Consider the following 288,358-nt stretch of genomic DNA (forward strand, 5'->3'; position numbering starts at 1 on the left):
TACCGAAACTCTAAAAGTCGAAATATTGATATCTATAGACACATTAAAGGAATCAGATTTTTATACTGATTTCAAATATGTTAGTTACATGAACGTTTAGGTTTACCTGTCCAAATGTACGTGCGAGAGAAAATTTTCCTTATTTATAAAAAAAGGGGAAATAACCACTAAAAGTAATAAAACTTTAACGAAAATCACACCATCAGATTCAGCGTATCCAAGAACCCTAGTATAGAAGTTTCAAGCTCTTATCTGCAAAAATGAGGAATCTAGTATTTTTTGCCAGAAGAAGGATCACGGATGCGTGTTTGTTTGTTTTTGTTTTTTTTTTTTTTTTACCAGGGGTGACAAGATCAATCCAGTAGTACTTTAATATAGTGAAAGGGCTAATTCGAACGGAAATTAAAATTCCTAGTGCCCTTTTTAAGTGACCAAAGGAATTGGAGGGCAACTTGGCCCCCTCCCACGCTCATTTTTTCCCTGAAGTCACCCAATCAAAATTTCGAGATAGCCATTTTCTTGAGCATAGTCGAAAATCTAATTAATATGTCTTTGAGGATGACTTAATCCCCCAGAGTTCCTGGGGGAAGGGCTGCAAGTTATAAGCTTTGCCCATTCTTTATATATAGTTTTGGTTATTGGGAAGTATACAGGCGTTTTCAGGGGGAATTTTTTTCTGGTGGGGAAGGGGGGTTGGAGTAGGGGTTATGAGGGAGAATCTTTCCATGGAGGATGTGTCCTGGGGGGAAGGGACATTCCTATGAGGGGGTGCCGGATTTCCCAGCATTATTTAAAAAACGATCAGAAATTAAATAAAAAAAACAAGTTTTTTTCAACTGAAAGTAACATTAAAACTTAAAACGAACAGAAATGATTACGTATATGAGGGGATTTGCTCCTTAGTCAATATCTCGCTCTTTACGCTAAAGTTTTTTAGTACTTTCAAAAGAGCTATCTTTTCTAATTAACCGGCCTTTGTGATTCAGGGTTTTGTGATTCGAACAAAATTCGAACTTTAGCGTAAAGAGCGAGGTATTGACTAGGGGGTGAACTCCCTAATATAGCCAATAAAAACATACGAATATAGAAACTCGTTACGTAAGTTAATTCGTAAGTTAGGTCAGAACAAAATTTCGAGAAAGCCATTTAGCCAAAAAAAAAAAAAAATAATAGGCCTATGGAATTTCGTTTTAATTATTCATATACGGTGAGCCAAAATCAAAGCTGCATTAATTCAAAAACATCCAGAAATTAAATTAAAAAAAATAAGTTTTTTTAACTGAAAGTAAGGAGCGACATTAAAACTTAAAACGAACAGAAGTTATCCCGTATATGAAAGGGGCTGTCCCCTCCTCAACGCCTCGCTCTTTACGCTAAAGTTTGGCTCTGTCTTACAACTTTATTTTTTTAAACAACAAAAAACTTTAGCGTAAAGAGCGAGGCGTTGAGGAGGGGACAACCCCTGTCATATACGGAATGCTTTCTGTTCGTTTTAAGTTTTAATATTGCTTCTTACTTTCAGTTAAAAAAACTTGCTTTTTTTTATTTAATATCTTTACAAAATGCTTCAATTTTCCCCTTATTTAGGTTTTTTCCTTTAAAGGTTGCTAAGAGGGGGATAAATGCCCAGCTCTGATAGTGGAGGTACACCAAGAAGGCCATTTCTGACTCCTCAATGAGTTTGAACTGTGTTACCCACTAACCCAGTGCAGACGCTGACAGCCAAGCATAACATCCAGTGTTTCCCACTTCAAATGTTTTGAAATCCCTAAAACGCTAGTGGAATATCCCTAGAAATCCCGATTTTCAATACCGAAATCCCTATAGGTTTCCCCATTTTCTGACTTCTTTCCAAGTCTTTAGGAAAGCCTCGTAATGCTGACTTTTGATAGCATTTGTAAAAGACGACTTATTTTACAATCAAAGACTTTTTACTTCTACCCAAATATCTTCTTTTGAGGTTCAAAACAATACTTTTTATTTATTTATTAGTTAAGTTCGGTGTTGTTAATAGATTTTGGTGCCAGATTTTAGAATCTGGACCATATAAATATATTTCGTTTATTTGTTTTTCTCTGCCTTTTTTTTCGTCTCTATTAGTATTTTTGCAACACCCTAGTTTTATTTGAATTGGTGCGATGGATTGGCATGAACGATATCCAATCAGTCGGTTTTTAAAGCATTATTTTTGTTTAAATATGTTTTGACTTGTTTTTATATCGATTCGTGATTAAGTTAAAAAAAAAATATGAAAAAAAAAATTATATGTCGACGGATCTGTCAAAAGGTGACTGAAAATATGAAACTAAAGGATAGAAAGTTGCATAAAATGTGCTTTAAGTAATATAGAAAAGGTAAAATATAAAAAAATACTTAGGAATTGTTCACATTCGTGTAGTAGCGTGTAGTAAGACGAAATAGATTAAGTAACAGAAATAGATTCAATTCCTTTTCTGCTACGCATGACCAATCAGACGGCTTAATTTGTTGCGTCAGCAGCTCAGTAGATATGGTAGTGAATATAAATAAATATTTATTTTAAACGGTTATTTTTGGTAATTTGGGTTATAAGGCCACACTGCTTGACACATCGATGTGAAAAATGCATCAATTGCCTCAGAATACAGTTATATTGACAATAAAAAATCAAGAAAAATCAGCTTTTAGTAAGAATCAGATTCAATACCTTCTTCCTTTTTTCTGATGGGAGCTGAAGCCTTGACTATTTTCATGTTGACCAGTAAAATATCTCCAAAAATCCCTGGGGTACTTTATTGGGCCCGCTTCATACTATGTTTTGTCTTAAGAATCCCACGTAATGTTTCCGTAATAATCTTGTTCCGTCTATCGGTCTTTATGATTTTTACTGCATTGAAAAACCTTTCGACGACAACGTTGGAGAATGGAAAAGAAAGCACAAATATTACTGCCAATTTTAGATTTTCGTATAGCTCGGTTCCGGAAGAGTTTTTCTTCGAAAAAAAACAAACAAACCCCAGTAGATAACCGCATCAATAATATTCAATATTTTCAACATTAATAAGACTTTGCTTCACCCACTCGTGTTAGATTTTGTTTCCATCCCATGATAATTTCCCCTAATTTCGAATGAAGGGTTGGAGAGAACCCAGGCTATGGTGACTGAGCTCATACAGGGTCAACCCTCTCTGCATATTTGTAAATGTCAAAATCGAAACGAAATTCAGTTTGAATCTCCTGCACAGCTTCGATGTAAGAAGATTGTGCGGCTCTGAGGATCTTTTCAACTGCGTCTTGGGACGCACCAGGATCTGATTTTAGCCCCAAGAGGGAGTTCTGCCCATTTGGATCCAGATAATACTTTCGAGGGGAAGGTAAAAACTTGGGCCATTCTCATTAAGTTGAAATGTATTTGTTGACTTCACATAGTCCTACTTTATAAAGCTCAAAGACAATTCCTTGAAAAGACATTCAGTCTCTAGTTTTAGGCGATAAAACGGTGGATTGTCAACTTGAAAAGCTACATTGAATTCAGAAGAAATTCCAATGCAAAGGAAACAAATTCAGACATGTTCATGACTGGGTTCAGATTTGTGTATACAAGCTCATTGAGATCTATTGGATCATCAACTAGTAGAAGTTTGCAGTAGGCACTAAGAGCATTCAATTGTTCCAAAATTCTTCCCACAGCAGCGACTGAAAGCAATCGTGTCTACCCAGACTCCAGAATCTTATGCATGTCAACTTGGTAGAACTTTTGAAATTCAAGGAAAAGCGTTTTGCCTCTTGTGACTAAGAAACAAAAGAGCCTGACAATTTTGATAGATTTTTATATATAGTAGTTGTTCCATTTTGTCATTTATCAAGTTCATTTTTTTAATCAAAGTAATGTAACCTAATTTCATGACAACTTTACAGATATATAGCACAGCAGACAAGGGGATATCAATGAATATCAACTGGCGTTCAATCACCTTAAAATAACCATCTTGTAAATGAAAACATTCCTTATTGACAAGAAAGTCATGATACCATTAAAAGAACAAAATGTGTGAAATGTCAGTAAAAGTGACAGATCACCTTGTATCCCAAATCTATTCAATTTTTGGTGTCACTAAAGGGTAGCAGCTAAAGGGTAGCAGCAGCTTTTGATTGCAGTTCAAATATCAAGAATCAGAATGAGGCAGGGACGCTGTGGAAACAGAAAAAGGCAGAGAAGTTTTAATGAAAATATCACACAAATTGCTATTATCTGGATAACTAACCAAGTTTCCGGTGAAGGTGCAGAAAAGGGATATCTGACAAAAACTTCTCATTTATCACTGTACGTTATTCAGTCTAATGTGCTCTAGAGGTGCAGAGGACAGTCCAGTAGAAGCAGAATATAAACAAATATTTTCTTACTGTATATCCTGGTTTAATTAAACAGTACCTCTGCACCTTTGACTGCAGGGGTCCATAATTTGCACCTATACCAGGTTTCCTTCAAATTATTAGTAGTGTTGAAAGAATTAAGGACCCCTCTTCTTTTGACTTCTAAGCCAATTTAGTTGTTATCGTCGTCTTCTAGAACGCACCATTCATCAGAGGCAATCATTCAAACATAAGGAACCTCCGAATTGACTGTGCAAAAGATCCTTAACTCACTTTACGGCGCGTTCAGACTATCACCTTTCTGGAAAAAAGGCTAAAAAATTATTTCCGTCCATTTTCTTTTTTGGGTTGTTAGAGGATCTTCTAGGGCCGAAACCCTAGAAATTCATTAAAAAATCCAGAAGACTTGTTAAAATCCCTAAACAAAAAAGTTTGCCCCTAAAAGACCTCAAAAATCCCCATTATAGGGGGAAAATCCCTAGAATGGAAACACTGATAACATCGTAGTTATCGCAGCGGCGAGTCTTACCATAATAAAATTACAAAGCTGGTCGAAGGGGCTTACCTTATTCAGCTTAAATGAACAACTCTTATTGTCATATCCTTTATGAGCCCTAAATCTTTTGAGTATTCTCACTCGACGCAGTAGCGTTCTTTAACTGACTGAAGATTAGATGAGATGTAAAGTTGAGACGAGCGAAAGGCTGAGGTATAGCGGTACAGTCAAATCATAATTAGCCGGCGAAAACTTATCCAGCTGTTATCTCATCGCCTTTAAACATTGTTCACAGAGTCAAATAAGGGATTGCACGAAAAACGTCGCCTCACGTACATCAACGTTATTGATGCGAGGGGATGGGACTGGAAACATGGGCACAGGATTTACGTTAGTCTCGGAGGGACACTAAGCAGCATATGAGGCAAATAAAGCAGAGACGGAGGTGTTCTCGGAGGTATAAGGCTGTATACACCTTTGAAACATAGTGTATAGCCCTTGCAAAGATTTTATGAAAGTAAAATTAATTTTTCTGACAAATCCCTGTTTTACTAATGACATTATTTTCACGCGCTAATTATGATGTATTAAAAGTTTGTATTGTTTGTACTGACTGAAGATTATTCAAATCCAGAAACAAGGTTTGAACGTGACATGGACAAATTTGATCTTTGATACAAGTGAGTGCAATTTTTATTCATGTCAACTTTTTGTTTTTTGACACAGATTCAAATAAAACTTTCTTATCTAAATATATATGTGAAATAAAGCACATGCGCGTAGGTGTATACTGAATAAGCTTTAAAGTACCAAAATTGTTGTTTTACCCCTGGCCACACATTTTGCATGCAGCCCCACTATACTCTACCCCAGGAGAGTAGCTCCAACATTTTGTTGGGGGGGGGGGGGCAAGAGGGGTCCATATTCGGATAGTCAAGGAACATGGAATATACAATAGTTATTTTCTCCGAATTATTGAGGGGAGCAACTGCCCCCCCCCTGAAACAACGGCCCCGCTCTACCCCAACCCCCCTGATGTGCAAATATACAGCCCAAATTATGTATTTCATATCTTTTCTCCGAAGTTCGAATGCGTCTCACTTGTTCAACCTGTGTGCCTGTAAATTGAATTAACTGTGACCAAACAAGAACTGGAAAAACAAGTTACTGGCAAAGAATGCATTGCAAATATAGAATGTTTGCTATATATTTGCACATTAGGGGGGTTGGGGGGTCAAGTATAGCGAAGCTGCATGTAAAATGTGTTAACTATGATTATTCTGCGTATTCTGAAGTAAAAATCTTTTTCTTATCATAGGTAGCCTACTTGATGGGGTTAATATATCATACAAGTACCCAGCTAAAATTTAGCATCTTGTCAAAGCTAAGATAGGTCTACATATTTTAAGCATCCACAGAAACAGTTCAGTTTCCTTGAGTCGCCTTTATGGTACTATATGGCTCATTTTTCATTTTTCACTGTCATTCAGTTGACTTGGGAAAATCATATCCAACTTTGCCCACCTCGGAGTTTCGACGAAATTACAACACTGCTGGCTTGACCCAGCATAGGTCTATCCATACTCGAACTGTAGAATTTTCTATTTCGAGATTGTTTTAAAAAAGCAAAACTAATTGGTTACATTTGGCAACGTTTCTCGTCTGTAGTTGATCTCAAACATTAACGATCTATTGATTCCCAGTGACAACCACACCTCCAAAGGAAAGCTACACTTTCTTAAGCAGGTTCGTGGCACACTTTTTTAGCTTATTTTTGCTGATTTTTCCCCACCGTTTCTTTTTAATGGTGGCATCTACAATCCAATGCTCCATAACTACATATAGAGGTATTGTAATTAAAAATTGATTTCCCGATTTTTAACTTATTCTTTATGGCATGTAGGGTTGTGTAATTTTCCACATAACAGATTCGAACAATCAGTGTTCACTTTCACTTTCCCTTGAACTTCAAAACACCTTAACCGAGCTGCCAAATATGCACTAGATTCCCAAAGTCTTACAACAAAACTATAGACGAAACCCTGGAATACTTTGGATTCCTGTAGAACGGATACTGAATAATGTAATAATATTGTAAAGCAAAAACCAACAATGTGGAATTTTAGTAGATTTTTTTTCTTCATGGAAGCGAGAACTGAAAAACGTAAATCTAATAAATCTATAGAGGGAAAAACAATGCACAACCACCCTCTGATTTTTTTAGACCCAGAAAAAGTACCTTTGAGAGATGTTAAAGAGAACGCTCAAAGGAGGTTAGTCTATGTATCAGTAAAGTATTGCTCCCCAAAGCCCCTCACTCCTTAACCAGTTATTAGAGGTTTTGGTCATAGAGGTTTGGCTTCCAGTAAATAGAAAATAAAACGCCAGCGTAAAGATTGGAGTTGGGGCAAGGAATTTGAAAGCTCCCTAAGTCATACGACAATTTAGACTTGATTTAGGCTTTAAAGTCACTTTTATTTTGAAAAAAGTTATTTTTTTATATTTAATGTATATAGGCTACGAGGAAGACGAACAGTTATGTCATATCTATACGAATCCACAAGGTCAGGGTGCGGTAACTGCCAAAGTCAATAATTTTCTTTTTATACAGTTCGTGGTAACAAACTGTAAGTAAGGACCGAGTCCGCCCAATAGTAAGCGAAACTCTAAAAAACGGAATTTTCATAACAATAGATACATCAAAAGAATTGGCTTCTTTTGTCGATTCAAATACACAAAATTCGTTAAGTTTAACATTGCCTCTCAATAGCTACGAGCATGAGAAACTTTGCAGATGTTCAAAAAAGGGGGAAAACACCCCCAAAAAATCAAGAAATCCTATTGAAAATCGCAACATCAGATTAAGCGTATCCGAGAACCCTAAAGTAGAAGTTTCAAGCTTCTATCTTTGAAAATGTAGAATTGTGTATTGTTTTTGTTTTGTCACATGAAGGGTCACGGATGCATGTTTTTTTTTCTCCGGGGGTGATCCTATCGAACCAACGGCCCTAGAAGATTGAAAGCGAGCTCATTCAAAAGGAAATTAAAAGTTCTAGTGCCCTTTTTAAGCGACAAAAAAGATTGAAGGACTACTATAACCCTCCCACCCCTCTTTTCCCCAAAGTGATCCGATCAAAATTTTGATATAGCCATTTTGCTCAGCATAGTTAAAAGGTTCAATAACTATGCCTCTAGGGATAACGTGATCCCCAAGGCCCTGGGGAAAGGACTTCAATTTATGAAGTTCGCCCATTGTTTACATGTACTATTTTTTATTTGGAAGTATACAGACGTTTTTCGGGGGGAATAATTTCTGCGTGACAGGAATTTTCCACAGAGAAAATTTTCTGTGGGTGGGGAAATTTCCAGCGGAAACTTCAAACGGGGGAATTAGCCAGAATTCTTTTACGAAATTCTTTCTATTTGTCTTACTTCTTCTCTGGCGTCCAAATTTCAGACGTGCAGATATTCCGGTAGAATTGTCCGTGGGATATTTTCAACAGGGTTAGAATTGTCTGGGGAATTTTTCCGAAATGGGGGAATTTTTCCGAAAATTCTACATGGAAAAATTTTCCGCGGTACAAACTTTCCGTTGGAGGGGGGATTCTAGGAGAATATACACGGAGGGGGATTTCCGCACAAACTGAAAACCGATAGGAAATCAAATAAAAAGCGAGTCTTTTTCAAGTAAAAGTAGGTTAAGAAGAATTTTTCAGGTGGAATCATCCGCAGGAAATTTTCCTGGCTAATTTTCAGTGAGGATGGAATTGTCTGGTGAGGGGGGATTTTACGCGGGAAGAACTTTCCAAGGAGGAATTTTACTTGGGGTTAATTTTCAACTGAGGGGGGAAGACATATTTCCTCGTATTATTTGAAAAAAAAATCAGAAATTAAATTTTAATAAAACAAGTTTTTTCAACTGAGAGTAAGGAGCAACATTAAAACTAAAAATAAAAAAAAGTTATTCTGTATATGAGGGGAGATACCCCCACCTCAATACCTCACTATTTACAGTAAATTTCGACTTTTTGTCACAATTCTTTCATAACAACTCCTGAAACACAAGAGCAGTTTAAAAAGAAAAATAAACTTTCTTAAAGTACTAAAAAAACTTTTGCACGAAGAGCGAGGTATAGAGGAGGAGTAAGGTCTCCTTATATACAAAATTAAATAAAAAAACAAGTTTTTTTTAACTGAAAGTAAGGAGCGACATTAAAACTTAAAACGAACAGAAATTATTCTGTATATGAAAGGGGCTGTCCCCTCCTCAACGCCTCGCTCTTTACGCTAAAGTTTTTCATTGTTAAAAAAAATAGAGTTGTGAGAAAGTCAAACTTTAGCGTAAAGAGCGAATAATTTCTGTTCGTTTTAAGTTTTAATGTCGCTCATTACTTTCAGTTAAAAAAACTTGTTTTTTTTATGTAATTTTTGAACGTTTTTGAATAAATGCAGGTTTTGATCTTGGCTCACGGTACATGAATAATTAAAACAAAATTTTCATATTAATTTAGTTTTATTTGGTTAAATGGCTTTCTTTAAAGTTTTTTAATCTTATTTACGAACGTTTTCATTAGAAATAAATATACGCTGCTTACGAATTAACCTATGCAACAAATTTCTATATTCACATCTTTGTAATACGTATTATGGGGGCTGCATCCTCTATTTCATACCTCGCTGTTTTCGCTAAAGTTTGAATTTTGTTCCAATTCTTTAAAAATGACCGCTTAATCACAAAGGTCGTTAATTAGAATAAACAGCTCTTATGAAAGTACTAATAAATCATGGGCTTAAGGAGCGAGGTATTAACTAGGGGGTGAACCCAATCATATATGTAATATTTTCTGTTCGTTTAAAGTTTTGATGTTGCTGCTGTTGCAGTTGAAAAACTTGTTTTTTTATATTTAATTTCTGATCTTTTTTTAAATAATGCTGGGAAGTCTGGCGTCCCCTTCATAGCAATCTCCCTTCCCCCATTAAAACTTCCCTCATGGAAAGATCCTCCCACATAACCTCCGACCCCCCCCCCCACTACCAGGAAAATCTCCCCTGAAAACGTCTGTATACTTCCCAATAACCAATACTATATGTTAACATTGGGTAAAGTTCATAACTTTCAGCCCTCCCCCCGGGAACTTCGGAGGATTAAGTCATCCTAAAAGACATACTTATAGTATTTTCGAACATGCTGAACAAAATGGCTGTCTCAAAATTTTGATCAGGTGACAGGAAAAGAAAGAGCGTGGGAGGGGGCCTAGTTGCCCTTCATTTTTTTTTGGTCACTTAAAAAGGACATTAGAACTTTTAATTTCTATTCCAATGAGCCCTCCCACGATGTTCTAGGACCACTGGGTCGATACGATCACCCCTGGAAAAAAAAAGAAGAATAAACACGCATCCGTGATCTTTCTTCTGGCAAAAAATACAAAATTCCACATTTTTGCAGATAGGAGCTTGAAACCTCTAAAGTAGGGTTCTCTGATACGCGGTATATGATGGTGTGATTTTCATTAAGGCTCTATAACTTTTAGAGGGTCTTTCCCCCTTTTTTCGAAAATCAGCCAAATTTTTTCAGGCGCGTAACTTTTGATGGGTAGGATTAAACTTGATGAAACTTTTATATTTGAAATCAGCATTAATATCTGATTCTTTTGATGTTTCTATTTGTATCAAAATACCGTTTTCTAGAGTTTCGGTTACCATTGAGCCGGGTCGCTCCTTACTTACAGTTCGTTACCACGAACTATTTGGTTTCTGTTCGTTTTAAGTTTTAACGTTGCTCCCTACTTTCAGTTGAAAAAAATTTGTGTGTTTCTTTAAATTTAATTTCTGTATAAGACTAAAATTGTAAGAAAAACTTATTCATAACAAAAGTGCACACAATTACCAATCACAAACGGTAACATTTTAATCCTACGCAATATAAATAGCAACTCTGGTGTAATTTTGACACCTGGCCTTCTCCCTAGAGGAGTACGACCCTTAAGATACCAAGGACAATGAAAATGGATTCTAATTGATACAATTGGTTAAGTGGAAATTTACACAGCCATATACATCTTAAAATACTATAGAAAAATAGGAAATTAAGTTATTGATGAGAACTACTGCTACTACTAACAACTCACCGGAGCACCAAGCCACCTGAGGGCAGCACAGCAACGTACGCTCCTTCTCCATCCCAATCAATTCAAAGCCTTCCTCTTTACACCCTCCCAGGAAGTTCACATTTCCCTTAAATCTTTGCGCTAAGCTTTGTTATGAAGTGTTACCCCCCTTCTCAATACCTTGCTCTTTACGCTAAAGCTGTTAGCACTTTTAAGCAAGCTTCCTATTCTCCTTAAGTTATATGAATTTTTCTAACTCAGGCTCTGGGGATTTTTACTCCCTTGATGGGCGTTTACTTCAATTACAAAGAAACCCCTTAGATGTTTTTAGTATTATTAATAATTCTATTGGTCAATTTAAAAAAAAATTCCCTAAATATTTCCCAATCAATTAATAGTAAGTATGTTTCTGATTTAAAGAGGGCTACTAGACAAGATGATCATTTTTTGGTCTTTCAACTTAATACTCAGGGTCTATGCTCATCGATTGATCAGTTGAGGCAAATAGTTTTTGATGGGTGACCTGTTGTTATCAGATTATGTGAGACTTTTCTTAATTCTAGCAATGAAATGCTTTTAGATATACCCGGTTACAGAATGGAGTGACTAAATCGCAGATGGATGGCAAAGGGTGGACTAGTAATGTATATTCCTGATATTTTTCCCTATACTGTTCAAAGCGATCTGTCAAGGAATGACGAAGGGGTTTTTGAATCCCCGTTTATTGAAATTAATTTAAAAAATAAGGTTTTGAAAGTTTGTAATGCTTACAGATATCCAAGTCGATCCGTCCCTTCTTTTTTGCAGGTCCTTGATGAGGTTTTGGATTTAATAGGCAGACGTCCATGTGAACTTGTAATAATGGGAGACTTTAACTTAAATCTAATTGACATGGCTTCCTCTACTACGGTGGATTTTCTCTCAGATATGCTCGCTGCTGGGGTTCTGCCAACAACCTGTATTCTGACACGTGTAACTGATACGTCAGCGTCTTTAATTGATAATATTTTTTCGTGTCTTAATTTGGTTTGGAATTCTGTTGTAGTGAGTGATATTTCAGACTATTTTCCTGTATTTTCCAGTTTTATCCTTGAAAAAACATTGAATAGGGACACTCTAGCACAGTTTATAGAATTATCTAAATATTTCGAATTATCTAATTCTATAAACTGTGCACTCTAGCATCTGCTTCAGCTTCTTTTAGGTTTGGTTTGAATGAATTGGACCGCCTTAGATCCCATTTAGCTGAGAAGACATGGAATATTTTTGGTGAGGATAATGATTTTTGTTCAAAGTTTGATTCCTTTTATGAGTCTGTGAAAGCGTCTATTTTTTATGTATGTGCTCAGACTCCTTCAACTTCAAGGTCATAAAGATCTATTCCTCTTAACCCATGGATGATCCCTGGTCATCTAAAGAGTTGGAGAAAAAGAATTAATCTTTGCAAAGCTCTTAAGTCAGCAAAGCCATCTTTGAATGATGCACATCTTCAGCCATTCAAGCTCTACAGGAATGTTTTCAATTCCCTATGCCGGAAGGCTAAATTCCTTTATTATTCCAAAAAATTCTCGGATTGTGGGAAAGATATTCGAAAAACTTGGCAAGTGATCAATTCCGTCCTCAAACGTTCTTCTCCGGCTCCTTCTATCCCTCCAAGTCTTGTAGTTGGTGATGTGGTTGTCGAGGGTATTCCATCTGAAGAAGCATTTACATCATTTTTTGCCAATATTGGGAAAACCACTGCTTCTTCAGTCAGGTATTCACAGTCACAACCAGATTACAAATCTTATCTTGGTCCACCTTGTCTCAGATCGATGGTGTTTTATCCTGCTTCTGTTGTTGAAGTAGCCAGGATTCTAAATAGCTTGAAGGGTTCTTCGTCGTCTGGCCCTGACTGTATTCCAACTATGGTAGTTAAATTTCTTCCTTCAATTATTTCTCCATTGACAAAGCTTATAAATCTTTCTTTTGAAAATGGGATTTTCCCCAGTTCTCTTAAGCGAGCTAGAGTAATTGTTTTATATAAAGGTGGACCAAGAAGTGATCCAGCCTATTATCGTCCTATATCTTTGCTGTCTGTTTTTAGCAACATTTTTGAAAATACCATATTTTCCCGTCTACTTGCTTTTCTAGAGGCTAAAAGATTTTTTCATGATTTTCAGTTTGGCTTCCGAGCCAAATATTCTTCGGAGCATGCGTCTGTAACTCTTTTAAATTTTCTCCACACTGCGCTTGACTCTGGTTTAATTCCTGAAGCTATATTCCTAGATGTCCGTAAGGCTTTTGACTCTTTAACTCATGAGATTCTGCTGTATAAGCTATCACACAATGGTGTAAGAGGACAGGCTCATGCTTGGTTTGATTCCTATTTGTCAGGTAGAACCATCTCCGTTAACTCCGAAGACTCCCTTTCCCGCTTTTCGTCTGAAGTTGAGTTTGACGTTCCTCAAGGCTCTGTTCTTGGACCGTTTCTGTTTTATGTTAATGACCTTATAGTTGCGGTTAAGAATCAAAAACCTACAGTATACTGTTGCCTATGGTCATCCTAAAACTTTCAATGCTAAAAGAAATCCATCGTTTTCGCAGAATGTGGATACTCTCGTTGCTTTTGCTGATGACAGTACCATTGGTACTGTAGTAAGAACTGAGTCTGAGATGCTTCCCAAATTAGTTGAGCTTTTTAAGAGAGTTGTTCTTTGGTTTGATGCAAATTGCCTTGCCTTAAATGTTGCTAAGTCAAGTTTTTTAATTTTTTACCGTATTTCTCTGGCGTGCCCTGAGTTAACTAATATCCAGCTTTCAAGGGGCTCTCTCAATAGACCTAGGGAACAATATGTCCAATTTCTCGGTATTCATCTCGATGAAAACCTTTCATTCAAGCATCATATTGGACTAACTAATATGAAGATCTCAAGGAGTCTTCGAATTCTGAGGAGGCTAAAACAGATTTTTCCTGGACCAGTTTTAAAAATTCTGTTCTATTGCCTATTCAGTCCTATGTCTCTTATTGCCTTACAATATGGATGTCAACTTGCTCTTCTTTTTTTAAACCACTTTCTAAGTTATATGATAAGGCAAGAAGGCTTATACAAGAAACAAATTGTTCTACATCCAAGCCAACTAGCCCATTCCTTGATTTGCAGTCTCTCTACATTCTTTCGTGCGCGTCTTTCACTTTTCATCAAATTCATGGTGATGTTCCCACAGTCCTTCAAACTACTCCTTCTTTCGTCACTGATAGGTCTTCGCATCATCTTCGCAATTCAAGGAATATTAATATTTTATTTACTCCATCGGTGAGGTCTGACTTTAATTAGCTGCTTGTCATATCGTTTGGAATAGCCTACCTGAGTCAGCTCAAGAATGTCACTCGTTTGGTAGTTTCAAAAGAATAAAAAAATTTTGTAATGTCTTGATTTTTTATGTTTAAATTTTCCCCTGTTTTTTTTTCCTGGCCATAGAACCTTACCATAGAACCTTAGTTCTATATTGAAGTGTTTTTGTCGTAAATTTATTGGTTGAATAAATTGATTGATTGATTGATCATAGGGTAGTCCACGCGGAATAAATTGATTGCTTGGTAGTCCCATGTTTAGTTTTTGATTTTTGGATTTTTTTTCTCTCTTATTTTTTTTTATGTGGATCATTATGTATTTTATGATTTTTTTTTCTTGTTTATTTTTTTGTTTATTTTTTTTCTGTTTTTCTTTTTTTTTTATATTGTGTTGAGTCTCTTAAAGGTGTGAATGTATGATGTTGAAAATGTTTTTGTTTTTTATGTATTTGTTTCATTTTTTTTTCTCCCCTGTTTTCTTCCTGGCAATAGAGCCTTAAGGGGGAGTTTATATTGAAGTGTATTTTGTTAAGTTTATTGATTGAATAAATTGATTGATTGATAATTAAACGGCCCCTGTGTTTCAGTAGCCGTTCTTAAAAAATTGGGACAAACAGTCAAACTTTAGTGTAAAGAGCAAAGGTGTTGAGAAGGGGGTAACCCTTCAAAGGAATAATTTCTGTTCGTTTTGAGTTTTAATGTTGCTCCTTACTTTCGGTTAAAAAAAACAATTTTTTTTAAATTTAATTTCTGTTCGTGTTCAAATATTGCTGGTAAATCTGGCTCAGCCTTCATGAAATATACCCACCCCTCACGGGAAACTCTTCCGTGAAAATTCCATCCAACGTAAATCAGCCCCCCCCCCCCCGTCAAGTTCCCTCCAGACAGTTCCATCCTCGCTGAAAATTTCCCTCCCCGTAAAATTTAGACGATTCAACCTGAAAAATTATCCTTAACATACTTTCATTTGAAAAAGACTTTAATCTCTAGTTGGTTTCTCGATCACTCCAGAAATGCCCCCTTCCGTAGAAATTTTTTACTGAAATCAAAGCATGCAGAAAATTGCCCCCATATACTTCCCCCGGAACATCTGCACATGCAAAACTGAGTTGGCGAAGATAAAGTTAGACAGTTAACAAGAATTTCGTATAGGAATTTTGTCGAATCCCCCCGGTGTAAAATTTTTCCTAGAAAATTCACCCTTCCCTCCCCCGGAAATATCCCCAAGGAAGATTCTACAAAGGGAAGTACGCCCCAAGCACAAAATCCCCCCTCCAAAAAATGTCTGTATAATTCCCAACAACAATTACTATATTCAAACAATGGGCAAATTTCATAACATACAGGCCTATCCTCACGGACTGTGGGGGGGGGGGGTCATTTTACCCCTAAAGACATAGTTATTTCATCTTTTAACAATACTGAACAAAATGGCAATCTCAAAATTTTGACAGATAACTTTGGGAAATAAATGAGCGTGGAAAGGGAGCCCGTTGCCCTCTAATCTTTTTTGTCACTTAAAAAGGGCACTAGAACTTTTAACTACCGTTAGACTGTGCCCTCTTCCAATCTTCTAAGACCGTTATTTCAATACGATCACCTCACTCCTTACTTACAAATCGTTACCACGAAGGTAATTGATAATTACCTTAATTGATACTACCAAGGTAAGTGGAGCTGTCCACCTGATCAATCTTTTCGTTACCCAACGTCATTTTTTCATCTTCAGTTATTCCTAGTCTTAGCGACTTAGTCTTCTTAAATTAATTTTCAAACCTATTATAGCACCCTGAACTCGCAAAACCTCTAAAAGTTCATTCATTTTGTTCGCACTTTAATCTAGGATGCTTAAATCGTTACCATAATCTAAGTCCAGGAAAATTTTTCCTCCAAATTGGATTCCATGTTCTCCCATTACCTTCCCTGTGCTCCTTAAGACAAAGTCCATCAAAATGATCCATATAAAGAAGAATAGAACACAACCCTGCTTAACTCTTGATTTAATACGAAACCAGCTGCTAACCTCATTTCCTATCTTAACCACAGCAGTGTTATTCTCGTACATAGCACTAATCACTTTAATGTATTTGTCTGGAGTGCCATACAAGGATAAGACCTTTGCCATCGCTTTTCTATCAACAGAGCAAACGCTTGCTCATAATCTACAAAACTGATAACCAAAGGTGTTTCATAACTCAAGCACTCCTCAATTATTAACCTAAGAGTGAAAATTTGGATTACACATTCTCTATCCTTTCTCTAACCGCAGTGTTCTTTTCTTAAAACTTTGTCTACAGAATCTCTCAGTCTAAAAAGTATCATATTACTAAGTAATTTGCTACCTACAGAGACCAGACTAATGCCGAAATAATTACAATACTCACTCTTATCACCTTTCTTATAAAGTGGCTTAAGTAAGGTTTTCCTAAAATCGCTAAATACTTCTCTTTTTTCAAAAATCATATTCATAATCTTCAGTAACTTATTTCTAGCCTCAGAGCCTGAAAAAGCCTTACATGTACAGTTTTAGCTGTAGCGGTTGCCAAATTTGAAAAAAAAATGGGTTCAAAATCAGCAAAAGTAAGCTAAAAACATACAGCAGCAAACAGCCAAGAAGGTGTAACTTTCCTTTGAAGGTGCAGTTGTCTCTGGGAATTCACGGGTCGTTAATGTTTGAATTTTTAAATGCGGAAAGCGTTGTCAAACTAAACTGATTTGGTTTGGTTACGAGTGGCAACACTGTCAAAATGTGGTATGATCTAGAAATTTCACAATTTTGAAACAACCAAAAAAGAAAATCTTAGGAAACCGTGGTTCAATTAAGGAGGGGGGGGGGGACAGAGCTGCTTGTGCTCCCTAAATTTTAAAAAATGCCTTTTTTGGGGGGGTCTTTTCATTGAAAAATACCTGTTTTGGAATTGTTACGGAAAAAATTGAAAAAAACGACAAATCTGCCCCCTAAATTTTCTCGAATTGACGTCACTTTTAAGAAATCGCCGTTTTCAAGAATGAATAGACTTAAGATGGGCTCAAGGAGAAAAAATATTTTAATTTTGATGTCTTAAGCACTTTAGAAAAATATTGCCAAGATAATGGCCTTGTTGGGGTATGTTGCCTCGGGCAGCTTTGAGCTGCCATAAGATGGTATAAATACGGTACTGTAACTACAGCCTTTATTTACCTGCCATTTACCCGTGCCCCAGCCATTTAAACATTTGCCTCTCAATTACTTGGACTATTTGTCTTGGCTTCTCTTATTGGACAAAATCCGATGATTTTGAATTGATGTCATCAAGTATTTTGCAGTAGGTTGCATAGGTTGCATCAAGAGATGGCTAATTGTAGACAGAGAAAAGCCAAGACAGATAGTCCAAGTAATTGAGAGGCAAATGTTTAAATGGCTGGGGCACAGGTAAATGGCAGGAGTATGCAGAACTCTCTTATTGGACACATACCTAAGTAAAGAACGATGTAGGCACAATGTGATTTTTTTTTCTCCACCCGGGCACTTCGTATCGAAGGAGTTGTCGTAAAAACTTCGAAAAGTGCTCATTCGATTGGAAATTGGAGTGGCTAGTGCCGTTTTTAATAGTTGAAAGTCATTACAGGGCAAGTAGTCCCCCCCCCGCCACGCCCATCATTCCCCCAAACACATCCAATCAAAATTTTGAGATAGCCATTTTGTTCAGCGTAGTTGGTTTCCAGATAGAAAATATTTTTTTGAGGAGAACACTCCCCCACCACCAATCATTTTTTCCTTTATAGCAGGGCACTTCATATGGAAGGGGTCGTCGTAGAAACTTCAAAAGGGGATCATTCGATTGGGAATTGAGAGTTCTAGTGCCCGTTTTAATAGTCGAAAGTGATTGGAGGGCAACTTACCCATCCCCCCACGCCCATCATTCCCCCAAACACATCCAATCAAAATTTTGAGATAGACACATTTGGTTCAGCGTTGTTGATTTACATATAGACAATATGTTTTTGAGGAGGACAATCCCCCACAACCCTCAGGGCAAGGGTTTTAAGTTTTGCCCTGGGGGCATATAAGGTTCTTATAGAAGGCGTTGTCGTAGAAACTTCAAAACAGGCTCATTCGATTAGAAATTCCAGGGGCTAGTGCCGTTTTTAATAGTCGAAAGTGATTGGAGGGCACCTAGCCCCCCCCCCCCCCGCCATCATTCCGAACACATCCAATAAAACTTTTTGAGATAGCCATTTTGTTCAGCGTAGTTGATTTCCTCATAGAAAATATCTTTTTGAGCAGGACACTCCCCCACAACCCTCAGGGCAAGGGTTTTAAGTTATGCCCTGGGGGCATTTAAGGTTTTTAAAGAAGGCATTGTGGTAGAAACTTCAAAAAAAGCTCATTCGATTGGAAATTCAAAGGGCTACTGCCCTTTTTAATAGTCGAAAGTGACTGGAGGGCAACTATCCCCCCCCACGCCCATCATTCCCCTAAACACATCCAATAAAAATTTTGAGATAGCCATTTTGTTCAGCGTAGTTGATTTCCAGATAGAAAATATATTTTTGAGGACGATACTCCCCCACACCCCTCAGGGCAAGGATTATAAGTTATGCCCTGGAGCCATATAAGGTTTTTATTGAAATCTTCGTAGAAACTTGAAAAATAGCTCATTCGATTTGAAATTCAAAGGGCTATTGCCCTTTTTAATAGTCGAAAGTGATTTGAGGGCAACTAATCCCCATCTCACGTCCACCTTTTCCCTAAACACACCCAATCAAAATTTTTAGATAGCCATTTTATTAAACGTAGCTGAAAGTTTTAGAAATTAGACCTTTAAGGGTGATAAACCCCCCCCCCAGGGCCCTAAGGGCAAGGGTTGTAAGTTATGACCTGGGGGCATAAAAAGTTTTTCTTGAAAGCGTTGACGTAGAAACTTCAAAAGGGCTCATTCAATTGGAAATTGAAAGGGCTAGTGCCTTTTTTAATAGTTCAAAGTGATTGGATAGCGTATAACGCCCCTCTCACGCCCACCATTTTCCCAAATACATCCAATCAAAATTTTGAGATATCCATTTTGTTCAACCTAGTTGAACTTTCTGGAAATTAGGTCTTTTAGGATGATAACCCCCTTAGCTCACTGCAAGGGTTGTAAGTTATGCCCTGGGGGCATATATGGTTTGTATAGAACGTTGTTGCATAAATCATAGACAGCGCGATCGCGCTGCCTAAGTAAAGAACAGGGACACTCGAGAACGAGACAAGAAACGGGGACTAAGTAATGAGGAGGACACTCCTTCACAACCCTCAGGGCAATGGTTTTAAGTTGTGCATTGGGGGCATATAAGAACGATGTTGGCAAAATGAATTATTTATTATTTTTTTTCCTTTAAAGCAGGGCACTTCGTATTGAAGAAGTTGTTGTAGAAACTTCGAAAAGGGCTTATTCAATTGGAAATTGGAGTGGCTTGTGCCGTTTTTAATAGTCGTAAGTGATTGGAAGGCAACTAACACCCCTTCCACGCCCACCATTTCATGAAACACATCCAATCAAAACTTTGAGGTACCCATTCTGTTCAGCGTAGATGATTTCCAGATAGAAATTATGTTTTTGAGGACAGTCCCCCACAGCCCTTAGGGCAACAGTTGTAAGTTATGCCCTGGGGGCATATAAGGTTTTTTATAGAAGGTGTTGTCGTAGAAACTTCAAAAAAGGATCATTCGATTGGAAATTCAAAGGGCTAATGCCCTTTTTAATAGTCGAAAGTGATTAGAGGGCAACTAACCGGCCTCTCACGCCTACCTTTTCCCCAAACACATCTAATCAAAACTTTGAGATAGCCATTTTATTAAACGTAGTTTATGTTCTGGAAATTAGGTCTTCGAGGATGACAACCCCCCCCCCCCCCACAGCCCTCAGGGCAAGGGCTGTCAAGTATTCCCAGGGGGTCATATTAGTTTGATATGTAACACATAGTCGTAGAAACTTCAAAAGGGCTCACTCAATTGGGTATTGAAGCGGCTAGTACCCTTTTTCATAATCAAAAGTTATTGGTAGTCAACTAGCATTCTTTTCACACCCACCGATTCACGCAGAACATCCGATAAATATTTTAAGATATGCATTCTCTTCCACGCAGTTCAAAGTTCAGGAAATTATACCTTTAAGCAGGACACTGCCCCCACAGTTTTTAGGGCAAGGGTTATAAGTTATGCCCTGGGGGCATATAATGTTTTTATTGAAATCTTTGTCGTAGAAACTTGAAAGAGGGCTCATTCGATCGGAAATTCAAAGGGGTAGTGCCCTTTTTAATAGTCGGATGTGATTTAAGGGCAACTAACCCCCTCTCACGCCCATCTTTTCTCCAAACACATTCAATCACTATTTTAGATATCCATTTTATTCAACGTAGTTCAAAGTTTTGGAAATTAGGTCTCTAAGGAAGACAACCTAAGGGCGACTAACGCCCTTCTCACGCCTACCATTTTCCCAAACACATCTAATCAAAATTTTGAGATACCCATTTTGTTTAAGGTAGTTGAAAGCTCTTGAAATTAGGTCTTTTAGGATCATATACCCCTCTGAGCCCTCAGTGCAAGGGTTGTAAGTTATCTCCTGGGGGCATATAAAGTTTATATGCCCCCAAAAGCCCCCAAATATGACTTTGATTGCGCTGCCTAAGTAAAGAACGATGTTAGCACAATGTATTATTTTTTGGTTTTCCAAAAAGGGCACTTCATATCGAAGGAGTTGCCGTAGAAACTTTGAAAAGGGCTCATTCGATTGGAAATTGGAGTGGCTTGGCCCTTTTTAATAGTCGAAAGTGATTGGAGGGCAACTAGCCCCACACCCGCGCACATCATTCCCCCAAACCCATACAATCAAAATTTTGAGATAGCCATTTTGTTCAGCGTAGTTTATTTCCAGATAGAAAATATGTTTTTGGTGAGGACACTCCACCACAACACTTAGGGCGAGGGTTTTAAGTTATGCCCCGGGGGGATATAAGAACGATAGTGGCACAATGTATTATTTTTTTTTTTTTTTTTTTGTGCCCTTTTTAATAATCGAAAGTGATTGGAAGGCAACTAACACCCCTCTCACGCCCACCATTCCCCCAAAAACATTCAATCAAAGTTTAAAGATAGCCATTTTGTTCAACGTAGTTGAAAGTTCCGGAAATTATGTATTTAAGGATGACAAACCCCCAGAGCCCCAAGGGCAAAGGTTGTAAGTTCTGCCCTGGGGGCATATAAGAGTTGTCGTAAAACTTAAAAAGGAGCTCATTCAATTCAAAATTGAGAGGGCTAGTGCCCTTTGTAACAGTCGAAAGTGATTGGAGGGTAACTAACCCCCCTCTCACGCCCATCACTCCTCTAAATACATCCAATCAAAATTTTCAGATACCCATTTTTTTCAACGTAGTAGAAAGTTCTGGAAATTAGGTCTTTGAGAATGACACCCCCTCCCAATACTCAGGGCAAGGATTGTAAGTTATTCCCGCGGGGCATATAAGATTTTTATTGAAAGTTTTGCCGTAGAAACTTCAAAGGGCTCATTTGATTGGAAATTGAAAAGGCTAGGATCATTTTTAATAGTTGAAAGCGACTGGAGAGCGACTACCGTCCCTCTCACGCCCACCATTTTCCCAAACACATCCAATCAAAATTTTGAGACAGCCATTTTGTTTAACGTAGTTCGAAGTTTTGGAAATTAGGTCTCTAAGGAAGACAACCCAAGGGCGACTAACGCCTACCATTTTCCCCAACACATCTAATCAAAAGTTTTAGATATCCATTTTGTTTAACGTAGTTGAAAGTTCTTGAAATTAGGTCTTTTATGATGATATACCCCACAGAGCCCTCAGTGCAATGTTTTTAAGTTATGCCCTAGGGGTATATAAGGTTTATATAGAAGTTGTTGTAGAAATTTCAAAAAGGGCTCATTTGATTGGAAATTGAAATTGCCCTTTTTAATAGTCTAAAGTGAGTGGAGAGTAATTAACCCCCCCTCTCACACCCACCATTTCCCCAAAAACATTCAATCAAAGTTTAGAGATTCAACGTTGTTGAAAGTTCTGGAAATTATGTATTTAAGGACGATGAGCCCCCTAGAGCCCCAAGGGTATAGATTCTAAGTTCCGCCCTTGGGGAATCTAAGGATTTTATACATGAAGCAGTAGAAAAACCTCAAAAGGGATTCATTCAATTCGAAATTGAGAAAGCTAGTGCCCTTTGTAATAGTCGAACGTGATTGGAGGGTAACTACCCCCCTCTCACGCCCACAACTCTTCTAAATACATCCAATCAAATTTTCATATACCCATTTTGTTCATTTTATTGGAAATTGAAAGGGCTAGTGCCTTTTAAATAGTTGAAAGTGATTGGAAGGCTTGACATTTTTATGGTAAAGATCGATGTGGGTATAATGTATTATTTTTTGTTGTTGTTGTTGTTTAGATCAGGGCACTTCGTATCGAAGGAGTTTGTCGTGGGAACTTCGAAAAGGGCTCATTCGATTGAAAATATAAAGGGCTGACGCCCTTTTAATAGTCGTTATTGGAGGACGTTATTGGAGTTATTGGAGGGCAACTAATACCCCTTCCACTCCCACGCCCACCCACCCATTTTCCAATTATTTTTAAAAACTAACGTTGCCTTAAGATTAAATAAAAATGCACTGTTATAATGCTAATTACCAATAAGGCATCTCAGCAGTATCCCAAGAACGACTGAGGGTATTATGTTCATACTTTCGAGGCTGCTTCTGCTCTTAAAATTTAACCAAATCAAAATAGCGTAAGTGTATCCATGCTATTAAAGAAAGTACACAGATTTTTTTCTAGATGTCACACAGTTTTCTATTTCAGGTCAGCTAGGGGAGGCACGAAATTTAGTTAAACACCACTCTTTGTGTCTAGATTTTTAAAATGGTAAAGACAGTTGACAATCGCTGACATTGTTCCTCCAGCAAACAAATAGCACGTCAAACTATATAGTCTTAAAAAACGAAAAGATTTAAAGTATTATTTTCTTTTTCCCTGAAAAGACTATGTCAATATAAAACGAACAGAAATTAATTAAAAAAACTTTTTCCACAAAATAAATTTTTGAAAGAAAAGTAAAGAACTCCATTAAACAAAAAAGAAGCAAAAATAAAATCAAATAATCTACCAAGCTATAATAATTTACCAATTTATATAAATAAATGAAACCCAAAACGAACAGGAATTACAATAAATAACCGAGTCAAACTCAAAACGAGCAGAAATTAACATAAGTTGGGCGCAAAACCCCTATGCCTTCCCAAGGCCAGAACAAAATTTGCACTTTACTGAAAAAATACAAATGAATGTGCATTGTCAGTTTAATATAGCCTACATATACTGACATTTAGTAATCAAAATGTGAATATTATTTGATTTATTAAAGTTATAAAATTAAAAACATTTATATTTTTTCAGTAAAGTGCAAATTTTGTACTAGCCTTGGGAAGGCATAGGGGTTTTGAACCCAACTTATATTAAGTTCTGCTCGTTTTGAGTTTGACTCGGTTAATTATTGTAATTGCTGTTCGTTTTGGGTTTCATTTATTTATCGATGCTGATTTGTGGTATTTTCACGCTTGGTAGATTATTTGATTTTATTTTTGCTCATTTTTTGTTTAATGGAGTCCTTTACTTTTCTTTAAAAAACTTATTTTGTGGAAAATGTTTTTTTAATTAATTGAAATAATAGAGGAAGTATTTGGCACGGAGGCGTAGGGTTGCTCCCCACGCTAAGATAACTCATAAAACATTTTGACAAAATTGTGGAATTTTGCACTGTGGAAATAAAAACCGGTTTTCACAGCCTCGACCAATATTTGGCCCATAGTCCCTCACCGAAGATCAAGGCCGTATCCAGGGGTGGGGTACTCAGTTTAACCCCCCCCCCCCAAATTTTTTTTTTATCGAGTCGAAAATTAGTCTAAAAAATACCTGTAAAGACGGGGAAAAATCGGTTACCCCCCCCCCCCCTAACAAAAATCCTGGATCCGCTCTTGCCGAAGATGACACACATTGGAAGGCTAGGAGGTTAGGTTACGCCTCCTTAAGGCTCAGAATTCTTCCCAGAAAAGAGACTGGGGTATAAGGTATAATGATGAAGAGGTATATGGTTTTCTCTGGTTTCGGGCATAATTCCCCTTCATGGAATGATTGGCTTTTGATCCTCCCAATTAACTAATCTCTTCAAACAAGACGATGATATAGATATTGAATGCAAATGTGTGACCCCACTTCAGAACTAAATTTTATGAATACAATAAATTACAGTTCTCTAATTAAACGTGAATGTTAAGTTTGACCTGAAGTTTGTTGTACAACATTATTTAATTTAAATGACACTATTATACCACAAACCAAAAAAATTAAACAGGAAAGCCGTTACATATCAACCTTTGAAACATCTGTGCTGTTTTATTTTCGTTTTAAATTAGGCCTTAGACTATTTCAAGAATTCTGATATTAACATTGATTTGAAAGTAGGTACTAGCATTTTTGTAAAGTACTTTTCATGGCATACTTAATAAAAGGAAAAATCATACTTTGGTCATTTAGGTGCACTACATGCAGTGGCCAGGGATCTATACAGGGGGTGGGTAGGGACCTGGGATCCCAAACCCCAATTTTCCCTGAGTTTTTGGCAATTCACATTCTAATTATCAAGTAATTTTCTTTTTGATTGGCCCCTCCCCCTAAAGAAGATCCTGCTCATATGCCTGAAAGTGGCCCGCTGACATTATCATGGCTAAAACTAAGTGGCAAACACTACCACCATCATCATTACTAAATACCCGACAATACTCCCGAAATTGCTCCAGACAGCACCAATGTTCATTGTATCTTTATCTTTATGCTTGTGATGAAATAAAAATGCAAAAACGTGTAAAACTCTCAATTTAAGAAAGTAAACTTTCTTAGTAGTTCACTGTTTTAATTAAAAGCTTGACCCGTACTTATATTGTCATTTATATTTCATTTGAATTTCTTCTTACCTTCAGTAGGGGCCTCCACAGGCCACTCAGCGCGTCCCCGGGTGGCGGATAGGGGAACGCCCTACATATATTTAGTGTACCTTCATTTAATAGGCGGCGCGGACCAAGGGTAGACCTAGTCCCTGGGGGGTCCAGAATAGAAGCTGGGGCACCCTCACCCGGTGGCCGTAAATACAGACGGAGGAGGATGAAGGCCCCACGGATGTACACTCAGCAGGGCCTGGCGGCGCGTGGATACGTCCCGTGAGTTTCAAACCTTCCCCCAGGAATAGGTTAAATTGAAGGATGAAGCAGAACATCATCGTCGGAGGACCCTCTATAGAAGGACAGCTGCGGCAGGCTGTAGGATCCAGGTTATGGATCACAGCCACAGCAAAAGGCTCCCTCGACCCTTTCGGAGTGCCATGGTTCTGCGTAACTTTTGATTAAGTAAATTCCGATTTTATGGGTAGCCTCAAGCTTATGAGGTGGGTGGGAGCCCACACCAGGGATTCTCAGTACCTAGATCAGTGCCTTCTCTAATCAGATCCCAGTCCTTGGATCGGTTGGGACTGCAGCCTTCCACCTGAAATCTTCACGCAACAAAAATGATGATCCAGCCTCGGATGGCCCTTGGATTTTCGTTTCACGACCTCCGCATAACACTGAACGGATTTCAGACCAACGAATGAACCTTCTTGACAAAGATGGACTACGCGTTGCCACCTGGAACGTACTTACACTTAACTTTCCCAAAGTGAAACGAATGTTTGCTCTTGAGCTAAAAGGCTTCAATGGACTCACAGAAACCCGCCTCGTCGGAAGAGTCCAAGGATTTCTGTGAGGGATATCACTGGATCTGGTCTGGTGACCCAAAAACGAAGACAAACTGCATAGGTCTTATACTGAGCGCCAGAGCAAAGAAATGCCTTTTCTTGACGGAATATTGATGAATCAGCTCCAGCACAAGAATGGAAAGTGGACATTTATTGTGTGCTATGCTCTCATTAATCTGAGTCCTGCAGAGGCAAAGGGCCGGTTCTATGTAGAGCTCTCTATGACCCTGTCTAGAATGTCATCCCACGATATTATCACTCTTCTTGGAGACCTTAACGTGACGCTTAACGACAGAGAGGGCGTGAGGAAATATTCTTGGCCCCATGACTGCGGGCCCACTGAATGACAACGGAGAGAGTCCTTCAGCTCTGCAGCATGTATAATCTGGTCATATCAAATACACTCATTCAGAGACGAGAAATTCACAAACACACTTGGTATAGCAACGACGGCCAGACAAAGAAGATGATGGATTATATTATGATTTCTGGACACTGGTGCTCTTCAACAACTAATTGCTGGACGTATAGGTCTGCTGCGCTAGGAAACACAGACCATAAAATGGTGGTCGTACGCTAAGCGCAGAGAAAACACTTGGGGCACACTTGAGAGTGCAGAGAAAAGATAAACGGCCTCCCTAGTTTTATTTGAGTAGCCTGACAACAACTGAGGTGTACCAGAAGTATGGTCTTGATATCTCAAACCTGTTAAGCTGCCTCCAAAGCCGGCATGACTCCAAAGTTGTCTGGAATTCCTTCAAAGAGAGTTTACTCGACTCTGCTGGCAGTACCATTGGTCGAGGCCAAGCACAAGAAAAAACCCAGTATATCCCATGATACCCTTCCCATGATCAAACTGCGTCGGAAGGCCTAGCAAAGACCATGGCAATGTAAAGGTGTCTCAACAGCATGCGCAGTAGCATACCACACAGAGATAGAAATACCTTTGTTGATAGGAAAGCCAGCGATCTTGAAGATGCTGCTAGGAGGGGATACACTTGCTAACTATACAAACATCTCCGCAAGTTGGTGGAAGGGAAGCCTTCTACCGCGAGCCGTGTTCTGTCTGGATATAGCAGCACGTAAGATGATGATGCAGGTCAACTTTCTTCCCGGAACAGACACTATTCAAAGCTTTTGAACGCTGAGGCAGTCACACATTCCGACTCGGACCTGATTCAAGCAGCCATGACCACAACCGAGGTGACTTCTGACCTCCTATCACAACCGTTTGAAGTTTTTGAAATCCGAAATACTGTAAAACGTCTTAAAAAGTATCAACCCCTGGCTTCTGTGGTATTTCTGCAGAACTTCTCAAGTACGGAGATGCAGCAATGATACTGGGGCTCCAGCTCATCTTTTCAGTTATATAATGTGTGAAATATATACAGAAAAGTTGGCGTGCTGGCATCATTTCACCATTCTTGGAACAAAAGGGCAGTCGCCAAATCTGCTCTAATTATTGCGGGATTGCGCTTCTCTCTGCTTTTCGCCATGACGCTATTGGACAGATGCTCTGCCCTTCTGAGTAGAAACAGAAGAGCTCAGCAAGTCGGGTTCATGCCCGGCAGGTCGACACCGGAGCATATTTTTTGTGCATGAGTAATGTTTTAGGTTTTTAAAAAAATCCTAAACTTGTTGCAAACATCTACATAGTAGGGTCATCAATTTCCTAAAGTACGATGGGGGAGATTTTTTTCTCTTTTGCTATATAAACATACGAAAAAGGGGTTTTTTAGAATCTAGAGTGGGGTATTTTTTTTTTAATGAAAATCTGGCCTCCATCCCCAGCTTGCACCCCTGCTACACAGGTATTGAATACCCCTTGAAATTCTCATTTTTTGGATTAAAGCAGAGACTCTTATGGATTTTGATTTAACGAACGTTTTATACTGATTCATTTTACACCAATGGAAACAATAATTGAGATTAAAAAGTTTACACAACATTACATACGATTCGCGGGGTGTCACATATGATTAAAAATAATTTTGTCCCTGAAAAACTGATGGCCTCAGACGTAAATTTATCGAGAGCAATAGACATGAAAAAATTACATAGGCCAACACACAAGCACCTCAGATCTGCTAGGGTAAATATCCCGTTAAGTTTAACTTTAAGAAAATAACTTTATTTCTCTCACAATCAAGTAGTTGAGAATGACTTTTAATTATAGAGAAAATAAACTTAGAGGGTCAATATTTCCAGCTGTTTTATCTGTGGTTTTTATTGAATTGTGAACGTGGGTTTACGCACCTCCGCTTGTGAAGATAGAGCATTATCATGTTAAGATAGCTAGGCTTCATTTTACAAATGAAAGATGACAGATTGTTAAACATTACATTAAATAAAAAACAGTTATTTTTAACTGAAAGTAAGGAATTACATCAAAACTTAAAACGAACAGAGATTATTCCGTATATGAAAGGGGCTGTCCCCTCCTCAACGCCTCGCTCTTTACGCTAAAGTTTGACTCCTTGTCACAACTCTGCTTTTAAAACAATAGTTCAAGTTCATTTAATTTCTCATTAAATCACTAAAAGACAAAATAACACTTGTACAATATGAATCAATGGAAAAGAAAATATTTACAGAGGGTGCCCACACAGTGAGTTATACTGGAAAACAGGCACCCTAAAAATAAAATAAAAATAATAATAATAATAATAATAACAAATGATGAAAATAAATAATAATACACTAGATATACTCGGAATAAAAATGAGACACCACACTGAAACCACAGCCCACACCTCAAATCAATATATTACCACATAATAAAATTTTTATCAGCAATAGCACCGGCCAACATGACTTCAAATAAATGAATAATTATCTATAATTACTTATTAGATATAGTTTGAATTTAGCTTTAGAAATTGGAATAGAAAGACGCGAATCTATATTACTTTCATAAATATTCCAGAACTTTATTATTGAATTTTTAGGAGAAAATCTGGGTCTTTCAGTTCAAATTCTAGGGCAAGGTAATTTGGCCGAACTTCTTCTTAAACAATAATTATTCTGGACAAAAGAAACTAAAGAGAAGGTACTAGAATTTAGAGCCAAAGGTAATAATTCTTTTATTTGTTTTGTCTGAAAAGGACACAATGTACAGGAAGGACTAGATCAACTGGCAATATTCTTAAAAATGTATAAAGGCTCTTAGTAGGGGATTTATCGGGGAGGGAAGATGGGAAGGAAGGAGTACTTTTAACGTACGAAGGGCATTATTTTGAAGACGTTGAAGGGGCTTAATTAGAGATTTGAAAGTATTTAAATAAGCAATTTGACAATAATTAAAATAAGAATAGATTAGAGAATAATAAAGTGACTTAAGAGCAGGGAAAGGGAGGTGGAATTTTAGATACCGCAGTAACCCCACATTCCTACCTAGCTGTATCCTTAGCTTATTAAGATGAAGTTTCCAAGATAAATTTTCATCAACTGTTAGCCCTAGATACTTACAAGACTCCTTCCTGGCAATGGTAACTAGTTCTTCGTTAAAACGGACAGATATTTGAGAAATCGACGGTACGGCATGTGAAATTCGAAAGAAGATGATAAAATGGGTCTTCTAAGAGTTTAACACCATGAGGTTGTCAGCAAACCACTGCAATAGCTTCTTTAGACCAAAACAGAGGTTTTCTCTGACGGATGATTCATCTGTACCTGTGACAGAAGCCGTGTTGTCTGCCGTGTCGTCTGCGAATAGTAGAGCAAGTTCATCATCGGTGATAGTGTCCAGAAGGTCATTGGCGTGTATTAAAAATATTAGTGGTCCAAGAATTGAACCTTATGGTACTCCTACCTTTTCAGAACATGGCGTTTTTACCGATCTTACTGCACCTCCATCCACAAATTGATTCCGACCACTGAGGTAAGACTGGATGAGTAAGAGAGCATTACCTCTTATTCCGCAGTTTTCAAGCTTATCCAAAAGAATCAGATGACAAATCATGTCAAACGCTTTTTTTTACATCCACAAATATTGTAACTGGTATCACATCACGGTCCATCGCATCATTCAAAAACTGTAGCAAAACCAATATAGATTGTTCGGTTGAGTGCCCAGGCCTAAATCCAAACTGATGCTTGTTGAAGAAGTTAGACTTAGTCAGATATTTCATCAGTCTGTTGTAGATGCAACGCTCCATAATTTTCGAAAGAGCAGAGAGAATAGAGATAGGGCGGTAGTTTGAAGGCAGCTTGGGGTCGCTACCTTTGTGGAGCGGTATAACCTTCGCCGACTTTAAGACAGTAGGAAAGATGCCATCTTTAAATGAAGAATTGACGATGTGTGCGATAACGCCGACATAGCAATCGATGGTCTTCCTTATGAGGCAATTTGACGACCCATATGGACCTTCGGAGCGACCGTTTTTCATGGCTTGAACAATCTTCAGTAGTTCGTCCTCAGTGACTGGCGACAGAAACATAGAGGAGCAAGATGGCGAAGGTAGTTATTTATTGTAATTATCCGTGACGACAGTTGAAAGCCCATAAGCTTCCTCTACGGTTGCTTCTCTAATGCATGCAAAAAGTTCATTTAACGTGTTGGCTACTTCTTGTTGGGATGTTGAAGATGTTCCATCAGGCTTGGTTATGATCTCAGGAAACGCATTAAATTTTTGTTTATTCAGGCATTCATTTATCAGTGTCCATGTCTTCTTTGGCGATCGTTCTGCTTCTTGAAACTGCTTATGGTAGTAAGCCTGTTTAGCTTTCCTGAGCAGGGCTGTCAGAGTGTTTTTATAATTTTTGAATTGCGTACCAAGTACATCAGGATTATCAATATATTGCCTGAATAGCATATTTTTGTGTTCAATACTGGTTAGTAAGCCTTGGGTGAACTTTAGCGTAAAAAGCGAGGCGTTGGGGAGGGGACAGCCCCTTTCATATACAGAATAATATCTGTTCGTTTTAAGTTTTTATGTCGCTCCTTATTTTTAGTTAAAAAAACTTGTTCTTTTACATTTAATTTCTGAACGTTTTCCAACTAATGCAGGTTCGAATTTGGCTCGCCGCAAACTAAAAATTAGAACAAAAATTGCATATTAATTTTGGCAGATTTATTCCGCATATGAAGAGTTGCCCCCTCCTCAATACCTCGCTCTTCATGCTAAAGCTGTAAGCACTGTTAAAAAAGCTTCCTATTATATTTAAATGACCACCCGTGTTTCAACTTTGGTATACAGCCAAACTTTAAAGTGAAGAGTAAGGTATTGAGGAGCGGGCAACCCTTCATATATGGAATAGTTCTGTTCGTTTTTCAAATAATGCAGGTAAATCTGGTCAGTCTATAGGACCTATACCCCTCCCCTTCACGGACCACGCCGTGGACCTTTTATCCCCGGTGACGTGCATCCCCCCCCCCCCCGACCGTTCCATCCTCGCTTAGAATCATCCCTCACTGTAAAAGTGCTTCCGAACGATTCAGCCTGAAAAAGTCTCCTTAGCATTTTTTGATTTAAATAAGACTTTAATCTTTAGTCAGTTTTGTCGATTACTCCAGAAACGCCCCCTTCCGTGGAAGATATTTCCCAGAAAACAAAACACGCGGGAAAAATCCCGTGGATAAGTCCCCCGGAACATCTCCACATGAAAAATTTCACAATGAGACTGCACGACAATAAAAAACAATTTCGTCTAGCACTTCTGTCAAATCCCCCCTGGTAACACATCCCCCGGAATATCCCCCCCCCCGAGATTTACGTCCCCAAGGAAGATAACAAATACTATACCCAATAACAAAGACGTTCCTAAACACTGGGCGACTTTAATAACTCACAGGCATCTTCTTACGGACTGGGGGGATTCATTTTACACCTAAAGTCATAATTATTTGATCTTCCAAATATACTAAAGAACCTGGCTATCTCAAAATTTTGATCAGATAATATTGGGGAAAAAATAGGCTTGGGAAGGGTCCAGTTGCCCTCCAATCTATTGGTCACTCAAAAAGGACCCTATAGCTGTTAATTACTGTTCCAATGAACCCTCTTCCGATATTCTAGGACCAATGTGTCGATACAATCACCGCTGAGAAAAAAAAACAAACAAACCCGCATTCGTGATCTTTCTTCTGGCAAAAAATACACAATTCCACATTTTTGCAGATAGTAGGCCAAAACCTCTATAGTAGGGTTCTCTGATACGCTGAATCTGACAGTATGATTTTCATTAAGATCTATGACTTTTAACGGGTGTTTCCCCCCTTTTTTCAAAATGAAGGCACATTTTCTCATTCTCGTAACCTTTCATGGGTAAGACAAAACTTAATGAAACTTATATATTTGACATCAGCATAAAAATCAATTCTTTTGATATATCTGTTGGTATCAAAATTCCGTTCTTTAGATTTTCGGTTACTATTGAGCCGGGTCGCTCCTTACTTACTGTTATTTACCATGAACTGTTTGATAAGACACGGTCGTAAGAAAGAAAATAGAACTTAATAGGAGAGAGTAAAGACTAAAGCTTTGAATTGATTGGTGTGAAGAAGAAGTATGCGCGGCTGTGTTGGTCTGGTGTTGCAATGAGTTGTTGGTAGCAGTAGTATTAGGTCCTATAACTCCATGTTAAAACTGCTTCAATTTCATTGGTTTACATCTGCGACTTATAAGCCAATCACACTGTTCCTAATTTCTGGAGACAAATAACCCCACCTTTTCAAAACATGATTGGTTTCCAAACATCCTATATGAAATTTTAGGCCAGTAAAAAGAAGAAAAAGTTCAACCCCCTCTGATTGGTTAGTTTGTGGGAAAATTTCATCCAATAAGTAGAATTACATTTTTTTTAAGTATTATGGTACAAAATTAGTACAAGGGCATGACACTGCTTCAAAACGACAACCAGCTGAAAAAAAAATCACCATTATCAATAACCCTTAAACGAAAGAGTTTTATGCCCCTCTTGACGGTGAATCAAAATATACTACTGGCTACCCTTCCAGATGTGTTTAGCCCATGTTTCTTCATGGTAGGATTATCATAATAACCTTGCATAGGTTCTCTTATTCCAGCTTTATTTTCTTTCGTTTGTACTATGTTATGCTGTTAATGTTTTTGAATTTAGCTGAACGAGTATAAAAGGATAAATTCCTATTCATTGCATTGCTCACTAAATATTTGTTTTTGACGCTGCTCTAAAAATCTACGTAACGAAATCTACGTAATAATATACGAAATTATTTACGTAACTGTGTTTATCTACATAACTGATAATTGCAATCAAAACTTAAAAAACTAAAAAAATGAGGATCTTAATAATGTCTCTCGCAGATTCTTGAAAACGTGTCTTTATCTCTGTTATTTGAGTAACGCATTAAATTGCATGATTTTATACAACATGCTAAAGGCGAGTATATTGAACGACGTTTTGGAAGAAATAAAAGATAAATGTTTAGTAGTAAATTGGTCCACTTCAGTTGAAAGGTTAATATCCCGAATTTATTGTTTCTTTGTAGCATCATTCCTATTGCTTTGATTCTATGGCAACCCTCTTACTCTTTGAGCTACCTATATCTAAAATATATAGTCGATAGGATCACGGCAGAGGTACTGAGGACATCCCTTCGAGCGTGCATAACCCTTTAGACTGCTTTCCTAGTGATGAGAAAAAAGTGGGCCCTGACCTTTAAAAATCTATGTGTTATAAAAATGAAACCTTGCAAAATAGATCTTCTCCTTAAATGAATTACAACAAAAGTGTTTTCATTTTCACAACTTTGCTCAATCCCAATTTACACCTGCACAGTCCCAATTTCGAGCACAGTATATAAATTATAGGCAGTATGATCTTTCCCTATCTCACCCATTATAAAAACCCGGACCGAGGTGCCAGTGCTCCAGAGAACCTAAAAACATAATCGACATTAGATCTTTTTACGGGTAGACAAGTCAGATTTTTCTTGAACACGAAACTTGGCTTTAACGTTGGAACACTAAATTTTAATGAAACTAATTTTAAATTAATTTATTCCAATACATACATGAAAATCGGTAATTAGTAGTGCAATGTTATTATTAGATGTTTTTAGGAATTAAAAATAGGTTTCGAAGTCTCAAGTTGGTTTCAAAGGCATTTTGAGAAAGTTTCTGTCAAAATACGTGTTCCAGGGTAATTGGACCGCTGATGGCAGATCAAATGAGAGATGTTTGTACGCGCTAATGGGAGGAGCTGTAAATAAAGTGTAAATAAAGTAAATAAAGTAAAATAAGTGGGAAGAGCTGTTTGTTCGCACCGAGAATGAAGAACCAGAAATTATCTGCGGTAAACTTACTGCTATATCTTTGTACTTTGATTTCGAGCGAGTAACAGACAGCAAATTTTTACGGGTAATATTCGTTCAAGAAACTGTGAACTTCAGCATGGCATTACCTCAAAAACAGAGTGAGTGTGGGAGTGAGAGAGATAGAGAGAGAGAGGGGGGGGGAATTAAGAAAAGCAGACATATGATGGTGAACAATGATTTTATTTTGGCAAATAAAGACGTACAACGCGAAAATAAAAACAGGCCGCTAAGCAATAAACACTGTTTTATCACAAAACACTTTTCTAGGAATATAAAACGAAATCGAGCCTAAACAAGATGAGCGAATTCAAACAAATTAATACATTTACCCTAACTTTTATCAATTAATGGTTCAGTTATGCACAGAGGTAACCCATCATGTCCCTCTTTAAAAACAGGTGAAAAAAAAAGTTGTAATGCCCTCACAAACATAATATCGCTAGGAACATTTTGAAACCGAAAAAATTCAGTTTTTAGTTCGATGAGCTGGGGAGAAAAGAGTCCAATGAAATTTAACCCTACATTTTCGAAAAGCCCTGTAAGTATTCTTTCAGTAATCTAAATTTGAGTAGCTAAGAAAATCAATCAAAATTTGAAAGCACAAAAAGTGAAGCTTCAATCGAAACCTACTGCTTTCATTTATTATCAGGATAGCACAGTAGATAACGCCGCTCCTGGAAACTGAGGGCAGCAAGACGATAACAGGAAAGTTTTAAGAGCGGAAAGTGGCACTTGTATCGAAGTGAAAAGCAAAGAACGCCATCTAGAATTTGGCAATTTGTTTCTTTTTTAACCTACCCTAAACTATTGAAAACCTTCTCTTTTCATGCACTTTAAATTGCAGAAAGCAGGATTCTGTCGCCAGTACATCTACCCAGCTCAAAGTCAACTGGCCTACTTAAACTTCCCGAATCTTGATAAGCTAACCAAGGCCTACTTTGTGAAGACAGGATTTTGAATTAAAATGATTCATAAAATGCAGATTAAATATCACTTAAAGAGAAGTTACAGTTTTAATCCTACAAAATTACAGAATAATCATATCAGCTATCCAATTTTCTTTGAAATTTCCTACTTTTCTATCGACACAACACTGTATGTAGAGCTTAATAGTTGTTAATCCTTATCTTCCCATATTAAATCACCAAAGGTCTAGCCAGCGTTGCCAACCTATTGAGATAAATTATACTAATTTTCTGACCAAATTTTACCCAAAAGATATTTTGTACCATAATTATAGCATTTAACGTTAGTTTCCATTTTTAAAGACAAAAATACTAGGATAAACTTAAAGGCAAACAAACTTTTTTCACTAATATCTTCATCCTGTCTCAGAAACAACTCTGAGCCCCGTTTCTAGTGGGATGATTAGTTTATAGTTCGTGGAGATTTATTTTTGTGGCACGCCAACGAATATCCCTTTTCTTGTCCTTAAATACCACAAAGGTGACTTGGGGAGTTTCGAAAATTTGGAAAAAATTAAAACTTGACTTGGCAAATACAGAGCAAATGTACCAGAAATGTTGGATTGTATCATGAAATATTCAAATGCATCGCATTGTACCAAGGCAGCTAGATTGTACCAAAAACTGTGCACCTGTACCACGTTGGCAACGCTGGATCTAACTCTCATAAGTTTCCGATTTTTTGATCTGTGATTTAGACCTAGGTGTTGCAAGGCATTGAGCTGTGTCAGGTCTAGACGGCTATATGAAGCGATGATTTATTATTAGTAGTAGTATTATGAGAATTTAAATCAATTTAGCCGACACATTCATTTCTTATTAGTTAAATTATTAGTTAAGCTCGTTGAATATTTCGCATTAAGAATTATTTCTAGTTGGATCTTGAATGTAAAATTCATTTTCACGGCACTTTACTTAATAAATATTTGTTCCTAACGCTTTTCTAAAAAGTAACTTAACTGATATTTACAATCAAAACTAAAAAAAAGAACGAGAATCTTAATCATGTTGTCTCTCAGTGCATAATTGTGTCTGTTATTTGTGCAGCTTAAAGTTAATATTCCCTGTGAAATGTGCGCTTTTGTGACAAGACTACAGCTGTAGCTTATATCGAAAGGAAAAGATACTTAGACTGATGAATTAATTTTAGATCTATCCAGGCACCAAGTATTAATTATGATATTACTCGGACTTCGGGGAAATGACATATATTTGATAAAAAAAAAAAAAAACCTCTTTGCATGTTTTAAACGCCTTTTAAACAAAATTTTCTATCTAAAAAAAAACCGGTCGACAGATTAAGCTGAATCTTAACTCTTGAAAGACAAGAAATTATCGCCTTAAGTAGAAAATGAAAACAGTAGGTTAAGAAAAATAATATATCAAAACCTTGCAAAGGAAAAATTTGCCTTAAGTGAATCAACTTAAATAGACAGTTACAAGCAAAATTGACAAAAAAAAACACACACACACATGTGAATAGACCCCCTCTCAACTCATATTTACAACTGATAATGGTGCGTTTAAACTTCATACATTATATACAATTAGTAATCTTTGAAAAGAGACAACAAATTAAACATACTATGAAAGATCTTAAGCCGAACTGGCCAGCCATGACAAAAACCAACGAAGAGAAAAATCTCAATGAAAAAAAAAAAAAAAAGAAAAAAAAAAAAAAAAAAAAAAAAACCAACAAACGAGACTGTGGCCAGTGGAGAGAAAAGAAAAGACAAATGTAAAACAACGCGGATAAAGAGAATGAATATACTATAAAATAGAGAGAGTGAAAGGAGAAGATGTAACCATAAAAGACTATATAAGTATCAATAGATTTCATACCACATACGATTAAATTTATTAAGCCTTAGCTCTAATTGATTTTCATGTCCTTAACTACGGAACTGTGGAGCTTGAGAGTTACGATTCCTTAGAGTCATTCCAAGACACCCCCTCCCGGGGAAAATAGAGAAATAGACAAACTGAGCTTCCGACACGATTATTTGGTGGCTGAGAGACCTCTAATGAAACTTAGTCTCAATCCTCTGAAATAAGGAGAAAATGAAGATTTGGTGATTTCCCCTCCCGGGGAAAATAGAGAAATGGACAAACCGAGCTTCCGACACGATTATTTGGTGGCTGAGAGACCTCTAATGAAACTTAGTCTCAATCCTTCGAAATAAGGAGAAAACGAAGATTTGGTGAAATATAAAAAAAAAAACAAAATATAAAAAAAAACAGAAAAATGTTAAATCAGATTTATACTACTTACATTTGGTTCTTTTTCGGTTTCAATCTTGCATCCTTCAATTCTTTTTTTCTAATTCTTAGTTTTAAAATTTTAATTTAAATGAAAAAAAATTCTATTAGTAATACAAACAAATTGGTTTTGATATAAAAATTTTTAATTTAGCGCTTTAATTAAGTTAATAATAAGTTAAAAACTAATTTGACGTTAAAAATAAACACAGGATTAAACGAAACTGACCTATGGAAATGTATGTTAATTAGCATTTATATATTTAAAAATTAATTTATAATATACAAAGAACTTCCAACGAATCAAATGCAAATTAATAATAATATAAAATTTATTAAATAAATATATAGAAATGAAAAAAAAAACATTGTACAAATTTTTAAGGGGGAGGATGGTCTTATCCCCATACCCTCTCGTTTGGGCTTCGGAAGAACTGGAGACAATAGTCCTAAAATAAGCAAAACATAGAACGCTCATTATACCATATTTTCAGACCCATCCAGAGGATAGGTGACTCATTCTCATCCTTTTTTATTCCATCTACAGGACTACTCTTGACGGATTACGAAGTGATACAATAGTCCTATTACTGAACTAATTTCAAAAATCACAAATTAAAAAGTGTATATAAAAAACGTTGATTGTATAAACACTAGAGGCCAAATTACAAATTCCTTTAACGCGATAAAATGAATAGATAAGTCTCAATAAGACATTGAAGATAAATTTTTTTCTAAAAACATGCGACGGTTCTTAAAATTTTCGATTCGCTCATTGCTGAAGCTATGGCACCAATATAATAGACAAACTCTCTCTAGCGAAATAGATACAATATTTCTATTAGAAAAATGAAAAACGAAAATTCCAAAGTTTTACTCCCTACTACTTCTTTTGTTTCTATTCCTTTCAAGGAGAGGGAGTAGAAACACAAATGAAAGGAGTTAGAAAAACAAATGACACCCTTCAATTTTTACAAAAAAATACCCCTTTCCAAGATTTTTCTGTTACCACTTCAAAAACGAGAAGAGCTATGGCACGTTGAGGGTTTGCAGTCCCTCAAATGGTGTTTCAAGGAACAACATGACGTTGTGAGAAAGGGCCAAAGAGGGACTAGTTCCTTCGTAACAGAAAACTAATATCATGACTTCAGTTGAACTGAAAGTTCAAACAATTCTTCGTTTTCTTTTTCCTTGAAACGAAGACCTGAGACAAACACGGATAATGAGCAAGCAGAATTTAAAATTTGAATCTCCCACTTCCCAAATTGGCTAAGACAATAAAAAATTGGGAAAAATATTATTGATACTGGTCATACTATACCAATTATTTTTTTAAATAGATTTTTAAGTTTGACCAAACTGACCACAAGGATGGGACTCGTCTTCACTGACACCAAATAATGTTCAGTTATTAATAAAACTACTAATACAAAATGAAAAAAATAAATAGAAAATAAAAAATGGCCCTCTATGTTTCCAACATTGCTCGACATTTTTCTCAGCCAGGGTTAATCTTGGCGATTCGAAATATTAAGAGTCCCAACCAATTGACGTAAAGAACGCGCTGCCATTCAGTGGCCCACGCAGAACCACGTGCTATACAAATGCGTTCGCTAATTATGACTAGGGGTGGGGAGGGGGTCGAATTTATTCAAAGGTGTTAGGTCACAGAAGAGGGGAGAAATCAGAAAATGGATTTCAGATTTTCGATTGTTATTAAGGATAAGTTGTTTGTGCAAGAAAGATTTTTCCGTCGACTAAGATATTGCAAAAATAATTTCGAACGCAAAAGTTTCATTTCCAAACTTTACTGTAATTTTTCAAATGTTATTGACAAATAGACACCTAAAATGGAGATTTTCTTGGCGTTCAAGATAAGGGAAACACCATCTTAATATCAAAAGCTTAATATTCCAACAATTTCTAAATTAAAAATCAATACAAGGCATTTTGAAAAAAAAGCATCCTAACTTCTAACTATCCTGAAACCTATATAAGAAAGCGGATTCAACTAAACGATTGGATAAACTTTGTTTAACGAGACAAATTATACTCGTAAATATTACTTAGACATAAGTTGTTACATAACTTCTTTTGAATTCAAACAACCGGCTATATACAATCTAACCTGGCAATGTGGCTACGCGTAAGAAGTTTAACAAACTATGAACTTCATTAAACATCAACTTAAATTAAACTTAAATTAAATTATCACCCAAAATGAAACAGGATTACCACTGAAATTAAATTGTATTTAAATTCAAACATTGTACGAAGGTTGAAAGACACAAAATGGAACCAAAAAGTATAGGAATTTAGTTTAAGACGAGAAACAAGATAATTGTCCTTTATAGCAGCGTTGACATACAAGTTAAGCTAGATTGACATGCCTACGCCCGTTACTGTGTCTGAGCCTGTGTCGGACGTCAAGATTAAAGAGCATAGAGAACTGATACGCGTGTTTAGAAATGAAGAAATAAATAAACTTCAAAATAAGCTGAAGTCCCCCCACCTTTGTCCAACAAGAGAAAATTCTATTACGAAAATTTCGTCAAATATTTGTTCTTTCAAAAGACGTTTTTTATGATACTTTTGGCTATGTACAGACATGAAACCTCGTCCATTTTTTCTTTGAACCTGCAAGCTCACACATACATGTCTGATCCGTAAACTCGCAAAACCTAAAATCGTAAGCAGCGTTCACACAAAAGTGTAGCTAGATTCCAATATCTGTGCATGAGTCTGGTCAAACAGTCACGTCTATGTCTAAACATCAACCTTAAGGGGTATAGAGAACTGATAAGAGATTATATTCAAGTTCAAGCTACATTCAAGTTGGGGAGAAAGGACGTCATAAAGAAAGATTAAAGGCAATGGGTACTTCCTGGGAGGGTGTAAAGAGAGTGGCTTTGAATAAATTGGGATGGAAGAGGAGCGTCCGTAGCTGTGCAGGCCTCAGGCGGCTTGGTGCTGCGGTGACTTATTAATAGTAATAGTATTCAAGTTCGTTTTGAAATGAACAACCAACACTACCTAGCATCGTTTAGCAAAATCCCCCGTGAGAGGTAGGCCCAAACAGGGATCTTCTACTGCGAATTTAAATCACCGTCCAGCCAAGTATTTGTTCATGGGGCAGAGAATTTGGGGAAATTACTACCAAGATTAGGTAAACTGAAGCCATAGTGGCTGCCATATCATGCCCAGAGAGTATATCTTCCTAGAAATAAGAGGCACGTGTCGGGCGCAATAAAAGCTCTCTTAAGGAGAAATTCCCGGTGGGAGAAAGAGGCTCTCTTGTCAGTACCGGTAAGCTGATCTTACCCTGGAAAATACCCCGATCTATAGGCATCAATAGCCTAGCGGCTATTGATGCTAAACGTGTTTTTTTTTATACTGCATACCAACAAGAGGGTAAAAAATATGTAAGTTCTATTTACTACTTTTACCTAATTTTTCACGCTATATTAGACCAAAAATAAAAGAACCACTTTTGTTAAAAAGGCACGACGGGCAAATTTAATAATTTTTTTTTTTAAAGAAGCCTTTCTTCTACATACAAAACTAGGCTTATACAAAACTTCTGCATACAAAACAGTAAAAAATGGTTTATGAACAAAAGAACCGAGACACTTTGAGAAATTTTCCGGTTAGATCGAAATGACATTTAACTTTTAGAGGAAATCCAAGACGTTTAGTTAAAATCTAGACCTTTTATTGAAATTTTCTGGTTGGATCGAAATGATATTAAACTTCTAGAGGAAATCCAAGACGTTTAGTTAAAATCTAGACCTTTTATTGAAATTTTCCGGTTGGATCGAAATGATAATAAACTTCTAGAGGAAATCCAAGACGTTTAGTTAAAATCTAGACCTTTTATTGAAATTTTCCGGTTGGATCGAAATGATAATAAACTTCTAGAGGAAATCCAAGACGTTTAGTTAAAATCTAGACATTTTATTGAAATTTTCCGGTTGGATCGAAATGATATTAAACTTCTAGAGGAAATCCAAGACGTTTAGTTAAAATCTAGACCTTTTATTGAAATTTTCCGGTTGGATCGAATGATATTAAACTTTTAGAGGAAATCCAAGACGTTTAGTTAAAATCTAGACCTTTTATTGAAATTTTCTGGTTGGATCGAAATGATATTAAACTTCTAGAGGAAATCCAAGACGTTTAGTTAAAATCTAGACCTTTTATTGAAATTTTCCGGTTGGATCGAAATGATATTAAACTTCTAGAGGAAATCCAAGACGTTTAGTTAAAATCTAGACCTTTTATTGAAATTTTCAGGTTGGATAGAAATGACATTAAACTTTCAGAGGAAATCCAAGACGTTTAGTTGAAATTTAGACCTTTTTACTGAGATTTTAAACAATCAATTAAAAATTCAGTAAACATAGCTAAACTTGATTCAATTTTTCTAGTACAGCGAGGTACTGCCGCATTGTTAGTGACCTTGGTAATTTTCAATTTTATTTAAAGTCATATTCAAGCGTCAAAGTTTGCTATTATCAGTTTTCCATACTCATTGGCCTAGACATTCACACTACACGTACTCATACTCATAGTAGACATACTCATTATCATTGAACTAAACTAGAATCTCATATGAACAGAGCTTACAAACACAGGCGAACATATGCCAATCTTCCTCGTCTGCTAAACTTGCAGACAAGGAATCGATGTTTTAGCTGCTCTCATCGTTGAATCGATGATTTAGCTGCTGGGTAATTTTTATAGAGACAAGTATCCAGTGGCAGATCCAGGGGAGGGGCGTGGGGGGCGCGCGCCCCCGTAACGTAATCTAAAGTAGTGTAATTTACTTAATTAACGCAAGTTTGCGTTAATTAAACTTGCTCCTAACGCAAGCTTATCGGATCAACCTATTTTGCGCCCCCCCCCCCCCATGAAAAAATCCTGGATCTGCCCCTGCGAGTTTAAAGATGACACAGCCATCTATAAAGAAACAGGAAACGTAAATGGATCACCTAGAACAGATTCAGCAATAATGAAGACAATAGTTATCTCAATGAAATTCTGATAATTCCAATTAATTAACTTATACTTCGCATCATGAACGGATGTTTGCCTGGAAGTATGTTACTCCCAAATAATAATAACAATAAGAAAAAACATGAACTAAGCACAGCCGTGCGAAATCAAAATATTTATGCAAAAGTATGCCTCAAGCCTTCGCAGCGTAAAAAAAAAAAAAACACTTAAAAAAACCGTATGCATCTGGTGGCACACGCCAAACTTGGCCTACTTCTACCACACGTGGCCGCACGAGTGGTGCCTCGAGGTTTATATTAGTTGCTGGTGAGTGAACAACCCCTGGATTGAGGAAAAATGAAAAAAAGGACGTCTCAGACTTAACCAATCGACACGCTGTGGAATATATACAAAAATTACCATTGATGGAAGCAATGAAAAGTGAACCTAAAATACTTTGAATCTCTCTGTCAGATGTTTACCTACCCAACCACAGCACATAATTACACAGTAAAACCTTACTTAAAAAAAAATCGCGAAAAGAACAAAATATAACTCAGACAATGACGTCACCGGTATTAAACTAACTTATTTCTTGCCAGCATTGACTGCTTCAAGAATTTCTTCATTGAATTCTGGAATTGGCTCCTTCCAATAGTTGAATTGAGAAAATTCTACACATGCATGGTCCAGTTGGTTGGGCTGCCGAACAGGCGGAAACACGTGGTCTACCAGAGTGCTCTGATTAACGTAGTTTGAAGGCCTAGAAAAAACAAAATCAGTAGAAAAAAGATCTAGAGCCCGTCAATACAGGGCTGAAGGGGTGGGGGTGGCCCCACTGCCGCTCCAAGATTTGGAAATACCTTTTTTTTTGGATTTTCACTAATAAAAACCCTTTGTTATTATCTTTATTGCAAATTTTTTTGAAAAAGTACAAAATTGCTCCTCCCCCCTGACCTTGAAAAAAGCATCCCCTCCCCCCAAAAAAAATTAATCGTGAATTGCCCCTAAATAAACAACCTTATTAAATGGATAAACGAGACAGATACTGCATTTATAGATAATATAGTACAATTAAGTGTTGCCCTTTTATAGAGCAGAATATGTTCATTCACTACAAGAGCGTTATGTCAACATAAGCTGGTCAATATTGAAAAAAAAAGTAAACAATGCAAGGAGCTACAAAAAAAACAGCAATTAAAAAATGTAAAGTAACAACTAATTCAAGGTCGACACAATAAGATATAAGGACAACACCAAGCTATAAAATCTGTGGATAAAACGGCGAATAAAATACAGCATACAAAAATTCCGATACATTTCTGTTGACGAAGTGAAAGTCATCAGCATTCTGTTTAGCCTAGTATGGTATTTATTTGCCTATTTGTCTTGCTAAGGAGGAAGAACGCAACAGTGAAAGTCGGGCTGCAGGCATTTCAGATCCGAATCCATGGTAAGTTTATAGCGGTCTAACAGCAATCTCAAATTTTGAAGGAGAATATTCTCATCAGTCGCAGTTGCTTATTGACTGAGTTGAAACTGGCTTGGTTAAACTTATAACTTTTCGACAAAATAGGTTTATCACAAATTATTATAACATCTGAGGTAACCTTTATTATTCCCCTCAGGAATACTATTTTACGTTCCCAGCAATTCATTATTCCTAAATTTAAATTCCTTAATTATTCCCTGGGAATAATCTAAAAACTTATTCCTCAAAGCTGTTATTCCCGACGTGGGGCACAGGCCCACCAGTGGGGCATAATATTTCATTGGGTCATGGGCAGGTCGTGCATACTTTAAAGCCTTGCATCTATAATTTATAACCTTAATTTTGAAAATAATTTTTTTTTACAAGGATGACGTCGCATTTAAACGCATTTAAAGAGCAAAAAAAACATGAAAAAAGATATAAGTTAATGGCCTTTTAAGGTTCCTTCAGGTAAAAACACATACGATTTTGAATAACAAAATTAAATATCACGAGGGGCATCATGATTTAAGAAATGCCTGTGTGTGCCATGGCCAAAATCTGTTTAAAACCACTGCTTCGACGAATACTTACCCCTTACCCTAAAAATATGTGCGTCACACCCCCCTCAAAGAAATTTGCAACATGATCCCTGTCACAAGTGACGCAAGTGACGGAAAGTTGCAGAGAGGGGTCAAAGAGTATAGGCACCTGACAAGACAGGACACTTTGACGCTCTAACATGAGTTTCATAGATTTAACTAATATAGAAATATTAGTTTTTTGTACTGTTGTTTTTATTTACCTCTTTGAGAATAAATTTGATTTTTTTTTTATTTTAATGAAAGATGATCCAAAATGCCATTTAAAGAGTATGACACATGGGAGTATATTATCCTAAAGTTTTGTTTTTTCTTCCTTATTATGAAGAGGGAAATCATTTTTCCTTTTTATGAAAAGAGAAATCACAAAAAAAATGCATTTCATTGGTAAACGCAGCTACAGTTTTGTAAGCGGTTAGATAAAAAAGAACAAATCTTAAAATAAATCAAAAGAATTAATTGTTCAGTTTTTAAGTAGTTAGTAATTAGATGTTAGTAGCTAGCAATTCGATTCTTAATTAATGAATTAGGCAAGGCTATAGTAAGAAACAGACTAATTTAACGACACTCCAGCAAAAAGCAACGTCAGTTTCTTGGATATATTTACCTAAAGAGCCCCCACTCCCCAAGAAGAAGGCCTTGTGACTGGCAGGATCGATCCATAGCCCCCACTGTTTCCAGGCAATTTAATTATAGGAATACTAGATCCATCTAATGTAAGTTAGAATGAGCCGGAGAGGGCTCACACGAAACTGATGAGTTAATGCACCGCATCACGAGTTAATGCGCCGCATCACGAGTTAATGCGCCGCATCAAACTGATTTGTTTACTTTTTAATTTCATTATAGGTTTCAGGCATTTTGCCTTCAGAATAGGATTAATTAAAGGGTAAGGGTACCAGCGAAGGGCGGGTTAAAGATAGCTGGGCAGATCCTTACCAATTAAGGAGTATCAGTGTCCCCATACCAGGGGGAGTCATCCATCTCAGCAAGAGCTATTGGGATAGGATTACTAGTAGCTGTCGTTCTTTGAACAATGCTCAATGGCGGAAAATACTCATTTACCAATTCGCTTTCATTCATATACCTGAATATAATAGATTATTATTATTATATATAATTAATTAATTATATAATTTATAATTTTTATTATATACAATCAAATAGATTATTATTATACATAATTAATGGCCCTTCCCAGGTAACAAGACTAGTGAAAAAGAACTAGGTTTTACGTTTTTTTTTTCTTTTTATAATTTGAGGCCTACCGTTATTATGAATTTGACAGGAAGCCTTATTAAAAATAAAATTTGCTTACAATAATTTATTAGAAGCTAAAAAAATCATCATTTCTTTTATGATTTTTGACATCTCAATAAAAACTTTGTTTATGCAAAAGTAGCATTCTTAGATCTGTAAGTGACAAACGGAAACTACTCGACGGTGCACAGAAATCTTTATAGTGGTCCATTATATACTTTTGGCATCACATCTTTTGCTGAGTGTATCCTGATCACCCTACCACCATCTACCCCTCTCCAACAGACTAACCCCCGCGCCCCTCTTGACAGTCCTCCCCCTAAAAAAAACACAAAAAAACAAACAGATCTTAGTTTTAAACAAGGTATAGGAGTGGACCAAGAACCCTAGAGCACAGTAGCATCAAAAGGGGGGGGGATCCCCGCACTAGACTTCAGGATTTTTTTTTAATTTTTTTATGGAAAAATCCAGCGGAAATTGCATCGAAAGCAAATGTTCACTGACGACCACTATGCGATAAAACCTCATAAATTGGGGATTCAAGTGCAATATTTTTCCCCCGATTCACCCCCTCTTGACTTATCCTGCCTACAAACAAATTGAGTCACTTAAGAATACCAGCAGGACGTGCTAAGTCAGACATAATACAGCTAATTGAAAATAAATCTCTGAGGTCTCCCCTCTTACAAGTATCCATCTCCATCTGCTTCTTGGTCATCTCCTGCAAGAGATGGTCACATAGACTGCAAGTATATTAAAAGTTATGACAACCTTTCCTCACAATCCCTTTGGAAAATAGCAAACAAACAGAAGAAAGAGAGAGAGAGAGAGAGAGAGAGAGAGAGAGAGAGAGAGAGAGAGAGAGAGAGAGAGAGAGAGACAGAGAGGGAGAGAGAGTGAGAGAGAGAGAGAGAGAGAGAGAGAGAGAGAGAGAGAGAGAGAGAGAGAGAGAGAGAGTGAGAGAGAGAGAGAGAGTGAGAGAGAGAGAGAGAGGGACATACGAAGAATAAAAGGTCTGGGCCACCCCTCGCTTGAGCTCTCCTTTTGGGTTTATCGTGAATATTCTTTGTTGGTTGATACCTATTGCATTATACGCCCAAATATCCTGAAAAAAAGATAAAGCTTCCATTTCTAAACGGAAAAAAATAAACATATAAATAAATAAAAAGTGAAATTACACTATGAATTGTTCGTTCTCTTTATATCTACTTCCTTTTTTGCTGACTGAGGAAGTATTCTGAGGCGGGAGATTTTTTTTTTGGAAATGAAATCTAATATTTTATCATTTATACAATACCAAATATTAGCATAGATACTGAAACTGATCCATACACAACCGAAGTTACAAATATAAGATAAGTGCCATAACTGAGTCTGGTCTATGGATTAGTGAGTCTTCTAAATAATTTCTAAGACCACACTGGCTAAGCATGGCTCGTTTTCTCTCCCTTACGATGTTTTTTCGTTTTGAAAAAAAAACTCTTAGGGACTGCAAGCACCGTTGTATCAACTGGGGATCGAACCCCAGGTCCCCCAATGCCAAGTAGAGATGACCACAGTGTGTCACCACACGCTGACATAACTAAGAAAAAAAGAAGATGTATGACCTTTTATTTTACAGGGTATCTACCAGGAGTATGACTTTATTATTAAGGAAAAAGGCCACTTTCAATACCCTTTTAACACTTAAAAGCCCGATTCAAGAAACCTTAACTCTCAGCAACGGACATTTTAATAAAGACATTCATTATGTCTACCTAATGTATTTCTTATTTGGTTAACAACTTGATATTCTTTTTGAAAAAAGTATGGCTTTTCTATCAAGATACAAGGTCAACTTATTCCCTTTGCTCCCACAGGTCCCTCTTCTTTTGAACGACCTAAACTGAAACCCCAGTTTTACCTTTCTGGAATTTTAAACCCCAATGCCTTTTCCCATTGTGCTCGTCAGGCATCAACTAAAACTTCAGTCCTATACAAGTGAAACTTAATTTGGAAAGATATAAGAAAACTTCTATTCGCTATGATAAAAAAAAGTGATTCTTCCTTTACCCCTTCCTGCCATTATACTCAAATTGCCTCAACTAAAAACCTAACTTTGTCAAATTTATTGCAAAATTTGAAAATCAAATTTGGAACTCATATTTGCATTTAGCAGATGACAATTATGAAGCGAATATTGAACAATTAACGTACGTTTTATACTCTACGAGGTTCCAGATATAGGAAGGGTATTTTTTTTTTAAGAAAAAAGGTTTGAAATAAATAGCAAACTCAAAAATTCTAAAAATGGAAATAAAAATGACGCCAAAAAATACAGGTAAACCAACTCCTTAAAAAAAAAAAAAAAAAAAAACATAAAGAGAGGAAAAAAAAATAAATAAAAACAACAATAAAAAAGAAAGAAAAAACAACAACAAAGAGGTTGAAATTACAGGCGAAGAAGCAGTAAAATAACCACAGTGTGTTTGAGCAAGATTGCTTATCCGGCTAACCCCAACTTCCTTCCTTTTAACTTATAACAGATAGTAACAAATACTAACCCAGCCAGGTATTAACTGAAATTTTCAGGATGAATAGAAACAATAATACTAGAAGTTTACGACTTGATAGACACGCTAGGTTAGAATCAAACCAACAAAAAATAACATGCTATTTGAGGGGTTTCTGGGTGCCATTGATCATCAGCATTTATCCATGGAGTTCCGCGGTAGTAATCTCATAATGGCAACGGTTATATCTGAGATGAAAAAAAAAAAAAAAAAAAAAAAAAAAATATTCCCAACTAAAAGTATTAAAATAATTTTGGTGTTAAGCTTATAGAGCACTAAACAAGAGTTTCTTATAAAACAAGTTCTCAGAATAACCTTAAAAGGACATTTTGAAAAAGGGTAACTTTCATTAAGGGGCTCATTAAAAGGAAAACAAAAATGTAAAAAAAGCGTAAAGCCATTTACTCTGGATGTTTAACATAATTCAGAATCTTTTTTGTATTTAATAGGTTCATCTTCGTTTTATTCTGATTTTGATGTTACATGGTTTGTGGTGAATCCTATTGTTCATTCTTTTCCTTATATTTTATTATAATTATAATTTATTATAATTAATCTATTTTTAACCGACTTTTATGCTGAAGCAAGTGGAAAAAATTACAAGAAAAAGAAAACGAAAAATATAACACAACTATAATTAATTGTGTGTTTTGTGTGATTATCGATAACTATAGCAGGTTATATATTCACAAGCTATAATTAGTTGGACAATTAATTATTATGACGCTGCACAATCTGTTTTTTTGCAGAAGCAGGCCGTTCTACAGAACTGAATTTTGCAATCATCCCTATATAATTTTGCAAATTTACATAATTCATTTTTGGTTTAAGGGATTGAGTGAAACTAAATGCTGACATACACACATTCTCATTCTATTTTTCAGAGTATTCAAACAGAACAAATCTAGTTAAACGGATGTTTTCAAACATAACCGAAATTGCGCTTGACCAACGCACTTCTAATAAAACTGAAGATTTTGCAATTTTTCATAATAATTTTCGCACATTTCGCCAATTATTTCCCTATATTTGGGGCAATTTTTATAAATTGTGCCTCGACAAGAAGTTGCGTAATTTACATTTATTTACGTTTACAGAAGTTACATTTCGCATAAATATAATAATTATGTATTAATGATCAATATAAGAATTGTCGTTCACGTCAATAATTAACTACTAGAAAAAGAAATATAACATATACAACTTGCATTATTTATAGTCAAACTCACTTCTCAAACGAAAACGGACAGTCAACAAACAACAGAAAAGGTGATTATTGATGCCTCTACCCGCAACCGTATAGTTTCCCAAGAGCAGAGCTCTGTTTTCAGGCCACCCACATCCAACACGGGTTGTGCAGATTATCTTTTTGAGTGCCGTGTTCGACACGGGCGAATGTCTTCCCAGAACCCGTGTTCAACCATGCTATTTTGGCGCGTTGAGGAATCTGTGTCCAACACGCTTGGAACTCGTAAGCTGAAAACGCCTTAAATTTTCGCTGGGTTGAAGACGGAGAACCTGAAAACGATTTTTGTCAAACACGGTTTTTGTAGGGCATTTATATGGTAAGGGTACAATCTCCATAAATTTGCCTATTTGGTCTTCTGCTGTCGCCACTAGTTGATATTATAAACATTTCGTTACTAATTTTTATTAGACGGTCTTTACCTATTTTTGTCCAAGTTTGAAGCAGCACATGGCTCTTATGATTTCCTTAGGCATTTTCTGTTAGAAAAGTCTAGTGACTATTCTTTTTATAATTACGGGGGCAAAGTTTCGCAACAATATGACAAAATGGATCGAACGCACGCCACACAGACTCAGATTTTGGTCAACAGGCCTAATTTCCTTCGTAGCGGTGATAGTTTTCAAAGTTAATTGAAAACGCTCTACGTTTTGCGTTTTCTTCCCTGCATTTCATTCAAGGCACATCCTTGATGTGAATTAATGATCCTAGGTGTCGAAATTTGTCTAATAGTTCAAAATGTTGTCTCTTTATGGATACTGGAGAATTTTTATCGGTAGAAAGGTATTTGCATTCGGGAATATTGACGGCTAGGATTGCGACGTAACATGTCGTCGGTTTGGACGGTTGATTCAGCTTAATTCTGTTCTTGGTTCTTATGGAAATATGTAATATTCCACCAAATATATAGCTGAAGAAGAATTTTTGATAACAGAAAACCTTGTAGCACCTCATACGCAAATCCAAAGAGCCCCCCCCCCCCACACACACACACGAAAATTGCTTCGTTGGCTTATGCGTATAATACAATATCAGCAATTTCAACAGCTTTGGTGAGATTTCATCTTGCAGCATGATTTCCCATAACAGCAAACTATGAATATAGGTGGTGGGACTTTCTTGGTAAATGATAAAGATCTGAAGTTGGAGTATCCTTGAGAAGATGTGGTTTATGCATCCCCTTTCCTGGGATACATAAGTCTAACATAAACGATGATGACGAAAATCTTTCTTTTAATAACCTCTCTAATTTCTACAATGATTCTTCTTACTCTTTTAGAACAAAAGGAATAATTGTTGCATCTCTCCAATCTCGGGAACGTTCTCATTCGTTTACACCTTCTTTTGAACGGTCCAATAACCAAAGCTAAACTTGCTTCATAGAATTCTTCTGGTAACTCTAAGCAATTTTTACCGCTTTTGTTACCTCTTCAAACGTGGATGGGGAGATGTCACAGATTGTGCGGCTACAATGGATCGGGTCTGCTGCCGGAGTATGGGTGGCACACGAGAATACCTAGGTCTATTCAGGAGATCTCGGAAGTCTTCACTTCCTGCGCCATTCTTTTTTGTCGGTCGGCCACTATAGTACCGCCCTTCTTGTTTGCATTCTAGGTTATTTGGTTTCCCATTCTCTTAAAGTATTTAAGACCCATGTCGGATTTACGTGTTTTGTTTCTTTCAGCAACTTCCTTAAGGGCTGTTGCAACACTCCTTCAATGTTTTTGTCCTTCCTAGCAATCCTCTCAGCCTTTTCCCAAACCCAATTCTTCCAATCTTGAGAAACTTTTGAATTATCTATTACGACTTGAAGGTTCTCAACGTACACCGTATTTTGTAACCAAATAATGTCAAATAAAGCACACGTGCTTTCGACCATTACAACAGCTCTCTCCTATTCTAAAGTCAGACTTCAAGTTTTTGTGTTTTCTTTTTATTATCAGAATCGTTAATTTCAAAAAAAAATTCGTAATCTTTGATAACAAAAATGGCCAACTAAATGACACAGTATTTACGATCCCAGTCCTAGGGCATTTTATTAGAGTAAATACTAATAAACAGCACGAACGAATTGTTAAACAGGTTAATTTTGCAAGGTATTGGAACTAATTTGTTCTTTTTACAGCTGTTAAATACTGATTTGGCAGCAGAGAATAGAAGAGGGTGTCAAGGGGTGTTGGTGCTTGTGACTAGCAAGGAGAAATTGCCCGAAACGCGTTATCAACAGAAAGCGGCGATCTCTAAAAGGTTTCAACATTTCAATACGTGAATGCTGAATTATAATTAAAAAATTATCTTCAAATGATGATTTTAACTGCTTATATATTTTTGGATCCTTAGAGCTTATTTTTATGGTGGTAGTGTTAAAATAATTTCATAAACGGTGTCTCAAAAAGAACGCCGGATTTGAAAAACGGGATTACGGACCTTCTTTGGTCCAACAATCACACAGTTTGAATCCTTGTTCCCTCTGGGCCAAATAAGATGCAGCCTGCCTGCCTTATCGCTTATAAGGTGTTAGTGGGGGTTGCAATTTTTGCAGGGGCTGCCTTGATTCTCTAATCATACAAAATGCAAGTCCTTGTATAATTACAATTAAAGCAGAGTTTTTCAGAGGAAGGCATGCGTGGAAGTGTTGGACCCAGCATCAAATGTGACCTTTTCCTATGGGGGCGCACAAAAGTTTACAAATACAAACCCCGTAATCTGTTGGAAACAAAAATTTAACGGGTTCTCAACGAATTTGATGAGGAAATGTGTGACCAAGTGATGGTTAATTCTATAGACAGAACAAGGGCTTGTAGGGCTTTTATGGGGGCCCATATGCCCGATATTGTGTTTCACGCATAGTCTCAGCCATTGGCGCCCATAAGCTGAATTTTAGGGGGGGAGGGGCTTAGTTGGTCTAATCGGCACTTCCGATGTTGTATAATAGAAGTCTCAAACAAAAATATAAAATATAAGGCAGCATCATTCAGGCAGAGGGGGCTGGCTGCCCCCCCCCCATATGGGCGTTCGTGGTCTCAGCTGTTGAAGAGATTGGGGCGTTTTGTTTGCTTCTTTCATATAAATACATTCGATTGATATTAGATTCAAATCCAGCGATCTTTTTGAGATCGCTTATACAAATAGAAATCGCAATTATATACAAATATAATTACACATAATTAATTACATTTAATTATTATAAAAATAATTACACAAATATATAATATTAAAAATATACAACAAATTATAATGAAAATATGAAGGAAATAATATAATAATAAACCTTAAATGAAAGTTGATATATTTGTAATGTTAAAAGAGAAATAAATAAGTTGACTTACATTGACTCTGTTTCCGTATCCAGCATAGAACGGGTTGCTATCACTAGGGAAAAGGCTTTGTATATCTTTCAAACAAGCAATTTTAAATTCTTCCGGCTTCCTTTCAATAACCTCTCTATAAGAAAATAATCATCAAAATCTGAATTCATGAAATATGAGCTCATGAGTCATATTGGTCAATGACGTACGCAGCGGAGAAGGGGGGGGGGGGCTCAGTGTTGAGACTTCGCCCAAAGTCCTAAATTTTCTTGGATTTCTGGACACTTCTTGTTCAAATTATAAAAAAAATTAGTATTGCTCCATCCCCAGGGAAAAAAATCTTGCTTACGTGCCTGGTATGAGCAGAGGATTGAGATTTAAATTCCCTGGAGGTTGCCATCTACTTAAAAAGAAAGTGAGGCTTAACGCATAACCTAACTTAACCTCGGTTAGGTTAAAGTTGATTGTGGAGATCTGTCCAAAATACAATGACAATAAAAATGAGAAATATTAGAACCCCAAAAAAATAAACAAAGGGCACAATTTGAAATAAAAGGGCACAGTACGTATATTTGCAACATTTTTTTTTGTTGCTAGCCTATGTTCTACGAAATAACCTAGTCCTAACTATTTACATAAAGAAAGAAAAACGAGTAAAAATGGGGTTTTTAAAGGCCAAATGAAAATACTGAAAAAACACAACAAAGCGAATATTTCGAAAGGAAAAACACCTCTCTTCTTCAGCGCAAAACAAAATAATGTATCCAAGGAAAGTGCCGAAGAAAAACACAACAAAAAACAAACGCGGAAAGTCAATGTGAAAAGAACCCAAAAACCAAAGAAAAAACCAAAAACTTAAAAGATGAATAAAATTCAATAAAGCCAAAAATTATAAAAATTTTAAACCAAATACCTAACAACCATAAAAGCAAGTTATTCGCAAATATCAGCGATTTGCACAAAATCCAAAAAATTATGAATTGCCATCGACGGATACTAGCCAACAACGGGGAAATAAAAGAAAACAAAAAAATCCATTCACTCAAACACAAAACGAACCAGCAATTAAATAAGTTGGAGAACTGTGTCATCTGATTTCGGATTTTAATCATTGCATTTCTTGCAGACACCCTTTGAGACCTAAGGGGTTGTTCACGTGTTTGATCATATGACTGGGAAAGTGGTTCAATGTCTATTTCAGGGATTACTAAAGTATCGGCTTCTCTTTTGAGAAAACCGAAATATGACTAATTTATTCTTAAATCACCGGAATCTCTGTTTAAAGCTAGACCAAAATGTTGGTATTTATAAATTTCAACAGCTTCTCTGTAGTGCTGGACAATACCTTTGTCAGGCGAAATTAGGCTAGCTTGATTAAACAAAATAGTATGGTCTGGGTTTTCAAAAATGTGCTCTGCAACGGCAGTCAAAATTTTCTGTTTTTTTTCCGCTTTTTAAGTGTATTGTTTATTGAACTAGAGTGCTGATTTAATCTATCCGTGAGTCGCTGATCAGTTCTTCCAACATACCAAAGACCACACGAACATGGAAATCTGTAGACACTGGAGTTTTCACTTATCGGGATAGGGTATTTACCTTGATAAATTTGGGACCTGATAGTTCTATCAGGGACTATCGGGTCCCAAATTTATCAGTGTAAAGATATAATTTTTGACTTTATTGAATTTTATTCATGTTTTAAATTTTTGGTTTTTTCTTTGGTTTTTTTGGTTCTTTTCACGTTGAATTTCCGCGTTTGTTTTTTGTTGTTTTTTTTTCTTCGGCACTTTCCTTGGATACATTATTTCGTTTCGTGCTGAAGAAGAGAGGCGTTTGTCCTCTCGAAATATTCGCTTTGTTGTGTTTTTTCAGTATTTTCATTTGGCCTTTAAAAACCCCATTTTTGCTCGTTTTTACAGAAAGTATCAAATCAATAGAATCTACAGGAACATTAAGTTGGGTGAAGATAAACTTTTAATTGACATAAAAAAATTAAAATAAATTAAAACTAAACTTATTTTTGGTTTTGCTGTAAAACGCACCCCTGTCAGCGGAGCTAGTAGTTTCAATTCGTGTTCAATCCTCTTCCAAGCACTAAAGATTCCTCTCTTGTCACTTTCCCATTTTCTTTAACTCAGCATAAAATCGAGATTACAAAATACAAATTATAAATCCAAGTAGCAGCGTATTAGCGCTCTAGCTTTCTTAGAAGCCAACTCAAAAAGTAAGGGTAACTTAAAAAGTAAAAAGTAAGTAAGTAAGTAAGGATAGCTTAAAAGTAAGTAACAAAAAGTAACAAAAAAGTAATAAGGGTAACAAAAAGTAAGTAAGGGTAACTTAAAAGAGTTGAAATTGGCATAAGTTTTAAGATTAAAAATCATAAAGGTACTTGTATGGTATACCCCCTACCTAATATTCTTCTAATATGTTTCTCTGACGCTCAATCCTAATGAAATATACCAAAGTAAGATAAAAACATACTACTTTAGAAACAAATTTGGTCTATATATTTGCGCATTAGGGGAAGTGGGGGTAAAATATACCGGACCTGCATGCTTAATGTGTTATGTACAATTATTCTGCATATTATGTAGTATGAACTGTTTTCTAACTTCACACTGTCCAAATACTTTACCCCCACCCCCCATAATATGCAAATATATAGCTCAAATTATATATTTTCCATCTATTCTATAACTTCTCTTGTATTTTTTCACGCTAATATGAAAGAAACGAAAAAAAAAACGGTTCTATAATGCATCAATGAATGAACAACTTGAGCGGTAGGGGGTTTATCATAGAAGTACCATCTTCAACACCATCCAGCGTTTGGCACTTCTTGACATTTTTCTTTTCAAGCTCCATAATTGTATTTTTCAGAAATTGAAATAAAACACTTATTAGTACACTAATTTTGCCGATTACATTTATTTTACCTTATTTTTGCACTGCCAAAATTCCAAGAAACACAAAACTCTAGGTGACACACGTAATTTTTGTTTTATTCGAAGCTACCGCCAGTCTCCACTCTTAGAAGTAACCCAGTTTAATAACCCTTGAATAGATGTTTCAAGCCTTTACATGGGAATATCTGCAGAAAATAATTATAATAATTGGACAGTATTTACAATAATTAAATTTGAATGATTTTTATACTACAATAACTACATCAAAAACCTGTTAATCTATTATTCAAATCGTTTTTCTTAAAAGTAAATTTTAATTAAAATCTTTTGTCAATATTTTGAGATTTCATGCTAATAAAATTTTTACCAAAAATTAAAACAATTATTAAATAATTAAAAAAATAACTGACTACATAGGATATTCACCTGCAGCATGGTTAACCAAAGCGCAAAAAAAAAAAAAAAAAAAAAAAAAAGTGTGTATAAACTTCCACACTGCAAGACTCTTAGGGGGGAGTGCAAAACCATGCCAATGGCAGGAGAGAAAGAAATTCGAGCAGTGATTTTAGAAATGGTTTATGTAAAAATAACTGTCATGATATAAAATAATAAGTTAGTAAAAACATTGGAGCTCATTCTAAAGAGTAAATTCGTGTTATAAGATTCAAAGGGGCTCAGGAGAGAATCGGAAATACCTACTAATTTGCGTTATAGCAAGTAGGACCAGGGACGGATCTAGAGCAAAATATGGGGGGGGGGGGGGCAATGTGACAAGAGGGCCAATAATTGACCAAATTGACAAATTTATTTTGAAAAAAGAGTGAAAAAAACAAGGAATGAGGGCACCAGAAAAAATATTGGGGAGGGGGCAGCTCCCCTGGATCCGCCGTTGAGTAGGATCAACATCAAATTTGTTTATCAGTATTAGGATCTGCAGTAATAAAAAAATAAACAAATAAAAAGGCATCTACCTATGTAAAGCATTCATCAGACTAGTGGGGTTGAGCAGTATAGGTCCGTCGGGAAGGGCCAAATTTCCTTGCTTCAAGGATCTGAGATAATCTCGAGTTATTTGAGCTTGGCCAATGGCCCGTGCAGAGAGGTAGAGGATTTTGTACCCATTTTCAAAAATATTTGTAAATAACTGTGCCACACCACTCTGAGCCCAGGTGCGACCAACTATTGGCAAGATGTGGCCTAAAACATCAGACCTGAAAAATAATAACATATTTTATTCAACTCATTTATCAGAAAGTGGTTCGTGAAAAAACTGAACAAGAATATTGGGATCAATGGTTATATCTAAAGGCCTGTTTATACCTGCTCTAAATCTAATTTAAATAATGCCATCAAAAGGGCTGCCACAGGCTCAAATAGTAAAAGTTAGGGACTTAGGGACCTCTTTTTAGTAAAAAAGGGACCTCTCTAGGGACCATTCTGGACACAAAATGGACCTCAAAACACAATTTTGAGAAAGCTTTTGCAAGAAAAAGCAGTGACACAGTACCAAATGACACTTGACAACAAAATGGGGAATGGTCTTGCAGACATCTCTTCATGATCAGATCAGCCTTTTTCTTCTTCTTTTTCTCTGAATGCTGTACAATCGAATACAAAAAATCAGATTCAAAAATATAAAAAAAGAGATAAGGGTAGGCCTATGGTAACTAGAACACACAACCGATTCCTTTTTCTGCTCTGCCTTCTGCTGAAACAGAGATGTGATCAGCAACTGTTTCTTTGACTCGAACTGTTGCTGGGCGGTTTCAAAAGGGGCAGCTACCTTTTTTTGTTCATTACGCATCGACAGAGTCCTATCTATAATGGCATGCGCTAGCTGTATGACCATGTCCTTCTTTTCAATACCTTTTTCCAGCCGGTTATGAGCTTCTTTTAGCAACTCGTCTGCGGCCTGTTCTTTGGAACCAAACGCTTCTTTTTTTTCTTTGAAAGATTTTTCGAGAGTTTTTCTCTTGCCTCCAATTTCTTTCGATCTTTCTCAGTTTTTTTTCTTCTTTCAAGGCTTATTCCTGCAGCAGGTAGCTCTTTTTAGCAGATTTGGATAGTTTTATCAAGTCTTCTGTGACAGCAACATTTTGCGCACGTCCTCCAAATCTGACCATCCCATCTTTCACAAGCAGTTTAGCATTCAAATTTCGCTCATTCATCGAAGCTCTTTCTTCGCTGAGAACTCGCCCAGGAAGGTAGAAATCCCGCTAAAAACTGGCAGACCCGTGTGTAATGGTCAAACCAATTTTTATGACTTCATTTAGGATGTTTACCTCCCTAAATCACGTTGTTCCACTTGTCGTCAATCAGGCTCCGGTGGAAGTCCAGATAACTGAACTAGATTAAACTCGTCAACTAGTATATCGTTTTGCGTCCCGATGGATAACTTCCTGGTAACCTATATTAAGCTCTGAGCAGAAACTGGCTTTGAAACTTCATTGGGATGCAGAAAAAATAATGCTTTCAACAACTCCAAAAAACTCCACCGAGTGTTTGCTTAAAGACATATCTTGCAGTTGCATAATAATGCTTCTGAACACGCTGCATGAACGAGCGTTTGGAAGCGCTTCTACTGACTCGAGACAGTCGACAATCTCGTCACTCACAATTGTCTGTAGCAGTGGCACCAATTTCTTTTCATCTTCGAATGGCAGAAGCGTTTGTTCATCCCTAAGCTCTTCGGTCGCTTCTGGTTTTAAAACTCGTCCAGCCAATGTCAAGACCAGGATATTCAGCTCCGCATAAATTTCATGCACTAGGGGCTTTTCTCATTGAAACTTTTCGGTGAAACATATGAAGAGATTCGAACTACCAACAAAACTGACACTATGCTTTCAAGGTCGGTTGTTCGATTGGCCAGATGATCTCTTTGTACGCATTTGATTTCTTAAGACTAGGGTTTTTCTTTGGAATACAGACAACGAAGTGCTCAAACAGAGCTGGCATCTGTTACCTTAGCCTTGAAGCAGCAGATCCCATTGTTAACCATCTGGTGGGTACGTCTTACAAAAACTGGGACTTAGGAACGCCAATTTTCTCTTGAATCTTCCCATAGTCTTCTTTTCTAGCCGGCAAGCCAATAAAAAAGTACTACCATTCGATGAACAGATCAGAACAATTTTCGTCAATTTCCTGCAAACCCTTCCGAAAAGCGTTGGGTACCAAATGTATCTTGCAGGTACCAATATCAAGGAGACCTTCGCTACCTGTCAATTCACTTTTTTCACTGTCAATCAGTCGGAGAAGTTTTTCGTACACGTTCGGACCGTCACAAATTAACGCTAGTATTTTAGAAATCGATAAACCACTTTCATCGATCGTTTTGGCTATTTCTGACTCCAGCTGTGGCATGTCCAATAAACGCAGTTTTCAGAAGTCTTTCTACCACTCGTTTCATCTTTTCGGACCAGAATTGGATCCTCATTTGAAGCTCTTTCCTACTTTCTGAGTTTGTGGTTTCGCTAACTCGAAAATATAATAACTGTTGCCAACTTCAGTAAGGGCCATCTTCCGGGAATGGGGTCCAAGAGCTTCGGTAAAAAAAAAAAGGGCGAACTTAGTTCGCCAGAAAAAGAAGTTTTTAACCACTGTATCTCTGAATATATTTCGAAATACATCTGCTATTCCGTCTGCGGATTTCCCAGAAAAGTCAGATTCAATCACCTTCAGAGCCCTTATAATTTCTGCAACTGTTGTTTCATTTCGCACTAAATAAGCGCCTAAGTGCATGGGCAGTTTTGCCGGTTCGCCACTCTCCATGGAAGATGCTACCCAGAAACGAAGCTGATCATGCGTTAGCTTGATGGTAACATTCTTTTTATGTTCAGCAGTTCTGGCGTGGTGCAGTAAAGCGTAAGAGTCATTATGGCAGAAAAGCGATGAATCGAGGATAGAACAGTAGAAAGAGAACAGATCTCCCGGAACGGCTCTACACCCCTCTTTCATTGGTGTCCCATCACATCTTTCTCGTCCAACCAAGTCTCCTTGAATTTGCACTTTCCCATTCTTATTTAAACTGAAACTTCAAACACTAAACCTTAAAAAAAGAAAAGAGGACAGTAGAAAACTATATAGGCAATTACCAGAAATGCATTCAAATAAAAAAGGGCACTAGGGAGTAATCTAATAGTTCAAGAAATGTATGGAAGCTCGAAGTCGTCTACTTTTTGTACTTCCAGCCATTCTCTTGTATTTTTTTTCTCTGTGTGTAAAACTGACAACGAGAAAAGATTTTTTTTAAGTACCTAACTAAGCCAACCGAAGCCTGCCGCCTCCTTGCTTATTGACTCCAGAGGCAAAGGGGATCACTTCTTTTCGTTACTAGTCTGTTTGCTCTATCCAGACAGTAACGTTGCACGCTATGTAGCAACAAGTTTTGTCTTTCATTCTGTCCATAATCTCAATCGAAACAAAAATACTGAAAACCGTATACTCACAGATTTGGTAGCCTTCGGGATACGGAGCTTTAAACCAAAGCAAGAAAAGCGACTTTAGGGACCTCTATCAAACTTAGGGATCAATAGGGACCTTCACTCGAACTTAAGGGACTTTGCGGCAGCCCTACATCAAGTCAATGGCGTAATTTGCTATCGTAATTTCAAAGATGCAAATGAAACTCTTTTTGGGTAATGATACATCGATCATAATTTTGGATTCGGCAGCTTAACTAAGATCAAATCAAACGGTTTTTAAGGGACCTAGTTCTGAACACTACATAAACCTTTATTGTAAATAGGATTGGATTCGAATCGTCCAAAAAAACCATATCAACTGATTAGTAAGTTTTTATGTTAGTTAGTAATGGCAACATTTTACTCTGAATGGGCCTTAATGGTTCCAAATGGAATTATTTGCTCCTTTTTCATTAGTCCCAGGGTTTGGTTCAGCTTTGAAGCCAAAGTTCGGGCAACAACTATGGATGTCTACTACCCTATTTCTTAAATGTAAGTTTAAGCATTAATTGGCTTCCACGTACTTTTTGAGCATATCATTGCTCGTACTAGTTCAGGATCCTCCTCTGAGCCACAAGTTAGCCTTGTTTTGCGTTTCAGTGCTTGTTCCGAATTGTCAGAATTTTCGAGTAGAGCATACCCCTCCCCCTCTCGCTCTCTTTGTCTCTTTTTCTTCTCTATTTGTGAGCTAGCGCCAAATTCTCTCTAATCGTCGAGATTTTCGTTTAGAATTACCTCCCTTCTTCCCCTCTCCCTCTTTGTCTCTTTTTCCCCTCTATTTGTGAGCTAGCGCCAAATTCTCTCGTCAAAATTTGCATTTAGAATTACCTCCCTCCTACCCTCTCTCCTCGCTCTCTTTCTCTCCCTTCTTGTCTGTTTTTGAGCTAGCGTCATATTTGAGTTACGATTCTTTGGCATATAGTAAACGTAAAATCCTATCTTTCCCATTCTCTCACTAATAAGTACAAAACGAAATGGAGTTTTCGTATAAAGAATTATATAATTTTAGAAAGTACAGGAAGAATTCAAAAACCAAGAACTACTTCCTTTATTGATACCACAGCAAATATGCACTTGATTGAGAGTTTAACCTTACCCAGTAGTATATAAGAATTATTAGCCACTTGGAAAACCTACTCTCATCAAGAGGGTTACTCACAACTTACCAGTTCTCATCAAACTACCCTCATCTCGTCTACTATCATCGAGGCGGTTACTGATAACTTGGGTAAGTAAAGTAACTTTAACAAATTACCTATTGAAAGTATTTGTTTCCAAATTTCTTTAAGATAGTATTAAAGAATAGTTTAATCAGCTGTATTCTTTTAAGTAAACATAAGTGAAAATTACGTCCTAAATATAAAGAGCAACTTTTTACAGAACTTCTAAGGGTTTTTACCTTTTCCAAATCTTTAGGGTCTTCTTTATTTCTAGGAGCCAAAGACCTTTCAGTGAACTAGTATTAAAAAACATTTTGAAAAAAGTAAACAAACTAGTACCCTTCACAAATTTTTTTTTGCAGGCTCTTCTAAACGAGAACTACCTACCAAATCGGTATCTTTCCGAATTCAATAAGATATGAAATATCCCCTCTGTGACTGAGCTTCTAAATGACTAATTCCTCCTATTTTCCCCTTCCAGTTCTTTTATTCTTTCCGTTTCTTAATCAGAATGAAGAGGAGTCACATACCGTCCCCCGATAGACAGGATTCCTTGCTTAATTTGTTGACTCTTGTAAACAAAAGGAAAGAAAAGTGCCAAAGAGAGATATTCAAATTGTCAACAACTTCTACATTAAAAAGATAATTAATTCAGAGCTATGACATCTGTCATATTATCTATGACGTACCTGCCACCAACAACTATGTCGTCATCTCATCGTCAAAAAGCGACATAATAGTAATGCCAAAGTCACATCCTAGTCACACCTGTCAAACCTACTGATAGAAAAACACTATTCATGAATGATTTGTGTTTTTAGTTGTTTTAAGCACCTCACTTGTACTACAGAGGTGGGATATTCAAATAATAAAAAACCTGGTTTTTAAAGTCAATCAACAGTAAATCGCTCCCAAGTACACTCAACAAACGCAATAGCTGTATATCTTTCACCAGATTCATCACACAGTTAGGAATTGTATCCCAAGTTCAGAGTGAACCTTCACTCTGATTGGCCGATCATAAAAATCACGCTTGAAAGTTGAACATAAATCAACTTACAAAATTACACAAGACATTTGTTATGCGCAGTAGTCACGCATAACTTTAATTTTGTCCACAAGTGAGACTATACTGTGGCTCAGGCATTACAACGAATTTACAGCAGGGGAAGGGTACAAATTTTTTTTTGAAAAACGCATCAAAATGTCTTTTTATGCATTTTCATTGCGTTTTTACGAGTAGGACAAACATTTCGGGGGGGGGGGGTCAACCCCCCTAGCCCCTATCCTGAATACGACCTTGAGAACAAAAATGTTTTGAACAAAGATATTTTTCTGCTGAAGAAAAGGAATATTGAAAACCCTGTCTTTCATTTCATCTTTTTTTATTGAGAATCGTGGAAAATCTGTCAAATAGTCCAATGGCGAACAAATTCTTTGATTATAAATGAAAAACCACAGGAACAATGACGTCACTTGATCATTTTCATGCCAGGAAGTGTTGTATAAATTGGAATAGCTTTTAATGAATCTTTACAAAGAGCAAAATAATTGCAAAAAAAAAGAATAATAATAAATATATCGAGAAGAACAAGAAGATTTTAAATTCTAATCACTAACATTGCTTACAACAAGAGATTCCACAAAAAAATACATACTCTTGAGAATACTATATCATCTTGTCTAAAATAAGAATATATTGATCTTTCCAAATCATGTCGCAAAAACTAATTCTGGCCTTCACATGCTTAATGTTGCAAAAAACTAATTCTGGCTTTCACATGCTTAATCCTACCAGCAGAAAGTTTCAAAGCGTCGCACACAAATAATTGGGCTGTTTTGGTTGAGACGCCTAGGTTTTGGTTCAACTACAGACACGTCGCTAATCTCCTTTCTATTTATAGAAGTGTCAAACGTCTAGGAATACCTGACAGCCAAATAATCTTGATGATGGCTGAGTACATAGCCGGTAACCCTCGAAATCCAAGGCCTGCAACTGTCTAACAATGCAAAACAACATACCAATGTTTATGGATAAGAAATAGAAGTTGATTACCGTGGACAAGGGGTTAAAGTTGACAACTTTGTTCGAGTGTTAACTGGAAGACTTCCTCCCGAAACCCCCTAAATCGAAACAACCGTTGACAGATGAAGGCAGTAATATACTGGTTTACATGACTGGACACGGCGGTGATGGTTTCTTATAATTCCAAGACAGGGAAGAGCTGACAGATATAAAAATTGCAAATGCCTTTAGGGAGATGTGGCAAAATAGACGATACAACGAAATACTCTTTATTATTGACACCTGTCAGGCAGCTTCCATGTTTCAAAAATTATCCTCACCAAATATATTGGCCATAGGTAGTAGCCTAATAGGAGAAGATTCCCTGTCTCATCACCTGGATCCAGCTATTTGTGTGCACATTATAGACCAATACACGTATTACGCCTTTGAATTACTCAAGAGTGTGACCCAAGACAGCGACAAGCGAATGTCAGAATTTCTTAAAATATGCCCGGCAAAGCATTGCCATTCAACAACTGGAATAAGGTTTGATCTTTATCAGCGTGATCCTCAAGACGTTAAAATAACAGAATTTTTCGGCTCAATTAGGCCTACTGAAGAATATTCCCTTGATACAGCATTACTAAAATTTCATAAAAATACCACAACAGTTCCCCTGAAATTCGAACAGAGGTCTGTTATCAAAATCCAATCATCATCCGGGAAGTATAAGTATGGTAATCAATTATCATTTCCAAAAAGGCGTGAATCGTTGGAAGAGCATATCATTTTCCCCACCAATCACTCCTCTAAAAACAATCACGTGATCTCATTACCTGAGTCACATATATCTTCGGAGAATTGTCACACTCTGTCACTAGGTTCTTGACAGTCAAAGTGAGTACACGTTTTAATTTCTGATGGTAAGCAAGTATTACATACAGTTTCAAGACACTGCATACAGTCATTAGCTTTCATTTAAAGGTGACAGATTTCATAGGTCAATTGGTAAGTCTGCCCTGTTTTGTCTTACAATTTGAGGGTCGAGTTAAGATTTTTAGAACAAATTTCATCCAAATTCCATATTCACCTCTCAAAAGATTTTTTTTGCCCTACTCGCAAAAAAATGAACAAAATAAACAAATTTTTGATGCGTTTTAAAAGTTGTTTTATTGTAACCCACCCCATAGAATCCTGGATGCGTCCTAGAAAACAACATATTTAAATTCATCAGCAGGCCGGTTAAATAAAATAAAACTAGTCTTACGGTTGGAGGGCCGAGTTAAAATTTTCAGGAGAACTTCATTCATTTTATTTGGGGGGGGGGGGCTTACGAAGTCCCTTTATCAAAATTATGTAATCATCCCAGGAGTTTCGATACGGTAACAATTATTGTTTCAAAAAAAGTGTAAACAGTTAAAAAGGCTCGTTATTTTCTATCACATTCAATTGTCGTAAACTTTCAAAGCCTATCTCTCTTATTCGTTTCATTTCTTTCTTTGCATACTTCATTCACAGGAACGGACATCCAGCCATCCCTGCCTCACCGACTGAAACTTTGCGACAACATGGTGGATTATTTACTTCAGAGTACCATATTTATTGTAATTATGAAGACAACGATACGGCAGTGTATACAGTCCACAGTTTATAGACAGTAAGCTTATCGCAGATAATTTCTGGTCTTCGGTCTCGGAGCGAACAAAAAGCTCCTCCCAGTTGTTTCTGCCTTAGCGGATTAGTCTGTTATCGTCAATCACTGAGGAATGGTTACCAAGTGCATTATTCGTAATAGCGGGTTTCCACTTGTTTCGTGTCCAAGAGAAATCTGACTTGTCTACCCGCGAAAAGATCTGATAACGCCTATGTTTCTATCTGCAAAAACGTTCTCCGGAGCACTCGCACCCCTATCCGGGTTTTTATAATGGGAGAGATAGAGAATGATCATACTGCTAATTCTATAAACTGTGATACAGTCCAACCTAGTTATTTTTTTTTTTTTTTTTTTTTTTTTTTTTTTTTTTTTTACATAGGTAGTAAGAAATTTCATATAATGTACACAAATTTTCCTAACTAAAAGACGTACTCTATTTATCAACTGTTTCGTCATATCATTGTCGAAACTATTGAACAATATCACCAGAATAAAACTTATTTTTTTTGCCCGAGTCGTGAAAACGTAACGAAAATTCCTATAAACAAATTTTTTATGCGCATTTAAAAGTTTTTTTTTTATAGTAACACACCCCCGCACAAAATCCTGGATGCACCCATGAACACAACATATGTAAATTCTTCAGTAGACTGGATAAATAACAAACACTGGATAAAAAACTAGCCGAAAACCTGACGGTACCTAAAGACTCTTATGCTTGCATAAACTGCGAGGGAATTATAATTAGACAAGGAATAAAATATCAGATTACCCTATTTCATATCCCTTATGTTTAAATTTTACAAGTTCCCCCTGCAAGTTTATATGTTATTTTCTACCCTTTTACAACAGTAATATTCCAGCGTAAAACGACCATTTTGACACAAAACGACCATTTGCGAAAACAGGTAAATTTTCGTATTTTTAGTAGGTTCTGATGATTTTCTAAGAAAAAATCTAAATAATATGATAATTCTAGCTCGAAGAAAGGAAAGATTTGAAACTAATGAACCCAACCATTAAGTATCTTATCCTCTCAGTGCAAATCACAGCTATGGGGTTGTCGTAAATAGCATGCTTCACAGCGATCACAAACTTTAACTGGGGCTCTGGGGTGGTGTGATGCTCTGAGAGGGGGGGCAGCAGTCAAAAAGGAGGAGTGTTATATCTGCACTTGTACATCGAGTGACACATTTTTTAGTTACTAATTAATATTAGTTTGCCTTCCTATGTTCTCACGGCCTTCATATGGCCCAAAGGATGCAGTAATTATCAAGCCTTCTAGGATCGTGACGTGCCACCTCTAAGAAAATATAACTAAGGACGGGTCGTCCACTCGAGGGACATTGCAACTAATAAAGTATTAAATGAAGCTTAAAGTCTATGCTATGAAAAAAAATATGTTGTTTAATTTGGCCATCGACATAATTTACGGGTATTCAGGAACGGCACAGTTACTCAGTTTTATTTTGGAAATTCGTAAATATTTCTAGCGAGTAGTAATTCTTCTTTTCTTTCTAACCGTGGCGATATTAACCTGTCAATAAAATCTAATTTATATAAAAAAAAGACTTACTTTGTAATTGTACCATCTATATCACTAATTACTACTTTATCGTCCCAACGCCAGAGGTAGATGTGACATGTACATCTTGTTGTACCCTGATAGGCAGTGGTAACACTAAACTGAACTTCATTGGAACCTTCAACCAGATTTAGCTTGGCTATCTGATCTGATGTTAAACGCAGGGATTTCTTACACTTCTCCTTCCGAGGGGGCTCTTCTGAGGTAGGTATTTCTTCTGAGGGTGTTATTTGTTCAGTCGACGCAATTATTTTCGTTTCAACAATAGCCCTCAAATTACAAACAATTAAATATTCCATCAGTTACAAAGAATAATACTTTTGAATTCTAATTTTACATAATAAATGAGTAGCTCCCCTTTAACGGACAAAAAAAGAGAATGAAGGAAGGAGAAAAAGGAGAATGAAGGAGAAAAAGGAGAATGAAGGAGTAAAAGAAGAATGGCGGAGAAAAAGGAGAATGAAGGAGAAAAGGGAGAATTAAGTGAAAGCAAGAGTCCCAAATACTGGAGCTTAAATTGTGGCGGGAAGTAAACTGACATTTAAGTGGAAAGAACAATTTAGTACGAGCAATGAAGAACAACGATTTTTCAATTAAAATATCATTCAAAAATATTTAATGACGTTGCACCAGCCTATTCCGTGGATACATTTTTTACTACTTTTAATTATGATTCCGATCATACAAGGAATTCAGATAACCTAGCAAATGAAAAGAATAACACAGCATGAAATATATCGTGAGTTTAATCTTCTGCAGTATGTATCACATAGAGAAAAGCTTGAAGAAATTTGGTCAACCTAGTGGAGAAAATGGTTTGCCACCAAGGTTACCGGATTTAATCGAGTGGAGGCCCCACCGAAAGTAGACAATGTCTGTAAAACCCCTAATAATAGTTGTTTAGCAAATTGATCAAAATTTGTTCAGTTCTCTAATCTGAGATAACTACCCGCTGTCCGTGAAAAAGATCGATAGGTATGTGACGTAGCTGAATCATGCTCCAAAAACGTTGAAATCAACAACAACAACATCTTTTGCAGTAGTCTCCCCGACACCCCTAGGGGCTCTGACTTTATCAAAATTACAGGTAAAAAAGTTTGTCCTTAGTCAAGATGCAGGGTTATGAAGGATCCTTTGTGAATATTATATAGTATTATACTTCAAACTAATTAAAGTAGTAGATTGATATGTTATTTTTGTCATATTTGAAAAGGCGTCATAACATCTAACCGTCAGGAGCACTAACGTCATTTCGTCTACAAAATCCGTCATAAAATGGACACAAAAATCCGTCAGAACCACTAACCGTCATAACATCTAAAATTTTAAAACTTTAGTTTTTGGGGTTTAGGAGGGAAAGGTACCTAGGTTAGGGTAGGTTACGTATTTAATATATGCTATGCTTTACCCCCACCCCCCTGATGTGCAAATATATAGCCAAAATTTGTTTCTAAGCTATTATATACTTATTACTATTATATAAACTTGTAAATTTTTTTTAGATGATATGACGGTTAGTGCTTGTGACGGTTAGTCGAAATGGTAGCACCCCTTTGAAAATTGGAGGCAAAAATAAACAAAGTCTTGAAATAACTCTTTGTTCTTCTTATTCCTAGTAAATAAATAGAGATACGATAAAATAATGTGCATAGCCCCTTTGGTAGTTTATAAGAATGCACTAAGAATTAGTAAACAATTTTACAACTTTCGATTTTCATTCACTTCGCGAATGAAAGAAATAGTAACAAAAACACATAGAAAACAATAGTCTATATGGATCCGTAGCAAACCGTTGCTCGCTCATACTCTGTTTCATCTGCTAAATGCGTGAACCGACTTTTCACTGCATTTACAGACATAAGTATATTCTGTAAAAGTAAGGATTTTCAGGAACCCAAAGAAAAAAAAAATATGTTGGACTACGAACACTAAACATAATTTTGGGAGTAAATTTTAATTTTATGGTCCATCTGTTTTTTTTTATCATTGGTTTTGTTAACTTATGCGTTGTGTTGTGAATTAATGGAAATATAGGAAACAGAGTGAGAGTGGGTTACTTGTGGATATAATTGTTTAGATTTTTGTTGTTTTATTCTTTTTTGTTGTCTTATTTTCATGTTGGTGATTATGTGACTTAACTAATTAATTGAGCCACTGCGCACAGGTCATTTGACCTTCTAGTAGCGGCTATGTTTATTGAATTGATTTTTATTGTGATTTGATAAAAAATATAGGCTTTTTATCAAATAATTTATCAAATAAATTTGATAAAAAATATATCAAACAATCTGGCGACCGTTCTGCTCAATGTTTAGTTTAACCAAGTATTTTGTAAGAACTTTTATCTGTGTTCTTTGTGACTATTGTGTGACGAGTAAAGAGTTTCTAAGAAAATTTTAGATATCAAACATCTAATCATTTTACACAATGTCTTTCGTGTTTACAGAAAGTACATTCAGGTTGTTTAGGTCTTTCATTTCAGAGTTCAAACCCATTCCTTTCGACGAGCTGCCACGACCATACGCTACCATCAAGCTGAACATCAAGGCCTAGAGTTATACCAGCCATAAACCACAAATCAGCTATAAGCACAGTATCTAGGATATGAGCAAAAGATGACCGAACCTAACTAAAAAAAAGTTACACCAGTATTATTACTATGTTTGTTTTGTTTTTTACTACATTTAAGTAGACTATTGTTCATAAGATTAAGAGATATGCAACAAAACCTCTTATTTGAACCCCCTACCTCGTAGATTTTACCCATTGCGGAGGGGGCTGGGGGGGGGGGTCAAAACTTGAAAATAATTGCAGTATAAAGCCGAAGATTTGAAATCGTCCAGAATGTGAATTCTTTAGACCATCTACGTGATGGAGGGGGGGGGGAGGGAGGTCCACCATTCCAAAGTAGAAAGGTATAAGATGAGTTTTATAACGACTTTTTGTGTAAAATTAACGTAAAACTCCATTTTAAATTGTTTTATGCATTTTTAACGCAATATAATCCCTTATTTTTAGTCTATTTTTTTTTAATCTTTCATACAAAAACACGTGTCTCAGATCCTATTGTTGTTGATCAAGTAAATAAATGAAACCGTACTGTTCAGTCACCGATTCCTTTTCTTTAGGCTCAAAAGATTGCCCTTCTTGTCTATCTTCAACGATGTCCAAGCTCTCCTTTTTTATTAGTTGTTCCTTGCCCGGTTCAATTATTTTCTGTAAAAAAGAATGATTTTTGTTAGCTGATATTTTTCATGAATTCAATGACAAATCTGATTAAAATAACTTTTTGACTTTTAACTATATGAATTTTGACTTGAATATACAGTTTTACTTTAAATAAAATAACTTTTGAAAAACAGCTTTATAAATAACTTTTCAAAGGTTAAAGAGATCAGTTTAAAAAAAAAAAAAATATCGGCAGGTAAATCGGGGCTTCTCAATAAACAATCACTGTTTATATATAATATCCAAAATTACTTTGTAATCTGTAAATTAGAGGTCAGTTTGTTACGAAAACTGAGAAAAAGATAAAAAATAATAAGGAAAATAAAACAAGAAAGAAAACCAAATCAAACGAAATCTTACATGAGCATAAAAAAAGTAGAAAAGAGTAAATCCAGAAAAAAAGAAAGATGAAATACTGGAGAGTATGCAAGAGGTAAATAAAAGCACTAAGTACTACGCAAAGTAAAAACAATGTTAGACGAGAACAAAGAAAAAAAGAAAAAAAGGGAAATTACAAGAAATTAGGAAGCTTGAGCCCAGAAGATCAATACTTTTGAAGCTTTCAGCTTCATTCCGATCAGCTTATGGTGAAAATTTACCTATATATGTGTGTGTCTATAGTTTTTGTCAAAATCTATTCTTAAAAGTCAAAGGTAATTTATGAGAAAATAATTAATTAACGAAGCCAGAGGCAGTATCCCCCCCCCCCCCCAAATAAAAATCTCGATTTTTCAGAATTTTGTAATAACCTTAATTTACGCAATTGGTAAATGTCCACAGAAGAATAAAAGCAAAGAAGTATCCAATCAGTATAAAAGAATAAGCCTTGTTTCGTTTCGCAGCGGGGAGATCGATTTGAAACTTTCAGGAAAAGATGTTTTGGGTGATAAGGGAAGGAAGACTTATGGCTTTATGTTTCGGGGAATGGGGCAAAAAGTTTTTTCTCCAATCTTCAAACGAGTATTCTCTACAATTTTTTTATTATTTTTTATGCATGTCGTACAACACACTCTTTCGCTAGTTTCTCATGTTTTTCACATTGAGCAAGTCCTTATTTTTTCAATTTATTTTCCTTCTTATGTTTTTGTAACAAATTAAATGAAAAGTTAGCTGTCTTGTTTCACTGAATAGCCGGTGGATAGAAGCACTTGTATTGCTTGATTTTCCTTTACCATTTTTATATTGAGACAAATCGACCGAAAATGAGAAGCGAAAAATCTATCCGTTGGAAAAACATCGTGCTACCCAAATTAGATACAGACTCAACGAGAGAGGGAACTTAAGGTAACCTTATTTTAGATAAAATTCGATAAGTTTATGACAAATAAAAACAAAATTAAAATCTTGATTTCAGAGTTTCTAGACATTTATAGCAATTTCTTGTCCATATATTTCGTCAATTTTTGTACCCCCCCCCCCCACCCACAAAAAATGAAATCATGTACATTTATCTAACCCTAATGGTTTGAAGGCCTTTCGCTTGGTGTAGCCCCTCCGTACTAACTCGATCAAATTAAACCAAACTGTTTTACCTCCATCTCGACTTTCTTTGCCAAAGTTGTTTCTGAATTCAACTTTTTCGTTTCAGCGGCTCGACTCCAAGGAAACCATGACCGAGATCTCTGCTGCTCTATTTTCTTCTTTTCTTCTCTAGGTTTTGTCATATTTTCATAGACTAGATTGTCAATCACGCTCTGAAAAGACAGAAATAGTAAATAAAATTCATGCGTACAGGAGGAGTATGGGCGACTCCAATTAGAACGTTGCGGATCCGTGATGTTACTGGGGAGCTTTCGAAGGAGTTTCATCCCCTTTATCACGGAACACCTTAACAAGTCTTAGCTTCTTCCACGAAATAAAAGCGTGCCTTTTTCCACTTGTAGTTTCAATTATGGCCTCTTCTTATATTACCCGTTATTGTTTTTTTTTTCTTTTTATGACGCCATATAGGCTTTATCACCCTTGACGTTGAAATATTGAATTTTTCATTGTTAACTCACTGCCTTTTTTTTAAGTGCCTCTAGGACTTTGTATCTTGCTTAATGTTGCCACATTTCTTTTTCTTTTTAACTGTTCTTTCTTTTTTGTTTGAGACTTGAAAATACGAACTCGGCCCATCAAGATTTATGATAGATTCATTTTGCTTAATAAATCTTATCTTATCTGGATTTGTTTTCATCACCATAATGATCATGAGCCCTTTTAGGCAGAGGTTTCTGAAAATTAGTTCCTCAGACGCCTAGTGGCGTATAGGCCAGCAACGGTTGTCCTCTACGACGGACGAACCAGAGCCCAAGACTACAGCTTTTTGAGGGAAGCCAGTCGCGATCTGCTGTCTACCACTCTTCCGGAGGCCCAAAAGACGTCAGTACCAAACTTTGGAAAAAGTCACCCCTACCTTATTCGAGTCACGCGATTCTAGTATTGTTACTTCTTAGTCAGACTTCGTCAGTTATTTGTCATTGCTTTTTGAAAGGCCTGATTTTTGCGTTAGACACTCTAAATATCTGTTTTAGGGAGCTTCCAGCAAAAATTCCGGGATAAGCTTCCTGAAGTATGAGCAAATGCAGACACTAAGGTTTAAACAGAGTTCTGTGTCAAACTGTTGGACACCCATGGAAATCCTCTGATCTGACGTCTAAATGTGTCTTTGAATTCCTTAAAAGTGCTGACAACTCATTGCAATACCAAGCTACGTGAGGCTGACAGAGTTGCAAATTTTCCTACTAAATCCCAGTATGTTCTTCTTCTTCTTTTATGCTTGTATACAATAATATAATTTATAAAAGATTGCACAATTACATGATCATATTGTTGCAAATTGCTAAACAAACAGACTGGTTGAAAATCTTTGGCTGAATATTCAATAAAAAAAAAGTTTTAACAAAAAAGTGTCCTTTTAAATCAGCACAATAAATCAGAAGTCACAAATATATTTGTTACAAGAATTTTTTTCCATCCTATCAACTTGATTAGCACAGTAATTTTTCTTATTAATGTTATGAAAAATAAAACACATTGTACGAAATGTATATCTTTTTCAGCAAAGCGCGAATGACACCGCTGTGACTACTACTGAGGTATTTAATATTTCTCAAATGCGGATTTGAATTTCGAATTTGACATGAAACAATTCTTTCTCTAGAAATATTTCAAAATTATTTCTAAACAATTAATTTTGAATAATGATGATGCAAACTGTGGTATGAATTGACAACTAGTCCTAGTCATAAGGAGACATGTTGAGAAAATAATTCGTACTTTATAATATATATAATGATCCTAGTTAACATATTATTCAAGGGGAGAACCTTTATCCTCCCTTCTTTCCTCTTGTTTCCTTATTTTTCTAACTTAAAAGGAAAAAAAAACTGGAAAAAGCCATGCTTCCAATAAAACGTTTTATATGTTTGAAATTTGTGCTATAAATTATTTCATAGATGGCGTTCGTCTCGGCCGTTCTAGTTTCATTTTTTAATATTTTTTTTTTTTAATACGGTTCTAAGACATTCAAGAATATCTTAGAACCTATATTTTAACAGAGTATGTACCCCCACCCCCCTAATGTGAAAATATGTACCCAAAATTCCATACTGAATCTAAATATAACCTTCGTTTGCATTACAAATGAATGTTACTCCTACCCCCATGATTTTCAAATATATACCCTAATTTGGATTTATTTAGGGATTGGGGTAAAGTTCATTTGGTTATATTTAGATTCAGAATGCAATTTTGGCTATATATTTGAACATTGGGGGGGGGGGGGTGCGGGTATATACTCTGTTAATATATAGGTTCTAAGATACTCATGAATGTCTTAAAAAAAAAAAAAAAACGAAACAAGAACGGCCGAGACGAACGCAATCTATAAAAAAAATTTATAGCACAAATTTCAAACATATAAAACGTTTTATTGGAAGCTTATAAAACGTTTTTTTTTTGGTAGTTCATATACCCTGCTATAAATTTTTGGAACTGGAACTGGAAGCACGGCTTTTTCCTTTTTTTTAAGTTGGAAAAAAAAAGGAAAAAAGAGGAAAGAGGCGAGGATAAAGGTTCTCCCCTTTGATAATATGTTAAGTAGGATCATTATACATATTATAAAGTAAGAACAGTTTTCTTAACATGTCTCCTTATGACTAGGACTAGTTGTAAATTTATACCAAAACTGAAGGCGAAAAAGAAATTCTGATACCATACACGGAATCAGCATATTAAAGCAACATTGTATTAAAACCACACCCATGTTGGCCTTTTCCATATGCACCGCTACTACTACTGGCAACTCATCCCAGCACCAAGCTGCCCGAGGGTAACACAGATACGCAAACTCCTTCTCCGTCGCAATATACTTCAAACTTCCCCTATGAAATCCCTATTATTTTAAATCATTTTTATCATTTCTTTGTATCCCCTTCGAGTGACAATGTGCTCATTATTTGGCGACGGATAGATTGCAAGAAGCAGAACTTTTGATAGCCTATAATCATCTAGTCTAGGAAAATTCCCCTAACCACCTGAACTGTTTTTTCATTATAGCCCATGTTCTTTCGACAGCTTACTGTTCAATATTTATTGTTCTCGTCACTTAAAATTACGATTTCACTAATTATAAATAATTTAACCGACTTGTTTTTTTTTAATTCAATGTTCGAACCTATTTTCATACCCCGACAAGGACACCCAACTCATCTGTACAATTCTACTTCTGCATCACATCATTAAAGTCTAACAGACTTAAATATACGACAGTCTTTGCAACGTTCCTTAAGGCAAACTCCATCAAAATAATCAGTTTTAAGAGGGATAAGACACAACCCTGGTGAACTCCTGATTTCAAAATGAGGCAACAACTCACCTTGCCTTCCAGCCTTTTGATATTTGATATATATATACCTTATTTCAATTTGACTTGTACAGCTTATTTCGATATGGTTTTCAGTCCCCATTCAAACAGCCCAAAGAATCATGTTTCAGTCAGCATAGCACTGACGTGCCCCTTTTCTGTATTTTCGCATTTTCTACAGTTACAAAAACCGCAATATTCTCTTAAAACCTTAACTACAAACTTTTTTACTCTAATAAACACCACTCTGCTAAGAAATTAACTCTCTAAAGAAATCAAGTTATTGCCTCCTTAATTACTACACCCAAATCTATTACCTTTCTTACCAAGGGTTTTAGTTAAGATTTTCTGAAAATCATTAGATACTGCGTCTTTATGAAAACACATTCATAATTTTCAGCATTTTACATCTAATTCGTAAATATCTAAGTCCAAAACTCATTTACTATACTATCACACAGTTCGCAGTAACGAACTGCAAGTAAGGAGCGACTCGGTCCAATAGTAATCGGAACTCTAAAAAAAAGAATGTTGTTAATAATTAGTACATTAAACGTAGATAATTTCGGAGACCACACTGCCTTTCCATGACGATAAATAAAAGTTCAAATAGGGATAAAATCCTTTTAATAGACAGTGATGATGATAACAGTGATAGAAATTCACAAAAATACCAGATATGTCGGTCACATATGCAGTGACCGTCATCAGTAGTAAAACTAAACTGGTATTTTTGTGAATTTCTATCACTGTTATCATCATCACTGTCTATTAAAAGGTTTTATCCCTATTTGAACTTTTATTTATAGTACGTTAAAGCAATGGGGTTTTTATGCCAATTCCAAATGTATAAAAATCACTAAGTTTACTGTTACCCATCAGAACATACGAGGCAATTTTGAGTTTTATTGCCAGAAGAAAGATCATGCATCCGTGTTTATTTTGTTTGTCTTCTTTTTTTTTCTTTTCTTTTTTCCAGGGATGACCGTGTGAAAACAATGGTCTTGAAAGATCAATTGAGGACACATTCGATCCAGAACTAAAAGTTCTAGTGCCATTTTTACGTGACCAAAAGATTGGAGAGCAGCTAGCCTCAACAGACCCCCCTTATCCTCAAAGATATCCAATCAGGATTTAGAGATATCCATTTGGTTCAGCATAATTGAAAGGTCCAATAAATACGCCTCTTGGGATGAAATAACCACTCACAGCCCCTGAGGAGAGGGCTGAGTTATGCGATTTGCTTGTTCTTCATATTTAGTATTTATTATTGGAAAGTATACGAAAATCTTTCGATGGGGGGGGGGGGGATTTTCCGGCACGAGTTGTAAACCAATCAGGAATTTTTACAACTGATAGTAAGGAGAAAGATTATAACTTAAAATGACCAGAAATTATTCCGTATATGAAAGGGGTACCCCCTCCTTAGTCCCTCTTTCTTTCCGCTAAAGTTTGACTATTTGTCACAATTCTTTAAAAAAGACTCCTGAAACACAAGGACCCTTGAATTTGAATATGAAGTATTTTTAAAGAATTTTAAGAATTTAGTGTAAAAAGCGAGGGTTCAGGAAGGAGCAGCCTCCCCTCAAATACAGAAAAATCATTTTACGTTTTAATGCTGCTCTTTACTTTCGGCTGATTTTTTTGTATTCAATCAGCACATGAACAATTATTATTTTTAGTTCTTTTAATGTAGTCTCAAAAGCATCTTTAGTGAAAGGCTTTCCTTTATTTCCGTATGATTTAATGGGGATTAGAAGAGAAAGATAAATTGATATTTAATGGATTATCAAGTATATAATTGGCCGATTCGTTTCGCATATGAGGGGGACGGCCCCTTTGTTGGCCTTCACTCTTTACGCTAGTTTCAGAGTTCTTAAAAAAAACTTCTCATTCAAATTCAACGGCTCTTATATCTGAGCAGTCCTTCTAAAGGAATTGTGATAAATAGTCAAATTTTAGCGGAAAGAGTTGAGGAATGGACAGAACCTCTTATGTACGGAATAATTTCTGTTCGTTTCAAGTTTTAATGTTGCTCCTTGCTTTCAGTTGAAAAAACATGTTTTTTTTACATTTAATTTCTGACCATTTTTCAAATCATGCCAGGCAATCTCCTCCGCCCGTACAATTTTTGTTGGAAAATTCCCCCCGATGGAAACTCCCCCAAACAAATATCCGTATGTTTCCTAATAACAAGTACTATATGCAAAGTATGGGCAAACTGCATAAGTCACGGCCCTTTCTCCATGGGGGCTGTGGGGCGCCACATAATTCCCAGATGTGTAATTACTGGATCTTTCAACTATGCCGAATCAATTGGACATCTCGAAATTTTTATCATATCTACGGGGAAAAAAACATCCGTGATATTTCTTTTGGCAAAATATACAAATTCTACATTTTAGTAGATAGGAGCTTGAAGTCTTTACAGTAGGGTTCTCTGATGTGCTGAACCGGATGGCATGATTTTAATTAAGATCGCTTGACTTTTTGGGGGTGTTTCCCTTTTTTTGGAAATCAGGCAAATTTTCTCAGCCTCATAGCTTCTGCTGGGTAACAGTAAACTTAATAATTTTGTTTACAATCGGAATCAGTATACAAAGCCATATCTTTTGATGAATCCACTGTTATCAAATCCTCTTTTTTAGAGTTTCGGTTTCTATTAGGCAAGAGTCGCTCCTTACTCACAGTTCGATACAACGAACTGTGGTAAACTAGCAAAAAAAAACTCTTCAGTTTCTTATGGTGTTAAATACAGTATATGTCAGAGAGGTAATTTAGGGGGAGGTAAAGGTGGACAAATTTTCCCAGACCAAGTGAAAATGACATTGAAAAATGAGCCATATCGTACCACAAATGCAAAGAAATACTGAGAAAACTGACCCCTTTCTCTAAATTATTCTGACTTATCTTGGCTTTGACAAGATTTTTAAAAGAAACTAAATTTCAGCTGGAGGGGAGGGGCAAACTCGGGTCTGGGAGGGAAGGGGAACTGGGATCTGGAGGGGGAAGTTGCCCTCTGCCCCATAGAAAATTACGCCCCTGTATATGTCAACAAATTCATAATGTTTAGACCATTAGTTTAGGAGTACATCGCACATATATACACATATACAACGTAATATACTCTTATATTTTCTTCTATACTTTCCATACAACTCATCCATTTTAGGGCCTTTCGAAATGCTATATATATATATATATATATATATATATATATATATATATATATATATATATATATATATATATATATATATATATATATATATATATATATATATATATATATATATATATATATATATATATATATATATATATATATATATATATATATATATATATATATATATATATATATATATATATATATATATATATATATATATATATATATATATATATATATATATATATATATATATTAGGAAAAATAAGGCTCATGCATTTACCTGTGGCAGAGATCTATTGAATGAGATCCAACTCATAATTATAGGAAGTGCAGTGGCTCGATTGTAGTACTTCGAACCAATGCGCATCACAAGGGCAGGGTTGTCAATAACTTTTGGGTTTTCAGCTAAATCATCAAAACTAACTATCGACTGTAGGAAAAGATCTTCTGGTGGCTCGTCGTAATCATCTAATCCACCACATAAGGACAATTCAATGGTCTGTCTATAAAGGTAAGAAAGGAAAATTGATTAAACTAGATATCACGATTCGTCTTTTGACTTTAAAATTAAATACGGAATAATTTCTGTTCGTTTTAAGTTTTAACGTCGCTCCTTACTTTCATTTAAAAAAAAAACTTTTTTTTTAACTGAAAGTAAGGAGCGACGTTAAAATTTAAAAAGAACAGAAATTATTCCGTATATGAAAGGGGCTGCCCCCTCTTCAACCCCTCGCTCTTTACGCTAAAGTTTTTTATTGTTTAAAAAAAAGTTGTGAGACAGACTCAAAATTTAGCGTAAAGAAGGAGAGATTGAGGAGGGGGGCGCCCTTTCATATACGGAATAATTTCTGTTCGTTTTAAGTTTTAATGTCGCTCCTTACTTTCAGATAAAAAAAACTTCTTTTTTTTATTTAATTTCTGAGCATTTATAAGTTAATGCAGCTTTAATTTTGGGTCACCATACATAAATAATTAAAACAAAACTTGCATATTAATTTTACTTTTTTTGGCTAAATGGCCTTCTCGAAATTTTTGGTCTGGAGTAACTTTCGAATTAACTTACGTAACGAACTTCTATATTCGTATTTTTGTATTACATATATTAGGGGGTTCACCCCCTAGTCAATACCTCGCTCTTCTAGCTAAGTTCAAATTTTGTTCCAATTCTTTAAGAATGGCCCCTTAATCACAAAGGCCGTTAATTAGAATAAATAGCTCGGGTGAAAGTACAATAAAAAACTTTAGCACAAAGAGAGATGTACTGATAGGTGAGCGAAACCAACAACATACTCAATAATATTTGCTCAGTTAAAATCTTGACTTTGCTCTTTAATTTTAGTTGAAAAAAATGTTTTTTTATTATTTAATTTCTGATCGTTTTTTTAATAATGCTGGGAAATCCGGCACCCCCTTCATAGCAATGTCCCTTCCCCAATAAAAACTTCGTCCATGAAAAGATACTCCCGCGTAACACCCAAAAAAATATTTTTGTCTCTAATTACTGGGAATAAAAAGATTTCCATTACTGAACATATTTACCCCTAGAAACAATAATAAACTCTCTATTTTAATGAATAAAAAAGCCCGATAGCGTCCCTAAGGCACTCCAGACCAACACTATAATTAAAGAACAAATTTTTTTGATGTGAACTGTCCTAGGAGGTTCTGATCCATGGACGCAGCAGTATGGTTTGTTGATGAAGCAATTCAGATTAAATTTGCTTCGATAACATTGGCAGATCTCTAATAATTTCAGGATTTTCCAAGTCAGATCTTGAAACCACGTTAGAAAAGACCATTTGAGCAAAGGAAATGGACAACACTTACGTGATCTCACTTCATGTATCCACGCATCCAGCTTAAATATATTTTCTATACAGGGGTTTTACTGGGTGTAATCTGTAGTATACAATAATATTAAAAGTTAAAAAAAAGAAAAAGATGATGTGTTGCAGATTTCAACTGCAGCCTAATTTTCACCTCCCCCCCTTCCTTATTATTCTCGTTTTTTCGTCAGTTATTACGTTTTCATTGTAATAATAACATAATTAATGAAAATACCATTTTAATAATGGAATTAAGGTCTGAAACATTATCGTTTTATTTCTTATGATTTAAAAATCAGGCTACCTCGAAAACAACAATAGAAGAATTTATGACGATAGAAATGCGGTTTTTGACAGTGAACTGTAATACAATGAATTCTAGTGAGGATGGGCCTAATTTAGAACAGCACGAGTGGAGAACGTTCAACGTCATGTAAATGCTTCTTTGCTTCACCGTTAGTCGACATTGATATCTATCATCTTCAAGAAGTAGTTTCGGTACTTACGTGTTATAGTGACCATACCAAAGAAGTGAAGTTAGGTTAATCCTAATGAAATAAACCAAAATATGATGAAAATATAATAGTTCAGAAGTAAATTTATTGAAAATACAACGGAGAATTATGGAAAGCAGGCCGCCCAGAACGCATTATATTAAATACCTAACCACCTCTATATATTAAATATTTAATCAAAATCTCCAAGTGGATACATAAAACCGGTTTCATTACAGATCAAGAACAAAGTGTGGTCGCTATAACACGTAAGTATCACATTTTCTTACAGTCAAGATGCAATAGCAAGTTAGCTTTACCCCGGTACATAGTCGCCAATTTGTCTTAAAAATAAGATAGGCATGTACGGATTGGAATGAAGAAAATCCAGAAAGGAAAATGAGTTATTACGTTTTCATTGTAATAATAGACTTAGACTTAGGTCCTCCTACGACTGGGGGCGTATAAGGCAGCAACAGTGGTTCGCCACGACGACCTGTCCTGAGCCTTCAACCATAGCTCCTCCAACGAGGACCTCGCCAGCTTCGCCTCCTTCATTAGCGACCTGCCAAGGGTCATTTTCGGTCTCCCTGATTTGCGGAGACCGGGGGGGTGTCCAACACCATGCGTCGTGCGGCAGCCTTCCTTCCCCCATTCGCACCATATGCCTCCAATACCTCCATCATCGCTGTCTAATGAGATCAAGGGTGGGGGTATAACTTATCATGCGATAGATTTCATCATTTTGTATTCTTTCCGTCCAATGTATATTTAGGATAGACCTTAGCCAATTATTGTCGAATACCTGGAGTCGTTGTTCTTGCTGAGGAGTGATGCTCCAAGTTTCACAACCGTACGTAAGGACAGAGACCCCATTGCTATTATAAATTTAAAGCTTTAACTTCTGGGAATATTTATTATTTCTCCAAACATTTCTAAGGTAGCTGAAAGCAGACCCAGCCAATGTTATTCGGCACAGTATTTCTCTTTCGGAATTGGCATCTTGCGTAAGAATGCTGCCGAGATACTTGAACTCTCTCACTTCCTCAATTTCCTCATTGTTAACCAAAAGTCCTTCGGCTAAGTCAGGTATGACTGCATTAGACATTGATTTGGTCTTGTTAGCATTTATGGAGAGTCCGACAGCATTTGCCATACGACCGAGTTCATTAATGTTGCGTTGCATATCTTCTGGGTCGTGGGTAATAAGTGCAACATCGTCAGCAAAATCACCATCATTGAGTTCTCTCAGTGGATTTAATTGTAGACCGCCACTAAAACTGCATCCAATGAGAACAAAATCTATCACTATGGAAAACAGTAATGGTGATAGAATGCAGCCCTGCCTTGCACCTGACTGAAAAGAAAACCATTCCGTTAGGCCACCCTCTATCTGTACTGCGCACATGATATCATGATATAGCGCTTTAATTATATTTACAATTTTGGTCGGAATTCCATAATGCACTAAAATCTTCCACATGGTTCCGCGATGTATCGAGTCGAAGACTTTGAGAAAATCTATAAATTATTATTATTGTAATAATAACATAATTAATGAGAATACCATTTTAATGGTCACTCAAAGACATAGTTATTGTATTTTTCGACAATGTTGAACAAAATGGCTCTCAAAATTTTGATCGGATGACTTTGGGAAAAAAATGAGCGTGGGAGGGGGCCTAGTTGCCCACCATTTTTTCTTGTCGCTTAAGAAGGGCAATAGAAATTTTAATTTCTGTTCAAATGAGCCCTCCCGCGATATTCTAGGACCACTGGGTCGATACAATCACCCCTCGAAAAAAAAATAAAAAAAACACGCAACCGTAATTTTTCTTCTGGAAAAAAAATACAGAATTCCTCATTTTTGCATATATGAGCTTGAAACTTATATAGTAAATTTCTCTGATACGATGAATCCGATGTTGTGATCTTTATTAGGGTTCTATGACTTTTTGGGGGTTTCTCCCTTTTTTTTCGAAAATAAGGCAAATTTTCTCAGGCGCGTAACTTTTGATCGGTAAGACTAAACTTGATGAAACTTATGTATTTAAAACCAGCATAAAATTTGATTATTTTGATGTACGAGCTATCTATTGGTATCAAAATTCTGTTTTTTAGAGTTTCGGTTACCATTGAGCCGGGTCGCTCCTTACTTACACTTCGTTACCACGAACTGTTTGATAGAAATATATTTTCATATCTACCTATTATTTTTGTATTTTGAATATAATTTCTGTCATGTTATTATAATTTCAAGTTATAATAAATATACATGAATAAAGTTATTCTAATATTATTTTATATTGTAAAAATATATTTTTTTTAATTTATGCTCTCTAAATTTCTATATTTTTATGCTTTTTTGCCAAATATTCTCATGTTTGACTATTATTTTTACATTTTTTATATTCTTAAATTATAATAGACATACGAGATATACTTGTATATAAAATATAGTTATTTTTTTATTGTATTTTTATTGTATATTTTTTTTTAATTCATGTTCCATAAATTTCTATTCTTTTATGCTATTGGGCCGAATATTTTTATGTTATATATTAGTTTTACATTTTATGCAGCCAAATGTTCAAAAAACATAACTTTGACAGAATTCATATATTTATTGATGTTTCATAAGGTTTAATTGAAAGTGTTTGCGGGAATCATATGTACCACATACGATTTAATTGAATGAGTCTCCGACAAAAGACAAAATTCCACAAACAAAATAGGGCCCTTAAACAATAATTTGGCCCTTAACAACATTTACTTTATCACTTGTAATACTTATAGCAAATACGGGTCTTTGACCTAACAAAGAAATAAAATACCAAGTTCTCTCTTTCTCTTCTGCCTACAGAGATATGCATTCAGTTTAATAGGTGATTATCACACATTATCAGAAAAGAATAAAAGACAAAAATCCCCCAGGGCCATTGCTGACATACAAGGAGTCGAACCGACGTTCCAATTGCTGGGTATTTTTTACAGGGACAAGTAGCAAGCCTGTCACCCAACCTTGCTTTAGCTGTGATTGGTCCCTGGGCCACGCATTGCCAAGCAGAGAATGTGCTACCACAACCGTTCGCATATGAACCAAAACATGGGAAATAATTTCAAAGAAGAATTATTAGTAGAAATTATTTACAATAATATTCATAATTATCCATGCTGATAGACGATCTAGGCTTATGAATAATTTGTGAGTCTCATCCAGGGTTTTCAAGGCCACTTTATTTTAAGGCGTTTTCAAACTGGCCAGAAGTGTGCCCGAGATGGCAGCGTTCTGAAAGACTATTGACGTAAAACGACATGTCCCATATTATTCGAAGAAACGACTTGGGGTTATATATCAGCGTTTAAAGGTCCAGAAGAGACTGCTATGCCACTAGACATGATTCATGCCACGTCCTTGTCATGTCATGTGGCCTTTTTTATGCTGAAAATGAAAGCGACTGTTGGAATGATAGGGTTTGGCCCTTCAGCCAAGAAGTGCAATGAGAGGTTGGGGGCCAGCCATCCTGTGCTTTCACATATCCTTCCTGTTTATGAGTCACTTAGCTAGGAAAATATCAATGAAGAGGTGACTTCCTCTGCTAGTAGTATTTTTGAATGATTTTTTTGCGCATGATCAATGCCTAATATTCAATCAGTTTCATGTATCATTAAATGTTTTCTGTGTCTCGAAGTTCTTTCTATCTTTTATTTTGTATCTCATTATTCTTAATTATCTTACCTGGTTATTACGCCACAAGATTAACAGAAGAATACTTCTGAAGATGTTAACCATTTCCATTCGAATATTTATCAGCTCCTTCCTTAGCCTGATTATAGGGCTTGTAAGTCACAACCAATAGCAGGTCTTGATCATTTTTATATACAAAATGTAGATAAGAAATTACTACAACTAAAGAAAAAAATATGTGATACAATTTAACAATTAGGCAAATTTGTGGATAATGATTGACTTAATAAAATATATGAAAATCTGCTAAACCTGGACAAATGTGATAAATGCATTACCAAGTAAAACATGTAGAAAAAATTTGTGAAATAATTTAACATTAGGTTGTTGATAATAATTGAGTTAGTAAAACCCATAAAAACCTGCCAATCATGGATAAATATGAAAAAAAAATACAAATTGAAAAAAAGAGGATACATAAAAAGCGTACCTCGACATAAAAGGGTCTCTTCCTTCTTCTAAATCGCTTTCAATCCCATGCCTATCCGGATAACCATAAATAGTGTTAGGAGAATTTGGAAGGGATAGTCCATGACCTGACTCAACATCATCGTCTTTAGGTTGAACTAAAAGCAAATGTACGTGGTAAATAACCAAGTATATTAAAAATGTAAAATATCTTTTTGATATACTTGGACAAAAAAAAAAAATGTTTGTTATGCAATATAATCATGCAAAGTATTTTTTTTAATACGGTAAACCCTTGGCTAAGCTGAATCTCAGGAGATTGAAACATTTCTCGGCTATACCTTTATATATACAATATTCTTATACAATAAATGCTTATGTAACCTATCGAAAACGATGCTATTAGAAAAAGGAAACGATATATAAAAACTAGTTTGAGAACCAAACTATTTTGTAAGTTCTATTGCATAATCGTGTCTTGCAAAATTATGCTCGGCGCTTTTTTCAGGGAATTCAGATCAAACTAACGATATAAAGCAAAATTATTAGACTAAGAAAATAATACAAAAAAGAAAATAAAAAAAAAAGAAAAAAGAAATCTTTATATTCTTTACTTATAGGGCTGTCAACTGAAGAATGGTCTGTTTACTGGTATTATGCCATACGCGTGTTTTATTGACACAGATGTTATTGAGCTTTAGAGTTAGAGTTATGTTGGTCGCCATTTAGGAGTTATGTATCACGTTCCTAAAACATTTACGTTTTTTATCTTTTTTTGGGGGGAAAACCTTGCTTGATCTATTCAGGAAGGCAAACACAGAGAGACCCAAAATCGATGTCCAATTCCAATGTGTCATACCTGTTTTATTATTGTTTCGAGTTTTCAATACTTAGTTCACCACATAATAAACACGTTTTTGTGTACATTGTAGAAAAGGACTTCATTTTCATCTTCAATGAAACAGCTCCCCCGTAAACCCTTCCCTATTAGATTTTTCAGTATTTTTATGTTAAAGCTTTAATTTTTTCCAGGACAATGACACTGAGCCACTTGAGGCTTGTTAAAATAAAATAAAAATTTCATATAGCTTCAAAGTAAATACACAACCAGCCATCAGATCTAAAATATGTAACTACTGCTGCATGTCAAAATTTGTAGTTCTTAGGCAGTTGGGCTATACCCCTTGTTACATAAGTCGTTGTTACGCCTAGTTGAAACAAAAAAATATTTTTGTCTTTAATTACTGGGAATAAAAAGATTTCCATTACTGAACATATTTACCCCTAGAAACAATAATAAACTCTCTATTTTAATGAAAAAAAGCCCGATAGCGTCCCTAAGGCACTCCAGACCAACACTATAATTAAAGAACAAATTTTTTTGATGTGAACTGTCCTAGGAGGTTCTGATCCGTGGACGCAGCAGTATGGTTTGTTGAGGAAGCGATTCAGATTAAAATTTGCTTCGATAACATTGGCCGATCACTAAACTCGGGATTTTCCACGTCAGATCTTGAAACCACGTTAGAAAAGACCATTTGAGCAAAGGAAATGGACGACACTTACGTGATCTCACTTCATGCATCCACGCATCCAGCTTAAACATACTTTCTATATAGGGGATTTCCTGGGTGTAATCTGTAGTATACAATAATATTGAAAGTTAAAAAAAAAAAGATGATGTGTTGCAGATTTCAACTGCAGCCTAATTTTCACCTCCCCCCTTCCTTATATTCTCGTTTTTTCGTCAGTTGTTAGGTCTTCATCGTAATAATAACATAATTAATGAGAATACCATTTTAATAATGGAATTAACTGAAACAACATCGTTTTATTTCTTATGATTTGAAAATCAGGCTTCCTCGAAAACAACAATAGAAGGATTTATGACGATAGAAATTCGGTTTTTGACACTGAACTGGAATACAATCAATTCTAGTGTGGATGGGCCTAATTTAGAACAGCACGAATGGAGAACGTTCAACGTCATGTAAATGCTTCTTTGCGTCACCGTAGTCGACACTGATATCTATCATCTTCAAGAAGTAGTTTCGGTACTTACGTGTTATAGTGACCACACCAAAGAAGTGAAGTTAGGTTAATCCTAATTAAATAAACCAAAATATGATGAAAATATAATAGTTCAGAAGTAAATTTATTGAAAATACAACAGAGAATTATGGAAAGCATGCCGCCCAGAACGCATTATGTTAAGTACCTAACTTAGCCTAATCACCTCCATATATTAAATATTTAATCAAAATATAAGTGCAAAGTAGTTTCTCTCGCTCAGGCTAAGCTGATTATCTCCAGGTGGATACAGAAAACCAGTTTCATTACAGATCAAGATCAAAGTGGGTCGCTATAACACGGAAGTATCACATTTTCTTACAGTCAAGATGCAATAGCAAGTTAGCTTTACCCCGGTACATAGTCGCCAATTTGTCTTAAAAATAAGATTGGTATGTACGGATTGGAATGAAGAAAATCCAGAAAGGAAAATGGGCGGGAACAACTAGAGGAAAGAGAATGGGAACAAGACACTCAAACGCAGCGTATCAAAAGTATTATTTTCAGCATAAAAAAGAAGATTGAGAGAAGGAAGTTCAAGACATGTTGTCAAAAGTAATATTAAAAAAAAGGACGACACTAGAATATAATATTACAATATTATATAAAAAGGACAAATATTGTAATATTATATTTTATTTTTTAATATTATAAAAAAGGACAAAATAGGACGACACTAGAATTGGTATGAGCCCGGAAACAAGAAATCAATCGATTTCCCCACTAACATTAGGGAAGTTTCAAAGAAAGTGTGCAATGTGGGCTACATTCTTCTAACCCATGTTGTCATTATTCTTCTAGGACGAAGTTGTATATAGGTCATGTAAACTGCATATGATCTTTCGTGTGCCAAGTGTTTTAAAAAGTGCGTGAAAAGCGACCAAGAAAGAAAATTTTCTGTAAGTACCAATCACCGCACAAACTAAATTAGTGCCAACCGAGTTTTTACACCTTTACAACTCATATAAAAAGTGCAATGTAGCCACGTTCTTCAAACTCGTGGGTTTTTTAGAGATTATTCCCCTACATCGCAATTGTACGTAAGTCATGTAGTGTAACAAAAAGTGCGCAAAAATCGACCAAGAAGGAAAATTGTTTTTCTTGTTTTCCTGTTTTCCTTGGAAAATTGGCTTACATTTTAGAACAGAAATAAAAAGTGCAATGTAGCCACGTTCTTCAATCCCATGGGTTTTGTTCCCATTAATCCTCTATAACGCATTGATATGTCAGTCATGTAGCGTTATAGTAAATGAGTGAGAGCTCACCAAGAAGGAAAATTGTCCTTTAACCATCACCAGATCAAACCAAACTGGTCCCTATCAAGTTTTCACATGACTCATTTACCTTTGAGTTCAGACTTGACATGTTGAGACGTCTTTTTATTCCAAATCTTAAGGGGCAACAAACTTAGAGTCGTCAGTGGTAGCACGCAAGGGAGTATACGATCCTCTGTGAGGTTGGTTTCTGAGGGAATCTCAGAGCAATGAAACCAACACATAAAAGACCAGCTCAAACACACGGAGAAAGGTGACGCACGTAAAGGATAACATTTTGAAAAACCTTAAAATAAAATAGAAGTGTTACCGTGAATGTCCAAAATCTGGTTAATATCAACATTGACCGGTGAATGTCCCAAAAGTTGAAGTTAAGTTAGACTGTGTTAGTATAGGTTATGTTAGATTTGGTTATAAATATCATTATTGGGCTAAAAACCTAACCTAAGGTAACCTAGCCCAGCTTAACTAAACCAAACCTAGTCTAACCTAACCTGCCATGATTAAATCTTGCATTAAATTAAAAAAGTTGACTGGCAACGCTGACTAAATCCAAGGAAAAAAAAAAGGATTTTGGACATTCACCGGTGAATCTCGCCATTCACGAATCCCGGACAGTCACGGTAACAGAAGTACTTCATTTGTATTTTTTCCTGGCCATCCTCAAAATTCATTCAGCCGCCGTCGTAACTCTGCCTAAATCCTGAAGTGACCTAGCAAAAAGGGTCTTTCAGTTTTAGTAAACTAAGTTCTGACAGAAGATGACATATTTTAAAACTAAGATCATCCAAGGTGGTCTTGCCGATTTCTCGCTTCCAAGTTGCTTTCTTGGCTAGTTTTTCTAAAAAATTCTCGGAGAAAAAATAAAAAAAACAACAACAGCTCTTTCTGTTTCAAATATTCTCTTAACCGGTCGTAAAGTTGTTAAGAGTTTTCAACTCTAAAAAAATGGAGGGCAACTAGGCCCCCTCCCAAGCTCTTTTTCCCCCAAAGTCACCCGATCAAAATTTTGAGATAGACATTTTGTTCAGCATAGTCGAAAAATACAATAGAGTTTCCAACCTTAGAGTTTCCAACTCTAAGGGAACTGCATGTTTGACCAGTTTTATTTAGAGGGCGGGGCGCGAAAACAATGCACTTAAGACTCCTATTTTCTAGTTTCCAGGACGATCAGTCTCAGGGACAAATCATCCCTCCTGAGTAGCTCTACGTACCATAAAACAAATAACCTGGATATATACTCAGGATGCACAAAGCTCATACCCTTAGTTTAAGTGGATGGCCACCAAGGGGAGCAAAAGTTCCAGATACCCAAAAATACACAGAGATGAAATTTGTAACAAAGATCTCGAAAAATCTTTCTGAATTTTCAATACTAAGCTGAGAAATCCTTAAAATTTAATTACCCGTAATAAACGTAATTCTTTGCTATTCAAGAATCAAACTTTTCTCGCGTGGTTGAGGTCTAAATAATCAATACATTGAAATAAACAATTGTCGAATTATTTCCTAAAAAAACAACAACAAAAAAGAACTAAAAAACGGATGAGCTCATTGCCCAAACGGGCAATGGGCAAATGGGCACATAGATATCCAACAATTTGGTAAAGCTGATCAAAAATTCGGTGACTTTTTTTCTTAGAATATTTACACAAATAACCTATAACCGACAAAAGTAACCCAACAAGAAGATCACTGATAACTGTGATGGTATAAAAGGTGACTGCCCCTTCCTTATCTATGATACATAACTCCCAAGGCGGGCAAGTACGCAGAAACGTGTTGGTAGGGGGGATGGGGACACTGCTCTAAAATAAACACAAAGCTCTTAAAGCTTATACGGAAAAAGAGAAAAGGTAGAAGGATGTATACCTAAAAATTTTGATTTTTTTTTGGGGGGGGGGGGCTATCATAAATCAAACATTAAATATTTTATTTTTAGATACTAATTTTACCGAGTACATACTAAATGCTCTAAAGAAAATTCTCCGTGCCCAAACACAGAAGTAAATACCGGTAACTCAGTATACTTCTTTCCGCGCAAAGATTGATGCATATAAATCAAAACCAGCATTGAACCTTGTCTTTGAATTGTCTCAGCTGCTTGCTTTATGACAAGGTCAATTTTTGTCTCCGATCCGTTCAGTTTATACTTTGTTTTTATATATAGCCAGCTTCTTCGCTCTATTTATCTTTGGACATATTCCAATTCGAGCTTTGATATTTTAATTTTGGGGAATAATGGTTGATTTAGCAAACTTTTGTAACGCAATGAGCAAATGGGAGGGTAAAACTCTTATAGAATTAATAGCATAGAGACAGTTCAAGAGTTATCGATAAATGTTTGATAAAAATAAAAGAAATATACAAGATTTTAATAATTCAGGGTCTGAGTTCAAAATTAATGAAAAGACGGATGCACCACTTAAACTACGAATCAATGAGGAGGAAGGAAATATGTTAGAGGAAAGAGATAAAAAGATGAAAGAGGAAGGAAAGAAGAGGAAATTGACCCGAATGAATTCCTTACCTGAATAGCAATATTATCAAAGATGGTGCATGTATTTAAGATGCAACAAGTTCAGGGTTTCAAAAAAGGCTCAGGGCGTTTTGTTTCGCAGCTGAAAGGAATATGGGAAATGGGGAAACAAGTAGTCGAATTAAGATTAGGATATTGGAGGGTGGTCATGACAGCAATGACAGTAGTCAATGGTCAAGTATGGGTCCAATACATGGGCACCTTGAAAAGTTAAGGAACATATCCTAAATGTGTTTCAGGACAATCATCTAAGGACACTTTTAGGAACTCAATTGACTAACCTATGTCAAATAATAAGATGTACAATAACGTAGTTGGATTCCACTTTTTAGGCCTATGATGAAAGGCTGAGAACGTAAAGTCATGTTTTACTGACGAAGGATGGCACATTGCCAAAAAATGTACTTTTTGGCAATCAGTCTTCAGTAAACAAAAAGCAGGACGAGCAGGGAGATGTCATGAGAAGCCTCAGAGGTCTGCTCGAGTGGAGCAGGAAGAGCTCACGAGAAAGGATTTAAAGGAAACTGGAACTTCAAGAGAGAGAGAGAGAGAGAGAGAGAGAGAGAGAGAGAGAGAGAGAGAGAGAGAGAGAGAGAGAGAGAGAGAGAGAGAGAGAGAGAGAGAGTAAAGAGTCAAGCTTCGAAGGGACTGGGGTGGAGAAGAGTGGGTAGCTGTGTTAGCCTCAGGTGACTTGATGCTTCAGTGAGTCATTAAACCACCACTCTCACTCTAATTTTATGACTTGTCCACACCCGTACACAACATATTTCGAAACATAAACTAGACAAAACTACACACGCTCAAAGTACACCACATATACACCACAGCAAAACACCACAAATACACCACAGCAACGAAAGCATATTTGTTCCCATTCTTAATATTTGCTTTTTTTTTTTTTTTTTTACAAACCAAAATCGAAGATCTTACTCTGAAGGAGGATTTCACTTGACGATCCAAAGGAGAAACGAATTTTCGAATTATGAAGTGAAATCAGATTGTCAAGCGACATCCAATATTAGCAAAAGGCCTATTATTAAATTAACACGCCCCTTTGTTTTGTTGCCAGCTTTATCTGTCTAGTCGTATAGACATCCAAAAACGACATAGCAACATTGAAAGGATAAGGGAAATTATCGACCTGCTCCTATCTCTGCAGTGCGTACTATTCCCTTAAAGCGATTAAATTATGTAGCAGGAAAATTACTAATAGGATTGCTTACGAACAATGAAACACAGAATAGTTTTGCATAGCTCCATTCGCCTAAAAATGGATTATTCAACATCAATTTAAGGGAGCGGCGATTGGTCATCTGTAAACATTTTTTCCAAAATATCGACTTTAAAAAATTTGCTCTTCCCTTCTTGGAAAAGGCCCCAATAAATTACCTTTCAAGTATTCCTTGAAAATCTCATAAAAAGATTGACAAACAATGAAAAAACGCAATTTGCTCGTATTTTGACCTACTCTCTTCTCTGCTCTAACCCTCCCCCCAAGGATTGGGCCATTTGAACATATGGGTATAGGTTTAAATATAAATATATATATATATATATATATATATATATATATATATATATATATATATATATATATATATATATATAAACAATTGGATATTTTTCTAACCCAGAAATCACTCGATGACCACCAAAGCCCCCTCCCACAAAATTTAGATATTAGAGTTAGAGCTGATTTTTTTAATTTCAATACCCTCATCCCCCCTCCCCAAATCCCTTTGCATTCATTTGGGTTATAAAAAAAGGTTCTTCTTGGGGTTGTAATTCAAAATGGTAGAACAACAAAAATTAATCGTATGCAGGAGCATCAAGTGTAAAAGATTACGTGGAAAGACCTTTTTCAATTTTTCGATGGTGGTTAGGATCATAAGCAGCATTAGGAAAATAAATGGCGGCCAGCTCTGGGTCCATTCGATCCAAATTCAAATCATCCAGATACACTCCTCCTTCAGCTAAAGGGTCCTGCTGCTCCTTTTTCGACTGCCTAAGTAGACCAAACATAGACTTAAACATAGAGCCTTGCACATGCGCTTGATTATCTGCGAACAAAAAAAAGAAAGAAATAATAATAAGCAAAGCCAAAAACTGATATTAAATCAGAATTAATACAAATAGCAAAAATAATTCAGTGATAATTAGTAACAGCACAACGTGGCAGAAAATAAGTAAATAATTGCAGCTACTCTTTTACGGCTCCGCGAATCATGGGGACCTGAAGAATAATTTTGCAGAAGAGAGGAGGTTTAAAATTGAGTTTTAAAATGAAAATATGTTACTGACATGCATAACTTAATGAATAAAATCACATTCGGAATATACTTCTTGATTCCATTCTTCATAGAAGGAAGGAGGGAAAAGGCCCCTTGAACCCCCCTGTAAAGGCCTAGGTATAAAAAAGCGGACAGGATGAAATTGTGCAAAAAATCAAAGAGCAAGAGTACGAACAGTGCATTCCAGGCGTGAATATATCATTGTATCAAAAAAGGAAATGCGCGACTCGCACATTTTTCCTCTTTTTTTTAGAAAATGATCTGAAAAATGAGATTGCTTAAATGGATTCAGAGGTGAATTTACTAAAAAAGAGGCAAGTGTTTCAAGTAATAACCGGAACAAGAAATATCATGACAAAAAAAGGAAAAAGAACAATCCTCCAGCGCCAATTATGCCCCATGGGCGTTAAACTAACATTCAGCATATACTAGTAACTAGTTTAGGCAATATGCATGAATTTATTGCATGAGAAGGGACAAATTAGAAAAAAATAGGTGAGCTAAACAAAAAAAAAAAAATATAAGAACATATAGGAAAAAGCCTAAAAATGTCAAGATTTCTGGGGATGGGGGCCTAAAGGCTCTCAATAAATACCGAACTATAAACATTGACATTGAATTTAAGCACATTACTTAGAAAAATACATCTGGGACGGACGAAATAATGTTTACAAAACATTATTAAAACCACTATGAAGAATAGGATAATTACAGAAATGAAATTCCATGACATTCTAAATTGCAACTTACAGCCTTTAGGTCAGTGGCAGATCCAGATGATCCCTCCTGGGTTGGAGGCAGCTTAACTTTGTTCATTACTCACTTACACTTATAAAAATATGTCGAATAAAAGTTATCAAAATCATCATCAATACAGCTGCCTCTCATGTAATCCTGGATCCAGTGCTGCCTTAGGTAAATGTATTCAGCCAAGCTAACCTTTTCGTTTTACAAATTAATTCAGCACATTTTTTTTTTTTTTTTTTTTTTTTTTTTTTTAATAGCAAAATGCCATTTAGACTGGCCCTTTTAGATCCAAAAATTCCAATTGACAGATTATTGTTTTTATCGACAAAATTTCATCCATGCCAGTGTTTTACAACCCGTATCTCCCTGGCACATTTCCAGGTTGCACTCTGCCATAAATATATAAAAAAAAAATTTCGATTGTACCTTGAGTTGGGTTTAAAAAGGAGAGGTATCACTGTTCTAGGATATTTAAAGTTGTTTACAATCTAAATCAGCCCAGTGTACGATCCGAGTCTTACAATTGTCAAAAGAGGCACAGGTCACTCAACTCTTAAGGCAATATCTAGATCTAGAGATGATTATTATCATAACTGCACAGAGGGAGATGGTGATGCCCCCATCCCTCTTCAAGAATAATTTCCTTTGCCCCCCCCCCCTAAAGGGCAGAACTACGCGCATCTATGCTTACCATTATAACATTTAATCATACACACTATTCTTAATGTTAATCTAAACAATCAATATTTGAAAACAGGAAAACAAATTTTTGAGGTAGCTGAAGAAAAAGAGGATGCCACTGGTTGTTTTGCTAAACAAAATCTTCGTCATGAAAATGATCTCCCAACCACCCGCTCAATATTAAATCACCCTAAAAGTGGAAGCACCATCCAGGTGGCCACAAAAAATAATAGGCAGTCAAAAATTTTACGTTTTTCAAAACTAAAGGAGAGCCTCAACAATTTTGAGGGAAGGCCAGACTTACCGCGCTTCTAAAAAAGTATAAATGGATAGTACTTCTCGATCAGTTTTTCATGCCAATTCGCGTAGAGCAGTTCGAACTTGTGTACAAACTAATCACGACATGTCCATTTCAGAACCAAAAAGAAAGCCAGTCATTGAAATGAGCCATTGTGCAGAAGTGATACCAAATTAAAAGTAAAAAAGAGCAACAATCCTAAAATGGATTGCTGTTTTACCTTAAAAGGGATTGATCCTAAAAGGGATTGATAATATTTTTATTCTATAAAAAGTGTCTAATAATGTAATTTAATATATTGGTATTTGTAGGACTTTAATTCCGTAGCTTATTAAGGGGGCCTGGAGGAGGAATTTGCGGGAGGTATTCTTGCAAACCTCCAGTTAAGGGTTTTGGACCATAATTATTACAGTACTACCATTTTATGCTTCCAAGATCTTCCACTTAAGAAGTGGCACATAAAGTGTTGTTTTCAGTGCTACATCTCACTTACGAATGATAGAATTGATAAAAAGCAGGTAGATATGAGCAAAAGTTTTCAAATGTGTCATTAAAGATCAATCTAAAAAGTTGCGGTAGCCCACTAGCCCCAGGCTTTCCACTTGAGACATGGCAATTAAGTGCCGTTTGAAACTTGCAGATGGTGGAATTTATATGAAGAACGTAGATATGAGCAATATTTTTTATACGAGCTATCAAAAATCTATCTAGGATGTTCTGGTATCCCGGTAGCCCCACCCCTCAAGAAACGGGATAAAAAGTGCCTCTTTTCGTGCCATATGGCACTTGCAGACGGTTGAATTTATATTACCACGTACATATGAGAAATTTCTTTTGAATGAGCTCTTAAGCATCTCTCTATGATGTTCTAGTAACCCGGTAGACCTGGAAAAAAGAAGAAGAAAAAAAAGGACCCTTTTAACATTTTTTTCAAATTTTTAGTTACTATGGGATGTGGTTCGGTCTTTACTGGGTTGCTGCTAATGCTTGAAACATGACAAAGAGTTCATCGCAAATTTACCCAAGAAACTAGTTAACATTGAAATATGTGAATTCTAATAGATGGTAGAATTTCTAAAAACCTAGTAAATACAAGCAATAGCTTTTAATTGAGCCATTAAAAATCTATCTACGATGGTGTGGTAGCCTGCTAATGTTTCAGTAGTTTACTGATGAGCAGACGATTTATTATACTTACTCAGGGGGTTGGAGGGAGAAATGTACGGGAGGGGTTCTTGTAAACCTCCAGTTAAGGGTTCTGGGACATAACTATTGCAATAGTAACTGTTTTGTATTTCATAGTTTTTGTACTCACTAAAGAATTGGCAGGCACTGAAAGCGTTGTTTTCAGGGCTACATCGCACTTAAAAATGGTAGAATTGATAAATAAAAAAAAGCACGTATATAAGAGCAATAGCTTTCAATTGTGCCGTTAAACAACACTGATAAGTTCTGCTAGCCCAATAGCCCACGCTTTTCCACTTGAGACACGGTGCCAAAAGTGCTGTTTTTAGTGCCATTAGGAACTTGCCGATGGTGGAATTTATATGAAGGACGTAGATATGAGCAATATAATGAGCTATAAAAGATCCACGATATGAGAAATAGCTTTTGCTGATTCCAATGGTACACTTTTTCATTTTTATCTGACGCCAATTTTCAAGGGGTTTCAGGCTTTTTTTTCCAAATCACCATAAATTTCTTTTCACAAGAAACTTTTACTTTTAAGACGAACCGAAATAAAAGTTACCATTCCTGAATCAGTGACCAATGGTAATTTTTTTACAAGGCAGTTTTTTTTAAACGCGTTTTAAACTTTAGGTTACTATGGGCTGTGGTTCGCTCTTTACTAGGTTGCAACTACCGCTGCAACCATTTTAGAGAAAAAGCGAGATTGTACCACGCCCAGGCTGTAGCAGAGAGTAGATCAGCCGCAGCTATTCAAACGGCAGTAAGTCAGACGAAGCATATTTTAGAGAAGAGAGAAACAACCAACCAGGTAATGTTAATATAGATATATTGTATATATATATATATATATATATATATATATATATATATATATATATATATATATATATATATATATATATATATATATATATATATATTATATATAATATATTATATATATAATATATTATATATATAATATATTATATATATATAAATAAATATATATATATATATATATTATATATATATATAATATAGTATATATATAAATACATATATATATAATATATACATATAAATATATATATATATATAATACATACATATAAATATATATATTGTAAATATAAAGAATATTTTTCTTGCAGCTCAGAAATCACGAAATTTCGAGATCCAGAGCTTATTATTGCAGCTGTAAAAGGGAGATAAAACACACTTTAGAAAAGGGCAAACTTCTGCCCGTCTTGTAAACATACAATAGGGAAATACTGATTGAAATTATCAGTAGGACAAGCTGAGCTTCTGAGGGTGTAAATTCATAGAACAAGCTGAACTACAGCTTCATGTTTGCCAAAATAAGTCACAAAATGCAGCTTGAATAAAACAGCCAAAGTTCTCATAGAAGGAGTCGGCTTGGCCAAATCAGATATGTCAGGTGATGTTGACCTCCTCCTAATTCTTATTGAAAATAAAGTAGGGAAAGAAGGAAACCCCAAATTCGACAGGGTATTACCTGTTCAATTATTTTAACTTATAAAGCCGTATAACAACTTGATTTATTGTAACCAATAGTAAGTTATCCGCAATTTTTAGATAAGTCCTCAAGTATTTTTTTAGGAGTGTATGCACATATATCGCCTGGCAAAGTCTACAAACAGCCTAACCTAGAAATGATGTCTTTCGACAAACAAGAGACCACCTTAAACAAATAATAAGGAGGATTCAAAGCTATATTACGTTGACTTATAATCAAGACCCGAGTTACTATAGTGTAGAAGAAAGCATGATATCATAATAACTATAAGATGGGGTTGCAAAACCACTTTTTGTAGCAGAACGAACGAGCATTATTATTACTAGACAGTAACTTGGACTAGGCTTATATATTCAATGCTTCTAAAATAAAAAAATAAAACAAATTATTAGTAAATTCGGTACTTGTCAACGTCTGTTAAACGAAACACACCCAAAGAGTGAAGTTAGGTTAATCCCACTGTATATAAATAACAATAATAAATAAGATCTTATATTTATATACAGTGGTTAATCTCAATGAAATATACCAAAACATGATGATAATATAGGCTAATACTTTAGAAAACAGACCGCGCAGAACGTATTGTATTCCGATGAGGCAAACCGGTTATTGTTAGATATTACACAGCTTAATTCTTGAATGTGTTTCGTTTAACAGATGAGTACCGTAAATTCAAATAAACCATGTTAATAATTTAAATGGTTATTTGATTCGAAAGAAAGACATTTCTTGTCAATATTTTCGCCGAAGGTTTGGTACTATTACACTCTTTTTCACCAGCGTCTGTAAAATTTGCGAAGTGAAAATGAACCACACTATATGGACAAACCCGGGGTATTCAATGTAAAAAATGACGAAGACCACATTGCCTTTCCATTATACAGACAACAACAGGTAAAACGATGAGGTGTACTTACGTGTTAATATCACGACCACACTCAAGAAGTTTGATTTGTTAAAAACCGGTTTTTCTGTGTGAACATTCAGATAATCAGCTTAGCCTTAGTGAGATTAAATAAAAAAAACAAGTTTTTTTTAACTGAAAGTAAGGAGCGACATAAAAACTTAAAACGAACAGAAATTATTCCCTATATGAAAGGGGCTTTCCCCTCCTCAACGCCTCGCTCTTTACGCTAAAGTTTGACTCTGTCGCAAAACTTTATTTTTTAAAACAATAAAAACTTTAGCGTAAAGAGCGAGGCGTTGAGGAAGGGACAGCCCCTTTCGTATACGGAATAATTTCAGTTCTTTTTAAGTTTTAATGTCGCTCCTTACTTTCAGTTAAAAAAAATTGTTTTTTTTATTTAATTTTTGAACGTTTTTGAATAAATGCAGGTTTTGATCTTGGCTCACAGTACATGAATAATTAAAAAAAAAAATTCTTATTAATTTACTTTTATTTGGTTAAATGGCTTTCTCGAAACTTGTTTCATTTTGTTTACGAACGTTTTTAATAGTAATAAATATGTGCAACTTATGAATTAACTTGCGTAACGACCTTCTATATTAATATATTTTTAATACGTTTATTAGGGGTTCGCCCTCTAGTCAATACCTTGCTCTTTAAATGAAAGTTCGAATTTTCTTCCAATTCTTTAAAAATGGCCGCTTAATCACAAAGGCCGTTAATTAGAATAAATAGCTCTTATGAAAATACTAAGAAATCTCTGGCTTAAAGAGTGAGGTATCGACTAGGGGGTGAACCCAATCATATATGTAATATTTTCTATTCGTTGAAAGGTTTGGTGTTGCTGCTGTTGCAGTTCAAAAGCTTTTTTTTTATATTTAATTTCTAATATTTTTTAAATAATGCTGGACTGTCCGGTGTCCCCTTCATAGCAATGTCCCTTCCCCCACGAAAACTTCCTTCATGGAAAGATCCTCCTACATACCCCCAGGCACGTACGCATGAATTTGTTTCAGGGGGGGCAATTTGTTTCGGGGGTGGGGGGCAAATCCTTCAAACCCATTATTCTGTGAGAAAAATCAGAAAATTATGGGAAAATGAAAAAATCGTGAGATTTTGGGGGGACCGGAGGCCCCCCTCCCTGCTTACGTCCGTGCCCGACCCCCCCCTCACTACCAGGAAAAATCTCCCCTGAAAACGTCTGTACTGTATACTTCCCAATAACCAATACTATATGTTAACATTGGGTAAAGTTCATAACTTTCAGCCCTCCTCCCGGGAACTTCGGGGGATTAAGTCATCCTAAAAGACATACTTATAATATTTTCGAACATGCTGAACAAAATGGCTATCTACAAATTTTGATCAGATGACTTTGGGAAAACAATGAGCGTGGGAGGGGGCCTAGTTGCCCTCCATTTTTTTGGTCACTTAAAAAGAACACTAGAACTTTTAATTTCCGTTCCAATGAGTCCTCCCACGATATTCTAGGACCGCTGGGTCGATACGATCACCACTGGGAAAAAAAAAAAATAAAAATAAACACGCATCCGTGATCTTTCTTCTAGCAAAAAATGGAAAATTCCACTTTTTTGTAGATATGAGCTTGAAACCTCTACAGTAGGGTTCTCTGATATGCGGAATATGATGGTGTGATTTTCATTAAAGTTCTATAACTTTCCCCCTTTTTTCGAAAATCAGCCAAATTTCCTCAGGCGCGTAACTTTTGATGAGTAGGATTAAACTTGATGAAACTTATATATTTGAAATCAGTATTAACATCCAATTCTTTGATGTTTCTATTTATATCATAATACTGTTTTTTAGAGTTTTGGTTACCATTGAGCCGGGTCCTAATAACCAATGCTATATGTTAACATTAGGTAAAGTTCATAACTTTCCTCCCTCCTACTGGGGACTTCGAGGGATTAAATCATCCTAAAAGACATAGTTATAATGTTTTCGATCATGCTGAACAAAATTACCATCTCAGAATTTTGATCGGGTGACTTTGGGAAAAAATGAGAGTGGAAGGGGGCCTAGTTGTCTTCCATTTTTTTTGGTCACTTAAAAAGGGCACTAGAACTTTTAATTTTCGTTCCAATGAGCCCTCCCACGATATTCTAGGACCACTGGGTCGATACGATTACCCCTGGGAAAAAGAAAAACAAACAAACAAAAAAACAAATGAAAACGCATCCGTGATCTTTCTTCTGGCAAAAAATGCAAAATTCCACATTTTTGTACATAGGAGCTTGAAACCTCTAAAGTAGGGTTCTCTGATACGCTGAATATGATGGTGTGGATTTCCTTAAGGTTCTATAACTTTTAAGGGGTATCCCCCCCTTTTATTGAAAATCATCCAAATTTTCTCATGCACGTAACTTGATGACACTTATATATTTGAAATCAGCATTAAAATCTTATTCTTTTGATGTATCTATTGGTACCAAAATTCCGTTTTTTAGAGTTTCGGTTACCATTGAGCCGGGTCGCTCTTACTTACAGTTCGTTACAACGAACTGTTTGATTAAATAAAAAAACAAGTTTTTTTAACTGAAAGTAAGGAGCGACGTTAAAACTTGAAACGAACAGAAATTATTCCATATATGAAAGGGTCTGTCCCCTCCTCAACGCCTTGCTCTTTACGCTAAAGTTTTTCATTGTTTAAAAAAAAATAGAGCTGTGAGAAAGTCAAACTTTAGCGTAAAGAGCGAGGCGTTGAGGAGGGGACAGTCCCTTTCATATAGGGAATAATTTCTGTTCGTTTTAATTTTTACCGTCGTTCCTTACTTTAAGTTAAAAAAATAGTTTTTTTTTTATTTAATTTTTGAACGTTTTTTAATTAATGCAGGTTTTGATTTTGGCTTACCGTCTATGAATAATAAAAAAAAATTGAATATTAATTTTGCTTTTATTTGGTTAAATGGCTTTCTCGAAACCTGTTTAATTTTATTTACGAACGTTTTTATTAGTAATAAATATACGTAACTTACGAATTAACTTACGTAACGAACCTCTATATTCTTAAATTTTTAATACGTATATTAGAGGGTTCACCCCCTAGTCAATACCTTGCTCTTTCAGCTAAATTTCGAATTTTGTTCCAATTCTTTAAAAATGACCCCTTAAACACAAATGCCGTTAATTAGAATAAATAGCTCTTATGAAAGTACTAAAAAATCTTTGGCTTAAAGAGCGAGGTATTGACTAGGGGGTGAAGACAATCACATAGTTAATATTTTCTGTTCGTTTAAAGATTTGATGTTGCTCCTTACTTTCAGTTAAAAAACTTGTTTTTTATATATATATAATTTCTGATCTTTTTTTAAATAATTCTGAGAAATCCGGCGCCCCCTTCATAGCAATGTCCCTTCTCCCATGAAAACTTCCTTCATGGTCAGATCCTCCACATAGCCCCCGACCCACTCCCCCCCCCCACTACCAGAAAAAATCCCCTCTGAAAACGTCTGTATACTTCCCAATAACCAATACTATATGTTAACATTGGGTAAAGTTCATAACTTTCAGCCCTCCCCCCGGGGACTTCGGGGGATTAAGTCATCCTAAAAGGCATAGTTATCATATTTTCGACCATGCTGAACAAAATGGCCATCTCAAAGTTTTGATCGGGTGACTTAGGGAAAAAATTAGTGTGGGAGGGGGCCTAGTTGCCCTCCATTTTTTTGGTCACTTAAAAAGGGAAATACAACTTTTAATTTCTGTTCGAATGAGCCCTTCCGCGATATTCTAGGACCACTGGGTCGATACGATCACCCCTGGGAAAAAAAAACAACACAAAAACAACTAAACACGCATCCGTGAGATTTCTTCTGGCAAAAATTGCAAAACTCCATATTTTTGTGGATAAGAGGTTGAAACCGCTGCAGGAGGGTTCTCTGATACGCTGAATATGATGGTGTGATTTTCATTATGGTTTTGTAAATTTTAGGGGGGTCTTTCCCCCTTTTTTCGAAAACCAACCCAATTTTCTCAGGCGCGTAACCTTTGATGAAACTTATATATTTGAAATCAGCATTAAAATATGATTCTTTTGATGTATCTATTGGTATCAAAATTCTGTTTTCTAGAGTTTCGGCTACTATTGAGCCGGGTCGCTCCTTACTTACAGTTCGTTACCACGAACTGTTTGATAAACTACTATGCAGGCATATTTTAATTAAATATTTAATATATAGAGTTGGTTAGGTATTCATATAATGTGTTCTGGGTAGCCTGCTTTCCATAATTCTCTGTTGTCGTTTCCATAATTATGTTACTAAAGTATTATATTTTCGTCATATTTAGGTGTATTTTATTATGATTAACCTAACTTCACTTCTTGAGCGTGGTCGGGATAAAATTTAAGTACCCAATGAGGTATCAATGAGGTACTAAATGAGGTACCAATGAGGTACAATGAGGTACTAAATGAGGAACCAATGAGGGACTAAACTAAGACAGTGAAATTTTTATCCCCAAATGAATATTTCCAAGGGCCGTCCTCAACAAAGAACATACAAAAATCAAACAAAACTCAAAACATAACGCGTGATCATTAAAACTAAAATTGAAAAAATTAAGGGTACTAGTGCATTAGATGGTCACTTTTATATACTATGCAAGGAAACCAGTCATGCAATGATATACGAAACCCGACAGAGACCGGTTATTTTCAAAGATACCGCTATTAAGAAATGGAATGTAGAGTAGTGTTCATTGCGTTTACGGTATTTAAACCGTTGTTTTTTGGGGTTTAGGTGGGGGGGAGAATATAGGTTAGGTTAGGTTATGTATTTAATATATGCTATGCTTTACCCCCATCACCCCCCACCCCTAATGTGCAAATATATAGCCCAAATTTGTTTATAAACTGTTATATTTTCATCCTATTTTATTTCATTAGCATTAACCAAACTTGACTTTTTAGAAGTGACCATCTAATGCACCAGTACCAAATTAAGTCCTAGAATCATGACTTCAATGAAGTTCAACTTGAGCTGAAGAAAAACAACACGAAACAAGGCAATTCATTCAGGTAAAAACAAATCAAGAGCATGTTTTAATGTTATTCCCTTTTTTTTTTTTTTTTTTTTTTTTTTTTTTTTTTTTTTTGCAGCTAAACTAAAAGTTCTTTTTAATACAGTTTACCAAAAAGACCTTTTAGGTCTTAATCATTTTTATATGTGATTTGCTGAGGACAACTATTTGATAAAGAGCCGAAATATTCATCTAGGGATAAAGATTTCCCCGTCTCAGATTCATTTCACATGGTTTTACCGGTTGCTGTCTTTAAAATGTAAAAAGAACCCCCTCCCCATCCAAACAAACGCAAAAAATATACTTTTCTGAAATAGAAACTGCAGTTATCATTAGCAAAAAACGATTTAAAAAGAGGTTTTTCCATGGATTAAATATCCTCCAGCCCCTTGGATCAGAATCAATTTGTTTGTAAATGAAGGAGACACAATCGCTTTATCCCATGAGATGGTGCCAATGCACTCATATTAGATAACTCAGAAAACAGGCGTAGGCTATTTATTATGACAATAATGAAGTTCAAAGCCTGTTTGTCCTTCATATTAAGAGTAGTTTACACAATGCTTAAAATGATACGTAATAAATGCTTTTAAGACGTAATACAATTTAACATCAATCAAAATTTCAATGCGCACGCCGTAAAAATTCTACGCACTATTTTTTTCTTTTTTTTAGGTATATAAACTAATAACTTTTTTAGATTTTTAAATTAAAGAAATGGGTAGGCTACTTGTGTAGAAATCAGTAAGTGCGCGAGAAGTGAAATTTCTTTAATGCTAATGAAATAAAACAAAATAGGATAAAAATATAATAGTTCAGAACGCAATTTGGGCTATATATTTCCACATTAGGAGGGAAGCGGGGAGTAAAGCATATTATATATTAAATACATAACTTAACCTAATTCAACCTAGGTACCTTTTAGTCCCCCTAAACCCCAAAAAACTAAAGTTTAAATATAGTTCCCGGAGTGATAAACCCTTTGTTTATACATCACTATTCAGCGGAAACCTGTTTATCAATAGCATGTTTGACATTTCGATGCTGTCTTTTATTGCGTGCTTTCCAGATTCTAGACAAGTACCGAAAAATGTTTTTGAAAACAGAAGTTTTTCAAAGACGAGCAGAAATGAAATCATAAAATATTAAAATGTAAAAATAAAACCTTGATATGCAATGAAACCTGTTTTCTGTGTCCATTCGGAAATAATCAGCTTAGCCTGAGCGAGAGAAACTACTTTGCAGGTATATTTTAATTAAATATTTAACATATAGAGGTCGTTCGGTTAGGTATTTAAAATAATGCGCTCTTTCTTTCTCTTTCCTTTCTTGCTCTTTCCTTCAGAAAGCTAAACTTTCTGAAGGCGATAGCGTCCAAAACACATACAGCCAAAATTAGTTTCAATTTGGGTTTTCTGCGCAGGACTCTTTCCACCTAGCCAAGAAGCTTATAAAAGTCACTTTCAAGCTAAATAGGGGGATATAATTCCTTCATCCCTCTTAATCTTTTAGTTTGGAATGATCAAAGACATTTAAAATCTAGTAACTACGATGAACGAAAGTACCATGAGTCCTATTTGATTGAAAACTAAAGTTTTGGGCTCATTTTCTTGTGAAAATTGTTTTCTTAAGATTGTTTTTGAGTGCGCAAGAGCCTCCTTCATCCAATAACCTACAGATAAAAAGTTTCAAAGTTTAAAAAAAAATGCCTTTTGTATTTCGAAAAAAAAAACAACTAATATTTAGGAGACAAAAATATTTTTACACCTTTCTCCATTTTTAAACAAAATCAGAAGTCCCCTTAGCCTTTCAAAACACTCCCAATAATTTTCAGTACGCAACCTCCCCCCCCCCTCCCAAGTTATTACCGAGGCATTACAGATACACTATCTTGATAGCTTCAGCAATAAACAGTCTTTCGATTTACCCCACTACTTCCTAAAAAAACCCTGAAAATGTCAACTTGATACCCCAAGACATTCCCGAGATATTGCAGACGCGGTATTTCGATGATCTGGTACCTAACAGTGTTTTAGGTGTACCTCGCTACTTAGAAGTAAATGCATTCTTTCCCATAGAGGCGTATATATCAAAAGCGTTTAGATGGATCGGAAACATCACAATTTAAGTCGCTGCTCCTCCAGCACAAAATTTTAAGTCTCCCACTCTCCCCCCCCCTACCTACAAGTTTTAACTGCATCCCAAAAGCCATTGCCAAGGCAATACGGATATATTATTTTGATTGCCTAGATCCACATAGTTTCTTTAGATTAACCTCTTTTCCTTTCCCAAGTTAAAATGTGAGCTCCTTTTGACCCCCCAGCACCCTCTAGAAGTCTCGAATCGATCTCCAAAGCCGGTAATGAGGTATTGCGAATATCCTATTTTTCTAACCTGGGACCATAAGCTTACATCAATGTTTCACATTGAATAGATTCTAGTTTCACAAGGGCTTAAAGCGTCAAAATTTTTAGGCAGATGAAAAGAAAAAAAAATTTCTAGTCCTTCTCCACCCCACCCCCTTGCCCCAGTTCAAAATCTGAGTTCAGGGTGCCCACCCCCTTGCCCCAGTTCAAAATCTGAGTTCAGGGTGCCCCCCTAAAAATCCTCCCTGTAAATTTTAACTTGATACCTCAAGCCATTTCAAAGATATTGCAGATACACTATTTTGGTAACTTGGCAAAACATAATGTCTTCTGATTTACCTTGCTGCTTAACCATGAATATGTTCTAGTTCCCATAGCGGCTTGTTCAGCAAGAAGTTTATGTTGACCGGAGAGAAAACATATTTAGCCCCTCCCCCGACACATAATCTATTTAGATAGCCTAGATGCACACAGTATCTTTTGATTTTGCTCTACCCTTTTGCACAAGTCCTTATTTAGCGTCCACTTGCCCCCTCCCCTTTAACACTCCCTGAAAGTTTGACCTTGATACCCCGAGCCGTTCTCGAGGTATTACGGATACGTCATTTTGACAACAAGGCAAAATATAGTGTCTTTTGAATTACCTTACTACTTAACATTGCATAGAATAGTTCAATAGGGGCTGATAGTGCAAAACGTTTTGGCTATTGCCAAAAACTTTTCCATGGGGGTGTTTGTGGATTGGGGATGTGGTGATGTCAACATCGGAGGCATGCTTATTAGATATTTTGACATTTCTGAACATAAGGCTATTTAAGATTTTGAACCTATATTATGGGGATCAGGGGGTGGGTATGAAAAAAAGCACGGCAACAAGGGTGGCTGCCCTTCAATCACTTTCAGCCCTTAAAAAGGGCACTCACTTTCAATCTCCAATCGAATAAGTCCCCTTCCAGGTCCAACCAGAACTCCTTCTACACGGAATGGCCGGGAAAATTTTTTTGGCGCTTTGTCGGGTTTCGTTTTTGGGGGAGAAAATCTTTATTTTCTGTATAAACCTTCTGCACCGGGGTTCCCTCAGACTGAGGACACATGGATATAAGTTTGGAACCGATCGAGAAAAGAGTTTTTTGTATCTTTTTCGACCCCATCTTGTTAGGAGAATTAATTTTTTTTTTTTTTTGCAAATTAGGGAAGTGAAGGACTTCGGTTGTAAGCTTCAAAATGATAAGGGAAAAGGCTTTTCGGCCCGTTTTTGGACTCCCTATACCCTCTCCCAACCTGATAGGTAAATACACAAAGAATTTCCTATTTGTATAGAATTGACTCCAACTTATTGAAGTTTGAAGCACAATAAAAAAATAATAGCAAAAGTTTAAAATAACGGCTTCAAAATAAACAAATCAAACATTTGCACTTTTTGCACTTTTTTGAATAGCGAAAAGTAATTGAAATAGACACTATTTAACGTAGGGTAAACATGGGCGTCCATTTGCTGAATTTCAGGGGGAACTTACCAGGTCCAACCGGCACTTAAAATGCTGTACAATAGAAACCTCAAAACAAAAATATACAAATATAAGGCAGCATTATTCAGTCAGGGGGGATGAAGCCCCCCTATCCACTATATGGGCACCTATGAGGGTAAAAATTTAGTTTCTAGGCAAAAAAACTTCGGCCGAAGGACACTGCTATTGCAAAGGAGTCTACTGATGGAGCCGCGAGGAAAGTGACTAAAAAAACTAAAGCCCTGACAACGAGGGCTTGTTTTTTTTTTTTTTTTTTTTTTTTTTTTTATTAGCTAACATCTCTCATAGGCTTGCCGTTTTAAATATTATACACCTGGAAAAAAAGCTGTTACAGGAGTCTGCACCGACCGCACAACACTAGTTTAAAGTTAAATGAACGGATCTTTAAGTTCTTCAATAAAATCACAGGATCAATAAGACATTCGAGGCAAAAATATTATCTTTGTTTCTGGATTGAACCGACCAGGACATGCCTAAGAGATAACACATGCAGAATAAGGCCAACAACGCAACATGTCACATATTTTCTTGACATTTCTTTCGCCATGCCAAATTCCGACCAAGCACACGAACGCTAAACATGATAAATTTTTAGAAGAATTCAGGTCAATCCCAACTCGGACACCACTGTGCAGAGTAAATTAATCCCACAAAAAATAAGATAAAAGCAGAAGACCCCTGTCTTCTGGTTTCATATATACAAAATATATATATATATATACCTATAAATAGTATATATACATATATTTTATATATACTTTTATATATACAAAAATACATAGCCTACGTTTATTTAAGTTTTTTATTAATTTCTTATAAAGCCCTTTTTGGCAGAAACAACGAAAATACAAAAGCTTGGAGTAACTTAGTTGCCATCTGGTTACCAAATTTTTCAGGTTTATTGTTAGTAAAACTATGAATATTAGCTTCATCTTTTATGGAGATTAACTTGCATGATTACCTTTTTAGGGGGGGGGGGGGTATTCAACATTTTCGTCCCCATAATCTTACCCAGACGTTCTGGAAGCCGGGTTGTCCAAGGCTACTATTACAGCGTTTTTTAACATTGAGTGTACATTTTAAGCGTACGAACGTTCTCCATACCCTCGTCCAGAGTGACTCAAAAACTCCATTCGAATTTTTTCCGTTTATGACTTTACGAGGCATGTTTTAGAGCTTTTAGAATAAGGGCAGGCATGGAAATCTCAAGACTTCCCCTTAAAGGACATGTAAGATAACCATTTCGAGTGCATGGGGTTTTTTAATTACAACCGAAGATTTATATTAAGTATTGCAAAGAATTTTAAGCTCAAACTAGTATTACCATTAAATATATTAAATAGTTATTCGAGGATAAACCATCAGTTTATTAATGAAATCATAAAAGCGGGTATATATCAAGAAGAATCTTATTGACAGCACAAAACAATATTTTAAGGGAGCAAATACCTTTCTTTTCTTCACCGGCTGTGGCTCCACTTTCGAATTGTGCCTTCTTATGCTGCATGAGGCTATAAGATGCAGAAGTATTCTTCTGGGGGTTATTAGGTAACTCCCCCCAATTCCAAGAGGGCTGCTTCTCGTCATGAATCAAAATCCTCTCGCTACGGGCTGTTTGTTTTTCATACTCTGAATCGGAAACTACAGGCGTTCCACGGCCCGAAAGATTACCACTGAAATAAAAAAAATTAAAAAAAACCTTACGGGAAAAAGAAAAGGCTTGAACTGTAATCCTAACCACAAAAAAGTAGTCTATTTACGGTCGTCCACAAGATAAAAATCAGACAACAAAGAGATATGTTCACAGTTTGTTAGCGAGACATTGCCACAAGCGGCAGGAAAAAATCCCTTTGGGTGGTTAATCGGTTTCCAGACAATACTTTCGTCAATATTCAATCAAACTAATGTAGCAAGCTAAATAATGAGGATAGGAAAAAAATCACACATTTCTTTGTGTTGTATACCCCATTGTATTACGCCGTCTGCGCTGGTACGGGCACATCCAACCCCGACCACCGGAGGCGCTGATCAAAAAAGCCCTTCACTGCCAGCCTCTCCCTGGATGAATCTCCAAGGGGGACAACACAAAGCGTGGCTTGCCTGCGTCAAAGCTGAAGTTGAACCCAAAGGGGGATTTTGCCACTTTGGCGACCGTGAGAAAAGATTTGGCTCGAAATCATGCAGGAATTGATCATAGACCGCAAAAGATGGAGCTCAATCTTTGACGAACTATTGGATGCCGGGGAAGATTCGCAGCCGTTGTCCTTACCCAAGTAAAAGTATGCAAGTAAGTTTGTATTATATCCTCTAATACCACATAGTTTCTCCCTACAATACTATAACAAGTAACGCACTTTTTAATTTAACTTTTTTTAGTCTTTTTCGGCAGTCACCAGCGTAGAGGGAACCAGATGTCAGGGTCGTTAAGTCTTCTCCAGAATTGCCCGTTGTGGGTGAGGGTCAGAGCTTTGTTGGGGCTGATGTTTCGGAAATCGAATCGAACGCGAATGATCCCCAGCCATCTGGTACATAATCTTCCTCTGGGGCACTTCCAACCATTTGCAGTTGGGTCAAAGTCGAAGATGAGTTGGGTAGAGTTTGCGAGGGCCGGCGAAGTAAACGGCGATATCAACACAGCAAGCAAGACGTCAGCTGGACGGATAAAGATAAAATTTGAAGGACAGAAGAGTTTCTAGGTTCTGTACATTGTTAAACCATCTGACGCGTTCACTTTTTCGGAGTTGTTCGATTCGGAAAGCATCGACATTCACCACCTGGATCTGGGTCATGAGCCACGTCTCTAACGAGCTTGAAGCTTCTAACGAGCATTAAGCTTTAGGAAGCCTATGCGGCTAAAATACGCAACAAGCTACGTCTCTAAGGCAAAAGTTGGCGCTATGTACTATTTAAATAACAAAAATGTCCCTGAATAATAGTTAAGGGTATTTTTTTTGTTCTTTTTTAACAAACAAAAAAGTTTCCATAAAATTTCTGAGAAATACAAAAGAAAAATGTGGCATAAATTTCATAGTCGAAGCTTCACACAAGCAACAATGAGACATATTTCTCCCCTGTTACTCAGAGATCTTCTCTTTATCTTTCTTTTTTCCATTCAAGTTCCTAGTTTTTCCTCTATAAATACAAAAAAAAAGAAATTTTTCCTTGAAACAAAAACAAAAAATTAAGAATTAAAGACGCAAAATCACCTTCAAATAAAATCTTGTTGGCCAATAAGTAATGCTTTGGTGGTAACTTCTAGCATCCACTGGCTCTTTTTCCACCAAGGTTGCAACGCCAGCTGCAACGTAGTAAAGAACGAAACACGGCCAGAAGTATCCAAACATTAAAAAACAAGTTAAAAAAAACTGGCTAGCGAGAAAAAACTGGTGGGGGCAGTACATTTTAATTAGTAATTCACTCACTCAGTAATTCACATAATGTCCATTTCTTTTATACCTTACTATCCAGAAAAGTTATTGTTTGACTGTAAGAAACATTTTACAACTAATTAGTGACCTAGAAAGGGTATTTTGAATAGTGTTGAATAGTTTATGAGGGTTTAATTGTGTTGAAAAAAATCGGCACTTGTCTATTATATAAAACACACTCGAGAAGCGAAGTTTGGTGACAATAAAATATGATAAAAATAGAATTATTAGCAAAATTGTGAAGGTCATTTGTGAATTATTAAATTGGGTGTTTCAGCGTCGGCTGACCGTATCAAAGACAAAGAAAAGTTCATTGTTAACGCGAGTCTTGACTTAGTTCATTTTAGTTCACTATTAACGCGATTTATGAGAACACCGGTTGGTTTGCTTTGACTAGTGATAAAATATAGTATCTCACCATGGATGTTTAAGAATCATTTCAGATTGTTGGAAGGGCTACAACACAACAGAGCTGGAACAAGTAGGTTTCACTCACTTGAAAGTAAACCACAAAAATAATTTTGTCGACCCAGAAACCGGCGCCTCTACGCAAAAAGTAGAGAGAATGTGGAGTTCCGCAAAGTGGAGCCACAAACGGCACCAAGGTACATCCCACCATCATTTACATTCATACTTAGTAGAGTATATGTGGCGGGCGGCAGTAAAGACAGAAGGCCGAGTTCATTGTAACGCGATTCTTGAGGACATTTCTGCGTTTCGAGTGTGTTTTATATAATAGACAAGTACCAAAAAAATCATTAAAAGAGGTCGAGTATGGATAAAGGTGCAGTATATTAATTTCCACAGGATCATAGGTAGTGCAACAGCGCTGCCTAAGTAAAGACCGAAGCGGGCTCAATGTATTGTTTTATTTTATTTTTTATCAAGGCATTTAATAGCCGTACTTATTACGAAAAAAAAAAAAATATCATTTACGTTTCAATAATTGCATACCTGATTTCCTCCCGGAAAATAAACATTTTAAGAATTGGTGAAATTTATTCGCGGTCAGAGATTTGTAGAGACGAATTCAAAAAGGACTCGTTACTTCAGTACCAATATTCCCGCAAATTCCAACATTAAAAAAAAAATTTGAGATTTATGTCAGACGTACCTACAAGAAAAGCAGGTTCAAACTCTCTTCAGAGAAGAGAGGAACTCAACAGGTCAAACACGGACAATTACACCTGCATTTAATGCTGCAAGAGCTCATTTGACGAAAGAGTCAATTTTGCTTCCAATTTACGTTGGTTTCAGAGCAAAAAAAAAAAAAAAAAAAAAAACAACAAAAAAACACAGTGAAGCTCGTCTTTTTTGATGAAATATATCCCAAGTATATTTTGGCATCGCGAATCTTATTTCTACTTAAGCACGCATTGTATCAATATCGTTAACGTGACGTCATATTTAGTTGAAAATCTATTCCAAATTATAAAAGCATTAATGCAGCTTAGACAACATGACATCATGTTCGTTATATACATCATAACACATGGCACCCATGACGTCATTTTCTTAATATAAGAAGAATTAAACAAACATTTTCAATTATTTGAATAAAGTGTCTCGTATAGAAAACATGTCCATTATTAAAACCATTGTAATTGGGATTCCAGTCTCATGCGCTGGAATATCAGCTATCTGGGCCATTAAAAGATATATGGAATCCAAAACACGTGAATCTTTAGGGGAAAGCGCAGAAGTACAGAGCTCTGTACCCAACAAGGAGAGTGAACCAAATTCACCTGTTGTCGAAATAGAAAAGAACGAAGACCATAGTTACACACGTACAAAAGAACACGTGGAGGGAAAATGCTGGAAAAATACGGGCTCTGTCTGCAAGACTGCAGCCTCATGCAAAATAACTGTTAACGAAAATAAATGTGATGAAGATCAGTCCCAACCTCAAAGGAACCCCTTTATACATAGTATAAATCTGTCTATCTACGACAAAATGAAGATGTTTGTTTCGTCTATGGTCCTTCTACCTCTGAGAGTGATTGGTGTTGCCACTTGCTTAGTTACATCTTATTCACTAGCTTCTATAGGGCTTTTGGGTATTTCTAAAGAAGAATTAAAATCAAAGCCTATGCAAGGATGGAGACGATCGCTGCGAGCCACTGTATCTAACATAATGGTCTGGCTCTTCTACTGTTCTGGTTTCAGAGTAAGAGTAAAAGGGAGACAAGCGACGGCAAGAGAAGCACCGATTCTGGCACTGGCACCGCATTCGTCGCTTTATGATGCACTTGTAGTTTTCTTCCTAGGGTCACCCTGCATTGTTGCCAAAGAAGAAGTGAAGAATTTGCCGTTTTTTGGAAAATTGGTCAATTTTACTCAGCCAATATATGTGGAACGAGATGATCCCAATTCTCGATCTAAAACAATTGAAGAGATGGTGCGTCGAGCAACATCTGAGGACCCCTGGCAACAGATCTTGATATTTCCTGAGGGAACTTGTTCAAACCGGAAATCTCTAATCACTTTTAAGCCTGGTGCATTTTATCCTGGAGTTGCTGTACAACCTGTGTGCATTAGATATCCTAATAGGCTTGACACTCTATCTTGGACATGGGATGGACCTGAGGCATGGCAGATTGTATTGTACACTATGACCCAGTTTGTTACTTATGCAGAAATCGAATTTTTACCTCCATATGTCCCATCGGAGGAAGAGAAAAGAGAACCGAAAATGTTTGCCTCTAATGTACGCCTTGAAATGGCCAAATGCCTTGAAGTCCCTGTTGTCGATTATTCCTTTGAAGATTGTCAACTTATGATGAAAGCCACCAAATTGAAATTGCCAAGTGAATTGGGCTTGATAGGAGTGGCAAACTTGAAATCCAAATATAGATTTGATAAAAAAGACATAGAGACAGACCTAGAAAGCTTCGCCAAAATTGCAGATAAAAAAGATGGGGTTATTAGACCAGAAAATTTGGCTTCTTACTTGGATATACGTGTTAATAACCCTTGCCTTATGCAAATGTTTAAAGCCTGTGATCAGGATTCTAAAGGTTTTATAACCTTTAAGGAGTTCATCGTCGCCAGAATGTCTGTTTCACTTCTTGCCCTCAAAGAACAAAATTTGGAAGCTGCCTTTGAGCTTTCGGACCGTGGAAAGAAATGCTATATAGATTTAGTCGATAAAAATAATACCTTGATGGAAGTCCGGTCATAACAACTACAACAATTGAAAAATTGTCGGAAATAATGAAAATTCGGCTACCCAGCTCATCCGAACATTAATCATGCCAGGCAGTGTGTAATCAACTTTAAAAGAACGACTTCTGAAATGTAGTATACCTCTATTTTTATACCCTGGTATATTTTGGAATGCTCAATTTTTATATAATTTTAATAAATTGAATTTTTTGAAGAAGTTTTTTTTATTAAGAAAAGAGTAGGTGGCATTTGATAAATTAAGAGATATTTTTAAAGAAAATTTGAAGGTCACCGAGAGAAGAGGAGGTGAGATTTAATTGGAATATTTTGGAATGCTCAATTTTTATATAATTTTAATAAATTGAATTTTTTGAAGAAGTTTTTTTTATTAAGAAAAGAGTAGGTGGCATTTGATAAATTAAGAGATATTTTTAAAGAAAATTTGAAGGTCACCGAGAGAAGAGGAGGTGGAATTAAAAAAAAAAAAAAAAAAAAAAAAAAAAAAAAAAAAAATCAAAGGTTACAAGCCTGAGAAACTTCCTGATTTTCGACAAAAAGGGACCCCCTCCTAAAAGTCAATTGAACTCAATGAAAATAATACTATCGGATTCAGCGTATCAGAGAACCCTACTGTATAGGTTTCAAGCTCCTCAAAAATGTGGAATTTTGTATTTTTTGCCAGAAGAAAGATCACGGATGCGTGTTTATTTATTTTTTTTCAAGGAATAAATATATCGACCCAGTGGTCGTAGCATATCAGGACAGGGCTCATTCGACCGTAAATTAAAAATGTAGTGCCCTTTTTAAGTGAACAAAAAACCGGAGGGCAAGTAGGCCCCCTCCCCTACCCCTTTTTCCCAATATCGTCTGATCAAAATTTTGAGATAGCCATATTGTTCATCATAGTTGAAAGGCCCAATTACTATGACTCTGGGCATGACATGACCTCCCACAGTACCAGGGAAAAGGTCTTTAAGTTATAAAATATGTTCATAGTTTACGCATAGTATTTGTTATTGGGATGCATGCTTACATTTTCGGGTAGTGGGGGGGGGGGGAGAATTTTATTTTGGGGGGTTTTCCACGGAGGAATTTTCCATAGGGAGGGAAGTTTCCAGAGAGTGAACTTGTCAGGGGAAATAACACACTTCGGGAATTTGCCAGATTTAAAAAAGGACGACTTCTGAAACACTACGTTCGTTTATTTTGAACAGTGAGCTTATTTCAAAAGTACTAAAAAACTTTAGTGTAAAGAGTGAGGTATTGAGGAGGAGGCTAACCTTTTCATACACGTAAAAACTTCTGTCCGTTTTAAGTTTTAAAGACGCTCCTTACTTTCTGTTAAAAAAAACTTGATTTTTTATTTAATTTCGTATAGGTACTATGAGAAAACCCCCTCGTAAAATTATTCCTTGAAAGTTTATTCCCAAACACTTTCCTTCGCACGTAAATTTTTCCCCGATGAAAATCCTCCACCCGCAGAAAATTCCCTTTCCGCTAAAAATGTCTGTATACGTCCCAATAAAATTCCATATTAAAAAATGAGTGAATTACATAGCTTACAGCCCTTTCCCCAGGAGATGTGGGGGGTCAAGTCATCCCCAGTGGCATTGTTGTTTGACCTTTCAACTTTGTTGAGCAAAGTACCTATCTCAAATTTTGATTGGGTGACTTTGGGGGAAAAGGGGCAGGGGTGGGGGGCTGGTTGCCCTTCAATCTTTATGATCACTTAAAAAGGGCACTCTAACTCTTTAGTTTCCATTCAAATGATTCCTATCCCGATCTTCTAGGACCATTAGTTTGACAAGATCATCCCTGGAAAAACTAACGCATCCGTGATCTTTCTTCTGGCATAAAAATCCACATTTTTACAAATGGGAGCTCAAAACCTCTGTTATAGGGTCGTCTGATACGCTGAATCTGACGATAAAATTTTCATTAAGATTCTGTCATAACGTCTGTTATTAAAGGTTTTTTTTTTTCAGGAATAAATATATCGACCCAGTGGTCGTAGCATATCAGGACAGGGCTCATTCGACCGTAAATTAAAAATTTAGTGCCCTTTTTAAGTGAACAAAAAACCGGAGGGCAACTAGGCCCCCTCCCCCACCCCTTTTTCCCAATATCGTCTGATCAAAATTTTGAGATAGCCATATTGTTCATCATAGTGGAAATGCCCAATAACTGTGACTCTGGGCAGAACATGACCTCCCCCAGTCCCAAGGAAAAGGTCTTTAAGTTATAAAATATGTTCATAGTTTACGCATAGTATTTGTTCTTGGGATGCATGCTTACATTTTCGGGTGGTGGGGAAGGGGGGGCAAATTTTCTGTTGGGGGGTTTTCCACGGAGGAATGTTCCATAGGGAGGGAAGTTTCCAGAGAGTGAACTGAACTTTTCAGGGGAAATTACACACTTCGGGAATTTGCCAGATTTAAAAAAGGACGACTTCTGAAACACTACGTTCGTTTATTTTGAACAGTGAGCTTATTTCAAAAGTACTAAAAAACTTTAGCGTAAAGAGCGAGATGTTGAGGAGGAGGCAACCCTTTTCATGTACGGAATAATTTCTGTTCGTTTTAAGTTTTAATGTCGCTCCTTACTTTCTGTTAAAAAAAAAACTTTGATTTTTTATTTAATTTCGTATAGATACTATGAAAAAACCCTCGTGTAAAATTATTCCTTGAAAGTTTATTCCCAAACACTTTCCTTCGCACGTAAATTTTTCCCCGATGAAAATCCTCCACCCGCAGAAAATTCCCTTTCCGCTAAAAATGTCTGTATACTTCCCAATAAAATTCTATATTAAAAAATGAGCGAATTACATAGCTTACAGCCCTTTCCCCAGGAGATGTGGGGGGTCAAGTCATCCCCAGAGGCATGGTTGTTTGACCTTTCAACTATGTTGAGCAAAATGCCTATCTCAAATTTTGATTGGATGACTTTGGGGGAAAAGGGGCATGGGAGGAGGGCTGGTTGACCTTCAATCTTTTTGATCACTTAAAAAGGGCACTCTAACTCTTTAGTTTCCATTCAAATGATTCCTATCCCGATCTTCTAGGACCATTAGTTTGACAAGATCATCCCTGGAAAAACTAACGCATCCGTGATCTTTCTTCTGGCATAAACATCCACATTTTTACAAATGGGAGCTCAAAACCTCTGTTATAGGGTCGTCTGATACGCTGAATCTGACGATACAAATTTCATTAAGATTCGTTGACCTTTTGGGGGTGCCCCCCCCCTTTTCCAAAAATCAAGCACATTTTCTAAGATTCGTGGCTTTTGGTGGGTAATATTACCTTACCATAGACCTTAGTTTCTCCTGTGCCTCCAGAGGCACCTAGGGCATCCAAGATAAGTCTCCAGTCATCTCGGAGGTGTGCTGCAGATAGCACGTCTTCCCATTCGGGCTGAAGGGACCCATGTACATTTGACAAGTCTCTTCTGTGTGAACGTCTCTGGGTGTTTCAAGGACGGCCTCGTCTTATTGATCCTTCTGGTTGCCAGAAGAGGATGGAGCTTGGCAAGCGATTTCTGCTCATCCTGATGACATGCCCAAGACAACACCACCTACCATTGACGGATAACGTCTGTTATTAAAGGTAGCTGGACCTGTTGCCTGATGGTGCCATTTCTTATCCTCTGAGTCCAGTTTAAATTTAGGATTCTTCTGAGGCAAGTGTTTTCACGTGATTGGATTTTTTTTTTCTCTTGTTGCTGATTGAGGTGCCAGGTCTCAGATCTGTAAAGCAGTACTGACAGAACATTGCTTTGGAACAGTCGTATATTTAGCCCCAAGGAGTGTTTTTGAGATTTCCAAACTTGTTTGAGATGGTTAAACGCCCCTTGTGCTTGTCCCAACATAAATTGGACTTCCCTTGTGTTTGAGCCAGTGTTTTCGACTGTAATGCCCAGGTATCTGAACTCAACCACCTGCTCTATTAGGTCAGCTCCACACTTAATGTCGAGAGGAAATCCATTGTATTACGCGGTCTGCGCTGGTATGGGCACATCCAACGCCGACTACATGAGGCGCTGACCAAAGAAGCCCTTCACTGCCAGCCTCTCCCCAGCTGGATAAAACGCCAAGGGCGACAACAGAAAACATGGCTTGCCTGCGTCAAAGCTAAAGTCGAACCCAAAGAGGGATTTCGCCACTTTGGCCGACAGTGAGAAAAGATTTGGCTCGAAATCATGCAGGAATTGATCCTAGACCGCTAAAGATGGAGCTCAATCGTTGACAAACTATTGGATGCCAGGGAAGGTTCGCAGCCGTTATCCTTACCCAAGTAAAAGTATGCAAGTAAGTTTGTATTATATCCTCTAATACCACATAGTTTCTCCCTACAACACTATAAAAAGTAACGCACTTTTTAATTTAACTTTTTTTTAACTCTTTTTCGGCAGTCACCAGCATAGAGGGAACCAGATGTCAGGGTCGTTAAGTATTCTCCAAAATTGCCCGTTGTGGGTGAGGGTCAGAGCTTTGTTGGGGCTGATGTTTAGGAAATCGAATCGAACGCAAATGATCCCCAGCCATCTGGTACATGATCTTCCTCTGGGCCACTTCCAACCATTTGCAGTTGGGTCAAAGTCGAAGATGAGTTGGGTAGAGTTTGCGAGGGCCGGCGAAGTAAATCGCGATACCAACACAGCAAGCAAGACGTCAGCTGGACGGATAAAGATAAAATTTGAAGGACAAAAGAGTTTCTAGGTTCTGTACATTGTTAAACCATCTGACGCGTTCATTTTTTCGGAGGTGTTCGATTCGGAAAGCATCGACATTCACCACCTGGATCCGGGTCATGAGCCACGTCTCTAACGAGCTTGAAGCTTCTAACGAGCATTAAGCTTTAGGAAGCCTATGCGGCTAAAATACGCAACAAGCTACGTCTCTAAGGCAAAAGATGGCGCTATGTACTATTTAAATAACAAAAATGTCCCTGAATAATAGTTAAGGGTATTTTTTTTGTTCTTTTTTAACAAACAAAAAAGTTTCCATAAAATTTCTGAGAAATACAAAAGAAAAATGTGGCATAAATTTCATAGTCGAAGCTTCACACAAGCAACAATGAGACATATTTCTCCCCTGTTACTCAGAGATCTTCTCTTTATCTTTCTTTTTTCCATTCAAGTTCCTACTTTTTCCTCTATAAATACAAAAAAAAAGAAATTTTTCCTTGAAACAAAAACAAAAAATTAAGAATTAAAGACGCAAAATCACCTTCAAATAAAATCTTGTTGGCCAATAAGTAATGCTTTGGTGGTAACTTGTAGCATACACTGGATCTTTTTCCACCAAGGTTGCAACGCCAGCTGCAACCCAGTAAAGAACAAAACACGACCAGAAGTATCCAAACATTAAAAAACAAGTTAAAAAAAACTGGCTAGCGAGAAAAAACTGGTGGGGGCAGTACATTTTAATTAGTAATTTACTTACTCAGTAATTCACATAATGTCCATTTCTTTCATACCTTACTATCCAGAAAAGTAATTGTTTGACTGTAAGAAACATTTTACAACTAATTAGTGACCTAGAAAGGGTATTTTGAATAGTGTTGAATAGTTTATGAGAGTTTGATTGTGTTGAAAAAAAATCGGCACTTGTCTATTATATAACACACTCAAGAAGTGAAGTTTGGTGACAATAAAATATGATGAAAATAGAATACTTTATTATCAAAATTGTGAAGGTTATTTGTGAATTATTAAATTGGGTGCTTCAGCGTCGGCTGACCGTATCAAAGACAAAGAAAGGTTCATTGTTAACGTGATTCTTGACTTAGTTCATTTTAGTTCACTATTAACGCGATTTATGAGAACACCGGTTGGTTTGCTTTGACTAGTGATAGAATATAGCGTCTCACCATGGATGTTCAAGAATCATTTCAGATTGTTGGAAGGGCTACAACACAATAGAGCTGGAACAAGTAGGTTTCACTCACTTGAAAGTAAACCACAAAAATAATTTTGTCGACCCAGAAACCGGCGCCTATACGCAAAAAGTAAGAGAGAATGTGGAGTTCCGCAAAGTGGAGCAACAAACGGCACCAAGGTACATCCCACGATCATTTACATTCATACTTAGTAGAGTATATGTGGCGGGCGGCAGTAAAGACAGAAGGCCGAGTTCATTGTAACGCGATTCTTGAGGACATTTCTGCGTTTCGAGTATGTTTTATATAATAGACAAGTACCAAAAAAATCATTTTTCTGTTATTACGTCTGTTATTAAAGGTAACTTTCAGTGTTTTCGACTGTAATGCCCAGGTATCTGAACTCAACCACCTGCTCTATTAGGTCAGCTCCACACTTAATGTCAAGAGGAAATCCACTGGTAGCCATGGTTTTTGTTTTATTTGTGTCGATTTTTAGTCCAAATTGTTTTGCTGCATCTTTAACACTATTTATAAAGGTATGCAGTCTCAGTTTGCAAGTTTCAAGAAGGCTTATGTCGTCATCAAAATCGAAATCTCCAAGTCTGACCAGCTGACCAATATCAATCCCATATTCCTTGCAATTACTTAAAATGTAGTCAACAATAAGGATGAAAAGTGGGGGGGAGAGGACACATCCCTGCTTTACTCCTTTCATAATTTTAAAATATCTGGTATTCCCTTGTCCATTTTGTACACATCATTCTGTATCTTTGTAGAAAGCGATGATAAGTTTAAAGATTTTTTCCGGTATGCCGTAATGTAAGAGTATTTTCCAGAGTGTTGTTCTATCTACTGAGTCAAAAGCTTTCTCAAAATCAATAAACACATGGTACAATTCCCTTGTCACCTCATTGGATTCTTCCAGAAGCATTTTGAGGACAAATACGAGGTCAGTACAGGAGCGGTTTGGACGGAAGCCGTGTTGCTGCTCGTGTAGGTGTCTGTCAAGATGTGGTTTTATTCTGTTGAGGATTATTAGAACGAACAACTTTCCTGGGATTGAAAGGAGGCAGATACCAAGCAAGTTTTCACCCTTTGCGGCATCTTCTTTTTTGAAAAGTTTTACCAGGGTGCTTCTAGTCGAATCTTTAGGCACCTTTTCCAACTCCCACATTGTACTGAAGAATTTGCTCCACAAGTCATGCAAAGAATGACAGTCGCTTTAAGCATTTATGCTGAGATTCTGCCTTTGCCTTTGGCTCGTCTATTTTTTAATTGCTTTGCCGCCGTACAAATCGCTGTGGTTTCCGGAGGGTCTGTGGTGATTGGAAGGGTTAGTAGCGATATATCAGGGATCGTTGGTGGTTCTAGAGGGGGAGGACGGTTTAGAAGCGTCTGAAAATGGTCTTCCCAAACTTTGCTCACATCTTCTGGATCTGTTGCAAGACGTCCATTCGGGTCTCGTACAGGACTCTGGCGTTTCTCAACGGTACATACTCTGACGTTTCCCAACGATTTCATTGGTTAAACGGTACACAGTCTTCGAGTCTCCTCTTCTTGCAGCTTCTTCAGCTAGTTCCGCTTTATTCTCAAGGTGGTTACGTTTGTCCTTCCTAGCACTCCTTTTCATAAACTTGTCATGATATTGGTATATCAGGTTGCTGAACACATGATTCTTGGCACTGCAGTTAGGAAGAAGAAGAAGTTTTGCCTGCTTGCGTTTTTCAATAAAGTCCCACGTTTCATCCGACAGCCATTGGTCTTTTGGTCTTTTCTTGAAACCAAGGACTAGTTTCGCAGCTTCTTTATAGTTTTCCTCGATTTTTTCCCACATACATTCTTCGTCTATTTCTTCAAAGGATTGTAGGACTTCAAATATGCTGAACAGCTCTGTGATGAATTTTTTTTTTTATGTCCCTATCTGACAGTCTGTCCGAGTAAAATTGTGGTTTTGGAGCAAGCATCTTCGTTTTCGGGACTTTCAGCTTGATTTTGATTGTTGCTATCATAAGTGAATGGTCAGAGCTGATATATACCCCTCTGAATGAGCAAGCATGTTGGAGACTCGTTCGCCATTTTCTGCTTATGAGTATATGGTCAATCTGGTTATTTTTCACTCTGTCTGGGGACGTCCATGTATATTTGTGGATGTCTTTATGCTTGAAAAATGTGCCGCCGATGATAAGGTCATTTGATAGTGCACAGTCTATCAGGCAGTCTCCATTTTCATTTCTGGTGCCAAGACCTTCATTTCCCATGACTTCAGGGCAATGAGTTCGGTCGTTTCCAACCATGGCATTAAAAGCACCTGCCAAACATATGATATCATGCAATGGCACTTCCTTGATTGTGGCATTTAAGTCATTGTAGAATTCTTCCTTTATATCATTTGTGGGTGCGTAACAAGCAATTAGTATTATCTTTGCATGATATCCATTTAGCCTTATAGATATCAACCTGGGGTTGATATTTTTCAAATTAACGATGTATTTGGACATTTTTCCCGACAGAATATTGGCTACCCCGTGTTCTCTTTTCTTTTCAGGCCCACTGTACACTATTGTGGACCCTCCAGGTAACCTCTGTCTACCACTTCCAAGCCATTGCACCTTTGACAAAGCAAGAAAGTCGATATTATATAGTCTCATCTCTTTTTCCAATTGTTCCGGCTTGGAAGGTAGTGCGAGTGTTCTCACATTCCAAAATCCTATTTTCAGTTTTTGTTTCGCATTTAAAAATCATGACTGGAGGCATGCATTGGTCGTTGTCTTTTAGATCGGCCCGGTATTCTTTTCTTTGGATGTTTCGGTTGCGGTTGAGGAGGACACTCCCCCACAACCCTCAGGGCTAGTGTCTTAAGTTAAGTCCTGAGGGCATATAAGAACGATGTTGGCACAATGTACTTTTTTTTTTTTTCTTTAGAGCTGGGCACTTCATATGGAAGGGGTCGTTGTAGAAACTTCAAAAGGGGCTAATTTGATTGAAAATTGAGAGTTCTAGTGCCCTTTTTAATAGTCGAAAGTGATGGGAGGGCAACTAGCCCTCCCCCCCCGCACATCATTCCCCCAAACACATCCAATCAAAATGTTCAGCGTAGTTGATTTCAAGATAGAAAATATGTTTTTTTGGAGGAAGCTCCCCCACAACCCTCAGGAACAGGGATTTAAATTATACACTGAGTTTATATAAGTATATTATAGAAAGCGTTGTCGTAGGAACTTCAAAACAAGCTCATTCGATTGGAAATTCAAAGGGCTAGTGCCCTTTTTAATAGTCAAAAGTGTTTGGAGGGCAACTAGCCCCCCCCACGCCCATCATTCCCCCAAACACATCCAATCAAAATTTTGAGATAGCCATAATGTTCAGCGTAGTTCATTTCCTGATAGAAAATATGTTATTGAAGAGGACACTCCCCCACAACCCTCAGGGCAAGGGTTTTAAGTTAGGCCCGGGGGGCATATAAGGTTTTTATAGAAGGTGTTGTCGTAGACACTTAAAAAAAAACTCCTTAAAAAAACTTAAAATACTTAAAAATACTCCTTGGGGCTAAAGATACGACTGTTCCACGGCAATGTTCTGCCAGTACTGCTTTACAGATCTGAGACCTGGCACCTCAATCAGCAACAAGAGAAAAAATACAATCACTTGAAAACACTTGCCTCAGAAGAATCCTATATATAAACTGGACCCAGAGGATAAGAAATGACACCAAGGCAACAGGTCCAGCTACCTTTAATAACAGACGTTATCCGGCAACGTAGGTGGCGTTGTCTTGGGCATGTGATCAGGATAAGCTGAAATCGCTTGCCAAGCTCCATCCTCTTCGGGCAACCAGAAGGATCAATAAGACGAGGCCGTCCTAAAAACACCCAGAGACGTTCACACAGAAGAGACTTGTCAAATGTGCATGCGTCCCTACAGCCCGAATGGGAAGACGCACTAGCTGCAGCACACCTCCGAGATGACTGGAGACATTTCGTGGATGTCCTAGGTGCCTCTGGAGGCACAGGAGAAACTAAGGTCTAAGGTAAGGTAATATTACCCACCAAAAGCCACGAATCTTAATGAAAATTGCATCGTCAGATTCAGCGTATCAGACGACCCTATAATAGAGGTTTCGAGCTCCCATTTGTAAAAATGTGGATTTTTATGTCAGAAGCAAGATAACGGATGCGTTTTTTTCCAGGGGTGATCTTGTCAAACTAATGGTCCTAGAAGATCGGGATAGGAATCATTTGAATGGAAGCCAAAGAGTTAGAGTGCCCTTTTTAAGTGATCAAAAAGATTGAAGGGCAACCAGCCCCCCTCCCCTGCCCCTTTTCCCCCAAAGTCACCCAAACAAAATTTGAGATAGGCACTTTTCGCAACAAATGTTAAATGTCAAACAACAATGCCTCTGGGGATGACTTGACCCTTTACATCTCCTGGGGAAAGGGCTGTAAGCTATGTAATTCGCTCATTGTTTAATATAGAATTTATTATTGGGAAGTATACAGACATTTTTCGGGGAAAGGGAATTTTCTGCGGATGGAGGATTTTCATCGGGAAAAAATTTACGTGCGAAGGAAAGTGTTTGGGAATAAACTTTCAAGGAATAATTTTACAAGGGGGTTTTCTCATAGTACCTACACGAAATTAAATAAAAAATCAAGTTTTATTTTAACAGAAAGTAAGGAGCGACATTAAAACTTAAAACGAACAGAAATTATTCCGTATATGAAAAGGATTGCCTCCTCAGCAGGAGGTCCCACTCCGTTAATGCCGACAAAGGACAAATCTACCATAGATTTTTATTCGTTCAAAAAACCCTCAAAAAGTGCAGAGAAAACGTCACCGGCTGAGGAAACCAGATGCGAATATGCATATAAAATGACATTCGAAAGCGGGACGTAAATTCCCATCGAGTTCACGGATAGCAAAGTATCCAACACAAACAGAGAGGGTGGAACCAAGTTAAACCCCAAATTCAAATCGAGTTGTTCCCGGAAATCAGAAGACATAAATAAGGAAAGAAATTGCGAATTAGTAAGGGTGAAATTGGGGAATAGCACAAATGGAAGTGAGCTTGGGTACCAAGAGAATATCGAGGACAGATTTAATGGGCACAGTAAGCCTTCAACCAATGAAGGAAAATGAAGCTATATAAGTGATATATATCGAATTTTGAGAAAAACGCAGAAATAAACGGTTGGCCGGAAGAACACTGGGTAACTATAATACAACCCAACCTAAATCACAAGGCACAAACTGCCTCTGCGGCTTCGCCGAGGGATTGCGCAAGGAATTTTCAAAAGTTAACAAGAGCAATTTTTCAGAAATTTGAACTATCTCCGGAACACTTTCGTCCGAAATTCAAAAATGAAGCAAAGAGAAATCCAGAAACTCGGAAAGAATTCAAATATAGATTAAAAGATTTACAACGAAAAAGTTTAGAATTAGATGAATATACAATAATTAAGGATACTGAAGAACTGAAAGAGAAAATTGGGAGAATTTTGCTCAAAAACAGCAATGGAACAATTTTTTAGAAAATATATCTGGTAGGTTAAGAATATGTCTAGAAGAAAAACGAAAGGAAACAAGCGAAAAAAAGCGACTGCTAGCACATCATTATGTGGAAATTAAAGGAGACACATCAAATTGAAGGAAATCACAACAGAGGGGCAATAGCAAGGGTCAATACTATTATACACAACAAAAGAAAAGTACATTTTACCACAAATAAGGGGAATTAATATGTTACAACTGTGGTACTCCACCAAATTTTATTAGAATTTGCCTAAAATAGAGATGATCGGAAAATAGTTTTTAATTATAAAAGTTACAACTGTAGACAATTACAAGCACTAATGTCGTGTTTTTTGTCACAACAAAGCGCTACTGCACTTGGATAAGAGCCTTTTTCACATGTAGCTTTTGAAAATGATTCATGGAAAGAAGGTACTGACTGTACTTCTGAGCACCTGCATTTAATGCTGCAAGAGCTCATTTGACGAAAGAGTCAATTTTGCTTCCAATTTACGTTGGTTTCAGAGCAAAAAAACAACAACAAAAAAACACAACGAAGTTCGTCTTTTTTGATGAAATATATCCCAAGTATATTTTGGCATCGCGAATCTTATTTCTACTTAAGCACGCATTGTATCAATATCGTTAACGTGACGTCATATTTAGTTGAAAATCTATTCCAAATTATAAAAGCATTAATGCAGCTTAGACAACATGACATCATGTTCGTTATATACATCATAACACATGGCACCCATGACGTCATTTTCTTAATATAAGAAGAATTAAACAAACATTTTCAATTATTTGAATAAAGTGTCTCGTATAGAAAACATGTCCATTATTAAAAAGATTGTAATTGGGATTCCAGTCTCATGCGCTGGAATATCAGCTATCTGGGCCATTAAAAGATATATGGAATCCAAAACACGTGAATCTTTAGGGGAAAGCGCAGAAGTACAGAGCTCTGTACCCAACAAGGAGAGTGAACCAAATCCACCTGTTGTCGAAATAGAAAAGAACGAAGACCATAGTTATACACGTACAAAAGACCACGTGGAGGGAAAATGCTGGAAAAATACGGGCTCTGTCTGCAAGAGTGCAGCCTCTATTTGCAAGAGTATAAAATCGTTTTTGAAGACTCCAGCCTCAAGCAAAATAACTGTTAACGAAAATAAATGTGATGAAGATCAGTCCCAACCTCAAAGGAACCCCTTTATACATAGTATAAATCTGTCTATCTACGACAAAATGAAGATGTTTGTTTCGTCTATGGTCCTTCTACCTCTGAGAGTGATTGGTGTTGCCACTTGCTTAGTTACATCTTATTCACTAGCTTCTATAGGGCTTTTGGGTGTATCTAAAGAATAATTAAAATCAAAGCCTATGCAAGGATGGAGACGATCGCTGCGAGCCACTGTATCTAACATAATGGTCTGGCTCTTCTACTGTTCTGGTTTCAGAGTAAGAGTAAAAGGGAGACAAGCGACGGCAAGAGAAGCACCCATTCTGGCACTGGCACCGCATTCGTCGCTTTATGATGCGCTTGTAGTTTTCTTCCTAGGGTCACCCTGCATTGTTGCCAAAGAAGAAGTGAAGAATTTGCCGTTTTTTGGAAAATTGGTCAATTTTACTCAGCCAATATATGTGGAACGAGATGATCCCAATTCTCGATCTAAAACAATTGAAGAGATGGTGCGTCGAGCAACATCTGAGGACCCCTGGCAACAGATCTTGATATTTCCTGAGGGAACTTGTTCAAACCGGAAATCTCTAATCACTTTTAAGCCTGGTGCATTTTATCCTGGAGTTGCTGTACAACCTGTGTGCATTAGATATCCTAATAGGCTTGACACTCTATCTTGGACATGGGATGGACCTGAGGCATGGCAAATTGTATTGTACACTATGACCCAGTTTGTTACTTACGCAGAAATCGAATTTTTACCTCCATATGTCCCATCGGAGGAAGAGAAAAGAGAACCGAAAATGTTTGCCTCTAATGTACGCCTTGAAATGGCCAAATGCCTTGAAGTGCCTGTTGTCGATTATTCCTTTGAAGATTGTCAACTTATGATGAAAGCCACCAAATTGAGATTGCCAAGTGAATTGGGCTTGATAGGAGTGGCAAACTTGAAATCCAAATATAGATTTGATAAAAAAGACATAGAGACAGACCTAGAAAGCTTTGCCAAAATTGCAGATAAAAAAGATGGGATTATTAGACCAAAAAATTTGGCTTCTTACTTGGATATCCGCGTTAATAATCCTTGCCTTATGCAAATGTTTAAAGCCTGTGATCAGGATTCTAAAGGTTTTATAACCTTTAAGGAGTTCATCGTCGCCAGAATGTCTGTTTCACTTCTTGCCCTCAAAGAACAAAATTTGGAAGCTGCCTTTGAGCTTTCGGACCGTGGAAAGAAATGCTATATAGATTTAGTCGATAAAAATAATACCTTGATGGAAGTCCGGTCATAACAACTACAACAATTGAAAAATTGTCGGAAATAATGAAAATTCGGCTACCCAGCTCATCCGAACATTAATCATGCCAGGCAGTGTGTAATCAACTTTAATAGAACGACTTCTGAAATGTAGTATACCTCTATTTTTATACCCTGGTATATTTTGGAGAGCTCAATTTTTATATAATTTTAATAAATTGAATTTTTTTCAGAAATTTTTTTTTTATTAAGAAAAGAGTAGGTGGCATTTGATAAATTATAAGATATTTTTAAAGAAAATTTGAAGGTCACCGAGAGAAGAAAACGTGGGATTAAAAATCTCAAAAATAATCACAAACAAAAAAAAACAATAACTCAAAAAAACCAAAGGTTACAAGCCTGAGAAACTTCCTGATTTTCGACAAAAAGGGACCCCCTCCTAAAGGTCAAGTGAACTCAATGAAAATAACACTATCGGATTCAGCATATCAGAGAACCCTACTGTATAGGTTTCAAGCTCCTCAAAAATGTGGAATTTTGTATTTTTTGCCAGAAGAAAGATCACGGATGCGTGTTTATTTATTTTTTATTTTATTTTTTTCAAGGAATAAATATATCGACCCAGTGGTCGTAGCATATCAGGACAGGGCTCATTCGATCGTAAATTAAAAATTTAGTGCCCTTTTTAAGTGAACAAAAAACCGGAGGGCAACTAGGCCGCCTTCCCAACCCCTTTTTCCCAAAATTGTCTGATCAAAATTTTGAGATAGCTATTTTGTTCATCATAGTTGAAAGGCCCAATTACTATGCCTCTGGGCATAACATGTCCTCCCACAGTCCCAGGGAAAAGGTCTTTAAGTTATAAAATATGTTCATTGTTGACGCATAGTATTTGTTATTGGGATGCATGCTTACATTTTCGGGTAGTGGGGGGGGGGGGAGAATTTTCTGTTGGGGGGTTTTCCACGGAGGAATTTTCCATAGGGAGGGAAGTTTCCAGAGAGTGAACTTGTCAGGGGAAATTACACGCTTCGGGAATTTGCCAGATTTAAAAAAGGACGACTTCTGAAACACAATTTTCGTTTATTTTGAACAGTGAGCTTATTTCAAAAGTACTAAAAAACTTTAGCGTAAAGAGTGAGGTATTGAGGAGGAGGCAATCCTTTTCATATACGGAATAATTTCTGTTCGTTTTAAGTTTTAATGTCGCTCCTTACTTTCTGTTAAAAAAAAACATGATTTTTTATTTAATTTCGTATAGGTACTATGAGAAAACCCCCTTGTAAAATTATTCCTTGAAAGTTTATTCCCAAACACTTTCCTTCGCACGTAAATTTTTCCCCGATGAAAATCCTCCACCCGCAGAAAATTCCCTTTCCCCTAAAAATGTCTGTATACTTCCCAATAACAAATTCTATATTAAAAAATGAGCGAATAACATAGCTTACAGCCCTTTCCCCAGGAGTGGGGGGTCAAGTCATCCCCAGAGACATGGTTGTTTGACCTTTCAGCTATGTTGAGCAAAATGCCTATCTCAAATTTTGATTGGGTGACTTGGGGGAAAAGGGGCGTGGGAGGAGGGCTGGTTGCCCTTCAATCTTTTTGATCACTTAAAAAGGGCACTCTAACTCTTTAGTTTCCATTCAAATGATTCCTATCCCGATCTTCTAGGACCATTAGTTTGACAATATCACCCCTGGAAAAACTAACGCATCCGTGATCTTTCTTCTGGCATAAAAATCCACATTTTTACAAATGGGAGCTCAAAACCTCTGTTATAGGGTCGTCTGATACGCTGAATCTGACGATAAAATTTTCATTAAGATTCGTTGACCTTTTGGTGGTGCCCGCCCCCCTTTTCCAAAAATCAAGCACATTTTCTAAGATTCGTGGCTTTTGGTGGGTAATATTACCTTACCTTAGAACTTAGTTTCTCCTGTGCCTCCAGAGGCACCTAGGGCATCCACGAAATGTCTCCAGTCATCTCGGAGGTGTGCTGCAGCTAGTACGTCTTCCCATTCGGGCTGTAGGGACGCATGTACATTTGACAAGTCTCTTCTGTGTGAACGTCTCTGGGTGTTTCAAGGACGGCCTCGTCTTATTGATCCTTCTGGTTGCCAGAAGAGGATGGAGCTTGGCAAGCGATTTCTGCTCATCCTGATGACATGCCAAAGACAACGCCACCTACCATTGACGGATAACGTCTGTTATTAAAGGTAGCTGGACCTGTTGCCTGATGGTGCCATTTCTTATCCTCTGGGTCCAGTTTATATTTAGGATTCTTCTGAGGCAAGTGTTTTCAAGTGATTGGATTTTTTTTTCTTGTTGCTGATTGAGGTGCCAGGTCTCAGATCTGTAAGCAGTACTGACAGATCATTGCTTTGGAATAGTCGTATCTTTAGCCCCAAGGAGTGTTTTTGAGATTTCCAAACTTGTTTGAGATGGTTAAACGCCCCGTGTGCTTGTCCCAACATAAATTGGACTTCTCTTGCGTTTGAGCCACTGTTTTCGACTGTAATGCCCAGGTATCTGAACTCAACCACCTGCTCTATTAGGTCAGCTCCACACTTAATGTCGAGAGGAAATCCATTGTATTACGCGGTCTGCGCTGGTACGGGCACATCCAACGCCGACCACCTGAGGCGCTGATCAAAAAAGCCCTTCACTGCCAGCCTCTCCCCGGATGAAACTCCAAGGGGGACAACACAAAGCGTGGCTTGCCTGCGTCAAAGCTGAAGTTGAACCCAAAGGGGGATTTCGCCACTTTGGCCGACAGTGAGAAAAGATTTGGCTCGAAATCATGCAGGAATTGATCCTAGACCGCTAAAGATGGAGCTCAATCGTTGACAAACTATTGGATGCCAGGGAAGATTCGCAGCCGTTGTCCTTACCCAAGTAAAAGTATGCAAGTAAGTTTGTATTATATCCTCTAATACCACATAGTTTCTCCCTACAACACTATAAAAAGTAACGCACTTTTTAATTTAACTTTTTTAACTCTTTTTCGGCAGTCACCAGCATAGAGGGAACCAGATGTCAGGGTCGTTAAGTCTTCTCCAAAATTGCCCGTTGTGGGTGAGGGTCAGAGCTTTGTTGGGGCTGATGTTTCGGAAATCGAATCGAACGCAAATGATCCCCAGCCATCTGGTACATGATCTTCCTCTGGGACACTTCCAACCATTTGCAGTTGTTTCAAAGTCGAAGATGAGTTGGGTAGAGTTTGTGAGGGCCGGCGAAGTAAATGGCGATACCAACACAGCAAGCAAGACGTCAGCTGGACGGATAAAGATAAAATTTGAAGGACAGAAGAGTTTCTAGGTTCTGTACATTGTTAAACCATCTGACGCGTTCACTTTTTCGGAGGTGTTCGATTTGGAAAGCATCGACATTCACCACCTGGATCCGGGTCATGAGCCACGTCTCTAACGAGTTTGAAGCTTCTAACGAGCATTAAGCTTTAGGAAGCCTATGCGGCTAAAATACGCAACAAGCTACGTCTCTAAGGCAAAAGATGGCGCTATGTACTATTTAAATAACAAAAATGTCTCTGAATAATAGTTAAGGGTATTTTTTTTGTTCTTTTTTAACAAACAAAAAAGTTTCCATAAAATTTCTGAGAAATACAAAAGAAAAATGTGGTATAAATTTCATAGTCGAAGCTTCACACAAGCAACAATGAGACATATTTCTCCCCTGTTACTCAGAGATCTTCTCTTTATCTTTCTTTTTTCCATTCAAGTTCCTACTTTTTCCTCTATAAATACAAAAAAAAAGAAATTTTTCCTTGAAACAAAAACAAAAAATTAAGAATTAAAGACGCAAAATCACCTTCAAATAAAATCTTGTTGGCCAATAAGTAATGCTTTGGTGGTAACTTCTAGCATACACTGGATCTTTTTCCACCAAGGTTGCAACGCCAGCTGCAACCCAGTAAAGAACGAAACACGACCAGAAGTATCCAAACATTAAAAAACAAGTTAAAAAAAACTGGCTAGCGAGAAAAAACTGGTGGGGGCAGTACATTTTAATTAGTAATTTACTTACTCAGTAATTCACATAATGTCCAGTTCTTTCATACCTTACTATCCAGAAAAGTAATTGTTTGACTGTAAGAAACATTTTACAACTAATTAGTGACCTAGAAAGGGTATTTTGAATAGTGTTGAATAGTTTATGAGAGTTTGATTGTGTTGAAAAAAAATCGGCACTTGTCTATTATATAACACACTCAAGAAGTGAAGTTTGGGGAAAATAAAATATGATGAAAATAGAATACTTTATTATCAAAATTATGAAGGTTATTGGTGAATTATTAAATTGGGTGCTTCAGCGTCGGCTGACCGTCTCAAAGACAAAGAAAAGTGCATTATTAACACGATTCTTGACTTAGTTCATTTTAGTTCATTATTAACGCGATTCTTGAGGACATCGGTTAGTTTGCTTTGACTAGTGATAGAATATAGTATCTCACCATGGATGTTCAAGAATCATTTCAGATTGTTGGAAGGGCTACAACACAACAGAGCTGGAACAAGTAGCTTTCACTCACTTGAAAGTAAACCACAAAAATAATTTTGTCGACCCAGAAACCGGCGCCTCTACGCAAAAAGTAAGAGAGAATGTGGAGTTCCGCAAAGTGGAGCAACAAACGGCACCAAGGTACATCCCACCATCATTTACATTCATACTTAGTAGACTATATGTGGCGGGCGGCAGTAAAGACAGAAGGCCGAGTTCATTGTAACGCGATTCTTGAGGACATTTCTGCGTTTCGAGTGTGTTTTATATAATAGACAAGTACCAAAAAAATCATTAAAAGAGGTCGAGTATGGATAAAGGTGCAGTATATTAATTTCCACAGGATCATAGGTAGTGCAACAGCGCTGCCTAAGTAAAGACCGAAGCGGGCTCAATGTATTGTTTTATTTTATTTTTATCAAGGCATTTAATAGCCGTACTTATTACGAAAAAAAATATCATTTACGTTTCAATAATTGCATACCTGATTTCCTCCCGGAAAATAGACATTTTAAGATTTGGTGAAATTTATTCGCGGTCAGAGATTTGTAGAGACGAATTCAAAAGGGACTCGTTACTTCAGTAACAATATTCCCGCAAATTCCAACATTAAAAAAAAGAAGAGATTTATGTCAGACGTACCTACAAGAAAAGCAGGTTCAAACTCTCTTCAGAGAAGAGAGGAACTCAATAGGTCAAACACGGACAATTACAGATTATTTTTAGTTTCAGCAGGAGGTCCCACTCCGTTAATGCCGACAAAGGACAAAACTACCATAGATTTTTATTCGTTCAAAAAACCCTCAAAAAGTGCAGAGAAAACGTCACCGGCTGAGGAAACCAGATACGAATATGCATATAAAATGACATTCGAAAGCGGGACGTAAATTCCCATCGAGTTCACGGATAGCAAAGTATCCAACACAAACAGAGAGGGTGGAACCAAGTTAATACCCAAATTCAAATCGAGTTGTTCCCGGAAACAGAAGACATAAATAAGGAAAGAAATTGCGAATTAGTAAGGGTGAAATTGGGGAATAGCACAGCTGGAAGTGAGCTTGGGTACCAAGAGAATATCGAGGACAGATTTAATGGGCACAGTAAGCCTTCAACCAATGAAGGAAAATGAAGCTATATAAGTGATATATATCGAATTTTGAGAAAAACGCAGAAATAAACGGTTGGCCGGAAGAACACTGGGTAACTATAATACAACCCAACCTAAATCACAAGGCACAAACTGCCTCTGCGGCTTCGCCGAGGGCTTGCGCAAGGAATTTTCAAAAGTTAACAAGAGCAATTTTTCAGAAATTTGAACTATCTCCGGAACACTTTCGTCCGAAATTCAAAAATGAAGCAAAGAGAAATCCAGAAACTCGGAAAGAATTCAAATATAGATTAAAAGATTTACAACGAAAAAGTTTAGAATTAGATGAATATACAATAATTAAGGATACTGAAGAACTGAAAGAGAAAATTGGGAGAATTTTGCTCAAAAACAGAAATGGAACAATTTTTTAGAAAATATATCTGGTAGGTTAAGAATATTTCTATAAGAAAAACTAAAGCAAACAAGCGAAAAAAAGCGACTGCATGCACATCATTATGTGTAAATTAAAGGAGACACATCAAATTGAAGGAAATCACAACAGAGGGGCAATACTATTATACACAACAAAAGAAAAGTACATTTCACCACAAATAAGAGGAATTAAACTGTTACAACTGTGGTACTCCACCGAGTTTTATTAGAATTTGCCTAAAATGGAGATGATCGGAAAATAGTTTTAATTATAAAAGTTACAACTGTAGACAATTACAAGCACTAATGTCGTGTTTTTTGTCACAACAAAGCGCTACTGCACTTGGATAAGAGCCTTTTTCACATGTAGCTTTTGAAAATGATTCATGGAAAGAAGGTACTGACTGTACTTCTGAGCACCTGCATTTAATGCTGCAAGAGCTCATTTGACTAAATAGTCAATTTTGATTCAAATTTACGTTGGTTTCAGAGCAAAAAAAAAAAAAAAAAAAAAAAAAAAAAAAAAAAAAAACACAACGAAGCTCGTCTTTTTTTATGAAATATATCCCAAGTATATTTTGGCATCGCGAATCTTATTTCTACTTAAGCACGCATTGTATCAATATCGTTAACGTGACGTCATATTTAGTTGAAAATCTATTCCAAATTATAAAAGCATTAATGCAGCTTAGACAACATGACATCATGTTCGTTATATACATCATAACACATGGCACCCATGACGTCATTTTCTTAATATAAGAAGAATTAAACAAACATTTTCAATTATTTGAATAAAGTGTCTCGTATAGAAAACATGTCCATTATTAAAACCATTGTAATTGGGATTCCAGTCTCATGCGCTGGAATATCAGCTATCTGGGCCATTAAAAGATATATGGAATCCAAAACACGTGAATCTTTAGGGGAAAGCGCAGAAGTACAGAGCTCTGTACCCAACAAGGAGAGTGAACCAAATTCACCTGTTGTCGAAATAGAAAAGAACGAAGACCATAGTTACACACGTACAAAAGAACACGTGGAGGGAAAATGCTGGAAAAATACGGGCTCTGTCTGCAAGAGTGCAGCCTCATGCAAAATAACTGTTAACGAAAATAAATGTGATGAAGATCAGTCCCAACCTCAAAGGAACCCCTTTATACATAGTATAAATCTGTCTATCTACGACAAAATGAAGATGTTTGTTTCGTCTATGGTCCTTCTACCTCTGAGAGTGATTGGTGTTGCCACTTGCTTAGTTACATCTTATTCACTAGCTTCTATAGGGCTTTTGGGTGTATCTAAAGAAGAATTAAAATCAAAGCCTATGCAAGGATGGAGACGAACGCTGCGAGCCACTGTATCTAACATAATGGTCTGGCTCTTCTACTGTTCTGGTTTCAGAGTAAGAGTAAACGGAGACAAGCGACGGCAAGAGAAGCACCCATTCTGGCACTGGCACCGCATTCGTCGCTTTATGATGCGCTTGTAGTTTTCTTCCTAGGGTCACCCTGCATTGTTGCCAAAGAAGAAGTGAAGAATTTGCCGTTTTTTGGAAAATTGGTCAATTTTACTCAGCCAATATATGTGGAACGAGATGATCCCAATTCTCGATCTAAAACAATTGAAGAGATGGTGCGTCGAGCAACATCTGAGGACCCCTGGCAACAGATCTTGATATTTCCTGAGGGAACTTGTTCAAACCGGAAATCTCTAATCACTTTTAAGCCTGGTGCATTTTATCCTGGAGTTGCTGTACAACCTGTGTGCATTAGATATCCTAATAGGCTTGACACTCTATCTTGGACATGGGATGGACCTGAGGCATGGCAGATTGTATTGTACACTATGACCCAGTTTGTTACTTATGCAGAAATCGAATTTTTACCTCCATATGTCCCATCGGAGGAAGAGAAAAGAGAACCGAAAATGTTTGCCTCTAATGTACGCCTTGAAATGGCCAAATGCCTTGAAGTGCCTGTTGTCGATTATTCCTTTGAAGATTGTCAACTTATGATGAAAGCCACCAAATTGGAATTGCCAAGTGAATTGGGCTTGATAGGAGTGGCAAACTTGAAATCTAGATTTGATAAAAAAGACATAGAGACAGACCTAGAAAGCTTCGCCAAAATTGCAGATAAAAAAGATGGGGTTATTAGACCAGAAAATTTGGCTTCTTACTTGGATATACGTGTTAATAACCCTTGCCTTATGCAAATGTTTAAAGCCTGTGATCAGGATTCTAAAGGTTTTATAACCTTTAAGGAGTTCATCGTCGCCAGAATGTCTGTTTCACTTCTTGCCCTCAAAGAACAAAATTTGGAAGCTGCCTTTGAGCTTTCGGACCGTGGAAAGAAAGGCTATATAGATTTAGACGATAAAAATAATACCTTGATGGAAGTCCGGTCATAACAACTACACCAATTGAAAAATTGTCGGAAATAATGAAAATTCGGCTACCCAGCTCATCCGAACACTAATCATGCCAGGCAGTGTGTAATCAACTTTAAAAGAACGACTTCTAAAATGTAGTATACCTCTATTTTTATACCCTGGTATATTTTGGAATGCTCAATTTTTATATAATTTTAATAAATTGAATTTTTTTGAAGAAGTTTTTTTTTTATTAAGAAAAGAGTAGGTGGCATTTGATAAATTAAGAGATATTTTTAAAGAAAATTTGAAGGTCACCGAGAGAAGAGGAGGTGAGATTTAAAAAAAAAAAAAAAAAAAAAAAAAAAAAAACCAAAGGTTACGAGCCTGAGAAAATTCCTGATTTTCTACAAAAAGAGACCCCCCCCCTAAAAGTCAAGTGAACTCAATGAAAATAACACTATCGGATTCAGCGTATCAGATAGCACTACTGTAGAGGTTTCAAGCTCCTATTAGCAAAAATGTGGAATTTTGTATTTTTTGCCAGAAGAAAGATCACGATGCGTGTTTATTTATTTTTTATTTTATTTTTTTCCAGGAATAAATATATCGACCCAGTGGTCGTAGCATATCAGGACAGGGCTCATTCGACCGTAAATTAAAAATGTAGTGCCCTTTTTAAGTGAACAAAAAACCGGAGGGCAACTAGGCCCCCGCCCCTACCCCTTTTTCCCAATATCGTCTGATCAAAATTTTGAGATAGCCATATTGTTCATCATAGTTGAAAGGCCCAATTACTATTACTCTGGGCATAACATGACCTCCCACAGTCCCAGGGAAAAGGTCTTTAAGTTATAAAATATGTTCATAGTTTACGCATAGTATTTGTTATTGGGATGCATGCTTACATTTTCGGGTAGTGGGGGGGGGGGGAGAATTTTATGTTGGGGGGTTTTCCACGGAGGAATGTTCCATGGGGAGGGAAGTTTCCAGAGAGTGAACTTTTCAGGGTAAATTACACACTTCGGGAATTTGCCAGATTTAAAAAAGGACGACTTCTGAAACACTATGTTCGTTTATTTTGAACAGTGAGCTTATTTCAAAAGTACTAAAAAACTTTAGCGTAAAGAGTGAGGTATTGAGGAGGAGGCAATCCTTTTCACATACGGAATAATTTCTGTTCGTTTTAAGTTTTAATGTCACTCCTTACTTTCTGTTAAAAAAAACTTGATTTTTTATTTAATTTCGTATAGGTACTATGAGAAAACCCCCTCGTAAAATTATTCCTTGAAAGTTTATTCCCAAACACTTTCCTTCGCACGTAAATTTTTCCCCGATGAAAATCCTCCACCCGCAGAAAATTCCCTTTCCGCTAAAAATGTCTGTATACTTCCCAATAAAATTCCATATTAAAAAATGAGTGAATTACATAGCTTACAGCCCTTTCCCCAGGAGATGTGGGGGGTCAAGTCATCCCCAGAGGCATGGTTGTTTGACCTTTTAACTATGTTGAGCAAAATACCTATCTCAAATTTTTATTGGGTGACTTTGGGGGAAACGGGGCAGGGGAGGGGGCTGGTTGCCCTTCAATCTTTATGATCACTTAAAAAGGGCACTCTAACTCTTTAGTTTCCATTCAAATGATTCCTATCCCGATCTTCTAGGACCATTAGTTTGACAAGATCATCCCTGGAAAAACTAACGCATCCGTGATCTTTCTTCTGGCATAAAAATCCACATTTTTACAAATGGGAGCTCAAAACCTCTGTTATAGGGTCGTCTGATACGCTGAATCTGACGATAAAATTTTCATTAAGATTCTGTCATAACGTCTGTTATTAAAGGGTTTTTTTTTTCCAGGAATAAATATATCGACCCAGTGGTCGTAGCATATCAGGACAGGGCTCATTCGACCGTAAATTAAAAATTTAGTGCCCTTTTTAAGTGAACAAAAAACCGGAGGGCAACTAGGCCCCCTCCCCCACCCCTTTTTCCCAATATCGTCTGATCAAAATTTTGAGATAGCCATATTGTTCATCATAGTGGAAATGCCCAATAACTGTGACTCTGGGCAGAACATGACCTCCCCCAGTCCCAAGGACAAGGTCTTTAAGTTATAAAATATGTTCATAGTTTACGCATAGTATTTGTTCTTGGGATGCATGCTTACATTTTCGGGTGGTGGGGGGGGGGCAAATTCTGTTGGGGGGTTTTCTACGGAGGAATGTTCCATAGGGAGGGAAGTTTCCAGAGAGTGAACTTTTCAGGGGAAATTACACACTTCGGGAATTTGCCAGATTTAAAAAAGGACGACTTCTGAAACACTACGTTCGTTTATTTTGAACAGTGAGCTTATTTCAAAAGTACTAAAAAACTTTAGCGTAAAGAGCGAGATGTTGAGGAGGAGGCAACCCTTTTCATGTACGGAATAATTTCTGTTCGTTTTAAGTTTTAATGTCGCTCCTTACTTTCTGTTAAAAAAAACTTTGTTTTTTTATTTAATTTCGTATAGATACTATGAAAAAACCCTCGTGTAAAATTATTCCTTGAAAGTTTATTCCCAAACACTTTCCTTCGCACGTAAATTTTTCCCCGATGAAAATCCTCCACCCGCAGAAAATTCCCTTTCCGCTAAAAATGTCTGTATACTTCCCAATAAAATTCTATATTAAAAAATGAGCGAATTACATAGCTTACAGCCCTTTCCCCAGGAGATGTGGGGGGTCAAGTCATCCCCAGAGGCATGGTTGTTTGACCTTTCAACTATGTTGAGCAAAATGCCTATCTCAAATTTTGATTGGATGACTTTGGGGGAAAAGGGGCATGGGAGGAGGGCTGGTTGCCCTTCAATCTTTTTGATCACTTAAAAAGGGCACTCTAGCTCTTTAGTTTCCATTCAAATGATTCCTATCCCGATCTTCTAGGACCATTAGTTTGACAAGATCATCCCTGGAAAAACTAACGCATCCGTGATCTTTCTTCTGGCATGAAAATCCACATTTTTACAAATGGGAGCTCAAAACCTCTGTTATAGGGTCGTCTGATACGCTGAATCTGACGATACAATTTTCATTAAGATTCGTTGACCTTTTGGGGGTGCCCCCCCCTTTTCCAAAAATCAAGCACATTTTCTAAGATTCGTGGCTTTTGGTGGGTAATATTACCTTACCTTAGAACTTAGTTCCTCCTGTGCCTCCAGAGGCATCTAGGGCATCCATGAAAAGTCTACAGTCATCTCGGAGGTGTGCTGCAGCTAATAAGTCTTCCCATTCGGGCTGTAGGAACGCATGTACATTTGACAAGTCTCTTCTGTGTGAACGTCTCTGTGTGTTTCAAGGACGGCCTCGTCTTATTGATCCTTCTGGTTGCCAGAAGAGGATGGAGCTTGGCAAGCGATTTCTGCTCATCCTGATGACATGCCCAAGACAACGCCACCTACCATTGACGGATAACGTCTGTTATTAAAGGTAGCTGGACCTGTTGCCTGATGGTGCCATTTCTTATCCTCTGAGTCCAGTTTAAATTTAGGATTGTTCTGAGGCAAGTGTTTTCAAGTGATTGGATTTTTTTTTCTCTTGTTGCTGATTGAGGTGCCAGGTCTCAGATCTGTAAAGCAGTACTGACAGAACATTGCTTTGGAACAGTCGTATATTTAGCCCCAAGGAGTGTTTTCGAGATTTCCAAACTTGTTTGAGATGGTTAAACGCCCCTTGTGCTTGTCCCAACATAAATTGGACTTCTCTTGCGTTTGAGCCAGTGTTTTCGACTGTAATGCCCAGGTATCTGAACTCAACCACCTGCTCTATTAGGTCAGCTCCACACTTAATGTCGAGAGGAAATCCATTGTATTACGCGGTCTGCGCTGGTACGGGCACATCCAACGCCGACCACCTGAGGCGCTGATCAAAAAAGCCCTTCACTGCCAGCCTCTTTCCGGATGAAACTCCAAGGGGGACAACACAAAGCGTGGCTTGCTTGCGTCAAAGCTGAAGTTGAACCCAAAGGGGGATTTCGCCACTTTGGCCGATAGTGAGAAAAGATTTGGCTCGAAATCATGCAGGAATTGATCCTAGACCGCTAAAGATGGAGCTCAATCGTTGTCGAACTATTGGATGCCAGGGAAGATTCGCAGCCGTTGTCCTTACCCAAGTAAAAGTATGCAAGTAAGTTTGTATTATATCCTCTAATACCACATAGTTTCTCCCTACAACACTATAAAAAGTAACGCACTTTTTAATTTAACTTTTTTTTAACTCTTTTTCGGCAGTCACCAGCATAGAGGGAACCAGATGTCAGGGTCGTTAAGTCTTCTCCAAAATTGCCCGTTGTGGGTGAGGGTCAGAGCTTTGTTGGGGCTGATGTTTCGGAAATCGAATCGAACGCAAATGATCCCCAGCCATCTGGTACATGATCTTCCTCTGGGCCACTTCCAACCATTTGCAGTTGGGTCAAAGTCGAAGATGAGTTGGGTAGAGTTTGCGAGGGCCGGCGAAGTAAATCGCGATACCAACACAGCAAGCAAGACGTCAGCTGGACGGATAAAGATAAAATTTGAAGGACAGAAGAGTTTCTAGGTTCTGTACATTGTTAAACCATCTGACGCGTTCATTTTTTCGGAGGTGTTCGATTCGGAAAGCATCGACATTCACCACCTGGATCCGGGTCATGAGCCACGTCTCTAACGAGCTTGAAGCTTCTAACGAGCATTAAGCTTTAGGAAGCCTATGCGGCTAAAATACGCAACAAGCTACGTCTCTAAGGCAAAAGATGGCGCTATGTACTATTTAAATAACAAAAATGTCCCTGAATAATAGTTAAGGGTATTTTTTTTTGTTCTTTTTTAACAAACAAAAAAGTTTCCATAAAATTTCTGAGAAATACAAAAGAAAAATGTGGCATAAATTTCATAGTCGAAGCTTCACACAAGCAACAATGAGACATATTTCTCCCCTGTTACTCAGAGATCTTTTCTTTATCTTTCTTTTTTCCATTCAAGTTCCTACTTTTTCCTCTATAAATACAAAAAAAAAGAAATTTTTCCTTGAAACAAAAACAAAAAATTAAGAATTAAAGACGCAAAATCACCTTCAAATAAAATCTTGTTGGCCAATAAGTAATGCTTTGGTGGTAACTTCTAGCATACACTGGATCTTTTTCCACCAAGGTTGCAACGCCAGCTGCAACCCAGTAAAGAACGAAACACGACCAGAAGTATCCAAACATTAAAAAACAAGTTAAAAAAAACTGGCTAGCGAGAAAAAACTGGTGGGGGCAGTACATTTTAATTAGTAATTTACTTACTCAGTAATTCACATAATGTCCATTTCTTTCATACCTTACTACCCAGAAAAGTAATTGTTTGACTGTAAGAAACATTTTACAACTAATTAGTGACCTAGAAAGGGTATTTTGAATAGTGTTGAATAGTTTATGAGAGTTTGATTGTGTTGAAAAAAAATCGGCACTTGTCTATTATATAAAACACTCAAGAAGTGAAGTTTGGGGAAAATAAAATATGATGAGAAAATAGAATACTTTATTATCAAAATTATGAAGGTTATTGGTGAATTATTAAATTGGGAGCTTCAGCGTCGGCTGACCGTCTCAAAGACAAAGAAAAGTGCATTATTAACACGATTCTTGACTTAGTTCATTTTAGTTCATTATTAACGCGATTCTTGAGGACATCGGTTAGTTTGCTTTTACTAGTGATAGAATATAGTATCTCACCATGGATGTTCAAGAATCATTTCAGATTGCTGGAAGGGCTACAACACAATAGAGCTGGAACAAGTAGGTTTCACTCACTTGAAAGTAAACCACAAAAATAATTTTGTCGACCCAGAAACCGGCGCCTATACGCAAAAAGTAAGAGAGAATGTGGAGTTCCGCAAAGTGGAGCAACAAACGGCACCAAGGTACATCCCACCATCATTTACATTCATACTTAGTAGAGTATATGTGGCGGGCGGCAGTAAAGACAGAAGGCCGAGTTCATTGTAACGCGATTCTTGAGGACATTTCTGCGTTTCGAGTATGTTTTATATAATAGACAAGTACCAAAAAAATCATTTTTCTGTTATTACGTCTGTTATTAAAGGTAACTTTCAGTGTTTTCGACTGTAATGCCCAGGTATCTGAACTCAACCACCTGTTCTATTAGGTCAGCTCCACACTTAATGTCAAGAGGAAATCCACTGGTAGCCATGGTTTTTGTTTTATTTGTGTCGATTTTTAGTCCAAATTGTTTTGCTGCATCTTTAACACTATTTATAAAGGTATGAAGTCTCAGTTTGCAAGTTTCAAGAAGGCTTATGTCGTCATCAAAATCGAAATCTACAAGTCTGGCCGGCTCACCAACATCAATCCCATATCCCTCGCAATTACTTAAGATGTAGTCAACAACAAGGATGAAAAGTAGGGGAGAGAGGACACATTCCTGCTTTACTCCTGTCATTATTTTAAAATATCTGGTATTCCCTTGTCCAGTTTGTACACAGCATTCTGTATCTTTGTAGAAAGCGATGATAAATTCAATGATTTTTTCCGGTATGCCGTAATGTAAGAGTATTTTCCAGAGTGTTGTTCTGTCTACTGAGTCAAAAGCTTTCTCAAAATCAATGAACACAAGGTACAATTTCCTTCTTATCTCATTGGTTTCTTCCAGAAACCAATGAGGACAAATATAAGGTCAGTACAGGAGCAGTTTAGAAGGAAGCCTTGTTGCTGCTCGTGTAGGTGTCTGTCAAGATATGGCTCTATTCTGTTGAGGATTATGAGAGCGAAAAACATTCCTGGGATTGAAAGGAGGCAGATACCATTCACACTTTGTGGCATCTCCTTTTTTGAAAATTTTTACCAGGGTGCTCCTAGTCCAATCTTTAGGCACCTTTTCCAACTCCGAAATTGTCCTGAAGAATTTGCTCCACAAGGTCATGTAAGGAATGACAGTCGCTTTAAGTATTTCTGCTGAGATTCTGTCTTTGCCTGAGAATCATCCATTTTTTAATTGCTTTGCCGCAGTACAAATCTGTGGTATCCGGAGGGTCCATGTTGATTGGAAGGGTTAGTAGCGATATTTCAGGGATCGTTGGTGGTTCTAGAGGAGGAGCACGATTTAGAAGCGTCTGAAAATGGTCTGCCCAAACTTTGCTCACATCTTCTGGATCTGTTGCAAGACGTCCATTCGGGTCTCGTACAGGACTCTGGCGTTTCTCAACGGTACATACTCTGACGTTTACCAACGATTTCATTGGTTAAACGGTACACAGTCTTCGAGTCTCCTCTTCTTGCAGCTTCTTCAGCTAGTTCCGCTTTATTCTCAAGGTGGTTACGTTTGTCCTTCCTAGCACTCCTTTTCATAAACTTGTCATGATATTGGTATATCAGGTTGCTGAACACATGATTCTTGGCACTGCAGTTAGGAAGAAGAAGAAGTTCTGCCTGCTTGCGTTTTTCAATACAGTCCCACGTTTCATCCGACAGCAATTGGTCTTTTGGTCTTTTCTTAAAACCAAGGACTGGTTTTGCAGCTTCTTTATAGTTTTCCTCGATTTTTTCCCACATACATTCTTCGTCTATTTCTTCAAAGGATTGTAGGACTTCAAATCTGTTGGACAGCTCTGTGATGAATTCTTTATTGATGTCCCTATCTGACAGTCTGTCCGAGTCAAATTGTGGTTTTGGAGCAAGCATCTTCTTTTTCGGGACTTTCAGCTTGATTTTGATTGTTGCTATCATAAGTGAATGATCAGAGCTGATATCTGCCCCTCTGAATGAGCGAACATCTTGGAGACTCGTTCGCCATTTTCTGCTTATGAGTATATGGTCAATCTGTTTATTTTTTACTCTGTCTGGGGACATCCATGTATATTTGTGGATGTCTTTATGCTTGAAAAATGTGCCGCCGATGATAAGGTCATTTGATAGTGCACAGTCTATCAGGCAGTCTGCATTTTCATTTCTGGTGCCAAGACCTTCATTTCCCATGACTTCAGGGCCATGAGTTCGGTCGTTTCCAACCTTGGCATTAAAATCACCTGCCAAACATATGATATCATGCAATGGCACTTCCTTGATTGTGGCATTTAAGTCATTGTAGAATTCTTCCTTTATATCATTTGTGGGTGCATAACAAGCAATTAGTGTCATCTTTGCATGATATCCATTTAGCCTTATAGATATCAATCTGGGGTTGATAGTTTTCCAATTAACGATGTATATGGACATTTTTCCCAACAGAATAATGGCTACCCCGTGTTCTCGTTTCTTTTCAGGCCCATTATAAACTATTGTGGACCTTCCAGGTAATCTCTGTCTACCATTTCCAAGCCATCAGACCTCTGACAAAGCAAGAAAGTCGATATTATATCGTTTCATCTCTTTTTCCAACTGTTCCGGCTTGGAAGGTAGTGCCAGTGTTCGCACATTCCAAAATCCTATTTTCAGTTTTTGTTTCGCATTTAAAAATCATGACTGGAGGCATGCATTGGTCGTTGTCTTTTAGATCGGTCCGGTATTCTTTTCTTTGGATGTTTCGGTTGCGGTTGAGGTGGACACTCCCCCACAACCCTCGGGGCCAGGGTTTTAAGTTATACCCTGAGGGCATATAAGAACGATGTTGGCACAATGTATTATTTATTATTTTTTTCCTTTAGAGCTGGGCACTTCATATGGAAGGGGTCGTCGCATAAACTTCAAATGGGGGTCATTCAATTGTAAATTGAAAGCTCTAGTGCCCTCTTTAATATTCATAACTGATTGGACGGTAACTAGCCCCCCCCCCCCGCACATCATTCCCCCAAACACATCCAATCAAAATGTTCAGCGTAGTTGATATCCAGATAGAAAATATGTTTTTGAGGAGGACACTCCCCCACAACCCTCAGGGCAAGGGTTTCAAGTTATAACCTGGGGGCATATAAGGTTTTTATAGAAAGCGTTGTCGTAAAAATTTCAAAAAAGGATCATTCGATTGGAAATTCGAAGGGCTAGTGCCCTTTTTAATAGTCGAAAGTAATTGGAGGGCAACTAGCCCCTCCCCCCCCCCCCCCTCATTCCCCCAAACACATCCAAACAAAATTTTGAGATAGCCATAATGTTCAGCGTAGTTCATTTCCTGATAGAAAATATTTTATTGAGGAGGACACTCCCCCACAAGCCTCAGGGCAAGGGTTTTAAGTTATGCCCGGGGGGCATATAAGGTTTTTATAGAAGGTGTTGTCGTATACACTTAAAAAAACTCCTTAAAAAAACTTAAAATACTTAAAAATACTCCTTGGGGCTAAAGATACGACTGCTCCACGGCAATGTTCTGTCAGTACTGCTTTACAGATCTGAGACCTGGCACCTCAATCAGCAACAAGAGAAAAAATACAATCACTTGAAAACACTTGCCTCAGAAGAATCCTATATATAAAGTGGACCCAGAGGATAAGAAATGACACCAAGGCAACAGGTCCAGCTACCTTTAATAGCAGACGTTATCCGGCAACGTAGGTGGCGCTGTCTTGGGCATGTCATCAGGATAAGCTGAAATCGCTTGCCAAGCTCCATCCTCTTCGGGCAACCAGAAGGATCAATAAGACGAGGCCGTCTTAAAAACACCCAGAGACGTTCACACAGAAGAGACTTGTCAAATGTGCATGCGTCCCTACAGCCCGAATGGGAAGACGCACTAGCTGCAGCACACCTCCGAGATGACTGGAGACATTTCGTGGATGTCCTAGGTGCCTCTGGAGGCACAGGAGAAACTAAGGTCTAAGGTAAGGTAATATTACCCACCAAAAGCCACGAATCTTAATGAAAATTGCATCGTCAGATTCAGCGTATCAGACGACCCTGTAATAGAGGTTTCGAGCTCCCATTTGTAAAAATGTGGATTTTTATGTCAGAAGAAAGATCACGGATGCGTTTTTTTTTTCCAGGGGTGATCTTGTCAAACTAATGGTCCTAGAAGATCGGGATAGGAATCATTTGAATGGAAGCCAAAGAGTTAGAGTGCCCTTTTTAAGTGATCAAAAAGATTGAAGGGCAACCAGCCCCCTCCCCTGCCCCTTTTCCCCCAAAGTCACCCAAACAAAAATTGAGATAGGCACGTTGCTCAACAAAGTTGAAATGTCAAAAAACAAAGCCACTGGGGATGACTTGACCCTTTACATCTCCTGGGGAAAGGGCTGTAAGCTATGTAATTCGCTCATTGTTTAATATAGAATTTATTATTGGGAAGTATACAGACATTTTTCGGGGAAAGGGAATTTTCTGCGAGTGGAGGATTTTCATCGGGAAAAAATTTACGTGCGAAGGAAAGTGTTTGGGAATAAACTTTCAAGGAATAATTTTACACGGGGGTTTTCTCATAGTAGCCTACCTATACGAAATTAAATAAAAAATCAAGTTTTTTTTAACAGAAAGTAAGGAGCGACATTAAAACTTAAAATGAACAGAAATTATTCCGTATATGAAAAGGATTGCCTCCTCCTCAACACCTCACTCTTTACGCTAAAATTTTTTAGTACTTTCGAAATAAGTTCATTGTTCAAAATAAACGAACATAGTGTTTCAGAAGTCGTTCTTTTTTAAATCTGGCAAATTCCCGAAGTGTATAATTTCCCCTGACAAGTTCACTCTCTGGAACCTTCCCTCCCTATGGAAAATTCCTCCGTTGAAACCCCCCCAACAGAAAATTTGCCCCCCTCCCACCCGAAAATGTAAGCATGCATCCCAATAACAAATACTATGCGTAAACTATGAACATATTTTATAACTTAGACCTTTTCCCTGGGACTGTGGGAGGTCATGTTATGCCCAGAGGAATAGTAATTGGGCCTTTCAACTATGATGAACAAAATGGTTATCTCAAAATTTTGATCAGACGATATTGGGAAAAAGGGGTGGCGGAGGGGGCCTAGTTGCCCTCCGGTTTTTTGTTCACTTAAAAAGGGCACTAAATTTTTAATTTACGTTTGAATGAGCCCTGCCCTGATATTCTAGGACCCCTGGGTCGATATATTTATTCCTGGGAAAAAAAATAAATAAAAATAAAAAAATAAACATCCGTGATCTTTCTTCTGGCAAAAAATACAAAATTCCACATTTTTGCTGATAGGAGCTTGAAACCTATACAGTAGTGTTCTCTGATACGCTGAATCCGATGGTGTTATTTTCATTGAGATCACTTGACTTTTAGGGGGGGTCCCTTTTTGTCGAAAATCAGGAAGTTTCTCAGGCTCGTAACCTTTGTTTGTTTTTTTTTTAATCCCACCTCCTCTCCTCTCGGTAACCTTCAAATTTTCTTTAAAAATATCTCATAATTTATCAAATTTCACCTTCTCTTTTCTTAATAAAAAAAAACCTTCAAAAAATTCAATTTATTAAAATTATATAAAAATTGAGCATTCCAAAATATACCAGGGTATAAAAATAGAGGTATACTACATTTCAGAAGTCGTTCTTAAAGAACTTGGAGACAATTTAAACTTTAGCGTAAAGAGCGAGGTGTTGAGGAGGAGGCAACCCCCTTCATATACGGAATATTTATTATTTATTTTTAACCCACTGTACAATAAATGTAAAATAGTGGAGTAATACAAACAAACAAAAAAAAAAAAAAAAAAAGAAAAAGAACAACGACAATCTAACCACGAATATAATCACTAATAAAAAAAACGGATAAGACTGTGATGTGGGCCCAACCGAAAACTAGCATCCTGACTGATCTTCGCTTGCACCGTTTCAAGCGAGGACAGAATTTCTGTTGCACCATAACGACCAACAAGGCGCCTATTGCGCACAGCAAGCGGCAAATACAATAGGAACTTACAGTATCTAAAATAATTAACCTTCATTTGTTTCAGATCATGCTTAGTAAAAAGCGGATACAGCCCAGAAGCGGATAAAATCGCAGGGTCACAGAAACTACAGTAGAGTTTAGCAAGACCATGCCTATTAAAACGTCCACGGTTTGCAACTATTTTCGCATAGCCAGCTTTAAGCTTATCCTTCGAATCACAAATAAATTTACGCCGGATGCTTCCTACGAATTCACATATGGAAATACCAAGCCATTTGATAACAGGGAGACTAGGTACCATAAAGGTGTTGCAAGCAAGGGGAGTAGCAGGGGGACTAAGAGCGTTGAAGAGTAAATATTCACATTTCAAAGTATTTAATGATAGGCCTATTTCACTAAGCATATATCCAACCATGCTAACATTCCGTTCAAGCCTCCTTTTGGAACGGCTAATCAGGGGGAGGTCATCAGCATATGCTAAATAAGACACTTCCTAAAAAACAAAAAAACAACTGGAGGGAATCTTATTAATCACACTCGAAATACAAACATTAAAAATATGAGGCGAAAGAACTCCTCCTTGCCTAACCCCGCATTTAACAGGAATATTTCCAAAAGCACATCCATTCGATTTCAATCTAACATATGAATTTGAATACCAAAAACGTAGCAGAGAAATAATCGATGGGTTTATACCAAGCTGATGTAAAGAATAAAAAGCCTGAGGGTGCACAACACTGTCAAAAGCTTTAGATATGTCTAAAGCACATATATGTAATGATTGACCTTTCGTATGTGCATCCTTAAAAAGGAGAGCAAGCACCCGATGTGCATGTTGACAAGAAATCCCCTTTCTAAATCTAAACTGATTAGCATCATAATTAACAAAATCAATAATATAAGAAGAAGCACATATTCAAAAAGTTTGCTAATATTGCAGGCGACAGTAATAGGCCTATAAGAATCACATTTATTTACGTCTTTTCCTCTCTTTACAATTGAGGTAACAGTACCACATAGGAAACTATCAGGCACTAAAGAACAGCAAAGACACATTTGAAAAAGTAGCTGCAAATGTTTTACAAGTTCCCGAGAATCTTTCCGTAAATGAAAAACACTTATACCATCAATATCAATAGACTGAGACTTCAGCCGCCTGATCGAATCAGTAATTATATCAGCTGACACAGGAGGGACGTGCTTTTGTTGCATTTTTTCGGGAAGGCACTTAGCAAGGATGTTGCTCCTTACTTTCTGTTAAAAAACTTGTTTTTTTTATTTAATTTCTGAACGTTTTTAAATTAATGCAGGTTTTGAAATTAGCTATGAATAATAAAAACTAAAATGTGCATATTAATTTTTTTTTTTTTTGGCTAAACTGCTTTCTCAAAATTTTGATCGTACGAATTTGAGAAAAAAAGGCGGGGGGGGGGGGGGGTGTACCTAGGTGGCCTCCAATTTTTTGGTTCCTTAAAAAGGGCACTAGAACTTTTAATTTTATTTACGAACGTTTTCATTAGTAATAAATATACGTAACTGACGAATTTTCCCAATGCTGAATCAGCATTATAAGCCCATTCTTTTGATATATTTATTGACATCAAAATCCCGTTTTTTACAGTTTCGATTTCTATTGAGCCGCATCGCTTGTTTTTTATTACGTATATGAGGGGGTTCGCTTCCTAGTCAATACCTCGCTCTTTACGCTAAAGTTTGAATCACAAACCCCTGAATCACAAAGGCCGTTTAATTAGAAAAGATAGCTCTTTTGAAAGTACTAGAAAAAATCTTTTGCTTAAAGAGCGAGGTACTGTCTAGGGGGCGAACCCCCTCACATACGTAATAATTTCTATTCGTTTCAAGGTTAAATGTTGCTCCTTACTTTCAGTCCAAAAAACTTGTTTTTTTATTTAATTTCTAATCGTTTTTTTTAAATAATGGTGGGAAATCCGGCGCCCCCTTCATAGAAATGTCCCTCCCCCAGGAAAACATCCTCCATGGAAAGATCCTCCCACGTAATCCCATCCTCCGACCCCCTACCCCACCAAAAATAATCCCTCTTGAAAACGTCTGTATACTTCCCAATAACCAATACTATTTATAAACAATGGGCAAACTTCATAACTTACAGCCCTTCCCCCGGGAACTGTGGGGGATTAAGTCATCCTCGAAGACATATTTATTAGCCCTCTCACGATATTCTAGGAATACTGGATCGGTAGGATCATCCCTGAGAAAAAAAAAACCAACAAAAAACAAACAAACAAATAAACGCGCGCCCTAGATCTTTCTTCTGGCAAAAAATGCAAAATTCCATATTTTTGCAGATAGGAGCTTGAAACATCTACATTAGGGTTTTCTGTTACGCAGAATCTGATGGTTTGATTTTCATTAAGATTTTATCACTTTTAGGGGTTGTTTATGAGAACTCCGGGTCGAGTAGACTTTTTAAAGCAACTGAAGGAATCTGTTAATGTCGGTTTTTTGGTTTAGTGCAGTGAGCTTTTTTCACGTTCCCATTGTTCCCCCTTTTTTCGGAAATAAGGCAAATTTTTTCAGGCTCGTAACTTTTTATGGGTAAGACTAAACTTGACTAAACTATAAGACTAAACTATGAGAACTCCGGGTCGAGTAGACTTTTTAAAGCAACTGAATGAATCTGTTAATGTCGGTTTTTTGGTTTAGTATAGTGAGCTTTTTTCACGTTCCCATTGTTCCCCTTTTTTCGAAAATAAGGCAAATTTTTTCAGGCTCGTAACTTTTGATGGGTAAGACTAAACTTGACTAAACTATAAGACTAAACTATGAGAACTCCGGGTCGAGTAGACTTTTTAAAGCAACTGAATGAATCTGTTAATGTCGGTTTTTTGGTTTAGTATAGTGAGCTTTTTTCACGTTCCCATTGTTACCCCTTTTTTCGAAAATAAGGCAAATTTTTTAAGGCTCGTAACTTTTGATGGGTAAGACTAAGCTTGACTAAACTATAAGACTAAACGATGAGAACTCCGGGTCGAGTAGACTTTTTAAAGCAACTGAATGAATCTGTTAATGTCGGTTTTTTGGTTTAGTGTAGTGAGCTTTTTTCACGTTCCCATTGTTCCCCCTTTTTTCGAAAATAAGGCAAATTTTTTAAGGCTCGTAACTTTTGATGGGTAAGACTAAACTTGACTAAAATATAAGACTAAACTATGAGAACTCCGGGTCGAGTAGACTTTTTAAAGCAACTGAATGAATCTGTTAATGTCGGTTTTTTGGTTTAGTGTAGTGAGCTTTTTTCACATTCCCATTGTTCCCCCTTTTTTCGAAAATAAGGCAAATTTTTTCAGGCTCGTAACTTTTGTTGGGTAAGACTAAGCTTGACTAAACTATAAGACTAAACTATGAGAACTCCGGGTCGAGTAGACTTTTTAAAGCAACTGAATGAATCTGTTAATGTCGGTTTTTTGGTTTAGTGTAGTGAGCTTTTTTCACATTCCCATTGTTCCCCCTTTTTCGAAAATAAGGCAAATTTTTTCAGGCTCGTAACTTTTGATGGGTAAGACTAAGCTTGAATAAACTATAAGACTAAACTATGAGAACTCCGGGTCGAGTAGACTTTTTAAAGCAACTGAATGAATCTGTTAATGTCGGTTTTTTGGTTTAGTGTAGTGAGCTTTTTTCACGTTCCCATTGTTCCCCCTTTTTTCGAAAATAAGGCAAATTTTTTCAGGCTCGTAACTTTTGATGGGTAAGACTAAACTTGATGAAAATGGCATATTTCAAATCAGCATAAAAATCCAATTCTTTTAATGTATCTACTGGTGTCAAAATTCCGTTTTTTAGAGTTTCTGTTACTATTGAGCCGGGTCGCTCCTTACTGACAGTTCGTTACCACGAACTGTTTGATTCTTTTTATTTGTCTTACTTTCTCTTTGTCTTATTTACTCAATTTTACATGTGGAGATATTCCGGGGAAATTGCCCGGAGAAATTTTCCGCAGGAGGAATTCTCCATAAGGGAATTTTACGCGGGAGAAATTCTCCATGGAAGGATTTTTCGCGGGAGAAACTTTCCATTATAGGTGGGTTTTCCGGAAAGGTTAGAAAAATAATCAGACATGAAATGAAAAACTAGTCTAGTTCAAATGAAAGTTGACTAAGGGGAATTTTACAGGCAGAATTGTCCGCAAAAAACTTTTCGGGGAGATTTTCAGCGAGGATGGAATTCTCAGGGTGGGATTTTCCGAGGGGAAGGGGATTTAAAGCGAGAGAAACTTTCCATGTTGAAATTTTCCTGGAAGGGGGGTATTTCATAGAGGGGAAGGCGGATTTCCTGGCATTACTTGAATTACTATCACCTCGCAATACTAATAAAATTAAATATAAAAAAACAAGTTTTTCAACTGACAGTATGGAGCAACATTAAAACTTAAAACGAACATTAATTATTCCGTATATGAGGGGGGCTGCTCTTCCTCAATACCTCGCTCTATACGCTAAAGTTTGACTTTATGTCCCAAATCTTTAAGAACGACTTCTGAAACATAGAAGCCGTTTAATTAGAATAAGAAGATTTTAAAGTACTAAAAAACTTCCGCATGAAGAGCTAGGTGTTGAAGAAGGGGCATCCCCCTTATATACGGAATAACTTCTGTTTGTTTTAAGGTTTAATGTTGCTCCTTACTGTATGTTGAAAAAAAAATGTTTCTTTTTTTTACTTAATCAATCATAGAATCCAAATAAAAGCATAAATCGATAATCAAACAGTTCGTGGTAACGAACTGTAAGTAAGGAGCAACCCGGCTCAATGGTAACCGAAACTCTAAAAAACGGAATTTTGATACCAATAGATACATCAAAAGAATCAGATTTTAATGCTGATTTTAAATATAAAGTTTCATCGAGTTTAATTATACCTATCAAAAGTTACGCGCCTAAGAATATTTGGCTGATTTTCGCAAAAAGAGGGAAAAGACCCCCTAAATACTATTGAAACCTAATGGAAATTGCACCATCATATTCAACTTATTATAGAACCTTACTGTAGCGGTGTCAAGCTCTTATCTACACAAATTTGAAATTTTCTATTTTTTGCCAGAAGAAAGATAACGGATGCGTGTTTATTTGTTTTTTGTTTTTGTGTTTCCAGGGGTGATCGTATTGACCCAGTGCTCCTAAAATATCGTTGGTTGGCTCTTTAGAACGGAAATTAAAAGTTCTAGTGTCCTTTTTAAGTGACCAAAAAAATTGTGAGCAACTAGACCCCCTCTAAGGCCCATTTTTCTCGCCAAAATCACGCGATCAAAATTTGGAGGTAGCCATTTTATTCAACAGGATCGAAAATATTGTAAACATATCTTTTAGGATGACTTAATCCCTCAACGCCCCCAGGGGGGGGGGCTGAAAGTTATGAACTTTACCCAATGTAAACATCCCCTACAAGTGAAAGAATTTTAATGAAAATCCCACCGTCAGATTCAGCGTATCAGAAAACCCTATTACATAGGTTTCAAGCTCATATCTGCAAAAATCTGAAACTATATCTGCAACATATTTTTTGCCAGAAGAAAAATATACGAATATAGGAGTTCGTTACGTAGGTTAATTTGTAAATTACGTCAGAACCAAATTTAGAAACAGCCATTTAGCAAAAGAAAAGTAAAATTTTTATGCAAAATTTTGTTTACTTATTCAATGACGGTGAGCCAAAATAAAAGCTGCATTAACTTAAAAACGATCAGAAATTAAATAAAAAAACAAGTTTTTTAAACTGAAAGTAAGGAGCGACATTAAAACTTAAACGAACAGAAATTATTCCGTACATGAAAGGGGCTGCCCCCTCCTCAACTCCTCGCTCTTTACGCTAAAGTTTGACTCCGTCTCACAACTTTGTTTTTTAAAACAATAAAAAACTTTAGCGTAAAGAGCGAGGCGTTAAGGAGGGGACAGCCCCTTTCATATACCGAATAATTTCTGTTCGTTTTAAGTTTTAATGTCGCTCCTTACTTTCAGTTTAAAAAAACTTGTTTGTTTTTTATTTAATTACGTGTTAAAGCGACCACACTTTGTTCTAGATCTGTAATAAAACCGGTTTTCTGTGTCAACTCGTAGATAATCAGCTTAGCCTGAGCGATAGAAACTACTTTGCAGGTATTTTTAATTAATTATTTAATATATAGAGTTGGTTAGGATAGCTTTCTAACATAATGCTTTCTGGGCGGCATGCTTTCCATAATTCTCTGTTGTATTTCCCATAATTTTTTTACTAAAGTATTACATTTTCATCATATTTTGGTATATTTCATTAGGGTTAACCTAACTTCACTTCTTTGGCGGGGTCGCTATAACATGTAAACGCCCATAATTCAGAAAAAGAAATCAGATTTTAAATGCAAGCTAGCAGATTAACTAATTGTCAATTCGAATCTATTGGCCAAAAAAGTAGTTGATCAACTCGGCTTCCGAGTTGCTCAAGCAGTATTTCTGACATATAAATTTGGAGATAGTAAGAGGAATTTCTCAAACCAAGATTTATGTCGAGCACAGGAAAAACACATCAAAAGCAAATACAAAAGATAACCAAGCTCCTACTAAAACATAATAAGTTCTTAATTAAGATTAAAAAAAAAAAAATATCACCACGACAAAACCACGACATCGGCGTGACTTTAGCATGACATTTGTGATAAAACCAAATGAAGACACCTTAACGGACATTCACTGCATAAACGAAAAAAACGGATGTGGTTTCAAGTTCATTTGATGACAGTTACATTTTTACTTAAAGTTCACATTGAGTAATCTGTCCAAGATATAGTGAGAAGAGAAGTATGACGACGGAATCTATTCAGCTCCTTGCGCATTTCTAAGTTCTTAGACGCGACTGAGGTTCAAAAAATAGCGGGATTTCATTCAGAATAAGAAAATAGCGATAACTTTCAAATTTCCAAGGAAATGCGGAACATCTGCATGCTGTCGTGCCAAAATACAAGGGCGTATCTTATATTTCCATAACTGCAGAGGGGAGCGAAATGCAAGGTTTGGAACACTATTCCGAAAACATTTCTTCTTCAAGGTTTTATATAATACAATTTTTAAGCATTACAATTTGTAGTTGAATGACTTAATTTCTATTTTATTCACGGTTGCAGCGATAGCTACAATCTAGCAAAGAGTGAATCATGTCCCAGAATACCAGACGTGTTTCGAAAAAAAACAGGGGTACTTCTGTCTTATAGCCACCACACTCAAGGATCTTTTATCGCGAACATGAGCCAATAACCGGTTTTCATGGTCTTTATACCAGACAATATTAGCTCCGGCTCGGTGGGGAACTACATTGTAGCTATATTTTAATTAAATATTTAGTTGGTGTTTTGGTTAGGTTAGTTTAGGTTGCGTATTAATATAATGCGGTCTGCCCCCCCCCCCTTCTATAACTCTTTTGTTGTAGTTTTCTTAATTTTTTTGATAAAGTATTATATTTTCATCATATTTTGTTTTATTTCATTAGCATTAACCAAACTTTACTTCTCGACAGAACTTGAGTGTGGAGGCTGTAAGACACAAGTACCAAAAACTGTTTAATGAGAAAATTGCCATTTTGTAGCTGATTTAAGCATTATAACTATTATTTCGATTCATATTTTTTTTAGTAAAATTTATTACACAAAAATAATATACTGATTTCAAAAGAGGACGCAGCCCTGCAAAAATGGCGACGGATTGAAATAAAAGAAATGCATTATTGGAATCACCAAGGTCGAAAACACTGTTCATGAAAATTACAGCCCCCCCCCCTCACTTGGACAAAGAGGAAAACCACTTTCTGCATAGGAAGCAGAGGTTTGCCCCCCTTTTTGTTTCACTGGAACATCATAGAGCTGTTTAAGGGCTCAATTGATTTATTTCTATATATATACGTGCTTTTCCTAAATTTGTCTAAGTTTCCTAAATTACCAATATTGACATTTTTTTAGCAGAAAGAGTGGGAAGCAGCTGAATCCAATGAAATGGTCTTTAATCTTTGGTTAATTCTCATGCAAAAGTGTTTTTGTTTTATGCAACTTTAAAGCAGCACAGTTCCTCCTATCCCCTTTTCTAAGGAAACAAAATTTATCGTTCGGTCTAATATAATTAGCAAAACTTTTCATTCCCAGGGTTGAGATACACTTGAATTTCGTGGTTGAAGCAGAAGCTGCAACCTAGTACAAAGCAAACTACGGCACATAGTAACCAGGAGCTTAACGACATGTCGGATATAAACTGTCTTGTAAGAAAAATTTAACGTAATTTTTATTTGTGCTGATTCAGGAATTAAAGCTATTATTTCGGTTCATCTTAGTAGTAAAAGTTCATTGTGGAAACAAATCTATAGGAGTTTTTAAAACGACCTTGAAACGATGATAAGTCTCCTTTTCTTTATTTCTCCAGTCAAGACAGGCCTAGTTCGAACTTATCCCCAGGACAGCTTTAATCAAAGATGAGTCAAAGAGGGGGGAACTGAATGGGGGGTTGGGTTAAGTGCGGTTGAGTTAAATGAGGGCTGAATTACACTGGGGTTAAGTTGAATGAGGGTTGAGTTGAATAGGGTTGAGTTGACTCGGGTTTGAGTTAAACAGGGGTTGACTGAACGAGCGTCGAGTTAAAAGGAGGTCAATTTGTATGTTGAATTAGGCCTAAACAAGGTTGAGTTAAACGCATACCAAAGCAAAAATAATGAAAGTATACTTTCTTATGATAAGTTCGCAATTCTTTGCGGCATTGCAGCTGAAAAATTGTAATAAAAAAAACACAAATTTCCGCAAATTGCACTAACTACACGCTTAAATTTGTTTTAGTCTCCTTAAGTTTTCAGATTTCTATACATTTCATAAAGGACAATATTGCATAAATAATTGATTTTTTTATCTGCACCTCCTCAAAGATACCAAGGATAATATACACCTTGGACTCTTTTTGTCGCGAAATTGCCAGTTTTTTAAAGGAAACTTTAAGAGAGGTGCGAAGTAAAACCTATAAGTACCCTATTTTAGCGAAACTCGAGTGAACTTTTTTATTTTCTTCGCCAAGTTAGACAATGATCTTTTTGTAAGTTTTACTGTGTATATTTAAAAAAATTAAAAACAAGTAGTTATTCAAAACAAAGAGCGAAGCTTAAGCTCAAAACGAGCAAAATTATTAATTTGCTGTTTATGCAATATATGATTGCAAAACTGGTTCAAACAGACATACTCGTGATAGCCCCGTAAGTAGTAATGACATTGTCATTACTACTCCTGTATATTTTTAAAATTATGAAATACTAGCGTTTCACTGAAAACTGATCTTACTTGAGTTTGTTTAGAGAATTAAAAGTGAATGCAGAAATTATTGATTTCATGACTAATGAAAGACTACTGACAGCTTTACAAGTCGGTCAATTATTTTGGTACTTGTGCATTATATCTAACACAACGCTACAGACAGAACAAGGAAACCAGACAGGAAATGAGACAAACGGGTATTTGCTAGATAAATGGATCGCAAAGCATGATTTCTTATTGCCTTTACAATATTTAAACTGTTTTTGGGGGGTTTAGGGGGGGGGAGGAGGTACCTAGGTTAGATTAGCTTAGGTTACGTATTTAATATATGCTATGCTTTATTTAATATATGCCCACTCCCCCTCGTATAAAAGCGTCCAAACTAAAATGAGCACTGCTTTTTAGCGATATTTCTAGATAAGTTTAAGAGAAAAAAAACGTACAAGATGTGCCCTTTCGCCTCGGAAAAAAAGCGCAGTTGTGTAAATTCAATATATATCCAGAATTACGGAACGTCCAAATGACTATAAACTTCAAGCATTATTTCTCAGAGCAGTTGAAAAACGATACAGATCGGAGGGGTCCCTATAGAATAGTGTTCTTTTCTCCGTGGGGAGGGTTACGCATCAGAGGGGCTTAGCTTCAGAAAATATGTGAATTACAGGGAAAATAAAAGAAACATGTGATAAATTCGTCAAAACCTTTATACTTTGTGAGTAAATGCCTAAAGCCCCCCTTCCCAGCCTACAATAGCCAAATACTACGTTTTATCTACCTTTGAACAGCTGATATACGTACTTGAGCAGAGAATCCCAACATTGCACTAACAGAAGCTTACATTAGCAGCGAATGGTATTTAAACTGTTCAATCCCCGCGACCCATCATAGGGGAAAGGAGGGTTGTCAAACAGTTTTGCAGAACCTCAAATTTGAAGGGGTCTAATTATAATTACGCTTAAATTCAAAAGGGTCTTATTTTTGGCATCTAAAAGATACATACAAGAACCGTGAAGTATTACTCCCCCGAACCTTTCTTGATCCAGGTGATCACGCTGGTTAGTGCCTAGCAAAATACCACCCATGATCAAAAATTAAAAGTAGAGAAGAAAATCGAAATTCTACAAATAAAAATAGGTCTGATTCTAGTCGGAAACTAAAACTCGTGCATGTGCGTGCATTCAGGGGCAAGTCTAGAACACATCTTGGGGGGGGATGTGACAAGGGCACCAATGAGGAAAGTCTGGGGGAGGGCAGAGCCGTATCCAGTTTTTTTTTTTTTTTTGGGGGGGGGGTGTTTTACTCAAGGATTTTTTTGCGTGTGGGTAAGGGGGGGGGGGTTCACAAAAGAAACTTAAAATAATGCATAAACAATTTGTTTACATCCATTTTCGTTACCTTTTTAAGAGTCAGAAAAACATTTCGGGGGGGGGGGGGGGTATTTTCTTTACTTTATATTTCAGCCTTTGCTAATTAATGGACTTCTCAATTGTCCTTCTTTTATTGTTATTACATAACTTTGTTTCATTGATTAGAAAAATGGGACATTAATTAGGAAAAGAATGTCCTTTGAAGTTCCATTTCAACCAGTTTCCTCTATAGCTGATTAATTAATAAGATGAGAATGAATGTAAAACTAAAATTATAGAATAAAAGCATTTGAGAGAAATTTTGATCATTTTTACGCATGTGGATCGCAGTAACAAAATTTTATCATTTATTCAGCTTGTCGACTTTTTAATGAGCCATTTACTGCCCTCAAACTAATCTAACCGTTCGGTAAAATTCTGTCTACTGATTACACTGAAAGAAGACAAATTTCACAGTCATGAAAACAGATGAAGTGACACTATTGCCAGATTAAGCTAGACATAGATCCCATTCAGATTGAGACGGCCATCAGATTTGTAAAAATTCAACAAGGGAGGCAACCAGTGGCGGATCCAGGCCTCCCCCCTTTAACGTAGTCTAAAGTAGTGTAATTCACTTAAGTAACCCAATTCTACGTTAATTAAACTTGCTCCTACCGCAAGTTTATCGGATCAACCTATTTTGCCCCTCCCCTAAAAAAAAGTCCTGGATCCGCCCTTGGAGGCTACATTTCATGCATACCTATACACAAGGCAAGAAGAACACCTTCCATCTCCTCTACTTTCCCTTTAATTCCGCACCAATGAGTTCCCAGTTGTGTAATTCTAATTGCAAGTATATAATAAGATTATAATTATCCAGGCTCAGCTCGGCCTGGGGATTTGAGTATTTCCCATTGAGGTGTGGGAGAGTCACGCTTAAAAAAGCAAATTACGAAAAAAAAAACTAAACTCCTCCATAAGAAAGGTGATAAGAGTGGGGCATTAGCTTGGTTTCTGCAGGAACACATTACTTAGTATGATGATACTTTTTAGACTCAGAGGTGCAGAGTGTGTGTGATTTAAGAAAAGAACAGTGTGGTTTTAGAAAGGGTAGAGGATGCGTCGACCAATTTTCGCTCATAGATTAATAATCGAGAAGCGCCTGAATCATCAAACGCCTTTAGTCCTCAGTTTAATGTATTATGAACAAATAGAAGTTCAATCCTTTTATTAGACAGTGAAAACAGTTATAAAATCTCTAGATATTTCGAGGGATAAATCTTTTTATTAGACAGTGAAAACAGTTATAAAATCTCTAGATATTTCGATCACATATACAGTGATCGTCATCAGCAGCAGACAAACTAAAGTATTACAATTAAAACAGTGATATTATACAGAACAGAATAATTACTTCCGGGTCATAAATAGTTCCCGGTTTATTGGCTAGATTTCTCTGAGAGGGTTCATTCAAAGTCTCGAGCTGTAAACTATTCTCCTATAATAGTGCCTAACTGTAAAATGAATTTTAATGAAGGTGGTACAATCTTCTTCTTCTTCCAATTGCAAAGAAGCGTTGTTGAATTTAGTTATATACTAGTTCGGTCACATCATCCCCATACATACGACCTAGGTAGTTTCGAAGACCACACTGCCTTTCTATGAAGAACAAATAAAATTTACATGTGCCACCTTTATCAAAATTCAACTTTAAAATATACTGGTGGAAACCCATCATTGATATTCTTTCATGGATAGGTATTCAAATGAGTTTTTTTTAAGATATTTCTGGGAAGGCTTCAAGAATTTCGCTTTTAATCAGACATAGGACCCAGAATTTGCATAGTGACCTTACTTAGTAGTTGACGTCTGACCCAAATCCATCACATTTTGCCAGATCTTAGCTTAATTTGTTTGGAAGTTCGGAAATCTTATCCGTTTTTTGACGAAAGACGGTAAGTGTAGTCAAGCAAAACCTACAAAGCGATGTCGCTCTGAAAATTCCAACTCTTGTCTCCGATAGAAAGCGGAACTCTAATCTTTCTAGTAATATTAAAAAAAGGTTCGGAATTTGTTTAATTTAGGCAAAATTTCGCCGTTTGAAAACACGAATTTTAACTCTAATCCAAAAGCGAACCGAAGCTTCGCCACTACGAAAACTTGTGCGAAATTTAAATCCTGCCCACATCCTAAATTTATCACATCTTTGGTTAAGTGAAACTTGTTTCATTTTCTTTCATCGCAAAAATCTTTTTTTTTTGCCGCATATACCGCCAATTGATTAAGAGCAGTTGATGTGTAGCAATTTTTCCAGGAATTTGATTTTTGCATATATAGTGCAAGGACGCTAATGCAATAATTTATCACGGAATTAAATATAACAAATACATTGAGGTAAAATTATTCTTACCCGTAAGTTTCTGTGTCACTATAGAATTGCCTATCTTTATCTGTGGGTAGTTGGGGCAACTTAGACCAATCAGGAATCAAATCATCATCTACTACCTCTTCTGCAAAATCAGTTTCTGAAAAAAAAGCCACTTTAAATTGCCATATTGGAGTTTTTCGGGGTGTTTGTTCATCTTCTTTTTACAATTTCACTAATTTTAACAATTTCACTAATTTTAATTTTATAATTTCACTAATTAAATTGCCATATTGGAGTTTTTCGGGGTATTTATTCATCTTCTTTTTTATAATTTCACTAATTTTAATAAGATATCAAGAATTTCAACAAAGGCTTTACGTTTTCTATCTGCCTTTATACAAATAATCAAAACTCAATAAACTAATTAATTCAATCGCAAAAACGGGATCAAGCCAAGGTCACTTTTTTTCTAAACGGAGTGGTTGAAGAAAAACATCCCAAACAAAATAACCACAAGGTCAGATTGTCAATCTTGGTCAAGAACCTTGGTCAGAGAAAATCTTGGCCAAAACCAAGATTTTCTCTGGAATCCTTAATTTGAGTTCAAATATTTTATTTCGATTCGAAAATTGAATTAGTCAGAATAAAATTACAAATATAATGCTATTGATATAACCTAAAATAGAAAAAAAGACTGCGATGTCTCGTCATCATGTCGACACATAGACCCGAGTCGGGCTTAGCCCCTTCTATGACCTTGGGCATGTTTTCCAGATGAACAAAGGCGGACTACGTAGAAGTCCTATCTGAGACCTGCCCCCCAAGAAATATTGTCAGTGTGTATTATTAACAATTGTGTTCCTAACACAAAACTGTTAATAAAATTCCCAAACAATCCGAAATGTTATTGGAAAAAAATATTGATGGATTATGAGCGCGAATTTCATCAAATTCAAAAATGACCCTTGCAAATTTCTTCATTTAAGTAATAACTATGAGCAATCTTCGTGTTTTACACTTTGGTAAAAGAAAACTAGACTGCACTAATCTACTTTAGTTATTCATTTTAATTTACTTTTAATTATTATTTAATTATGAATCTAAAAATCCATAACCCTAAACATTTATACAAGATAACAAAAAGTGAAAGTAATCGCTAGCATTTAGACAGGCTTGTTTTCTGCTTCATGGATCTTAAATATTAACCGAATAAAAGTAAGCGATTATTAATTCAACTTGTAACAAAGCCACATAAATAAAAAATAAAGACATTTAGGGTACACAAGTGTCTGAGACTAAGAAATCATTCTACTATAATAAAAAAACACGCTATTAATTACAAGGTGAATATCTACTTGTAAATTAGTTTTCTTTTTGGAGGGAGGGGGGTTCATGTAACAGAATATCTTGATCTATCTAATCAAGAATTTTGATTCTGACATCACAAAACAACGTGCTCGACAAATAACAAAATTTAACTGTCCATGGTTAAAAATTGGCTCTGGTAAATAGATAACGAACATATATAAGGTTTTCGAGGTATCTAACAAAGGTACCGGTAGTTTAAACTAAGAATGATAATGGGTGTACTCTTTTGAGAGGATCATGTATATCCCCCCCCCCCTCCACAACAAATTTCTTTTCAATTTTGTATTGTGTATTGGCGTCTCCACGGCCCAATAACTTGAGGATATAAGTTTCAAGTTGATCAGAAAAAATGGCTTTTTCGGCCTTTTTTGGAGAGGAGGGCCTGCCCCAAATTAAAATGGGTTCGGTCTATTAGGGCTCCCTTGGCTCGGGGACTTAAAATTTTGAGTCTCAATCCGTTCAGAAAAAAGTTTTTTTGTCTCGTAGTAAGGCTCCTTCCATTTTCTTCCATTTTTGGGAAAAAAATTATTTTCTTTTCTCTACTTTCCCTTCTGCATTGGGATTCCCTTTGCCCGCTTAATATTTTCTGCTTTACGTTCCTCTCGGCCCAAGGACTCAAGGCTGTAAGTTTCAAACTTATTAGAGACAAAATGTTGGCCAATTTTTGTACCTCCTAACACCCTCTTCCAATAAAATATGTACCTTCTTTGTCCAAGGAACGATCTCCGAAAGTATCGCGCCAATCGCATAGCCAAGATCAAATATGCTTTTCTTTTCAAACAGTTCGTGGTAACGAACTGTAAGTAAGGAGCGACCCGGCTCAATGGTAACCGAAACTCTAGAAAACGGGTTTTTGATACCAATAGATATATCAAAAGAATCAGATTTCAATGCTGATTTCAAATATATAACTTTCATCAAGTTTACAGCTACCCATCAAAAGTTATGCGTCTGAGAAAATTTGGCTGATTTTCAAAAAAAGGGGGAATACCCCCTAAAAGCTATAGAACCTTAATGAAAATCACACCATCAAATTCAGCGTATCAGAGAGCCCTACTGTAGAGTTTTCAAGCTCCTGTCTTCAAAAATGTGGATTTTTCCATTTTTTGCCGGAAGAAAGATCACGGTTCCGTGTTTATTTTTTTGTTTGTTTGTTTGTTTTTTTTTGTTTTTTTTTTACAGGGGTGATAGTATCGACCCAGTGGTCCTAGAATACCGTGGGAGGGCTCATTGGAACGGAAATTAAAAGTTAAAGGTCCCTTTTTAATTGATCAAAAAAAATGGAGGGCAACCAGGCCCCCTCCCACGCTTATTTTTTTTCCCAAAGTCACCCGATCAAAATTTTGAGATAGCCATTTGGTTCAGCATAGTCGAAAATATGATAAATATGTCTTTTAGGATGACTTAATCCCCCGAAGTTCCCAGAGGGAGGGCTAAAAGTTATGAACTTTACCCAATGTTAACATATAGTATTGGTTATTGGGAAGTATACAGAAGTTTTAAGGAGGTTTTTTTTCTGGTAGTGGGAGGGAAGGGTGGGTCGGTGGTTATGTTAGAGGATCTGTTCATGAAGGAAGTTTTCATGGGGGAAGGGAAATTGCCATGAACGGGGCGCCGGACTTGCTAGCATTATTTATTGGTTATTGGGAAGTATACAACCATTTTCAGGAAGGATTTTTTCTGGAGGGGGGGGGGGCGCGAGGAGGGGGTTACTGTTGAAAAAATTTCCTTAGAGAATGTTTATTTGGGGTAAGGGACATTTAAATGAAGGGGGCGCCGGATTTCCAATCATTATTTAAAAAACGAGCAGAAATTAAATAAAAAAACAAGTTTTTTCAACTGAAATGTAAGAAGTAATATTAGAACTTAAAACGAACAGAAATTATAACGTATGTCAGGGGGTTCTCCGGAATCTATTCTAGTTAAACGGCCTTTGTGATTCAGGGGTTTGTGAATCAAATTTTTTTTTAACTTTTACCGTAAAGAGCGTGGTATTGACTAAGGGGAGAACCCCATCATATACGCAATAACATATACGGAATAAAAAAAAAAAAAATAAAAAAACAAGTGATACGGCTCAATTGTAATCGAAACTTTTAAAAACGAAATTTTAATTTCAATAAATGTATAAAAAGAATGGGTTTATAATGCTGATTCTAAATATATAAATTTTATTAAGTTTAGTATTACTCATCAAAGGCTACGAGCCTGAGAAAATTTACTCGATTTTTAAAGAGGGGGAAACATCCCCTACAAGTGAAAGAATTTTAATGAAAATCACACCGTCAGATTCAGCGTATCAGAAAACCCTATTACATAGGTTTCAAGCTCATATCTGCAAAAATCTGCAACTTTGTATTTTTTGCCAGAAGAAAAATATACGAATATAGAAGTTAGTTACGTAAGTTAATTTGTAAAGACATCCATTTAGCAAAAGAAAAGTAAAATTTTTATGCAAATAAAAGCTGCATTAACTAAAAAACGATCAGAAATTAAATAAAAAAAAACAAGTTTTTTAAACTGAAAGTAAGGAGCGACATTAAAACTTAAAACGAACAGAAATTATTCCGTATATGAAAGGGGTTGAGCCCTCCTCAATGCCTCGCTGTTTACACTACAGTTTGACTCTCTCTCACAACTCTATTTTTTAAAATACTAAAAAAACAAAGCGTAAAGAGCGAGACGGTGACGAGGGGACCGCCCCGTCTATATACGGAATAATTTCTGTTCGTTTTAAGTTTTAATGTCGCTCCTTACTTTCAGTTTAAAAAACTTGTTTTTTTTTATTTAATCCATTACAAAACCTATATTTAAGTATCTGTCATTTCGCATATCTTAGATATAGATATATTCCAACCAAAAAAATAACAAAAACATTCAATAATACAATCTGAAAACCCCACGAAGGCTTTATGGCCTGTAAGGGAAAAGATCATAAAACAAAATTCTTAACATTAATCTATTAAACATTTAATTATAAAAATGGCAAAAAGAAAAAAAGGAAAGAAAGAAAGAGAGAAAAAGATTTCCTTAAATAAGCTTTATTACAACTGTAATCAATTCCAAAGTCTAAAACTATAATAATAATAAAAAATGATTAAAGTGATTTAAACTATTTAACGAACTGTTTAAAAAGAGTGAGTAATGCGAATAGTCCTCCTACATTAAACTATTACACGAAGCGGACAGGAAAAAAAAAATACAGTGAAGGCACGTGGCTCTTTACTATAGTCGACGCTAGAACGTTGCTTCTGATTATCCTTAAGTCAGCTTTTGGCTTTCATACTGGAAGTCATTTATATAAATGGCTTTATTAATTTTTTGTAGTTTTTCGTCTATTATTTGCTTTCTAGGCTGTATTTATAAAAGGCATTCTGAAAGGGCTGAATTCAGAAGTCCTAGAGGATTCTCCTTTGTTTAATTACATTTTTAGACAAAGTCCCTACTGAATTTTTTTTTTTCCAGTGCCGACTTACAACCCTTTTTCCTTTTTAAAAGGTATTTCTTCTGTTTGAACAATACTTATACTACCAATTTATTATCAGGACTAAATCTACCTGGTTTAAGTTCCACCCTTACACAATTTACTAGGTTACCCCTTACGGACGCCAATTTACGTATTTTTTCTTGGGGGGGGGGAGGGGCAAAATATACTTTTCAAAATCTAAAAGATCCAAATTTTTTGTTTTGTTTTTTCATATTTTTTCAATGAAAAAAATTAAAATGTTTCAGTAAAAATACCAAAATCTAAGGAGGGCAACTGCCCCCCTCCCAATTGGCACCCTCTTGTCCCTAGAGGACATTTCCAAAGTAGAGTTCTCACATTCACAGTCTAGACTGTAAGCCACAATATGGTTGGCTTAGATGAAAAAATTCCATTTTTTACATGATTGTGTAAAAAATCCCATTTTTTTTATCATTCACAAAAAATTGAGCATATATGTATAACATGGCTTCATTTATTTATCTTCTTTTTTCATCAAGGTTAATACATGGCTCTTAAGGCGTCAATAATCATAGGCAGCGCGCTAGCGCTGCCTAAGTAAAGAACGATGTGGGCACAATGTGTTTTTTTTATTGTTTTTTTTCTCCATACCCGGGCACTTCGTATAGAAGGAGTTGTCGTAGAAACTTCGAAAAGGGCTCATTCGATTGGAAATTGGAGTGGCTAGTGCCCTTTTTAAAAAAAAGGCACTTTGAAAGTGATTGGAGGGCAACTAGCCCACTCCCCTTCGCCAATCATTCCCCCAAAAACATCCAATCAAAATTTTGAGATAGCCATATTGCTCAGCGTAGTTGATTTCCAGATAGAAAATATCTTTTTGAGCAGGAGACTCCTCCACAACCCTCGGGACAAGGGTTTTGAGTTATGCCCTGAGGGCATATAAAATCAATGTTGACACAATGTACAGTTTTTTTTTCTTCGAAGTAGGGCACTTCATATTGAAGAAGTCGTCGAAGAGATTTCAAAACGAGTTCATTCGATTGGAAATTGAGATTTCTAGTGCCCTTTTTAATAGTCGAAAGTGATTGAAGGGCAACAAGCCCCCCCCCCCCCTCACGCCAATCATTCCCCCAAACACATCCAATCGAAATTTTGATATAGCCATTTTGTTCAGCGTAGTTGATTTCCAGATGGAAAATGTGTTTTTGAGGAGGACACTCCCCCACAACCCCCAGGGCAAGGGTTTGAAGTTATGCCCTAGGGGAACATAAGGTTTTTATAGAAGGCGTTGTCGTAGAAACTTCAAAGCAGGCTCAATCGATTGGAAATTCAAAGGGCTAGTGCCCTTTTCAATTGTCGAAAGTGATTGGAGGGCAAGTAGCCCCCCCCCCACGCTCAACATTTCCCTAGAGACATTCAATCAAAATTGTGATATAGCCATTTTGTTAAGCGTAGTTGATTTACAGATAGAAAATATTTTTTTGAGTAGGACACTCCCCCACAACCCTCAGAGCAAGGGTTTTAAGTTATGCCCTGGGGGCATATAAGGTTTTTATTGAAGACGTTGTCGTAAAAACTTCAAAATAGGCTCATTCGATTGGAAATTCAAAGGGCTAGTGCCCTTTTTAATAGTCAAAAGTGATTGGAGGGCGACTAGCCCCCCCACGCCCAGCGATCCCCCAAAGACATCCCATCAAAATTTTGAGATAACCATTTTACTCAGCGTAGTTGATTTCTAGATAGAAAATGTGTTTTTGACGAAGAGACTTCCCCACAACCCTCAGAGCAAGGGTTCTAAGTTATGCCCTGGGGGTATATAAGGTTTTTTTATAGAAGGCGTTATCGTAGAAACTTCAAAAAAGCCTTATTCGATTGGAAATTAAAAGGGCTAGTGCCCTTTTTAATAATCGAAAGTGGTTGGAGGGCAACTAGCCCCCCCCCCCGCACGCCCATCTTTCGCCCAAGCACATCCAATAAAAATTGTGAGGTAGCCATTTTGTTCAACGTATTTGATTTCCAGATATAAAATAGATTTTTGAGGAGGACACTCCCCCACAACCCTCAGGACAAGGGTTTTAAGTTATGCCTTGGGGGCATATAAGGCTTTTATAGAAGGCATTGTCCTAGAAACTTCAAAACAGGCTCATTCGATTGGAAATTCAAAGGGATAGTGCCCTTTTAATAGTCGAAAGTGATTGGAGGGCAACTAGCCCCCCCCCCACCCCGCATTCCCCCAAACACATCCCATCAAAATTTTGTGATAGGCATTTTGTCAGCGTAGCTGATTTCCAGATAGAAAATATCTTTTTGAGGAGGACACGCCCCCACAACACTCGGGGCATCGGTTTTAAGTTATGCAATGGGGGCATATATGGTTTTTAAAGAAGGCGTTGTCGTAGAAACTTCAAAACAGGCTCGTTCGATTGGAAATTCAAAGGGCTACTGCACTTTTTAATAGTCGAAAGTGATTGGAGGGCAACTAGCGCCCCCCCCCCCCACGCCCATTATTCCCCCAAACACATCCACTCCAAAATTTTGAGATAACTATTTTGTTCAGCGTAGTTGATTCTACAGACAGGAAATATCTTTTTGAGGAGGAAACTCCCCCACAACCCTTAGGGAAAGTGTTTTAAGTTATGCCTTAAGAGCACATAAGATCAATGTTGACACAATGTACAGTTTATTAATTTCTTTTCTTTAAAGCAGGGCACTTCATATAGAATAGGTCGTCGTAGAGACTTCAAAAGGGGTTCATTCGATTGGAAATCGAGAGTTCTAGTGCTCTTTTTAATAGTCGAAAGTAGTCTCCAATCAAAACTGTGTGATAACCATTTTGTTCAGCGTAGTTGATTTCCAAATAGAAAATACGTTTTTGAGGAGGACAGTCCCCCACAACCCTCAGGGCAAGGGTTTTAAGTTATGCCCTGGGGGCATATAAGGTTTTTATTGAAGACGTTGTCGTAAAAACTTCAAAATAGGCTCATTCGATTGGAAATTCAAAGGGCTAGTGCCCTTTTTAATAGTCAAAAGTGATTGGAGGGCGACTAGCCCCCCCCCCACGCCCATCGATCCCCCAAATACATCCAATAAAAATTTTGCTAGTGCCCTTTTTAATAGTCGAAAGTGATTGGAGGGCAACTAGCCCCCCCCCCCTACGCCCATCATTCCCCAGAACACATCCAATCAAAATTGTGAGATAGCCATTTTGGTTAGCGTAGTTGATTTCCAGATAGAAATTATTATTTCAAGAAGGACATTCCCCCACAGTCCTCAGGCTAAGGGTTTTATTTTATGCCCAGAGAGAATATAGTGTTTTATAGAAGGAGTTGTTGTAGAAACTTATAAGACAGCTCATTCAACTGAAAATTCAAAGGGCTAGTGCCCTTTTTAGTAGTCAAAAGTGATTGGAGGGCAACTAGTCCCATCCCCACGCCCATCATTCCCCCAAACGCATTCAATAAAAATTTTGAGATAGCCATTTTGTTCAGCGTAGTTGATTTACAGATAGAAAATATGTTTTTGATGAGGATACTCCGCCACAGCCCTAAGGGCAAGGGTTTTAAGTTAAGCCGTGGGGGCATATAAGGTTTTATAGAAGGCGTTGTCGGAGAAACTACAGAAAAGGGCTCATTCTATTTGAAATTCAAAGGGCTAGTGCCCTTTATAATAGTCGAAAGTGATCAGTACTATTTTTGTTGTTGTTGTTGTTTAGACCAGGGCACTTCGTATCGAAGGAGTGGTCGTGGGACCTTCGAAAGGTGCTCATTCGATTGAAAATAGAAAGGGCTGATGCCCTTTTTAATAGTCGAAAATGGTTGGAGAACAACTAATCTCCCTTCTACTCCCATCCTCCCATTTGCCCATTATGTTTAAAAACTAAATGTTACCTTTAGATTAAATCAAAATGCACTGTGATAATGCTAATTCCCAATAAGGCATCTCAGCAGTATCCCAAGAACGACTGAGTGTATTATGTTCAAACTTTCGAGGCTGCTTCTGCTCTTAAAATTTAACCAAATCAAAATAGTGTAAGTGTATCCAAGCTATCAAAAAAAGTAAACTGATTTTTTTGCGAATGGTATCAAGTTTTCCAATTCAGGTCAACTAGAAGAGGTAAAAAACTAAGTTAAACAGTACTATCTGTGTCCAGATTTTTAAAAGAGTGTGTGTTGCTAAAAATTGCTGAAAATTTTTCTCCAGCATACAAATAGCAGGCCAAACTATAAAGTCTTAAAAAACGAAAAGATTTAAAGTGTTATTTTGTTTTTCCCTGAAAAGACTACGTCAATATAAAACGAACAGAAATTAATCAAAAAAACTTTTTCCACAAAATAAGTTTTTCAAAGAAAAGTAAAGAACTCCATTAAACAAAAAATGAGCAAAAATAAAATCAAATAATCTACCAAGCTCGAAACTACCACAAATCAGCATAGATGAATAAATGAAACCGAAAACGAACAGAAATTACAATAAATAACCGAGTCAAACACAAAACGAGCAGAAATTAACATAAATTGGGCGCAAAACCCCCATGCCTTCCCAAGGCCAGAACAAAATTTGCACTTTACTGAAAAAAAATAAATGTTTTTAATTTTATAACTTTAATAAATGAAATAACATTAACATTTATATTACTAAATATCAGTATATGTATATTAAACTGACAATGCACATTCATTTGTATTTTTTTCAGTAAAGTGCAAATTACATTCTGGCCTTGGGAAGGCATAGGGATTTTGAGCCCTACTCATGTTAATTTCTGCTCGTTTTGAGTTTGACTCGGTTATTTATTGTAATTTCTGTTCGTTTTGGGTTTCATTTATTTATCTATGCTGGTTGTGGTAGTTTCACGCTTGGTAGATTATTTAATTTTATTTTTGCTCATTTTTTATTAAACGGAGTTCTTTATTTTTCTTTGAAAAACTTATTTTGTGAAAAAATATTTTTTTAATTAATAAATGAACAGAGTTGATTTCTAAAAAGCTACGCTTGCTATTCAGTTCGCAGTCTTTTATTTATTTATTTTTCTTCTTTTTCTTTATCCATAGTTTTCTTTTTTGTATTTTGTTGTGTTGATTTCTCCTTTCTTTTTATATCAGTTTACATTTATAGTAAATGTGAAATACCAGGTCCCTGGTTCATTCACTAGTAAAGCATCTATGCACCTCATAGATTGGTATTGCTATTGAGCAATTTGTCTGAAATTGTCTTAACATGAAACTGCCTAAAGACTCAGTCTTTGGTATAGTCAGTCGAAGGGTGCACGTCCTGCCCATCGCCCACCAAAATATTCCTGTGCCCCACGGGTGGGGCGTGTGCCCCGCCTTATGAATCACGGCTGTAGATAAAGTATTTTAAACCTTAACCAGCCTTTACAGAGACGGCCAAAAAAAAAAGATAATACACGGGAATTTAAACAAAGCAATTTAAATAAAATTGATAAGAACATCCAGTACTCTGATAAATAAATTTACTTTTTGAAATATTTGCTTTTACCTATCTTCATTTTCTCTTTTACTACGGTCAAACGCAAGGCTTAGATGGGCAAGAAGCCAAGAAATGACAGTCCAGACCCGACACGACCTAACAATATATTTTTCTTTTCAATAGAAAGAAAATAAAATACTTAAAATAAAAGAGTTGACAACAAAACTTGGCTTGTCAGTATAAATCTTCGTCTAAAAGTAGACCGGCCAATATCGCATCAGAGCTGGGCAAAAACATACAGAGAATAAATTTAACGGTAGACAATGAAATATTATCAGTTCAAAAGAGAACCAGTCTTTCAGCAGTGTTATGCATTCTAACATCTTCTGATTATACAATTTTGAAAATAATAATTTTATTTTATAAACAATTTAGTACAATTCAGATCAAATACAAGATGGTGGGGTTCAGCCATTCATGAAAAAAATATCAACTCAGAAATGCCAGCACAAAATACTAGAGATGCAAACGATACCAAGACTGACCCTATTCTGATACAGTTTCCATTTCACAGTTATGATTCCCGGGAAAAACTATTTTCGATTTAGATTCTTCGCCTGATCAAGTCTATCATATTTTCATCTAAACTTAGTGGGGAGATTACAGGTGTGTTAGTCCCTTTCTAAAAATGATAATTATAATAAAAATTATAATAGTAATAAAAACAACAAAAAGTTACTGTAGACGGTGCAGTGGATGAAAATTAAAGCAAAATAATTTTTTAAAAAGAAAAAGAAAGACGAAAACAACTAACACAACTAACATCATTCAAAACTGGAGGAGGAGCGTCAGCGGCCCGCCAACGAAAACACCTTTCAATGTTTCTCTAGTGATCACTTTTCTAAATCATAAACTGGCAAACCCCGTTCTACGAAGTCGTATATCTCCAAAAGAAATACACTTCATAAATATAATGGGAGAACTAAAAACATCTTCAGGTAAAAGCATTAACGAACACAAAGTTGCCTGTGGCTTGAACGAAAACCCAACAAATGACCTCGACGAAGATAAGGTTGGCATAAAAGGCTGGAGTTGTTCTGGTGTTCTGAGACAGATATGGGTCACAGCTCTACAATTAGTGCCTGTCTCCGTCTCTATCTCTTAGCGAAACCCTACCAGGGCTCAGTCTTGTATCAGGCTTTCCAGGCTTTGGTTTAACCAGAAGCACGACAATGTTGGGGTGACCTTGAGTAGTGGGACACTTATGAGGGATTACAGGCTAGTAAACAACATACAATACACGAGATAAAGGTACAGCAACAAAATGAAACCAATACTGTATTTGGTTATAAATGATCTATAAGTTAATATGGTACTTGCATGATGGTAAGACGGCTTGAATGAAATCTATGAAAAGTCACAACGTCTCGCTTCTTTTTTGTACTATTTAGCTGGTTAGGAGAAAAATATTTTCATGTTTTCTGTAAATTTACTGGAAATAAAACATATTCCAGAGTAGCTTTTCTTCTCTGTTCCACAAGTCTTAAATAGAAAACGAAATAGAATTAAAAAAAAAAAAACTTAGCTTACCAACAGCCTCTTTGCTAAGTTTGTTAACATCTTGGGTTTCGTCGTCCACAACGGCAACTTCTTCACTTGTATCTGAATTTGCTGGGGAGGGTTCGCAAACTTCTTCCGAGGAGGAGATACTTCCTTTTTTTATTCTTGACTTTTGGTTCCTCTTTTTTGTCTGTCGCTTTTTCTTTCGCCGCTTTGTTACTGATTTTTGTTGAGGCTCATCTGTTTCTTGAATTGGCTTGAAAGACCCTAAAAGAAAAAAAAACGACAAAACATTAATTATTGTTATATTTTCTAGCGGTGAGTGAAGCGGCAAGCAAAGAACTGCCCAACTCAATAAAGTCTAGGTCAATAATGTAAAAAAAAACGCAGGAAATACCATAGGTTTTTTAACACAAAAACGTGTCAAATAGCCTACTACTCTCATGATCTTTGTTAAATTTCTTCTTTAATCTACTATAGCTGATTGCCAAAACCAATGTATTTTTACCTGACTCCTTCATCAACTTAAACATCAGCCTCTATGATTAGTTTACTCCAAAACCATGATACTTTCAGTAAAGGCTTGGTTCCTACTATTATCTTTTTTATTGTTTAACCCTTGCATGCATTTTTTTTCTTTTTTCACTATTTTGCAGACACAATTAGCGATACAATACATTTTTTACATTAGAAATGCCAATTTGGTAAATTATCTATTATAATTGATTCTAGCCAGTGAAAACCTATTAAGATTTCTATTCGAAGAAATTGTGGCCCAATACGCAGTTCTAATTTTACGCTCTATATGTGTGTTGATTAGCGAACGGGTAGATGACAGTGTATAGATACATATATGTATATATATATATATATATATATATATATATATATATATATATATATATATATATATATATATATATATATATATATATATATATATATATATATATATATATATATATATTAGCGTGCAGAATATCCATACAATTATCAGTCAACAAACCGCCAGAGATAAGGGAGCCACTCTCATTGGCGCAGATAAGCTAAGTTTTAGGGGGGGGGACTTAGCTGGTCAAATTGGCACTTCGAATAATGTATAATAGAAATCTCAAAACAAAAATATAAGATATAAGGCAGCATTATTTAGCCAAGCGGGGGTGGAGCCCCCCTCTGCCCCCCATATGGGCCCCCATCGTTACTCTCCCTACCCAAAAGAATTAACATAATTGTTATTAATTAATAAAAGAATTAATAATGTAAGAACATAATTCTCACAAAATCCTTCGTTTGGCAATTTACTGGTAATAGAGTTAAACAGACTGGTTGGCAGTACGACGACCTCAATCCTTCTAGATCCACAAACCTGAACAATTTCAATGGAGAAGTAGGGAGGTCCTTTTGTCTCAAGGAATTTCTCGACAGATCATTGTAGCCTATAGATAATTGGTGCGCAAACTTCTGCAAATTTTTTTTTGCTAAAGTAGACAAAGTATTCGTTGATAGATTGCCACTTTCGCTCTATATAAGTAGATGATCCCAAATTGGTGGTGTTATGGTGTCCCTGATTTGGCTGAAAGACATATCAATAACGGAGGTGGCAGCCCCTACTTTTAATGCTAGTAACTTTTTTCCCCACATATGTCCCTTACAAAGGGGTCTAATACCTGGGGGGTCAATTATAGCATGTATAGAAGTTCGGCAATTTTAATTTTGATAGCAGTTTTTAAATGTTTTTGTCTTATTTTCGAAAGAGCATTGCAATGAATCAACAAAATGTCAAGCTACAACCTAGTAAAGAGCTGACAAAAGCTCATAGGAACCAAAAGTTTAAAGACATTTTGATAAAAAAAAATGTCTAGTTATAAAAATCTCTTATTTAAAAATTATCCAGGAAAGATAACTATTATACGGGTCTACATTAACAGCAAATGTCTATTTCGAAAATAAATTTTGTGGATTTTTGAAGATGAGACTGGAACCCTTCAAAAATGGCGGTAGATCGAAGTGAAAAGCACAATATTTGAACAGTTGTTGTAGACAACCCTAAACTGGAGAATTACACTCCCCCACCTAGAAAAACAAGGACAATCACTTTTGTGCATGGGTAGCACAGATGTGTCTTTTCTTCTTTTTTCCACTTCAACAAAAACAAAATCAGCACTTCAGTTTCAAAATCAGGATTTCTGGCATTATTTCCCAAAAATTTATGAGAGATACGGAAATTTCACGTAGGTTGTCGAAGAGACAATACGAAATTACATCGGTATATAAAGTTATTTGATTTTTAAAAAAATTAGCTTCGAAGCTAGGACATTTTACTCAGGCAAAATGTAGGGATATCACAAAATCAAAACTTCAAAATAGAAAAAGTCACAGAAGGAATTCTGTTTTCAGAAAAACAATGTCAGATCCAGTTCTTAGAAGATCAAGATCTGTCTATCCGAGTTAGAAAAAATTCTACCTTGTCTAGGAAAACAGTTACCCCAAGGATATTAAAAAAATTGACACGTAATGGCAAATTTAGAAAGAATTTCTAAATTTTGAACATAAGAAAGTTAATGTCCCCTTGTATACTTTTCATAGCTATACTCGATTAAAATACAAGGAGGCATCAAATCAATAGGCCTACTTAAGAAAACAATTGAAATATCAAATTGACATTCGAGATCAACTTTTTCCTGAACTATTTCCAAGAAAACTAGAAGAGATAAGGAATTTCGTTCTCCGGCTCTCAGAGGTAATTGAATGCTCGGTAGGAGTACGACTTAAAATTGTTCTGAAAATTTTTACTTCCTCAGCCTCAGCTAAACAGTTTGCTTTCCCAGCTAGAATAGCTTTGTTTTGACAAGATGTACGAAATAAGGGGAAAAAAACTTGGAAATTAATTAAAATTTTACAAATGTTACTAGAATTTTTCTGTCCCGTTTCACGATTCCCATACTCAGGAAAAATTTTGAGTTTTTATCTCTTACCACTTCAGAACTACAGACCGCTGATCATGTGAAACAAAACAGCTGCGAAAGCAGTAGAGTTGCTCCGCTACACAATAAAAACTGATTGTTAATATTTCCTACAAATAGTATGATTATATAAGCAAGCACTTTACCGAAAACTGAGCTTCCTCGAGTTTAATTATAATTGCACACTAAAGTTATCGATGTCAGGCAAGTGAAAGACTATTGAGAACATTATGGAATTAGTATTTTATTTTACCCAGGCTACTTAGGGATTGTTCTGCACCTTACCTTAGACCTTAGATCCGCCTGTGCCTCCAGAGGCACCCAGGGCATCAAGAAGCAGCCGCCAATCTTCTCGCAGGTTTGCTGCTGCAAGTATGTCCTCCCACTGAGGTTGGATTGATGTGTGCATGTTACGGAGATCTGTCTGGTACGTTCGACGCAGGGTGTTTCTGGGTCTGCCCCTGCGGCGTGAACCTGATGTCTGCCAATGGAGCGCTGCACTTGGTAATCGGAGATTGTCCATACGTAGTATGTGGCCAAGGTATCTCCATCGGCGGCCTCTTATGATATAGGTCACAAGAGGCTGGCCAGTCTTGTCACGGATGGATTGGTTTGTTATTTTATGCTACCAACGGATGTTGAGAATTCTTCTGAGACATGTGTTTTCGAAAGCAAGTATTCTTCTCTCTTGTTCCTGGTTCAGGTGCCAGGTTTCAACTGCGTAAAGCAACACTGGCATAACATTACTATTGAAGAGTCGTAGCTTTAGCCGTATACAGAAGCTTTGGGGCCGCCATGCCTTTCGTAATCTATTGAAGGCCCCATCGGCTTGGCCGATTCTTGTGAGCACTTCCTTTGTGGTCGATCCGGTGCTTTCTATTATGCTTCCCAAGTATTTGAAATGGACGACTTGCTCAATGTGTTGGTCTCCGCAAGTGATGCTCAGGGGTGAATCTGTGGTAGCCATGCATTTTGCTTTCTCATTGTTTATTTTCAGGCTGACCTGGCCACCTCTCTCCCTCACTTTGTCAAGGAGTTCTTGGAGTCTTTACTTGCATGATTCCAGGACGGCCATGTCATCAGCGAAATCTACATCGCTGAGGCGTATTTCTGGATTCAGCTGGTTTCCGTCTGTGCTTGTACTTCGCAGTATGTAATCAATGACGATTACGAAAAGTAGCGGTGACAAGACGCAACCTTGCTTAACTCCTGACAGAATGCGGAAGAAACGAGTTTGGCCATATGGAGTCTTTAGACAACACTCGCTATCTTCATAAAACGCAACGATAAGCAAACCTATCTTTTCAGGGATTCCGTAATGTAGTAGGATCTTCCACAGGCTTTGGCGGTCTACTGAGTCAAATGCCTTCTCAAAATCGATGAATATCATATAGATTTTGGAACGACACTCTCTCCTTTCTTCCGTCAGTAGCCGTAGAGTAAATATCAGGTCTGCACATGAACAGTTCGGTCTGAATCCATGTTGCTCGTCGCGAAGGTGTCTGTCGAGCTGCGAGCTGATTCTCTGCAGTGAAATTTGCGTCAGCAATTTGCTAGGTGTGGAAAGCATGCAGATTCCTCGCCAGTTGCCTAGGAAGGACGCATCGCCTTTCTTAAAGACCCTCACAAGGGTACTGCGTTTCCAATCCGAAGGTATTTTGGCGGTCGTCCAGATTACTGCGAACAGCGCTGTCCAGAACTTGAGGCAGGTCATAACAGTCGCTTTGACTTATGCACCTATGCACCTGCACCTATTTTCTATTTTCTGCACCTATGATAACATATTTTTTTTTAGAAAGGTTGGTTTTGTGTTTCCAGTGTTTTTTAAGAACGATGTAAATATTGGGAAATATCCCGAGTTAGTTTATTTGAGCTAGTTTTGAAGATATATCTTGTGCAATCAGCAGTCGCTTAGACTGTGAATAAGTGGAGGCGAAGAAGTGATGTTGGGTTACGAGAAGATCAATCAAGTGGATAGCTTCCCTTCCCTAGGTAGTATTATTAGTAAAGATGTTGGGTGAAGTGAAGATGTAAATTGTAGAATAGCCAAGGCCCCGGATATCTTTTCACATGTGAAAATGTTTGGAAGAATGGGAAGATAAGCCTACGAACCGAAATTAGAATATTGGAAGCTTCTGAAACGCAATTGTCTACGGACTGTTTTGGGTACCCATCTGACCGACCGTATTTCAAACAGTAAGCTGCACAATAAATGTGATTCTATCCCACTTTCTACGGCTATTATGAGAGAAAGGTTGTGATGGCTAGGACACGTTCTTCTAATGAAAGATGACAGATTGTCAAAGACCGCCCTTTTCGGCCAACAATCTTGAGCCAAACGAAAAGCAGGTTATCCCCAAATTAGGTGGGAGGAGGTCGTAAGGAAGGATTTAAGGGAAATTGGAACTTTTTGGGAGGATGTAAATAAGGCCACTTTAAATAGATTGGAATAGAGGAGGAGCGTGCGTAGATGTGTCGGACTCAAGAGGATTTGTGCTTAAATGAGTTGCTAGTAGTTGTAGTAGTAATTTGCAAAGCAATAGTTTTTGTTCCCTTTAAGTTTCAACTTTGCTCTTTACTTATATAAGAACAACTTTGTTTTTCAAAAATCAATTTTGTACATAACACAAGGGTAAAATACGAATAGAAACTATTTCGGCTTCCTATATTTTGTTACATATAGATTAAAGCCTATAGTAATGATAATTTTGGCTGCAATAAACAAATTTTACTGATTGGGCTCAATATTTTGTTCTTTGTGCAACTTTTTCTTGCCTTTAAACTTAAAAAGTACCAACAAAAACTAAAATATAACCTTTCACAGTACAGAAAAAGAAAAAAATTTATTAGCTGGAACCTGGAGAGATTACTAAGCTAGAAACAAATGCAAGAAATTGGGGATAAATCACTTAGAGGATAAATCCACTTAGGATAAATCACCCAGGCCTACAAAATACTTTTAGCTATTTTCGTTTGTCTTGCAAATGGTTAGACTGTTTTGCCAAATAGATTACTAAAGCATTAATAGCACTGAAGTATATATATGTATATATATATATATATATATATATATATATATATATATATATATATATATATATATATATATATATATATATATATATATATATATATATATATATATATATATATATATATATATATATATATATATATATAAATATATAATGCCTAAATTACCTTGAATTTCTCCACATCTGACAGTTTCGGCTTTAAAAACTTTCATACCATTACTTATACTGCTCTTAATACCAGCACTAACATCAATTACTTTCCCACTTGCATCAATATTGATTCGTTCCCCCGCCAAGGAATTGTTCAAATTTCCTGCACTTTCGGATTTATTTGCACTTTCTGTAACATCACTGATATGACATGATTTTAAATTTTTGTCAAAATTATACGTCTCCAATTCGGATGGGAGCAGTATATCACTATCTGTCTGAGCCATTGTTTTAGTTTCAACATCAGGGAGTTTTCTATGTGCAGCCCCTTCGCTTGAAGCTCTATTTCTATAAGGATATTGAGTGTCTGCAAAATGATCTGTTTTTTCAGCAGGTATGGGGGATGTTACCATGAATGGTGGACATTCTTCTGCTTCCAGGATTTCTTCAACGAAAAATGCTTCACCTGATTCACCAAGCTTCATATGAATGTCAACTGTTTCTCCATTTACAAGTATATCCACCTATAAAAGAGTATAACCATTGCTATAATTTGCAACTGTGGCAATTACAAATAAATATGCCTGATCATCATAGAGGGTTAGTCAATTTACTAAGCTTTAAGGAGGTAGGTAAATTTGCTTAATATAAATACTAAATGTACCGAAATGTCCAATTTATTGAATTTCCATCTTTAGCGTTCTCAAAGTTTTCTTTTGAGTTTAATAATATGGTCCCATTTGGTTCCCGCTCTTAGTTGTGTTCCAAAGAGCAACATCCTTGAACCAACTCTTTTTACTACTAAGAACTCACAGCAACACCAAGACGCCTGAGGCCAATACAGTTACGCACAGTCCCCCTCCCCCCATCCCAATCTATACATAGCCTCCCTCTTTACACCCTCTCCAGAGGTTACAATTCCCCTTATATCTTCCATTACGACATCCTCTCACCCCATTCAGAGACGAACTACTTTTCGTTTGGTCCTAGATGAATGGCCGACACGGACGATATTTGGCAATCTGTCATCCTTCATCCGCAGACCGTGTCCTAGCCATATCAGCCTTTTCTCATTATAGCCCAAAAAAACAGGATTGAACTGCATTTTTGGGCAGCTTACTGTTTGAAAAACGGCTAGTCAGTTGGGTACCCAAAACAATTCGTAGGAAATTTCCCTGGAAAACACCTAGCAAATCGTCCTGTCTTTCGGAGCGCCCAGGTTTCAGAATCATGCTTGACCTTTGCTTGTCATTATTGTAGGTTCCAAAATAGTTTTCGTAGGCTCTTCTTCCTTTTCTTTCAAACTTTTTTCAACTATGGAAAAACACCCTGGGCCCTAACTATTTTACTTTTAACATATTAATTGCACCAACCATGTTTACTAACAATACTAACTAGGTAAGTGAAGCTGTCCATTTGGTCGATCTTCTCGTTACCCAACGTCACCTCTTCACCTTCACTTATTCCCAGTCTTAGCAACTTAGTCTTCTTAACATTAGTTTGCAAACCTATTCTTGCACCCTGAACTCTCAAAATTTCAAAAAATTCATTCATTTTACTAGTATTTTCATCTAGGATACTCAAATCATTAGCATAATCTAAGTTCATAAGTAAGTTAGTTCATAAGTTTATTAATCCACATTCATAAACAAATAAATAAAATTAAACAACACTTTCACGCTGGAGAAAACCTATGAAGGTTTGCGATCGCGCGAAAGTCCACGTAACTACTTACCTATTAACTCAACTATTAACATAAACCTCAACTATTTAATTAAAACTATTATAAATAAACCAAAAATAGATAAACTATAACCTATATATATATATATATATATATATATATATATATATATATATATATATATATATATATATATATATATATATATATTTATATATATTCAACGTTCAACTTTCAAACATAAATTTCTTGACTGACCAATCAGAGTCAAGGTTTAAGGCACACTTTTTAAAATTAGAAATGATGAAAACTTAGAATAGCGGTTTTTATGTTTCGGAGAGGAATATGATAAACGTTCATAAGGCTTAGTACTAGTAGAGATCAGTTGGACACAAATTACTGTTGGTGCCAACTCTTTAAACTAATTTATGACAGATTCTGTTTGTTGCTTTTTAAATACAAGTGTAACGCTAAAGTAAAAAAAATTGCCTTGCCATTCATGATATTTGGCTTTCTTTATCGACAGATGTGACTATGATGTGGCACGGGCATAACTCTTTCCTTATCGATAATCGTGGTACCGTTCCTATCTTTAGCTGGGACTAGTCCAGATTGACAATTCCCTTTCAATTGTTTAGCATGCCAGTACAATTTTTCACTATTATGCCGTCTGGCTGCATCTTCCAAATCTTAAGCAATTGTGTCCGTTGCCACCACTTCGCACCTCCTTAATTAATATTCTAGTCTCTTTCTCCACTCTCCTTACATTCCTTTTCTTTTAATATGTACTATCACTCAAATAGTTCTTGTGCAAGCCCTTCCTCTCTACAAAACATAATACATTTTCAGTAATTTCTCAGCTGCATTTCTAACTTTCCTGCCTTGGAACCATCAGCGACTTCAAAACAATTTTCCTGAAATTATTCCATCAGTTTTAGACATTAACAAATTTTAGACTCTCCATTATAGTTTTAAAACTGCTCTCGGAAATTTCCTCTCAAATTCACATCCTACCAACGTCGTAACTTCCCGGAAGATAGTTACCCTTCCGAAATTTCAGCTTTAGATAAACCCTAGACACAACTAGATGGTTGAGCTTACTTTTGAAATCAATAACAGAACTCCTATATATCCTAGTATCTTGTATAGATCCTGAAAGTCTTCGGTTTACAATAAAATAATCAATAAGGTCTTACCATTATGCGAATACCAGGTTAACTTATGGGCCATTTTATGACCAAATACTGTATTGGAAATAACTAGATTGTCATACCTACAAGAATTGCAGCAGTCTTTAACCGTTACTGTTTTCTTTTCCTATACTAAATTTAACAAGGCAAGTATACAACCTTAGGATACCATATTCTTATCAAAGACAAGCATAAAATTAAATCTATTTAAATTATATATAAATAATTCTTCTACTAAGGATCTTTTAACTATTTACTAATGACCGAAGAGCATCCCCATTTCTCGAAGTATCAGACGTGCCCCAACTTGTTTTCAACCAACTGTGTTAATGAGCTCCTACTTTGAAACGTGAAGATTTGCTGAAAGACCCCAACATAACGAAGATGCGGTGAGAAAAGCTAACAGATTCTTGGGTCTAGTACATCTACCTTTAGCTCCAGAAAATCAACAATATTTTTAACACTTTACACTTCTCTTTTCAACTTCACCTGCAATGTGCTGTGCTTACTACATCACTTCAATATTTTATTGACTGTACTTCGCTGGAGAGTGTCCAAATAGGAGCCACCAAAATGTCAACCTTATCTCGCAGACAGAGAGAGAGAGATCTAAGGCATCTAGGGTATACTAAATGCTACTCGAGTTCAGCATTTGCTATTAAAGCCATAACACTATTTTTAAAGAATCACGACCAGTTTTTCTGATAGCAAAACTTCAAAATAACACGTGTTTTGCCCAAAATTGTCATCTACCACTCATTCATGCTTGTACCATAACGTAAAGGTGACAACTGACTCATCCCTGACAAAAATCACAAGTAAGTCATCATTCCCAATGCATTCCACTAAGCAGTTCCAAATGTCTTCTAGAAAGTTGGCACCTAGGGCAACATATTAGACTTAATAATTTCACTTTTGCTTACCATCTTACCATTCAATCTGAATGTTCTAATGGTCAGCCATCTGCAATTGACAATCAGGTCCAGCGTAAATAGCGACAGTTTCAACTTTAATATGTATGGGTATGGGCGACTAAAGTCTTCAATTACTGGCGTAATATTGCAAATAAAGTCTATGTAACCTCACTTTTGAGTAATTTTTCCTTATGAGAATGCTCGGTGATCTTAGCAAGCCCACTTCCCCAATTAGTACCATTCCTACTATCATAGTCAGTGAGACCCCTTTCACACTAGAACATTGGCCAGAATACAAAGTGTACTCATCTTACGGTTTGTTTTAATAGTGGTTAAAACCCATAAAATAGATTGACTAAATTATAAAGATGCTTGGTAGTCTACACATCTACAAGAAATATAAAAGAAACTTATCAAAAAGAGACTAGGATGTGCAAATTACGTAAGTACGCTCGACTTGCACACAAAACATACGGTGCCCTAATTTAATCCCCATTGTAGACAGGGGCTGGCATAAAAAGAGCCTGACTATTATTTTATGTTACTGTGCTGTTAATTTAGCATTGATACTTGGCTGGGTCCTTTGTTCTCGGGTCTGCCCTCTCTCCTCCCTTCTCAAATAAAAAATATAATCTACTTTTCATAATTTTCAATATATTTATGCAAATTTAGACGGTTGTCGATTATTTTTTCAATTTACCCTCCCTCCAAAATTGTAACTTTCAATCTCTGTGTACTTACCTAGTACCCAGTCTTTTGGGTCTACTGGGCCTTGCCCAAAGAAAATGGATCCACTGCCCATATAATTGCAGGCAAGATTAATTCAAAAGGCTGTTTTGAAAGTAATTTCTTTGTTTTACGTTCTTTCCAACAACGGGGAAAAATATATATAAGAAACAAGAAAAAAAATATAACATGCTATGAATGCTTGATAATTCGTTTCGACATTCCTGCAAACAAAACAATCCCATAAAATGAAATCCGAAAAAAAATAATTAAAGTACATATACCGAAAGAAAAAAAAACTACTCAGCAATACCTGACTCAATTTCCATGTCATTTTTGAATAGCCCTAAAAAGAAGCTACCGAGACTGTTATAAACAACTCCCTGCAACACAAAGACAAATACTACAGTACTCTCAATCCTCAAAAAGAGTAAGAAAACAGTTAGTTTTGCATAAAACGAGCCTAACAGAGATGTTAACTGGATCAAATTTTGGTAGAGACTAAAACAATCCAAAGTACGATAAAAAAAAAATTAAATCCACAAAACGAAATAATTTCACACTTCCGTTACTAATTATTTTAGGAATAGGTAATTTTTTCTGTAAATGGTAATATATCCAAAAAGGATATATCACTTACCTTCAAACGAAAGCTATTTTAGTAGCTTAAAATAAAACGATGAACAACAAAAATGTGCACAAAGAATGTAAATTTTTAATTACATTAAAAATTATTTAATTTTTTAATTATTTAATTACAACCAATTATATAAGCACGACTGTCTGTAATGTTGATGTCTTTTAAGTGCAAGGGGCTATTAACAAGAGGCTATATTGTTGACTTCTAATAAAAGCTAAAATAACGCAATGAACCATCATCGAACTGAATGTTCGATCATGGTTCATTGGGCAATTCATGGTTCAAATGGGCAATTCAGCCCTTCTGTCATTAATTTCCATGCAACAGAGACATTCCATGCAACAAAGACAAACCTCAAATAGCATAGTATGTTGTGTTAGTTCTTATATTACAAACAGACCTATAAATACAGCAATCAGATATATCAAACTCAAGTAAAAAGGAAGAGAAAGGAAAATACTTACTACTTTCTCCTTGCTCCTCAAGACTCCCATTTTACCAAACCTGACATGAAAAGGTGAACAGGTATAGGTGCCATTTTTTTGTTTCACAACAATTACATCGATAGCTCCAGATAGCGTCGCTGGGTTTATTTCACTATATATTGTCTTGACACTTTCTAACACTTTTCCTATAATACTCATTTTTCCTGCGAAAAAAAGTCAATAATTAGAACATAACATAAACCAAGAGTACACCTTTTTGTAGTTTAATTCTTTAAAAAAAAACTTTCGTAAAAAAAGGTTTTTCAAATAAAATTAAAGAGTCATATTAAAACTTAGGACGAGCAGAAATAAAGTTCATAATAGTTAAACTTAAAACCACACATAATCCTCCTTCCTATAATGTATCAATTGAAATATGAATTTTGGCAGGAAAAACGTTGCATATCTCTAGTGTGTGTTATAGTGGTATGCACAAAAAGGGAGAGGGCAATGGCACCCAGCATCCAAATGGAGGGGTAATTGAATCAAACAGGGAAATAAGAAGATAAATTGGAAATCTCCGAGGTGATGGATAAATTTTTAGAGACTCACTGTACTAAAGAGGAAATAAGTATTTCTGTGTTGCTTCAACATGGTCTACCTTGAGACAAGGGTGTCATTTGAGGGGGGACAGTCCCCCCACCCCAATAACTTGAAAAAAAAACATTATATAGCCCATGCCACTTGACTATCGGGACATAGACCCCTCTTGCCACCCCCCAATATAAATGCTGGAAGTTCACCCCTGCCTAGAGAAAAGGGAGCCTCATATAAATGTGCATTATGTAGCCTATATGGCCAAAGAAGAATGTCTCCGTGGGTGTGATTTTGGAAAACACGAGCTTCAGGGCTGATTTATTAACCGGAGGCTCCGAGAAAGGCCTACCTTCCCAGTCATTAGAATTTGAGCACACACCAGGGTTGCCACCCCTAGAGATTTATCACTATTTCTAGCGATTTTTGTATTACTTAAAACAAAACAAAAAATCACTAGATCAGCACATAAATCACTAGATTATTGAAGAAAATCACTGAATCAACTAAAAAACAGTAAAATCTAGTAATTTTTTTTCCCCGGGTGGAAATCCTGGCTGACACGCACTTAGCTTAACCCACACATTATATCCAACGAAACTCAGAGAAGAGAGAAAGTAACAAAATGAAAAATAAAATCAAAAAGGGTGAAAAAACGAGGATTTTGTCAGCCAGCGAACCATGAATAAGAAAAAATATAAGAAAATTTTTCGAAATGGACATCCCCAAATTCTTCCTAAGTGATAAATAAAAACAAAAAATAGAACAAAAAAAAAAAAAAAAACTATCATCTAACCTTTCGAAGTTTCCTGTACACATACGTAATAAACACTGAATAAAAAAACCAGGTAGGAATAAATTAAAATTAAATTTAACAAGATTATTGTGTAAGGATCTTTCGTCTTGAATTAATTTTGGCTGGTCTACAATTTCGGTTTTCATTAGATATGCAAATAGGTTCTTTTAAGTTTTTTCGGGTTAAAATATTGATTGAGTCCTTCAAGATTAAACTGTCATAAATTGGGCTAAATGAAATATCTCCAGTAGGCCTATCTCTTTTTATTGCTAAAGTTTGGTTCATATATTTTTTTTTATCTCAACTACCTCGTTAAAAGTTTGTGGTACGTCATTAACAGTTGATACTAAGGTTGCCTCGTCATACAAAACTAGATGGGTCGGGTTTACGAAAATATGCGAAGCCAATGCCGAATCAAAGTTGTCATTGTTATTTTTTAATCTCAGGGACTTGTCTATTGAAATTTTGTGCTCATGCAAACGTTCACCTAGTTGTTGATGGGTTCTACCAATGTAAAATTTTCCACAAGAACACGGTATTCTGTAGACACCACTACCCAGTACAGGGTCTGTTTTTATCATGTCCTAAGTTAAAAAAATGTTCAACCTGTTGTTCGGTTCTGAAAGAAACAGAAAGATTCTGTTTATTTAAAAATTTTCGAAGTCTATCGCCAAGTTTCGGGATGTATGGTAAAACGATGAAAGTTTTTTTCTCAATAGCCGGTGTAATTGCCCTTTTTGATTTTATTTTTCATTTTGTTACTTTCTCTCTTCTCTGAGTTTCGTTTGTCATGTATAGCCAGTGTGGTCTAAGAATGTATTCACATTATATCCATCCAGTCATATCCAAAGCGAATCGAAATTGTACAAAATACTCCCATCAGAAGGATCAGATCTATTATGTTTTACTTCCCAGTTGATTTCAACCGAAATAAATATGTAGAAAAAAATTTAAGTAATTTTTGTCTACGACTTAAATCTGGCAAGATTGTTCAGAATGTTCTTAACAAGTAAGCAAAAAAACCTCCAAAAGTCAGTGTAAGGGGGGATAAACGAGGAATAGCTTCGAAAGAGCATGTCAACATCTATGGAGGAACCCAAGGATTCCTCGTAAAACCACATATTGTTATTGTAATTTGTAGTGGGGTGGACCCAACTGGATCAAGGCTCCGGCCTCATAGGCCCATTGCCTCCACACACATGCGGATGAGCTTGCAGTCACACTACTTACCTCCACGCCAAGCTAGGACTTAAGTCTTGACAAACCAGAATTTCAAACTGCATACCGAAAGACATTCGACTACAAATACAGTGTGTTATCCCCTGGGTATCCCCTAGGGAAGCTCAGAGACCACACTGAACATCTCTGATTATGAGTTTTCGACGAGGATGGTTCCAATAATATAATTTTGATCCGTTTTCATTTTCAATTACTAACATGGAAGTGACACAAAATGTAGTTATTTTTCAAAAAACTGCATTTTACTTAAAGGCTATCAAGACGTGTCAGCCGCAACTAGCACCAGGAAAAAAGGATACATCAGAGTCACTCAAGCAAACACGTGATATTCTTCAATGTGTAAGATGACTGAAAACCTCCGATTCAAGGTTTTCGACCACGGTGATTATAATGCTCTACTTCACACATCGATCAGCCAGCATTATCTAGGGTCTTTTATTTAATAGAGTGCTTTATGACGAAAAAGTGCAGGGTATCCATAGAAGTATATGCCCTTGTCGAACAGACTTGTAGGGATAGTAGCACCTCAGATGAATTTTATTACAGTTACAGGAACAAATAGACAGGGTCCCAGGTAGAAATAGGGATATATGTTATCCTAGCCTAGGTAAATTTGCTGTAGGAAAAAAAAGAGTAATGGTTACAGACAGCTTCAATTTTGTAGGTATAATAATCTAGTTATAACAAGAACAGTATTTGGTCATAAAATAGCCCATAAGTAAACATAGTATTCACACGACGGTAAGACAGCTAACCTCATTGATTATGTTATTGTAATTTGTAAACCGAAGACTGGCAGGATCCATACAAGATAGCATGGTGTATAGGAGTGTTGTTATTTATGTTAAAAGTAAAGGTCACTGTCTAGTAGTGTCTAAGGTTAATTTAAAGCTGAAATCTCGGAAGGGTATCTACCTTCCGGGAAGCTATGACGTTGGTAGACTCCAGAACTAAAATTTGATAACTCCAGGGATCTTGGATGACTCCAGGATGAGAAACCCAGCTAGGAATATAAGTGAAAATGCTTTATGTTTAATAGAGATGAGGAGGGGCTTGTACAAGAATTATTCAAGTGATAGATCGTATGAAAATAATAGAACTGTCAAAAAAGCGGAGGAAGCATTAAAATTTAAATTAAGGAGGTGTAAAGTGGAGGCCATGGATAATATTGTCGAATATCTGGAAGATGCAGCCAGACTGCACAATAGTAAACTATTGCACTAGTATATTAATAAATTGAGAGGGAATAGTCAATCTGGACTTGTCCCAGTTAAAGATAGGAATGGGGCCTTTAGTGATAAAAAAAATTGGTAAAAAGAGCCCGATTGTAAATTTTGAGACTGTACTAAACCGTGATAAAGTTACAAGAAATACTGCAGAAAAGAAAGAAAATATTTGTTACACTTACGATGCAAAGGAAGATATGTTTTGCGAGGAAGAATTAGTGACAGCAGTAAAAGGATTAAAAATAATAATCCCCATGTGGTGATAGTGGGGTAAATGAGTTTCTTAAATATGGTGGTTCTGAGTTTAGAGATAAGATACTGAAGATATGATATCATATCATATCATATCGATAAGATACTGAAGAAAATAAATTTCTGAGACCACACTGGCTAATCATGATAAACAAAAAATCGCGAAGAAAGGAAGAAAACGAGGACAATTAACAGCCAGTGAAAAAATTGAAAAATTATGCAGATATTTCGGTCAAGAAAAACTGATAAAAATATAAAAACCTAACCTTAAAATAAAAACACCAAACTAAAATTGGACGACCAATTATTTTAAGGTTTGGTTTTTATATTTTTATCAGTTTGATTCTGCACTGAGGACGGTCAAGCGGAGGTCTTGACAGAAATATTTGCATAATTTTTCAATTTTTTCACTGGCTGTTAATTGTCCTCGTTTTCTTCCTTTCTTCGCGATTTTTTGTTTATAAGATACTGAAGATTGTGAATATAGTTTTTGAAAAAGGGGAAGTACCTACCGATGTTATTATGACAGTGGTAAAGTATAGATCTGAAGCGTGGACGCTCCGAAAAACGGATCAGGATTTGCTAGGTGTTTTCCAGAAAAATTGACTACGGATTGTTTTAGGTACCCGACTCAAAAAAGGTTGAGATGGCTAGGGCAGGTTCTGCGGATGATTGGTGGCCGATTGCCAAAGATTGTCCTTGTCGGCCAACTGTCTAAGGCTGAACGAAAAGCAGGTCTTCCACGAACGGGATAGAGAGTGTCGTAAGAAAAACTGCCTGGGAGAGTATAAAGAGGAAGGTTTTGAACAGATTTAGGATGGAAATGGAGCCTGCGTAGCTGCGTTGTCGTCAGGCGGCTTTGGTGCTGCAGTGAGTTGTTAGTACTAGTAGCAGTAGTATAGTATAATAATGGAACACATGATAATTTGATTAGTAGAAACATCCTTGGTATCAAACAGTTCGTGGTAACGAACTATAAGTAATGGGCGACACGGCTCAACAGTAACCGAAGCTCTAAAAAACGGGATTCTGATATCAATAAACATATAAAATCCCAGGCCTCTTTTCCCCCAAAAGCCGCCCAATCAAAATTGAGATAGCCATTTTGTTCACCATAGTTGAAAAGTCTCAAAACTATGGCTTTGAAGATAACATGACCACCCCCCTAGCCCCTGGGGATATGTCTTCAAATCATAAAAATTGCCCATTGTTTAGGTATATTATTTGTTACTGGGAAGTATACAGACAGTTTGGGGGGAGGGGTAATTTTGTACTCGGGGTGGGTTTCCTTGGGGATAATTTTCCGTTTGGAGGGGAATTTCCGGGGGGTGAACTTCCCAGGAAAAATTTAACACTGGAGGGTTTGACAGAATTCCTACAAGAATTTATTTGTCTTACTTTCTCTTTGCCTACTCAATTTTGCATGTGGAGATTTTCCGGGGGAATTGTTCGGCGGAAATTTTCAGCGTGTTTGGAATTCTGAGAAATAGTTTCCATGTAAGGGGGGAAACTCCGGACTAATTGGAAAACGATTAGAATTTAAAAGTCTTTTTCAAATGAAACTATGCTGAGCAGAATATTCCAGGCTGAATCTTCTGCAAGAAATTTTACGGAGGCAGGGGGTGGGGGTGGGCTAGAATTTCAGCGAAGAATTTTGTTTTTAAAATGTTTTTGTTTTTTAAGTATTTGTTTCATTTTTGTTTCTCCTCTGTTTTTTTTCCTGGCCATAGAGCCTTACGGGGGAAATTATATTGAAGTGTATGTTGTTGAGTGTATTGATTGAATAAAATTGATTGATTGATTGATTGGAATTTAACGGGGGGGGGGGGTATTTTACGTGATAAAAACTTCCCAGGGAGTATTTCCCGAGAGGGGAGGGAATTTTCCATGGAGGGTGAGCCAGATTTACCGGCATTATTTGAAAAACGATCAGAAATTAAATTTAAAAAAAAAACAAGTTTCTTTAACTGAAAGTAAGGAGCAACATTAAGACTCAAAACGAGCAGAAATTATTCCGTTTATGAAGGCACTGCCCTCTCCCCTCAATACCTTGCTCTTTACGCTAAAGTTTCTAGTACTTTTAAAAAAAAGTTTCCCATTCTTCCTATAAGCTTCCTAAACCTTTTTTTTCATTTTAATTAGAATACAAGGTATCCAAATTGGTTCTAGACGTTTATCCCCCCCCCGGAATATACCACTCGTGGAAAATGCCTCCAGGATACCCCCCGTTTAAAATACCCCCAGGATACCCCCCCCCGTGGAAAATAAGGCTTTCCAAATTTCTGAATTTTATTTGGGTTTTGTTGTTATATATCTCCCCTTTTATTCTGTCACTTTTCTTTGTCTTGTCTCACGCTAAGCTGAAAGAAACTAACGAAGAAACCGGTTTCTTCTCGAGTTTTACACACCGTAAACTTAAGTGAGTGGCGTATAATACACAAACACCAAAATTCCTGTCCCTTACGGAAAAAAAAACTCCAATAAAATTCTCAACTTTGGTAAGCCGGTTTTTTCTCAAAATTCTCAAATTTGGTAATTTGGTTACCCGGTTTGAACCCCCCTCCCCCGAAATTTTTGACCGAGTCGAAAATTAGTAGTAAAAATTATTAGTAGTAGGCTAATTAGTAGAAAACCTTAGTAAAAATTAGTAAAATTAGTCGAAAACCGAGTCGAAAACTAGTAACCCCCCCCCCGAACAAAAATCCTGGATCTGCTCTTGCTTCACACCTTAATTTATATTACAGTGTTTTCTCTACCTTCCTTACATCTCTCTTATTTTCATATTATCTATGGCTCAAATATTTCTTGTACAAGCCCCTCCTCCTTCAAATATTTCTTGTACAAGCCCCTCCTCCTTCAAATATTTCTTGTACAAGCCCCTCCTCCTTCAAATATTTCTTGTACAAGCCCCTCCTCCTTCAAATATTTCTTGTACGAGCCCCTCCTCCTCTTTACTATACTAAAAGCATTTTTATTAATATTCCTAGCTACGTTTTTAATTTTCCTCCCTAAGACACCATCTGCCACTTCACAAACTATTATCCTAAAATTATTCCCTTCATCTTCTACACTGTCAAATTTTAGACTCCATTTTAGCATTCAACTGTTCCTGGAAAATTTCTCTAAAATCCTCATCCTAACCTCTACCAACGTTGTAACTTCTTGGAAGGTAGTTTCCTTTCCTGAATATCTTCTTTTGATTAACCCTAGACACTACTAAATGGTGATCCTCAATTGTAAAATCAATAACAGCACTCCTATATTCCCTAGTGTCAAAAGAGGGGAGGGGTATTTTCCCCCGCGGAAAATACCCTCAGTGTAAAATAAGGCTTACCAAATTTGAGAATTTTATATGAGTTTTTTTTCCGCAAGGGGAAGGAATTTTGATGTTTGTGTATTATACGCTACTCACTCAAGTTTACCCTGTGTAAAACCCGAGAAGAAACCGGTTTCTTCGTTAGTTTCTTTCTGCTTAGCGTGAGACAAGACAAAGACAAGTGACAGAATAGATGGGAAATATATACCAACAAAACCCAAATAAAATTCTGAAATTTGGAAAGCCTTATTTTCCACGGGGGGGAGGGGTATTTTCCGGGAAGTAAACGCCGGGGGGGAGGGTGTAAACGCCGGTCACCATCCAAATTGACAATTGTAGTCTATGATTCTATTTTTTGTTGTAAGGGAAGAAAAAAGACAGATTATCAAAAAACTATTTCTTTTTGTAGAACCAAAGAGTGACATGCAGACTTCAAACATGCAAAAATTAGCCAAGGCTATGAGTTGGCTGGGGCATTTTAAAGTCTTCCTTCATATCTTCATTAATTGACAACGCTGTCACGTGTTTGACTAAGTTATAATACGAAGCATAAATATTATCATTTCCGTATAGGCACAAAACCTTTCATTCTTACTACTTACTAGATTATTACCGTTCTTCTTTACAAATCACAGTAGACAGAATATAACCACAGTCTATAGTGTTAAAAACAAAAGTGAACTGAATTCAAAAAACACACAGCAGGGAAATTAACTACGAGAATCGAATGACGTATCTTACGATTTTGCGTAAAGTCAAGCCTCCTTATAAGCCAATCACCTTTCAAGAAAAACCTGTTCGCAATAACTAGCAAATGTATTTTTTCTCTCATTCTTTATTAAATCTATCTAGTGTCTAAGATAAGGCTTGATGATGTATCATGAAAGAAAAACATTAAAGCGTCGGCTAGACGCTATTTTGTGAAAAGGGGGCAAATTCCTTTTCAAATCTTTATAGGTCAAATACTCAGGTCGATTACTGTCCCGAAGTTCCAAAATTTGGTAAATAAATAGGATAATAGCCCCATTTGAGCTGAAACATGACGAAATTTGTCAAATAATAGACAAAGCTATATCAGAACAAACGCTCATATGTTGCCTTAATAAACAGCGATTTGCCTACCATATATTATTTTCCCCGAACATTTCGTAGAGAAGGGGAGAAGGGTCGTACACAGTTGAGAAGGGCCTCGTTAGATTGAAAATTAAAAGTTCAAGTGTCTTTCTTAAGAGTCGACAGTAATCAGAGAGTAATCAATCCCCATCCCATCCCAATTTTGTTATTCAGCCCTCCTGTTGCCTAGTCCCATATTTATTAGACAAAAATTGGAGATAAACAATTGGTTCAAAAGTATGAAAATGTCCAATAAATATGCCTCCAGGGATGACACGAGCCCCACAGGGAGAGGGTAGAAAATTACGCAAATTACTTAATGTTTAAAGGTAGGTTTTATAGTGGAAGTTAAATTAAAAGAAAAAAAAATTTCAACTGCGAGTAAGGAGCAACATTAAAACTTGAAACAAACAGAAATTATTCCGTATATGAGGGAGGCTGCTCTTTCCTTCTCCCTTACTCTTTACACTCAAGTCTCCTCGGTACTTATTAAGAATCCAGAAAACACGCGGGAAGTTAAGTTTTGTTAATGCTAATGAAATAAAACAAAGTATGATAAAAATACAATAGTTTAGAAACAAAGTTGGGCTATATATTTGCACAATAGGGGGTGGGGGTAAAGCTTAGCATACATTAAATATGTAACCTAACCTATGTATCTTTTTTTGCCCCTTCAACCCCAAAAAAACTAAAGTTTAAACATTTTTCACGGAGTGAGCAACCTGTTTTTCATTAGGATTTCATTAGACTCTAGATGCGGTTCTTCGAGTGTTTTCTGAATTCTTAATAAGTACTGTCTTCTTTTTTTTAAATACTTCTCATTCAAATCCAACGGTTCTTGTGTCTCAGGAGTCGTAGGGAGAAAAAGTGAAACTTTAGCGTAGACAGCGATGGATGAAGAAGGTGCAGTCCCCTCCTATGCTGAATAATTTGTGTCCGTTTTAAGTTTTAATGTTGCTCCTTACTTTTAGTGTCAAGTCATGCCTGGACATCACCCCTCTGTAAAATTTCCCCTAGAAATCCCCCCGGAAATTTCTCCCCGTGGAAAATCCCTCCTCCCAAAATTTGTTCCGCATATTCCATTAACAAGTGCTATATGTCTGTTTACAATGGGCGAATTACATAACTCACAGCCCTTTTTCCAGGGGCTGTGGGGGCCATGCCATCCGCAAAGGTTATTGGATCTTTCAACTATGATGAACATAATAGCTATCTCAAAATTTTGATAGGACGTATACAGAGAGTGGTCAGCGAGTGGTTAGCGATTCAGACTTGAATCGTTTGGGAAAGGTATCAATGGTGTGATTCTATAAGCTCAGCCAGAGTCAACCCAGCTCTAAATGGGTACTTGAGAAATCTGAGGGGAAGACACGAGAAACGTCGGACGATTTGCCCCCAACGACACATTGCACTCCTGGTCGAAGGCAGTGAATCAAGAGATCGGTACCTGCGCAACGCAGACCATGGGTCACCATGCGGAAAAGTTTTTTTCTTTTTTTACGTAAGTACCGGGAGGAAAAATTGGCGTGTGATGGAGGTTAGTTGCCCGCCAGTCTTTTTGGTCACTTAAAAAGGGCACTAGAATAATTAATTACCGCTCATATTAGCCCTTTCCCAATCTTTTAGGATCATTGGTTCGATAAGATCTAATAGAAAAAAGATAAAAGAAGAAAAAAACACGCATCTGTGATCTTTCTTCTGACAAAAAAAAAATGCAAATTTACACATTTTTGCAGATAGGAGCTTGAAACATCCATTGTAGGATCCTCTGATAAGCTGATGGATTTTCATTAAGATCGCTTGATATTTTGCGAAAATTTCGCGCATCTTTCAAAAATAAGGCAAATTTTCTCAGGCTCGCAGCTTTTGATGGGTCCATTAAAATTAATGCATTTTATATATTGGAATCAGCATAAAAAGCCAATTTATTTTATGTATTAATTTTTTTTAATTCCTTTTTTTATGAATCTTTAGTTACTATTTTCACTGCCATGAACCGTTTGAAAATAGGGGAATGTTGTTTTTTTTTTTGGATATTCGCTTTTAACTTACAGAGACCGTTCTCTAAGCAAAGAGGAATAACATCTTCGGAGGGTGAGGATTTTAGGTAGCCTATAAAGGACCAGCAAACTTATTGAAATTGATTAATTTTAAACTTACAATCACAAGTCCTTTGGCCAAGAGGAACCTAATATAACTCAAAAAAAAATTTCGAGCTCAGCCCTTTCACACCCCAAAAAATAGGTAAATATGAGAAGAAAAAAAAATATCTGATCAAATCGAAACTTATATCCTTAAATGCTTGGGCTAAAGAGGCCCTGCGGCAGGAGAAAAAAACAGAAAATCATTGATATCCCCGAAAACGGGCCCCGACAGAGAGCCGAGAACTTTTTCTGAACGTCTTAAAATTTAAGACTGCAAGCCTCTTGGGGAAAAGATAGTACTATAGAAAATAAATTTATTAACGGCACTTACACTCCCAAAAAAGGGGCTCCAAAATTTCCAAAATCTTGATTGCCTGATCAGCTTGAAATTTGTATCCTGAAGTCCATGGCCCACGTAGGCCCAAATGCGCAAGAAAAAATAGAAGAGAAAGTTCGGTTTCCCCAACAATTGGACTCGAAATAAGGTCCAAATGTAAAAAAAAAGTTTATTTCGGACGCATTCCCCCCCCCCACAAAAAGGGCCCTAAACTGGTCCTTTTTCGATTGACGTGAAACTTATATCCTACGTCCTGGTACCATGGCGACTCCAATGCACAATAAAAAAAATGCCTTTTCCGCGGAAAAGACCAACAATATTTTTTTTAGCTGGGACACAGACCCTCAGATGTGGGGCCGAATGACACATATTTTCCAATTGGCTTGAAAACTCCACGAGTTGTTGCCTGGGCTAAGGAAACCAATATTTTGTTCTGTACGGACCAAGGGGGGACCTAGTCCCTGGGTGTCCATAATAGAAACTGGGGCACCGTCGCCCTGGGGCTGTAAATACGGGCAGAGGAGGAAAAAGACCCCTCGAATGTACACTCAGCAGGGCCCACCGGAGAGTGAACACGTCCCGTGAGTTACAAACCTTCTAGCAGCAATGAGTCTTAATTTTATGGTGACGCAAAACAGCATCGTGGCAGAATCCTCTATAGGAGTACAACTGCGACAGGGCTTAAGATCCAGATCTATGGACAAAGGCCTCTGCAAAGGGCTGCATCGACCCTGTCGGGGTCCTTGCGGTCAGCTCTATTCCAACTTAAGGAGTGGCGCCCCTCGAGGAAATCATAGCCTAGTAAACAACACAGCATTTGCACAGGATCCTGATTAAAGGACGATTGTTCTAGACTTTGTCTGTTTTGGTGGGTGTTTTCGGGCTGTAAAACCTCTTTCTAGCTAATTTATCTACTACAGGTTGGCTCCCCATGGTAGCATAATATTTGCAGACATGAATATGTAATGCGTTGGAGATAAGAGGCTTGAGATTGTCTGTGCAGGATTTCGACTATTGTTAACAGAAGATCATCGCCCAGTGCTGAAAACCATGTTGTGACCAAGATTCCATTCAACTGGAGGTACCCAGGAATATCTTGCTGCCCATTCTAAGCCGGCTTAATCGCTTCTGTGTAGACCTGGGAAGATGTGTTGGTCCCCGTCCTGCACTGGTTCTGGGCCATTACTTTTCCTGATGCCAAAATAATTTCAATGATTCAAAGAATGTGAAAATTTCAACCTAGAATGTTACAACGTTAAAAAATAGCCACCGTATCGACATTTTGACAGAGGAATTCAGACGCTTCGAACTGAACGTATTAGGACATTCAGAAATCCATATGCAAGAGGTAGGAAACAAGAAACTAGGTGATATAGAATTTGTTTACTCAGGCAGGAAGGATGGGGTGCGTGGGCAGAGATTAGGGCTGTTGATGAATAGGGAATAAGTCCTGCTCAGATTGGGAAGGTATTAATATTAGAATGCTAATAGCTTATTTTATGACTAAAAAGGGCAGGGTATAGTCATAGTAGTATATGCCCCAGCAGAACCAACTGACAGAGATAGTAGTGACTCAAGATGAATTTTACTTAGAGTTTCAGGAACAAATAGACAAGGTTCTAGGTAGAAATTTGGTGTTTTTGTTAGATTTTAACAATCAGGTCGGTAAAAACAGGAATAAATAGTATCCTAGCCTAGGTAAATTTGGTGTAGGAAAAGAAAACAGTAATGGTTATAGACTGTTGCAATTTTGTAGGCATAACAATCTAGTTATAACCAATACAATATTTGGTCATAAAAAGGTCAATAGACTAACATAGTTTTCACATGATGCTGATAGCCTTATAGATTATTTTATTGTAAACCGAAGACTGGCGTGATCAGTGCAAGATACTAAAGTATATTGAAGTGCTGTTATTGATGTTAAAAGTAGAGAATACTATCTAATAGTATCAAGGGTTAATTTAAAGCTGAAGCTTAGGAAGGGTAACTACCTCCCAGGAAGCTATGACGTTGGTACACTCCAGGATGAGAATTTAAGAGGAACTTTCCAGGAAGAGTTGAGTACTAAACTGGAAAGTTTAAAATTTGACAATGAGGAAGATGGATGGAATAATTTTAGGAAAATAATTTATAAAGTTTCTGATGGTGTCTGAGGGAAGAAAGTTAAGAACGCAGCTTGGAGTATTAGCGAAAATGCTTAATGTTCAACAGAGAGGAGATGGAGCTTGTACAAGAATTATCTGAGTGATAGATCACATAAAAATAAGAGGAATGTAAAGAAAGTCGAGTAAGCATTAAAATATGAACTAAAGAGCTGTGAAGTAGAGACCATGAGTCAAAATGCTGAGGATCTGGAAGATGCAGCTAGACGGCAAAATAGTAAAATATTGTAATGACATGTTAATAAATTCAGAGGAGTAGCCAATCTAGAGTTGTCCCAATAAAGATAGAAATGGGCCACAATTAGAGATAAAGAAAAAGTTAAAGAGAGATGGGTAAAACATATTGAGAACGTGCTAAAGCGCGAGTTACAAGAAAAGATGTTTTGTGACAAGCAAAGAGAAGATGGTTGGTGTTTAGGAAAGAAAACTTTGTGGCACTTTTGATGTGAAGATTTATTTTGTTAGGAAGAATTAGTGACAGCACTAAACGGATTAAAAAACAATAAGGCCACAGATGCTAATAATTCTGGTAAATAAGTTTCCTAAATATGGTAGCTATGAAGTTAGAAATAAGTTACTGAAGATAATAAATTTGACTTTAGAAAAAAGAGAAGTACCTAGCAATTTAGGAAAACCCTAATTAAATAGCTGTATAAAAAAGGTGATAAGAGTGAGTGTGGTAAATATACAGGCATTAGCCTGGTTTCTGTAGGTAGCAAATTACTTATTATGATGATACTTTTTAGACTTGAGATGTTGTAGAAAATTTTTTAAGAGAAGAACAGTGCGGTTTTAGGATGGGTAGAGGATGTGTCAACGAAATTTTCACTCTTAGGTTAATAATTAAGAAGTGCATGAGTCATCAAACACCTTTAGTCATCAGTTTTATAGATTATGAGCAAGCGTTTGAATCAGCTGATAAAAGAGCTTTAGCAAAGGTCCTATCCTTGAATGGTATATCAGACAAATCCATTAAGGTGATAATGCTATGTAAGAGAATAACACTGTTGCAGTTAAGGTAGGAAATGAGGTTAGTAGCTAGTTTTGTATTAAATCAGGAGTTAAGCAGGGTTGTGTTACTATCCCCATTTATATGCATCATTTTGATGGAGTTTGAAGGAGCACATGAAAGGCAATGGGAGGACATTGAGCCTAATGGGGAAGAAAAACTTCCCTGGACTTAGATTATGCTGATGATTTAAACATCCTAGATGAAAGCGTGAGCAAAATGAATGAACTTTTAGAGGCTTGCAAGTTCAGGCTTCTAGAATAGATTTGAAAATTAATGTTAAGAAGACTAAGTCACTAAGACTTATGAAAAGGTGACAATGGGTAAAGAAAGATCAAGCAAGTGGACAGCTTCACTTACCTTAGCACTATTATTAGTGAAGACGGTGGGTGCAATAAAGATGTAAAAAGTAGAATAGCCAAGGTCCAAGGTGTTTTTAACAGTTGATTATAATTTGGAAGAACAGGAAGATAAGTCTGCAAACCAAGATTAGAATATTGGAATCTACAGTGATGACAGTGGTCAAATGTGATTCTGCAGCATGGGCACTCCAAAAAATGGAGATGTTTTCCAGAGAAATTGCCTACAGACTGTTTTGGGCACTCAATTGACTGGCTGTATTGCAAACAACAGGCTGAACGAAATGTGTGGTCTAGGGCTATAATGAGAGAAAGGTTGAGATGGCTAGGGTACTTTCTGCAGATAAAAGATGAGAGATTGCCAGAGATTAATCCTTTTTTCAGTCAACCATCTAGGGCTAAACGGAAAGCAAGTTGTCCTTGGTTGGGGTGGAAAGATATTGTAAGAAAGTACTTAAGGGAAATTAGAACCTCCAGGGAGGGGGTAAAGAGGGAGGCTCTGGATAGATTGGGACAGAGGAGGAACGAGCGTAGCTGTGTTGACCTCAGACGGCTTGGTGCTGCAGTGAGTTTTTAGTAGAAGTTGTCCCTCATCAGCTTGGAAAAAAAAGCTGCAAGTTTCTGGGCCAAGTGAAGCCTAATGTAAAAAACACAGTTAAGGGACAAAACTGCCCGAAATTTTCGTTTGTTTTTATCAGCTCATACCTTAGATATTAAAGCCCTGGTCAGAAAATTACACAAGACAAAGAGAAAAAAAACTTTCCCCAAAAAAGAACCAAAAAACTTTTTCCTCAAATGTCTTGAAACTTAAATCTTTAAGCTCCTGGAAAAAGGGAACCTTTAAGCACAAAAAAATAGGTTTGGGGGGGGGGGGGGGGAAGTGAGACCCCCTTAAAACAGTAGCTGTAATTTCTGTATTATAGGTTGGCTTCAGGGGCGTCGTTTGGGGGGAGGCAGGGAGAGGGGCGGTTGCCCCCCACTAATGTGGAGAAACAAATTATTATATATCCTGTGCACCTTGACTATCTGGATATGAGCCCCTCTTGCCTCTGGTTGGGTTGAAATTTATATCTGAAAGTGCTTTGGTCAAGGAGGACCCCAAAAAAAATAATATGGTTTGCCTCAAAATGGGGCTCTTAAAGAATCAACAAACTTTTTCTGCACAGCTTGAAACTTAAGTCGTAAGTCCCTAGACAAGTGACCCTAATATATAAAAATATAAATTGATTTAAGGGTCAGGAGCCCCCCCCCCTGTGTGGCCCAAAATTTTTATTCCGATTGACTCAGAATTAATATCCTTAAGTCATTAGACCTGGAAGTCCTTAGACCATGTGGAAGGAGAAATAGAAAAAATATTGGTTCTCCTGAAAATAAGGCCTGCCAAAGGACAAACAACCGAACGTATTTTTTCTGGATGTATTGAAGGTTGAAACTTTAATTCTCGGGGGCAAACAAAATAAACTGTACAGCATGCTGAACCTGTGCTTTACAAAAGAAGTATAGAAGCCTATCTAAAAATTTATGTAAATTATTATTACATATCAGAGACTATACCTTGCATGTCTTTCCTGTATTGCACCCCTACCTGTACACCATGATCTGTAAAAACTTATTGGAGATTCATTTTAAATAGAGTTTTTCGAAACGAAAATTTCAAAAAAAGTAAAGATCCACATCAAGACCAAAGAGGATGTAAGATAAAGTCATATAATAGCTCTAACTTAAAAAAACAGAAATTAGGCTACTATCAATAAATAAATTAAACACAAAACAATGAGAAATTAAAACAAATCATCAGTTTAATCTTAAAAATGATAGATTATGGATAAAAAGGTAAATCTTAAAACAAACATAAATTAGAATCAATGATCAAGTCAAATTGAAATCAAGCAGAAATTGCCACAAAAAAAATTTAGCTCTTTTAGACCTAAAGAAAGATTACCCAAACCCCATCCCCACCCATTAGCCTAATCTTCTACAGGCCAGTGGGTCATTTGTACCTAACTGAAATACTGTCAGGTGATAACTCCCTTCTTTTTGGTTACAACCTAATGACTATTTGGTATGCCAGAATACACAAGCCCATTAATGAGCAAAAAAAGATGTTTATTCATACAAAGCTAAATGCAGAAAGGTCCAGAGACATATATGACTCTGGGCAGCTGCTTCAGAACATATTCCAAAACGGACTTGAAACTATTTGCACTCAATGTGTGTACTTATACCCAGAAATCAAACAATCTTACATGTAGAATAATTTCATTATTGATCTGGAGTCAATTGTTTCATGAGTGTGAAATCTGGGTAACCTAGTCAAGCTACATAGGACAGTTGGTATTGCTCCTATTAATGTGGTGTTAAAACTGGATAAAAAAAATAAATTTTTGGGGGAATGAAGTTCACAAAAGCAAAATTTTCTGCCATTTTGTTGCAGAAAATCAATTTTAGCCCAAGGGTGCCAAAGAACCATTGAATGAAAATTCTCAGATAAACAATTGATTTCAAATTTATCAAATATATGGAATGAGAGCTTTCCAGTTTCAGGAATATTAATGCATGGCATTGGCATATTTCAAGTAGAAAGCACTACCAGGAGTTTTGTTTTCACTGAGTTTTAATAGTAATATTTTGTGTTTCCTATTTATATAAAATCTTTAATGTATACTTGTTGCCTGGGGGTGTGTCACCCTCGACTGGCCTCTATTAAGGGCATTCCTATAAAAGAGGTTGTGTCATCAAACTTATAGACATGCTCTGCTTGATGCTTCTTGTACAGCTAGCTCACTCGCCTTGGCAAGTCATGATGTTCACCACACCATTGACTCCCACACCTTATGCTTTTAAGGGCTGTTAAAAGAGGAGTCAAACCAGTTATAATTAGATCTCAAAGGGATATGTATACTAAGCTACAAGACCATCTTAAAATCCCTCTTAAGTAAACTGAAATAGCAAGGCCACTGGATAGAACTATATCAGTTAAGAGAAGAACCAGGCAAGGCGCAATTGCTTCACCTTGTTATTTCAATAATTATGTCCTCAGAGCTCAGGACCAGTGTGAGATATCTTGCTTTCTCTCTGGCCTAAATATCTCCTTAATCACTTATGCTGATGACATTTTTAACACTAGCCAAACTTAGGACAAAATTTCTGAAACCTTCCAAAAACTGCAAGCAGAATATTTAAAATCTGGTCTTGAATTTAACGCTATAGAGTCTGACGTCATGCTTTTTAATTGGAAAGACCCACTTCCTCATGAAGTTGTACGTGGGAATTTAAAGATCTGCCCGTCTGACCAAATCGTTTATTTTGTTATTCCCATTGGAAATACCATTTCTCATACTTGTCATCTCCTAACAGAAGTCATCAAACACTGCATATCAGCTGCCTATTCTTCCATAGCCTTTCCTAAGCTTCATTTCAATCACTGTTATCTGACAATGCTGTACAACACTGTTGCACTCCCCCACATCCTCTACATTGCAACCTAATGTAATATTGCTACACATGCTGATAAATTGAAAATCCACTCTACTTTTTTCTGTTTTGCAAAATACCTACTGAGATATCCAATTTGGACATGCAATTCAAAACTCATCAACACTACTCTTCAACTCTAGTTACCTTATCATAGTTGTATAGTGATGGATTTTGCTTTTGTTTTTTCTCTCTTTGTAGTGCTCTGTCATTTTCTTTTTGTACAAAGATGGGTTTGCAATAAACAATAATATATAATAACAAATAATAATAAAATAATAATAATAAATAATAATAACAAGGGCTTTCCAGTAGACATGATTTTACTAAGTTTTGCAAAAGCAGTTGATAAGGTAAAAGGAGATTGTGTATTAAGCTAGAAGCAACTGCAATCAACATATAAACTATTGACTAGGTGATGCTTCTTCTGAGTAATAGAAAACAAGCAGTTTAATTTTTTGGAGAAAACAGGCAAAACCTTCTTTAAAATGCTGTGCAAGTGAGAAGCAGAGTGCCAGAAGGCACTCAATATCTTCATTAATGCTGCACCTCCTAATATCAAAAATAAAATAAGCCTTTGTGCAGACAATTTGAAGTAATTGGTTCAATCAAAAGTCCAGATAAAACAGAAACCACATAAGCAAACTTGGATTCATTTACTTGCTGGGAAAAGACTTAGAAGCAGGAATTCTATGTCCAGAACTGCAAAGCAACAAGGCACCCATACTCAATGGAATCAGTGGACATAACAAGGCAACCCACTATCAGCAGTCAAGGCCATAACCAGGATCTTTTTTTTGTTTTTATCCATTTTTGTTATGTTTTTACAAGTCAAACAAACATTTCAGAGAGGGGGGGGGGGTCGTGCAGACCCCCCTAAGCCCCCCCCCTCCTCTGGTGATGGCCTTGTAAGCAGTCATACCAAACAAGGGGCTATTAATTGATCAAGAGTTAAAATTCAATTATGTGCTCAGACCAATGCTGTGAAGGCTGGTCAGAATCTTGGTCTAACTCAACCTAAGCTTGAGTTTGGTATGTACATTGCTAATCCAATTAATAAATCTGACCAAGATACTCTAGAATTAGGTCAAAGGTGAACAGCTAAATGTATCAAGCAGTTTGTAGGACATCCCTTGCCCCTCTTGGCTTGAAAAATTGAATTTACCCACACTGGTCTATTGCCACTAGAGAAGAGATATGATTTTGACATTCAGTATGTCCCAGGAAGGTATTTTAAAGTACCCACTCATACTCCTTCTCTCTCTAGAGATCACTGACCTTTAATAATCTTTGTGTTACAAAAGTGAAAATTTACAAAATAGATCTTCTGCTTAAATAAAGTACAAGAAAAGTATTTTCACAATTTTGGAACTTTGCTTAACCCCAATTTATCAGGTTTCTAAGATCCACAAATACATTTCCCAAATTTAGAAAAAACAAAAAAACATTGGTATGGTTTAGAATTTTACTCAATTAACAGGAACTGCATTTTGAGAACTAAAACCATAGAATGAGAAACTGAGAAGAGAATAAATCCATAATGTTGTTTTCTCTAAATTCTAATAGATATAGGCCTGCCAAGTAGGCAAATTTCTAAGACATAGGAATCAGAAGCAGGTTAACATAGTAGCTTGGCAATACATTCCCAGAGTATGTTTTTGGCACTGTATCTATTACTGAAATTTTTATTTTCCTAACCACTTTCCAATATAGCAAAAGGCAGCCTGTCTAGAATTTTGCCAGAACAAAACAAATAAACTATAATCACTATTCAATGATCTTCTGAAATATAAGAATTGCTACTGGTGCAATTAGATCCAAGACTCCTTTGTCACCCTTTTTTCAAAATCATTTTAAATAATAGCATAGGCTGTTTTTATCCAGCATTTGAACTGAAATCTCTTACAAGAAGCTAACCACCAAGTCAAAAATACAAGAAAGCCAGGGTAAAATTCCAGTTTAGCTACCTTTTTATACCTTGGAAAGGAGTTTGGTAAGGAAAATGAACCTTTCAGTAATAAATCCAGATCCAAAAACATAGGCCTACTCTGGGAAGATATTCTCAAGCTTCCATGTTAACCCTCTTCAGATTTCTAAGTCTTAGACATTTGTCTACTCAATAGGTAGCCTAGAAATTCGGAAATTTTGACAAAACAACATTTTACCTTAATTTTCAGATATCAGTATCTTTTTCTCTGGTCTTGGTTTTGAAAATACAATTCCTGTTACTTGAGTAGAATTTTAAGCTATAGCAATATTTTTTTTTCTAAATTTAGGAAATATATAGGGTAAGACACCCAGTAGTTGGCCACCTGCCTATTCTCGGACAGAATGTAACTAACAGGGAACCTAGCTCTAGGCTAATGTGCTTAGAAAGTTTTTATACAAAGACAAAGCTGGTTTCCCTGGTCACTATTAGATATCCATATGGATTTATTGATTATTGGATTTTATTGACCATTGGATTTTATGACTATTAGATATCCATATGGATATCTAATAGTGACCAGGGAAACCAGCTTTGTCTTTGTAGGCCTATAAAAACTTTCTAAGCACATTAGCCTAGAGCTAGGTTCCCTGTTAGTTACATTCTGTCCAAGAATAGGCAGGTGGCCGACTACTGGGTGTCTTACCCTAATTTTTACCCTTCATCATTTAAGCAAAAGATCTTTTCTGCAAGGTTTCAGTTTCATAAATTTAAGTTTTTTAATGGTCATCAAGGGTCACTGCCCTCTAAGGGGAGAACGAGAGGAGGTAGGTACTTCAAAATTCTTTCCTGTGACATAGGCTACTTTAGTCTGTAGACCCATCCCTGAAAGTTTAATTTTCCGAACCTAACCCCTTTCCAAGATAGTGAAAAGTGGCTAAACTAAAATTTTACTGGAAGCCAGTTAAGAAAGAAGAAATAATGGGTAAATATTCACCAAATAATGGGTCACAAGGTACAAAAGATCAGAGAAATAGGCTAGGTCTATATTATTGGGGCTATACCAGGGAGGGGGAGGGAACTGTCAGAAAAGCAACCTTGGTATTTTTAAGAAAATAAGATAAGGATTCTAATAGTGCTACTTCAATTTCTTACTGTTTTCCTTTAAGCCTAGCCTAGATATGATCAACCACAGCAAATTTATCTAATGGGGTTGAATTGAATGGAAGTTGAGTTACATGAACATCAAAAATGAAAGACACACTTACAGCAGTTGTTGTTGATTTTGAAGTTATTCGACCATAAACTAGTTCCGTGACATAAGCTTCAATTTTTGATGCCCCAGAACCTCTAGTCTAATTTATTTCTATTCTTCTTTAATTGCTAGATGGTTATACACTATGTCCGCGCCACATCGCCACATGATAGTCACATCTATCGATAAAGAAAGCCAAATATCATGAATAACAAGGCAATTTTCTTGACTTTAGCTTCATACTTGTATATAAAAAGCAAAAAATTAAAATTGCAAGAAATTAGTTTTAAGAGTGCATATTGTGCCCCTGCTATTTATTACCTATTGTGGTTTTAATCACATCCTTCGTAATAAGGATAGGAAGAATTGGGGACTAATTATTTTATATTTGCTAAATTTCTTATATACCTCTCAAGGCGCACCCGAAATCGGTATATCATAAATAATTTGTCAGTTAACGATGCCCCGTCTGCCCTGCCTGTCCTTTTTGGGAGGATGTATGAGCAATTAGCTTGCCTCGTTCGTACTTACGATAAATTGGTTTATTTTTTTTATTTTATGTGATCTTCCCCTTAGAGTTACGCCCGTTGACGTGTTGTGTCCTTTACTTTTATATATATATTATAACTAGGTCTGTGTATGTCCTTTTCTTTTCTTTTCGCTTCCATCTAAACTATTTTTTCTATCTATTGGTTCAAAATTTAGTTGTTGATCGATCGACTGATAGTTTGCATCAACAGTAATTTGTGTCCCACTGTGCTCTACTAATACTAAGTTCCATTTTTTCTAGTTTTAAAAATTATGCCTTAGACCTTGACTCTGATTGGTCAGTCAAGAAATTTATGTTTGAAAGTTGAACAATGTTCAATTCGAGAAATTACGAACGGTGAACGTAATTGGCATTGTAGTCACGCGTAATTTTGATTTTATCGACAAGTGTGACTATAACGCGGGACGGGCATTACAGTAAATCTAGTTAAGGCCTTAAATCAGCTGAAGATGCTTATTTTAAAAGATTATGTCGGTTTCACATTGACACTTTATCACTTACGCTAAGCGGCCTACGCTATGAAACTTAAATAAATTACTTACACATTGAAATTTAGCCTATTCCCACAGACGCTTTTATAAGCTCCACCACTCTCTTGCTTAACTCTCTCTAATTCATTTTGACTTTTTGAAAGCAAGATAAAGAAACAATTTCTGTAACATATTTTCACCTAACAATTGGAAGATTCTGGAGAAAGAAACGGGTTCTTTTTTTATTCTGACTCCAGCAGTCATGAAAGACTGTTTTCCTGGATGAAGAGAAGTAAAAATTTTAAAAATAGAGCAGTCTAGGCTAGTAATAGTTTAAGCAGGCAAGTCTACACGAGCCTTACCTTCTCAAAGTCTATTAACAAACAATCAAAAGCATCTAAATTCAATTAGACTATTCAAATCGTTATTCGAGTGTCTATGTTACTTATGTTATGGCCATTAATTTTAGGGATTCAATGTATTTTAGTGATTCAAGGCCTGCATAGCCAATGTAAAATCGGCTCTAAACGATCTAAATACTTTTCAAAGCGATATTATTCTTCTATCTGCATGACAAACTGTGATTACGGCCAGACAAAAACCACACGGTTTTGCGCACCGTGTGATTGTAGCTTGACTACGTAAGATAGGGACTTTTAAGGGTTTTTTTAGTAGAAAAGGATTTTTGGAATTTCCGGACTAGTAATTAGGATTTGGAGACGAGGTAATTGACAATTCTGGCTTGATGGCATTGGTTCGTTTTAATACAACAAATAACGGTGACACTTTATCTGCCTGCAGGGTTGCCAACTGTCACAATGTGCTTTTTATCATACCTTCCTGGTCATTGTTGCACCGTCATACGCACAACAAAGAAAGTCTCACTTTTCTGGAAGTATAATTTTCCAAGAAAAAGTACAGCGAAACCACGAAAAATTCTGTTCACTTGAAAAACGGTTTTAGCATGTGAAAACAAAAAGCAATGAGCCAACAGAGAATTTTCTGTATTTTATTGCTCGTACTGAGGCTAGAGTAGCACATCTTCTTCGGTGACGGTATAAGTAATGAGCAGGATGAAAAAAGAACTTGAAGACTTCGAGAATTCACATTCAGCTTACAAGCAAATCGAACGGCTGGAAGCAATAACAGCTGTGGGCTATACGCACATTCTTTAGATAGTGCAGTAAATTTGATTCAATTTAGTCCTTTACAGTGGCGGATCCAGAGGGGGGCGCGCACCCCCCTTGCGTAGTCTAAAGTAGTGTAATTTACTTAATTAACTCAAGTTTGCGTCAGTTAAACTTGCTCCTAACGCAAGTTATCGAATCAACCTATTTTGCGCCCCTTCTAGATTTTTCTTTCGGATCAACCTTTTTTCCGCCCCCCCCCCCGTAAATAAAATCCTGGATCCGCCCCTGGCCCTGTAAATGGAAGACAGTTAAAGTCCACAAATAGTTGAGAAAAAAATGTTAGTAAGGTTTTTTCTCATCCTCAATGTTTAAATACTAGTAGGCTGCAAGCTATGTCAGTACGGTTATTAGGTGGCTATAAACCCTATGCATTGCGTAATAATTAAATCTGAACGAAATGCTTTGCTCTTTACTAGGCTATAATATGCTCAAAGACTCAGCTAGCAACAGAGAAAGGGGCCAAAATAGTTGCTTTCATTCATGGTCCTTGCGCAAAGGTATTTACACTTCAAAAAGTGAATATCGCGAACATATAATCATGGACAGCGCAATGGCGCTGCTTAAGTAAAGAACGATGTTGGTACAATTTGTTGTTATTATTATTTTTTTTTTTTGGTTAGATCAAGGCATTTCTTATAGAAGGAATTGTCGTAGAAACTTCAAAAGGGGCTTGTTCAATCGGAAATTGTAAGAGCTAGTGCTCTTTTTAATAGTCGAAAGTCGTTGAAGTGCAACCAGCCCCCCCAACCCCACCCCTCATTTCCCCAAACAAATTCAATCGAAATTTTGATATAGTCATTTTGTTCAGCGTAGTTGAAAGGTCCAAAAATTATGTCTTTGAGGATGATACCCCCCCATAGTCCTCAGGGCAAGGGCTAAAATCCATGTCCCGGAGGCATATAAGGTCCTTTTAGAAAGGGTAGGCGTATATATCTCAGAGGGGGCTCATTGAATTGGTAGCCAGAAGTTCTAATTGCCCTTTTTAGGGTCAGTAATCAGGGTACAGTTACCCCCCCCTCCACACACACACACACGTTGCATTTTCCTAAAAATGCAGCTGATAGAAACTTTGAGAAAGCTATTTGTTCAAAACAGTTAACAGATCACATAACAGAGCCCTTGGGGTTGACACCCCCCCCCCCGGACTCTGGGGGCAACGGGTGTTAATTATGCCCCGGGGCAAATAAAGTTTTTATGGAAGGAGTGGTTCGCGTGAAATTTATCTCCCTCCCCTACACCCTCTTTTCCCCAAACATAGCTGAACAAAATTGTGAAATAGCCATCCTGTTAAAAATAGTCCAAAGAGCCTATAACAAAGTTTTCAGGGTTGACACCCCCCAAAGCCCAGGGGCAGGGGTTGTAGTTTATGTCCTGGGGGCATTTAAGGTTTTTATGAAATGGATGGTCGTATAAAGTTTAGATTATGCTTATTTAATGGGAAATTAAACGTTCTAGTTCCCTTTTTAAGAGTCAAAAGTGATGGAGGGCAACTAGCCACTCCCTCCCTTCAACCCTCTCTTTTCCCCAAACGTATTTGACCAAAATTGTATGATAGCCACTGGGTTAAAAATAGTCCATAGAATATAAACAAAGCCTCAAGAGTTGACACGACCCACCAGAGCCATGGGCCAAGGGTTGTAAGCTATGCCCTGGGGCCATATGAGGTTTTATGAAATGAATGGTCATATAAACTTTGAATAGGGCTCATTTGAATGGAAATTAGGAGTTATAGTGCCCTTTTTAATAGTCAAAAGTGATCGGAGGGATACCAACCTCCCCCCACACCCATTATTTTCCAAAACATTTGTTTTGGAAAATCAAAATTTTCAAAGGCCAATCAAAATTTCAGGTGAAAATTTCAGGGCATTCAGGTGAGCCTTTCAGAGAATGTTGAGGGGAGTGTTGAAATAAATCAAAACACGTTAGGTGTATACGGGTTATGAAAAGGGTATAACGCGGGAATAACTTAGTATATTAATTTGAATCAGGAAGTGATAAGGGAGGTGATCAAAAAGTCAATATTCTTACGCCACCAATGCTACTAAAAGTGAAACCACTACTACTGCCACACTACTCCATTTACAGTATTAAGGGGAGATTTGAATTAGATCAAAAGACATTATGTGCATGCATATTGTCAAAATAGCGTACTCAAGAATTGATTTGGGTATTAAGCTGGAACTTTCAGATAATGCTTAAAGGGGAAGATCGTCTCACCAAAAGGCAGTACGTGCTGCACACAACTGCTAAAACTACTTTTAAAAGTACATTTACTACCACTAATACTACTTCTATTGCAACTACTTGTAAGGCTAAGAAGATGGAGAAGAAAATTTTAAAATTTTAAGTATATTAATTTAAAATTTAAAGTATATTAATAAAATTTAAAATTTTAAGTATATGAACATACAGGTTATCAAACGGACATATCAACCATGTCATATCAACGGGTAATTGTATTAAGTTGAAACTTCTAGGACTTGATGAGAGGAATGTTCTGCTGACTAAAACGCAATATATTAATACTACTGCTGCTAGTAGTACTACCGCTATTCAACACTATTGCTAGTACTGTGACCACTATTACAACTATGCCTAAGGGCATGAAGGTGGAATTTGCAGGGAATTTTTTGGAAGATGAACTGAATCACAACACAGCGTCTGTATACAGGTTGTCAAAAGGGCAAATCAGCAATATCTTAGGAACAGTTTTGTATCCGAAGTTGAAACTTACACTGCTTGTTTTGGGGTATGTTACACTAACCAAAAGACAATGTTTGCATCCTAACGCTACTGCTTCTGCTCATACTACTACTATTATAACCACTGCTACTATTAGTACTACTGCTTCTAAGGCCTAGGCTACAACTATTAATTCTACTGATACTACTACTTCTACTACTAATATTACTACTGGTTTTACTACTACTTATACTAAAGGGTATTAAGGCAAAAATTTTGTGCAATATTGAAACCGTATTGAAATAAATCGAAACACTATGTCCACACAAGTTGTTAAGAGGATGTATCAGCAATGCTTCAGGACCGGTTGATGGTATTAAGCTTTAATTTGAAGCTTAATCATTTGAAGCAAAACGAACAATGATCAAGCAGATTGTCAAAAGAGTGACAAAGCAATATCTCAGGAGCAGCATACGTTATTCAATTAGACCTTTCAGGGTAAGTTGTGGCAGATTTTGAACTAACCAGAAAACACTGCGTGTATACTTTTAATGCTACTTCTACGGTTAATGTAACTAATGACTCTAAGGGCATTAAGGTGAAACTTTTAGGGAACGCTCAGGGAGAGGTTCTGTTTAACGAAAAGACTATATGCATGCAGGTTTTCAAAAGTGCATGTGAGCAATATCATTGGCACTGCTGCTCTGTCATGGCTAGTAATATCATTGAAAATTTTAAAGGAGCTAATTTGAGTGGAAATTAAAATTTTTAGCGCCTAAAGAATCAAACGTGATTGGAAGGCAAGCAGCCCTCATCTTTAGGCCATACTTTTCCAAACACTTTCAATCAAAATTTCAACACGGGCATTTTGTTCAGCATAGTTGAATAGTCCAGTAACACTATCTTTAGGGATATTGCGTATGTCAACACTACAGAGTTATGCAATTCACACCCATTATGCTTTAAAACTAAATGTTGCTTTTAAAACTAAATCAAAAGGCACATTGTGTATGCTGGTTGTTCTAACATATCTCAGCAATATCCCAAGAATGGCTGAGGGTATTAAGTTGACAATTTAAGTAAATTAAAATAGTATAAGTGTATCCTGGTTGTCAAAGAACATAGATATAATTATTGTGGAATGGTGTTAAGTTTCATTTTTCAGGTCAACTAGAGGAGGTATAAAACTAAAATTTAACAACACTATTTGTGTCAAGATTTTCAAAAGGGTGTACGTTGTTAAATGTAGTTGAAAATGTTTCTCCAACATACAAATAGCCCTAGCTATGGATTTTTACAGAAAAAAAAACAAAAAGATTTGAATATTATTTTCTTTTTCCATGAAAAAGACTGCCAATAAAAAAAGAAAAGAAATTAATTAAAAAATTTTTTCCCATACAATGGAAAAAGTATAAATAAATGTGCATTGTCAGTTTAGTATAGACATACTGATATTTATCCCTTAAACTCTTAATAATTTTCGATTTATTTAAGCTGAAAAAGTTGTATTTTTTTTGATAAAGTGCAAATTATGGCCTGGTCTTGAGAAGGCATGGGGATTGTCAGCTGAACTCGTGTCAATTTCTGCTCATTTTGAGTTTGAATCGGTTACTTGCTGTAATTTCTGTTCGTTTTGGGTTGCATTTATTTATTGTTGGTCAGTTTTATGGTAGGTCATTTGTGGTAGTTTTACGATTGGTAGATTATTCGATTTTATTTCTGCTCATTCTCGGTTTAATTGAGTTCTATATTTTTCTTTGAAAAACTTATTATATTGAAAAATGTTTTTAAATTAATTTCAGCCAATGTCGATCCAAATCTACCAACTTATCAAAAACTTCTGACAGGCCTACTTATCTCTTCCGAAATGCTTCATTAAGCAAGAGGTATTAAGAAACACTAGCGACCTTTTCAAAGTACAGTTGATCCCGTCGAACTATGCTGATATTGAAAGGTAGAAGCTCAGGCCAAACACAATCTGTTATTTAGCAGCCAGGAGTGATGGTTCATTTACACGTTGCGGAAATCCGTCCGTTTCTGTTCGAACTATGGCTAAAATAACGTCGCGTTTTAAGGCAAAGATTTCAAATTATTGCGACAGCGTGACCTATGTTCTTACCTTCTTCTGAAAGCTGTTGAGCAATAGAGAGCCAAATGACATCATTTTTCCTTATTTTTCTTATAGTCTGGGTGCACAAGATCATACAAGCTGGGGTAGCCTTGAACCAAAGTTATAAGATCGTTTAGTTTTTCATAATCCATGCTCATGGTTTTATTAATTTAAAATCCTTTCCAAGATTCCGTCCTGATTTGACCAAAACCTTGCGGAAAGCTAGAGATTTTTTCTAAGACGAAAACGGACGGAATTTCCGCACGGATTGCTAAATCCGCATGAATTTCCGCAATGTGTAAACGAATCATGACTCTGGTCTGTTAAGTGCCAAGCAGCTACAACGAGGTCAAGTAAATTGTTTAGGTTTCTTGATTGAGATCTACGCCAAAATGAGCACGCAAATTGACCACAATGATCCCACTCTTCAAAATTTAAAAAGTCTGGACCCAGATGAAGCACTGTCTGGAAAAGTTGATGCGCTAACTCGTTTGAGGATGCGTTTCCCTAACCTACTTGGAAAGTTTGAAGCAGAAAGGGACAAGACATGGAGTAAAATTGACCACCAGTGGTGTTTACTTACTGAAAGAAATCTAGAGGTACTTCTTGCTCTGGGGGAGGATTCTTTGAAAGACCCCGTAGTCTTCTGGTCATCAATAAGAAAGTATGATGAATAGCAAAACATTTTCGTAGAGAATAACAATTTTGTGTTACATTTATGTTCACTGCCACAATCAAGTGCAATTGAAGAAAGGGAATAAAATCCAGAATCGATTTCTAACCAAGACTGTAGCCAACGTTATGTACTATAAGCAGTATAGGGAGAGCGATGGAAACCATCCATTTACATGGAAATTGTCTTCAAAATTGGACCATCAATATCAAAATTGGCAGGAGGTTTCCAAGAAAAAATAACAAGATGTCTCTGTTGTTGACGACCCAGAAGAAAAATCTTATTTTTAGGTAGCCCTTGTCACTTTTTTGCTTCTCTTCTCGGAGATTCAGAAGGATTCATGATAGTTGAAAATGTTAGTCATGTTAGTTACCAAACGTTTCTTTTTCCTTTGCTTTTTCAGATATTATAATACCTACTTAAGAAACGGCTGTCTTCAACATATATCATGTTTTCTCTTTTACTTTTACTTAGTGTTTTTATTTATATGAAAAAATTTTGAAAACTGAGGTTTTGCATTTTCTTTTGCGATATTATTTGGGACAATAAAGATTTTTTTTGCATCCTTAGAAGTGTCATTTCACTGTAGTTGTTGCCGCTTAACTTCAAGTTCATTTTCAATTTTGTGAAAAAAGTTCATCACTAACGTTGAGCCACTGTTCCAGTGCCATTTTGGTTTAAACGCAGCAGAAAAACGCGCAGTAATCACGGAAATTAAAATATGTCCAAGCTAAACAAACGAACATAATTCTATGTGGTTGTCTACTGCACGTAAACGACACCTAGAGCCCGTTTTTGCGTCAAGTCCCGATCACTGAGGAGATTATTGGATATTGTTGTGGGAGGCCAGCGAGCCCACCATTTGCTATATCGTCATAAGTTTCGTATGTAGGGGTTTCGGACAAGGTGGTTCTAATAGAGTACTTCTTGCTTCGATGTCATTATATTTCTAGGAGTTATAGGTTGTTTTAGGTTTTAATTTGGAATGTAATCGCCTTTAACTAGGTTGCTAGCACAGTTTATAGAATTAGCAGTATGATCATACCCTATCTCACCCATTATAACAACCCGGACCAAGGTGGGAGTGCTCCAGAAAACGTTTTTGCAGATAGAAACCTATGCGGCATTAGATCTATTCACGGGTAGACAAGTCAGATTTCTTTTGGACACGAAACAGGTGGAAACCCGCTATTACGAATTATGCACTTTGTAACCATTTCTCATTGATTGACGGAAACAGACTAACCCGCTAATGCAGAAAGAAGTGGGAGGAGCTTTTTGTTCGTACCGAGAATGAAGACCAGAAATGATCTGCGATAAACTTACTGGATAATTTTATAAACTGTGGTTGCTAGCTACCACTGCAACCCAGATTCACCAGGGAGACAGCTGGATTTCTTTCAGTTACTGGGCCTCAAAAGTTCGGGTCACTGAAATCTGTGAACGGGCATTTTTGCAACGCTGGGTGCTATGGAAACGTATACTTTTTCGTTTCTGAAGCCGCTCTTTCAGTGACTGAGCAAAGGTTGCAAAAATGAGCTCTTAATCTTGAACAGTCCATAATACAAAGTTCTTAAGTTAGACTTGCTGCAAAGGATAGGCCCAAAATACACATTTCGGCTCTCATTGTTGTATGATGGCAATATCATCAATTCACAACCTTGCCTGGCTAACCTTGTTTGGTTTTGCATATGGCCATACCCGAATAAACTGGTGAGTATGTATTGTAGGTAACATTCCAGGTGTAATTTTGAATGTAATACATGTTTACTTCAAATTCAATGCAAACTGCAAACCTGGAATGATTATTAACTAATGCCTTAACAAGCATTTAAAAAGACTATTATTAAATATGATATTATTATTGACTATTATTAATATTAGACTATTATTAATATTATAAAAAGCACGCACCCCATCTCTCTTAGATGTTACCGCTATAAATTATTGCACTGTCGGTGTTTTTTTTTAATATCAAATAAAATATAAGACCTTCCCTATACCGAAGATATTCTCTATACCAAAGACATTTCCTATACCCAAGACATTCCATTACCAAAGACATGCCCCATGCGTAAGTTATTCCCTATACTCGTGGCCTTCTTAGAACCATGACATTCCCTATATCCAAGGTATTTCCTATAAAAAAGACCTTACTTATACTTGCCTTTCTTATAATCAAGGTCTTTCCTACTCCCAAGGCTTTTCCTATACCCGTGACATTCCCTTATACTAATGACTGTTTACACAATACAGAGTTGTAACATTCCATCCGGTTATTCAATCAATGAAATTGGTATGACTTAGAAGTCCCGACATTTCTCAATTCTTTACAATATATAGGCTTGTGTCATTTTCTTTTATCACATTGAACCAATGGAATGAACAGCCCTTAAACGAAACAGGCCCAGACCATAAATCTGCAAAAAGGCGCATGCTACCTTCAAGGTAATCAAAACTTTTAGTTTAAACACCAATTTCTAAGCAAAATTTTAGTACAGAGTTTGAAAATGCAACCAGAGTGAATTTATTTCCAATAGTTTTTTTAAGATATACAGTAGTTACCTAAGGCTGTAAGCCATTATAAATAACAAGACAGTGGAAATTAAAGTGAATGCCAAACGAGTCTGCCTTGCCTGGATTATTTATTCTTAGCGGCAAAAAGCTTATTCATTTTATAACTGCAATGGTGAGCCAATATAGCCCGAAAAACCTGTGCAATGCACATTTTTTAAGCCGTTTGGGTTTAAATGAAACAGATAAAAATATATTACCTAGGAGATTTGTTTCTCCGTTGAGCGTATTGACTGAACATGCCTTAAGCCATCAAAGCCAATGTGAAGCTAATAAAGACAAATACCAAGAACATCTGTCTCTATTTACTGTTGATAAAAATTGAAAGCGTTTGAAAAAGTGACGTACCCAACCATCAATAATTGTTTGCTATCAGTGACAATTGAAATGTCAAAAAAACGACTTGGTCCCACCTCTAAAAACGCTAAGGCGAGGTGAAATCTAGCAAGCTCTCCACTAAAACTTCTATAAGGAAAGGCTCTAAGAACAATCTCTTTATATCTTTTCAGTGCAAAAAGTTCATATTGACTTGGTTGATGGTAAAGAAAAAGGATTGTTAAAGATGTGAAGCCATTCTAGTAGCCAATTTCTGGATGCACTATGTCACACTTCGATGATGGAAATATTCTGCTTTGATCTTTGTTAAGGATTATTATCTTGTGCTCAGAGGTGTAGGTTTTCAGCGCCCGGGACAATGTTGACCACCCCCCCACCGTCACTATAACAATATAAGTGAATACAGAACTCAGTTTGGCCCCCCCCCCCCATAGGCTGCGCCCGGGGACAGCCCCCCCCCCCCAAGTAACGCCACTGCTTGTGCTGTACTATAGCGCACTTCGTTTGAGTCATTTAGGAGACGTAGGACTATCGGGATCCAAGAATTGGCCATTATGGATCTAGTCAAGCAAACCAGGGTATTTAGCTATTTTAGCTATCAGGGCTTATACATTGCGTTGCTTTTCTCTTCTGATTACCTGGTCTTATTTTTCTTCTGGTAGGCTGTGATTCAATGGCAAAAAATATTATCTTTACTAGTTCTTACATTTTTTTATATTTAAAAAAACAAACAAAAACAAGACAGGTTATTCCAGTTAGTTTAATTAGAGAATACATGGCAGAGGAGAGTCTTTTTTTTGTTCGATTTGACCAGTATTCTTTTTTCTTTTAGGGGGGGGGGGCTATTTTTTCCAGAATTCCTTTTTCTTTTGTTTTTCTTTAGGGAGCAATTTATCCTTTTCAGTTTCGAGCTTGTTTCACAATATTAGTTGCCAAAATTGCTGTATAGACTTGGTCTATCTCTCTCTTGTTCAGCTTTAATATTGTCGTTAAATTTATTGCGAAAAAACTTTTGGTCGATTTGATTTTGTCTTTTTTTCAAATTCAGTGGCATTCTTAAAATTTATACTAGACATTGCACTAGTAATTACTCTATAATCAAGGTATTTCTATAATAAAGTTAAAATAGAACGTGTTGAGTTGATTCCAATGTAAAATGAAGATAATTTTTGAGAACATGATCAGATTTAAGCTAGCTCTGATAATTTTTCAGATATTGCACCTAATAACCATTTTGAATTCAAATTAATTTAAATAGAGGCATATGTTATAGATATCTACATTGGCTTGCTTCAAAGGAGACATAATGCCCTTGGACCTTTCAGAGGAAAGATTTTTTCATGATCATGATATCCGTGTTTCTAATTTAAGCCAAGCTTATACACCTTTTTTCTGATAAATTCGATGGGTTTGCGTTGATCTTGGTAGTCGGACTCGTATTATCATTACGGATTGACTTACTATATTAAGTCGAGGCTCAGGCCATGAAGCCTTTTTACCTCCAAAGGGAGGTTCACTGTGGGCTCATATAGTAAAAACAATAGGACAAAAGAAAATTTATTTTTAAATGTCTTCTGGCATCGAATTAACAGTATTATCTGTAAAATTTATCACTTTCAGCTGAATAACAAAAGTAGCAAATGAAGATATTTATTCACGAAGCCTAGAAACTTTCAAGATAACCGCCAATAATAAATCCAGACAGTAATGCAAAATACGAAAGCACTGCAGGTAGCAGTAGATCTGCTCACTGTCGGAAGAGTGAGGGGGGGGGGGGGGCAGCATGGCGGTTTTGTTGTTTCTTCTTGGAAACACTTCTTGTATAGAAAAGAGGCAAAATAATGCTGAAAAGTAATAAGAAAAAAGGGATAGTTGGTTCTAAAAATAGAAAACTTGTAAATATTAAACACTAAAATTCTGCTGAAAATCTAAAATTATTATGTAGGGACAAAATATGGCCCATCTGTAAAAACTTTCTACAATTAATTATTCAATGCACATTTTTCTATCGAATAAAGGTACTGCGATATTTTGAAAGAATAGCCTGAAGAAGATAATGATACTCGCAAAAAGCACGTACATTAAAAACTCAAATGAAACAATATATGGATAAAAGATTTGATAGCGCAACGGTCAGACGTTTGTCGGTGGCCGTGGTAACTGAGGTTCGAATCTTAAAGAGGACAAATTTTTTGTCCTTTAGTGGCGCATTAGCTTCGATCTCAGCTTGATAATAAGAGACCCAAAGTTCAAACTCAGCTGTAGCAACACACTGCAGGGCCGACGCGAAGACCTTAGCAATCAAGTAGCGCCATTAATCCAATACATACACATACAATATGCATATATTATTGAAAATTTTGGCAATGACCACATCAGAACTGTCAGATCAAATTGAGCCAAGTCAAAGGGATTGGTTCCTTACATGGTGTCAATTTCTTACACAGAACGTTATTTATACGAAAATTATGTTTCTTCTTTTTCTTATGACTATGAATTTGTAAGATTCATATTTATATGAATTCATAAAATTCGTATTTATACGAATTTTCCGTCACTTATTATTGAAACTATAGTCCCTCAGATAGGAACCCAAAAACCCCTATCTGAATATATTTATGTTTCTTGTTACATAAACAACGCCAGTTATTCATAGTTGAAGGAACAGGTTCCCTACCCAGAATCCTTTTTGGCGGACTTGCCAACTATCAAAAAAGGAAACATATTTTCAGATAAACAATTTTTTCAATTATCAGGATTTTTACTATCTGAAGCATTACCTTTTCTTAGTTTTTTAACCATACAAGTTCCAAATATAAACCTCTATAGTAAATTCTCCTATGTAAGGACGATATTGAAACAATCTTTTCAAGCTAATCATAACGATAAAAATAGTCACTAAAACAAACAGACATTTCAGATGGATATGCCACAAATTTAGAAATGAATTTGACAAATATATCAATAAAAAACAACCAATTAGATGGGAGAATCAGTTCAAACGGATTTTTTTTTGAAAATAAGGGATGAAACTTAAATCTGGACAAGAGTAGGTTCAGAACTGACATTTAAGAATCAACAAATATTCTTAAACTAACACAAACCTATGAACACTAATTAAAGAGTAATGACTCATACAATTACTATTTAAGTCAAAATGATGAGAAATTGACACAAATATATAAAGGCATATTTTCAGAAATAACAGAAAATTAATCAGCAATAACTTTAACAATTTCTTAAGAAAATAAAAAATGGAACTATAAATAAATAAAATAGAAAAGCTATAGCATCTCTTCAAACGCAGCCATTAAGTCACTCTGCATGTTCATGTCAATCAGGCCCTGAAATAAAAAAAAAAAATCAATTTTTTGATGTTAATTATTTTCACTAAATTCTGCAAAACACGTCTATCAACAAATTTAGGAAAAAATACACCAAATATGGTGTTATCAGGGAGATAAACAGCAAAAATCACCTAAACAGAAAGATAGGATTTGTTTATTCAGATAAACAAAAAGAAAATCACAAAAATCGTCCAAAAGAGCAAGAAAAAGAGAGATTACAATCCTATACGTCGGTGTTGAAAAATATGACTCAACTCATGACATTTTTTAGCCAATCAGCGGAATTGGGCAGCTGTTCCCTTAGGGGTAACTGAGTATAAAACGAACTATAGCCCATAATCGTAAATTTAAAAACGCGTTCGAAAAAATTGTCAGGTGAGGAAGAATCACCATGTGAAGGTGATTCAGGAATGGTAACTACTATTTTGATTAGTCTTAATGATAAAGCTTCGTTACGAAAACAATTTTGTGGAAAATCAAAAAATAGCATGAAAGCCTATAAAACGCTGTAGGATCGAAATGAATACTGCACCATTGGAATATGATGGCTGAGAATCCCATTTAGGAGATTAACAGTCCCCCAGGAAGGAGTTTCAAAGATGATTTAAAAGGAAATTGCTATATCCCGTGTCTTTGGTAAGTAACTAGCCGTAAACAGAACAAAAAACAAAGAAAAAAGGAGGACACTACCCATGCAAAAAAGTGATATTTCTTGTTGTTAAAGGTAGGGGTGTAACATTCCTGTATAGGGTTTTCAACAATGGTGGTTCCAATGGTATATTTTTTGTTTCATTCTGACATCATTTTCGAGAGTTTTCAGGCTATCTTTAGAAATTCCTTTAGACTTTTTTTCATATTAAAATTCTTGAATCAGCTTCAAACGGTGACTTTTTCTGACTTGACTGTTTTTTTAAAACTTGTTTTTAAATTTTCGGTTACTGCGGGCCAGAGTTCATTCTCTACTAGGCTGCATTCATTGCCGCAACCATGATAAAACATAACATTAAAAATTAAACACAATTTTTGGCAAAAACCGGATCTTCATATACTAGATGCTATAACAACACGTATCTTTCGACAGGATATGATTTCAAATGAGAGTCACCCTACTGCCTAATTCACTACGGCTCGTTCTTTACTAAATCCAATAAAAATATCATAAAGGGATGCTAAATAATATCGTCTTTAGCAAAATATAGATTTTCATCTACATCAGAAGCTGTTGAAATATTTTTGGAAGAATAGGAAGAAAAGTCAGCGAACTAAGATTTAAAGCATTATTGATATTAACACTGACGAGGATAGGCTGGGTATGAAAGGTTGGAGCTTTTCCAGTTTTGTGAGAAGGTTTAGGGTCTCTGTTCCATCAAGAGATTCTTCGTCTGTCCTTATATCCGAAAGAAAAATCCTGCTCGGCTCCATAGTGGCGTCAGGGTATCAAGAGTTTGGCTAACCAGAATCGTGACTGCAGAATCGCGTATGATACACAAATGCAGAAATGCCTCTTGAAGACATGACAATCTTGGTATTTAGAGACCTCGACATATTTTAATATTATACACAATATGGTTTTCCTAATTTCATTTTTTTTTTAACTTATTGAGGTTTTTTGAAGTACTGAGCAGGCATTAAAAGGGATCCTGCATACAAATCTGGGCTGTGCTTTTGTTGTTCCATGCATCAATCTCTGGTTTTGTAGCAGCGATATGCAAGTTGATAATACAGTTGAATAAAAGAGAAATTTTTAATTGATTTTTTTTTTAATTTAAAGATTTAACTTAGTTAAGTCTCTGATAAAAGTTAAATTAAAATAGTTAACGTTAAATTAAAATAAATTTAATTAATTAAATTAATCTAATTAAATAGTTTAACTAAATTAATAAATTTAAGATTTAGCTTATTGACTTAGTCGTTTGTCAAAGTTTATGGAACTGACACCTCCCTCAATTAAATAAAAATACATTTTATTTTTATCCATATAGCCTACATCATCTTATTAGAGATTGACTGATGTCTTCATTTTTTATTTCTATTAATTTTATTATATTTTAAAAGTCAATACCAGTAGATTCCTTTGTATAAGCGTAATGACTTGTTTCACGCGACTGTAAAACTTTGTCTATTGGCCACAGCCCCCCCCCCCCCTAAGATGGGAGTAACGACTTCTCGTTTGAAAAAATGAACCACCGTTCTAAAACTGGATTGAATTGGTATAAGTGAAGAACATCATTATATGCTTGTGAAACACTGACAGTCGGATTTGAAAAAAAACAAAAAAAAAACATTGAATTTGAAGAATCATCTCACCTTAATTAAATTGTAAGTTTTACAGAGAAAAAGAAAAAATAAACAATGTAAAAGAAATAAAATCCTTACCGCTTCACGTCTTCTCCTTTCCTGCTCTCTCATCCGCAGCCTGTCTCTCTCAATGGCAGCTTTATCTGTTCCTTGACCTGGTCCCGGACTCTCTGTTAGATCTTGTCGTGGTGAAGCAAGCGACGGAGTAGACGACGGTCCAACAGGAAGCAGAATTGGTGCTGGTGAGGGGGTGGGAGAAGGGGTTAATGCAGGAGATTGAACTCCAAGACCTACTGACTGAAGGTGAGGCGGCAGTTGCTTTGGATACACAGTGGATGCTGGTGTGCTAGGTGCACTTTGGTTTAAATTATGTCTCCTGAAAAAAGTAAAATAGCTATAAAATTAAAAAAAATCTTGCTTTGTAATTTCCTAGAAGAGATACACTATCGATACTGCAAGAATGTGAAATTTTGAAGCCTGCTAAGATCCTAATTAAATAATTTCAAGTTCAATTTTGAAACTCTTTTTCAACTCATTAAACAAATAAAATCATAATTACTTATTAAATATTCCTTTAAGCGTCTCATAGGTCCCATCTTCAGTTTTTACAGAATGAAATCATCTCTGCAATTTCTTTATAATAAAAAAAAGAAGATATTTTTGCAATTGACGCAAAAACCTTGCAACGCTTTTAAGCGTACATACCATATACTGGTCACACATCATTAGTACACCAGCACCATAATTAAAAATTTATTTTTTAATTATAAAAAATAAATAAAAAATTATTAAAAAAGTTCTAAATAAAAAATTATTTAGAACTGCATTTTTATTTGTCATAACATCAACCAAAAAAAAGAAAATCTTCATATTAACCCAGATTATTGACCAGATTGAAAGTAGATTGACTTTAATATACAACAATATTCATTTCTGGAAGTCCCAACAATTGCGGATTGACTGATATTATAAAATATAAAGATTTTAAAATATAATTTGTTCAGTAAAGTGCAAATGACACTCTGGCCTTTAGAGGTGTTGCTGGGTATTGAGAGGGCTGGGGTGTTGAAGGGGGTGCTAGCTCTACTCCTGTTTGTCTTAATTTCTGTTTATTTTGTCTGACTTGATTATGCATTCTAACTTCTAGTCGTTTGGGATCTCATTTATTCATTGATAGAGATTTCTGTTCGTTTTATATTTGAATTATTTTGCTATTTCTGCTCGTCTTTGCTTTAATGCAACTCTTTACTTTTTATTGAAAAACTTCTCTTTAGGAAAAAAAGTTTCTAAGATTGATTTCTATTCGATTTTAATTTATAACACTTTTTTTTATTGATCAATAAAAGAGATATTTATAAATTTTTGTCGGTTTTTCTGCATACGAATTAAGATTTCGGTTTGTCGTAAATATTTTTGAAAAAAATGTATAACCAATTTTAACTATAGTTTGTACTAGAGAACTTTGGATTGATTGATAAAGGGAATACATATATCCCTTTTTGAGAGCCTGGATGCAGATACAGTCTTTTGATCTAGTTTTAAATTCTTTTCAACATTCATTTGAAAGTTTCAACTTGATACCCTTAGCCATTCCTGAGATATTGCAGATACACGTTTTTGACAGTGTGGATACACATAGTGTCTTTTGATCTAGTTCAAAATACCCTCAATATTTCCTTAGTTTCAATATGATACCGTTACCCGTTCTTGAACTATTGCAGATATGGCCTTTTGACAAGATTACAAACACAGTGTCTTCGGATTTGGCCGAACATCCCTCTCAGAATTCCATGAAAGGTTCAACGGAATATCCGTAGCCTTTAATGAGATATCACAGATAAACCGTTTCATAACATGGATGCATAGAGTATCTTTTGATTTACTTCAACATACCCCTCAGCATTCCCTGACAGTTTCAATTTTATACCCTTAGTCATTTCTGGGATATTAAAAACACGTCTTTTTTACAACCTCGGCACAGATATTGTCTTCTGATTTAGCCCTGCATCCCTCACAGCATTCCCTGAAAGTCTCAACTAAAATATCCGTAGCCATTAGTCAGACATCGCAGATACATCGGTTGAAAACATGGATACAGATAGTGTCTTTCGATGTAGTTCTAAATCCCCCTCAACACATCCCAAGTTTCGCATTAATATCCTTAGCCTTTTTTTAGACCCAGGACTAAATATGTTCCCCTCCCTTTACCAATAATAAACCTATATGCAGACACAAAAATTGACGAAGACCACACTGCCTTTCCATATCAAACAAATACAACTTAAAAACAATAGGGAAATTTTTTTCCAAGACAGTGCAATTTAAATTGGTGAATATTTCGGCCCTATGTCCAAGGGCCGTCTTCAGCACAACATTAAAGAAAAAATATATATATAAACAAACTTACATTAAAATACGAAGTTTAAAACTAAAAATGCTTTTAAGAAACGCTTTTAAAAAACCTTTAAAAACAGCCCCAGTATCCTTACTTCAACGAAGTTCAACCAGGACCAGGACTCTGGTTGAACTTCGTTGAAGTAAGGATACTGGGGCTGCTTTAAAGGTTTTTTAAAAGCGTTTCTTAAAAGCATTTTTAGTTTTAAACTTCGTATTTTAATGTAAGTTTTTTATTTTTCTTTAATGTTGTGCTGAAGACGGCCCTTGGACATAGGGCCGAAATATTCACCGAATTAAATTGCACTGTCTTGAAAAAAAATTCCCTATTGTTTTTAAGTTGTGTTTGTTTGATATGCAGACAATGGGTAATTTTCATAATTTCCTGATTTTACCCCAGGACCTGTGGGGGGGGGGGGGTCATGTCATCCCCAGAGGTATATTTATTAGACCCTTCGACCATTATGAGCAGAATAGCTATCTCAAAACTTAGATTGGTTTTGAGCGGTCTGGGAGGGCAACTAAGAAGGAAGTGGGAGTAGGGTATCGTTGGAGGAGGGTACGATCCTCCAATTATTTTTTATTCTTAAAAACGGCAATAGAACCTTTCTATGACCATTCCTTCCATACGAAGTGGCCTGGGAAAAAATACATAGAAGCCACTTCATTCTTTACCCAGGAAGAACTACTGCGCTGCCTATGATACAACCTATAGGTAAACAATAGGCAACTTGCATAGTTTACAGCCTATATCCCAGGGGCTGTGAGGGTCATGTCATCCCTCGAGGCATAGTTATCGGACCTTTCGATTATTTGAGAAAAATTACTATCTAAAAATTTTGATGGGGTTAAAGGGGAGGGCAACTAAGAAGGGAACAGAAGAGGGCTTGGTTGCTCACCAAACACTTTTGATTCTTAAACAGGGCGCTAGAACTTTCAATTTCCATTCGAATCAGCCCCTCGAACCTTTCTACGACAAATTCTTTCATAAATAGTCGCCTGGAGAAAAAAACAAAACAAAAAACAATAGAATAAATAACATATGGAACCCACTTGAGTCTTTACTTACACAGTTCTACTGCATTGCCTATGATAATCATTGACTTTGTCTTTAGAGCTTGTAATTTCTATGGAGGCTCTGAAATGCATCCTGAGGGGTTGCTTCATGGAGGTGATTTTGCAGATGGCATTCCCCTACTATCTCAATTTCAAGAAGATCTGCAGAAAAGCATGGATTAGCTAGCAGAAAAATCCTCCCCCACCAGTCTGCAGATCAATGCCAGCAAGGCAAAATTTGTCTAACTCAATGGTTAATAATTTGGCAGCAGGCCTCCATGTTGAAAAAAGTTAAACAGTTTCGGTGTCTTGGCAGTGTATTGACGCAAGATGGCAATTGCGACAGGGAGATAATGCCAAGGATTGGGAAGCCTCTCCCTGCTAAATAATGTGTAGAGATGCTCCACATACTCCCACAAATTTAAAATCACAATGTTGAATAGCAATCTTTTCCTTATAGTCCTATACGGTCGTGATCATGAAGCATGTAAAAAACAGCCGAAAAAAAAAGACTAGGACTTCCAAACAATTGCAGGAGAACACTTGCAGTAGACTAAACTGAGAGATTATCGAACGTAGAGATCAGACCTTGGGCCTAGCAGCATCTAATCACCGGCAAAATTCGTAAGAGCCATTGGCGGTACTGGCGACATATGACATAAATGAAGGAGGGCAGACTCCCGCGTGATATGTGATGCTGGAAATCCTCTGACCTGCGCAGAAGTGGTAGGAAGCGTAAAACCATCGGGTGTTCACTGGAAAAGGAGGCCAAACCGTCAATAAGATCGACCAGGAAGCACTGGTGATTGACAAGAGACCGAAAAATGTTATGGGTAACAGTTGTTACCTTATCATCTCAAGGCATGAGAGAGGACCTAAGTCTAAGTATGTACTGCGTCTTATTACCCTTAAAATTTTTCCTAGGAACAGGAACATTATAAACTTTCTATTCTAACTTACGGTGCAAACTCATTGTATGTTCCAAATAAAGCTTATTTTAAAAGAACTTTTGTTTTGTAATTTTTCTCCCTATTTTTATGACCTCCTCTTATCAGCCAACGATGTTTACAAGCTCTTATTGGTAAAATAAATAAATATAAATAATAAACTGATAACAAAACAAAGTACAAACAAAATGATAACAAAATGAATAAAAAGTAAATATAAATACATATGCATATATTAATATTAAATATTAATAACAATAATGTTAATAATAATATATTAAATAATAATATGCTATATAAATTATAGTTAATATAATCAACAACTATAAATATAACAAATAAATTTGCAGGGTTACCTAGTTTTATCTGATACTTCTTCATCCTCTTTCTTCACTTCTATTTCTTCTGTAGTTTTTCCTTTGTCAGCTTGTTCTTTCATAATCCTACGCATTTCTTGTTGCTCAATTAGCTGACGTTGCTGAAAAAATGTAAATATAAATAGGCTACACTATCCAACATAAAAGCATGAAGATCATAACAGCATCATTTTGAAACCTGGATATAAAATGTGAGTGAGATATAAAAAAACGACAAAAAACAGGAGTATGACAGGTTGGGCCGTGGGAAGGCCGAGGACATGAACACAAGGTGGCACAACACAAAGAGCCATCAAAACTACCTATTTCCTACCATCCTTACATATATTTTAAATTCACAAAATACTATAAATAAAGTAGTCCAAAAGTTTCTAATGAAACTGAAAATTTCACAAAGCAAAAATTTCTTACAGAATTTTAAAATACAAAATTGCTTAATGGTATGGTTTCTTAATTCCATTTGTCTTAGAAATAAAGCTATTACTAAGAAAAGGAAACACTTAAATTAAACCAAAATGAAAAGTTCTAATAATTTTCCAAAGGAAATGCTTGAGAATATATCACGGTTACAGCAGTAGTAACCAATAAAATAGCCTGAAACCCCCTAAAAATGGTGTCGGATCGAAATATAAAATACACCATTAGGACTGCCTTGGCTGGAAACCCTGTACAGGAAACTTACAGTCCTGAACAACAAGGAAAATCCATAGCTTGAAAATCAAGGAAAACCCCTTTTTCTGCATGGGAAGCATGTTCTTTTTTTTCCTTTTTTCCTCCGCTGCTAGCGGGGCATTGGAACATCATAGAGAGCTGTTTAAGTGTTCATTATAAAGGAAATCGCTACATCTACTCGCTTTTGTAATTTACAAAAATGTTACTTAAAAGCAAAGATGTCTTTAGAAAATACACCTGTAGCGCCAACTGTCATGGTAATACACTACATAATGTCATGATATGAGAAAAAACCAACAAAGAGAAAAATCTCAGTGAAAAAAACAAACAAACAAACGAGACTGCGGCCAGTGGAGAGAAAAGAAACGAAAAACGTAAAACAACGCGGATATTTCGCCTGTATCCAAACAAGGAGTCTTCAGCACGAAAGAAACACAAGATAAAAAAACCAAGCTAAAACTAAAAAAAACAATAAAACCACCACAAAAAAAAAATATATATATATATATATACAATTGGCGCAAACTGATCCACGTAGGGAAAAGATCCTACTATGGAGCTACTTCAGTGAGAACACCAGAGTAATTGAGGGAACATTAAAAAAATGGATTTTACTTTAATTATTCTGTTGCAAAATAATCCTTTTATTAGATATTATTGAAGCAATCTGTTTTGGTCTAGTAGGTAAAATAGTCCCCTGATAATTGTTCATAATCTGAACTCCCTTATTGACTGTTGATTCACTCTATCGAAAATTATCATAAATTGGGCCAATATTTAAACTACCTGTGTCCCTCTTTATCGAAAGGTTAGCAAATATATGTTTTTTAAGTTCAATGGCTTCTCTCGCCCATTGTGTATACCCCTTATCATTTGAAATAGCTAAGGCCTCATCAAATTTTACAAAGTGATCTGGTTGAAACCAAATATGTTTTGCTAAAGCTGAAACAAAAGTTTCCGTAGGCTTGCTTAATTGTAGGTTTTGTTCTATTGAATTTTGATGTTCAATAAATCTTTCAACAAATTGTTGGTGAGTCCTACCAGTACACGGCTTCACACAAAAACACGGAATTTTATACTCCCCATTTATTAGATGTCCCCGGGTTAAATCTTTACCAGAATTAAAGAAATTAGCTATTGACCTTAACGATTGGAAAAATGTATCAATGCTAAATTTACGCAAAATCTCTGAAAGTTTCTCACCCAAACCAGGTACACATGGCAATGAAATGAAACTTTTTGATACATTCAAATCTAAAGACTGAGAAACTCCAATAACATTACTATTATGCTTCTTAACTATTTTGTCAATAAACTTAATTGGGTAAATTACAAAACAAAATATCCCTCAAGTATAACAATTCCGAATCCAGAAATTCCTGGGAACAAATTCTAAAGGCTCTATCCACTAGTTTAAAAGCTTACAAAATAAGTCTAAGGAGTCCAATCCATGTTTCCAAACGCAAACCACATCATCCATGAACCTACCCCAGAAACAATGGGAGATTCTAAAACTGTGTATAGCGGAGGTTTTAATAGAATCTATGAAAAGATTTGCCAATCAAGGAGAGAGAGAAGCCCCCATAGGTAACCCCAAAAATTTGTCTATAAAACTCCCCTCTAAAACCAAAATAAAAAGAAAATTTATTTACTAGGATAATTAGTTTCATAATGACTTCAATATCCAAACTGGCTAAAATCACACCTTGTATTAAATCAAAGTGTTTTTCTAATTTACTTTTTAAAATGTCCTCGCACCTTTTTAAATCACAATTTGAATTCATAGAAACAATATCGAAACTACAAAGAATATAATTTTCCTCCAACGTGAAATTTCTCAATTTACTAGTAAGATCAGTCGAATTTTTTAAATATGATCTTCGTGTTCCCCAAAGTGGACGCAATACTACTGACAACCCTTTTCCTAATTTCGAAACAGGTGACGGAAAAGTAGACACAATGGAGCGGAGGGAGGCTCCAGTCTTATGAATCTTATGTAAACCAAGGCACCGGTGCCGAGCAACCCCTAGGATAATATTTGTTATAAAACTGTGGGGTAATGTGAAAATTGTTTTCAATGACTCCAATTCCTTTCTTGTCGATTATACACATGATATCTGTAGGATCAAAATCAAGTTTTTTGTATGTAATAGTGTCAGAAATAATGGTTTTCATTTGATTATTATAGTCTTCAGTGTTCATAATTACAATAATATTTCCTGTATTTGATCTAGGGAAGGTAAGGAATTTATCCTTTTTCAAATCTGAAAGTATTTTATTGTCATTTTTTTGTGAGATGTCTTTACCAATTAAGCTCATATTAAAGGTCTTTAGTTTTCTTACGATCTCGGCTTCTTGAGGAGTTTCAACTTTATCTATAGGAGCCATAATTCCTGACTCCACCTTTGAAATTATTTTTGAATACGAGATTGGTGTTGGAAAACAGAACTTAGAACCCTTTGACAAAACTGCTTCCTGTTGAATATTAAGAGGTTTAGAAGACAAAATCTTAATTGCTGGATCCAGACAAAAATGAGGATAACAAAGATCTGAATCCTTGAACTTTTGAAAGAAAAGTCTGTTAAGCTGGTCAACCAGACGAACCTTTGACAAATAAAAATCATGGCGAAAAGATCTAATGGCCATTTCCTTAATTCGCAAAAAACTGTCACATGGAAGGTTATTCCTTAAAAGGTTTTCAACAAAATTTAAGTCCTTACACAGTTGAAAACGTCTTTATTTTTGTTCAGGAAATACGTAATTTAAAGCCATTAGGCTTTAATTTGTTTTTTAATTTTGATTCATTTCCAATTTCAAAATGGGTACATATTTTAAAAGATTTCGGAATCACTGTTTCCTTCTTGTAATTTTTTAAGAAAGTTTGTTGAGTTAACAAATTTGCACGTTTTTTAACCAAAGACAAATAATAATTGACAGAAGCGGCTAATTGTTGCCCGTACAATTGAAAATGGACACAATAAATAATTGACTGTCATGGTAATATGGTAATAATAAACTTAATAAATTACATGATATGAATAATAAACTGTCATGGTAATCTCATGACATTATTCGGATTCAAAACTTGTTAGTATATCTGGAATAGCGTGTCAGATTAATAATGGGTAACTAAGACAAAGCTCAAGAACAGCTTACGAGGACCAAATATAAAGTATAAACAGTTTGGATAAGACAAATATGTTGATTGTTAAAAAATGTTCAGTATTTCTAAGAATGTTTACGTTAAAGCACGTATCAGCACAGAAACTATGTACTGGAGGCAAGGCCGTATCCAGGGGGGGGGTTACCCGGTTTGAACACTCCCCCCCCCCCGAAATGTTTGTTTGACTCGTAAAAACGTAACAAAAATGGACATAAACAATTTTTTTGAGGTTTTTTATGTAACTCCCCCCCCCCTAAAAAAAAGAAAAATTAGTACCCCCCCCCCCCCCCCACCCGAACAAAAATACTGGATGCGCTTCTGACTGGAGGTCATCTCTGGCACCAATAGATTGATAAACTTAAAAATGTTTATTTAATGTTGATATCTTTAGATTTACAAACATTAATTTTGGTGAAGTCGTAAAGCTCAACTTTCATTTGGGGACATGGACCAAATTACAAACTACTTTTGTGCCGTAAAAGTGACATATAACTTGTAAGAAAGAAGGATAATTCTTAATCCAAACACCATGGAAGATGAAAATTTAAACTACTTCTTCTAAAAGTGCGCACGGGAATGGATCATGTTATTTTGCTCATTCACGGACACTCCGGCGAATTCCCAGATAGTGGAAGCAGTGACTGAGAGACAAGCACAGATAAAAAAAGAACACAAACTTTATCCTGTTTCTCCTTGGCTTGTTTTTTAAATTGTTCAAATGTGTCCTTCAACACGGCGCCAGAAACACCCGGAGTAGATCCAGCCATATTTTGGGCCAACGAAGACCATGAGGCTACATTTTTTATCTGTAAAGTAAAAATTTATCGTATTAGAATAATGTGGTTATGATTAAAAGCACCTCCAGACAATCCTAACTGGCTATGTCTCTACCTAAGGTTTCCTAGACTCAAATTTGAGCCATATCTTGACGAAAAGTAAATAAAAACACTTTAGATGGTTTTACTTGAACTTTTTTGTATGCAGACAATGATCGACGTAGTGCAGATACCTGTTTCCTGATTCTATGCCTTGGGCCGGGAGTGGTTGCACTAGCCGAGTGGTTGGCGCGCTGAACTTGCAATCCTGTGTCCGAGAGGTCAGGGGTTAGAATCCTGGTGTCGCTGATCATCCTCAGATATGTAAGTAAGTAAGTAAGTAAGTAAGTTTATTTACAACCCACAATATAAAATAAATGCGGAGTAAAAAAAGAAAAAAATATTACACTATTGGAGGATTATTGTGCGGGGTCACCACTATTAAAGGCGAAAATGGCGCAAAGAGTTGCTATGCCACTTACTGGAGGGGGACGATCCCTCTTTGGCCCCAAATTATTGGGATTTCCGCGGTTACTCCAACGGTTCCGTATACTAACGTGATCGGATGGTCTATGGCCACATTTAAAGCCAAAGTTTACCGATAAGATTTCTAATTAACTCTTTTAGATTCGACCTAAGCTGAAACGTTAAAGAGTACATAGAAAATGCTTACTGTATTCACAATCACGCGGTATAAAATGAACTCAACTAAAAAATGGACTTTTCCTCTCAGCCCGCTAGCCACAGCACGCGGTGGGGGTTACTAGGGGTGGTAAAGAATCTTTCCAGCCAATCCTTAAACTTACTAATGTACTGGCCAATCTCCCTAACTGCGCAATTTCTCCCTCGTGGTCTATTAAACACGTACGCAGTTAAGAGGACCCAAAATGGCGTCAAAAAAATAATAGGAACATTAATCTTTAATACTTAAGGAAAGAAAATAATTAAGGGGCCGAAAGAAATAAATCTGGGAGGGACATTTATCTAAAAAAACTGGAACCACGGGTTCCAACATATACACAAGGAAATAATCAGAAAAACACAACATAAATAACATAACAATATTTATAAATCTCTAATCTGGAAAAAATAAATTAGGGAGTCACTGGCACATATCTTCCTTGGAGTTTTGATCCTCAGGTCCTTAGCGATGTTGTCAAGCTCCGCTGTCTTCTCCGTTTAAAGATTTTCGGACATAATAAGGCTGAACACTTGAATTCGACTCCGCCTTCACGCTTTCTAACTCCATCCAATTCCAATCAAACTCCTTCCAATTCTCCAAACTTCAACCCCTCTGTGGCGTAAGTGCTGGTTTCTGTGGTTCGAGTGTTGCTGCATCCAATTTTTAAAACAAAATTGCGTCACTGTAACTTTTTTGGAATTTTTGTAGTTTTTGAACGACTAGCGTCAACTCGCAGCACTTGGAACTACCTCGATAGAATTTCAAATGTTGAACTCCTCGAGTGCCTTATAATGCAACATGCAACCCCCACCAAAATACAGCTACAGCGACGTTAGTGACTCTGTTACGTCCAACGGCCGAGTAGGTCCTGTTCTGAAATTGGTCCAAGGAATTAAATTTTCAGGTAGTAAACCCAGAACAGAATCATGATGATATCTTATTAATTCTCATACTCAGGTTGAAACTGAGGTAAAAAATTCGCCACAACCACACGTTCTTCATCTATGAGGCTTTTAGTGAGTGAATGGCAAAAGACAGTTTTATGAAATTCAAACACTTGTAAACTTTGATGACGATAGTTTTATGATTCTTGGTTATTGCTGGTTTAATCTTTATGTATTAATACTTTTAACCTGCTTCCATGCTAGATTAAAATTAAGTCAATTTCTCTCAATTTCTGGGTTTCCATTACCTAGAAAACTAAGGTCATCATTGATATTCTTATGTCAAGTTTTTGGGGTTTAAGTGAATATAAGAGATAAGCTTCCATTTGTATAGTTAGTTCTGATTGTCCTCATCATGTGGACCTTTATTGTTCAAACTGTTTTATATGTGAATAAATACAGTTATGCTTTATACAAACTTTACGAAAATTAGAGACACTAGAAGTCCTCCACAGGTCGAACCCCATACTGTCGTCCAATGCGAAGTCCTCCACAGGTCGAACCCCATACTGTCGTCCAATGCGAAGTCCTCCACATTTCGAACCCCATACTGTCGTCCAATGCGAAGTCCTGCACAGGTCGAAACCCATACTGTCGTCCAATGCGAATTCCTCCACAGGTCGAACCCCAAACTGTCATTCAATGCGAAGTCCTCCACAGGTCGAACCCCATACTGTCGTCCAATGCGAAGTCCTCCACATGTCGAACCCCATACTGTCATTCAATACCAAGTCCTCCGCAGGTCGAACCCCATACTGTCGTCCAATGCGAAGTCCTCCACAGGTCGAACCCCACACTGTCGTCCAATGCGAAGTCCTCCACATGTCAAACCCCATACTGTCGTCCAATGCGAAGTCCTCCACAGGTCGAACCCCATACTGTCGTCCAATGCTACCATAAGACTGCCAAAGAAGGCAAGCACACTAATAGCTCTCCAAACGAAAATTCAAAAGGAGTAAACTACAGAGAAACTTTACACATTGTTTGTATCTCATATAATTTGAACTAGGCTGAATGAGTGTTTAAAAGTTAAGTTGTCAATATTTGTGCGTAGGTTTTGTTTTGTTAGTGTCCTTTTCTTGTTTCCTTCTCTTTTTTTCCATACCCTTTTAGTGCGTCTTTGTTATGCATAGAGGGTAACAATAAATTGTCATTACTATTGTTGTTGTTAGATAGAATCCTTAGTTCTAAAGGGTATTATTACTACTACTACTAACAACTCACCGCAGAACCAAGCCGCCTGAGGCCAACACAGCTACGCAAGCTGTTCCTCCATCCCAATCTACTCAAAACCTCTCTCTTTACACCCTCTGAGGAAGTTCCCATTTCCTTTAACTCTTTCTTTATGAAATCCTCCCACCCCAGACGAAGATAAACTACTTTCCGTTTAGCCCTAGACGGATGGCGAAAAGAACAATTTTCGGCAATCGGTCATCCTTCATCCGCAGAACCTGCCCTAATTATCTCAGCCTCTCTTTCATTATAGCCTTAGAAAGCGGGATTGAACCACATTTTTCGTACAGCCTATTGTTTGAAATACGGTCAGTCAGCCGGGTACCCAGAACAATCCGTAAGCAATTTCTCTGGAAAATATCTAGTAAATCTTCATCCACTTTTCGGAGCGCCCATGCTTCAGAGCCATATTTGACACTGTCATCACTGTGCCTTCCAATATTCTAATCTTGGTTTGCAGACTTATCTTCCTATTTTTCCAAACTTTTTTTAACTATTAAAAAACACCCTGGGCACTGGCTTTTCTGCTTTTAACATCTTCACTGCCCCCACCGTCTTTACTAATAATGCTACCAAGGTAGGTGAAGCTGCCCACCTGATCAATCTTTTCGTTACCCAACGTCACCTTTTCATCTTCACTTATTCCTAGCCTAAGCGACTTAGTCTTCTTAGCATTAATTTTCAAACCTATTCTAGCACCCTGAACTCGCAAAATCTCTAAAAGTTCATTCATTTTGCTTACACTTTCATCTAGGCTTCACTTCATCTACACTTTCATTTTGCTTACACTAAATCATCAGCATAGTCTAAGTCTAGGAGATTTTTTCCTCCCCATTTGATTCCGTGGTCTCCCATTGCCTTTCCTGTGCTCCTTAAGACAAAGTCCATCAAAATGATTCATATAAATGGGGATAGAACACACAACCCTGCTTATATAGGATAATAAGATAAGATTTATTGCTGAAAAATGGCTATCAGAAGCCCAAAAGGGCCGAATTCGCACTTTAGCGTCAAATACAGCGAAAAAAGAACAACAAAAACAAACAATCAAACTACAACAGAAAATTATAAAAGGGTCAATATCAAATACGTAAAACATTAAAAACAAAAACAAAGTAAACTCATAAAATTAGAAGGCCAATGTCAAGTCAGCAAAAATGTCCCCCCCCCAAAAAAAAACTCGTAAAATTAACAAGGGGATAAAGTAAAATTAAAACAAAAAAAGAATTTTATAGATTAATAAAACAAATAAATATGAACCCGCCAGATTTGCATAAGGGGAATTAAAATTAATAATTTGGCGGAAAAGAGTGAGTGAGGGGGGGGGGAGGCAGCAGAGATTCACTGGTTAAAAATGTCAACTATGTAAGGGATAAAAATTCTTCTATATCTTTCAGTGCAATCTCTTATTGGGGCGAGAAGGGGGATTTTTGTTGACACAGAACGCGGGAGGCGGGGTCGAAGGGGTGAATATTGACCAGGGAAAAGGGGAGTTGTTCGAGGGTTATGAAGGGCATTGTTAGCAAAACGCAAACTCCTGATTTAGTACAAAACCAGCTGCTAGCCTCATTTTCTACCTTAAGCGCAGCAGTGTTATTCTCGTACATAGCACTAATGACTTTAATGTATTTGTCTGGTATAGCATACAAGGACAAGACCTTTGCTAAGGGGTATTGCTCTGCAAATACAGCTATCTTTTCCATATATGAGTTCAAGTTGAATATTAGGTCAGAAGCTGTTCAAAAAGACTCATTTGGTTTTCTGAACCAAAGAATATGGGTATTTAATAAGAATTAGAACTGGCGCTAAGGTCGACAAAAACATCAATACCATCTAGCGTTTGGCGGCATTTTTTTCAGTGTAATAATAAGAATAATTAATTTAATTAGTAAAATTAAGGTATTTTTAAGTGTCTGATCTCAGTTTCTGACAGAAAAATCATTACGCCAAATGCCGCCTAACACTAGTTGGCGTTGATGTTTTTTTTCAACGCTAGTTGCCACTCTTACAAGTTACCCATACTCTTTGCTCTGAGCCTTTTAGTGGACTGAACGACCAATTTTAACATGTTACAATTTGGTTGTTGTCTGGAAATTTTATATCTAAGTGGCTCTCCCTCTTGAAAATCATCCAAGCTTGTGCATATTTGAATGCTGAAGTAGAATATATTTTGAGCTTCTCTCAAAAAAGCTTATTTTGCAAAAAACTGAATATTTCCTAGATATTAAACCTCAACGTCATCTATAGGCAGCACACCTTGTAACTTGCAATTTTAATACTCCTAGTAGAGTCAAATCGTAGGGAACTCTGAGTTCGAACTCATCTGTAGCAAAACATTGCAGGACTAGGAATTTGATTCCCGTGATGACAGTTTGCGAAAGCGTCTCTATACTAATCCAAAGAAGAAGAAGAGTCAAATCATAGGGGACCAAGAAATCGAACTCTGGTCACCGGAACTCCGATCAAGCTTCAGCAGCCCACGGTAGGGCTCGGAACTTGATTCCGGTGATGCGATCAAGTGAAAGCGTTTCCAAAATAATCCAGATAATAATAAGGAGAAGAGTCAAACATGATTGAATTTATTAATCTCAACTCCACTCTCATGTCAAATTATGTGACAATTTTTAAATTGCCACCAATATATTATATATATATATATATATATATATATATATATATATATATATATATATATATATATATATATATATATATATATATATATATATATATATATATATATATATATATATATATATATATATATATATATATATATATATATATATATATATATATATATATATATATATATATATATATATATATATATATATATATATATATATGTCAAATTAGGTGCCAATTTTTAAAATTTTAAAGAAAATTCATTTGAGATCACTCGAAAATATTCCATTCGAACTTTTTTTTTAGTGTGTTGTGGAGGTACCTTTTACAATCAAAGGTTGACTACCACTCACGTTTTAGAGAAATGGGATTTCTAAGGTTTTTGCGTTTTAGAATGATGTTATTTTATAAATTTTTGTAAGCTCAAGTTGAACCTGGGATTAAAATCCCCCCACAGTGACTTGTTTTTAGCTTTAAGCTTTTTAGGGCCTGAATGACACATTTTAGGGAGTTCAAACAGTGTTACTACATAGAATTCTTATTTCTTAACGGTTTTGCTCTTAGAAATACTGCTATCTTTTCCCTTTTTTAGGGCTTACAACAGATCTAAGATGGGCCCAGAAAGCATAAAAGGTTTCTTTTTCTTATCTTTGGCACTTTAACTGTTTCCCTAATGTTTTGACTTCAAAGATACAAAATTGACTAGATGGCTAATTGAATAACTAATAGCAAATTTAAAAGAACTAGAATTTGAAAAAAATAACAAACAAACAGAAAAACAGAAAAAAAAACAGAAGAAAAACACTTACTCCAGATAATGTAGGAGCAGATGCAACAACTGTTTCACCCATTAGTTCTTCCATAAGTTCTTCACTCGACTTATTACCGAAAGTTGGCTTAGTACTAGGAGAACTAGAGCTGACTAGATTAGGGTTGGAATCTCTGCCATTACTGTTGACACCATTTGTGAGGGGTTTACTGGAGTTACCTTCAATACAGAGTTTCAAGGATTCGACTTTGTCAGGTACTGTATGAGAGGATAGGTTCTGCATGGGTATCAACACTGGTGGTTCTCTCTGAAAAAAAAACATAATCAATTGTAAATCTTAAATAAAATACCCCCCCCCCCCAGAAAAAAACCGTTGACCCAACAAGTATTCAATTTAAAACCACTAGTGGTCATAACAGTTAATAACTTAATTATGAATTAATAATGTTAGTGGTCTGGGCGATTTGTCTGGGGGAGGAGCACTCACCCCTGTAGACTTTCTTTTGCCTCCCACTAGACTTTGTGGAGGGTGGGGAAAAGTGACGTTATATGGGGAAAAGGTGACAATGTTTTGTATGGGTGTCAATATCCATTGAGAAAACCCGTGACCAAAACAATAATTGTAAATCTTAGAAAAGACCATCAACCCTGAAAAGAGACACAAAGTTGTTGGTAAATTTGATTCCTAAGAAATGATTCTGCTTGCAATTATATTTATAATATGTTAGCACAGCCTCAACTCAGGGGGCTGGGTGATTCTGCGCACTAAAAAAAGACTACAAATACGTATATATATATATATATATATATATATATATATATATATATATATATATATATATATTATAAACTCGATCCCAGTGTCAAGTGGCATAATGAAAAAAATATCAAAAGATTACTGGAGGGGGTTGGGGGCCGAAGCTAAAAAAATTATACACTCAATTTTACAGAAAATTTGGTAGTTTGGTAAATTTACTCATCTGTTTTCAAATTTTTTTTCGCAAGATTAATGCAGATAAATTTATTGCTTCAAACTACATATTTGATTAATAATAGATATTTTGAAATGTTCAACGCTGAAGAAATAGAAACATTCAACGTTTCTTTTTAATTTATTAATGGTATTGAAAACTCTTGACTCAGTCATGGGGGGAATAGAGGGCTAAGGCCTTTCCTAGAATCCATTGCCCCAACTCCCAAAATAATTCCTCCGATTTCTATCATCATGGTAAATAAAATCAATTAAATTCCCCCTTTCAAAGCCAATTGATTGTAAGCCATGTTGCTTGTCTTCCCGTCAAATAAATACGGTTTTATTCAGTTTTAATCTCTCAGTTTTAATCGGTTTTATTCTCTTAAGATCCTTTATTAATTTTTTACCAAATCTTTTACCAAATATTACCTAGCATACACTCCCAAATAGGTTTACACAACACATAAATATATACTTTGCAGTATGGGGAGCCTTTGGTAAACTCCATTCTCCCTAAGATTGTATTAAATAAAAAAACAAGTTTTTTCAACTGAAAGTAAGGGGAAATATTAAAAGCTAAAATGAACAGACATTATTGCGTATATGAGGGGTTCGCCCCCTTGTCAATACCTCGCTCTTTACGCTAAAGTTCGAATTTTGTTCCAATTCTTTAAGAATGATCCCTGAATCCCAAAGGTCGTTTAAGTAGATTAAATAGCTCTTTTGAATTTACTAAGAATCCTTCAGCGTAAAGAGCGAGGTAATGACGAGGGGGCGAACCCCCTCATATACGTAATAACTTCTGCTCGTTTCAGGTTTTAATGTTGTTCCTTACTTTCAGTTGAAAAAAAAATTATTTAATTTCTGATCGTTTTTTAAATAATGTTGGGAAAACCGACGCCCCCTTCAGAGAAAATTCTCTTCTCCCATGTAAAAGTACTCCATGTAAAAATCATCCCATGTAACCCTCTCCCCCCGAACCCTCCAACCCCCACCAGAAAAAAATCCCCCTGAAAACGGCTAAAACCTTACAAACAACCAAAACTATATGTTAAGAATAGGTAATGTTAATAACCTGCATCATTTTCCCAATGGATTTTTGGGGATTAAGTCATCTTCAAAGACACTACTAATAGACATTTTGACTATGCTATACAAAATGACTATCTTAACATTTTGATCTGGTGACTTTGGGAAAAAATGAGCGTGGAAGAGGGCCTAGTTGGCCTCCAATTTTTTTGGTAACTTAAAAAGGGCACTTGAACTTTTAATTTCCGTTTGAATGAGCCCTCTCACGACATTCCAGGACCACTGGATCGATACGATCATCCCTGAAAAAAACAAACAAAAAAAAACAACAAATAAACACGCATCCGTGATCTTCCTTTTGGCAAAAAAAAAATTCTACATTTTTGCAGATAGGAGCTTCAAACCTCTACAGTAGGGTTCTCTGATACATTGAATCTGATGGTAAGATTTTCCTTAAGATTCTATGATTTTTAGGGGATGTTTCCCCCTTTTTCGAAAATAAGGCAAATTTTCTCAGGCTCGTAACTTTTGATGGGTAAGACTAAACTTGATGAAACTTATATATTTAAAGTCAGCATAAAAATCCGATTCTTTCATGTATCTATTGGTAACAAAATTCCGTTTTTTAGAGTTCCGGTTACTCTTGAGCCGGGTCTTCCTTACTTACAGTTCCTCGCCACCACAGTAGACAGAATATACCAGTAAGCTTATTGCAGATAATTTTTGGTCTTCGTTCTCGTTGCGAAAAATATGCTCCTCCCACTTATTTCTGAATACGCTGGACTTCAGGTTAGTATAAATCCATGTTCTTAAATTGCCTTTTTTTGAAAATGAAGTATGCAGACAACATAGAAATACTCCGCATTTTACTTAGCTGCTGTTTTTATCTGTAAAAACGTTCTCCGGAGCACTCGCACCCCGGTCCGGGTTTTTATAATGGGTGAGATAGAGAATGATCATACTGGATTATATATGAACTGTGCTCGCCACGAACTGTTTGAAAAGTTTTATAAAACTTGTTCAGCTTTATGAAAGTTATTCAGCTTTATGAAAGCCATAGACAGCTTCAAGATTACAGATGAATGAGACTCACGGAACCCGGTCCAGAGAATGTAACTTTAGCAAAAAATGCAGTAGACACACCAAATGCTTGTGACAGTAGCTTTTTCTCTAGTATCCATGTACTTTTAAAGATTTTCTTTATGTTGCCGATTGCAATTAGCAGGGCTGAAAAGAGTTTCTCTCCATAGAGAAAATACCTTAAAAACTCTATGGCAGAGACTCGGCTGATTGAACTTGCAAATTTAAACAATAACAGAGGCACTTTTCGCGACGCAGAAGAAATGATGAATATTCAAGCGAAAATGGCCAAAAAAACTGAATTTACTTTGTGAAATGAAATCTGAATTTTCCTCATTAAATATCTAAATGAAATACATTTCAATTGCTGAATAAAATTCTAGAATTGTGCATTTTCCATAAAACGTGCAGTTTTTCAGCTTTTTCATCATTCTGTGGAAAGTCGTAACCCTTTATGGAGTACTTTTATTATCAATGTCATTTACGTCAATTTGGATGATCTCATAGAAACATAAAAAAAAGAACAAACATCCAATTTAGGGTACCTTTGATGGGTTCTAGGCTTATTCCTGCCAGGAAAATTTTTTGTCCGACTCGTAAAAACGTTACAAAAATAAAAAATTTTTGATGCGTCTTTTAAAGTTTTTTGTCCCCCTCGCCCCGAAAAATAAACTTTCGTACCCCCAACCCCAAAAACAAACTTTTTTAGCCCCCCCCCCCCGAAAAAACCCTGGATACAGACCTGAACGGAGCAGGCTTGTATATGTTTGATCCTCTAATTATGCAATAATTATCGCGTTATTCTTTAGTTTCAAGTTCTTACTGTTAATGCATCAAACTCCTTCCTGTTAATGCATAAAAGAATCATCCAATTTATAGGATTTGTTTTCTCTTGGGAATTGGTGTGATTCTCACTGCTGTTTCTCTTCTAACTGTAGATTTCATTTACGATTCGATGTGATTATCCCCACCGTGTATACTTTAACCGCAGATTTCTTTGTCCGTTATTTTAATTTAGGATTCGTTGTGATGCTTGTTGTCACATATCTTCCATCCACATATCTTGTTGCGCTTCTTTTTCTTTCATCAATACCTCAGACTTTTTTCCATGCCTTTTGCCTTAGCTGTCCGGATCTGGTGTAATTTTGCACGTGTCATAGATACTAAATTCAATCCCTCTTTCGTGTTTACCATTCAGAGACTCACACATGCTAAACTCACACGTTCCTTCATTCCATGTAATTTTGCTTTGTCTTCTAATCGCAAATTTTGTTGTGCAACATTTTAGTTTGCAATTCTATGTGATTTTTGTTGTTTCTTGTTCCATGCCTTTTTCTTCAGCTGTTCAGAGTCATTTGTCACTTTTTTGTAATTTTGCATGCGCCATAGATACTAACAACGACACGACCACTCATTGGGGGGAGGGGGACAATGTAATTTATGCTATTGAAATATACTCATAAATACCTTAATAATATAATTTTTTTTTTCCAAAACTGAGACTCTAAACAAATTTAATTAAACTTGTGACCTTGCTAGATCGTTTTTTTTTTCAGGCCGGAAAATCCCAGGGTGCCAATATAAAAAAAAAACAACAACAAAAAAACATAAAAACTATGGAGCCGTTTCCAAGAAAAAAATTATCCATAAATAAATAAATGCATACACAGTTGCCTGTTTGAAGATATAAATATATGTAATATATATATATATATATATATATATATATATATATATATATATATATATATATATATATATATATATATATATATATATATATATATATATATATACATATACATATATATATATATATATATATATATATATATATATATATATATATATATATATACAAACCTGACACATAAAAGTTTTTGAAGATATGAACATTAAATTTACTTACCTTGTATTTTTTCTTCTTTTTCAAGCCTCCACCTGCAAGGTAAAGCAAATTATTGCTTTTAAAATTAGAATATTATGGGTCATATATTGACAATGCAGTGCAATGACCAATCTAAGTGACCCTTTAGAAGAGTAAATCCCAACAGGGCTTCCATCTGCAATTTCTCGGATCTCCAGTAATTATTATATATCTCCCATTACTGCGTCAGCAATTTTATTCAAAACCTTTTGTGCAGTCCCCGTTCATTTTTAGATCGGCTTTCATTTCTAGATATAATCCAAATTGCCGCAGTCATAAGCAGCCACATCGCAGTCGCTGTGTCAAGTAGTCACCGTCATAGTCGGAAGTAGTTGCAGTCGTAATTCATTCCGGACATAAGTAGTTGCTGCAGTCAGATTGAGATGCCGTTGCAAGTATTCACAGTCACAAGTAGTCGCTGCCATTCCAGAGATGTTGCAGATATGCCCTTTTAAGGATCTAATTCAGTTAAACATCCCTTCAATATGCCCTGAAAGTTCTAATTTACTTTTATCCGTTCATGAGATATCACAAATACGACCTTAAGACAACCTTAGATGGTCTTTTTGATTTAGTGTAACGTCCTAACAATATCTTTTAAAAGTTCCAATGGAAAACCCTTGGCTGCTCCTAGGATACTGCAAATACATATTTTTGACAATCTGGATAAATATAGTATCTTTTGATTTAGTTTTACACCCTCCTCAACTTCCCCTGAAAAGCAATACTCAATACCCTGTTCAGCTCCTGAAATATTTTATTCATGCCATTTTGAAAATCTGGATTCACTTAAACCCTTTTGATTTCATTAAATAGTAGTAGCTTAATGCCCTTAGCCGTTCCTGAGATATTGCTAATACACCCTTAAGACAACCTGTACACCCATAGAGCGTTTTCATTTAGTTTAACATACCCCTCAACCTTCCCTGAAAGTTTCAACTTAATCCCCTATTCAGTGCCTGAGATACTGCATCTATTCCATTTGGACAACCAGGATGTACTTAAATTCTCTTGATTCAATTCAATAGTAGTAGCAGTAGTATTAGTAGCAGCAACAGCGTAGTAGTAGTAAAAGCAGTAGTCCTGACAGTTTCAACTTAATACGGTCAACCGTTCCTGAGATATTACTGATACGCCCTTTTGACAACCTGTATTCTGATGAATGCATAATTCTTCTGGGTTTGTTTTGTTTTGGTGGGCGTTTTTGGGCTGAAAAACCTCTTCCTAGCTAAGTCATCTACTATGCGTTGCCTCCCCATGGTAGCATAATATTTGTAGGCATGACTGTTTAATGAGTCGGAGGTAATAGGCTTGAGATCGTCTGTACAAGCTATCGAGTCTTGTTGATAGAAGAGCATCGCCAAGTGTGGAAAACTATATTGCGACAAGATGGATTCAGGATTGCAGATTCCCCATTCAACTGGAGGTTCCGAAGATTTCTTGCTGTCCGGTTCTAAGCCGGCTTAAGCGCTTCGTGTAGATTTAAGAAGATATGTTAGTCCCCGTCCTGCACTAGTTCTGGGACAAGCTTTTCTTGAAGCCATAATAATTTTATTGATTTAAAGAATATGAAAATTGCAACATGGAATGTTACGACGTTAAAAAATGAATATTGACTTACAATTCAGTCGCTTTGAACTGTACTTCTTAGAAGTTTCAGAAACTCATATCCCAGGGGCCGGAAATATGAAATTAGGTGATATGGAATTTATTTACTCAAGGAGGAAGGATGGGGTATATAGGCAGGTAGTAGGGCTCATAATGGATAAGGAAGCTGCGAAGTTTTGTATGGGTTGGGAAGGTATTTATAATAGAATGCTAGTCGCTCATTTTATTACTAAAAAGTGCAGGGTATCTGTCATAGAAGTATATGCCCCTGAAGAACCGACTGATAAGAGATAGTAGTGACTCGGGTAAATTTTACTTACAGATACAGGAACAAATCAACAAGGTCCCAGGTAGAAATATGGTATTTTTAATTAGGGGATTTTAATGCTCAGGTTGGCGGAAAATAAAATACATGGTATTCTGGCCTAGGTAAATTTGGCGTAGAAAAAGAAAGTTGCAATGGTTACAGACTGCTCAATTCAGCAGGTACAACAATCTAGTTATAAATAAAACAGTATTTGGTCATAAAACGGTCCCTAAGTTAGCATGGTATTCACACGATGGTAAGACAGCTGACCTTATTGATTATGTTGTTGTAAAACAAAGAGTGACAGGATCGATACAAGATACTAAGATGTGTGGGCAGGGGTGTCCTGAGGCTCATTTTATTGGGGGGGGGGGCGATCTTCGTAAATTTTACCGAATTGCAACCTGATTTACGCCGAATTTTCTGCAGAAATCAAGAATTTTGCTAAATTTCGGCCGATTTTGCAAAACTTCGGCCGAATTCCAAATTGCCGAATACCGAATTCCAAATATGTTGGGGGGAGGCGGCGCACCCCTCCCCACCCCCTCTCGGGACGCCCCTGTGTGTGGGAGTGTTGTTATTGATGTTAAAAGTAAGAATCACCATCTAGTAGTGTCTAGGGTTAATTTAAAGCTGAAATTTCGGAAGGATAGCTACCTTCCGGGAAGTTATGACGTTGGTAGACTCCAGGATAAGAATTTAAGAGAAGCTTTCAACGAATAGTTGAATACTAAACCTGAGAGTTAAAAACTTGACGATGTAGAAGTAGGATCGAATAATTTCAGTAAAATAGTTATGTGAAGTTGCCGATGGTGTCATAGGGAAGAAAGTTTGAAACGCAGCTAGGAATATAAGTGAAAATGCTTTATGTTTAATAGAGATGAGGAGGGGGCTGCAAAAGAATTATTTTAGTAATGGGTCGATTGAAATAAGAGGAATGTAGAGAAAGTGGAGAAGGCATTAAAACGTGAATTAAGGAGGCATGAAGTGGAGGTCATGGATAAAATTGCCGAGGATCTGGAAGATGCAGCTAGATGGCATAATAATAAAATATTGTACTGGCACGTTAATAAACCGACAGGGAACAACAATCTGGACTTGTTCCAGTTAAAGATAGGAACGGGTTTGCAACTAGTGATAAGGAAAGAGAAAGATATATGGGCAGAACATTTTGAAAATGGGCTAAACCGTGGTAGAGTTACAGGAAAAGATATAGAGGAAAATGAAAAGTTACAAGAAATGATATAGAACCGAGTGAAAAAGTGTGTGACACTTTGGACGTGAAGGAAGAATTATTTTATGAGGAAAAATTAGTGACAGTACTAAAAGGATGTGGCAAATGCGTTTCTTTAAATAATGTGGTTGTGAGGTTAGAGATAAGCTTTTGAAGATTGTGAATATGAATTTTTCAAAGAGGGGAAATACCCAGCGATTTTAGGAAAACTTGTATTAAACCCCTCCATACGATATGTGATAAGAACGAGTGTGGTAATTATGGAGGCATTGGACTGGTTTCTGTAAAAAGTAAATTACTTAGTATGATGATAGTTTTTAAACTTGGAGATGCAGCAAATAAAGTTTTAAGAGAAGAACAGTGTGGTTTTAGGAAGGGCAGAGGATGCGTCGAACGAATTTTCACTCTTAGATTAATAATTGGGAAGTGCCTGAGTCATCAAATACCTTTACCCTCAATTTTATAGATTGCGTGTAAGCGTTTGATTAAGCTGATAGAAAAGCTTTAGCGAGGGTCCTTTCCTTGTATGGTATTAATTAAAAAAAACTTTCCACAAAATAAGTTTTTCAAAAAAAGTAAAGAATTTCATTAAACCCAAAATGAACAAAAATGTAATCAAATAATCTACGAAACATACAACTACCACTAATCAGTATCAATAAATGAATGAAACCCAAAACAAACAAAAATTAAAATAAATAACAGAGTCAAATTCAAAACAAGCAGAAATTAATATGAGCAGGGTTCAAAACCACTATGCTTTCTAAGAGCCAGAATATAATTTGTACTTTACTGAAAAAAATTCAAATGAATTTACTGAAAAATAGTGTGCATTGTCAGTTTGAAATACATATGCTGATATTCATTCCTTAAAATATTAATTAATTTTTGATTTGTTAAAATTATAAAATGAAAACATTTAAAACAATTTTTTTTATTAAAGTGCAAATTTTATTCTGGGTTTTAGAAAGCATAGGGGTTTAGAACCCCACTATTATTAATTTCTCCTTGTTTTGACTTTGACTCTGTTATTTATTTTAATTTCTGTTTGTTTTGGGTTTCATTCATTTATTGATGCTGATTTGTGGGAGTTATATGCTTGGTAGATTTAGTCCAGTAAAAGTACGGAGAAAAGTGGGTCGACCCGGACAAAATTGCAACAAAAGTTTTTTTTACACCAAAACGTTCAGAAAAAATCGATGAACCACAAATCCAAAATCCACTAAAACCGCCCTCCGGGAAAACCTTCTGTGGCTGCTTAAAGGGGGTGGAAGGGGGCGAAAAAATAGGTTTTTTCATTTTTGACATTTAGGAAGCCTTTTTTACTCTAAAATGTTCAGAAAAAATCCCTGGACAATATATCCAAAATCAGCTAAAATCGCCCACCGAGAAAACCTTCTGGGGCTGCTTAAAGGGGGTGGAAGGGGGCGAAAAAATAGGTTTTTTCATTTTTGACATTTAGGAAGCTTTTTTTTTACACTAAAATGTTCAGAAAAAATCACTGGAGAACATATCCAAAATCCGCTAAAATCGCCGCAGGAAAAACCTTCTGGGGCTGCTTAAATGGGGTGAAAAATCCTTTTTTCGATTTTTGTTACTTCGGTACGTTTGGAGACTCGATTCTGGTATAAATCAACTCGCTGAAACCAGAAATGATATCACTTTTATTGTAACACTTCTCTAACTTATATTAAAATACAAAAAAATGAGATTTTAATAACTCCATTGCTCAAACATAGGAGGTAGCTTTTCTTCCAAAGTTTTACAGAAAGATCAGATCGGTCAGTTTGTTATAAGAAGAAACGATCAGTTCTGGGCTGGATTGTCACCGGATCTAGTCATTGAGCAAGCTCTAATGCGCAGTTTGAAGACAACAGATGGACTAACTCGTGGACGGGGGATCACACAAACTCAGCGTCTGATATGGGCGTTTTCGATGCCGATCTGTGCTGGAGTAAATGCCTCAATGCAAGGTCTGACTAGCCTGAGTTACTCAACAAGTCATCAACACGTCGAAACGTTCCAGTGGGGGATGAAGAGAGATACTGATGACACGCAGGCGGTCTTAGACTTTTTGCGAACCCTGATTCACGGAGGGCTCCTCAACATCCTTACCGGCGTAACTGCATCAGCTAATGTAGATGTGGACACCCCGAAAGAAGTTGCAGCCCAAATTCTAGACGACATGACTGGGAAGGCAGCTGATTCATTTTCGTTCAGGAAGAAAGACAAGGCTGTTACAATGGCATCCAAATCAGCTGTTAACATCGATGGTGAACCGGTTCATGTAGATCAAGGGCTTCTGTTCCAGCGCTTAGCTACGGTGGTCTTTAGGGACTCGAAGGCTACAAAAGACGAGCTCATTGTAGCTGGTGAACAAGCTCTTTTGAGAATTTATAAAGGAAAGCCAGAAGAAACTCTCGTGTCCTTGAGACATCGTCTGTTCCTGGCCAAGATCGCTTCCTCTTCTGCATTTGTCTGCCCTGATCGGATGCCTCCCACACCCTCAGCTACGAAGTTCCATTCTTTTCGCGTGTATTTGCAGGTAATGGAATGGAAAAGCGAGGCTGCTGCGACGAAACCGGAGAACTGGAGATGACGACTCTCTGCTGATAGTTACATCCCAGTAATGACGGAGAAGAAACCAGCTCCCAAAAGTCTTCTTCAAATTATCCGCTGCAAATGAAAATCAGGTTGCAATACGGCCAGATGCACTTGCCGTAAGAATGGCGTTCCATCCACACTTGCTTGTGGAGAGTGTACGGAAACAAGTTGTATTAACTCTGAACCAGCATCTCTAGAGAAGAAGAATTTTAGTGTTTTGCAATAACAGTGGTTGTGCTCTTTTGTAGTGCTCATTAATGAAATGATGATTCTCAATATTATGGGATCTAAATATGATGATTATCAAAACTGTGATTTATATATAGACGTGTTAATGTTTTTGTTTTCCAACTGTAAAAGAAGCCGATAATAAGAATAATTTTTCAAGTTTCTATGAGTTTCTTTTGCTTTTTGTGCAGTCTGGGGTTCACCCGGTTGATTCTCATCGGATAACCAGGTTTCCAACGATTAGCGAACCGACAAAGAGTGGGGTACTTCTCTGCTCCTTTAAATTGCCGTTCGAGATTTTCCTGTGTTGCTGTTTGAAGCACTGCAGGCATCCATTGATCTGATCTTTCAAACACTTCGTAAGAAAAGCTATTTCCTTTATTTTTGCGATGTAGTTGATAAAATCTTATTTATATTTTAATATAAGTTACAGACGTGTTACAATAAAACTAACATAATTTTCGGTTTCAGCGAGTTGATTTATACCAGAGTCGGGTCCCCGAACGTACAGAAATATAAAAATAGAAAAAAAAATTCACCCCCTTTAAGCAGCTCCAGAAGGTTTTCCAGGAGGCGATTTTCGCGGATTTTGGATATGTTGTTCAGCAATTTTTTCTGAACATTTTAGTGTAAAAAAAGCTTCCTAATGGCCAAAAAAGAAAAAAAAAATTTTTGTCCCTTCCACCCCCTTTAAGCAGCCGTAGAAGATTTTTCCGACGAGCGATTTTAGCAGATTTCGGATATGTTGTTCAACGATTTTTTCTAAATATTTGAGTGTAAAAAAAGCTTCATAAATGTCAAAAATGGAAAAACCTATTTTTTTGTCCCCTTTCACCCTCTTTAAGCAGCCTCAGAAGGTTTTCCCGGCGGGCGATTTTAGTGGATTTTGGATATGTTGTTCAGCGATTTCTTCTGAACATTTTGGTGCAAAAAAAACTTTTGTTGCAATTTTGTCCCGGTCAAATCGTACTTTTACTGGACTAATTATTTCATTCTATTTTTGTTCATTTTGGGTTAAATGAAGTTCTTTACCTTTTTTGAAAAACTTATTTTGTGGAGTTTCTAAAAAAAATGTCTGCTCGTTTTATATTGACATGGTCTTTTTCAGGGAAAAAGACTGAAGCTCTTCTAAAGTTAAACAACCATCCCTTCCATAGTCTTAAATACCCGCTGGGCAAAACTTAAAACCCTTGCCCCTAATCTCTGGGGTTTGTTTCAACCCCTAAGGCCTTGTTATATTTGAATAGAATGGCTATCTCAAAATTTTTGTTAGATACATTTGGGACAATACGACGTGTGTGCGTGTATGGGGGGGGGTAGCTTCCCTACGATCATTTCGACTCTTAAAAAGAGCACTAGAGCGTCTTATTACAAATCCAATGAATCCCTTTCGAAGTTTATATGACCATGCTTTCTATGAAAACCTTATATATCCCCAGGGCATAACTTACAACCCTTGCCCTGAGGACTTGGGGGGATTTGTTATCTTCAAATACATAATTTCCATACCGTTCAACTACCTTGAAGAAAATAACCACAACAAAATTGTTAGTCGGAACTGTTTCGGAAAATGATGGGCGTTGGGGGATTCTTCCTCCGATTACTTTCGACTGTTATAAAGGATAATAGTCCTCTCAATTTCCAATTGAATGAGCCCTTTTTGAAGTTCTTACGACAACGATTTCTATAAAAAGAACCTTATATGCCCCCAGGGCATATTTTACAACCTTAGCCCTGAAGGCTATGGGGGGGGGGGTGTCGTACCCAAAGACATAATTTCCAGACCCTTCTACTACGTTCGAAAATGCCATATCAAAATGTTGATCGGAAGTATTTGGGGAAATGATGGGCGGGGGAGGGGGCATTCGCCCTCCGAATTTCCAATTGAATGAGCCCTTTTTGAAGTTCTTACGACAAGGATTTCTATAAAAAGAACCTTATATGCCCCCAGGGCAGATTTTACAGCCTTAGCCCTGAAGGCTATGGGGGGGGGGTGTCGTACCCAAAGACATAATTTCCAGACCCTTCTACTACGTTCGAAAATGCCATATCAAAATGTTGATCGGAAGTGTTTGGCGAAATGTTGGGCGGGGGAGGGGGCATTCGCCCTCCGAATTTCCAATTGAATGAGCCCTTTTTTAAGTTTCTACGACAATGCTTTCTATAAAAACCTCATATGCCCCCAGGAAATAACTTAAAACCTATTCCCTGTGAGTTGTGGGGAGTTTGTCATCCTTAAAGACATAATTTCCGGACCTTTCAGCTACTTTGAACAAAATTGCTATCTCAAATTTTGATTGAATGTGTTCGGGGAAATGGTGGGCCTGAGAGGGGGGTTAGTTTCCCTTCAATCACTTTCAACTATTAAAAAGGGCACTAGCCCTTTCAATTTCCAATCGAATGGGCCCTTTTTGAAGCTTTTACAACAACGCTTTCTATAAAACCTTATGTGTCCCCATTGCATAACTTACAACCCCTACCCTGAGGGCTGTGGCAGGGTTGTCATCCTCAAAGACTTAATTTCCAGAACTTTCAACTACGTTGAAAAAATGGCTATCTCAAAATTTTTATTGGATGTGTCTAGGGAAATGGTGGACGTGAGAGAGGGGTTAGTTGCCTTCCAATCACTTTCTACTATAAAAAAGGACACCAGCTCTTTCAATTTCCAATCGAATAAGCCCTTTTTGAAGTTTCTACGACAACGCTTTCTATAAAAACAATACGAGGCTGTGGGGAGGGGGGGGGGTACCCACCCTTCGATCACTCTCAATCTTAAAACGGACACTAGAACTTTAGATTACCTATTCAATGAACCCCCCTCCGAAGTATATACGATCAGTCTTTCTCTACAAACCTTATCTGCCCCCAGGGCATAACTTACAGCCCTTGCCCTGAGTGCTGCGGGGGGGGGGGGTTCATTATCAAAGACATAACTTATGGACCTTTAAATTACGTTGAACAAAGTGCCTGTCTCAAAATTTTGACTGGATGTGTTTGGGAAAAGGTGGGCGGGGGAGGGAGGTTAATTGCCCTCCGAACACTTTCTACTATTAAAAAGGGCACTAGCCCTTCAATTTCCAATCTAATGAGATATTTTACGAATGAACTTTTTTAATAGGTTGGACAAAATGGCTATCTCAAATTTTGATTGGAAGTGTTTGGGGATATGAGGGGCGTGGGAGGGTATTTGCCGTCTGATCACTTTCGAATAATAAAAAGGCACTACTCCTCTCAATCTCCAGTCGAGTGAGCCGTTTTTGAAGCTTACGCGACAAAACTTTCTGTAAAAAACTTTATATGCCCCAAGGGCATAACTTACAACCTTTGTCCTGAGCGCTTTCAATTCTAGAAGCGCTTTCAATATTTCAATATTTCTAGACCTTTCAATTACGTAGAACAACACGGATATATCAAAATAATGATCGGGAATTTTTGGGGAAATGATGCGCGTGGGGGGAGGGGTGATTCTCCCTCGGATTACTTTCGACTGTTAAAAAGGACAATAGGCCTCTCAATTTCCAAAAAATAGACCTTTTTGAAGTTTTTACGACAATACTTTCTATAAAAACCTTTTATACCCAAAAGGCATAACTTACAACCTTATCATTGGGGGTTGGGGGGGGGTAGTCATACTCAAAGATATAATTTTGGACCCTTCAACTATCTTCAACAAAATGGCTATACCAAAATGTTGATCAGAAGTGTTTTGCTAAATGATGGGCGTGAGGGGGGGGGGGGGTATTCGTTATCCGATTCCGGTTCTAATTTCCAGAACTTTCAACTACGTTGAACAAAACAGCTATTTGAAAATTTTGATTGGATGTGTTTGGGGAAATAATGGGCGTGAGAGGAGGGTTAGTTGCCATCAAATCACTGTCGATTATTAAAAAGGGAACTAGCCCTTTGAATTTCCAATCGAATGAGCCCTTTTTCAAGTTTCTATGACAAAGATTTCAATAAAACCTTATATGCCCCCAGGGCATAACTTATAACCCCTGCCCTGAAGACTGTGGGGGAAGTGTCCAGCTCAAAGGTATAATTTCCAGAACTTTCAACTGCGTTGAACAAAATGGCTATCTCTAAACTTTGACTGAATGTATTTGCGGAAACGGTGGGCTTGAGAGGGGGTTAGCTGCTCTCCATTCGCTTTCGACTATGAAAAAGGGCACTAGCCCTTTCAATTTACAATCAAATGAGCCCTTTTTGAAGTTTCTACGACAACAGTTTCTATGAGAACCTTATATGTCCCAAGGGAATAACTTACAACCCTTGCCCTGAGGGCTCCGAGGGGGTTATCATCCTCAAAGACTTAATTTCCCGAACTTTTAACTACGTCGAACGAAATGGATATCTCAAAATTTTTACTGGATGTGTTTGGGGGAATGGTGGGCGTGAGAGGGGGGTTAGTAGCCCTTCAATCACTTTCGAGTATTAAAAAGGGCACTAGCCCTTTCAATTTCATATTGAATGAGTCTTTTTTTAAGTTTGTACAACATCGCTTTCTATAAAAACCTTATATGCCCCCAGGGCACAACTTACAACCCATGCCCTGAGGGCTGTGGGGGAGCGGGCTGTCATCCATAAAGACCTAATTTCCAAATTTTCAACTACATTGAATAAAATGGCTATTTAAAAATTTTGATTGGATATGTTTGGAGAAAAGCTGGGCGTGAGAGGGGGGTTAGTTGCCATCAAATCACTGTCGATTATTAAAAAGGGAACTAGCCCTTTGAATTTCCAATCGAATGAGCCCTTTTTCAAGTTTCTACGACAAAGATTTCAATAAGAACCTTATATGCCCCCAGGGCATAACTTATAACCCCTGCCCTGAAGACTGTGGGGGAAGTGTCCAGCTCAAAGGTATAATTTCCAGAACTTTCAACTGCGTTAAAAAAAAGGGCTATCTCTAAACTTTGATTGAATGTATTTGCGGGAATGGTGGGCATGAGAGGGGGATTAATTACTCTCTATTCACTTTCAACTATGAAAAAGGGCACTAGCCCTTTCAATTTCCAATTGAATGAGCCCTTTTTTAAGTTTGTACAACATCGCTTTCTATAAAAACCTTATATGCCCCCAGGGCAAAACTTACAACCCATGCCCTGAGTGCTGTGGGGGAGCGGGCTGTCATCCATAAAGACCGAATTTCCAAACTTTCAACTACACTGAATAAAATGGCTATTTAAAAATTTTGATTGGATATGTCTGGAAAAAAGCTGGGCGTGAGAGGGGGTTAGTTGCCATCAAATCACTTTCGTCTATCAAAAAGGGAACTAGCCCTTTGAATTTCCAATCGAATGAGCCCTTTTTCAAGTTTCTCCGACAAAGATTTCAATAAGAACCTTATATGCCCCCTCGAAAGGTTCGATTATCGTTGGTTTTTTTTTCTTTTTTTCTTTCTTTTTTTTTGTTTAGCACTGAGGACGACTCTGCGGAGGTCCTTGTTGAAATATTTGCTTATTTCTTCTTCTTCATGTTTCACCACTGGCTGACAAAATCCTTGTTTTTTCACCTTTTTTCATTTTATTTTTCATTTTGTTATTTTCTTTCCTCTCTTAGTTTCATTTATATGCCCCCAGGGCATAACTTATAACCCTTGCTCTGAAGATTGTGGGGGGAGTGTCCTGCTCAAAGGTATAACTTCCAGAACTTTCAACTGCGTTGAACAAAATGGCTATCTCCAAATTTTGATTGAAATGTGTTTGGGGAAATGGTGCGCGTGGAAGGGGTGTTAGTTGCCTTCCAATCACTTTCGACTATTGAAAAGGGCACTATCCATTTCAATTTCCAATGGAATGAGCCCTTTTTGAAGTTTCTACGACAACACTTTCTATAAGAACTTTATATGCCCCCAGGGCATAACTTACTGCGCTTGCCCTGAGGGCTGTGGAGGGGGGGGGGGAATTGTCATCCTCAAAGACATAATTTCCAGAATTTTCAATTACCTTGAACAAAATGGCTATCTCAAAATTTTCATTGGATGTCTTTGGGGAAAAGCGGGTGTGAGAGAAGGGTTAGTTGCCCTCCAATCACTTTCGACTATTAAAAAGGGCACTAGCCCTTTGAATTTCCTATCGAATGAGCACTTTTCCAAGTTTCTACGACAACTCCTTCGATACGAAGTGATCTGGTCCAAAGGAAAAAAAATGCATTGTGCCAACATCGTTGTTTACTTAGGCAGCGCGACTGCGCTGCCTATGATACCATATAAATACATTAAAGCGATTAGTGCTGTGGAAGAGAATAACATTTCTACGTTTAAGATAGGAAGTGAGGTTAGTAGCTGGTTTCTTATTAAATTAGGAGTTAAACAGGATTGCGTTCTATCCCCATTTATATGGTCATTTTGACGTAGTTTATCTTAAGGAGCACTGCAAAGGCAATGGGGGACATGGAATCAAATGGCGAAGTAGAACTCTCCTACACTTAGATTATTCTGATGATTTAAGATGAAAATTATCCTAGATGAAAATGTTAGCAAAATGAAGGTACTTTTAGAGGTTCTGTGAGTTCAGGATGTAAGAATAGATTTGAAAAACAATACCAAGAAGACTTAAGCTAAGAGTAGGAGTAAGCGAAGGTGAAGAGGTGATGTTGGGTAACAAGAAGATCACACAACTTCACTTACCTAGGTAATATTACTAGTAAAGACGCCGAGAGCAGTGAAGATCTTAAAAGTAGAACAGCCAAGACACAGGGTGTTATTTCGCAGTTAAAAAAAAATTGGAAGAACAGAAAAACAAGTCTGCGAGCAAATATTAGGATATTGGAAGCTACAGAGATGACAGTGGTCAAGTATGGTTCTGAAGCGTGGACACTTCAAAAAACGGAAGAGGAGTTGCTAGATATTTTCCAAAGAAATTGCCTACGGATTGTTTCGAGTACCTGACCGATTGACTGTATCTCAATAGTAAGCTGTGCGAAAATATGGTTCAATCGCGCTTTCTAGGGCAATGACGATAGAAAGGTTGAGATGGCTAGGATACGTTCAGCGGATAATTGATGACAGATTGTCCTTGTCGGCCAACCGTCTCGGGGCAAATGAAAAGCAGGTCGTCTCCGAATGGAGTGGGAGGATGTCGTAAGGCAAGATTTAGAGGAAATTGAAACTTCTTGGGAGGGTGTACAGAGGGAAGCATTGAATAGATTGAGGAAGGAGGTAGAGCGTGCTTGGTGCTGCAGTGAAATTAGTTGTAATATTAGTAGCACTGAAAGTTTTAGTCTAATACCGTAAGGTGCTCCTGTGTTATTGCTGATGCACCCTTTTGACAACCTGCATGGATATAGTGCTTTTTAATTTAATTCAACATTCCCTCAATACCTGCTAAAATTACACCTTATACCCTAAGACTTCAACTTTCTTTCCCCTCAAGATTCCCTGAAGGATTCGCCATCATAAACTTAGTCTTTGTAACAGTAGCAGCAGTAGAAATAGTAGTAGTAGTGTTATGCACATATTGCCTTTTGGTTAGTTCAACATCCCCCTCAACGTACAATGAAAATTTTAATTTTAGTACTTTATCCCTTATTAATACCAATACTCGTTTTTGAGATATTATTGATACGCCCTTTGACAACCTGCATGTATATAGTGTATCTTTATCCAGTTCAGCATCTTCCTCAACATTCCCTGAAGGTTTCACCTTACCCTTAAATATAGCAATAGTATAGTAGTACTTGCAGTAGTATAACTAGTACTAGTAGTAGCATAACTAGTATTAGTAGTAGTATACATACAGTTCCTTTTCGTTAGTTCAACGTCCCTCTCACCGTGTCCTGAAAGTTTGAACTTAATGCTCTAAATAGTTCCTGAGATATTCCTAATACACCCTTTAGATAACCTACATGCATATATTGTGTTTTGATTTAGTTCAACATCTCCTCAACATTCTCTGAAATTTTCACCTTAGTATTTGTAGTGTTAGTAGCAGCAGTATGCACGTATTGCCTTTTGGTCAATTGAACGTTCCCCTCATCATGCCCTGAAAGTTTCAACTTAAAGCCCCAAGCCGTTCCTGAAATAACGCTGATACGTCCACTCGACAACATGTATGCAAATAGCGCGTTCTGATTTAGCTAATCCCTCACTTCAACATTCCATGAATGCTCTGCTTAATACCTGTAGCCTTTCAGGAGACCACGGATCAAAAATTCCCTCTACGTAAACAATGGGCAAACTGTATACCTTACAGTCATGTCGTCTCCAGATGTATGATCGGATGTCTTTGAGGGGGCGACAGCAAAAAGGGTGTGGGAGGGGGTTGGTTGCAAAAAATAAAATAAATAATACATAGAGCTAACTTCACCCTTTTCATAGACAACACTATTGCACATGAAAATGACCAAAAAGAGTTACACTTTTAGCTTTTTTAAACTTAAAATAAAAAAATCAACGAATTCTTTATATTACCTAACGATTTGGAATTCAAATAATAATATACATCGTTAAATTTCATTACTGATAATTGGCTTTTAGAGCAGACTCTAATTGTGTTACCGTAGACTCGAGAAAATATTACATCATAAACTATTATAAACACATGTTACATCATGTAAGGCTGAAGAGAGGGAGAGCCTGGGCAAGCTTTTGTGGTACAGCCCATTTGGATCCTAAGCATCAAAGCAATTCCAGTCTAAGCACTTCTCGAAGGATTTTCCTTAAAAAACCAATTCAACTTAAAATTCTATTTCATTTATTATAGATCTCAGTAAATCTCCCTCTGATATTCTTCTCCCTCAGATAAAGAACCAAGCACAGAAAACTACACAACCATAATTATTCCTAAATGTTAGGAAAAATCTAGAATATGATTTTTAAAGAACTAATAGGCTAAAACCTATAGCACCACAACTTAAGAAGGTCTAGCCTTCTGTAGAAGTTGTATCAATAGATTGTTGATATTTGAATTTTTACAGACAAAAAAGGGTTGTCAAATTTAACAAATTAGTTTGCGTTTTTATTTTACGGTACGACATGGAAACACTGACAAAGATGTAGCACTATCCCAAAAACGTCATAGTTTTGAAACAACCCCAAGAAAAATATTGGAAAATCGCGGGTTCTAAGTATTAATAGACCTTAAATGGGTCCAAAGGGCAGGATATATTTTCATCTTGGTTATCTTTGTACCTAGATTGCATTTGCTATTCAGATACTCTTCCAGTTTCAAAAAGAGAGGTAAAGACGTTGTTGTCAAAATTTCCCGAAAAAAACCCTGCATAGGTACATCAACAAAGATAGCCTATATTTGCTTTTAGGAAAAAAAGAGGGAGAAATCGTTGAATAAAAGCATGTTACCTGTTTTTTTTTTGTGAAAAAGAGAAAAAACTTTTTTAAGAGAAGACAGCGTTTTACTTGCTTCTTGTAATACCCAAAATTAATACTTGAAACTTAATTGCATTTAATGTGAACTGCACTCCAAATTTAGTATAAACACGTTTCTACAGTTATTTGGTATCTCCATCTCACATCTCATGATTATGTTTTTTTTTTTTTTTTTACATCTCCACCATTACAATTTATATCTTTCGAATCACACAAGAAAAGAATGAATGGATAAATTCAAATCATATTCCAAATACAGTCAGAGCTTGTCCATTGCTGTCCATGGCTATATCAAATTGCTTCGTTATACTGCTCTACCAATATTACTATACCAAACTGCTTTGCATCACTTTCAATCTGCCTCGCCTGTCTGTTCCTTCTTAGCCGACAATCCTCTTTAAGAAATACCTTAATGTTTTTATGTTTCTATTTTCACACAAATATTTCACATTTTCAAGTTTGGTTTCGGCAAAACTAGAGATTTACTAGATACCGGTTTTAACACCATCCACTCAAAAAATTGGATGAAACTTTTAATTCCATCAAACAGTTCGTAGTAACGAACTGTAAGTAACCACCATCAGATTCAGCGTATCAGAGAACCCTTATGTAGAGGTTTCAAGCCCCCATCTTCAAAAATATGGAATTTTGCATTTTTTTTTCAATTAAACACGAATGAGGGTTTAATTTTTTTTCACGGTGATCGTATAAAACTAGCAGTCCTAGAATATCGGGGGAGGGATCGTTCAAACGGAAATTAAACGTTCTTGTGCGCTTTTAGAAGTGACAAAAAAATTGGAGGGCAGCTAGCCTTTCTACCACGCCCCTTTTTTCACCAAAGTAGTTCGATCAAAATTTTTAGATAGCCATTTTGTTCAAAATAGTTGAAATGTCCAATAAATATGCCTTTAGAGATAACATGACCCCTTACAGCTCCTGGGGAATGGTCTTTAAGTTATGAAATTGGCCCATTGTTTATGTATAGTATTTGTTTTTGTGAAGTATGCATCCATTTTTCAGGAGGGGGAGGGTGAATTTTTCTGCTGGGAGATTTTCTGCGAGGAGAATTTTCTATGGGGACTGAATATTCCGGGGGGTAAGAAAAATTTGCAGTGGACGAATTTGCCACAATGCCTATACGAAATTCTTTTTATTTTTCGTACTTTCTCTCTGCCAAATCAGTTTTGCATATGAAGAAGCTAATGGTAATTATCCGTGTTAAGTTTTCACAGGGATTGTCTAGAGGATTATTCCGTAGAGGGGAGCCAGATTTCCCAGTGATATTTAAAAAGCGATCAGAAAAAAACAACAAGTTTTTCAACTGAAAGTAAGGAGCAACATTAACACTTAAAACGAACAGAAATTAGTACATATATGGGGGGGGGGGGCGCCCCCTCCTCAAGACCTTGCTCTTTATGCAAAAGTTTGACTTTTTGTCCCAAATCTTCAGGAACGACTTCGAAAATACAAGGGCCGGCTAGTTAGAACAATAAGAAGCTTTTCTAGAAGTACTAAAACTTATAGCCTGAAGAGCGAGGTCTTGAGGAGGGGCCAACCCCCCTCAAATACGTAATAATTTCTGTTCGTGTTAAGTGTTAATGTTACTCCTTACTTTCAGTTTACTTGTTTTTTTTACTTAATCAGAGGAAACGCTGTAGTGTTGCCTATAGTAAGGGCCATACGGCTCCAATGTTTTATTATTTATTTTTTTTTTTTCCCAGAGGCACTTCATATGGAAGGGGTCATCGTAGAAGCTTCAAAGGGGGCTCATTCGAATGGAAATCGAGAGTTCTAGTGCCCTTTTCAATAGTCGAAAATGATTAGAGGGCAACTAGCCCCCCCCACGCAACAAAGTCCCCCCAACACATCTAGTCTCAAGCATGAGATAGCCATTTCGTTCAGCGTAGTTGATTTCCGGATAGAAAAATATATTTTTGTGGTAGGAACTCCCCGCTAACACTCAGGGCAAGGGTTTTAAGTTATGCCCTGGGGGCATATGAGGTTTTTATAGAAGGCTTTGTCGTAGAAATTTCAAAACAGGCTCATTCGATTGGAAATTCAAAAAAAATAGTGCCCTTTTTAATAGTCGAAAGTGATTGGAGTGTAACTAGCCCCCCTCCCCCCCCCCCACGACCATCATTTGCCAAATCAAATCCAATCTAAATGTTGAGATAACCATTTTGATAATCGTAGTTGATTTCTATATATATAATATGTTTTTGAGGTGGATACTCCCCCACAACTCTCAGAGCAAAGGTTTTATGCTATGCCCTTGGGGTATATAAGGTTTTTATAGAAGGCTTTGTCGTAGAAACTTCAAAACAGGCTAATTCGATTGGAAATTAAAGGGCTAGTGCCCTTTTCAATAGTCGAAAATGATTGGAGGACAACTAGCCCCCCCCCACGCCCATCATTCCCCCAAACACATCCAATCAAAATTTTAAGATAGTCATTTTGTTCAGCGTAGTTGATTTCCAAATAGAAAATATATTTTTGAGGAGAATACTCCCTCAAAACCCTCAAGGCAAGGGTTTTAAGATATGCCCTGGGGGCATATAAGGTTTTTACAGAAGGAGTTGTCGTAGAAACTTCAAAACATACTCATTCGATTGGAAATCAAGGTATTGTGCCCTTTTTAATAGTCGAAAGTGATTGGAGTGTAACTAGCCCCCGTGCCCCCCCCCCCCACGCCCATCATTTCCCCAAACACATCCAATCAAAATTTTCAGATAGCCATTTTGTTCAGCGTAGTTGATTTCCAGATAGAAAATATGTTTTGAGAGGACACTCCCCCACAACCTTCAGGGCAAGGATTTTAAGTTATGACCATGGGGCATATAAGGTTTTTATAGAAGGCGTTGTCGTAGAAACTTCAAAAAAATCTAATTCAATTTGTATTCAAACGGGCCAGTGCCCTTTTTAATAGGAAAAAATGATTGTAGGGACACTCGCCCCCCCCCCACGCCCCCCATTACCCCCAAGACATCCAATCAAAATTTTGAGATAGCCATTTTGTTCAGCGTAGTTGATTTTCAGATAGAAAACATGTTTTTGAGGAGGACAATCCTCCACAACCCTCAAGACCACAAGACCTCGCTCTTCAGGCTATAATTTTTAGTACCTCTAGAAAAGCTTCTTATTGTTCTAACTAGCCGGCCCTTGTATTTTCGAAGTCGTTCCTGAAGAATTGGGACAAAAAGTCAAACTTTTGCATAAAGAGCAAGGTCTTGAGGAGGGGAAGACCCCCCCCCATATATGTACTAATATATTAATTGCTAAAAAGCTCATCAGTTCAAAATTTTACTGTAATTTTAATATTTATTTTCAATATTAAGTACAAAAGAAAACATTTGTAAAATAATTCGTTTTCAGTAAAGCGCCAATGACGCAGTAGGTTTTAGGCTTCTGCAGTGAGACGATACCCAAACTCTTGTTTTTAGTTATTTTTATTCGATTCAAACTTGATTTGCATATTCAATTTAAGTTTCACTCGTTTTAAGATTTATTTATTCATTTACATTAATATATATTGTATGTTTGTTTCCATTGATTGTTTATTTTATATCTGGTCGTTTTATGTTTCATTTATACTTCAATAGCCAAAATATTTTTTTATGTTTTAAGCTATATTTTCATATTCAATCCAAGCATTACTCACTTTAAGATCTATTTATTCATTTATGTTATTAATTGTTTTATGTTTTTTCCTTTGATTTTTTATTTAATATAAGTTCGTTTTGGATTTCCTTTATTCTTTAATATTAATTTCTGGTTGTGTTTTGTTTTTATTTTGAAAGGTATTTTTATATGATGAGCTTAATTTTAAAATGCCATTACTTTTATTTGTAAAAATGATTTTTAGGAAAGTTTTTTTAAAAATTAATATGAATTAGAAGAGAAAACTTGGATGTTTGATTTTTCCTCCTAAATTCATTGAACGCAAGACATAAAAAAAAAAAAAAAAAAAATCAATTTCATTTGTTTTAGATCCCAGTAAAACTTCTTATGATGTTCTACCAACCACAGTGAAAATGAAGTCTAAATTCATCCACCACCCTCCAAAAAATTGAATCTAGACCTGTGCCTAGGAATAAGGAAATTAGAATTTTCGAAATAATAAGTTTTTTACTTAAATAAAAAAAAAAAAATTTTTTTAAAGTTATCCCCTCTTAATCCTATTCACAGTCACCCTTATCACATACGCAAGACAAGGTTTTTTCTGATGGATTTTATGCAAATATTGGAAATTTTGCGGACTTTTCTATGAGCAGTCTTAACGACTAGGGCTTGTGAGGAATGCCTCCTTGCCTCTTCGTTAAGATACATTAACAATTGTTCTTTTTTTCATTTACTTCTTTATTGTACTTCTTTATTCTTTTTTTTTTATTTCAGAGTTATTTCAATTTAAACTTGTTATAAAAAAAATCCAGCTTCCTTCTTCCATGGGCATAGATTTATATTTTTTGGAGGGAAGGTGGGGGGGGGGGATGGAGATTAAAATCTTTTCACAGAACTATTTTTAGACTAAATGCTAAGTTTTATGTTTTTGACAAGCTGATCAATTACAAAAAGCATAAAAAATGGCTTCTTTAATTAAAAATAAACAGCGCATTTCAAAATGATACGTAAGATTTTTTGTTTGGGGGGGGGGGGAATAAATAGATAGAACAAAAATCAGGTTGTTCCCAAATCGGCTGGAGATATGTCATAAGGAAGGATTTAAAGATAACTGGAATTTAATTGTAGAAGCTTTGAATAAATTGGGACGGAGGAGGAGCGTGCGCCACTGAAGTGCACAATTCCATCGGTTTGGCAGTGAGTTATAAGTAGTAGTAGCAGCACCTAGCATGCGATTTAGGCTTAAAATTATACATGTTCTGTTACTGATATTTGAAACATATCGTGAAGCGAGCATAGTTAGGCATATACAGATAGGGAGTGAGAAAGAGAGAAAGAGATAAAAAAAGAGAAAGAAAGAGAGGAGTATATAAAGAGATCTAAAAGCATTAGATACACCTAATAAATAGCTGAGACCGTGTCTTGACAAAACGAGTTATTAAAAAATTGTCTTTTATTTTAATGAAAACTTCAATAAAACTTCACTGGCACATTGCCAAATCATATAAAATACGAGAAATATTACCACCAAGCATTTTGCACTTTAACCTTATCATTTAAAATGGCTTTATAACTAGCAAGCAAATATCAGGCGAAATATATAATGGTCTTATTTACAAACAAAGTAACAACATTTAAATAATATATAAACAATTAGAAAAGAAAACCGAACTTTATTCAAGTCTTTAAGGCTTTATACTTTTATTCCTAAAAAATAATGGAAACGTAAAAGGACTAAGGTCAGTGAAGATTAAATTTGGTTTTTTCAACTAGTAAAGAGACTTGCACGACAACATATATATTAAAATTAGTAAAAATCAAGAATTAAATTTTTAACGAAAAAAAGTGGAATGAAAATAAACGTGAAGAAATGTGGGTGAAAACTGAATACTCCTTATGGAAACAGAAAAAAAATCTTAGTAAATATCAGTTTACAAGTATGAATCTAAGATTGGTTCAGGGGTCAGTAAATATTTTTTTTAGTGTCCTTGGTACTTTCAATATTTTAGATAAGAACTATATAACACTCAATTATCATTAATTATGTGTTAATCATTTTATTTGTTGCAATATTAATTTTTAACCCAACAATTGTAAATTCTTTGGCTTATAAAGTTGATATAACATAAGTGTCAAATAAAGTATGAGTAATCTTGCTGAATTAATTTTTTATTTGTTACCTTTCTTTAAAAATAATTAATTAATTAAGATTCTCACATTTATTCATCCATTAAATAACTATTGATCATTTTATAGTATCATTTAAATTAATCAACTAATTATTCTAATTATTTATTTAAAATAAATATTTTCTAATAAGCATAACTAATAATTTCTTATTTGTTGATTATCTTTATATGTTAATGGTTAATTACTAATTAATATTTAACCGAAGAATCATTTTATCATCAAATTAATCAATTTATTAATACATTATTATTAGTTAATTATTAGATTAATATTGAATCTTTCAATTTTTATTTCTAACACATACAATTAATTTTAACTTCAGCAACTTCTTAAGCTGTTTCAAATATATCGCAATTATTCTTGCTCGAATAAAGCTCAGCAATGCAAGGTTCGGAACAAAATGGTGTTATTCTAAAACAAGATACAAAAATTGTACACATCGTGATAAGTGCCGAACCGTGCCTTGCCAAGGAAACGAAATAGATTTGATAGATAAGATGATTCAGCAACATGGCAATACTGTTGACTTTATATACAAAAATATGATTTTTCTTATCAAACTCGTACAAGACACAGTTCTCAGCACTCGCCAAAGAATGAAAGAGAAATAAACACAGGACAAAAAAAAAAAAAAAAAAAAAAAAAAAAAAAAAAACACGTCACTTTTACGCAAAAAGGTCTATACAATATTTCCAAATTCCTGAAATAATTTCCAAAAACAAAATAATTTCCAAAAAGGGGAGATCGGCAGGACAAGGTAACGTTTAAACTTTGATCCTCCGGTTATTACTTCTTCCTCCTTCCTGATATAGCCTCCTGATCCTCCCTTTGAGGTGAAGTTTGGAAAACAGTTTTTGGCAACTACCTCAGAAGTGTGAAACATGCCAGATATGATCTTTAGTCGTATTACCTTAACCAAAATTGAATAGGCTACATGGTGGTAAGTGCCGAACCGTGCCTTGCGAAGAAGACAAATAAATTTAACAGATAAGATGATTCGGCAACATGGCAACACTGTCGACTTTATATAAAAGTATATATTATTTTCTGATCAAGCCCGAACAAGACACAGTTCTCAGCACTCACCAAAGAAAGAAAGAAACAATCAAAATAATATTAAACAAAACACAAAAAATAACAGTCTTGTCTAGAGCTTCTTCTAAAGGACTTTTTTGAAATAGTATGATATTCAATATCGATTTTTCCCCTGTTCCCGTATTTCTATATTTATAGTAGGCTATTAAACGTCATATATATATTATATATATATATATATATATATATATATATATATATATATATATATATATATATATATATATATATATCAGAAATTTCAATAGGCAAATGTTTTAAATAGGTGTTAGGCAGAAACTGTAACAATAGTGTTAAAAACAAAAATATAGAGTAAAACGTGAATTAAATAGGAAGTAGAGCACAATATAAAAACATATTTATTTATAATATGAAAGGTTTTATATATTTGTAACTACATAATTTCCTTCAGAAGAGACTATAGACAAGAATGATACTACACATTTATGACATTCCCTGGTAAGTGCAAAACAAAAGAAACTAAAAGAAACACATCCCAGGGAAATTCAACACTGTTTCTTTTCCTTTTTTTAAATTGGGAAATCGTTCCAACTCCAAGAAACACTAAGACAGAAATGAGAGGAAACACTTCTGGACAGATATCAATGAAGATACACAATTCTAAACTGTATCTAAAGACTTTGATTCATCTGCTAAGGGTTATAAAGCAAAGAGATAAAACTTCATAGTTGATGATGACTTGTCTGGCATGAAAGGAACACCAGTTATTAATCATAAAAATAGATCTTGAAAACAACGGGTTTGTGACCGGTCGGGTGGAAAAAAACATACTAACAAATATGTCGCCAGCAAGGCGTACTCAGCATTAAAAAAAAAAAAAAAAAAAATCAAGATAAAAAAAAAATCAATCAAAATAAACACATTTTTTGCCCCCCTCCCCTGGACCCATTTTAGGTTTACTCAAACCTGAAAACTGCAATTTTCTAATTTTTTTTTTTGTTTTTTAAATTATTAAGTTTCTAGGCCAGTATCATATTTTTGTCAGTATTGCCTTGCTGAAATACGAAAATGAATGAGCAGAACTAGTGAAGCGAAATAACATTGTCCGTTAAAACCCAAGCATTGACTGTGTTGATTCCAAAATAAGACTATACCTTTAAAGGAAAGCTACACTTTCTTAGGCGTTTGGTAAAATATTTTTTTAGCTGATTTTTCGTTCCTGCTTCATTTTATATTTTAATTTGGCCCCCGCTACAACCAAAAACATCACTGCATATGAAGTACTTTTTCTTTAAATATCAAATTTCCGGTTTTTTTCTATGAGATAAAAAAAACGTAGCTGACAAATTTTGTGTGTTCATTGGACATTAGCACCAGCGTTGCTAACACTCTGAGGTAAACAATTTTGTTGTACAATTATAGCATTTTACTTCAAATTTCATTTCACAGACAAAAATACTGGAAAAACTGAGAATGAATCAATCACATATTTTCGCGCTCATATCCTGGAAACAAAACCTGGAAACAAGATGTTTCCCTCGTGAAAACATCTTGACATTTGTGGATATTTCTTTTTGTGTCTAGTTTGTATTCGACAAAAAATGATATTTTTTGCTTATATATTTAGAGATGACCAGGGACAGTTTTAAAAACTTCAAGGGGAAACTTTGACCCGCGAATAAAACCAAAACGCACCGGCAATTTTGCGCTATGAAATGTGCCAAATTGTACCATAACCTCTAAATTGTACCAAAAATGGTGCAATCTTACTGCGTCGGCAACGCTGGTCAATACTCTTTAAAGATGGGTAAATAAACGCACTAAAATGGTTCAGAACCTGTTATTGAATCTGAACATTTTTGTACACTATTGTAACTGATAACAGCAGAGTCCGAAGTATGACAAAAATAAAACAAAACAAAGATGAAAAACAAGAAATAAAACAAATAAAAAGAAAGATATAAATTTATAGATAAATATAAATAAATAAATAGACAATATTAATAAAATAAAACTAAAATTAAATCAAACACCGGGAAAAAACGTTGACAAACAAGAAAAGAAAAAATGAGCCATCTACGGATGACACAATCTATATTCAACCAGTTTGCGCTACATTTTGAAGATTTGAAAGGTGTTTATTCATATAAATAAGATTGTTATATTTAGGAAAAAATAATTTGAGAAAATAATCAATACAGGGAATGGTAAAAAAAATGTAAATTATATCTTAGTAACCTTATGGGAGGATTTCCCTCCTACAACAACTAAAATTACAAGACAAATCTTACATAAATCTTATCATTATAACTTAATTAAATGTTGTTTAGTGGTTTTCTTTAATGAAACAAATTTTTAATGAAAAAATAACAATTAATTCAATCCTATTTCGGTTTATTTTGGCTAAAATGGATATATTTCACACATTCTTCTTCCTATTTTTTGCAAATATTTCTTAAACCTCTTCTTAGGAATAATTCCTACATTCTTATTCCCTTTTTTGCCAATATTTCTAAAACCTCTTCTTATTATTTCTTAGGCCTCTCCTTAGGAATCGGGGCTCGGGGTTTAATCTCGTAGGGCCAAAGCGCAAGGGGATTTGTCAGTTAAATAGATCCCCACGAAAATCCTGTGTGTGTTCTATGCATTAATAATGGCCCTGGAGGAACTATTTATTGTTTTATTTAATAATCATTGCAAGAAATTTAAAAAAAAAAAAAAAATGAAGAATTACGAATTCAGTTTTTTAACAAAAAAAGACGTCCATGCGAAATTAAATAGTTTTTGGGTAGCATCGAATACTAAATTAAAAAAAAAACATATTAAAGAAGTGTGTCAAATATATACATATATATATATATATATATATATATATATATATATATATATATATATATATATATATATATATATATATATATATATATATATATATATTTAAATGTATATATATATATACATATATGTATGAATATATTTAAATAAAAAAGAAGGTTAAAAATAAGCGAAAAAGCTAAAAACACAGGGCACCAAACAGCTTAAGAGTGGAAGTTGTCTTTGGAATCAACAGATTGTAACAGTTTGAAGTTTTTGTAGATAAAAGTGTTATCAGTTTTAAATAAATAGTTTTTCTTGCTTATTTTCACGGTTCAGCAAGGCAACACAGGCAGAAATATGGCACTGTCCTATAAACTTCATAATTTTGAAAAAAACCAAAAGAGAAATCTTAGAAAATCACGATTTCCAGTCGCGAATACACCTAAGATGGTACCATGAAGCAATAAAGTTTTTATCCGAAATTGATAAAATCCAAATGAAAAAAAATCAAAACAAAAGTCGAAAAAAATTTGCAGAAAACCAGCAATAAGAATTAAAATTCAAATTATACGGTGTCACTTATATAGTCCATAGACCTTTGATAGTTATGTGATGAACAATTTATAGCATTATTAGCACCCTAACCAATTCTATGTATATACATAGTATATAACAGATATATATATATATATATATATATATATATATATATATATATATATATATATATATATATATATATATATATATATATATATATATATATTATATATAAACAATGCTATAATGCAACTCCAATATACAGATCTGTCAAGCAATCATAGATCATAATAGGAAAATCCATATAGGCATATCGGTGTACGGGATGGAAAGATAGTTGCTAACCCCTCAATAGGCCCCAGGACTGCATAGAGTTTTGACCCAAAACACTGGCTTGGGCAGATTTAGTAAAGCTTTGACTTAAGCTGAAAAGATACTAAGAGCACCAAAAGACAAAATTCAAAGAGTACATAACTACAAAATGCGATTTTTATTTTAGTCATCCATTTAGATTAGTAATTTTTTAATCTTAATAGTAAATCTTAACATTATATTATATTTGTCACAAAATATAAAATTATTAAAATAGTTAGTAAAATTAAAATTATATAAAGTTGATAGGCCGTTATGTAGGCAACAAAACGTGGGAAATAGGAAGGAGGAAAAATAATCGAAACAAGATTGCTTGACATACTTACTCAGCTAGTGGAGGTGAGTTAAACACATTCTTCAAAACTTGCAAAGTAGGACAAAGGATATACAAAAGATTGAGCAAGGATTAAACTAAATAAAAAGAAAAAAATTTGTGGGACGGTTTGAATTTCTAACCTGCCTCTGTATCACTACTTTCGCTACTTGATGAAGATGATGAAGAAGAACTATCGGAATCAGAACTGGATGAACTTGATGATAATCGTCGCGATGGAGCGTTTTCTTTTAGCTCTTCTAAAATAAAAAGTCAACAATAAAAATAATAAAATATATAAAATAACTATAATAGCAAAATGAGAAAAATAAAAAATAATCTGAAACAAAAAAATTACGTATAATAAAAAAATAAAAATATTAGCATTTAAAAAAAGTAAAACGAATAATAACATAATGATTATAAAAAAAAACAAAATAAACTAAATAACTAACAACAAAAAACAAAAAGTAATAACAAATAAAAATGTAAAATATAGTAATATCATAATAATAAAATGATGTAAAATGGGGTTTGAGACAATAGCAATAGGAATAAACAAAACTGTAATTAACCTGAATTGAAATAAAAAATAATAAAAAAAAGGTAAGGAATACGACATTGGACTTTACAGTCTCTACCGGCGGTGCTGATCTCCGTTTCATGGCCCTTCAGCCAGGAAGTGATGTGGTTGGTTGGGGGTCAGCCATCCTGTGCTTTCTTACACCTAAACAATAATAAACAAATAACAAGAGCCTCAATAATGAGGTAATTATGAGAGCATCATTATTGCCTCATAAGGATAGTCCCTCACAAGGCTCTCATGATGGTATCTATGCATAAACATGTTTATAAGGTTCTCAAGTGTTAACATGAGATATGTCACATGTTAATATGTTTATATGTATCTTATGTTAATCCACCACAAACGGTAATATATCTCTGTCTCAATTGTTAATTCATATGCTAATAAGTTTCACCCAAACCTCTATGCATGACAATGCGTAAAGACGTTGATAAGGTTCTCATACGATTGAGAAAAAATTTTCTTCTTGTTATGGCAAGTTTTTAACCTGCTGTTCAGATGATAGAAACTATCCTCTAGCTGTATAATTTTAGTCGGAAAACTGGCACAATTTACTTCAAAGTGTTGGGAACGCTTGTCTCTCTTTCTCTACTATATATATATATATATATATATATATATATATATATATATATATATATATATATATATATATATATATATATATATATATATAAATATACGTCAATTTGTCTGTCTCAAACGTCAATTAAACATAAATAAGTTTGAAAATTCTGTAAGCGCTAAATCGATAAAGTGTTTTAATATACCTTTTTTATGGGACTTTTTGGCACTCTGCCCAGTAGGTTGGCCTGAGGCATCCTCTAGCCGCTTTTCAATTTCAGGCTTCTTTTCGCCTTCCTCTTTAGATTTTCCGCCTGGCTTCTTAGCTGAAAGACAGAAGTTGATGATTTAACCTTTTTTAGGATAATACATTATCCATAATATTTGGATAGAGGGAAATCATAACAGAAGAAGAAACGAGATAGAGGAAGAGGGAGGGAAAATGGGAGAGAAACGAATAAAGAAACTGACTAAAGTTAGGAAAGGTTCAAATTTCCCTTCTTTCAAGAGACAGAACATCGAAAACTCACTGTTTTCATAGTTAGACTTCTTAGCTACAACAAGCAGTCAGTGGATCATCTTTTTGTTCCTTGTGGTAGCGGATTTTTAATAGCAATTGGATTCAAGGAAACGATGGAAAAAGAAATAGGAGAAAAGGAGAACAAGAGAACAGAAAGAGAGGAGAGAAATCGGACAAAGAAAGAGAGACGGAGGTAAAGAGACAGAGAAATAACCAAAGTAATATATACAGAAAGAAGGACATAGAAATAGAGGCAGACAGAGAAGGTGAGAGGGAACACGAACAAGGGTAGAGGCAGTCAGACAAAGAGGAAGTGTTTTTAGCCACCACTCTGAAATATCTGGTGGATGTTCTGCACTGTGCACAAGCGAAATTACATAATACAATGTTTAATACACAGAAAAATAAAGTAAGCGAGAAACGTAAACTTGCTGAAAGTGAATTAGGATGATATGCAGAAAAAGTGCATGAGAAAACTGAAAGGGCTTGATTTCGAAACCTACACTCGGATTTTTAAAAATGACGTCAATTCTTGATATATTATTAGCTAAACTTCTTCTATAAAAAAGATAATAAAAGAATTATTTTATGAGTAATCCAAAAATAAATAGAAAAATCTAAATTAATAAAATAAATTAAAAAATAATTTAGAGATAAACTAAAAAGACAAAACTTAAGTAAAAATTTAACACACTGCAAGCCAAATTTATTTAATAAAAAATACCATAAAAAAAGTTATTTACAAAAAAGTTACAAAAAAAGTTACAAAAAAAGTAAACGAAAATAACAGTCTAAAAATTTGACAGATTGCCAGCCTTGCATTGTTTTTTAAGAAATCATAGGCAGCGCAATCGCGCTGCAACATCGTTCCTAAGTAGGAACGATGTTGGTAGTTGGTACAATGTATTATTTATTATTATTTTTTTTCTTAGACCAGGGCACTTCGTATCGAAGGAGTTGTCGCAGAAACTTTGAAAAGGGCTCATTCGATTCGAAATTGGAACGGCTAGTGCCCTTTTTAATAGTCGAAAGTGATTAGAAGGCAGCTAACACCCCTTCTACGCCCACCATTTCCCCAAACACATATAATCTAAATTTTGAGATAGTCATTTTGCTCAGCAGAGTTGATTTCCAGATAGAAAGTATGTTTTTGAGGAGGACACTTCCACCACAGCCCTCAGGGCTAGGGTTGTAAGTTATGCCCTGGAGGCACATAAGGTTTTTTATAGAAGCTTTGTCGTAGAAACTTCAAAAAGGGCTCATTCTATTGGAAATCCAAAGGGCTAGTGCCCTTTTTAATAGGATAAAGTGATTGGAGGGCAACTAACACCTCTTCCACGCCCACCATTTTTCGAAACACATCCAATCAAAATTTTGAGATAGCCATTTTGTTCAACGCAATTAAAGGTTCTGGAAATTATATCTTTGAGCAGGACACTCCCCCCCCCAGTCTTCAGGGCAAGGGTTATAAGTTATGCCCTGGGGGCATATAAGGTTTTTATTCAAAGCTTTGTCGTAGAAACTTGAAGAAGGGCTCATTTGATTGGAAATTCAAAGGGCTAGTTCCTTTTTAATAGTCGAAAGTGACTGGAGGAAAAATAACCCCCCTCTCACGCCCACCTTTTCACCAAACGCATCCAATCACAATTTTTAGATAGCCATTTTGTTCAACGTAGTTGAAAGTTCTAGAAATTATACGGTCTAGAAATTATGTCTTTGGGGATAACAAAACCCCCAGCCCTCAGGGTAAGGATTGTAAGTTATGCCCTGGGGACATAAGGTTTTTATAGAAAGCGTCAGAGGGGGTTCATTGGATTTGTAATCAGACTCTCTAGTGTTCTTTATAAGAGTCAAAGTGATCGGAGGGCAGCTACCCCTCCCACCCCCCCCCTTCACATACACACACGTCCCGTGTCCCCAAATGCATCTAATAGAAATTTTGAGATAGCTATTCTATTCAAAATGGTCTAAATATCATATAACAAGGCCTTTGAGGTTGAAACGATACCCAGAGATTAGGGACAAGGGTTGTAAGCTATGCCCAGGGAGTGTTTAAGGTTTTTTATGGAAGGGATGGTTGTTTGACTTTAGAAGAGGCTCAGTTCTTCTCCCTTAAAAAGACTATGTCAATATAAAACGAACAGAAATTAATTAAACAAAACTTTTTCCACAAAATAAGTTGTTTTTTTTAAAGCAAAGAACTCCATTAAAACAGAAAATTAACAAAACTAGAATCAAATAATCTACCAAGAATGCCACTACCAAAAATCAGTATCAATAAATAAATGAAACCCCAAAAACAAACGAAAATTAAAATTAATAAGAGTCAAACTCAAAACGAGCAGAAATTAATATGAGTAGGGTTTTAAACCCCAAGCTTTCTAAAAGTGAGAATATAATTTGTACTTTACTGAAAAAATTCTTTTAAATGTTTTCACTTTTCTAACTTTAAGCAATCAAAAATCAATTAAGAAACAAATCAAAAACCAATTTTAAGGAATAAATATCAGCATAAGTATATTAAACTGAAATTGCACATTTTTTTCAGTAAATTCATTTGAATTTTTTCAGTAAAGTACAAATTATACTCTGGATTTTAGAAAGCATAGGGTTTAGAACCCTATTCAGATTAATTTCTGCTCGTTTTGAGTTTGACTTATTTTAATTTCTGTTTGTTTTGGGTTTTATTTATTTATTGATGTTGATTTGTGCTAGTTGTATTCTTGGTAGATTATTTGATTCAATTTTTGTTCATTTTGGTTTAATGGAGTTTTTTACTTTTTTTAAAAAACTTATTTTGTTAAAAAAGTATTTTTTAATTAATAATGATAATAAACGAGGGAAGACTTAATAAATACTTTACAAAATGTAATTAGTAAGAACAGATTATAGCAACTGAAAAGGAAAAATATTTTACAGTTTGAGAAATTATTAGGCAAAATTCTTTGTACATAAACCTTAAGTAATTACTCACAATTTTATCTCTCACTGACAAGTCACAACTGCTCAAAATAGTAATAAAATAACAACTGCTCACAACTGCTCAAAATAGTAATAAAACCACTCACCTCGTTTTCCTGCTTGTCAAAAGAAAAGAAAAAACTGTTTACTGTTACGCTTTAGCTAACATTAACAACATTGTGACAATAGAGCATTAAATTACCAAAAACGAAAAAAAAAATCATAGTAAACATTCTGAGAACAATATTAGGGGGGAGGGGGAGGATTACCTTCCTACCTCGGATTTGCAATGTGATGGTAAAGCTTATTATTATTATTATTTAAAATTATTATTTTTAATAATGTTGAATCTTGTTTCTAAATAAGAAATAAATTTGTGTTTTGTTATCGTAATCGGATTTCGGATATATGTTTGTAGCAAGGGTGGTATCCAGGGGGAGTGAGTTGAACAAGTTAGCCCCTCTCCCTAAAAGAAAAAAAATATTCGACTTGTAAATTAGTCTTAAAATTGTAGGTAATAAAAAAAGATGCAGGTAAAGAAATAATATAAAAGGAAAAATACAATAAAAAAAAACAACTAATCCCAATAAGAATGATCTTTATTTTAATATTTTGATTGCAAATCCCCCCCCCCTAAAATCTGAGGCACACAATTGTGACGCACTGTGCAACGATTTTGTCAAGTTTTTACGCAGACTCACGACGTGCCAGAATATAATTTTGGCCAATAGTATTTTTTTTCTACAGTACTCTTTCCCCTGAACATTTTGGCAGATTGTGGCATGAAATGTCCAATTGATCTCGCAAAATCCCACTCAGAACACGCTACGGTATTCAAACTGACCTAGGGTATTCATATAAGATAGATAAAACATTTATTTTAAAAAAGTTGCTATCACAAGCCCCGAAGGGATGAATTCGAATTTTGGGGTTAATAAATAAAAACAGGACAGACAAAAATTATAAAAAGCAAAAAAAATTAAAAGATTGCCAAAATTTTAATTATCTGAATGAAAATCCGTTCACTTGTCATTATTTAAACTGAGATTGATCATAACATGTTAAACAGATGAAAACTAGTAAAAATCAATAAAGCAAAAATAATAAATATGAAAAACATTAAAAGAGACATTAAAGACAAAGAAAAAAAAAACAGCAGTCAAATACAAAATATGGGTAGCCTGTATCATGTAGTATGAAGATGGAGACTTGCAGGATGTTTTGCTTATGTTTTTGGTAACAAAAATAATAAATATGAAAAAAATTAAGAGACATTAAAGAAAAAGGAAAAAAACAGCAGCCAAATACAAAATATGGGTAGCCTGTATCATGTAGTATGAAGATGGAGACTTGCAGGATGTTTTGCTTATTTTTTCGTAAAAAAAATAATAAATATGAAAAAAGTTAAAAGAGACATTAAAGAAAAAGGAAAAAAACAGCAGCCAAATACAAAATATGGGTAGCCTGTATCATGTAGTATGAAGATGGAGACTTGCAGGATGTTTTGCTTATTTTTTCGTAACAAAAATAATAAATATGAAAAAAATTAAAAGAGACATTAAAGAAAAAGGAAAAAAAAAAGCAACCAAATACAAAATATGGGTAGCCTGTATCATGTAGAATGAAGATGGAGACTTGCAGGATGTTTTGCTTATTTTTTCGTAACAAAATTAATAAATATTAAAAAAATTAAAATACACATTAAATAAAAAGAAAAAAAAAACAGCAGCCAAATACAAAATATGGGTAGCCAGTATCATGTAGTATGAAGATGGAGAATTGCAGGATGTTTTGCTTATTTTTTTGGAAACAAAAATAATAAATATTAAAAAAATTAATAGACATTAAAGAAAAAGGAAAAAAAAAAACAGCAGCCAAATACAAAATATGGGTAGCCTGTATCATGTAGTATGAAGATGGAGACTTGCAGGACGTTTTGATTATTTTTTCGTAAAAAAATAATAAATATGAAAAAAATTAAGAGACATTAAAGAAAAAGGAAAAAAAAAAAGCAGCCAAATACAAAATATGGGTAGCCTGTATCATGTAGAATGAAGATGGAGACTTGCAGGATCTTTTGCTTATTTTTTCGTAAAAAAATAATAAATATGAAAAAAATTAAGAGACATTAAAGAAAAAGTAAAAAAAAAACAGCAGCCAAATACAAAATATGGGTAGCCTGTATCATGTAGAATGAAGATGGAGACTTGCAGGATTTTTTGCTTATTTTTTCGTAACAAAATTAATAAATATTAAAAAAATTAAAAGACACATTAAACAAAAAGAAAAAAAAACAGCAGCCAAATACAAAATATGGGTAGCCAGTATCATGTAGTATGAAGATGGAGACTTTCAGGATTTTTTGCTTATTTTTTCGTAACAAAAATAATATATATTAAAAAAATTAAAATAGACATTAAAGAAAAAGGAAAAAAAAACAGCAGCCAAATACAAAATATGGGTAGCCTGTATCATGTAGTATGAAGATGGAGACTTGCAGGATTTTTTGCTTATATTTTCGTAACAAAAATAATAAATATAAAAAAAATTAAAAGAGACATTAAAGAAAAAGGAAAAAAAAAACAGAAGCCAAATACAAAATATGGGTAGCCTGTATAATGTAGTATTAAGATGGAAATTTGCAGGATGTTTTGATTATTTTTTAGTAAAAAAAATAATAAATATGAAAAAAATTAAAAGAGACATTAAAGAAAAAGTAAAAAAACAGCAGCCAAATACAAAATATGGGTAGCCTGTATCATGTAAAATGAAGATGGAGACTTGCAGTATTTTTTGCTTATTTTTTCTTAAAAAAATTAAAAAATATTAAAAAACTTAAAAGACACATTAAAGAAAAAGAAAAAAAAAAAAGCAGACAAATACAAAATATGGGTAGCCTGTATCATGTAGTATGAAGATGGAGAATTGCAGGATGTTTTGCTGATTTTTTCGTAACAAAAATAATAGATATGAAAAAAATTAAAAGAGACATTAAATAAAAAGGAAAAAAAACAGCAGCCAAATACAAAATATGGGTAGCCTGTATCATGTAGTATGAAGATGGAGACTTGCAGGATGTTTTGCTGATTTTTTCGTAACAAAAATAATAAATATGAAAAAAATTAAAAGAGACATTAAAGAAAAAGAAAAAAAAACAGCAGCCAAATACAAAATATGGGTAGCATGTATCATGTAGTATGAAGATGGAGACTTGCAGGATGTTTTGCTTATTTTTTAGTAACAAAAATAATAGCTATGAAAAAAAATTAAAAGAGACATTAAAGAAAAAGGAAAAAAAAAAACAGCAGCCAAATACAAAATATGGGTAGCCTGTATCATGTAGTATGAAGATGGAGACTTGCAGGATGTTTTGCTGATTTTTTCGTAACAAAAATAATAAATATGAAAAAAATTAAAAGAGACATTAAAGAAAAAGGAAAAAAAAAACACCAGCCAAATACAAAATATGGGTAGCCAGTATCATGTAGTATGAAGATGGAAATTTGCAGTATGTTTTTATTATTTTTTCTTAAAAAAAATAATAAATATTAAAAAAATTAAAAGAGAAATTAAAGAAAAAGGAAAAAAAAACAGCAGCCAAATACAAAATATGGGTAGCCTGTACCATGTAGAATGAAGATGGAGACTTGCTGGATCTTTTGCTTATTTTTTCGTAACAAAATTAATAAATATTAAAAAAATTAAAAGAGACATTAAATAAAAAAAAAAAAAAAAACAGCAGCCAAATACAAAATATGGGTAGCCAGTATCATGTAGTATGAAGATGGAGAATTGCAGGATGTTTTGCTTATTTTTTCGTAACAAAATTAATAAATATGAAAAAAATTAAAAGAGACATTAAAGAAAAAGAAAAAAAAACAGCAGCCAAATACAAAATATGGGTAGCCAGTATCATGTAGTATGAAGATGGAGACTTGCAGGATGTTTTGCTTATTTTTTCGTAACAAAAATAATAGATATTAAAAAAATTAAAAGAGACATTAAAGAAAAAGCAAAAAAAACAGCAGCCAAATACAAAATATGGGTAGCCTGTATCATGTAGTATGAAGATGGAGACTTGCAGGATGTTTTGCTGATTTTTTCGTAACAAAAATAATAAATATGAAAAAAATTAAAAGAGACATTAAAGAAAAAGGAAAAAAAAAACAGCAGCCAAATACAAAATATGGGTAGCCTGTATCATGTAGTATGAAGATGGAAACTTGCAGGATTTTTTGCTTATTTTTTCGTAAAAAAAATAATAAATATGAAAAAAATTAAAAGAGACATTAAAGAAAAAGGAAAAAAAACAGCAGCCAAATACAAAATATGGGTAGCCTGTATCATGTAGAATGAAGATGGAGACTTGCAGTATGTTTTGCTTATTTTTTCTTAACAAAATTAATAAATATGAAAAAAATTAAAAGAGACATTAAAGAAAAAGAAAAAAAAAACAGCAGCCAAATACAAAATATGGGTAGCCAGTATCATGTAGTATGAAGATGGAGAATTGCAGGATGTTTTGCTTATGTTTTTTGAAACAAAATTAATAAATATGAAAAAAATTAAGAGACATTAAAGAAAAAGGAAAAAAAAAACAGCAGCCAAATACAAAATATGGGTAGCCAGTATCATGTAGTATGAAGATGGAGACTTGCAGGATGTTTTGCTTATTTTTTCGTAACAAAAATAATAGATATGAAAAAAATTAAAAGAGACATTAAAGAAAAAGGAAAAAAAACAGCAGCCAAATACAAAATATGGGTAGCCTGTATCATGTAGTATGAAGATGGAGACTTGCAGGATGTTTTGCTGATTTTTTCGTAAAAAAAATAATAAATATGAAAAAAATTAAAAGAGACATTAAAGAAAAAAAAAAAAAAAAACAGCAGCCAAATACAAAATATGGGTAGCCAGTATCATGTAGTATGAAGATGGAGAATTGCAGGATGTTTTGCTTATGTTTTTGGTAACAAAAATAATAAATATTAAAAAAATTAAGAGACATTAAAGAAAAAGCAAAAAAAAAACAGCAGCCAAATACAAAATATGGGTAGCCTGTATCATGTAGTATGAAGATGGAGACTTGCAGGAATTTTTGCTTATTTTTTCGTAAAAAAATAATAAATATGAAAAAAATTAAGAGAAATTAAAGAAAAAGGAAAAAAAAACAGCAGCCAAATACAAAATATGGGTAGCCAGTATCAGGTAGTATGAAGATGGAGAATTGCAGGATTTTTTTCTTATTTTTTCGAAAAAAAAATAATAAATATTAAAAAATTTAAAAGAGACATTAAAGAAAAAGAAAAAAAAAACATCATCCAAATACAAAATATGGGTAGCCAGTATCATGTAGTATGAAGATGGAGACTTGCAGGATGTTTTTCTTATGTTTTTGGTAACAAAAAATAATAAATATGAAAAAAATTAAAAGAGACATTAAAGAAAAAGGAAAAAAAAAAAAAAACAGCAGCCAAATACAAAATATGGGTAGCCTGTATCATGTAGTATGAAGATGGAGACTTGCAGGATGTTTTTATTATTTTTTCGTAACAAAAATAATAGATATGAAAAAAATTAAAACAGACATTAAAGAAAAAGGAAAAAAAACAGCAGCCAAATACAAAATATGGGTAGCCTGTATCATGTAGTATGAAGATGGAGACTTGCAGGATGTTTTGCTTATTTTTTCGTAACAAAAATAATAAATATGAAAAAAATTAAAAGAGACATTAAATAAAAAGGAAAAAAAAACAGCAGCCAAATACAAAATATGGGTAGCCTGTATCATGTAGTATGAAGATGGAAACTTTCAGGATGTTTTGCTTATTTTTTCGTAAAAAAAATAATAAATATGAAAAAAATTAAAAGAGACATTAAAGAAAAAGGAAAAAAAAACAGCAGCCAAATACAAAATATGGGTAGCCTGTATCATGTAGTATGAAGATGGAGACTTGCAGGATGTTTTGCTTATTTTTTTGTAAAAAAAATAATAAATATGAAAAAAATTAAAAGAGACATTAAAGAAAAAGGAAAAAAAACAGCAGCAGAATACAAAATATGGGTAGCCTGTATCATGTAGTATGAAGATGGAGACTTGCAGGATGTTTTGCTTATTTTTTCGTAACAAAAATAAAAAATATGAAAAAAATTAAAAGAGACATTAAAGAAAAAATAAAAAAAAATTAAAAGAGACATTAAAGAAAAAGGAAAAAAACAGCAGCCAAATACAAAATATGGGTAGCCTGTATCATGTAGTATGAAGATGGAGACTTGCAGGATGTTTTGCTTATGTTTTTGGTAACAAAAATAATAAATATTAAAAAAATTAACAGACATAAAATAAAAACGAAAAAAAAAACAGCAGCCAAATACAAAATATGGGTAGCCTGTATCATGTAGTATGAAGATGGAGACTTGCAGGATTTTTTGCTTATTTTTTTGTTAAAAAAAATAATAAATATGAAAAAAATTAATAGACATTAAAGAAAAAGGAAAAAAAACAGCAGCCAAATACAAAATATGGGTAGCCAGTATCATGTAGTATGAAGATTGAGACTTGCAGGATGTTTTGCTTATTTTTTCGTAAAAAAAATAATAAATATGAAAAAAATTAAAAAAGACATTAAATAAAAAGGAAAAAAAGAAAGCAGCCAAATAAAAAATATGGGTAGCCTGTATCATGTAGTATTAATATGGAGACTTGCAGGATGTGTTGATTATTTTTTCGTACAAAAAAAAATAAAAATTAAAAAAATTAAAACAGAAAATAAATAAAAACTAAAAAAAAAACAGCAGCCAAATACAAAATATGGGTAGCCTGTATCATGTAGTATGAAGATGGAGACTTGCAGGATATTTTGCTTATGTTTTTGGTAACAAAAATAATAAATATGAAAAAAATTAAAAGAGACATTAAAGAAAAAGGAAAAAAAAACAGCAGCCAAATACAAAATATGGGTAGCCTGTATCATGTAGTATGAAGATGGAGACTTGCAGGATGTTTTGCTTATGTTTTCGTAACAAAAATAATAAATATGAAAAAAATTAAAAGAGACATTAAATAAAAAGGAAAAAAAACAGCAGCCAAATACAAAATATGGGTAGCCTGTATCATGTAGTATGAAGATGGAGACTTGCAGGATGTTTTGCTTATTTTTTCGTAAAAAAATAATAAATATGAAAAAAATTAAGAGACATTAAAGAAAAAGGAAAAAAAACAGCAGCCAAATACAAAATATGGGTAGCCTGTATCAGGTAGAATGAAGATGGAGACTTGCAGGATGTTTTGCTTATTTTTTCGTAACAAAAATAATAAATATCAAAAAAATTAAAAGAGACATTAAAGAAAAAGAAAAAAAAACAGCAGCCAAATAAAAAATATGGGTAGACAGTATCATGTAGTATGAAGATGGAGAATTGAAGGATTTTTTGATTATGTTTTTGGTAAAAAAAATAATAAATATGAAAAAAATTAAGAGACATTAAAGAAAAAGGAAAAAAAACAGCAGCCAAATACAAAATATGGGTAGCCAGTATCATGTAGTATGAAGATGGAGACTTGCAGGATGTTTTGCTTATTTTTTCGTAACAAAAATAATATATATTAAAAAAAATTAAAATAGACATTAAAGAAAAATGAAAAAAAAAAATCAGCAAAATAAAAAATATGGGTAGCCTGTATCATGTTGTATGAATATGGAGACTTGAAGGATTTTTTTCTTATTTTTTCTTAAAAAAAATAATAAATATGAAAAAAATTAAAAGACACATTAAAGAAAAAGGAAAAAAAAAAAACAGAAGCCAAATACAAAATATGGGTAGCCTGTATCATTTAGTATGAAGATGGAAATTTGCAGTATGTTTTGCTTATTTTTTCGTAAAAAAAATAATAAATATGAAAAAAATTAAAAGAGACATTAAAGAAAAAGGAAAAAAAAAAGCAGCCAAATACAAAATATGGGTAGCCTGTATCATGTAAAATGAAGATGGAGACTTGCAGGATGTTTTGCTTATTTTTTCGTAAAAAAAATAATAAATATGAAAAAACTTAAAAGAGACATTAAAGAAAAAGAAAAAAAAAACAGCAGCCAAATACAAAATATGGGTAGCCTGTATCATGTAGAATGAAGATGGAGACTTGCAGGATGTTTTGCTTATTTTTTCGAAACAAAATTAATAAATATGAAAAAAATTAAAAGAGACATTAAAGAAAAAGAAAAAAAAACAGCAGCCAAATACAAAATATGTGTAGCCAGTATCATGTAGTATTAAGTTGGAGAATTGCATGTTGTTTTTCTTATTTTTTTGGTAAAAAAAATAATAAATATGAAAAAAATTAAAAGACACATTAAAGAAAAAGGAAAAAAAAACAGCAGCCAAATACAAAATATGGGTAGCCTGTATCATGTAGTATGAAGATGGAGACTTGCAGGATGTTTTGCTTATTTTTTCGTAACAAAAATAATAGATATGAAAAAAATTAAAAGAGACATTAAAGAAAAAGGAAAAAAAACAGCAGCCAAATACAAAATATGGGTAGCCTGTATCATGTAGAATGAAGATGGAGACTTGCAGGATGTTTTGCTTATTTTTTCGTAACAAAATTAATAAATATGAAAAAAATTAAGAGACATTAAAGAAAAAGAAAAAAAACACAGGCCAAATACAAAATATGGGTAGCCAGTATCATGTAGTATGAAGATGGAGACTTGCAGGATGTTTTGCTTATTTTTTCGTAACAAAAATAAGATATGAAAAAAATTAAAAGAGACATTAAAGAAAAAGTAAAAAAAACAGCAGCCAAATACAAAATCTGGGTAGCCTGTATCATGTAGTATGAAGATGGAGACTTGCAGGATTTTTTGCTTATTTTTTCGTAACAAAAATAATAGATATTAAAAAAAATAAAAGACACATTAAAGAAAAAGGAAAAAAAAAACAGCAGCCAAATACAAAATATGGGTAGCCTGTATCATGTAGTATGAAGATGGAAATTTGCAGGATTTTTTGCTTATTTTTTCGTAAAAAAAATAATATATATGAAAAAAATTAAAAGAGAAATTAAAGAAAAAGGAAAAAAAACAGCAGCCAAATACAAAATATGGGTAGCCTGTATCATTTAGAATGAAGATGGAGACTTGCAGGATGTTTTTCTTATTTTTTAGTAAAAAAATTAATAAATATTAAAAAAATTAAAAGAGACATTAAAGAAAAAGAAAAAAAAAAACAGCAGCCAAATACAAAATATGGGTAGCCAGTATCATTTAGTATTAAGATGGAGAATTGCAGATTTTTTTGATTATGTTTTTGGAAACAAAAAGAATAAATATGAAAAAAATTAAGAGACATTAAAGAAAAAGAAAAAAAAAACAGCAGCCAAATACAAAATATGGGTAGCCTGTATCATGTAGTATGAAGATGGAGACTTGCAGGATGTTTTGCTTATTTTTTCGTAACAAAAATAATAGATATGAAAAAAATTAAAAGAGACATTAAAGAAAAAGGAAAAAAAACAGCAGCCAAATACAAAATATGGGTAGCCTGTATCATGTAGTATGAAGATGGAGACTTGCAGGATGTTTTTCTGATTTTTTCGTAACAAAAATAATAAATATAAAAAAAATTAAAAGAGACATTAAAGAAAAAGGAAAAAAAAAAACAGCAGCCAAATACAAAATATGGGTAGCCTGTATCATGTAGTATGAAGATGGAAACTTGCAGGATGTTTTGCTTATTTTTTCGTAAAAAAAATAATAAATATGAAAAAAATTAAAAGAGACATAAAAGAAAAAGGAAAAAAAACAGCAGCCAAATACAAAATATGGGTAGCCTGTATCATGTAGAATGAAGATGGAGACTTGCAGGATCTTTTGCTTATTTTTTCGTAAAAAAATAATAAATATGAAAAAAATTAAGAGACATTAAAGAAAAAGGAAAAAAATACAGCAACCAAATACAAAATATGGGTAGCCTGTATCAGGTAGAATGAAGATGGAGACTTGCAGGATGTTTTGCATATTTTTTAGTAACAAAATTAATAAATATGTAAAAAATTAAAAGAGAAATTAAAGAAAAAGAAAAAAAAACAGCAGCCAAATACAAAATATGGGTAGCCAGTATCATGTAGTATGAAGATGGAGAATTGCAGGATGTTTTGCTTATGTTTTTGGTAAAAAAAATAATAAATATGAAAAAAATTAAGAGACAATAAAGAAAAACGAAAAAAAAAACAGCAGCCAAATACAAAATATGGGTAGCCAGTATCATGTAGTATGAATATGGAGACTTGCAGGATTTTTTTCTTATTTTTTCTTAAAAAAAATAATAGCTATGAAAAAAATTAAAAGATACATTAAAGAAAAAGGAAAAAAAAAAACAGAAGCCAAATACAAAATATGGGTAGCCTGTATCATGTAGTATGAAGATGGAGACTTGCAGGATGTTTTGCTGATTTTTTCGTAACAAAAATAATAAATATGAAAAAAATTAAGAGACATTAAAGAAAAAGGAAAAAAAAAACAGCAGCCAAATACAAAATATGGGTAGCCTGTATCATGTAGTATGAAGATGGAAACTTGCAGGATGTTTTGCTTATTTTTTCGTAAAAAAAATAATAAATTTTAAAAAAATTAAAAGAGACATTAAAGAAAAAGTAAAAAAAAACAGCAGCCAAATACAAAATATGGGTAGCCAGTATCATGTAGTATGAAGATGGAGAATTGCAGGATGTTTTGCTTATTTTTTCGAAACAAAAATAATAAATATGAAAAAACTTAAAAGAGACATTAAAGAAAAAGAAAAAAAAAACAGCAGCCAAATACAAAATATGGGTAGCCTGTATCATGTAGAATGAAGATGGAGACTTGCAGGATGTTTTGCTTATTTTTTCGAAACAAAAATAATAAATATCAAAAAAATTAAAAGACAAATTAAAGAAAAAAAAAAAAAAAGCAGCCAAATACAAAATATGGGTAGCCAGTATCATGTAGTATGAAGATGGAGAATTGCAGGATGTTTTGCTTATGTTTTTGGAAACAAAAAGAATAAATATGAAAAAAATTAAAAGACATTAAATAAAAAGAAAAAAAAAACAGCAGCCAAATACAAAATATGGGTAGCCTGTATCATGTAGTATGAAGATGGAGACTTGCAGGATGTTTTGCTTATATTTTCGTAACAAAAATAATAAATATGAAAAAAATTTAAACACACATTAAAGAAAAAGGAAAAAAAAAACAGAAGCCAAATACAAAATATGGGTAGCCTGTATCATGTAGTATGAAGATGGAAATTTGCAGGATGTTTTGCTTATTTTTTCGTAAAAAAAATAATAAATATGAAAAAAATTAAGAGACATTAAAGAAAAAGGAAAAAAATACAGCAGCCAAATACAAAATATGGGTAGCCTGTATCATGTAGAATGAAGATGGAGACTTGCAGGATGTTTTGCTTATTTTTTCGTAACAAAATTAATAAATATTAAAAAAATTAAAAGAGACATTAAAGAAAAACAAAAAAAAACAGCAGCCAAATACAAAATATGGGTAGCCAGTATCATGTAGTATGAAGATGGAGACTTGCAGGATGTTTTGCTTATTTTTTCTTAAAAAAAATAATATATATGAAAAAAATTAAAAGATACATTAAACAAAAAGAAAAAAAAACAGCAGCCAAATACAAAATATGGGTAGCCTGTATCATGTAGTATGAAGATGGAGACTTGCAGGATGTTTTGCTTATTTTTTCGTAACAAAAATAATAAATATGAAAAAAATTAAAAGATAAATTTAATAAAAAGGAAAAAAAAAACAGCAGCCAAATACAAAATATGGGTAGCCTGTATCATGTAGTATGAAGATGGAAACTTGCAGGATTTTTTTCTTATTTTTTCGTAAAAAAAATAATAAATATGAAAAAAATTAAAAGAGACATTAAAGAAAAAGGAAAAAAAAACAGCAGCCAAATACAAAATATGGGTAGCCTGTATCATGTAGAATGAAGATGGAGACTTGCAGGATGTTTTGCTTATTTTTTCGTAACAAAATTAATAAATATGAAAAAAATTAAAAGAGACATTAAAGAAAAAAAAAAAAAAAAACAGCAGCCAAATACAAAATATGGGTAGCCAGTATCATGTAGTATGAAGATGGAGAATTGCAGGATGTTTTGCTTATGTTTTTGGTAAAAAAAATAATAAATATGAAAAAAATTAAGAGACATTAAAGAAAAAGGAAAAAAAAAACAGCAGCCAAATACAAAATATGGGTAGCCAGTATCATGTAGAATGAAGATGGAGACTTGCAGGACGTTTTGCTTATTTTTTCGTAACAAAAATAATAACTATGAAAAAAATTAAAAGAGACATTAAAGAAAAAGTAAAAAAAACAGCAGCCAAATACAAAATATGGGTAGCCTGTATCATGTAGTATGAAGATGGAGACTTGCAGGATTTTTTGCTTATTTTTTCGTAACAAAAATAATAAATATGAAAAAAATTAAAAGAGACATTAAAGAAAAAGGAAAAAAAAAAAACAGCAGCCAAATACAAAATATGGGTAGCCTGTATCATGTAGTATGAAGATGGAAACTTGCAGGATGTTTTGCTTATTTTTTCGTAAAAAAAATAATAAATATGAAAAAAATTAAAAGAGACATTAAAGAAAAAGGAAAAAAACAGCAGCCAAATACAAAATATGGGTAGCCTGTACCATGTAGAATGAAGATGGAGACTTGCAGGATGTTTTGCTTATTTTTTCGTAACAAAATTAATAAATATGAAAAAAATTAAAAGAGACATTAAAGAAAAAAAAAAAAACAGCAGCCAAATACAAAATATGGGTAGCAAGTATCATGTAGTATGAAGATGGAGAATTGCAGGATGTTTTGCTTATGTTTTTGGAAACAAAAATAATAAATATTAAAAAAATTAAGAGACATTAAAGAAAAAGGAAAAAAAAAAACAGCAGCCAAATACAAAATATGGGTAGCCTGTATCATGTAGTATGAAGATGGAGACTTGCAGGACGTTTTGCTTATTTTTTCGTAACAAAAATAATAAATATTAAAAAAATTAAGAGACATTAAAGAAAAAGGAAAAAAAACACAGCAGCCAAATAAAAAATATGGGTAGCCTGTATCATGTAAAATGAAGATGGAGACTTGCAGGATGTTTTGCTTATTTTTTCGTAACAAAATTAATAAATATGAAAAAAATTAAAAGAGACATTAAAGAAAAAGAAAAAAAAAGCAGCCAAATACAAAATATGGGTAGCCAGTATCATGTAGTATGAAGATGGAGAATTGCAGGATGTTTTGCTTATGTTTTTGGTAACAAAAATAATAAATATGAAAAAAATTAAAATAGACATTAAAGAAAAAGGGAAAAAAAAAAAACCAGCAGCCAAATACAAAATATGGGTAGCCTGTATCATGTAGTATGAAGATGGAGACTTGCAGGATGTTTTGCTTATTTTTTCGTAACAAAAATAATAGCTATGAAAAAAAATTAAAAGAGACATTAAAGAAAAAGGAAAAAAAACAGCAGCCAAATACAAAATATGGGTAGCCTGTATCATGTAGAATGAAGATGGAGACTTGCAGGATGTTTTGCTTATATTTTCGTAACAAAAATAATAAATATGAAAAAAATTAAAAGAGACATTAAAGAAAAAGGAAAAAAAAAACAGAAGCCAAATACAAAATATGGGTAGCCTGTATCATGTAGTATGAAGATGGAGACTTGCAGGATTTTTTGCTTATTTTTTAGTAAAAAAAATAATAAATATTAAAAAAATTAAAAGAGACATTAAAGAAAAAGGAAAAAAAAACAGAAGCCAAATACAAAATATGGGTAGCCTGTATCATGTAGTATGAAGATGGAGACTTGCAGGATGTTTTGCTTATTTTTTTGTAACAAAAATAATAGATATGAAAAAAATTAAAAGATAAATTAAATAAACAGCAAAAAAAACAGCAGGCAAATACACAATATGGGTAGCCTGTATCATGTTGTATGAAGATGGAGACTTGCAGGATGTTTTGCTTATTTTTTCGCAAAAAAATTAACAATTATGAAAAAATTTAAAAGAGACATTAAAGAAAAAATAAAAAAAAATTAAAAGAGACATTAAAGAAAAAGTAAAAAAACAGCAGCCAAATACAAAATATGGGTAGCCTGTATCATGTAGTATGAAGATGGAGACTTGCAGGATGTTTTGCTTATGTTTTTGGTAACAAAAATAATAAATATGAAAAAAATTAAGAGACATTAAAGAAAAAGGAAAAAAAAAACAGCAGCCAAATACAAAATATGGGTAGCCTGTATCATGTAGTATGAAGATGGAGACTTGCAGGATGTTTTGCTTATTTTTTTGGTAACAAAAATAATAAATATGAAAAAAATTAATATACATTAAAGAAAAAGGAAAAAAAACAGCAGCCAAATACAAAATATGGGTAGCCTGTATCATGTAGTATGAAGATGGAGACTTGCAGGATGTTTTGCTTATTTTTTCGTAACAAAAATAATAAATATTAAAAAAATTAAAAAAGAAATTAAACAAAAAGGAAAAAAAGACAGCAGCCAAATACAAAATATGGGTAGCCTGTATCATGTAGTATGAAGATGGAGACTTGCAGGATCTTTTGCTTATTTTTTCGTAACAAAAATAATAAATATGAAAAAAATTAAAAGAGACATTAAAGAAAAAGTAAAAAAAACAGCAGCCAAATACAAAATATGGGTAGCCTGTATCATGTAGTATGAAGATGGAGACTTGCAGGATATTTTGCTTATGTTTTTGGTAACAAAAATAATAAATATGAAAAAAATTAAAATAGACATTAAAGAAAAAGGAAAAAAAAAACAGCAGCCAAATACAAAATATGGGTAGCCTGTATCATGTAGTATGAAGATGGAGACTTGCAGTATGTTTTGCTTATGTTTTCGTAACAAAAATAATAAATATCAAAAAAATTATAACAGAAATTAAATAAAAAGTAAAAAAAACATCAGCCAAATAAAAAATATGGGTAGCATTTATCATGTATTATTAAGATGGAGAATTTCATGATTTTTTTATTATTTTTTCTTAAAAAAAATAATAGATATGAAAAAAATTAAAAAAGACATTAAAGAAAAAGGAAAAAAAAAACAGAACCCAAATACAAAAAATGGGTAGCCTGTATCATGTAGTATGAAGATGTA

General features: G+C 35.8%; 4 protein-coding genes and 3 pseudogenes across 10 annotated transcripts in view; 4 read left to right on the forward strand and 3 right to left on the reverse strand.

The window, feature by feature from the left end:
* The window catches only part of LOC148945616 (uncharacterized), a 111,830-nt gene extending 73,532 nt beyond the window's left edge, over positions 1–38,298 (reverse strand). The window contains exon 1 of one of the 2 annotated variants that reach the window (XM_089099295.1): positions 38,118–38,298. The gene's annotated coding sequence lies outside the window, so the exon portion shown is untranslated. Of the gene's footprint in view, positions 1–4,918; positions 5,051–38,117 lie in introns of those variants that run through there. The other variant, XM_089099294.1, reaches the window with a different exon arrangement.
* A 4,230-nt stretch (positions 38,299–42,528) lies between these two features.
* Lpin (phosphatidate phosphatase LPIN) lies at positions 42,529–205,492 on the reverse strand. Of its 6 annotated transcripts, XM_089099292.1 has the most exons (17): positions 205,402–205,492; positions 184,222–184,406; positions 178,620–179,127; positions 172,486–172,722; positions 160,698–160,812; positions 108,474–108,697; positions 92,309–92,512; positions 84,592–84,727; positions 78,374–78,596; positions 71,602–71,763; positions 69,942–70,057; positions 66,833–67,111; positions 56,946–57,185; positions 53,090–53,204; positions 46,964–47,067; positions 45,642–45,789; positions 43,265–43,392 (listed from the first exon to the last, which is right to left on the reverse strand). In XM_089099292.1, the coding sequence occupies exons 2-16, from the start codon at positions 184,399–184,401 to the stop codon at positions 45,645–45,647; spliced, it is 2,988 nt and encodes a 995-aa protein (XP_088955418.1). In that variant the 5' UTR covers positions 184,402–184,406; positions 205,402–205,492; the 3' UTR covers positions 43,265–43,392; positions 45,642–45,644. The 6 variants fall into 6 exon arrangements, with proteins under 6 accessions (XP_088955417.1, XP_088955413.1, XP_088955416.1 ...); XM_089099291.1 differs by lacking the exon at positions 45,642–45,789 and having other exon boundaries at positions 42,529–43,392; positions 84,592–84,715; XM_089099287.1 differs by lacking the exon at positions 45,642–45,789 and having other exon boundaries at positions 42,529–43,392.
* On the forward strand, positions 60,824–64,491 carry LOC148945618 (putative GPI-anchor transamidase pseudogene; annotated as a pseudogene).
* Positions 112,032–113,602, forward strand: LOC148945619 (lysophosphatidylcholine acyltransferase 2-like). The gene is given in 2 exon segments (XM_089099454.1): positions 112,032–113,517; positions 113,520–113,602. Coding segments are annotated over 2 exon segments (1,569 nt in total).
* Positions 125,842–127,454, forward strand: LOC148945620 (lysophosphatidylcholine acyltransferase 2-like; annotated as a pseudogene).
* Positions 134,309–135,872, forward strand: LOC148945621 (lysophosphatidylcholine acyltransferase 2-like; annotated as a pseudogene).
* Positions 205,493–217,520: 12,028 nt separating the features above from the next.
* LOC148945622 (bromodomain-containing protein 3-like) overlaps positions 217,521–288,358 on the reverse strand; it is a 193,430-nt gene continuing 122,592 nt past the window's right edge. Inside the window, exons 12-19 of the mRNA XM_089098755.1 lie at positions 269,876–269,995; positions 268,663–268,779; positions 242,290–242,321; positions 237,339–237,605; positions 230,905–231,033; positions 226,372–226,493; positions 221,697–221,994; positions 217,521–219,317 (exon numbers count right to left, since the gene is read on the reverse strand). Coding sequence (XP_088954881.1) covers positions 219,258–219,317; positions 221,697–221,994; positions 226,372–226,493; positions 230,905–231,033; positions 237,339–237,605; positions 242,290–242,321; positions 268,663–268,779; positions 269,876–269,995 — 1,145 coding nt within the window. The 3' untranslated portion in view covers positions 217,521–219,257. The remainder of the gene's footprint in view (positions 219,318–221,696; positions 221,995–226,371; positions 226,494–230,904; positions 231,034–237,338; positions 237,606–242,289; positions 242,322–268,662; positions 268,780–269,875; positions 269,996–288,358) is intronic.

Source organism: Artemia sp. Qi Xiang Cuo, chromosome 13 (genome assembly GCF_049724085.1).
Source record: "Artemia sp. Qi Xiang Cuo chromosome 13, ASM4972408v1, whole genome shotgun sequence".
NCBI classification, from domain to species: Eukaryota; Metazoa; Arthropoda; class Branchiopoda; order Anostraca; family Artemiidae; genus Artemia; species Artemia sp. Qi Xiang Cuo.

Coding starts and splice junctions, on each gene's coding strand:
- Lpin (XM_089099287.1), bottom strand. CDS start 184,401: ATGAGTATTATAGGAAAAGTGTTAGAAAGTGTCAAGACAATATATAGT. Junction 172,723..178,619: donor CAGATGTGGAGAAATTCAAG/GTAATTTAGGCA, acceptor TTTTTCTTTTAG/GGTCTTTCAAGCCAATTCAA. Junction 92,513..108,473: donor AGCCGGTGAAGAAAAGAAAG/GTATTTGCTCCC, acceptor TTTTGTTCGCAG/ATAATCAAGCGCATGTGCAA.